At 46.8% G+C, this 277,658-nt stretch overlaps 5 protein-coding genes and 1 long non-coding RNA gene across 13 annotated transcripts in view; 1 reads left to right on the forward strand and 5 right to left on the reverse strand.

Annotated features, from left to right (window-relative positions):
• Positions 1–2,333: 2,333 nt before the first annotated feature.
• On the reverse strand, positions 2,334–73,993 carry DHX35 (DEAH-box helicase 35). 3 transcript variants are annotated; one of them, XM_075901329.1, is made up of 22 exons: positions 73,855–73,993; positions 72,210–72,343; positions 71,702–71,794; positions 69,377–69,454; positions 60,333–60,437; positions 54,942–55,003; positions 52,892–52,961; positions 52,125–52,184; positions 50,172–50,284; positions 48,195–48,291; positions 43,077–43,235; positions 39,642–39,852; positions 28,918–29,042; positions 27,028–27,082; positions 20,581–20,676; positions 14,840–14,934; positions 14,112–14,189; positions 12,555–12,684; positions 11,162–11,243; positions 9,796–9,867; positions 7,323–7,461; positions 2,343–4,060 (listed from the first exon to the last, which is right to left on the reverse strand). In XM_075901329.1, exons 1-22 carry the CDS (start codon positions 73,892–73,894, stop codon positions 4,016–4,018), a joined length of 2,139 nt encoding a protein of 712 aa, XP_075757444.1. In that variant the 5' UTR covers positions 73,895–73,993; the 3' UTR covers positions 2,343–4,015. The 3 variants fall into 3 exon arrangements, with proteins under 3 accessions (XP_075757445.1, XP_075757444.1, XP_006126256.2); XM_006126194.3 differs by having other exon boundaries at positions 2,347–4,060; positions 7,350–7,461; XM_075901330.1 differs by lacking the exons at positions 27,028–27,082; positions 28,918–29,042 and having other exon boundaries at positions 2,334–4,060.
• A 4,967-nt stretch (positions 73,994–78,960) lies between these two features.
• LOC142818863 (uncharacterized) lies at positions 78,961–93,752 on the forward strand. Its single transcript, XR_012896560.1, has 3 exons — positions 78,961–79,461; positions 79,682–81,669; positions 93,617–93,752. It is a non-coding gene; the product is annotated as an uncharacterized LOC142818863 (long non-coding RNA).
• On the reverse strand, positions 90,983–103,531 carry LOC102445553 (protein FAM83D-A-like). The gene is made up of 4 exons (XM_075901337.1): positions 99,706–103,531; positions 95,045–95,212; positions 94,124–94,248; positions 90,983–93,848 (listed from the first exon to the last, which is right to left on the reverse strand). The coding sequence occupies exons 1-4, from the start codon at positions 100,153–100,155 to the stop codon at positions 93,458–93,460; spliced, it is 1,134 nt and encodes a 377-aa protein (XP_075757452.1). The 5' UTR covers positions 100,156–103,531; the 3' UTR covers positions 90,983–93,457.
• A 134-nt stretch (positions 103,532–103,665) lies between these two features.
• On the reverse strand, positions 103,666–133,381 carry LOC102445795 (protein FAM83D-like). The gene is made up of 4 exons (XM_075901336.1): positions 132,523–133,381; positions 108,303–108,470; positions 106,983–107,107; positions 103,666–105,066 (listed from the first exon to the last, which is right to left on the reverse strand). Exons 1-4 carry the CDS (start codon positions 132,970–132,972, stop codon positions 104,127–104,129), a joined length of 1,683 nt encoding a protein of 560 aa, XP_075757451.1. The 5' UTR covers positions 132,973–133,381; the 3' UTR covers positions 103,666–104,126.
• Positions 133,382–134,015: 634 nt separating this feature from the next.
• PPP1R16B (protein phosphatase 1 regulatory subunit 16B) lies at positions 134,016–243,209 on the reverse strand. 5 transcript variants are annotated; one of them, XM_075901332.1, is made up of 11 exons: positions 242,281–243,209; positions 207,812–208,219; positions 155,344–155,414; positions 152,858–153,003; positions 148,931–149,034; positions 147,413–147,537; positions 145,868–145,993; positions 144,810–144,885; positions 142,679–142,808; positions 141,511–141,679; positions 134,016–140,800 (listed from the first exon to the last, which is right to left on the reverse strand). In XM_075901332.1, exons 2-11 carry the CDS (start codon positions 208,056–208,058, stop codon positions 140,279–140,281), a joined length of 1,716 nt encoding a protein of 571 aa, XP_075757447.1. In that variant the 5' UTR covers positions 208,059–208,219; positions 242,281–243,209; the 3' UTR covers positions 134,016–140,278. The 5 variants fall into 5 exon arrangements, with proteins under 5 accessions (XP_075757447.1, XP_075757446.1, XP_075757449.1 ...); XM_075901331.1 differs by lacking the exon at positions 242,281–243,209 and adding an exon at positions 234,515–234,713; XM_075901334.1 differs by lacking the exons at positions 207,812–208,219; positions 242,281–243,209 and adding exons at positions 188,958–189,133; positions 189,818–191,017.
• An 18,320-nt stretch (positions 243,210–261,529) lies between these two features.
• The window catches only part of ACTR5 (actin related protein 5), a 23,009-nt gene continuing 6,880 nt past the window's right edge, over positions 261,530–277,658 (reverse strand). For both annotated transcript variants that reach the window (XM_075901339.1, XM_075901338.1), the window contains exons 3-9: positions 274,596–274,765; positions 272,498–272,715; positions 272,055–272,237; positions 267,964–268,086; positions 266,316–266,455; positions 264,044–264,176; positions 261,530–262,183 (exon numbers count right to left, since the gene is read on the reverse strand). In XM_075901339.1, the coding sequence (XP_075757454.1) occupies positions 261,926–262,183; positions 264,044–264,176; positions 266,316–266,455; positions 267,964–268,086; positions 272,055–272,237; positions 272,498–272,715; positions 274,596–274,765 (1,225 nt within the window). In that variant the 3' untranslated portion in view covers positions 261,530–261,925. The remainder of the gene's footprint in view (positions 262,184–264,043; positions 264,177–266,315; positions 266,456–267,963; positions 268,087–272,054; positions 272,238–272,497; positions 272,716–274,595; positions 274,766–277,658) is intronic.

Below are 277,658 nucleotides of genomic sequence, written 5' to 3' on the forward strand. Positions count from 1 at the left end.
AACTTGTTTGTAGAAAAGTTCAAGCCAACCCACAGACAATCTGCTTTGAATTTTGGATGCTGAACAAAGTTTTCATCTCCAGTAGGGCCCATATTTCTTCCCATACCTCTCCCTTGAACTCCCCCTCTTTTTTATTTATTTTATTTATTGCTTCTCATTTGTTTATTTCCCTCTTTAAATTCTCAGATCTCTCACAGCTCAAACATGACTGGGATGAAAGTCAAGCCCTGACATGTAATGCCAGACCCTGCTGGCCTTGATCTGACAACAAAGCTGGTACAGGCCCTGGCAGTGTTCCGAACAGCCCATGAACACCCCAAACCAGTGGGTGATGTAACCTAATCCCAGAGCTGAGTTTGGTACGATAGGCCAGAGGTGATGGCTTAAAGCAGTGGTTCCCAAACTTTTTGGCATCAGGCCCCTCTTTTTGAAAAACCCTCATTCTCCCCCCCCCCCCTCCCACCCCAAATAGCAGCAAAACTTGTTGAGCAAAAAAAAAAAAGGAACTGAACAGGGCAGCAAAACTTGATGGGGGGGAGGCTGGGTCACCTCAGGCCCCCCCCCTGGAATTTCTTCATGCCTCCCCAGGGGGGCATGCCCCCCAATTTGAGAACCCATGGTTTAAAGGATGTTTGTGCCTGTTGTGTAGATGCTCTCTTGCGCAAGAAAGCTCCGATGGCCATTTTAGCCATAGGGCTTTCTTGTGCAAGAAATCCCTGCGGAGCGTCCACACTGCCCTCTTGCGCAAGAGCTCCTGCGCAAGAGGGCTTACACCTGATAAAGAACATAGCTCTTGCGCAAGAAGCCCTCTCTTACCATGCTGTACTGTAAATTTCTTTGCACATGAGCAAGCAGGCAGTGTGGACGCTCTGCAGATTCTTGCTCAAGAACGGCTGTACTTGCGCAAGAAGCTGCGAGTGTAGACATAGCCTAAGAGAGCAGAATTCACCTGTTTTGCCACTGGCAATGAACTAAAACACTTTTGTTTAAGAATACATGCAAACTAATTTGCAATGAGCAGTGTTACAGCCCCATAGGGATGGTGAATGTCATGGCCAGGAACAAGGGCACAAAATGAAGTTAAGCACAGCACTTTATCCTGAAGTTAAAGGAATATTCCAGGTATGGGCAGTAGGGCATAGCTACTAAACTAATGGAAATGGCCTTGCCTTAAACCCATCTGCCTGAGCTTTTCATTTTCCTCGTAGCCCATGCCTTTTCCTAGGACTGGCTGAAGAATGGGCCACAGCTGTGACTGCTTCCCCATCAATTTGTCACAGCCTCCATTAATCTTCAGGAAGTGATTTGCATTTCAATTGCTATTGCTTTGACTGAATTTCTACTCCAATTAGCTTCATATTATTTCTACCATCGGCAATCCTTTTTATAGTAGGCCATCAATACAGTGAAGGCCTTCTGCAGAAATAATAACAGCACCCTCTATTGCTTTAGGGTGATTTAACATCTAACTTCAATGGGTAGTGAGTGAGCTATAACTTGTTTTATTTTTACAGGAAACATCTCTTCAAATATAGCTTTGGTGATGCAAGAGCATAATGCTCTAACATCCTCTCATTGGTTTCAAATCTTTGCATTTTTCAGTAAATTCCTTTATGAACACATGGCAGCATCCTTAAATCATTCCAATCTCTACCACCCTTCAGCACTAGTGATGTTTCTGCTAAGACTCCCAGTGTTGCGCACAGCCTGTGTCAAGACAGCGCTGTTAGTCTCTGTATCTAGTGTATTTAAAACACAGTGCTATGAATCGAGCAAGAAAAGCCTTAAGCCTGAATTTCCCAAAGAAACTAGTGATTTTAGTATTGTGGGTGAAAGCCCTTTAAAGGGGCCTTGCTTTTCAGACAGGGAGGGGTGTTGTAGTCTGTTCTTTTCTGTTAAGCTGTTTCGATTTTGGTACTAAAATATTAAGGGAGCCAGTAGCATGAGTCACTCTTGGCCCAAATCTTCAGAATCAGAGTGCTACCTCTAGCACAAGTCATCTCCTACTGGGAAGACTGGGATTTCTTACAATGATCTATTCTATTTGCACAACTGAAGATGCAACAGGTTGCATGTGGTAACTTCACTTTCAGATCTCTGTGCTCCTAACTTACTATGACTCACAAAGGCCTTGAGGTACAGGGAGTCAAATTATAAATCAAATTATTTTGCAACAGGAAGAAACATTGGCCACGTAACCGTGTCAGCCTCTGGAGCACAGAGTTCAAGCGCACCTGGTATTTCTAGAAATGCCACTTTAAGTGGATGCTCCCTGCATAGCCATCTCAAAACACAGACCACGGCAGTGTGGCAATAAGGACTTGCTAGCTTAGTTGGATGGGTGGGAAGGGATACATTCTCAAGCCTTCTTGATTCAATGCTTTTATTTTTCTAGGGAATGTTTCCAGAGGACAAAGCAACATCGAAAGTTTACAAGTCTTTGTATTCAGCTCTTGCCCCTTTAAGAGAAAAAAACTACATTGGATCTTTTAGTGCTGTTGGTGGTCTTCCCGCTGTACAGAACGCAGAGACGGCCCCTGCCCCAACGAGCTTACACTCTAAGAGAAAGATACAGAGAAGATGGATTGCACTTAGGAAATCGAGGAGGGTGGGGATGACAGTTTGTCATAGTACTGGTACCACATATTGAGGCTAACATATCTTATTTTTTGTGCTGGCGATGAGGACCGAGACACTGCACAGACCACATATTTCACACAACAGAACAAGCTTTCTCTGCAGCTTTGTGGGAGGCAGCAATGCAAATTTTCAAAAATGATGTGCAAGGCAGCCCATGGCAAGAAGACATTTATTCTACGTAGAAAGTTTCACTTATTTACACACTTCTTAGAAATGGAAATAAAATTATAGTTAACATGTTCCAAAGAGGCACATCAACCAAACAAATGTCCTTACAAAAATAAAACTTTCAAACCACATTTCTAAAATAAATATCATCAAAAGGGTAAGAAAAATAAATGTACATGTACCCAAGTGACTGTGTTTAAACACAAAGGGGTAACGTTCTTTATGAAAAAGACAGCCATGGGGTCCCAGTTAAACCACCAGCTGCTGAAAATACCTCTCTCCCACTGACAGAAGAGGAGAAGAATCCTCAACTGCAAAGAGCAGATTGTTTTAATAAAAATATAAAAAGGACTATGTTAGTACAGAGCATTTTAGTCTTTGCTGAATCTTGCTAAAAGCAGCATTCCTATGAGATTTCCCTTCTGAAATCTCATGAAGTGTTGAGAGAGGCTGGCATGTTTATTCTTACTCAGAAAATAAAGCTAAGTCCCCTCTGTGAATCTGCATAAATCCTGTTCCACAACAGAATGTGTGCAAACACCTCGTATGATTAATAAAAAACCCAACTGCTGGATAGTGCTTCTCAAGGATGGAAAGCCTTTGTCCAAATACAGCACTATCTGTGGAACAAGCTTTACAGGATGGCGAAAGCTTGACTCACAGAGAGGAGTCGTTAGTTATTTCAGGGCAACATCATACCAATTAGGCACAGTTAAACACAGTATCAAGGTTTCCATGGCAGCCCCTTACAATTTAAGGGCCAATTCACTGCCGTCCACCTACCCAACTTCAGCAGGCAGTGTCAGGATGGCCAGCAATATTCACAGTGTTCCAAGGAATCAGGAGGCAGGGCATCCCGAGCCCTGGGTCTCTCTCAAAGGGTGCTGTACCATACTAAGTATTTTGTTTCTGTTCTGTTTCTGCCTTTTCTATTCTGATCATTTAGTCTACCTGTTTAAAAAGAGCAACATATTCAGGTTACAGAGAGTGGTCAATTAGGCCAAGGAATAATATGTTCACAGTGCAAGCTTAACGTGGGTTTACAATGTACTGGTCATGCATAAACCCCTACAGCATCCTGGCAGGCATTTAAACACTTAATTGATGTGGGGTCAGGTTGCTAATGAACTGACTGCCGAATGGACTGTAGCCAGCTTTGAATCAGCAGTAGGCTTTGTATCTGGAAAGGCTCAACAGGCACATCAAATCAGTGGTCATCTACTTTAACTCTCTTTGCTTTCAAGGAAAGGTGCTGTAAGGGAAAGAAAAAGAGTGTTTAGTATTTATGGCACCATTTCATAAAAATCCAAGTACAGAATATTGAATTTTTAATCCCTCATTAAATCAGTCTCCATGCCTGTATTCCAGAATACCTTATAGACTCCACAAAAACAACAGGATTTACTGTTTATTTGTTGATATTTTTGTTTGTTTTTGTAAAATGCATTGAATCTTACTGTTCCTCTGGAAATAAATGGACAAACTCCAAAGTCAAATTTTCCCTAAGGTATTTAACAAAACCTAGTACACATGTTAGTGTATGAACAATTTTCAAGAGAAAGCAACCTTTCAGTGTCTACTATTGCAGGTTTTTGTATGAACAAAATAGTGTCTATTTAGATACATGATTTAGCTACATTTCCCATCCAATTCTTTTATTTGCATGTGCAATTGTGGAATTTGCTCAGTAAATTGGGTAATTTGAACTTGATCTTTTCAAAAATCGTGTCTAAAGTTTTCACTACAGTGATACTGCATTTGAGCATCATAATACCAGATCTCATTCCAATACATTCTCATTCCATAGGAGGTTTCCATTCTGGGATCCCTCCACATCAGGGAAGGTTTGTTTCACAAGAGAAGCTGCATATTCCTATTCCATTCAGATTACTCCTGCATAGTTGGCAGTGGCTGGCCTGAATACAGCCTCACAATAATACTGCTCTGTGTGTGTCCATTTTCTGACCACCCTGAGAAAAACCAGAATTTGGTTCTTTACATTGAGATGCCCACATCATTGTTTTGCTAGAAGGTTGCATATCAGAAGAGCTTTATGAAGAATCTCACAATCTTATGATGCATGTGGAATGAGGCTTTTTGGCATTGCTTTGTACCTCTCAAATTCCTCTTAGAACAGAATAATCAGTCTTCCTCCCTGCTTGATCTCACACGTGGAATCCATGTAGCCAGAGTGGGTAGGAATGGCGTCCCTAGCCTCTGTTTGTCAGGGGCTGGAAATGGATGACAGGAGAGGCATCACTTGATAATTACCTGTTCTGCTCACTCCCTCTGGGGCATCTGGCATTGGCCACTGTCGGCAGACAGGACACTGGGCTAGATGGACCTTTGGACTGACCCAGTCTGGCCATTCTTATGTTATGTTTATGTTCTTATTTGGTCACCTCAGCCCTACCGTTCAGAGTTTACAGACTGCTATTGCAGAGCCTAGCTTCAGTGTCACAAGCACAGGGATAATATTCCACTCCTTATCAGCCCAGCCCTGTTCTTATAAGGCAGAGCAAAGGTGTGTAGATGAATGAGGGCAAATTCGGCTGAAGCTTGGCCCAAACGAGATAGAGGTGATGAAGGCTGGCAGGAACGGGAGGCAGCTACTGAGGATATGTGTTTGCCCTTTGGGGATATGACTCATGACTTTTAGAGGTCATACTCAATCTGTCATTGCTTCTGTGTTCCCAGATATCAAGAACTTGTAGGCCTTTTATTCATGCAATGTCAATCAAGAGACTGAAGAATTTCCTCTAAGAGAGACCTTGCCTCAATGATTGATACATACAGCATTCCAAAGCTACATTACAGCTGCAAGGTCTGCTTTACGGATGTGAATGGGTAATGGTTAACCGGTGCCCAAGAACCCGGCCAACAGTCCCCGCGTGGGGCTGGCCTTGCAGGCTGGGGGCTGTTCCAGCCAGGCTGGAGTGGTTCACTGCCTGGGATCCCACTTAATCGGTTAACCAGTTAAATGTAATGTTTAACCAGTTGAGTGATTACATGGGATTTTACATCCCTATTCTGCTTAGGGCCATCCTTGAAGAAGATTCAGAAGTTTTAGCTGGAACACAGTATGTTCCAACTTGCCACCTGAGATGCTACAAGGCTATTGTGTCAATGCCTCATGTCCTGCATTAGTTAACTGTTCACTTTTGGATGCTATTCAAGTATGTGCTATTGGTCTAGGACACTGTTACCTAAGAAGTCACCTCTTCCCCGGTGTCCCATTGAAACAATTATCTGCTGGATGCTCCTGCTATTCAGAACTGGTGGCAAGGCTCTCTCTGCTGGGTGTTTCTGCCTGAGGCACTTGCTCTAAAAGGGTGTATCTAGACTACAGGGGTTTTTCCGATCGCGGTAAACCTCATTTTACGAGGAATAATGCCTTTTTTTATAGTACTCTTTCAAAAATAAGTACTCTTTCAAAAAAAGGCGCTACTGAATACAAACTGTGCTTTTTCAAAAGAGAGCATCTAGACTCTTTCGAAAAAGCGGCTCATTTTCTTGAAAAATCTGCTCGTAGTCTAGACGCTCTCTTTCAAAAAAGCCTCTTTTGAAAGATTCTTTTGAAAAAGCCTCTTTCGAAAAAGGCTTGCAGTCTAGACGTAGCAAAAGGGATTTTATGGCCAGAATTTGGCTACTTTCAGGCTCAAGGCAAAGCATCTGGTTTTTTAAATAGACGTTAAGCTAGAAGGATAACATCAACTGGAAAAAATAAGAAACATCCATATGAAAATGGGGTGTGTGCTATCATTATGGGTACCTGCCAACCTGGCTCATTTTTCCTATTTCACTTTGTGTGTTTGAGCTACTTTGTGTACAGGGAAGCAAAACAAACTCACAAGCCAGTATTTCTTATCCATAGTCCTGTAGCTCTAATCAACTTCTGATTTCACTGCTTGAAGCCTAAATTTTTCTATTTATTTACTTATTACAGTGTCTTGGGGCCTCAGGTTATATGATTATACATCCACCTACCCCAGGTGTCCTAATGAATCAATCTCCTTAATATAAAGCTGCTAAATACAAAACTTGAGTTACATTTATCCATAAAAGGATACTGCTTGTTATGACTCCAAATTTTAACCTCTAATTTATTTTCCTAACAGAGCAGTTTATCATTGCTATGCTTGAAATCATGAAGTGTTGGTATTGCCCAGACATTTGTTTCAATGCACATGAAGACTTGGGCCATCTCAAGTTTACACTTACTAACAGCAAGTCAACAGAACTGCTGTGAGAAGTGCTACTGAACACACACCTTTGAGTACAGAACAGCTCTGTGCTGAATTTACAAATGGACTTCAAATGGAGAAATACAACTCCGAGTCAGTATCTAAACAGGCTATACTCCAGTATGGAAATAGAGCTCTTAGCCTCCTGCTTTATATTAAATCCCCTGTCAGGACTCACACTCCAATCCATTTCTAACCCCAGCAAACAAAATAAAAATAATGAAGAAAAAAAAGCTTTAAGTACAAGAGCTGCCAATACAGCAGTGGTACCATTTGATGTCTATGTCGAGTCCGTACCGTTCCTTCTTGGTAAAAGTGAGGTGCCAGTTCTAACAGCCAAGTGGATTCAATAGCAGTCACATCTCTCATGTAGTATTTGGAGGTCTGTATGACCTCATTGTAGACTACCCTGAAAACAAAGAGAGAGAAAAAATGAGGTCATATTATATAGCAGAAGGTGAGATCATATTATGAGGTCATATTATATAGCAGAAGTGGGATCCCTGATTGCAGGGAACAGTCAGGACAAAGCTTATGGGTGGAAGAGTGTTTTGAATAAGGCCAGAACATATACTGCTTAGTTTCAGAAAGTGAGCACACCAGAATCATCTGCAGCACCCTAGGCAGCCATTGCCAAGAAAGCTGGAAAGTTGTCTCTAAGACTTGTTATAAACATCCCTCCCCAGGGACAAAAGCACCTCTAATCCTCTGCTCTGCTCTCTCAGTAATCCAATTCATAACCTCACCACATGGAGCTATCTTCCATATACAACAAAATAGACAAAGCTAGCACCACACTGCTTGGGAAGGAGAGACTCTCCTTTGAGAGCAGAGGATTAGTGAACAGAAGCATGAGGAAAGTTCTCACTTTTCTCTTCTTCCCCAAGACAACCACTGATTCATTTGAAAATCTGAGGAAAACCAAAATTAAAACCAGAGTGAGAACACATTATACTCACAGTTGATAGGCAAAGCAGAACAAGATATTATATTCCTCCCATACTAACAACAGAGACAGACTAAAGCAACCCAATGAACACTGTCCACAGCCCAGTATATTGATTCACACATGAACATAGCCTAAAACTACAAATAAATAAGTGGAGATGGAAGGAAGATGGATAAGGTAAACGTATTGTCATTTTAGTATAAAAAACTAATCTGTAAGTCCCACATCATAGTTTCAGGACTATAATTATAGCTAAATCACAGATTGTTTCCCTTCCAGTCAGAAAGAAAAATGCTCAGTTTTGCTAGCCAATTTTATGATATACTAACACCTGCATGACTACTCATCAGATATAAGGAATAGACTGATTTAAAAGAATGGGTGGAATATTCATTTAAGAGAGTCATGTCTTTGTAAGTCAAGATGTGATATATACAATTCCCTGTTTGGAACTGATTTGTACAAAAATAAATCCAGCCTCTTAACATATTTGGAAGCTCACCCAAAGATCTTACATAGTATGCATGATTCCAAATGCCCTTTGCAAATGTTACATAACACTTCATATTTCATACAGAAAAAATAAATAAAATACAGCTAAGGAATCAGCTGATTCCCGGCTTACACCCAGTCCCAGGCACTGCACCTTTGCTTTTTAAATGTATTAACAGCCTGCCAGCTCCTAATACATTTAAAAATCAGAAGTGCAGCAGAGGGAACCTGGCGCAAGCCTGCTGGCTCTTAATACATTTAAAAGGCAGAGCTGCGGCAGGGTTAGCACCTGCAGTTTCCCACCCTTATCAACTAATGAAGTAGCCGATGGAAATTCCACTGATTACTCAATTAACTGATTACTCACAATTTAACATTCCTATCGACCATTTAGTTATTTCAAACCTTTAGCATAGCTTCAGTAAAGTACTGTAATTAAAATATTTTAAAATGGCAACATGAATACGTGAATATGCAAATGTGATCCTTATAAAGTTGTAATTATAGTATTAAACTGTACATAGAGAGGTTTAAATATATAGCTGAGTTGATGATCTTTGCTCATCTTGGTGATCATTTCATGTTCTATCTTTAAGTACTTACATACAGTACCTTGAATGCCTCCTAACACTTCCAGTGAAGCAGGAAAATGCTAATATCCCTGTTTCAGAAATGAAGGAGGCACAGAAAACTAAGCAACTTGCCTAAGGCAACACAGAAATTTGGTGAAGCAGGGATTTGAACCCATGTCTCCTGAATCCCAGACCATTAGCACTGGACTATCCATCCGCATTATTTTCCCTCCAAATCCTCCCTTTCCAGTGCTTGCTCGCTCTCGCTCTCTCTCTCTCTCTCACACACACACACCTACATGATTTTTTCAAGCTGTCCCCTACACTATGCTTGAGTTTGGATGCAAAATCCCAGTTAATCGGCTAAACATTAGGTTTAACTAATGTTTAACTGGTTAACCAACTAAGCGGGATCTCACTGGTCCAGCCCCCTAGCCTGCAGGACTCCCACTCCCATGCTGGGCTGGGGCTGCTCTCAGCTCCTGCTGAGGTGGGGGCTGCCAGCCAGAGCAGGCAACTGGTTAAGCATTTTCTCCCAACCTAGCAGTTTTATATGAGTGTTGCCTAAAGACTGTTGACAGGCAAGTCTCCTTTAAACTTACATTCTGGGAACCAGGATCTTCCAGGTGTGTTGCTATATTGGTGCAGTTATTAATGGGGATTTCCTAACAGTGTGCGATGTGGAGTGCCTCCTAGTCTAGACAGACAAGTGAAAGCAGCACCAGCTTACCAGCGAGGAGGCTTCTCTGCATACAGCACTGAGGTGGGATGGATGTGCAGTTCCTGGTCATCACGGATAGTCCTTGAAGAGAGAGTATTATTTCAGATTTAGTGATTGCAAATTTATTCTTAACATTTATTTACTGGAGACTTTTCAGCCCAGTCAAAATGCTAATAAATTTAAGTACTGAAAGAGCTGAAGCAAGTTAAAAATATGCAAGTTAATGCACTGGCCCCTCAGTTGTAGAGATCAGGCCCAAATTCTGGATGATATCACCCGGGAAAAAGTTTGGAGCAATCATTGTGTGGGTTTGTCTACATGGGGAGTTATTCCATTTATAGACACTCCTATTCTGAAACAAGAATATCAACAAATGGAGATCACTTTAAATTCATACCCTGTATCATTCCAATTTACTTTTCATGTGTAGACAAGCCCTAACACTGAACGGATTTCTGCCCATATCATAAGAACAGGGCTTTCCAGGCTTGGATTAAGTTGCACTGGAGGTGCTATGGAATTGAAGCATTTATAATTCTTGCTCACATTAGCACATTAGTTAGTATCTACTGACAATTCCCTTCTATCAGCCTTACTGTCAGCATTTAACCAACAAGAGAGGTGATAAACAGTGTTTGGAAACTGTTAAATGTAGCTCTGGAAGACCTCATTAATGTAATGAATTGAGGAAACTTTTCTTGCTCTGTGTCTATCTAGAGAAGCATCTGTTTGTTAACTATCCAGCTCTGTCAATTCATAAAAGCATACTAAATAAAAGGACAATTCTAAGGAATTATATACATCAACACTGGGGGTGAAGATAAATTTATCCTTGAGGAGGGGAGGAGGGCTTTGCGATAGGACAGTGCTGCTACGTCACATCAGATCAGACGCAAAAATATTCCACTTAGCAAGGAGTGAAAATTGAGGAGGATTTGTAATGTAAAATATTGGTGAATGTAAAATATATATAATTAAAGCAATAACTCTGATTTGCTGTTTCATTCCTATTTGAGTAGGTATGGGGGGGCTTTAGGGCAGGCAGCTGGAGGTGTCTGGAGCACCGGAGTCAGGGAAGGAGATGTGGGGAGAGGGGTGCACCAGAGTCAAGGCAGGGGGCTGGGGATGCTGCCCAGTGCACAGCTTCCCTATAGCGCATCCCCAGTTCCCTGCCCTTTAACGTGCCTGCAGTGCCTCTCCTAGCTCCGTGCACCCAGTTAGCACCAGCCTGCAGCAGCAGAGCACAGCTGGGAGAGTGCACTGCAAGCCACGCCCCAGGCCCGCTTAAAGAGAATGCCCCAGGCAGGCTCTTGCCACAACACAGACAGCTCTTGCCAGAGCAGCACTTCCTTACTTTAACCTCGAATCAACATACCTGTAAGCTCCAGTGGAGTGACATTTTGCTGCATTAGCAAAAAATCCAGAAACAATACACCTCAGGACAGGATCTGGGTCACCTAAAGAAGGAAAATGACATGTTATTCTTCAAATGTATGTGATACAGGGCTGATACAATGACAAAAAAAATCACCTAAATACTCTTCTGTCATTAAGTGCAACATTGAGGGTTTCAGAGACCAAAGGCTCAGAATTCACTGTTCCCCTCACTTTGGTTTCATAGTAATTCTAAATTACTATGTAAAAAAACAAAGGTGACACATTACATACCCTGGAGAGAGCACCAACCATAAGCTACATCTCAAGATACTATGAGGAGTAGGTGATACCAGCCTGATTTTTAGATGTACTAAGCATTTGAAACTGCAGCTGAAATCAAAAGGAGCTATAGGTACTCAGCACAACTGAAAGTAGCACCAAATGTCGATACCAGGCCTGGCCAAAATATGGCCCATGGGCTGGTTTTGACCTGTGGACACTGTGAGGAGCATCACACCACCCACACACCACTCAAAAAAGCGGCTGCGGGGTGGTTTTTCTTTAAAAACTGTGAGTCTGAAGGGGTTCCAGAGCACATGGCTGCAACCTGTGTGGGGGTGGGACAGGCAGCGAGGCTGATTCAGGAACCACTGCTGGCTAGTAAGTCTTCTGACAGAGCTTCTCTCTGGCACCCCAGCCCCTACCTTCCTCAACCCTCTGCCTCTGCTCCCACCCTCCCTCCACATACCCAAATCCTCTTCCCCTCTCCTATGCCCATATCTCCTACCCCAGCTCACAGTCCCCTCCTGCCCTACCTCACAACCCAATTCCCTGCCCTAAGTCACGATCCAACCCCCTGTACTCCAGTCCAGTGCCCCAGGCCACACTCCCTCCCTTACTCCAAGCTCTCTTTGAGACCAAACTCCATCCCAGTCCCTGCACTTCCTCCATAAATATGAGGGATGAGTGCAGCCCTCAACCACTTTCCAAATTCTTGGTGTGGGTCTCCATCAAAAATTATTGCCCACCCCTGATCTGTACTGAACCTTGATTGTAATGAGGGAGATTTTCAAAGGTATGAATCGGGGGTGGATGGAAATCACCCATTAGGTTATATTGCTGGAGTTATTATTAACAATCACTAAACTAGACTGCTGCAGTCAATTAAACCATCAAGGTTTGAACAAATTTTTATTATAAAAATTGTAGCAGCTGCTACTCTTGAAAAACATATTTTGAAATCAGTTTTATTTAATATACATTATCTTTAGGCTGACAAGACACATTATTCCTTTAAAATAGTAAGAAAATAAACTGATAGTCAGGCGATTCAATATTCAGGTGAACTCTGAAAGATAAGACACAAAAAGTTCTTATTCTGTGGCTCCTACCTTCACTGGATTTCTTTGGCACTTTAAATTTGACAAGCAGCTTTTTCAGTTGCTCCCTCACGGTTGTTGCTCTGACAAGCCCTTTGTAGTTCAAAAAGTGTTCCTGACACCACTGAGAACTCTTGCTGTGCTGTATAACAACAACAATACAAGAACAATTACAAACACCACAGTAAATCTTTCTGCTGCAGTGCAGTCTAGTTCTGTTCCCCAACTATTGTGCTTTGTTTGATTTTGTCTCTCTCCATATATAAAAAATGTCTCCTGCGAGACAGAGTGACATCATGTGTCACTCTGCATCCCACAACCCCTCCCTCCGCCCTCAGCCACATAGCCTCCTCCCTTCCCCCGTGCTCCGCTGCCTCCGCGCTCCACTCTCCCCCATACTAGAGGGAGAGGAGGAACGGGAGCCACAGGTCACGTGGCTCCCGGGGCTCGGAGATTCCTCCCCAGTGCTCCAGGAGCTGCGCAGCCTCCCCCTCCCTTGTGCTGAGAGCGGGGGGTAAAGCCAAGGAGCAAGCTGGGCCTGGCCATGGTGAGGCCCGGCCTGGCTCAACCCTCCCAGCAAGCTGAGCCCACTGCAGCAAGGCCAAGGCCCGGCCTGGCTCAAGCCCCGAGTGGCCAGGGGAAGCAAGCTGTGCCTGGCACGTGAAGGGACAGAGTCAGGCCTGTCTCCCCGCAGCAGCCAGGGGAAACTGGGATTTGGGGGGGCAGAATGCAAAGACTCGGGGCTAGGAGGGGCAAGGGATCAGGGGGACCAAGAGACAGGGTGGCCTCGCAGCCGGACTCCTCTCAGTAGCTGGAGGGGGGCCAAGAGCCGGGGCCTGGTGGGGTAGCCTTGGGGCTGAGCCCTCCCCAGGGGCCGAGCCCTCCCCAGGGGCCCGGAGGAAGAGCGGAGGCAGCCTCTGACCCTCCCTGGCAGTGGAGGCAGGAGGGAGAAAAGATCCTGAGCCAGGTGGCCTCAGCCCCGGACCCTCCCTGGCTGAGAGGGGGTTGGCAAGCCTAGCCCCCTAGTTCTAGTTACTGTAGGAAGTTAACAGCAAGTATGAATCTGAATTGCCACTGCCTACACTGTCAATTTCAAATAGACATAATAGCTTCCAATGCATAAGCACACTTCCAGCACTTACTTCCCACTAATACATCTGAGTCATTTCTGGGGATGTGGTGGGGAAAAATATTGTCAGCTATTTCATACTATCACATAAAAGTTCTTTGTCTTAGTAGAAATTAAATCTGAGTCAATTTTTTGTTGTTGCTACATTTCAAAGGCGGAAGTGCTGCATGGCATTCCATCTTTCAAATGTACAAGAGCCCCAGCAGCATTGCAAAGATCTAAATGCTGCATGGAGCCCAGGGCCAGCGGGGGACTCCCTGAGTCCCCTGGTGGCTCCTGACTCTATGTGGCAATTTCGCTTTGAAATGTACAAGAGCCCCAGTGGGGACGCTTGTACATTTCAAAGATGGAACGTTGCCACTTCTGGCATTAAAACCACTGGAATCTATCCTCTCTTCTTCCTCACCCTCAGGAATCCACATGCACTCTACCCTGCTTACTTTAATAAAAGCTTCATAAACATTAAGCATAGTGAGATGATCACCCTCTTCCACAGCAAATTTTCTATGTTTCCTGATCTGTAAAAAAAGAGAAAAGATGCATTTTTATATGGAAATTACTTTCTGTTTTCAATGGCCTTTCCTACTGCTCTCAGTTCTTACCATCTTGAGTCTTTATTGACCTTAAACTCTTAATTCACAGCTTCCCCAGTTGATATAAAAGTGTCACTCTTCAACATGCTATATTTTCAATTAAATTACATTAATGAAATAAAAGCTCATTTGCACAAAAGAAATGGGATTTACTTACTGTATGTAAGTTAGACTTGGTTAATTCAGAGGTAGAAATACTTCTATTTCATATTCAATAATTTTATCAGCCTGAAAATAAATGTACCTCTTTCCTCTCAAAAGGAAGGTCATAAAGAACGATCTTCCTTTCCAAACTCCTCAAAATTGACTAATACCAACTTATGACCCTAACATTTCCAAACACTCTCTAGGACTCTCTGAAGTACAAGGCCTCCATCATTAGCAGAGGACTGTCTGCAGATTTTGCTGTCCTGCAAACTTCCCCTTTTCTGCATTACCAAGAAGAATGGGCAAGGGCAGAAACCCTCAGTTCCACTCTACACAGCAGACTTTGCAAGTCCCAAATAGATATTAGTAAGTTTTGGCAGATAGTCAAGATGTGAAATAAGTGAAGAAAATTATGAGATGGAACTTACAGCCTGAGCCTTCTGGTTTGGAGGGAACACAAAGATGTTCTGAATCTGCATCATGGCAGCAATGCTCAAGATCTCTTGAGAGCAGCCATGGTTTCCTGTAAAATATGTGGTGAAAGGTTCTTGCTTCTAAGCTTATGAAACATAAATAATACCACAAAAAAGAAGAAACTTACTCTTAGACTTTCTAGATGAAAGTATTTTACAGCAGCAATGGAAAATGATCTTGTTTCATTGTGAGGAAAGAGAGATTTAAGAATTTCGCAGAATAAATCATTCAGTCCCTGCAGCAACAACAGGTACAGACAGCTCTACATGCTGTCATACATAGACCTTAGAATCAAGGACTAGCAAATGCCTAGTGTCACATTTCTGTATGCACTTATAGTAAAGTATAAAGAAATAAAGAATATGTATCTTTTCTACAGACTTAAGGGAAACCGTTGTAACAAAGTCTGTTTTTATATACTGGGCAGACATTAAAATAATTTTCTTTAAAAATTGTGCTCCTTCTTTTCGTTTAAAAGACAACTTGTCAAGTTATGGAGCTTGTGAAAGACTCAAACAGCAGCTCTGCTTGCTGTACAGTGTGGTAGATGCAGTCCAACACAGAGCCTTGCTAACATAGCCCATTCCCTGTATTTTAGTCTTAGGTCCATCTTGAGCAGGGGCCACTACCTATGAAGAAACTTAGGTTGGTTCTGTGATGAATATGTATTTTTATTTCACTGAGGGTATGTCTACACTACAGCACTAATTCGAACTAACTTAATTCGAACTAAGTTAATTCGAACTAAGTAATTCGAACTAGTGCATCTAGACCTAAAAACTAGTTCGAATTAGCATTTTGCTAATTCGAACTAGCATGTCCACATTGAGCGGACCCTGAACCAAAGTTAAGGCTGGCCGGAAGCAGTGCCGGCAGGGCATCAGGTTAGGACTTAGAGCACGGAGCTGCTGTCTCAGGCTAGCCGAGGGCTGTGCGTAAAGGGACCCGACCCCCACCCTGGACAGACAGTTCTCAGGGTTCCCCGCTTGCTTGTCTACGCCGATGAGGGACAGCAAAGCAGTCCTATCTTGGAGTGCCCTGAATGCCCACACTCGGCACAGCACAGCACTCGGCCATCAGCCCGGCTGCACTTGCCGCAGGCTGCCATCCGGGGGGGTCAATTGGGGGGCTGCAGGAGAGCTTCCACCCCGAGGAGCCCGCAGAGCCACCCCAGTCCTCCCCATCGGGGGCTCATACCCCATTTCTCCCTCACCTCCTCCCACTAACCCCTGCCTAGCCCCCCTTCCTGATGTACAAAATAAAGGACATGTGTGTTCAAAAACAGAAACTCTCTTTATTTAACAAAACTGGGGGGGGGGGGATTAACCTCTGAGGAGACTGGGAAAAGGAGATGGGAGAGGGGAAGAGAGAGGGTGGGAGAGGGGAGAGGGAAACCTGGGAGGCGGGAGCTGGAAGGGGGAAGCCAGGGGAAGGAGGAGGAGGGGAAGTATAAAACTATGGTACACCATATCTTCAGTACTGTGTACAGATGTGATCTCCTCACCCCAGAAAAGATATTTTGGCCATGGAAAGGGTTCCGAAAAGGGCAACTAAAATGACAGAGTTTAAAGAGAAGTTAGATAAATTCATGGAGGTTAGGTCCATGGAGTGCTATTAGCCAGGGGGTAGGAATGGTGTCCCTGGTCTCTGTTTGTGGAAGGCTGGAGATGGATGGCATGAGACAAATGGCTTGGTCATTGTCTTCGGTCCATCCCCTCCAGGGTAGCTGGTGTTGGCCGCTGTCGGCAGACAGGCTACTGGACTAGATGGACCTTTGGTCTGACCCAGTAGGGCCGTTCTTATGTTCTAAGCTCAGGGTCAAGGGTCTCACTGGACCACCTTGATTTTCATGCAAACCTGCTCCTGGGTTTGCATGTGGCCTTTGGTGGCCAGGCTGGCAGCTTTCCTGCCCTAGACGGCCGCTTTCCTGTGCCTAGTGTGGAGGTTGTGGATGTTGGAGGCCTCCCTCCAAACCTGGAAGAGGTCCACGATCTCCGCACTAGACCAGACGGGTGCCCGTCTCTTGCGGCCCTGGGAAGGCTCCTGGGAGCCACCAGCCTGGTCCCGGGAAGAGGGGGAGGGCTGGGTGGCAGTGGGTGGCTGGCTCATGCCATGCCAGGTGCAGGGTCTGCTGGCTGGGTGCTGGCAGGCTTGCACCTGGCACTGGCACCGTAGCCAGACCGTGCCCCTTTAAGGGCTCCGGGGCCGGGAGGGGGGCAGACAAGTTTCTCTGGTTGTGCCCAGAGTGGCCACCAGGGCAAGCTGGGAAGGGCTAGCCTCCCACTAGTTCGAATTAAGTGGCTACACAGCCCTTAATTTGAACTACTTAATTCGAACTAGGCCTCGTAGAATGAGGTTTACCTAATTAAGTTCGAACTAGTGGTTTGCCTGTGTAGCGCCTATGAAAGTTAATTCGAACTAACGGCTGTTAGTTCTAATTAACTTTGTAGTATAGACATACCCTCACAGCCTTAGCAGCACTTTAATCAGGAATAAGAAGTTAAAGCATTAATTCTCTAACTTGCAAAAACTCATATACATTGTTAAAATTACAGGCAGTCCCCGGGTTACGTACAAGAGAGGGACTGTAGGTTTGTTCTTAAGTTGAATTTGTATGCAAGTCGGAACTGGTACATATTGTAGGGGAAACTCTAGCCAAACATTTCTCCAGAGCTCAGTTTTATTCTCCCACACCTCACTTCCCTCAGTCCTTTATTCTCAAGCTGAGGTGTCTGCTGAGAAAAGCCGCCCCGCGTCTCCCGGGTCTGCTGCGGGGGGGGGGGGGGGGAGCGCTAGCTTCGCGTCTCCTTGGTCTGCTGGGGGGAAGCAGCTAGTGCGGGGTTGCTTCACCCCATTTGTAAGTAGGGATCCGATGTAAGTCGGATCCATGTAACCCGGGGACTGCCTGTACTCTTATGACTAGTCCCATTAACTTCAAAAGGATTACTCTTACTCCATAAAATTAAGAATATGCATAAGTCTTTGCATGTCCTATTGTGCCTCCGAACCTATCATTTATTTTTTATTGTGGAAGCTGAGCAACTCTGTAAAGGATACTGCCCTGATCCAAAAGTACAGCCTAGTCCTAAGCATTTTTTCTAATGGCATGGGGATCAATTATTTTCAAGCCATGCAAGGCACATTGATGCAATACGGCAGGTCAAGAAAATAAATATGCCAAGTTATAGATAGACTAATTCTGAAGTTAAGATTACAGGAAAGCACATGGGATGCACTGATGGTATCAAATGGTTTCTTGACTTCTTGTATCTTCTTTTAGATACAAAATGTTTGCTCTACTGAAGCACTGAGTATTATTGTCCTTGGCTAGAGAGATAAGTTCCTTTTAAGCTGCATGGCAACACAGATGCCCAGTTGCTAACTGAGCCCCACCCAGAGGTTTAGGGCTGCCCCACAGAGAGCTTCCTGTCTGGGGAAGGGAACTCCCTCATCAGCACAAGCTCCCTCCTTTTGAGTGCCCTGGGAGAGAGGGAGGGAGGGAGGAAGTACGTGGCTGGGACCCGAGGGGGCCACAGGGAAGGGGAGTTTGGAACATGCAGTAAGTACAGGAGAGGAGAGGTTTGATTACAGCCATCTGATTACTGCAGCTGGGTTGCCTGCAGCTTCCTGGGAGGAAACCTAGCACTCTCTTCTGGCTTCCTGGTCTGGGAGAAAGGCAGAAGACTGCATGGGATAGGTGGGAGAAGTGGGGGGGGAGGGCAGTGCTGACATTTGTGCAGTGAGGTGGGGACAAAGGGGAGTTTGTTTGTGGTGTCTTAACTTGCTCCCATCTGCACTGCAGGCAGGAAGAGCCAGACTGTCTTAGCACAGCAGCCCTAGTTGGCGTGCAGACATAGGACTCTCTCCTTGGCCAGGGCAGGCTATATGGGGTGGTGCCAAAAATTCAGGTGGGTTAAAAGTTTTTAGGCTGCTTTTGAATACTGGAACAAAAGGCCTATTTCAGTAGTCTCCAACCTTTTTGAGCATGAGATGACTTTTTTAACTGAAATGCAACCCAAGATCTACCTCAAATATAAATATCCTTGCCCTGCCTCCTTCCCACCCCTTCTCCAAGGCCTCGCCCCTGATCATTCCATCCTTCTTCTCTTGCCCATCCTCACTCACTTTCATCACGCTGGGGCAGAGAGTTGGGCTGCAGACTCTGGTCTTGGATTAAGGGATCTGGAGTGTGAGAGGGGCTCTGAGCTGCTCTTGAGGCAGGCAGTTGGGATGTAGAAGGGGGTTCTAGGTGCAGGCTCTGGGATGGCATTTGGATGCAGGGGTACTCAGGGCTAGGGCAGGGTCATAAGGTGCAGGAGGGGGTTCATGACTGGGGCAGGAGTTTGGGATGTGGGCTCCAGCTGGGCACGGCTGGTGGTGCAGTGGAGCTAAGGCAGGCTCACCCTTGCCCTGGCCCTGGCCCAGGCCCACTCCCTAAAGCAGCCAGCAAACTCCATCTCAAGTCCTGTTGTGCCCCCTCTCTACTCTGTGGAGAAAGGATACTGAGTGGGAGAGGAGGCACCTTGCTATCAGCACCCTCCTCTCCCTTCCCTGTTCTTCACAGTAAGCAGGAGGCTCCCCAGGGGGAGGGGCAGCTCCAAGGCAAAGGGCAAGAGATGAGCAGCAGTGGGGGGAGGGACAGATGAAGTGCCAGCACTTGATAGTCTCCCAACCAAACCAGTCAGGATCACCTGTCAGAGGCGCCAAGATCTACTGGGTGGTGATCACTGGCCTAGCTCGTGACATTTGCATTATTACATTTCAAAGAAAGTTTACATAGGTGTTAATGGCTTAAGGTAAGAAAGGAAAGGATTCTTTTAATAGATTTTTTTAATGTTGTAGACACCTGCAAACTCTGATCTTAATGATTTTTTAAAAAATGCTGTTTCACTAGCTGATATATGGTAAATTGCTACAACTGGAGAACTTTACCATGGATCCTGTTTAATTTGCTTGGCCTTTCAATTGGAGTTGTATTCTGGACAATTACTCTGGGAGGCTTCTACTCTTTGAGTTAGTGACACACAACATGAAAGTTTCAAACCAGAACTTCTATCTGTTTTACAAATCTTTGTTTCATTTGCATAGCATGGATCTTAAACATTCCCCAGAGAAAGTGGATAAGCCTGAGTGAATGCTTTCACTCTCCTTTCCAGTGTCAGTAAATACTGTATTAATATTTTCAAGGAGAGCATGACAATTTCCAGCTGACTCAGATTTCTTTAGCATCTTAAAGCTATACATACTTTTTAGACTTTTACTTAATGGCCATGTCTTTGGTTTATTTATATAGCTATCTGCAGTATGCCTCATTTTGGTGTGTTTACTAGCTTGAGCTGTTAGAAAGGACGATAATACATGTACTCCAAGGGTCCTATTAGTTTTCTTTATTTGATTTCATATTAAATAAGCATCTTAAGCATTGCTCCTTGTTAATTATCCCTTGTTTTAATATATTGTCTTCCATACCTATGGACTGTTTAAAATAATATATTTATATCTAGGTTTTTTGTTTGTACTGGGACACACTACAAATCCACATACAACCTCAATATTGGTGGCGCACTTAAGAAATTCCAACCCACCCAAAAGAAAACTGAACCCACCCAAGTATGGAAAATGTTAGAGGGAACACTGGTAGAGAGTATCTCGTACTCAGCACATGATTACTGATGGCACCCTGCCTTTTACCTACCTGATTCTAACAGCATCTTCGCAAACATAGGGTTCAAAGGGAACTCTGCTATTCTCATACCAAGAGGTTCTGTTAGACGACAATGTTTATCCAGACCTGTAGGAATAATGGTAAGTATTTAGTAAACAGACCAAAATAGTATAGAAAATTATTTTAATCTTTGGTGCCATCAGCTAATATGTAACAGAAACTCACAAAAAAGCTTGTTGAGCTAGCAAGTATACAGCTGGGAAATCAGGCGCTCCTGCAAATACCCATTAACTTTCCCCTGAGTCCTCAGTACTTTTCAGCAAACATTATGATATTTACATAAACACTGGCCTCTTGCCAGACACACAAGCCACTCGATCCATAACCAAGTTCTACTGGGACCTCCACTAATTCAGGAAAGATGTAACCACCAAGGTCAATACAGCAATACAATAGTCACAGAGATATACTCTTCAATGCATTTTGTATTTACCATTTGGAAAGCATTTAACCTTGCAGAGTAAGTTTTGTAGGATATCTTCCACGTACCCTTTTGGTATTTGCTTCCAAGTTATTAGGAGACAGAAAAGCATTGATAAGAAAGGAAAAGAGTGGGCAGGGTAGAAAATACAGAAGGAGTCTCAGAGGTGATGGGGTGCCATTTTTCTCAGTCATATCTACTTGCCTCACTGACAATAATAATTTAATAGCATCAGGACTATGGCACCTGCATCAGCCACAGGAAAAATAGCTGCAATCTGTTCTGCCTCATGCACCAGTAGCTAAATCAGCTACTGGAGCTACATTTTAGCTCCAGAATTGTGGTTCTTGGGGATGATAAACAGAACAGAGGGATGATGGTTTGATTTTCAAATTATTGTTACGGAGCACATGGTGCCATTATTTTACAAAGAGAATAGACTTACTACTTATAGTCTAAGACTGGCACCTGCAATAATGTTCAGCCACAATCCACAGAATGAACCTCTAACAGCACTATAGAGATCAATGCAGAAAGATTTCCTAGAAGAAAATGCCATCGGGAAGGATTTGAATGAAAAGAGTTCCAAGAGAAAAGGAAATAATGGAAAAAGGCACAAAAAGAGTGAGCCATAGACTATGGCTACGCTGGGAAGACTTGATTGCAAAAGTGCTGCTGATATGCAAAAGTCCTCAAATGTGAAAACTGGTCAAACTGTTTTTTCTGCCTCCCACTGTTGACATTTTATGGCCACGTTACTAGCACCCCATGAACAGATAGACCAAAGCCACGCGGGTAAGCATCCCACGGTGCAGTGTTGCGTGAAGGCAAAGCTTATCAATGTGCTTCTTGGGATTCCACTGTAACTCTGTGAGCTCTCCATGCTACGGAATGTCAAAAGCAGCACAGCAGTCTCTGCAGCAATGCTCCAAAGTGCAGAATAGAAGAAAAGAACTCTGATGATTTGTTCTTAGTTTGTTCCCCAAATGGAACAGCTCCCTCAGCTGTCAGATACTTCTTGGAGCTTTGTAAGCGTGGAGGTGGGGGGAGAGAGATCACAAAATACTGAGTCCAGCCATCAGGGCAGGCATTGTGGGATACTGGCGGAAGCCATTTCTCTTGACAAAACCAACAGCAGTACACACTGGCTCTTGGGTGACAATAAAGGGAGGAGAAAAGACAAAAGTCTCTCGCAAAGATAGAAGATTGTCACCAAAACTTTGTGTTTTTCTCAACAAAAGTCACATTGCAGTTTAAATGCTCTGTTTTGCTGCCAAAGGGGAGTTTTAGGCAACAAAATGTGCCAATGTAGACAGGCCCATAAAGGAAAGAGCTGGGAAAAGAGAACAAGACAAACAACATCAGAAAAGGCTGAGTAGGAAGTAGAAGTGCAAGGAGAAAAACAAGTAACACAAGAGGCAGAGCTGTGCAAGACCCTCAAGGTGAAGAGGAGAAGTGCAGTCAGGAGGCAGAAGAAAAAAAGGAAGATTCTTAAATGGGAGATTGATAATGGTAGAGTAAGGGGAATAGGAGTTCCACTCTATCTGCAATGCATAAATAAGCAGGTTTAAGCATAAAAGACCGTTTTTTGTAACTGTTGTTCTTCAAGATGTGGTGATGGAAATGCCATCAACTACTCGATTAGCTGATTACCTGCAATTTAACATTCCTATTCCAGCAACCATCACAAGGTGTCAGAAGGAACAGAGAGGGTGGGGATTGGCTATGCCTTAAATACACTGCAAAAGCGGTACCATGCCGGGGGCTCCACAGCTGACCTGACAGATACCAAGGAAAACCCTTTCCAGAGATCACGGATGCACGTGCACATACACACGTGTATTGGAATGTACAAGAGCAATCACTCGAAGAACTTGTCAAACATGGCTGAAACCACCACATTTCATAACATATTTCTTCTAACCTGTCTTCAACAAGACAGACCAATAACATGGCTGTGCAACTGTCAAATAACTGTGCTTAAACATAGCTGTTTATGCACTGTAGACAGAGTGGCAAGATTTTCAAAATTGCCTAAGGGAGTTGGGTACCTTGCCCCCTTAAGCAGTTTTGAAAATTACTCTGGACCTTTAGATGCAGCATTTGGAACAGGCTCGAAATGGGAAGATGTGCAGCAAAAGATGAGAAAGTTAATAGTTTATCTGAGCTTTAGAGGGATAGCCAAGTTAGTCTGTAACTGGAAAAACTTGAAAAACAACGAACAGTCTAGCAGCACCTTAAAGACTAAAAGAACATGTAGATGCTATCATGAGCTTTTGTGGGTACAACCCACTTCTTCAGCTTCAGCATAGCATGGATAAGGATTCCTAGTGGCACAGAGGAAGAAAAATTAACAGAATGTAGAGGCACCAGGTTATGGCAAGAGCCTGACTGTGTGTATCTTGTGGGAAAATGAGAGCGACTTTGTGAATCTGACTAATGGAACGAACACAGTGGAAGAGGTGGGAGCAACAGACCAGAACAGCAAGAGTACACATGAAGGGAAAGGCAGTGCTGTGAAGAGCCCTAGGTGTCTCAAACATAATCACAATGAAGTGCTCTTTATGCTAAATAAGCCTCCTCACATTCTTGAAGGGAAAGAAAATGATAAAGTGAAACAGAGGCCAGTGTGAGTTCTTCTCCTAAAACCTTTAATGTAAACACATTTTAAACCACAAGTTATCAGTCATTTAAACCTTGTTTTAACATTTGGACTACATTAGCACTAAACCCACCTTTTTAGGTCAAAGTGGGAAGTCACTCAGGACAAATATTTCTCATAAAACTGAATCCAATGGGCATTTTGTACTTTCTAAATATATTTTTCTCTCAAGGTGGGGGGGGAAATAAAAAGTTCCTCCCATGCCCAATAGCTCCAAACATTCTGGGGCACGCAAACTAGTGGAATGTTGTGGTGATGTAAATGCAAAAGTTACATTAACATTAACCATCACTTTGCCATTTGGTACACATGATGCTTAGGCACTACTGTGATAAATGAATGATTGTGTGCTAAATATTAAATAGCCTAAATGGAAAAAACAAATAATGGTCCCAAGATGAACCTTCGTGCTGATGCATAGCCCCATTAAAGTCAATAGGGCTTTGCATGGGAATAAGGGTCTACATTCCTGAACTCCTTTGCACTATTGTGCCTTAATTTATATCTCTTGGAGACTTTTGCTGTTTCAATAAGACATGGCATTTGCATCCTCCAAACTGCCACAGCAGCAGTTCCTGTGCCTATTGGAGTACATAGGAAAAATATGCATTATATCACAATGAGCTTTTTGGTTCTGCTAAAATCTTCTCAGATGTTAACTGAGCATGATCATTTAGAATTTTAATTTTGCTACATATGTTACATGATATAAGGAAATACTGAGCATGTGAAAAGTGGGTTAACAACTGATGTCCTGACATCACTTCAACTGGAATGGTTGCTTCCATGAAAATATTATCATTACAAATATACAGAGCATATTTATCCTCCATTTTAGATACTTATTTAGCATGAAGAAAATAAAGGTGGAGAGAGATGGAGTAAGAGTAGAGCATCAGATGTCATTAAGTTCAGCCATCTCCCTCCCCAAATAATTTTCAAAATTATGAACACACTATGGCTCACACTATTTCCTAAACATGACTCACTCGATACCTGAAAAATTAGGTACTTATTTCGTGAGCTCTTTGGAGCAAGGAATATCATTTGTTTGGTATTTTGTGTAGCTTCGTGGGGTCATGATCCACAAATGGACTACTCATTACTCCCACAGCACAAATAATCTCTCTATATATTTTACAGTGCATCTGTCTGTCTGTCTACCTGTGTGTCTGCGAGTCCGTTTGTTCAAGAACTCCTCTTGAACGGTAAGAGCTAGGGCCACCAAATTTAGTTTGAAGCTTCCTCTTACCCTAACTTATAGCAAGGACATAGTTTGGTTTTGCCAGGAAAACGGGAAATGCCAGGAATGGGACTGTTTTCCATAACATGGAAAGAGAATAGGCAGAGAGGAGAAACAATACTCATAGTAACCACTGGGGACAGCTGCACTACAAAGACACTAGTCAATGGAGTGAGGAAGTGCTCTGTATGTCGCTAGTTAACGGAGTAAGTGACCCCCAACCCCAAACAGTGCTGGAGGGGGACCCCCACCCCCTGATGCCCAAACCCCTAACCCCTAGGAGTTGGCAGTCCCACAGCAACTGAGCCCAGTAGTTAACCAACAGGATTTTGATTGGTTACACATAAATATTTTTTTACATTATTTACATGCCTAGTAGTTACTAAAAATGTCTCCATAATAAAAACTTTAAACCTCTTTGATATCTGAGAGTATCAGTTTCAATATGAACACACACCCAAACCGCTCCAAACCAAAACAGCAGCATTAGCAAATTTCTTGGCTTCTAGAAAACGTGGGTAACCAGTAGAAAAAATCTCTGCACCTTTTTGTGATTCTGTCCAAGAATACAGGTTTTTGGCACAACATCAAAGAGCTAATCAGAGTTCTTACCAACCTCTCTCTCTTAATCTCAGCCCTCCCTAAGGTGATTTTTCTGTTTGTATACCCTAGTATCATACTCATTGGTTATGAGCCAATGGGAGATCAATGATTTGCAGCTCAAAATGATGCCATCAGCCAACTAGCTCACAAATTAAAACTCCCTCCTCCTCCTATTTTCACTGAATGGAATGAGCACATGAAAAACCATGGTCACAAAAGAACTTACAGCTCTATGTTACAGCATGGCATCCCTCACTGCAAGGGGAAAAAAAACCAAATGCAAGCTTCTTGAAATCCATAATGCCTGCACAAAGTATTGCAAATGTACTGCTCTCATGGTTTTCATTTTGGCTATTTCTGAGATAAGCATAGGCATGCTTGGGGGGGTTGTGTTTTTTTAATTTCCTAGCTTTCTTGTCAAAAGTTCTTAAAGCTAGTAGGTGGCATCATTTTATTAGAATAATGACAGATTTCTTTTACTGCTATAGCACTGTATCAATTAAGGATGTCCATGTCAAGCATTTTATCCAAGTGGACAAATGTGGACAATAATGTGTATCCAAGCAGACAAAAGTGTCTAACTTTAGGTTTTGGTCAACTTGATATCCTCAATCTAGTTGCTAATCAGCACTTCATAATATTGTAAAATAAGGAACAAGAAACTGCCAAAGCAAGCCAGTCCAGTAGTCTATCTAACCCAGTGAAATACCAGATGCTTCACAGGCAAGTGCAAGAGACTATGCAGTAGACAATTATGGAATAACCCTTTCTTCCTAAATCACAACAATTAAAGGCTGGCACGTGCTGCATGCTTGAGAGTGTAATGCCTTTCCAAAACACCTTGGCTGCGTCTAGACTGGCAAGTTTTTCTGCAAAAGTGCTTGAATTTGCGCTTGAACGCTGGCCGCTTGAATTTGCGCAACACTGACGATCTAATGTAAGATTGTCAGTGTTCTTGCGCAAATACTATGCTGCTCCCGCTCGGGAAAAAGCCCTCTCGCGCAAATGCTTTTGCGCAAGAGGGCCAGCGTAGACAGCTAAAAACTGTTTTGCACAAAAAAGCCCCGAGGGAGAAAATGGCGATTGGGGCTTTCTTGCACAAAACCGCGTCTAGATTGGTATGGACGCTTTTCCACAAAAAGTGCTTTTGCGCAAAAGCGTCCGTGCCAATCTAGACGCTCTTTTCCGCAAATGCTTTTAACGGAAAAACTTTTCCATTAAAAGCATTTGAAGAAAATCATGCCAGTCTAGACGGAGCTCTTGGGGTTTTCTTGTTTGGAAAAGGAACATAAGGTACTTACAAATCAAAACTGAGGTACACTGACAAAGCTGCAGGAAACAGTATCCAGTACAAATAGTATTCAAGAGGAAAGGTCTGGTTAATACTGAAGTTAATAGCTACACAAGCACTAACAAATGGCTTACTGATTTGGATTTGTTCTCTGGTAACACACTATAAATACAACAATGAAAGTGTAGCATGCTCACCTCCTAAAGCATACAGCAACTCTAATGCTTGCACCATAGACTGCGCAGGGGGTGGCTGTGAAGAAAAAATTGAAACAATTTTTTAAGTGTTGCTGATATGGGAACACGTGAAGATTCCTAGTAAGAATTCTTGAGTTCCCCTCTTCAAGGCACCAATTCTAATCCTCTATAGGATTAGTCTTCCCAGAGGCAGTGTTTGCCACCAGTCTTCTACTACAGAATGGCAGAAGATGGCTCAAAACATCACCTCATGTTCTCAATTGACCCACATCTCAATACTCCTCCAGCAGATTCCAACATCCTTGATATGATGTTCTCAAGATCCTGAGACTACATGGAATAAGTCCATGTTGGAAACACAAACTTGGATTGTCCAACATAATGATGCTATTACAGCATCAGAACAATTGCTTCCTGAATGCTATTTAAATTCAATTGTATTGGGTTTATCAGTGTAATTGGAAACATTACAAAGAGATTCACTAAACAAAGTAACAGAATCATAAAACTGGAAGGAACGTCAAGAGGTCATCAAGTTCAATTCCCTGCACTCATGGCAGGACCAAGCACCATTCCTGACAGATGTTTGTCTAACCTGCTCTTAAAAATCTCCAATAATGGAGAGTCCACAATCTCCCTAGGCAATTTATTCCAGTGCTTAAGCATCCTGACAGTTAGGAACAAAAGACAGGACTATGCAGCACTTTGAAGACTAAGATGGTTTATTAGGTGATGGAGCTTTCGTGGGCCAGACCCACTTCCTCATATCAAATCATGGAAGAAAATTGGCACGACTATATATACCAAAGGGATACAATCAAAAAAAGTGAACACATATACATTTTATATTGTATCCCTTTGGTATATATGGTCATGCCAATTTTCTTCCACAATTTGATCTGACGAAGTAGGTCTGGCCCACGAAAGCTCATCACCTAATAAACCATCTTGTTAGTCTTTAAAGTGCTGCATAGCCCTGTCTTTTGTTTCAGCAAGACCAGACTAACACAGCTACATCTCTATGACAGTTAGGAAGTTTTTGTTAATATCCAACCCTTACTGCAATTTAAGTCTAATGATTGCTACTTGCTATTAGTTAATAAAAATGACAGTGCAGGAGCTTGCTGCTACAGATTTCTCTCACACTTTACTAAAAGATCTCCACAATTCTACATTTTAAAAATTGAGGGTTTTCACTTTCTAAATTGTTCAAAATTTTTCTTACTAACATCTCACAGGACTCTCTCAGGGTACATCTACATTTGCTCCTTAGTTTGGACTAGGGATGGAAATGTAGGCGACTGAAATTGCTAATGAAGTGGGGATTTAAATATCCCGCACTTCATCAGCAAGATCTTGCCCAGTGCACTAGTCCGAATCACAGCTGATTCGAACCAGGAAGTGCGTGCCGGGATGCAGTAGTTCGAACCAAAACCCTTGGTTCGAACTAACATTACTCCTCAAAAAAAACGTACCACAGTTTTAAAAGAGTGGCATTTCAGTAGTGCTGGCAGAATCATGGAAATCTAATACTCATCTGCAACGTGGTAATAGGTCATTCCTTGTTTCTTCCAAAGTAACAGATTATAGGTTAGCAGAAAATGATCCATTGGCCTGAAATTGTCTATACAGCACTTGCTGCTGGTCCACAGAGAGCAGGTAGGTCCCATAATATTGGAAACAAGGAGCCAACCAATCATGTAAGTCCTCACTGCAGCTTCCACAGGAATGTTATATGATTACAGAAGGGATATTGATTAGGAGATGGTGCATAAGACATACATAAAAGGACATGGTCAACAAGATCATATTTCTGTTATATGGTCCACACCGTGAAGAAGTTTGACAATCTTTGTAACACAGAATTTCTAACAGAAATACAGCACTTACAGACAGGAAGGGGAACCTGAGCACGTTGTCTATCCCCAAAGCTTTCAGCTGCAAGATAACGGGGGCTAGGTTACTCCGCTGCATCTCAGGAACAGTAGATTGTGGCAATTTATCAAAGTCTTCCTCTGTGGGGGAAGAAGTCAAAGCTCCTTGTGACCATATTTCAGTCAAACACCAATTGTATTGAGCCCAAATCCTCCCACGGTCTCCAGTTTCAGTTTAACATTGCTAGTGGGAGTGTACGTACTACTGAGGTGCTAACTGCACCAAAAATCACTGGCAGTCAAATGAAAGAAATGTATCTCTCTAGCCATGCCATTTATGCAATTTGAATTAGGAATGTTAAAAATACATGTATGTAATTAAGTAACTGTGTAATGGCTGAAAATGTCAGCAGTTACACATGAGGTGGCAGGCAGCTCCCCAGGAGCCAGTGAGCATGGGAACCTGGTTTTTAAGTCAGCTCCCTGTGCATACAGGGAGCCCAGGCTCATCAGTTAACTATTTACACAGTTAAATTTTCGCATCCCTAATTTGAATCCTAGTAGGAAAAATTGTTAAATCTAAAAATAAACCTATTTAAATAGAGACTGTCATTGTTGATAGACTCCACACTTGACATACTTTTAAAATTAAAAAACAAGAACAGGTCTGGTAGCACTTTATAGACTAATAAAACATGTAGATGGTATCATCAGCTTTCACGAAAGAAGTGGGCTGTGCCCACGAAAGCTCCTGATACCATCTATATGCTTTGTTAGTCTATAAAGTGCTACCAGATCCGTTTTTGTTTTGTAAGTTTATCCTGTACAGACTAACTCGGCTACTCCCTGAAGCTTTTAAAATTAACTTTGTAATGACGTTACACACATTTTTCAAAACAAATGTTTAGCCTTTTTTCTTTACAGCTCAGTGTTTCTAAGCAGTCAGACAACAGTAAACAAGTACGCACACATTCTGAACGATTTTACTACACAGAAAAAAGCTTGAAAAGGCTTTTTACAAAGAGGAAAATATTTGTTCACCATTGGAAGACTACCTCAGGGCTCTGTAATTAATAGATGGGCAATAAGCTTTTTAAAAGCATATACAGCATTACTATTTGGGCTTTGCTATTTTACAATGCCCTTTTTAAAATATTTCCTTTTATGGCTCAAATCAGGAAAAATATTTTGTACAAACTCAACAAAAGCTATACGTTACATTAGTCAGCTAGCTTGCTACAAAGAGGTTACTTACCTTGTTGGTCTTCAAGATGTGTTGCTCATGTCCATTCTGATTAGGTGTGCGTGCGCTGCATGCACGGTCTCCGAAGCATTTTTCCCTTAGCAGTATCTATAGGGCCAGCAGAGAGCCCCCTGGAGTGGCACCAGTATACCGGTGCTTATATACCCCTGCTAGATCCTCCATCCCCTCAGTTCCTTCTTGCTGGTTCCTTCTGACAAGGGGAAGTGGGTGGGATGTAGAATGGACATGAGCAACACATCTCGAAGAACAACAGTTACGAGGTAAGTAACCTCTTCTTCTTCGAGCGAATGCTCATGTCCATTCTGATTAGGTGATTCCCTAGCCATTCCCTAGGAGGCGGGGTAGGAAGATGACTCATGACTGAATTCTTTCAGACTCCAGCATTGCAGCCCCCACTGCTGCATCATCCCTGGCCATCTGCATGATAGTGTAATGCTGTGCAAACGTATGCACGGACGACCACATGGCTGCCCTGCATATCTCTAAGATCGGCACATGCTCCAGGAACACCGCCGACGCTGCCTGGGCTCTTGTGGAATGGGCCGTCAGCCTAGGCACCTGCCTGCTGGCACCCTCATTGCACTCCTGGATGCACGAAATAATCCAAGGGGATAAACGCTGCACTGATATCGGTGACCCTTTCATCCTTTCCGCCACTGAAATAAATAACTGAGGTGATTTACGAAATTCTTGTGTCCTCTCTATATAAAATGCCAGTGCCCTCCTGACATCCAGGCAGCGCAAGGCCTGTTCCCTGGGTGTGGAGTGTGGCTTAGGGCAAAACACTGGCAGGTAAATGTCCTGAGACATGTGGAAGTGCGAGACCACCTTGGGTAGGACCCTGGGTGGGGACGCAATCTCACCTTATCCTTAAAGAAGACTGTATAAGGGAGCTCAGATGTTATTGCCCTAAGTTCCGACACCCTCCTTGCCGACGTTATGGCAACCAGGAAAGCCACCTTATATGACAGGTGTTTCAGGGAGCACAAGGCTAGAGGTTTGAAAGGGGTCTTCATAAGACCAGTCAATACCAGATTGAGGTCCCATGTAGGGACTGGCGGTCACTCGCACAGGAACCGCCTGTCTACTCCTTTCAGAAATCTCTTAACCGTTGCATTGGAGAATATAGACCTGTGTCACCCCGCTATTGCCGCCAGGTGGACTGAGCGAGGACATGGCCAGGCCTTGCTCACGTAGGTATTCCAGAAAAACAGGAACAGCTGCTTCCCCTGGGGTACGCACTCTGTCCCCCAGCCACGATATGAACCTCCTCCGCTTGGCCTCATACAGTGCCCTAGTGGATGACTTCCTACTTTCTAACAGCACCTCCCTCACTCCCCTCGAGCAAGCCTGCTCTAGCGTTGACAGCCACTCAGGCGCCACACCGCCAGGTGCAACGATGATAGGTTCAGGTGGATGGCCATCCTGTTCTCGTACTTCTGGGTGATCAGGTCCAACACTAGGGACTGCATGAGCGGCCCCTCTATAGCCAGCTCTAGGAGAGTTGCAAATCAGTGTTGATGCAGCCACACCGGCACTAAGAGAATTATCTGTGCTTCGAATTTCACCACCCTGATTAGTACCTCGTGAATCAAGGGAAATGGGGGAAATGCATACAGTAGACCCTTGGGCCACGTTATCTGCAGTGCATCCCCTTTCCACCTCATTCCGTGACCCATGTACGAACAATACACCCGGCATTTCGTATTGTCCTCCATGGCGAACAGGTCTAGTAGGGAATGCCCCCACTTGTGGAAGATTTCCTGTAACAAATCCTGCCTTACAGTCCACTTGTGCGCCTGAATCGAGCAACTGAGTCTGTCTGCTAACCCATTTCTGGAGCCTGGTGGGTATGACGCCTCCAGGTGAATATTGTGAGATACACACATCTCTCACAGCTCCAGGGCCTCCTGACACAGGGGAGAGGAACGTGCTCCCCCCCGCTGGGTGATATAGTACATGGCAGTTGTGTTGTCTGTCAGCACTGCCACTATGCTGTTCCCTAGCTGAGGGAGGAATGCCCTGCATGCCCATCTGACTGCCCTGAGCTCCTTGATATTGATATGGAGTTGTGCCTCCCCTGGTAACCACGTACCTTGTGTCCTGAGGTTGCCCAGGTGCACCCCCCATCCTGTGTCTAAAGCGTCCATGACCAGCCGCACTGAGGGCGATTGTCTGGCAAATGGGACTCCCACACACACTGTGGCCTCGTCCTTCCACCAATCTAGGGAGTATAGTATTATCTCTGGGATAGTGACAACCGCATCCAGGGGCGACCTTACAGGGTTGTGCACTGACTTGAGCCACCCCTGTAGTGGCCTCATGCGTAACCTGGCATAGCAGACTACATATCTGCACACCGTCATATGGTATAAAAGCCTCATGCAGGTTCTCACCGTGGTGGCAGGAAATCTCTGCAGTTCTATTATCAGCGAGTATATTCTGAGAAACCTTTCCCTTGGCAACGAGGCTTTTTCCCTGATCGAGTTCAAATGGGCCCCCACAAAGTCTATCACCTGCGTGGGGTTCGGGGACGATATGATGTCATTTACTATGAGTACGAGGCTGTTGAACAGAGACCGTGTCCTTTCAATATGGTCTCGCACTTGGTTCTATGATGTGCCCCTTATCAACCAATCGTCCAGGTAGAGGTATACCTGAATCCTGTGGCGCTGCATGAATGCAGCCACTACTGCCATACACTTGGTGAACACCCGGGGGCCGTACATAACCCGAACGGAAGTACCGTAAACTGGAAGTGGTCCTGGCCCACCACAAATCTGAGGAATGGGGTCACCGAAATATGGAAGTAGGCGTCCTTTAGATCGAGAGCGGTGTACCAGTCTCTCTTGTGGAGGGATGGGATGATGTAAGCCAAGGTGACCATTCTGAACTTTGTCTTTTTTATATATGTGTTCAGATTTCTTAGGTCCAGGATAGGTCGTAATCCTCCCTTTGCCTTGGGGATGAGAAAATAACGGGAATAGAATCCCCTCCCCCTGAACTCCTGCGGAACAGGTTCTATGGCCCCAAGAGACAGAAGATTGGAGACATCCTGTCTGAGCAGGGTCTCATGAGAGGGGTCCCTGAAAAGGGACAGAGAGGAGGGTGGGAATGAGGGGCACTGGTGAAGGGTATCGTATTTCCCTGTGCCACCAGGTCAAGCACCCATCTGTCTGATGTACTGTGTGTCCAAGCCTGATGGTAGAGGGAAAGGCGGTACCCAAAAGGGGGGTCGGAGGGAGCAACTAGTGCTCTGCTCTCGAGCGTACCCTCAAAACGATGGTTTAGTCTGCTGCCCATGTGAGGGGCCAGACCCTCTCTCGGACTCCGTTCTAGGCCCCCTGCGTCTATTTCTAAATTGATCAGGGCGGCCATGGTTACGCCCCCTGCACCGCCCTCTGTCCTGACCAAACTCCCTCTTGGAATGGCCTTTGGTATGGCCTGGGATTGAGAAGCCACCTCAGAGGTGCCGGGGTATGTAAGCCAAGGGATTTTAGGGTTGCTCTTGAATCCCTGAGGCTATGGAGTTTCAAGTCCGTCTGTTCAGAAAACAGGGTCGGCCCTTCGAACGGAAGGTCCTGTATGGTCATTTGCACCTCTGACGGTATGCCTGATACCTGGAGCCATGCGCTGCGCCTCATTACTACCGCTGTGGCCATAGTATGAGCCGCGGAGTCTGCCGCATCTAAGGCTGCCTGTAGGGTGGTACGTGCCACAGCTTTACCTTCCTGCATCAGAGCTCCAAACTCTTGACAGGACTCCAGAGAAAGGCGCTCTGCAAATTTCTGGACTGCCGTCCAGGTGTTAAAAGGATAGCGCCCCAGCAGTGCCTGCTGATTCGCTATTCGAAGCTGTAGGCCTCCCAGGGCGTATGTCTTTCTGCCCAGGAGGTCCAGCTTCTTAGGGTCCTTAGCTTTTGGCATTGAGCCCGGAGGTCCCTGACGCTCTTTCTGCGCTGCCACCTGCACTACTATGGATCCCGGGGTTGGTTGGGTGAACAAATGCTCGTGTCCCTCTTGGGGCACATAGTATCGTCTTTCCACTCCCTTTTGAGTTGGCGGGATAGATGCTGGTGTCTGCCAGAGCGATTTAGAGAGTTTGTCCACCATTCTGTTCAATGGCAGTGCCACTCTACCAGGCCCCGAGGGCGACAAAATGTCCACCACAAGGTCCAGTTCCTCCTGGACTTCTACCTGTACTGCGAGGTTGGCAGCCAGTCTCCTCAGGAGATCTTGATGGGCTCTGGTGTCCATTGATGGGAGCTGAGGGGGCCGGATCTGTCAATGCCTTGTCAGGGGATGAAGAGGATGACACCCTGAGAGGTACTTGATCTTCCCCACCCTCGGGTGCCCCTGCACCTCATGTGCGGCCGCCAATAGAGGAGTTGTTCCTTGAACCTGGTCAATGTGACTGGGTCCAGCGTTGGGGCTCGCAAGGGCATGGCGGAGAGGACACTGCTCTTCCCGGATAACCCCGGTACCAATGCTGGTGGGGGCGGGCCCTGGTGATATGCCCATGGCATCCAAAATGGCCACTGGGGCTGGTATTGCCACTATGTCTGCCACTGCTGTTGACCAGTGGGCTCACTATGCCCAGATCTGATGGTGGACCTTGAACGGTGCCGAGACCACGATCTATATGATGATCTGACTGATCTGGCAGATTCAGCCTTAGACTCAGACGAATCGTCTGATGCCGACCACGGAGGGGCTGTCAGACTTTGCTCCCTCCGGTGGGCAGCCATGGCAGAGGGTTTGCCCCACGTCCTGGGGACGGTGCCAAGGAAGGCATTTGCTGGGATTGCTGAGGGTCCAGCTGTAACTGGTAAGCTGGGAGATATCCCTGTGGCACCGTAGATGATTGTGGTACTGGTGGTGGCTGCACCAATGAGGCCCCTTGGAACTGGCCCGGCATCACAATAGGCTGTGGGAGGGGCAGAAGTGCTGGTGTCCCACACACTGCTAACTGCACCGGTGCCGACGGCTGCGGTATATAGCCCGGTGCTGCAGCTGTTCCCATTAATGGTTTCAGCGGTGCCGGCTCGCTAAGCATGTAAAACAGCACCCCCGGTGCTGCTGGCTCAGTTTGCTGCTGCTGCGCTAACTGTGCTGGCGCCCTGTGCCCTGGCGCCAGGAAAACCGCCAAGAGAGCAAACGCCAGTGCCGTGAAAGGCATCCGGCTTAGTGCTGCTGCCGGTGCCGTGTGAAGCGGCGCCAGTGCCACTTGCAGCTGTGTTGGCGCCGTTTGCAGTGGGGCCGGGGCCGGTACCAGGGCCGGTACCATCACCGGTGCCAGGGTTGAGATAGGTGCAGGGGTCAGTGCCCGTGCTGAAGCAGGCGGCGGTGCCACTAGTGGTGTGCGCACAGGTGCCGGGGCTTGAAAATGCTGCACAGAGTCCTGTATCTATTGTCCTGCCGGAGTCATGATTGTGCCTGTGCCTTGAGAGAGTGTGCTCCGTGTTTACAGTGCCCGACCCTCCTCAGCTATGGATGTCAACTCGATGAGCTCTCTGGCTGCATCGAATATCTCTGGGGTGGAGGGACGTTATATATCCTCCATCCCCGGTTCTTGCCTCGGGCTCGTGACCTTACCCCTTCTGTTCTTCTTCCTAGGCGCTTTTGAGGTCAAGTCCCCCTCCTTGGGTCGCACTTTATGACTGCGCCTCTCTGGCAACCGGCCCCTGAAGGCTTTGGAGCCCCTCTGCACCGGTGACTGTGATCTACTCCTCGGTACCTGAGGGGTGACTGCTTGGTGTCTGGCTGGTACCGTAGATGTCTCCGGTGCACTATGGGCAGACTGCGGCCCTTCCGCGCTCTCAGGTTGCAGTGCTGCCTCCACGAGTTAGAGTTTTAAGCGAGAGTCCCTTTCTCTTTTTGTCCTAGGCTTAAAACTCCTACAGATAGAGCAACTTTCAGCTCTGTGGGCTTCACCCAGGCACTTTAGGCAGGACAAGTGTGGGTTGCCGCAGGGCATAGACTTCAAGCAGGAACTGCACGGCTTGAAGCCTTGGGGCCCCTGGCATCCCCTCCCCTAATGGGGCAAGTCTCGTTGGGGTCTTTACTCAACTATGTACACTACTATAACTATTTACAATCAAATCTAACTATACTACACTAAAAAGGAGAGATAAACTGCTATAGGACAGGCTGATAGCCTAAACCACACCCTCCAGCTACCGTCACTGGCGGTAAGAAGGAACTGAGGGGGTGGAAGGGCCAGCAGGGGTATATAAGCACCGGTATACCAGCGTCACTCCAGGGGGCTCCCTGCTGGCCCTATGGATACTGCTAAGAGAAAAAAGCTCCAGAGACAGTGCATGCGGTGCGGGCACACCTAATCAGAATAGACATGAGCAAGCACTCGAAGAAGAATCTAAGGTTGTGCCTTCATCATAAAAAGTGTTCTCTATGGGACTGCATAAAACCTATAGCACACACCTGGTGCTGCCCTCAACTAACTACATCAAGGTAAGAACTACCTGTGCTTTTTCTCCATTAGGATTTTATATCAAATTCACTATCCTGATGTAAAAACCAAACCTTTTTTGCAGTGAAGTCTTTGCTAAAGCGATCAGAATTAAACAAGTTCTCCTATCCCTCCAAGACCCGGTCTACACTAGGGAGTTATTTTGAAATAACTCCCTTTATTTCAAAATAACAAGCAGAGCATCCACACTACCAAGTCCATTATTTCAAAATATGGGGCTGGTTATTTTGAAATAATCACTTCTGCTTTCCACAAGGAATAACACTTATTTCAAAATAATTATTTTAAATAGCAGCTGTGTGCGTGCTCCACTGCTGCTATTTCAAAATAACTACTCCTCAGAGTCATTCAAAATAATTCTCCTCAGTGCTTTCTGGGGCTCTAAGTCAGAGTAGCGTGTCCACAATAAGGGAGCCTGCCTCGGACTAATTTTGAGGGTTCCCTGTAGTGTGGATGCACTATTTCGAAATAGTTATTTCAGGAGTTATTATTTTGAGAGTTGTTATTATTAGGTTATTATACCTATCCAATTCTATGAGATAGGTATATCTCCATATTAAAAGAAAAAATCCTAGTGTAGACATGCCCCAAGTGATTCATATGCAACCAGAGCTTTCCACATTTGTGCCAACATTACTCCCTGTCAAAATCACTACAATAGCCATGAAGTTTGAACTATTATGTAACATATGAAATAATTCTGGTAATAATCTGAAAGATCTGGAGTATACTTGTGAGTGCAGAGTCTAGACATTGAGAATTCTGTGACAAATTTTGGAACACTACACTATATATTGACATACAAATAAAAGTTTTTATTTCAGAATTCCTACTCAAGATTGCCACAAGTGGCTTTGAAAGTAGAATAGTGCTTACTGCAGCAGGTATACACCCACATGGAACAACTCATCAGAGTTCAACAATAAGCTACAATACCGCAGTCTATCACCAATATGAGTACAACCAACCACACTGTACTCTCACCCCACAAAAGTGTCAGTCAGTCAATGTGGAACAAATACATAAGAGATAGAAAGTCTTTGCTCGGTATAAGAAAAAAAGACATAGCCCTTGCATATGGCTAGAAAAACCATAAATGGAGAACAAGTCCTTTTGAAATGTTGCTTTCTCCATTCAGCATACTAGCATAATGTTGATAAAGCATGCTAAGAACTCTGGCTTATTGACCTTATATCCACGGTATTATTTTGATTAACTTCCCAATTGGTGCATTAGATGCTATTTCACATATATTTGTGAGATATGGGATCACAGATGAGAAAGAGCCCCCAATATTGCTGTCCCCTGGAATTGGAAATAGGTATCTAATTTTCAAAGGAATGAGGGCTACCCTAGGGAAAAGCATTCCACAGTTAACAAGACATATAACAATGGAGTATTGAAATCAAACCTAACATAACAAGAGACCTATACAGCGAAGTGTACAAGCAACCTACTAGAAAGACACAGTTTAATATGTTACAGGTTGGACCTCCATGCTCTGGTACCTTTGAGACCTGACTGATTCTGGATGAGGGATTTTGCTGGACCAGGGTTGGTCATTTTTGGCCCCTCAGTCCTGGCACAACCTGCCAGCCTCCCAGCCAGCTCTTCATCTCCTACTGGCCTGCTGCCCTCCCAGCCTTGCTGGGCAGCCATGAGCCAGGCCCCACCAGCAGCTCGCTGTGGACAGCCTGTTACCCTGCCAGCCCTATGGGGCTCCCTACTGCTGGCCCTCCTCCAGAACTCTCTGGTCCTGCAACAGCTGGATCACAGATGTTGCTGGACCAGAGCGTCCCAGTTGGGAGTTTCAAAGTGTATTACCTACGCTTTACTGAGGATAATTAATCTGAACCACACACAAAACATGTGCCTTCACGTGTCTCACTCTCCCACAGTGCTGGAACACTCTCTTGCTAGAACCAAAGCAACAGTAACTACAGTAGCACTCTGACTGCATGCAATAGGCTCACGATAAGTGCACAGAACAGACCGGGTTCACATTTAAAATTGTAATTTTTTCTGATACCCTAGACATTTTATTTAAAGACATTCTAGGCCTATCTAAATCTTAAAGCTTCTATAAAACTAGAGGAAATCTGAAACATGCAAGCAGTTGTATTGTTTTAATGAAAACCTTCCCTCACAAAAGGAAATAACCAAGACCTAAGATCTTTAAACTAAGGCTGTTAAGAGGCAGCTAACTGACTAATCATGTAGACGATACAATTAGTCAATATGGGAAGGCGGTCTGGCCCGGCTCGTGCCAGTACAAGAGTCACCCCCACTGAGTCTCTGAAGTAGTAAGAACCAGGTGCACAGGCAGCCCAGCTCTTACTACGTTTAAATTGAAGAACTGCAGCAGGGGAAAGTCCTGGACTGGCATGGTCCTGGACCAGCGCGAGTTAGCCACTAACCAGCCCCAGCCAGGACTCCACTCCTGAACCACGCCAGCCCCAACTGAGGCTGTGCTCCTCACAGAGCCAGTCCTGGCCAAGGCTGCACTCCTGGCCACTGGCTTTGCTATCTCCAGCCCTGGCTGGGGCCGCACTCCTTGCCGTCAGCCCTGGCCAGGGCTGTGCTCTCCCCTGACCTGATCCCGCTGGGGCTGGGCTTTCCACCACCAGCCCAGCCCAACCCAGGCTATGATTCTGAACCTGGTAAGCCAGGGCTCTTTGGTCCAGCAACATCCATGGTCTGATGTTGCTGGACCAGAGTCCCAGATTTTAGAGGTTCAACCTGTACTTTATGCCAAATCAGAAGTTGTTGAGAAATACTCAATCACTTGCAGACAGGGGCCTGTGGCCCTTGGTCAGAAGTTAGAACCAGTGAAGACTATTTAGAGAACTGGGATAACTAATCCATACGAGCAGTGAAGGGAGGTGACTACTTCCTGCTGAAGCAAAGATTCCAGTTCTCTCCTTCATGATCTAATGTTTGTCAAGTAATCTGGCAAGGCTAAATGCAAGTCCCACAACACCACCTACCTGTGTAAAGTCTATAACATTTTCCAGAGCGGTTCCGGCCTGCACGACCTGCCCTCTGATTTGCTGATGCCTTTGATACAGGAACAACCACAAGGCATTCAATTGCTGTTTTTGGATTATAGGCCCGAAGCTTCACAAAGCCACAGTCGATCACAAATGCAATCCCATTAATTGTGATGGATGTCTCAGCAATGTTGGTAGCCACAATCACCTAAATATATCAGAGAACAGAAAGCTAATTTTGAGACCTTCCACCATTACTAGTGATAAACCAAACAGTCAGTGCAATAGGACTCTGATATGAGTAATTTGGAAATAACTCAAGCTAAAGAAACCACAAAGAATGCATCTGACACCTAAAGAGGCAATACACAGCTGAAGAAGTTCACATCACATTAAAGGGATATTTACAATTTGAAATCTGTCAATTTTGTGAGTATAGAAGCATTTTCCTATTTAAACTAAGGAAACTGTCAATATATGAAAAATGACTATACACAAAGTGCTATCAAATAACTGAAAACGGAGAAAAATGTTTCCTTCTAATTTCTCTCTGTTATAATCACGGGTGACACTTGTAACAATAATAAAAATTGAGATGGCTGATTTAAGCTGACAGTATCCCTTTAAAGTTACACTCTTGTTGTATTAGATGTATACAGCAACAAGAAAATGCTATAGCAGAATTCAGAGAAGTTTAATTTGTATTTCATCTGAAACAGCGAAAGTTAAACCCTCATAGCTGTTGACTAGTATCAGATCCATGGCCCTCCAGCAAGAGAATGATATAGCACTAGCTAGAGCCACAGAGACGTAAAAGCTATAAAAGCTCATCCTGTGCAGGTCTGCCAATATATTTCCATTTCAGACATAGGCTCCACTAAACAGAAAACCCAATTGTTCCCAAATGCAAGGTAGCTCTGTAATGTGGGAAAGAATCCAATACAGGCAGTCCCCGGGTTACGTACAAGATAGGGACTGTAGGTTTGTTCTTAAGTTGAATCTGTATGTAAGTCGGAACTGGCGTCCAGATTCAGCCGCTGCTGAAACTGATCAGTTTCAACAGCAGCTGAATCTGGACGCCAGTTCTGACTTACATACAGATTCAACTTAAGAAACCCCAGGAATCCCCAAGTCAGCTGCTGCTGAAACTGATCAGCGGCTGATTCCAGGAAGCCCGGGGCAGGGGCTTCCTGTAGTCAGCCACTGGTCAGTTTCAGCAGCGGCTGACTTGGGGACGCCTGGGGCAGAGCAGCTGGGGTGCTGCTGGGTTGGTTGGGCTGGCAGCTGGCAGCTGGGGTGCGTCTGGGCTGGCAGCTGGCAGCGCACTCCGTGGCTTGGCTCTGCTTGGCTCTGCTTTGCCCCCCCCCCCCCCGTCCCCCTGGTCTGTAGACCAGGGGGACGGGGGGGGGGGGGCAAAGCAGAGCCAAGCCGCGGAGCGCGCTGCCAGTTGCCAGCCCAGACGCGTCTGGGCTGTCAGCCGGCCGGGCGCTCCGCGGCTTGGCTCTGCTTTGCCCCCCCCCCCCGCGTCCCCCTGGTCTGCAGACCAGGGGGACGGGGGGCAAAGCAGAGCAAAACAGAGCCAAGCCTCGGTGCGTGTGGGCAGCGGACAGCGGACAGCCCTGTCCGCTGCCCACGTGTTCCGCCGCTTAGCTTCCTCTCCCTGGTCTGCTGGAGACCAGGGAGAGGAACAGCCCCGTTCGTAACTGCGGACGTAAGTCGGAGCCACGTAACTCGGGGACTGCCTGTACAAGCTAACAGGAGCCAAACAAGTGCAACCAAGTTTTAATTAATTTCTTCAGATCCAATTTCTAGAGCATTAGCCCACTGTTCCACCAAGCCTCCTTTTATTACTAACATGGTGCCTTAGCTGCATAGATTGAAGGAAGTAATCCAACTGGAAAAGCAGGCAAGACCAGAGTACAGGTTGGACCTCCCTGGTCCAGCACCCTTGGGACCCGAGTGTTCCTGAACCACGGAGTTTACCAGACTAGGAGAGGTCAGTACTCCCCTGCTGCCCCACTCCCAAGCTCCTCTCCTGGCGCTGAGGGTCCCAAAGCTGGGGTTCCTCATCCTGCCACTGGCCCAGCAGGGGATCCCTACCCTGCTGCCACAGGGGTTTCCCCAGGTGGGGTCAGGGCTGTCTGGCTGCTGCCAGCCCCACTCCCACCAAAGGTTCCCTGGCCACTGCCTGGCCCAGCTGGGGGTCCCCAACCCCCACAGGACTCCTGACTGGCTCCCACTTCCAGCCTACGCGGCTCTTTGGTCCCGCATGGATGTTGCCGGACCAGAGAGTTCCAGATTTCGGCGGTTCAGCCTGTACTTCAAAGAGGATGATGAGAAGTTTGAAGTGAATGAAGAAACACATTTGGAGACAGTGCAGACACTAAAAAATAGAGAAATTGATCAGGTACATGGAAGGGAAAGATTATTACAGCTATCACATTTGGGGAAGACTACAAATCTAGAAGAAATAGAGGGAAGCGAGAGGACTTTATGGTAGATGGACATGCAATGATTCCCTCTGTACTAGGGATGGCCAAACCACAGCTCATGAGCCACAAGCAGCTCTTAAAATGTGGCTTGAAGAGTCCCCCACATTCTCTGCCTAGCAGACCAGGGAGAGGAGGCAAAAGGGGAGAGAGGTCAGGTCTTCTGCCCTGCAGCAAGACATGGAGCTAATAGCTTCTGCCAGACATGACTTGCCTGCTGAGAGCAGGGGGTGGGGGAGAGATGCACAATGTAAAGGTTCTCCCTCAACAGCTTCAGTCACATGCACCTCCCCTTTAACTCAGCAACCCTTCCCTGCATCTCCCCAGAGTTAGCTCCATGTGGACAGGCAATGGCAAACAGCTGGGAGCTGCAGGGAGGGACTTTTTTAGCTCCATGGGGAGAGACAGCAGCTGCAGTTCCTGGCTGTGCCACTGTCTCTCCCCAAAGCCACAGCTCCCAGCTTGCTACCTCCAGCACCTGCAGTACAGGTAGGAGGCCTAGTGGCACCGTGTCACTAAGCAGGGCCAACAATCATTGCAACAATTGGGGAAGGAGAAGACATGAGTGTGGCTTCTGCCCTGAGCACCAGCAAGTGCCTTCTGTGGGGCTGAAGTTCCAAGATCCTCCTCCCTATCTGGCACAAATCCTTAGTCCTACTACCCTGACAATGAGCTGAAGCTCTAAGCCCCAGCAGGTGCACCCTGGCTCTCAAACTTCTGAAGATTGTTGAATGCGGTCAGAGTCAGCAAATGTGACCATCCCTGTTCTATATTGATAGTTTTCACTTGCCTTTTGAAAACTGATAGGCAATGTAAGCTAGGTAGAAAGGATGCCTCTATCAACCCAGAGAGTGCTTCATTTTAGAAAAGGGTGGGCAATATCTACAGTCAAGAGCGCTGGAATCTTCCTGGACAACAGGCACTACAGCAATGGCAGCCTTACCTTTCTGACACTATGTGAAACCCTCTCAAACACTTTCATCTGCTCAGAGGAAGGCAGCCCAGCATACATTGGAAGGACACGAAGATGTTTCTTCATCCCAGAGCGAGAAAGGACTCGAGCCTGTTCTATTAGCATAGAAACTACGGTCTCTACCTCTTCCTAGAATCAAATCAGAAGACAGACCAACAGAGATTTAGCCTTAAGATTGCACAACTCACTCCCAGCTGCATAAGAAATAGGTACACATAGAAATGTTGTCTCTAGTATCTTGTTACTAGATTGTGAAGAACTTCATATTGCCCCCAGCCCTTTTGGTCTCTTTTGTGCTTTGATTAGGAGTAAAATAGTTAACAATACTGTCATCTGAACTGTTCTTAGCTCCAGATTTCGCACTCAATTGAGATTAATGGTATTTGACTCCATTGCCACAGGACTCCTCGTGACTCCATTTAAAACTTTAGTTTCTGGTTGCCTGAAAACTGAGACAAACACCACTATGAGATGACTGTTATAAAAAGCTTAATATAGCAAAATAGGGTCTAGAGAATATTTCTTTTTAAAAAGCTTGGTATCTGGAGCACAAGATGATGGTCAATACTAATAGCACCAGTTTGCCAACTCCCATGACCAAGCCAAATTCGGCCACTAAAAAAAGCACGTAAACCATCTAAAACAAAATAAAATGAGATATGAATATGTTACCAAGGATCATAGAATCATAGAACCATAGAACTGGAAGAGACCTCAGAAGGTCATCAAGTCCAGCCCCCTGCTCTAAGCAGGACCAATCCCAACTAAATTAAGCCAGCCAGGGCTTTGTCAAGCCGAGACTTAAACAACTCTAGGGATGGAGACACCACTACTTCCGTAGGTAACCCATTCCAGTGCTTCACCACCCTTCTAGTGAAATAGTTTTTCCTAATATCCAACCTGGACCTCTCCCACCACAACTTGAGACCATTGCTCCTTGTTCTGCCATCTGTCACTACTGAAACCAGTCTCTCTCCATCCTCTTTGGACCCTCCCTTCAGGAAGTTGAAGGCTGCTATCAAATCCCCCCTCACTCTTCGCTTCTGCAGACTAAACAGACCCAAGTCCCTCAGCCTCTCCTCATAAGTCATATGCTCCAGCCCCCTAATCATTTTGGTTGCCCTCCGCTGGACTCTCTCCAATGAGTCCACATCCTTTTTGTAGTGAGGGGCCTAGAACTGGACACAATACTCCAGATGTGGTCTCACCAAAGCCGAATACAGGGGAATAATGACATCTCTGGATCTGCTGCCAATGCTCCTCTTAATGCAACCTAATATGCCATTAGCCTTCTTGGCTACAAGGACACACTGTTGACTCATATCCAGCTTCTCATCCACTGTAACCCCCAGGTCCTTTTCTGCAGAACTACTACTTACCTGGTTGGTCCCCAGCTTGTAACTATGCTTGGGATTCTTCCGTCCCAAGTGCAGGACTCTGCACTTGACCTTGTTGAACCTCATCGGATTTCTTGTGGCCCAATCCTCCAATTTGTCTAAATCACTCTGGACCCTATCTCTGTGCTAAAGCATATCTAACTCTACCCCTAGCTTAGTGTTATCCACAAACTTGCTGAGGGTGCAATCCATCCCCTCATCCAGGTCATTAATAAAGATATTGAACAAAACCGGTCCTAGAACCGAACCTTGGGGCACTCCACCAGAAACCGACTGCCATCCTGACATTGAGCCATTCATCACTACCTGCTGGGCCCGGCCTTCTAGCCAGCTTTCTATCCATCTTACTGTCCATTTATCCAATCCACATTCCCTTAACTTGCTGGCAAGAATATTGTGGGAGACCGTATCAAAAGCCTTGCTAAAGTCAAGGTGTATCACATCCATTGACTTTCCCATATACACAGAGCCAGTTACCTCATCATAGAAGCTAATCAGATTGGTCAGACACAACTTGCCCTTTGTGAATCCATGCTGACTATTCCTAATCACTTTCCTCTCTTCCAAGTGCCACAAAATGGATTCCTTAAGGATCCCTTCCATGATTTTTCCAGGAACCGAGGTAAGACTGACAGGCCTATAGTTCCCTGGATCATCCTTCTTCCCTTTTTTGAAGATGGGCACTACATTTGCCTTTTTTCAATCATTGGGATTTCTCCCGATCTCCAAGACTTTTCAAAGATAATGACCAAAGGCTCCTCAATGACATTTGCCAACTCCCTCAGTACTCTTGGATGCATTAAGTCCTGACCCATGGATTTGCGTACATTTAGCTTTTCTAAATAGTTCCTAACCTGTTCTTTACCCACCACGGGCTGTCCATCTTCATCCCATCTTGCGTCACTTAGCACAGAAGTCCAGGAGCCTACCTTGTCCATGAATACAGAGGCAAAGAAAGCATTGAGTACTTCAGCTTTCCCCACATCATCTGTCATTAGGTTACTTCCTTCATCCAGTAGGGGCCGCACACCCTCTCTGATCACCTTCTTCTTCTTAACATGCCTGTAGAAACCTTTCTTGTTATCCTTCACATCCTTAGCCAGTCGCAATTCCATTTGTGCTTTCGCCTTCCTGATAACCCCCCAGCATTCTCAAGCTCTACATTTAAACCCCTCCCTGGTCATTTGTCCAAGTTTCCACTTTTTATAAGCTTCCTTTTTGTGCTTAAGTTCACCAAGGATTTCCCCTGTAAGCCAGTCCGGTCTCCTACCATGTTTGCCTCTCTTACTACGCGTCAGGATGGTTTTTTTCTGTGCCTTCAATAAGGCTTCTTTAAAATACTGCCAGCTGTCCTGGACTCCTTTCTCCTTCATGTTAGCATCCCAGGGGATTCTGCCCATCAGATCTCTGAGGGAGTCAAAATCTGCTTTTTTGAAGTCCAAGGTGTGTATTTTACTACTCTCTTTTCTTCCTTTCATCAGGATCCTGAAATCTACCATCTCATGATCACTGCTTCCCAGGTTGTCACCCACCTCCACTTCCCCTATTAGTTCCTCCCTTTTTGTGAGCAGAAGTTCAAGCTGTGCACGGCCCCTGGTCAGATCCTTCAGCACTTGTGTCAAGAAGTTATTCCCAACATTCTCCAAAAACTTCCTGGATTGCCTGTGTACTGCCGTATTGGTTTCCCAACAGATGTCAGGGTGATTAAAGTCCCCCACGAGAACCAGGGCCTGCGATCTGGAAGCTTCTCTCAGTTGTCCGAAGAAAGCCTCATCTACCTCAGCCACCTGATTCGGTGGCCTGTAGCAGACACCAACCACAACATCATTGCTGTCGTTTGCTCTTTTAAACTTAACCCATTGACTCTCAACAGGTTTTTCTCCCTCTTTATACTGGAGTTCAGAGCAATCATAGTGCTCTCTGATGTGTAGTGCAACTCCTCCTTTTCTCCCCTGCCTGTTCTTCCTGAACAGTCTATACCCTTCCATGACAGTGCTCCAGTCATGCGAGTCATCCCACCAAGTCCCTGTTATCCCAATTAAATCATATTTCTTGGACTGGTCCAGGGCCTCCAGTTCTTCCTGTTTGTTGCCCAGGCTTCTCGCATTAGTGTACAAACACCTCAGGTAACCAGCTGATCGCCCTATCTTCTCCATTCGAAACAGGATACTTGGCTTGCTCCTTTTGTTCACAAAGTCAAGAAAAGAAATTGCACTAAGCAAGGAATTTGGCATGCAAGACAGCAACAGCCTTCCTTCACTTGTAACCTCTCCCACTCCTAACACAAGAGAGCTAAACCACTTTTATTATTGTGCATCACAGCACCACCTAGAACAGTGTTCCTCAACCAGTGGTATGAGTACCCTTGGGATACTCAACAGAAGTCTGCGGGGTACGTCAACACAACTGAAATTTGGAGATAACTGAAATTTTTGTTAAGTTTTACAGCGCTTTATTATTTTTGCACTTTTTACACCCAAAAATTTCATCACTCACCCAGCTACTATTAAGTTGTTTACTCAAATGTGTTGCAATGGTAGAAAAAAAATTGTGTGTGTCTGAAAACTGTAGGTACTGGGGGTACTTTTTTTTTTAAGGGGTACTTTATAAAAAAAGGTTGAGAAACACTGACCTAGAAGATCCACATGAGAGCAAATGTAAATAATGATTTACTAAGGACTACACAAGCACATGGACAGGACTTGACCACACTTGAAAGTTCATTTAGATTATAGTAGGATATTAATTTTAAGTGCGATGGCTACTCCTGAAAATCCCATTTGCAGACATCTAATACCTTACTGCTATCCCTGAATAACTCCATGTGTAGATAAGACACCAGTAAGAGAAAGTCCCTTCCCCAAAAATCTCATATCTGAAGGAAATCCACACTAACAAGGCAGCAATATTTACTGCATAGTTGTTGGCTTTGCAGTCATGCTTGTCCACAGAACCCATATAGGGTAATAAAAGCTTGTCAGAAGGAGATTAACATCTATGCAACCACATGAATTAAAAATCAAGCTGGAAAACATTTCTGCATCTGAAATACCAGCTAGCTTGAAATATTACTGATCAAGTAATTTTAAAGATATTTAACTTACCTGACACCATTTTATAAACTTAAAGTTAATAGCTCTTACAGTTGCAATTTCTACTAATTAAATGAGGTTTTACTAGCACCACTAAATCTTGGTGACTTAGACAAGTACATCTAAGTTTTGCATTATTTCCCTGGATAGTGAGAATGAAATCACCAACTAACATCAGAGAATGTAACTCAATATAGCACCACAAGTTTGAGGAATCTATTTTATTCTGAAAGTACTCAGTTGGCCTAATTCTGCTCCATTAATTTCCAAATCCTACTGCCTTTAATAGAAGCTGAGTTACATCAAAGATAAGTGTTTTGAAAATTCTGAAGTACAACAGGAATTTCTGGAGGGGGGGGGGAGAGGGCGTGTCAGCTGTGGGAGGGGATAGTGGAGCTGGAGCACAGGAGAAAGAGACTGGGACAATGCGTTGCTCCTGCCTTTCCATGGACAGCACATGGGGAAAGCATGCTGGTGCAATGTGCTGCCCCAGCCTCATGCTTACTTGGAGGACCATGGGAGTGGGTGCGTTCGCACCCCCCATGGGTACAAGCCTGACAAAAATAGAGACTTAACAGGGGGGTGCCTTTTGCAGGTACCTGGCCAGTTAGAAATGCCAATATATCTCCATCACTCTCTGTCTGGTGAATTTTCATCACAGTTTCCACTGTTGATTTGACATAATCTGGAACAGGACTGTGGGAAAAAAACAAACAAGTCTAAATACATGCATCAACACAGTATTCTCTCTTCAGTAAGGAAAGAATAAACTGTTCACATTGCATAGTTATTACAAATTAGTCATATGCTCAGCCCATGTAATTCATCATGTGCCTTCATTAAATTAATCAGTCAACTCTTGGGCCTTCCTGAATCCCATATCCACCAAATCAGAAGCATTCCATTTGTTCTCTTCATCAGCTTTTACAAACATATATGATGCTTGTTACATAAAAAGAAACATTTTAAATCTTTTGTTTCCTAGCAAATGAGAAATGAGACGACTATACATTTTTAGAACACTCAAGTGAAATTCTAGTACAAAGATTCTGAGCTAAATTTTCCACCAAGTATGAAACTGTTTACTGCAAATGCACATACAAAGGGTCCTAATTACCCAAATGTTGGATGCAATTTTTTTTTAAATATGGCCATAAGCTTTTCCATTTCCCAATATTCTACAGGCTTAATTTTATAGGATCTTTGTAAAATTGGACATGCTTTCATTTGTATGAAGGAAGAGTGACATTTTCCCATACAAAATGTGATAACATATCAAGGTCTGTTTGTACAAATGTTAGTTAGCAGGGGCTCAAAGAGAGATGTGCATAAATTAGCAGACTTCTTAGAACATGTGATTTTAATAGCCTGCTGCCTGAGTGACCCCAGGGAATGCCAGGGTTTCCTCAAAACATTTTTCTCCCCCAGAAGTGTGCAGCTCACCTTTAAAATGTAGCATTAAGAAAAGACTTACTGGTAAGAGGCTAGCCATGTTGCTTTCAAAGCAAACCAAGGGAAAACCAAACATCCAGATCTACCAATCTGTCTGTAACTTATACCATCATGGTAGCCAGACCACATTGTGCTCAAGATGGGGGATGGCCAGTGAATGGGAGATCTTTAGATAAAACCCAAATGCAGCACAAGTAGTGAGAAGGGCTTAAAAGGTGCAGTGCTTCATCCTCAGCATGGTGCACACAGATGTTACCAAGATTTGAGTGGCTACTCTTTTTCTTCTTAGATGTTCTTCTCCTAGCACTTCCTTACTCTTAGGAGTCGACTATACTGCTCCTTTTTGCTCAACCCCCCCCCCCCCCCCCCGAGCAAGAGCCGTTCTGCCACTTTTTTTCAGGCAGAATGGCTCTTGCGTGTAGACATCTCCTTTTTGCGCAAAAGCCCCTTGCACAAAAATGGTGGCTCATTAAGTATGCAAATGAGGCACAGCGATATTCACTGCTTTGCCTCATTTGCATATTTTCTTCAGCAAGAGAGCATCGTAGAGACGTAGCCTTACTGTTTTATTTTAAGCATCTCCCAGCAGCATCTGGAAGAAACAGCCTCAGAATGAGGGGTGCCTCATGCACCAGAATGTGACAATATGCCTATCACATTCACATTTCTTTGCTCAGTAAGAGTGCAAACTGAGTATTGAATTGTGGGTTTAACAAGCAGACTGATGCCATGGGACCTGTCCATCTCATTCTGAGAAGAGGGAGCATGAAGCTGCAGACAGGGTTGCCAATATATTTTCTGTGGAAGTAAGGGAAGTAAGCAATGAAATACCACTGGGCTTGTGCCCTCAAGGGAAGGAAAAGCATGAAGATGCCACTGAATCCCTGTAGGACTTGTCTGAAGCCTGCTAAAGCTCCTGAAGCCCTTCTCCACTGAAATCTGCTCCTGATGCTCACAAAACAGGAGAAAAACACATGCAACTGCAAAACAATTTCAGTTTTACAAACTTAATGCGTCAGCACCAAAACCACGTAGGAATATTTTGAAAGCACAACTGAAGTTCCCACAATAGCTGAATTCCATCCTGTTATGCCACTACTTACAAGGGTTAAACAGAAACAAACCTCTGTATATAAAAGATGTCTACCGGAAACGTTCTCCCCTCTACTGTAAGGATCATGCTGGTATCTTTACTGGGGTCATTAGTCTCATTTTGATTGAAGAAATCTCTAAATTTCTTGATAAATCAAATAGGAAATAAAAAAATTGATTGAACTCAGTATTTGAAAGAATTGACGCAGCTCCCAGAGAATACTGAAGAATGTCAATTTAATGTCACTTGCATCTTTCATCTTTACAAATCCAACAATTTGTTATTTTCATATAAAGCTGACATCCTTATTTTTAAAAAATTAAGGCAAGGTTTTTGGTGCCCTATTCCTATTAATTCACTGTGGGAGATAGGTATTTCCAAGACCCTTTGAAAATCCCTGCCTACAGCTCTTTTGTGCAGTTATTATATGAACACTTTTGTACAACTACAGTTGGACTAGCAATTTAAAAAGTCACAATAATCAAGTAATCATGTATAAATATATGGTTAATATGTCTATATATTTTAACTGTCAAATATTTAATGTTCAGCTATTTTTTATAGCATACAACTCCTCAAAGATTTAATGGAGTATTTTAATGATATCTCTTAGGGATGTAAAACCCCATTTAAAATGTAAACTGGTTAAATTATATAGCATCACAGAACACTAGAACTGGAAGGGACCTCGAGAGGTCATCAAGTCCAGTCCCCTACCCTCAAAGCAGGACCCAGTACCATCTAGACCACCCCTGATAGATGTCTGTCTAACCTGCTCTTAAAGATCTTCAGAGATGGAGATTCCACAACCTCCCTAGGCAACCCATTCTAGTGTTTAACCATCCTGACAGTTAGGAAATTTTTCCTAATGTCCAACCTAAACCTCCCTTGCTGCAGTTTAAGCCCATTGCTTCGTGCCCTATCCTCAAAGGCCAAGGAGAACAATTTTTCTCCCTCCTCCTTGTGACATGCTTTTTGATACCTGAAAACTGCTATCATGTCCCCCCTGTATTCTCCTTTCCAACCTATATGTTTAACCAGTTAACTGGCCAGCTATGCAGTGGGCTCAGCCAGGTTGTAGCAGCCCCATCCAGCCGGGCTGGGTGCCAGTTAACTGGTTACCCCAATAAGCATGCTAATAGGGCAGTGCTTACTGCATAACCGGTTAATTCTTTACATCCCTAATATCTCTTACAAAATACATTACAATATACATGTAAAATATTACCAAGAAAGGCACATTACCAGCATCTAAAATTAAGTTAGTATCAAATGAACAATGTATATTTTTGTGATGCATTAGTCTCACTTTCAGTTTATTTGCTAATTACCTACAATCTGTAATTCTCAACAGGCTATTGCAGTGTTTCCCAACTGGTGCTCCGGGGAACCCTGGAGATCCACAAAGCAAAAGCAAGGGTTCCGCGAAGAGCCAGCACTCCCTCACCCCTTGTTAAAGAGACAGGGCCATGGTGAGGGCTTTTTTTTTTTTTTTTTGCTCAACGAAATGCAGCAGGGTCTTTTTTTTTTTTAAGGCAACTCTAGGGGTTCCGTGGCCAAATAAAATGGGGAAACACTGGGCTATTGAATTACTAGTAGGAATTAGTATTTTTAATAATCAATTATTGTAACAATTTGTCATCACCAACATAGGACTTAAGTCTTTTAGTTTGACTGGAAATGAGCTACATTAAGTAGAAGGATAGAAGGAACATCTTTAAATAAAAGCAGCCATTTAGAAAAGAAATAGCCACAAATATATGACAGAAACTAATAGCCTTGCAAAAATAAGCTTATGCAACAAACACCGCTGCAAAGAAATAGAAACACAACAATGTCTCTACATATAGGTTCTTTTTGCCCATCACCACCATCCATACAATTCTCCAGGTAAGCAAAACACATAGACAACACATCTTTTCTGCTAGAAGTAAAACTTCCACTTGAGCTCACTTAATTTTTAAACCAAACTCATAAGCTGTACCTCTGCATCCAGCGTGGCTGATGCTACGATCACTCGAAGATCCCCTCTTTTCTTCTGAACCTAAGACAAACAATAAAGTATTAATGGATAAAATCCACTCACCTGGGTATGATTAACCAAAAGTGAAATGTCCTACTATGGTGTCCAACCAGTTCTGAGGCAGTAGCCACTACAGTGGCAGTGGCTACTGCTTTAGAAAACTAGCCATACTCCACTGGCCAAAAAGCCACATGTGGCTAGTGGCTAGCATATTGGACACCTATAACACCCTGACCGCCATTCACCTTAGTTACAAATACTTAACAAGCCCCAGACAACTGAATAAGTTTAAAGCTCATCCAGCCAGGAATGAGCAAGCCTCTTCTTTATCAAACACTGGGGTAGGCTAAATACTCCCTGTTCCAGAATGATCTTGATAAACTTATTCGTCATGCCAGAGAAATCAGGCAAAAATATCTCCAAGGAAGCCAATCATTTCATACAAGATCACTCTGAGGAAAGCACTATCAGAAGCCATAGAAATAGATTGTACTCTGCATCCATGTAGGACAAAAGAAAAGAGGAGTTATGTATTATGGAGGCAACAGGGTATAACCTGAGTTCCAGCTGGGGAAGGCGGAAAGCCAGGTATAACAAAAGGGTTATAAACCTTCTAAACCTTTGCTCATGAAGCTTTTCCCAACAGGGTTACCAAGCAGTGTATTAGTATTAAAGGATTAATGGCGAAAATCAAAACAAAACACTAAAAAGTGAAGCCAGTGAATAACCTTTTTTAACAAACCGATGGCAATGTCTGTATATAGGGTTCTTTCATGGGCTTCATCCAGCATGAGGACACTGTCAATCAAAGCAGAAAGACAAGGTTTCAACAATCATATCTGACTAGGGTTGCCAGGTGTCCGGTATTCACCCGGACAGTCCAGTATTTTCGCCTCCTGTCGGGTAAAACAAATTCAGAAAATACCGGACACCTAAGATGTTCTGATTTTTTCCCCCAGCCAGGAGGTGAAAATGCCAGGCACCTGGCAACCCTACAAACACTCAGCGCCCAGCCTGCCCCCCTGCCCCGCCCCCCTCCCCCCAACACTCCCAGGCTCCTGACCCCATGGTTACCTGGTTCCGCAAGGCTACTGGCACAAAATGGCTGCCGGGAAAAAGACCAAGGGGAAGCAGTGACTTCCCTGGGTCTTAGTGCTTAACCGCTCCCCTGTTCCTATCTCTGCATTCACTCTTAAATGGGACATGCTGTTTTATTTTAAAATTTTTTTTTTTTTGGCTCAACAACTTTGGTCTCCCCCCCCCCCTTTTTTTTTCCTTCAATAGAATTTTTTCCTGGTATGTTGTTGGGTTTTTTGGGGTTTTTTATTTGGTTGGGTTTTTTTGGAAGGTGGGCGGGTGTTTGGTATTTTTGTTTCAACCATATGACAACCCTATATCTGACTGACTGTGGAATCAAGACACGCTGCTCCAAATCTCCTCATTTTCAGGGAAGTGCCTGGAATTTAGGCACATCTCTCATTAAAGTAAATGTATGTTTGTAATTAAAATCCTCTCAAAAACAGAGGGAAATGCAAAAATGTACCAATGATTATGCTCTAATTTACTAACCATAACACTAGGTATTACAAGTAGAGATAGAAAAGCATCTTTTGCCCAATTTTAAATCATCTCGACGTCATGGGTTTGAATATTCAGATATTATAGTTCACACACTAATAAAGTGAGATTGTGGAAAGAGCAGAGAGAGAAAAAACAATCCTGGGTGTGCAAGTCAGAGAAAAGAATAAAGACTGAAGAAGTGGAATGAAGCAGGGAGGGGAAAGGAACAGGAGGGGAGAAATCGTGCACATGCTGTGTATTAAGCATCATCAATACCAGCTAGGTTTTGGAAGAGGTGCAAGAGGGAATTTCTTTTATATTTGATACACAAAACAGTCTTTCTTAGAGTTAAGAATTTTGTTTGGTTTTGAGTGATAATCCTGAAGGGAAACATAGATTTAAATCAGACTAAATGGTTTGCAACCTAATTTAGCAAACCCAAACGAGAGAGAGAAGTTAACAGAACTGCAAACTCTGAGATTCATGTATCCCTACTAACAAAGCTACTGCAGTCAAAGATGCTTCTCAACAACATTTTTTTTTATAAGGAACATGGTCTGCAGCTTTTCTTCTTTTGATTTTGGTTTTTGTTTACACCAGCTTCTCAGCCATTCAGTTTAAGCAGTGAAAGTGCAGTTCTGCTCGAAAAGTCGCTATATTAAAAACTGCACCACTTCATTCAACCAGCCCAAACAAGGTTTTATTCTTGTTGACACTGCAGAGCTAGCACAGCTCTAAAAGCTATTCTGGTCTGTGGATAATAAAGCATTAACTAAATTTTGGTTGCAAATTACTGTTACTGATGTACAGGCTGCAACGAACCCAGCTTTTACTTTCAGATGTCTGCAGGGATGGCAGCAAGGAAAAAAAAAATTGAGCTGAAACTGAAAAAAACCCTATGCTGAAATCTACCACTTTCTATCCATGCACAGGGATTTCAAGCAGTCTCTCATTTTAAGGTAGATGTTTCCCATTTCTACTATAAACCTCATTTTCCATTCTGCTTAAATATCTCTGGACTGAAACAAAATGCTCAGGCTATTATTCTGCATGTAATTTATTTTCTATAATTCCCTAATAATGCTGATATTCAATTTCAAGACAAATTTGGATGTTTATTAACTGCCTTTTAGTCTGCAAAAAATCAGACATTTGCCACAGATCTGACAGTTGTCAGCATGCATTAGTGAGGATCTGCTCCATATAACACATCTTTACCTGTAACGTGTTAATAATGGGTCAGCCATCATCTCCCTCACCAGCATACCATCGGTCAGAAACTAAAATTAAACATCAAGAAAAATTAATCATCTATAACCTTCCTCTAGGAACAAGTTCAGCTGGATAGGATATTTATATTACCTGTTTGTCAGAAAACAACAAGTATTCTGGATTACAAAAGGCATTTTTATTGTATTTATATTGCCTTTGACTCATTTTCTAAGTACCTTTCACTCTCCACAGTGTCAACTGCAGACACATGCTTCTGAATGCTAGTACTGAAAAACAAGAGCTACAAGTAGAGCATGCTAAATCAACCCAAGTACAAGCAGATTACATTTCTTAAATAATTTTGTATTTCATTTTTTCAATAAATGATGTAAGTTCTTGTGCAAAAACAGGTACTGACAGCACCAGAGACAGCAGTGCCTTGTTCTGGCCTGCCATCATGCCTCAACCTGCTTAAAGAAGGCCCCACGTAGAACAAAAAGATTTTTTATTCTCTGTGCCCATTCAGTCCTTGACACTTCTAGGGAAACTGCTTAACAAACGTCAGGTACCTCACCACAGGGTACAGATTATGTTTTGTGATATGGACATTTCTCTCTTATTAGCTAATTAAATGACTCTTTCCCCCCCCCTCCCCCCCCCCAAAAAAAGCCTCTGAGCAACCAGCAGTTGATAATGATGTCTAGCTACTCAGGACTTAGACACAAAACCTTTTTAGTTTACTCATGAGTTGAACATGTCCTTGACCTAGATATGAACTCATAGAATCATAGAACCATGGAGCTAGAAGAGATCTTAGAAGGCCATTAAGACCAGCCCCCGGCCCAAGGCAGGACCAATCCCAAATAAATAACCCCAGCAAGGGCTTTGTCAAGCCGAGACTTTAACACCTCTAGGGATGGAGACTCCACTACTTCCCTAGGTTACCCATTCCAGTGCTTCTCCACCCTCCTAGTGAAATAGTTTTTCCTAATATCTAACCTGGACTTCTCCCACCTCAACTTGAGACTATTGTTCCTTGTTCTGCCATCCATCACTACTGTGAACTGCCTTTCTCCAGCCTCTTTGTAACCTCCCTTCAGGAAGTTGAAGGCTGCTATCAAATCACCCCTCACTCTTTGCTTCTGCAGACTAAATAGACCCAACTCCCTCAGCCTCTCCTCGTAGATCATATGCTCCAACCCCCTAATCATTTTAGCTGCCCTCCGCTGGACCCTCTCCAATGTATCCACATCCTTTTTATAGTGGGAGCCCCAGAACTGGACACAGTATTCCAGATGTGGCCTCACCAGAGCCGAGTAAAGAGAAATAATCACATCTTGGGATCGACTGGCAATGCTCCTCTTAATGCAACCTAATATGCCATTAGCCTTCTTGGCTACAAGGGCACACTGTTGACTTATGTCCAGCCTCTCATCCACTATAATCCCCAGGTCCTTTTCTACAGAACTGCTACTTAGCCAGTTGGTCCCCAGCCTGTAACAATGCTTGGGACTGTTCCATCCCAAGTGCACCACTCTACACTTGTCCTTCTTGAACCTCATCAGATTTCTTGTGACCCAATCCTCCAATTTGTCTAAGTCACTCTGGACTCTATACCTACCCTCGAGCATATCTACCTCTACCCCTAGCTTAATGTCATCCGCAAACTTGCTGAGGATGCAATCCATCCACTCATCCAAGTCATTAATAAAGATGTTGAACAAAACCAGTCCCAGAATGGAAACTTGGGGCACTCCACTAGAAACCTACCGCCATCCTGACATCAAGCCGTTGATCACTACCCGCTGGGCCTGGCCTTCTAGCCAGTTTTCTATCCATCTTACAGTCCATTTATCCAATCCATATTCCCTTAACTTGCTGGCAAGAATATTGTGGGAGACCGTATCAAAAGCCTTGCTAAAGTCAAGGTATATCACATCCATTGACTTTCCCATATCCACAGAGCCAGTTACCTCATCATAGAAGCTAATCAGATTGGTCAGGCACGACTTGCCCTTGGTGAATCCATGCTGACTATTCCTGATCACCTACCCCTCTTCCAAGTGCTTTAAAATGGATTCCTTGAGGATTCCCTCCATGATTTTTCCAGGGACTAAGATAAGACTGACCAGCCTATAGTTCCTGAGATAGTCCTTCTTCCCTTTCTTAAAGATGGGCACCACATTTGTTTTTTTCCAATCACACAGGATCTCTCTTGATCTCCATGACTTTTCAAAGATAATGGCCAAAGGCTCCTCAATGACATCTGCCAACTCTCTCAGTACCCTCAGATGTATTATGTCCGGACCCATGGATTTATGTACTTTTAGCTTTTCTAAATAGTTCTTAACCTGTTTCCCCACTAAGGGCTGTTCACCTTCATCCCATATCGTGTCCCTTAATGCATTAGTATGGGAGCTGACCTTGTCCGTGAAGACAGAGGCAAAGAAAGCATTAAGTACTTCAGCTTTCCCCACATCATCTTTCACTAGGTTACTACCCTCATTCAGTAGGGGCCTTTCACCCCTTCTGATCACCTTTTTCTTGCTAACATGCTTGTAGAAACCTTTCTTATTATACTTCACATTCCTTGTGAGTTGCAATTCCAATTGCACTTTTGCCTTCCTGATAACTTCCCTGCATTCTTGAGCTATACATTTATACCTCTCCCAAGTCATCTGTCCAAGTTTCCACTTTTTGTAAGCTCCCTTTTTATGCTTTAAATTCACCAAGGATTTTCCGATAAGCCAATCTGGTCTCCTATCATATTTGCTTTTCTTGCTACGCATTAGAATAATTTCTTTCTGTGCCTTCAATAAGGCTTCTTTAAAATACTGCCAGCTCTCCTGGGCTCCTTTCCCCTTCATGTTAGCATCCCAGGAGATTCTGCCCATCAGGTCTCTGAGGGACTTGAAGTCTGCTTCTCTTAAGTCCAAAGTGTGTATTTTACTACTCTCTCTTCTTCCTTTGGTCAGGATACTGAAATCTACCATCTCGTGATCACTGCTTCCCAGGTTGTCACACACCTCCACTTCCCCTATTAGCTCCTTCCTGTCTGTGAGCAGCAGGTCAAGCTGTGCACGGCCCCTGGTCGGATTCTGCAGCACTTGTATCAAGAAGTTATCCCCAACATTCTCCAAAAACTTCCTAGATTGTCTGTTAACTACCATATTGGTTTCCCAATAGATGTCAGGGTGATTCAAGTCCCCCATGGGAACCAGGGCCTGCGATCTGGAAACTTCTCTCAGTTGTCCAAAGAAAGCCTTGTCTACCTCATCCACGTGATTCAGTGGCCTTTGGCAGACACCAACCACAACATTACTGCTGTTGCTTACACCTCTAATCTTGACCCGCAGACGCTCAACAGGCTTTTCTCCCACTATATACTGGAGTTCTGAGAAATCATAGTGCTCTCTTACATACAATTCAACTCCTCCTCCTTTTCTCCCCTGTCTGTTCTTCCTGAACAGTTTATACCCTTCCATGTCAGTGCTCCAGTCATGCGAGTCATCCCACCAAGCCTCTGTTATCCCAATCAAATCGTAGTTCTTGGACTGGGTCAGGGCCTCCAATTCTTCCTATTTGTTACCCAGGCTTCTCGCATTGGTGTACAAACACCTTAGATAACTAGTTGATCACCCTACCATCTGCATTCCAATCAGGGGTCCACCTTTGTTGCTCGTTCCTCTTTGCATTTCTTCCCGGTATCCGACTTCCCCACTCCTCTCAGGATTTTGGTCACCATCCCCCAACGAACCTAGTTTAAAGCCCTGCTCACTAGGTTTGCAAGCCTGCCCGCGAAGATGCTCCTTCCTCTCTTTGTTAGGTGGACCCCATCTCTATCTAACAATTCTTGTTCCTGGAACAGAGTCCCATGGTTGAAGAAACCAAAGCCTTCTCTGCGACACCACCTGCGCAACCACACATTTACATCCTCAATTCGACGATCCCTACCCAGTCCTTTCCCTTCAACAAAAGAGGATGGACGAGAACACCACTTGCGTTCCAAATTCTTTGATCCTTCTTCCCAACTCTACGTAATCCGCATTAACCCGCTCAAGGTCATTCTTGGCCGTATCACTAGTTCCCCCATGGAGAAGCAGGAAGGGGTAGTAATCCAAAGGTTTGATCAGTTTTGTAAGCCTCTCAGTCACATCCTGAATTCGAGCTCCCGGTAAGCAGCACACCTCTCAAGATGACTTTGAGATGAAAGGTTCCATATTTTTCCCATTACCAATCCCATAAGCAACCAACCACTAAAAAATATTTAAGAACTGCTTTTTATACACACATCTTCTCACTATGTTTTATGCTTTTTTCTATTACTTTGAATTAGTCAACGTTTTGACAATACATTTATGAAAAGTAAAATATTAGATAAATCCTGTTCACTGCTATTATTCCATAGAAAATAAAGCAAACACTCTTCTCACATAGCACAAATAGTTTCTGTGTTCCCCACTGTGATAACTAGAAAGCTACAGCCCACATGAAGTCACTTTCAGGTAGTTTGTTCATTCTCTCAATTAAGATGGCTAGGATAGCCAGGCTTCAATTCATTGCAGCCCTTCCTTTCTACTTCACTGGTGTCTCAGATTACACTAGCACTGGAGCAATATCTGGTCATAACCACCTTGAAAACCTCATTTGGATTTAGAGTGATAGCAGTTGGTATTGGCATAATAGAACATAATGTTCCATTCTTTGTACAGATAGTCCCCGACTTACAAACGAGTTACATACCAAACAGCTGGTCGTAACTCAATCTGTTTGTAAGTCAGACTCCATTCATTTAAATGTGACCGCGCTGTTCATAAGCATGGATCGCGTGTTCGTAACTCAGAAACCGGCTGTAATGTGCTTAATGGGAGGTTGGTCGTAAGTACGAACGGTCATAAGTCAAGCGTTCGTAACTCGGGGACCACCTAGACTGAGATTTAAATATATGCAAACACACAGAGTAGAATCAAAAACATTAAATAAGCTGACAAAGTCCTTAACAATAAGCAAAAAATACAAAATAAAAACTGAAACATTTGCATTATCACAAATTTGCATTTTTTTATTCCTTCCTGTATGCTGAACTGCTATCCCAGAAAACAGGATTATAATAAAGTGCCACGCCATATTCTGTATTAAAATTTAAAAATACTGAAGACAGTATGACTAATGTGATTCAGGCAGGGACCTAGGAGCCTGTTCCTCATTCTTCCATTGAGCCATTGGTATTACTCTGTGTAATTCACCATTCTGTGCCTCAGTTTCACCATAAGCAGAATGGGTATAGTACCATCTGTCCCACTCATTGGGTTTTATTAAGCTAAATTAATGTTCACAAATGTGCTTTGAGTGTTTGGCTAACCATTGCAGGGTACTAGCCTTCTGCTTAAGTTTTACCTTAATTCTTGTAGCCTGTGGATCTGTGCAGTCATCAAATCGAATAGTATATCCAACTTCGTGACCCAGTACTGCACCCCTTTCTTCAGCCACTCGGCCTGCAACCTAAGAGAAGAGAGGTCTTTCAATGCAACAGAGGCAGTACAAAGCAGATGACTTATAACAGAGTTCCTTTTGATATCTTTGTTTGGGAGAGGGAGGCAGGAAATGTGGAATGTGAAAATACTGTTTGCACTGATTCCACTGGACTCAAGTTCTACTCTGTATAGCAATATGTCTTGAATAAACATTCCATAGTTACGTTAAGAAACATTAGGATTAATTTTTTTAAAAAGACATTTTAATTTTTCCAAAGGAAATTATTAGAACACCAGATAAAAAACAGAATATACAGTCAATTTACTTGTAAATAACAGTGAAACCAACGACAATCAGATCACTTTCATTCTGCATTTGCTTGAGAAAGCTATGCAGATACCTTCTGTGATGGGAAACAGAAAACATAGGAGAGAGCAGGGATGTTAAATATCAGTTAATTTAATAGTCAAGTAACCTCATGAATTTTTATTGGTTAGTCGACTATTCTATAGTCCCCAGGGTCGGGGCCAGCAGCCACTGTATCAGAGACATCAGTGTAGGGTGCCAGGCAAGAGCTGGCCCAAGAGGGGAGTCAGTTTAAAAACCAGCTCCCCTTCTGGACCAGCAGCCTGTCACCCAGTGCTGCTGTGTCTGATAAAAAGGCAGTAACATGGGATGGCAAGCAGCCCCAGTCTAAAGGGGAGGGGGGGGTCTAAGCTCCTGGACCTGGCGAGAGACAAAGTGAGCCAGGCAGCCTGCCCACCTGGCTCCTAGTACACTGTAAATGCAGAGCCACAGCAGTTGTAGGTTCTGGACCTGGCGGGAGACAAAGTGAGCCAGACAGCCTGCCCACCTGGCTCCTAGTACACTGTAAATGCAGAGCCACAGCAGTTGTAGGTTCTGGACCTGGCGAGAGACAAAGTGAGCCAGACAGCCTGCCCACCTGGCTCCTAGTACACTGTAAATGCAGAGCCACAGCAGTTGTAGGTTCTGGACCTGGCGGGAGCCAGAACTGAGCCGGACTGCTGGCCAGCTTGCAAAAAATTTACTGGCCAGGGTAAGGGGAGGGAAATGGAGGTAGTCTATAGCGTTAACCTATAAGTTTTTGCTTATCGGTTAATCGACTACACTATTACATCCCCAGGAGATTGCCCCTCAAAGCAGACAGAAAACTGAGGGACGGACAGAATAAGAAACACATATAGCCATTTGCCAAAGCTTGGAGGCACATGCTCCCTGAACTATTTTGCAGCAAATAGGGCACAGAAGAGATTCTTTTAGATTATCTTAGTTTGAGTAATTTCGCACTTCTAATGAGCAGAACAGGAAAGGGGGACTTTTGAATCAACGGTTTGATTACCAGGCCTATCACTGCTAACCAAAACAATCTTCCTCCAGTAATCCTGAGATTGCAGCTTTCATTATCTAATTCAAAATAAAGGCATTGAAGACTGAAGGGAAACAACCTCTACTACCAAAAACACACACCTGAATATTTGAAACTGAATTTTTAAAAATTATTTCAACAGATTGTGCATGAATACAAGTCAGGTGGCCATGAAACGAACAAATTATCACTTCAAAATTATATGCACATAGACAGCATCTTTACTGTCTTTTTCTGCAAGGACAAATCTTATGTTTACAAACATACTGAGTCAATTTACAGCAACCTTGTCTGGTGCTAACAATTATAACTTCTGAAATCTCAGCTTTTGCTGAATTTCCTACCAGGATAAACGGAAAGATACCTGTAATTTATTGTCTGTGGCAACATTCATGGCTGCTCAACCAGTTTTGTTCTCCACATGATCAACACTAGTAAATATGGACATAAGGTCTGTCAATATTGTTTCACGTTTTCAGCCAATGATTTACACTTATAATTATTATTATTAATAAACAGTCTTCACATATTTAACATGCATTTCCAATTTAAACCATATTTATAATGTCAGTTTCAGAAAATGTCATCATAGTCACCAGCAATTGAGAGAGAAAGACCAAACATGTGCACACAAGTGTGTGTTTATATATGCAGGGAAGGTGGGGAGGCTCTGATGTAAAATTACTATTTTAATCAATGGTTGACCTAAGTTGGACCAAAAACCAAGGGAAGGGCTGGAGTTCTCAGTTCTGATACCTAATCTTATACTTAAGACATTAGTGTGAAGTTCAAACTTAAAATGTCCCATCTATCTTATAATGTGCAGATATTTAGGAACAAACATGAGTTTGTTTAAAACCTGCATTTTTAACATTTAAGACTCAGTCCTAAGTCCCAGTGTACTAAGAAAAAAATGTTGCCATAGTCTTTATCAAGTTGTTTGGAGAAACCATGACTGTTGTGTTTAATAAAGATGATGGAAGACAGCTCTCATGGCACAAGAAAACTAGCCTACTATAACAAGCAAAAATAAAGTTAATAGAAATACTACAATCATAAGTAGACTTAAGATCCAAGTTAAGTCTTTGTGCAGTCTTCAAACTTTCCTTTCATCAAGAGAAAAAAAAAATTGACAGAATGCCAGAGATGAATATACACCAAAATAGATGAGAATATTACTCCCATCTTCTGATTTCTCTTTCAGGCACAGAAACGTTAACAAAAACTCATAGCAGATACATTTAGGGGAGACAATTTGTAGCTACTAAAACCCTCAAAGGCTGAAATATTTTAAGTTATTTCGATGTTTATGAAAGACATTATAGTAATCATTCCAGAAAATGAGGCATACATCTGTAAACAGTTTAGATGCATGCCTAATTTGTGCCATATAATTGCTGAAAATGCACTCTTAAATCTATAAATCATGTGTCCGACTTGTCTAAAAAGGGTTACTATCACTAAAATATCAGCTCCCATCCAGAACACACCACACGATCCATCGTCTATAGCCAAGCCCTTCGATACAACCGCATCTGCTCTAATCCCACTGACAGAGACCAGAAGCTTCAGGATCTCTACCAAGCATTTATAAACCTCAACTACCCACCCAGAGAAATAAAAAAGCAAATTGAAAGAGCCAGAAGAATACCTAGAAACCATCTACTTCAAGACAGACCCAAGAAAACCAACAATAGAACACCACTTATCACCTACAACCCCCAACTTAAACCTGTCCAACACATTATCAATAAACTACAGCCTATACTGGAACAGGATACCATACTCAAAGAGGCTCTGGGAGACAGACCCATAGTCTCCTATGGACAACCACCTAACCTCAAGATGATTCTTACCAACCACCACAGGACATACCACACTAATACCAACCCTGGTACCTTCCCTTGCAACAAACCCCGTTGCCAGCTTTGTCCACATATTCATTCTGCTGATACCATTATTGGACCTAACCAAGTGAGTTATAAGATCAAGAACACATATTCCTGCGCATCCAGAAATATAATCTATGCTATCATGTGCCGAAAGTGTCCGTCTGCTATGTACATTGGACAAACATCTCAGACACTTCGCCAAAGTGTCCACAAAACAGATATCAGACAAGATCACAAAGAAAAAACAGTTTCTTGCCATTTTAACCAGAAAGGACACTCTCTCAATGTCTTAACCACCTGCATTCTGCTACAAAGACCTTTTACATCTGCACTTGAAAGGGAATCCTCTGAACTGTCATTCATGTTAAAATTCGACACTTTCCAAAAAGGACTCAACAAACACTTGAACTATCTCACCCATTACCAAGATAGTTTCCCCAATTATCACCTCTAATACCATTAACTCACAAACATCCCACTCTCCCTACCTCTAATATCATCAATTCACAGACACTTAACTTCCTTCCTTCCCCCCCCCCCGCATCCCCCTCCTGTTCTGCAATGTGATTTGTCCTTTTCATATTTGTTCATTTTTTTAATTGTATCCTTTGGTATATATGGTTGTGACTACTTTCTTCCACTATTTGATCTGAGGAAGTGGGTCTGGCCCACGAAAGCTCATCATCTAATAAACCATCTTGTTAGTCTTTAAAGTGCTACATTGTCCTGCATTTTGCTTCAGCTACCCCAGACTAACACGGCTACATTTCTATCACTAAAAAAATCATACATTGTAAGTCAAATTCTTTGCCTACTTTGTTAATACTATACCTAAAAAAATACTTTTAAAAATACAAGGTTTATATTTATATGCTTTTTGCACTTCTCTCAGCTTCAACAATAAAAAACCATTTCTGCCCAATTTACTTTTTGTTTACACTCAGTTTCACCTTCAGGTCCTTAGTGCTGCAATATTTGTATTTCAAAGCGAATGTTTAATTAAAAACAGCTTGCATTAAAACTTTACATAAACTGTGAATACATTTGTATTGGTCTTATATTTTATTAAAACTCTTTATATAAAAATCTTTAAATTAGAACTGAAGCATGTGTGCACTACACAACGTACACACACCTAGAAAAAAAACAATCCCTATCCAAGAAAACTCGTTGTGTAAGCTCCCTGTCTAAAAGTTAACAGTGTGCATGCAGACTGCTGTGTTCCCACAGGTCCATCCACCCACAGCAGCAGGATTGGAGCACAACAATATAAGTGACATAAAATCATAAAATGGAAGGAGAGATCAAAGCAAATATATGTAGTAAATTTAGTACTGTAATTAGATAAATCACCAGTTATTCCCATCTGTCCCTCAATCTAAGCAGCACTAACTGATTTCTTATAAAATTACAATGTTGCTTTAAAAAAATATTAGAGTATAGAATCTTCTATGCATTGGACAGATAGAAAACAGGCAGAAATAATTCAAGGTAACCCTCTACTGTTTTGTCATTGTATGACACTATTGGGAGAACCACTAGTGAGGAGAAAAGGTCTTTCTGAGACTGTGCACCAACTAGGTTCGATGACAGTTTTATGATAATGACACCCAGGAATTCACGGCTACCCCTTCAATACCAGGAACTCATGGGTTATTAAATGACTTGCAGATGGTCATGACTATGGGACACTGACAACCGAAGCCAGTTTTGAACCAACAGCCTGAGGATGAAAGCTCACATCTTGATTAATCAGATCCTATTTTATATTAATGATTTTCTGAACTCAGAAATCTACAGCCCAACACTTAATGTTAATGAAAACTAAGCAATGTGCACTTTAATTGCATTAACTTGCCCAAAACTACATTGTTTTTAATAGTCATTTGAATTACTCTTTAAATCATTTTGACAGGCTTTAAAAATAATTTCCACATGTATACATTTTTCTCTTCCCTACACATAAAAATGCATCTCTCAATGGCCCATTTTTTCTATTATTTTTTCTTCCATTAATTCCTTCATGAACCCCTTACTTCAGATGAGAGCTCTTCAGCTCCCATCCTCCCTTAAACACAGCATTCAAGCAAATAACCAGCGCTGACAATGCAATGCTAAATCAAAGAGAAGTCCCAAAGTTTCTAAATTATTTCCCCTTTATAGCTCTACAGCTTCCTTTTTCCCATCTGGTAAAAATCAATCCTCAGAGAGGAGTGCAGATGAACAATCTGCTTTAAAAAAAATCAATTTAAATTAGTCAAAGTAATAAATAACACCAGCCATGCCTCCCGGCCTCCACCAATGACCGGGAGAAATTTCAAGGGCATGCCCACACTGAGAACCCACTATGGCAATATGCTAGACTATATTCAAGCAAGCTCAGTCTTTGAGCCCAAAAAGAAAGAGGGAAAAAAAGAGGTATGAAAGAAAACAAAGATTATGTAAAGTAATATAAATCTTTACAATATACAGGTATGCTATGTCTACACTACAAGGCTTTTGCGTAAAAACCGGCAGAGCGTCCACACCTCAAGCACGTTTTTGCGCAAGAAAATCAACAAAACAGAGGGCTTTTGCTGGTAGAGTTATTCCTCTCCCCATGAGGAATAACTGCTTTTTGCACTATAACTCTTGCACAAAAAGGCAGGTGTGGACGCTTCAAAGGGGTTTTTGTGCAAGAAACCCCTATCGGAAAAAGCACAGGTGCTCTGATGTCCATGCAGTGTGGACTCTCTCTTGCACAAAAGCACATTGCTTTTGCAATGCAGTTTGAGGTCTGGATGTGCTTTTGCACAAGAAGTTTTTGCACAAGAACTCTTCTGCAAAGGGCTTCTTGCGCAAAACACTGCAGTGTAGACTAACCTGTACAGAATTACACAGTCAGTTAGGCATATTATATGGGGATTGAGAGAGAAGAGACAGAGGTTGGTGTAGTTGGGATTGGTCCTGCTTTGGGCAGGGGACTGGACTCAACCTCCTGTGGTCTCTTCCAGCCCTATGATTCTAGGTGAGCATTTCTCTGAAGTACTCAACTTAGGTCGCTGATGGAGGCAGAAAGTTGGACTAGATAGATAAATTATCTGATCCACTTTGAAAAAGCAACAGGAATCCTTGGAGCATTTATTTTCTAAAATAGCACATTACCATAGGTACAGGTTGACAGTCAGCACATACAATGTAATGTAAAGAAATCAGGACAAGGTAGCAAAGAGGTCTGTGCCTAAAATGGTCAGAAACTGCAAAACACAGATGAAGAAAACAGTTCTGGCAGGCTAGAATGCTGCAGTGGACAATAGGGATGTTAAAATGTATTTATTTTTGTAAACATGTAATGATTGAAATTTTCAGCTCTTACACATTTACAAGCGGGGGGAGGCGGGAGACAGTACCTGCAGGGAGCTGTCTTTTAAGTTGGCTCCCTACGAACACAGGGTCCAGCCTGCCCTCATCCCTGCTGCTGTCTCTCTGAGCAGCAGCGTGGAGTGGCAGGGAGAAGGAGAAGGTGGCTCTGTGGGAGCCGGCATGCACAGGGAGCCGGCTCAAAAGCTGGCTCCCTGTGCATAACAGCTCCTGCTTGCCTCCAATCCGCGCTGCTGCCTCTGTGGGACACAGCAGCTTGGGGGGGGCTGGTGGCTCCATGGGATCCAAACCCTACACATACTGGCTTCCACCTCTCTCCCTCATGCAGCTGCTGCTCAAGGAGAGGAGAAGCACCTCCTTATGCATACAAGCTGCTGCCTGCCCCCCCATGCTACGGTCTCTAATACAGAGGCAACTGCACGGAGGGGAAGAGAGGCTTCATGTAGCCAGGTACATTGGTACACGTTCACTTCCCTAATGGACAGAAACTGAACATGTGGCAGCAGCTAAAAGAAGAACAAAGGAAGAAAAGAGCACAACGTATTTGAAATAACCATGGAAGCATTATTAAGGGCAAGAAGAGTCCATACTGAGTAATTGGGTTCTTGATACAGCAGGGCTACTCAACACATGGCCCACGGGCCACATGAGGCCCACAGCCCTTTTCATTTGCAGCCCACGGTGTGGTTTATGTTTACGCAGGGCTCAACACCCGGCCTGCAGGGGGGGATCCTTTGAACATGGCCTCCACTAGGAACACATTCCATAACGGCGAGGCATCTCCCAGGTGGGGTGAGCATTGAAAGATGCAAGCCAATGGGCTGGCTGGAACCAGGGCCGGCCTGAGCCCTTTTGGCACCCTGGGCCTGGGCGTGCGGCGCCACCCCCGGGCGCAGGGCGCATGCACAGGCCCACCCGTAGGGCACACGCCGGACACAGCCACTGGCACAAAGCCCGGGACCCGCCCCTGGGAAGCTTGGCCCATGTGCGGGCCAGTCACACCCGCTGGCTTGCAGCCCGGGGCCCACCCCCAGGGCGCACGGCGAATGCGCTGCCCAGTCCGGCCTGGCCAGTGCTGCTGGCGCATGCACCAGCCATGCAGGGCCCAGCAGCCGTAGGAGCAAGGGCACTGCTATCTGGCACCACGGGGCTGGCGCTGCGGGAGCCGGGCACGCGGCTCCTGATGGCAGCTGTAAGGGATGCCACGCGCTGCTTACAGCTGCCATCAGGCGCCCCCCATGGGTTGGCACCCTGGGCAGCTGCCTGGCTCGCCCATGCCTCCGTCCGGCCCTGGCTGGAACAGCTGGGTACAGGGTTTAGGCATTTCTAGCCCCAAGGAAGGAGGTGCCAGGTGCGCTGGGGCATTGTGGGAAGTGCTGGCTGCTTAGCCTTGTGGGTAGAGCCTGGTAGATGCTGATTGGCTCACACTGGCCACGTTTGGGTCTGGCGCTGCGGGTTAAGACTTAATCTTTGTATTCATGCATATAGGTGTGAAAGAAGCTATTTGCATATAAATGTGCATATACATGCAACACACTTAAGTTGAGGCCGTCAGCATGTGCTGAGAGTATCATTATGGCCCCCAGGGCTTCCAAAGTTGAGTAGCCCTGTCCTACAGGAAGGATATTGAATGAAATGATACAGAAAAGAGCAACAAAAACAAAATGTTGTATGTCTTAGATGTTGTGAAAATTAGGTTTATAACCATTAGCAGAGAGGACCTCAAGAAGGTAACATGACTGAGGAACGTACAATTCTATGTAGTAGAGATAGGAGATGGTAACCAGTTCATACAAGAATGAAAGAATCCAAAACAGACAAGGCACTAAAGATCAAAAAGGCTAACAACATTAGGAACCATTAGGAAAGGGACAGATAAGAGAAAATACCACAATAGACTATATACATCCACAGTACATCTACATCTTGAATACTGTTTCCAGTTCTGGTTGCCCCATCTCAAAAAGGATATAATGGAATGGGAAAAAGTAGAGAAGGGCAACAAAAGTTGTCCAATAAAAGATATTATCTCACCCAACTTATCTCTCTACTAGTTTACTGATGCAGAAACTAGAAACTAATTTCAATTATATAACCAGATACAAACTGACTCTATACATCCATTAAAGGAAAATAGCTAATAAATTAACATTAACCAACAGGTGGACTTTTAAAAATTTTCTGTGGTAGAACTAGGTCTGACAATACAATTTTTATTGAATTTAGGACTTTTGAACATTCTGGTTAAGGAGAATCAGAAGAAGAATCATTTAAACATTAAGCTGCGGACAATGGTAATTTTTACAGCAAAAAAGAAAGGAACTCACTGATACAGCAGCAACCCTGCGAGGCTGTGTCACTCCCACTACTCTCCCTTCGGCTGTCCAGCCAGCTTCCGCTAGATACTGCAAACAAACATTGAAGACAGGGAATTAATCAATCATACATGACACCCTGATGTGCTTTTAAGTTGTCCAGGTGGGAAAAAAGAGAGAAGGGGTGAAATGCCCACCCCCACACTACCTCACCCAGGGAGGAGGAGGAAGGCTGTACCGGCAGGGAGCCACTCCTCTTTTTTCTGCAATGATAGGGTCCTGCAGGTCTAGGTCCTATGGACTGGTACTGAAATCAGTGCTGGTTTCCAAGTCAGGTGTTGTGCAATGAGATAAAGAAACCCTTCTCTCCAAGCCTACCAAATATGAGCATCTAGAATGTGCCCCTGGTATCAGGGGAAATCGCCAAAGATTCCAAAATGGCCTTTGCATCAATTTAGGCCAGGGGCCACTGGGCCAAGCAGCTGGAGATGCCCATTCACCCAGATATAGCACTGCATAGGTCTGACCAGGTCTGATAAAGGGCGATCCATTGGCTGAGCCTTCCTCCGGGGACCAAAGCAGTGTGGTACTCATCAATGCCAAGGTGGGGAGGCCTGCATCGAGGATACCAGGGACAGCTTCCACCTACATGGTATCAAAAGGCCAAGTAGAAAGCAGCAGCTTGAGGTGACATACTCTCTTCTACCCACCTGCACCAGCCCTTGCATTGCCAGCGACGGAGGTACCAACAATGCCAGCAAGTACCTGGCTGGCATGAATGCCTCCATGGTATCCAGTACTACAATCACACTGGAGCTTTGCTGTCCCTCAGGTTACAGTCGATGGTCGGCCATTTTTTAGGTCAGGGAACTCTCCCTCTATGCCAGCTGTTTCTTAGCTTTCTTTCTCAACACTGGGAAATGGTACCAAGAGTCCCTCCCAGCAGGAGGACCACTCTGCCTCAATGTTGAATCTGGCTGACGTGGATCCAAAAAGTGTCTCAGTGCCTCTTCAATCAATAGGACTTTCTTCTTCATACAAGGCTTGAACTCCTGGCAGATATGACAAAGATCCTGGACATGAACCTCACCAAACTGCTTTAAGCAACTGACACATGGCTCACCCAAAGGCATAGGCTTACCTCAGGAAGCATAGAGCTTAAAGTCTGGTGACTGAGGCATGCATTGACACCAGGGGCAGAAGAAATTCACTAACAAGAAAAAAGCTCCAACTAAATTATGCACAAAAGCTATTTACAGTCCAAACAAAAAATAAATAGTGAAGAACGAAATAGGGAAAATGAATGAAAAATGAAGACCACTAAGTACAGCTTACCATAGCAAGAAGAGCTGGTAAACTGGTCCCTTTATGCCTGTGCCATGAACATGCAGCACCAGAGAATACTAGAACTGACCAGATACATACTGCAGAAAGGGGTGGAATTTCCAGACACTGGGCTCAAGCATGCAAACATGTAACGTGGAATGGACATGTGCAAGTAGTCAGAGTACCTGCCTCCAGAGCCTGAGATGGAGGACTCGAGCCCCACTACCCAATGTGGGGTCACCCACCACGAGCTTGGTGATGGGTGGACCTGGCACCCTTGGGACATAGGATGGATAAAGGGGGCCCAAAATGTAGGGAGGTTGGGGGGCTCCTCCAGTGGCACAGCAGATAAGGCACCCACCCCCAGAGCCAGAGGTCAAGGGTCCAAGCCCCACCCATACAACCTGGGGTCACCAAACACATGCATGGTGATGGACAGATCTGGCACCCTTGGGACACAGGACAGAAAAGGGGAGCCCAGAATGCAGGGAGGCTGGGGGGCCACTCCAGCGGCACAGTGGATAAGGTACCCACCTCCAGAGCCAGAGGTGGAGGGCTCCAGAATATGAAAAGGTACAATACAAATACACAATATGTTTTTCCCATCATGCTGCAATTTTCCAGCAAAGCAGCAAAGGAAATAAAGAGGGTCACTGTTTGAACAGAAAATTAGAAAGATCCTGACTGATTTTTTTTCTTTTTAAAAAAATACTATACAAATGGTGGTGAATTTAAAAGAATTCTGAACAAGTAATAATTTAAGAAAAGTTGGCCTCCTAGCTGAGCAAGGAGATTTTTGCAATCGGAGTTGTGGACCCAAGTCTGATTCCTAAGTATGGTCCTTTTTTATGTAGGTCAATGTATGATATATTGCATTGCAACATATGAGGGCTGGGTCCAAGGTATCACCCTTGTAGCATAAGGTCTGCATACCACTCCCAAAAGTGGGCTGTCATCCTACATAAGATCTCAAGGAAGAATACAAATTTGCTAAGTTACATGCACACTCACTTGAGGTATCTGAGTAGTTTTCCCACATCCTGTTTCTCCAACAATCACTAGTGTCTGATAGTTCTCCACCAGATACAAAATGTGATTTCTAAGCTGGAAGGAAGGAACATATTCAAGTTATGAGAATAAATCTGTACAACTGAATTTTCAATATATTTCTGTGAAGAGCAATGCACATATACATACATATACACTCAGTAAAAGGTGTGAATTGTATTCAGAGCTTGATGTCAGAAAGCTAAGCAATTTATTAAAATCTATCAATTCAATGCACAACATATAATATTTGAACATAAATCCACATAAATGTTGTGATAAAAGAGAGAACTGATTCACTTTTGCCAACATCTATTACACACACAATAAATTTCATCACATAAAAGAATGGTGACTTCAATTACATCACTTTCATGTTGTAAAGTGATGTTTGAGAAAGAGGATTTAAAACAAATCTATAAAAGAAACACAGCATGTCTGAGCTTCAGCATATCAAAAAGTTCTTTCAGACCTTAAACACTGGTAACTTTTGTCTCTGTTGTTCAATAGAAAGAGATGCATAGGGATTATAGATGACAGCAACACCAGTACTTTCAGCAGCACTCTGCCTCTCTTCTGAGATACTGACACCGGGACCTTCTGTGCCTACATAACACACGACAATTTTAATTGGAGGATGAAATAAATTTTCCTGGCATATGACAGTCTTACTCAGACAAATAAGTTCTTTAGGAAAATGAACTCTGCCTTCGAACACATACTTTTCAAAATGTGTCTGCCTCTACCTTTACTAGCAATCAGTCTAAATTCTGGCTCTTCCATGAGCTTTGAACAAGTGCATCACTGGAGCTGCTGGGAGATGATAGATTCATAGATTCACAGACTTTAAGGTCAGAAGGGACCATTATGATCATCTAGTCTGACCCCCTGCACAGTGCAGGCCACAGAATCTCACCCACCCCTCTTAGAATAACCCTCTCACCTATATCTCCGATATTGAAGCCTTCAAATACTTTGAAGGTCCCAAGATGCAGAGAATCCTCCAGCTGTGATCTGCGCCCCATGCTACAGAGGAAGGCAAAAAACCTCCAGGGTCTCTGCCAATCTACCCTGGAGGAAAATTCCTTCCCGACCCCAAATATGGCGATCAGCTAAACCCTGAGCATGTGGGCAAGACTCACCAGCCAGACACCCAGAAATTCTCTATAGTAACTCCTATCATCCCTACATTGACATATTTCCCACTGAAAATGAATAGTCAATTAGTTACCAAGATCATATTCTCTCATCAACCCATCCCCTTATCATAGAATCATACAACTGGAAGAGATCTCAGAAGGTCATCAAGTCCAGCCCTCTGCTCTAGGCAGGACCAATCCCATCTAAATCAACCCGGCCAGGGCTTTGTCAAGCCGAGACTTAAACACCTCTAGGGATGGAGACTCCACTACTTCCCTAGGTAACCCATTCCAGTGCTTCACCACCCTCCTAGTGAAATAGTTTTTCCTAATATCCAACCTGGACCTCTCCCACCACAACTTGAGACCATTGCTCCTTGTTCTGCCATCTGTCACTACTGAGACCAGCCTCTCTCCATCCTCTTTGGAACCTCCCTTCAGATCCTCACAAAAAACATGGAGCATACGCACAAAATAGTATAATTATGTCAGGAAGAGTTGTGCGTGTTTCCACTAGATTTGCTCTCTGCTTTGCGTATGTTATAGAAGATCTGCAGCTCTGCCACTGTTAAGGTTGGAGGTCCCTGGCTTGCCAGATAACTGAGTCTATTCTAAGGTATAGGGATTAATGAATTTAGTGTGGGTGCAAGATGCCTGCTTGAAATCACAACCCTATATACCCACAGAGACATTTCAACCCGGACAGCAGGCGCACAAGCTGCGCCTCCCCCTGTGCCCTGCCGACCTGCAGCCCGGGGCCCGCCTTCGGCCGCACGAGCGGAGCTCAGACTCCGGAGCCGGGCAGCCCCAGCTCAGATGATGGGGGCGCCGGCACCGCAACCCTGCCAGGTCAAGGGGGCCCGAATGGCAGCCCCGCCCCCACTCCCGAGGGGATTCTCACAGACCCAGGCGCCTCGCACGGACACTCCCTATCCCCCGCCTGGGCTCCTCCGCCACCCGCGCCCGTTCGCCCCTCACCCGGTTTCCAAAACTTCACCGGCCCCACGGGCGCCGCCATCTTGCGGTGAAAGGTCAACAAGGAAGCCGCGCCCCCTCCCGTTGCGCGGCGGGGGAGGGGAGCGGTTGGTGCGTCATGTGATGAGCGATGTGATTGGCCGGCCGTTGCCATGGCGTCTATCCCGCGGGCATCTCTGCCTCGGGTCCTCGCGGGCCCCGTTGTTCTGCAGGCTGCTCCCGCCTCCCTCAGGGGGCGCCCAGAGACGAGGGCGACGGGCGCCAGGGGAGGAGCCTAGCCAGAGGGCCCTTCCCCTCAGGGTGCTGGTAAGGCAGCAGCCCACAGCCCGGCGAGCAGGGGAGGCTGCAGCCCTCTCCCCAGGGGTGAATGCCGGGACCCCGCACGAAGCCAGAAGCCAGTTCTTCAAGCAAGAAGGGCTGGAAGCTGCAGTTGGGCCAAGTCCGGGCCATGCTGCTTGAGACCGTGTGACCTCAGACCTGGTTTTGGAGCCCAATGGGCTGGACCCACAAGGGGCGCAATCCTGTGAATTCGTTGTCTCATTTACCGGCGTGGCTAGACGGGGGCTAGTCTCGCAGCAAAGCTTCAGGGGCTGTTTGTTTGTTTCACCTTAAGGATGGACACATTTAATGGACATGAGCTTTTGTGGGCTGGAACCCTCTTGAGAATCAAAGACTCATAGAGCTGGAAGAGACCTCAGGAGGTCATCAAGGCCAGCCCCCTGCCCAAGGCAGGACCAATCCCAACTAAATCAACCAGCCAGGGCTATGTCAAGCCGAGACTTAAAAACCTCTAAGGATGGAGACTCCACCCCCTCCCTAGGTAACCCATTCCAGTACTTCACCACCCTCCTAGGCCGTGTCCAGACTCAGGGTTTTTTTCGGGAAAAGTAGCCTTTTCCCGAAAAACTTCCCCTGCGTCCAGACTCAAGCCGCGTTCTTTCGAAATTATTTCGAAAGAACGCGGCTTTTCTTTCGATGGCGGTAAACCTCGTTTCATGAGGAAGAACACCTTCTTTCGAAAGTTCCTCTTTCGAAAGAAGGCGTTCTTCAATGTAAAGAGGCCGTCTTCGAAAGAGAGCATCCAGACTCGCTGGGTGCTCTCTTTCGAAAAAGCGGATTTCTCTTTCGAAAGATCCGCCTGCAGACTAGACACGATCTTTTGAAAGAGGCTCTTTCGAAAGATGCTTTCGAAAGAGCCTCTTTCGAAAGAAGCCTGCAGTCTAGACATAGCCCTAGTGAAATAGTTTTTTCCTAATGTCCAACCTAGACCTCTCCCACTATAACCTGAGACCATTGTTCCTTGTTCTGCCATCTATCACTACTGAGAACAGCCTCTCTCCATCCTCTTTGGAATCTCCCTTCAAGAAGCTGAAGGCTGCTATCAAATCCCCCCTCACTTTTCTCTTCTACAGACTAAACAAATCCAATTCCCTCAATCTCTCCTCATAGGTCATGCGCTCTAGCCCCCTAATCATTTTGGTTGCCCTCTGCTGGACCCTCTCCAATGCGTCCACATCCTTTCTATAGTAGGGGGCCCAGAACTGGACACAATACTCCAGGGCTGCATCTACGCCAGCAAGATTTTGCGCAAAAGCAATTGCTTTTGCACAAAATCTTACCTCCTATCTACACTGGCTGTGAGTATTTGCATAAGAACACTGATGTTCTACTGTATGAAATCAGTGCTTCTTGCGCAAATACTCTTGACGCTCCCACTCAGGGATAAGTCCTCTTGCGCAAGTGTTCTTGTGCAAGAGTCCAGTGTAGACAGGTAACATCAATTTCTTGCGCAAGAAAGCCCGATGGCTAAAATGGCCATCGGAGCTTTCTTGCGCAAGAGAGCGTCTACACTGGCACGAATGCTTTTGCGCAAAAGCAAATCTTTTGGCCAAAGGCACATGCCAGTATAGACGCTCTCTTGCGCAAGAAAGCTCCAATGGCCATTTTCTACTTGTTCCAAAGCCTCCTCTAATGACACTTTTTCCGTTAAAAGTATTTGCACAAAATCATGCCAGTGTAGACGTAGCCCACGGGTGGCCTCCCCAGAGCCAAATAAAGGGGAATAATTACTTATCTGGATCTGCTGGCAATGCTCCTCCTAATACACCCTAATATGCCATTAGCCCTCTTGGCTACAATGGCTCAGTGTTGACTCATATCCAGCTTCTCATCCACAGTAATCCCCAAGTCCTTTTCTGCTTAACTGCTACTTAGCCATTCAGTCCCCGGTCTGTAACAATGGTTGGGATTCTTCCATCCCAAGTGCAGGACTCTCACTTGTCCTTGCTGAACCTAATCAGATTTCTTTTGGCCCAATCCTCTAATCTGTCCAGGTCACTCTGGACCCTATCCCTGCCCTCCAGCATATCTACCTCTCCTCCTAGCTTAGTGTCATCTGCAAACTTGCTGAGGGTACAATCCATCCCCTCGTCCAGGTCTTCACGGCTGAGGATGTTAGGGAGATTCCCAAATCTGCATTGTCCTTTGCGGGTGATGAATCTGAGGAGCTGTCCTGGATTGAAGTGTCATTAGAGGAAGCTTTGGAACAAGTAGAAAAACTTAACGTTAACAAATCACCAGGACCAGATGGCATTTATCCAAGGGTTCTAAAAGAACTCAAATGGGAAATTGCTGAATTATTATCTGTGGTTTGTAACCTATCCTTTAAATCGGCTTCTGTAACCTAATGACTGGAAGGTAGCCAACATGACACCAATATTTAAAAAGGGCTCTAGAGGCGACCCTGGCAATTACGTCTAACTTCAGTACCGGGCAAATTAGTTGAAACAATAGTAAAGAATAAAATTGTCAGGCATGTAGAAGAACATAATTTGTTGGACAAAAGTCAACATGGTTTCTGTAAAGGACAATCATGTCTTACTAATGTATTAGAGTTCTTTGAAGGGGTTAAACAATATGTAGACAAGGGGGATCCAGTAGATACTGTATACTTAGATTTTCAGAAAGCCTTTGACAAGGTCCCTCACCAAAGGCTCTGGTGTAAATTACATTGTCATGGGATAAGAGGGAAGGTCCTTTAATGGATTGAGAAGTGGTTAAAAGACAGAATACAAAGGGTAGGAATAAATAGTAAATTTTCAGAATGGAGAGGGGTAACTAGTGGTGTCCCCCCAAGGGTCAGTCCTGGGACCAGTCCTGTTCAACTTATTCTTAATGATCTGGGGAAAGGGGTAAGCAGTGAGGTGGTAAAGTTTGCGGATGATACTAAACTGTTTAAGATAGTTAAGACAGAAGCAGACTGTGAAGAACTTCAAAAAGAGCTCCCCAAACTGAGTGATTGGGCAACAAAATGGCAAATGAAATTTAATGTGGATAAATGTAAAGTAACACACGTTGGAAAAAATAACCCCAACTTTATGTAAAGTATGATGGGGGATAATTTGGCTACAACAAATCAGGAAAGAGATCTTGGAGTTATCGTGGATAGTTCTCTGAAAACTTCCACACAGTGTGCAGCAGCGGTCAAAAAGGCAAATAGGATGTTAGGAATTATTAAGAAAGGGATAAAAAATAAGACACAGAATATCTTACTGCCCCTGTATAAAACTATGATACGCCCACATCTTGAATACTATGTACAGATGTGGTCTCCTCACCTCAAAAAAGATATTTTGGCCTTGGAAAGAGTTCAGAAAAGGGCAACTAAAATGATTAGGGGTTTGGAATGGGTCCCATATGAAGAGAGACTAAAGCAACTGGGATTTTTCAGTTTAGAAAAGAGGAGACTGAGGAGGGATATGGATAGAGGTATATAAAATCATGACTGGTGTGGAGAGGGTGAATAAGAAAAGTTATTTATTAGTTCCCATAATAGAAGAACTAGAGGACACCGAATGAAATTAATAGGTAGCAGGTTTAAAACTAATAAAAGAAAGTTCTTCTTCACACAGCGTGTAGTCAACCTGTGGAACTCCTTGCCAGAGGAGGCTGTGAAGGCTAGGACTATAACAGAGTTTAAAAGAGAAGCTAGATAATTTCATGGAGGTTAGGTCCATAAAAGGCTATTAAACCAGGGGATAGAAGTGGTGTCCCTGGCCTCTGTTTGTCAGAGGCTAGAGATGGATGGCACGAGACAAATCGCTTGATCATTGTCTTCGGTCAACCTCCTCTGGGGCTCCTGGCGCTATCCACTGTCGGCAGACAGGCAACTGGGCTAGATGGACCTTTGGTCTGACCCAGTACAGTCATTCTTATGTTCTTATGTTACCATCCCGATGCGCAGCAAGAAAAGCAAATATGGTAGGCGACCAGATTGCCTTACCGGGGACATCCATGGTGAGCTTAAACACAAAACGGAAACTTACAAGAAGTGGAAACTTGGACAATTGACTAGGGAGGAGTATAAATATATTCTTCGAGAATGCAGGGGAGTTATCAGGAAGGCGAAAGTGCAATTGGAATTGCAGCTGGCAAGGTTTGTGAAGGGTAACAAGAAAAGTTTCTATAGGCATGTTAGCAATAAGAAGGTGATCAGAGAGGGTGTGGTGTCGTTACTTTATGACGGAGGTAACCTAGGGTATGTCTACACTACAAAGTTAATTCAAACTAACAGCCATTAGTTCGAATTAACTTTCATAGAGTCTATACATGCAAACCGCTAATTCGAACTTAATTCGAACTAGCGGAGCACTTAATTCGAACTAGGTAAACCTCATTCTACGAGGACTAACGCCTAGTTCGAATTAAGTAGTTCAAATTAAGGGCTGTGTAGCCACTTAATTCGAACTAGTGGGAGGCTAGCCCTTCCCAGCTTGCCCTGGTGGCCACTCGTGGCACAACCAGGGAAACTCTTCTGCCCCCGTCCCGGCCCCGGAGTCCTTAAAGGGCCATGGTCTGGCTATGGTGCTTGTGCCAGTTGCAAGCCTGCCAGCACCCAGCCAGAAGACCCTGCACCTGGCATGGGATGAGCCAGCCACCCGCTGCCACCCAGCCCTCCGCCTCTTCCCAGGACCAGGCTGGATTACCCAATAAGCAGACTGAGCACATGCTTACGGCACCAGCAAAGCGGGGGCACCAAAAAAATGAAATTTTATGGTATAGTATTGTTTTTATTTTGAATTACATATGGGAGGGCACTATAATCTTTTCAGTGCTTAGGGCCTCTAAAAGTCTTAATCCGACCCTGCTGGGGCCACAAGAGGCAGGCGCTCACCTGGTCTAGTGCGGAGATCGTGGACCTCATCGAGGTTTGGGGGGAGTCCTCCAATGTCCACGATCTCCGCACTAGCCACAGGAACGTGGCTGTCTACAGCCACATGGCTGACAGCCTGGCCACCAGAGGCCACATGCGGACCTGGGAGCAGGTCCACTGCAAGATCAAGGACCTGCAACAGGCCTACTCCAGGGCCTCCCAGCCAGTGGCCGACCTAGAGGCATGACCTCACTTCGAGGAGCTAGACCGCATCTTGGGGGCTCAGGCAGTGCATGCCTCCCGGGTGGTGATCGACCCCGGGGCAGAGGGACCCATCCTGGACACAGAGGAGAAGGACGCCGAGAGCCAGGAGCCTGCAGGGAGCCTGCCCAGGACCTCGGGAGGCACCCCACAGAGCACATCGCCTGTGTCGTCCGAGGCCAGGGAGGGCTCCACATGTGAGTGCCATCATGCTCCCCTTATGTGTATGTTGGGTGTGGGGAGAGAGGGAGCCCAGGGACTGTGCGTCTGGGCCTTGCCCACCACGGAGAAGCAGCTGGGTGTCATGCAGGGGCCCTGGCCCGTTCCCCACATGCCAACCTCACCTTGCAGAGGGAGGCTGGGTTTCACCCACAGTGTCCCCAGGGAGAACTGACCACTGCTCTTGTTTCACCACAGTCGCAGCACCTAGGACTGCAGGGCGCAGCACCCTGCCTGCAACAGTCACCCGCACCCGGGCCAGCAGGCACACCAGGAACCTGGAGGACTACCACCGGTGGCTACTGGAGCACCAGATCTGCATCCAGGAGCACTGGGTCTGGGAGGAACTGCAGCTGCAGCAGCGGAGCTTGGAGGTGCTGGAGGAGCAGAGCCGTGCCCTCAGAGGTCACCTCCAGACCTTGGTGGACAGGTTCCTGCCTCCTCCTGCTCCAGCCCCTGCGGCCGCCCCAGCTCTCGCTGCTCCTCCCACCTCTGCTCCCCCTCCTGCTTCCTTCACACCCCCGTCCCTCCTCCCCACCCTCCACGCCCACTCCCCCCCGATGCCCCCACACCCGCAGTGCTGTGAGATGGGAGAGCCAGCAGGACCCCCAACCCTGAGCTTTCCCTTCCCTTCCTCCCCTTCCAGCTCCCTCTTCCCAGGTTTCCCCCTCTCTCACCCTCTCTCCTCCCTCTGCAGAGAGACACACCAAACTGCTAATCACTGGGGCACCCAGGTGGCTGGGAGTGTTCGTTCCCTGGCACTGCCCCGCGCCCCCCTCCCGGAAGCAATCCCTGCGGGTGGTGTGTAGTACATCCGGGACAGACCGAACCCTCCAGTGTGGGGCATTTTCGCCTCCTCCCTCCCTGTTTTCCCTGGGGCGGCCCATCCCCTCCTTGCAGCACCCCTACCCCCTGGCCCAGTGGCCGGTGAGTGCTGTACCTGCATGAGCACTGCTCCGACGGTGGATCTCCCCACACCGAACTGCTTCCCAACGGATGGGTAGCTGTCCGGCATGGAGAGCTTCCACAGGGCAATGGCCACCTGCTTCTGGAGGGGGATGGCAGGCCTCATGCGAGTGTCCGATCACCGCAGAGCCGGGGCGAGCCACATGCAGAGCTCCAGGAAGGTGTTCTTCTTCATCCTGAAGTTCTGGGTCCACTGTTGGTCTCCCCAGTGCTCCAGGATGATGCAGTCCCACCAGTCACTGCTGGTGTCCAGACGCCAGATGTGGCGGGGCACACTGGCGTCCAGGCGCTGCTGCCACTCCTCCACAACCTCCGGGGAGGCCAGGGGAAGAGGCAGGTGGCTGACATGCACTAGGTGGTGCAAGGCAACCTCCACCCATTGCAGGCAGGCTTGAAGCAGCAAGTCCAAAAACTGGAGCAGCATGCCCAGGGTGGGCTCTGGCTCCATGGTGCCAACTGTGGCGGCATCCCCAATGGGAAGCACCGACACAGGCAGGTGGAGAGAAAAATGCTTTGCTGTCCCTCGGTGAGGTAGGCAAGCAAGTGGAAAAGCTGAGAACTGGCTGTCCAAAGGGGTCCCTTTAAGCACGCGCCTCAGATAGCCTCAAACAGCAGCCACACAATGCAACTACTGACCTGATGCCCTGCCAGAACCGGTTTCAGCCGCCCTTTAATGCACCCCTGCGTCCAATCAGTGTGTACGTGCTAGTTCAAATTAGTTTTTAAGTCTAGATCAGTGTTTCCCAATTGGTACTCCGCGGAACCCTGGGGTTCCGCGTAGCAAAACGAGGGGTTCCGCGAGGAGCCGGCGCTCCCCCGCCCCCTCTGAAAAAGAGAGAGAAAGAGAGCCGGCTAGCCAGCAGGGGCATGGGCAGCGAGTTGTGTGGGCTTGTGGTGCTCACGCTCCTGCAATATTTGGAGCTGGAGTGGGTCCCGACCCCCCCGCCGCACCCTCCCCACCCCGGCCCCAGAGCGTCTCGTCCCCGTCCCCAGACCCGTCCCTGCCGTGCACAACCTTCCCTGAGCTCCCCCTCGCTGGCTGCTGCTGCCCTGCACAGCATGCTCAAACCAGTGGGTGGAGAAATGCCCGGACATGACATGACCTCACAGCCTGGGATTTTAAACTTGCTGGGCGCTGTGATGCGCTGCATGGCTGAGTTGCGGGTTTGGAGTCCAGGGACAGAGCACAGACCCCGGCCCCACAAAGTGGAAGGCAGAAGGTACGGGAGAGGGAAAGGGAGACGGAAGGGAAGGGAAGGGGCAGGGCTTGTGCAGAGGGAAAGGGGAAGGGCTGGGAGAGGAAGGTGCTTGTGCAGAGGCAGAGGGGAAGGCACCAAAAGGACAGAGGTGGAGGAGAGACAAATGCAGGGGGCCAAGCGCAGACAATGAGGAAAAGGGCAGGAGGGGAGGTGTCAGTGGGAGGGGGACAGGGTGATGCTGGGAGGGGAGAGGGGAAGGGCATTGGGGGCTAGAGGGCTGAGGGGAGGTGCTGGGAAAAGGCTTGAAAGAAGGGGTGGGCATGAGGAAGGCTGGGATGGAGCAAGTCGTGTGAGAGGGCACAGGGGCATGAGGGGAACGGGGGCAGAGGGTGGTGCGGGGTGGGCATCAGGGAAAAATGGAGCAAAGGGGGCAGGGGAAGTGAGGGAAGGGGGAGGCACCGAGAGGGGGCAGGGGTAAGAGAAGGTGCAGGTGCCAGGGGATTCTGGGGGTGAAGCAGAAGGGCAGACACCTGCAGTGGAGGGACCACCATCAGAGGAGAGAGGGTATGTCTACACTACAAAGTTAGTTCGAACTAACGGACGTTAGTTCGAACTAACTTTCCTAGGCGCTACACTAGCGCTCCGTTAGTTCGAACTTAATTCGAACTAATGGAGCGCTTAGTTCGAACTAGGTAAACCTCATTTTACGAGGACTAACGCCTAGTTCGAACTAGCTAGTTCGAACTAAGGGCTGTGTAGCCCTTTAGTTTGAACTAGTGGGAGGCTAAGGCTTCCCAGGTTTCCCTGGTGGCCACTCTGGCCAACACCAGGGAAACTCTATTGCCCCCCTCCCGGCCCCGGAGCCCTTAAAGGGCCACGGGCTGGCTACTCACTTTGTGCCAGTTGCAAGGCTGCAAGCACCCGTGCCTGCACAGCCTGCGCCTGCCACACCATGAGCCAGCCATCCGAGGGCTCCCAGCCCTCCACTGCTCCCCAGGACCAGCCTGGCGGCTCCCGGGAGCCTGCCCGGGGGCGCAAAAGGCGGGCGCCCGCCTGGTCAAGTGCAGAGATCGTGGACCTCATCGAGGTTTGGGGGGAAGCCTCCAATGTCCACGATCTCCGCACTACCCACTGGAACGCGGCCGTCTACGGACGCATGGCTGCCAGTCTGGCCGCCAGGGGCCACCAGCGCAGCCAGGAGCAGGTGCGCTGCAAAATTAAGGACTTGTGGCAGTCCTACTCCCGGGCTTGCCTGCCAGGGGCCGACCCGGAGGCCTGCCCCCACTTCCATGCCCTGGACCGCATCCTGGGGCCTCATGCCGTCCCTGCCCCCCGGGACGTGATTGACCCCGGGGCAGAGGGACCGCTCCTGGAGACGGAGGAGGAGGAAGAGGGCTCTGAGAGCCAGGAGCCTGCCGCCAGCCTGCCCAGGACCCGGGACCCCCGAGGCACCCCACAGAGCCGCTCGCCTGCATCGTCAGAGGCCGGGGAGGCGTCCACCTGTGAGTACCCTCGTGTTCCCCTTATGTGTACGGAGGGCTGGGGCGAGAGGGAGCCCCGGGACCGTGCGCCTGGGCCTTGCCCACCACGGAGCAGCAGCTGGGGATCCTGCAGGGGCCCTGGCCTTGCAGAGGGGAGCTGGGTTTCACACACCTGGGCCCCTGGGGAAATTGACCGCTGGTCTTGTTGCACCACAGCTGCAGCACCTGGGCCTGCAGGGCGCACTACACCGCCTGCAGCAGCCGCCCGCGCCCGGGCAAGCAGGACAGCCAGGAACCAGGAGGACTACCAGAGGCGGCACCTCCGGTTCCTGGACCGACAGCTCCGTCTCCAGGACCACTGGGTCCAGGAGGACCTCAGGCTGCGCCGGAGGAGTCTGGAGGCCCTGGAGGAGCAGGGCCGTGCCCTGCGAGGCCACCTCCAGAGCCTGCTGGACCGCTTTCCATTTCCTCCTCCCCCTGCTCCCCCTCTTGCTCCCCCTCTTGCTCCCCCTGCTCCCCCTGCTTCTGCTCCTGCTTCCGCTCCTGCTTCCTCCACACCCCCATCCCCTCTGCCCCCCCCCCTCCACAACCATTCCCCACCGACGCCCCCGGACCCGCAGTGTGGCGAGATGGGAGAGGCAGCCGGACTCCCACCCCTGAGCTTTCCTTTCCCTTCCTCCCTTCCCTCCCCTCCCCTTCCAGCTCCCTCGTCCCAGGTTTCCCCCTCCCTTCTCCCACCTTCATTCCTCCCTCCCCCCACCCCAGTTCTGTGAAATAAACAGACGTTTTTGTTTGAAAAACAGGTGTCTTTATTTGACAGTAGGTAGGGAGGGGAAAGGGGAAGGGGGGGGTAGGGTGGAAGAAGGCCCCAGTGGGGCATGCAGGGAGAGGTCAGTCCTCCTCCTCCTCCACTGGAAGCTCTCCCGCAGGGCTTCCCGGACGGCGGCAGTGCGGGGCTGACCGTAGTGTCCAGCCATGCAGTCAGCCTCAACCATCCAGGCTGGCAGGAAAGCCTCCCCCTTCCGCTCACACAAATTGTAGAGCACACAACATGCCGCCACCACGGGAGGGATGTTGTGCTCGGCCAGATCCAGACGGGTGAGGAGGCATCAAAAGTGGGCTTTCAGTCGCCCGAAGGCCCCCTCCACCACGATGCGGGCCCTGGTCAGCCTGTTATTGAAGGCCTGGCGGGAGGGATTGAGGTGCCCTGTGTAGGGCTTCATGAGCCACTGCTGCAGTGGGTAGGCGGCATCCCCCACCAGGCAGACGGGCATGTCCACGTCCCCGACCCTGATGTGGCGGTCGGGGAAGAAGGTCCCGTCCTGCAGCCACTGGCACACGGAGGAGTTGCGGTACACCCGTGCGTCGTGTGCTTTGCCGGACCAGCCCACATTTATGTCCGTGAACTGTCCCCGGTGGTCACACACGGCCTGCAGGATGACGGAGAAGTACCCCTTTCTGTTGACGTACCGGGACGCCTGGTGTTCCGGGGCACGGATGGGGATGTGCGTCCCGTCGATGGCCCCCCCGCAGTTGGGAAAGCCGAGGGCGCCGAATCCCCGGATGACGGCGTCCGGGTTGGCGAGGCGGACCACCCTGCGGAGCAGCACCCGGTTGATGGCCTTGACCACCTGCGGAGAGAGACACAGCAAAGCGCCAATCAGTGGGGCGCCCGGGTGGCTGGGAGCGTGCGTGTCCTGGCAGTGCCCCGCGCCCCACTCCCGGAAGCAACCCCCCTGGCGGCGTGTAGTACGGCCGGGACAGCCCGACCCCTCCGGTGCGGGGCGCTTTCGCCTCCTCCCACCCCCCTCTTTGTCCCTGGGGCGGCCCATCCCCTCCTCGCAGCCCCCGTCCCCCCCGGCTCGGTGGCCGACGAGCGCCGTACCTGCATGAGCACTGCTCCGACGGTGGATCTCCCCACGCCGAACTGGTTCCCGACGGATCGGTAGCTGTCCGGCGTGGAGAGCTTCCAGAGGGCGATGGCCACCCGCTTCTGGAGGGGGATGGCGGGTCTCATGTGAGTGTCCCTTCTTTGCAGGGCAGGGGCGAGCCACTCGCAGAGCTCCAGGAAGGTGTCTCTCCTCATCCTGAAGTTCTGGGTCCACTGTCGGTCGTCCCAGCGCTCCAGGACGATGCGGTCCCACCAGTCGCTGCTGGTGTCCAGACGCCAGATGCGGCGGGGCACGCCGGTGCCGGGGCACCGCCGCGGCTCCTCCACGGCCCCCAGGGCGGCCAGGCGGAGAGGCAGGGGGCTGACGTTCCCCAGGTGGTGCCAGGCAGCCTCGAGCCATTGCTGGCAGGCTTGCAGCAGCAAGTCCAGAACGTGCACCAGAAGGTGCAGGGCAAGCCGTGGCTCCATGTTGCCACCTGTGGCGGTCCCCCCCGAAGGGAAGCACCGACACAGACGGGCACAGAGACCGACGCTTTGCTGTCCCTCGGCGAGGTTGGCAAGCAAGCAGGAAAAGCTGAGAACCGGCTGTCCAGGGGGGTCCCTTTAAGCACGAGCCTCAGATAGCCTCAGACAGCAGCCACATAAAGCAACTGCTGACCTGATGCCCTGCCAGAACCGGTTTCAGCTGCCCTTAAATGCCCCCCTGCATCCAATCAGTGTGGACGCGCTAGTTTGAACTAGCAAAACGCTAGTTCGAACTAGTTTTTAGTTCTAGATGAGTTAGTTCGCTGTAGTGTAGACGTACCCAGAGGCAGGGCAGGTTTGTAGAGGGAGGTGTTAGAAGAGGGATGAGAAGGGATAGCTCACATGATCAGAGTGGGGCTACTGGAGAAGTGGGCACAGGGAGGAGAGAAGGGCTGGTGGAGGAGGGCAGGTTGCAGGAGGGCTGAGGACAGTGAGAAGAGCAGGAGTCAGGACAGCAGAGGAGGGGGGAGGTAGCAGGCACCAGGGGAGCTGACATGGCAGCAGAGGGAAAAGGCAGAGGTTTAAAAATATTTATTAATAACTTGGGTGGCACATCCAAACAAGCCACATGAACTCAATACTGGTGCACAACACAAAATTCATTTTGTTCATGTGAGGAAACTCTTAGGCTATGTCTACACTGTGTTCTTGGGCAAGAACACATCCACTCTTCCATGTGCGAGCTGTGCTTTTGCACAAGAGCATCTATGGCAGTGTGGACACTCTCTTGCCCAAGAAAGTGCCGATGGCCATTTTAGCCATAGGGCTTTCTTGCTCAAGAAATTCATGTTGCCTATCTACACTGGCCTCTTGCGCAAGAATAGTTGCTCAAAAGGGCTTATTCCTGAGTGGGAGCATCGTAGTTCTTGCGGAAGAAGCCCTGATTTCGTACATGAGAATGTTAGTGTACTTGCGCAAGAACACACGGCCAGTGTAGACAGGCAGCAAACTTTTGCGCAAGAGCGGCCGCTTTGGCGCAAGATTGTGCCAGTGTAGACACAGCCAAGGGGAGGGAGGAAGGCAGGGGCAGGGAATCTGCACTGGCTCAGCAGGTCTACATGGTTTGGGGGAAGGTGCAGGGAAATTGAGCTCAGCTGAGTTGCAGAGTGGGGAGGTCTGGGGGGCTGGGCGGTGGGGTGGGGTGGGGTGTGTGTGTGTGGAGCTCAGAGCTCAGTTTGACTGCAGGAGGAAGGAGGTGCTGGGAACCGGGGCTAGACTCAAGGGGAGGGAGGGACAGGGAATTGGCTCTTGGCTCAGCAGTTTTGTGGGGCTTGGAAGAGGTGTAGGGAAACTGGACTCAGCTGTGCTGTGGGGGAGGCATGCAGGGAACCAGTGCAGGGCTCAGCTGGGCTGAGGTGGATGGGGGAGGGCATACAGAACAGACAGGCAGCTCAGCTGGGCTGTGAGGGGCTGCAGGGAACTGGTGCTGCACTCCCTGGTGCTGTGAGGGATGGTTTTGGGGGAAGTGCAGGGAACCAGCAGGGGTGGGCAGCTTAGTTCGGTTGCAGGGGATAGAGGTGCAAAGAAGCCTAGTGGGCAAGGGGGGGGGGGACCAGGAGCCCTGAAATGACCTCCCCTGGTCCAAAAATTCCTCATCTGGGACCAGTCAGGTCTAGAGGGTGCCAGATCAGGGAGGTCCAACTCCTACCCAAGTCCCCTCCTCGCACCCTCCCTCATAGACAGACACCCTACATCCAGCCTGCTTCTGTACCCTACCTACCACCCAGACCTTGTCCCCTTCTGCCCCCCAGCTCCCTCCCAGATCCTGCACCCCATCCCTATACCACTCCTTGGCAGCCCTGCCATCCACCCTAGCACCGCCCTGGCCCCAGCACCTTGCCTCACACCCCAGAACTCAGTACCACCCTGGCCCTGGCCCTGGCCCCAGCACCCTGCCATCCACGCTAGCATCAAGCAGCACCCTGTTCCTTGTACCAGCACCCTGCCAGTCACCTTAGTGCCCTGCAGGACCATGTCCCTGACCCCAGCACCCTGCCACCTGCCTGTCCCAACACCTTGCCCCAGCACCCTGCCACCTGAGCCAGAATCCTTCCAGCCAGCAGCACCAGCCAGCAGCACCCTCTCCCCAGCCCCAGCACCCATTAGCACTCTGTCCCCTACCCCCACCAGCACATTTGGGATCACATTAGTAAAGCTTGGGGTTTTTTGGAGGAGTTTTTTTGTTTTGTTTTTTTTGCATCTCACTTGTGTGGCCCCAACTGACTTTTCTGTGGGTCAGTGACCTTTGACTCAAAACAGGTTCCTCACCCCTCTCATATATAAAGGCAATTCTAAAACCTTTTGAGTTTGACAATATTGTATTTAAAAATGAAGCCAGGCCAACAAGCCCCCAATTGGGACCAAACCCCCATTTCACTGCAGCATCATAACACTCCTGCACCACCTGACCCCAAATCTGAGCCTATCATACACTGGAACTCCCTGTCCTGAGCCTCTTACATCCCCAAACTCCTGCATCCCCACATCCTCAGTCTTCTGCCACAACATTCCTCCACCATCCACACATCACAAATCTGTGTCCTGAGCCCATCATACTCACAGCCTTCTTGCCCTGAGTCCCTCTCATATCCAGCCCAAACTCCTGCACCCTCACATCCACAAGCCCTGGCTTGCTTAGCACCCCAACCTTCCACCTGAACCCAACACTCCCCAGCCTAGAGCCCCCTCCCCGAGTCAACAGCCCCATCTCTTGCATCCAAATTCCCTCCCAGAGCTTGTACTTCTCACCCCTTCCCACACCCAAATCCCTCATTCCCACTCCACACCTCACTCTCACTAGGTTGAGACAGATATAAGTGCTGGGTATAGCAAGTGATGGAGAGGAGGGGAACAGAGCGGATGAGGCCTCACAGAAGGGAGATGGGGGGGCGGTCTTGGGGAAGGAATGTGATTTTCATGAATTGGTGGGTCCCTTTTTCCTCCCCCCCCTTTTTTTCTTTTCTTTTTTGCTTGACAAACCTAGGGCTTCCTTGAAATTCTGAAAAGCTGAAAGGGGTTCCTCGGCCAAATAAAACTGGGAAACACTGGTCTAAATGCACAAATTCGAATTAGCTTATTTCGAATTAACTAATTCGAATTAAATTAGTTCAAATTAGTGCTGTATGTAGACATACCCCTAGTGACAGATGATGTGGGAAAAGCTGAAGTATTCAATGCTTTCTTTGCCTTTGTCTTCACGGACAAGGTCAGCTCCAAGACAAATGCAAAAGGCAATGCAGTATTGGAAGGAGGTGGACAGCCGTTGGTGGGGAAAAAACAAGTTAGGAACTATTTAGAAAAGCTAAACGTACACAAATCCATGGGGCCGGATTTAATGCATCCGAGGGTACTGAGGGAGCTGGCAAATGTCATTGTGGAGCCCTTGGCCATTATCTTTGAAAACTCATGGAGCTCGGGAGATATCCTGAATGATTGGAAAAAGGCAAATGTAGGGCCCATCTTTAAAAAAGGGAAGACAGACAAACCAGGGAACTACAGACCAGTCAGGCTTACCTCAGTCCCTGGAAAAATCATGAGAGTCCCTCATTAGCATATTTTCTGCTGAAAAAACTTGCTATAAAGACGAAGCCATAGGGTACATTTACACAGCAGCGTTACAATGTGCATGTCTACACACAAGGGTTACGTCTAGACTGGCCCCTTCTTCGGAAGAGGCATGCTAATTTCTAAGTTTGGAATAGGGAAATCCGCGGGGGATTTAAATATCCCCCGCGGGATTTAAATAAACATGGCCGCCGCTTTTTTTCCGGCTTGGGGAAAAGCCGGAAAAGAGCGTCCAGACTGGCGCGATCCTCCGGAATAAAGCCCTTTTCCGGAGGATCTCTTATTCCTACTTATTCAGAGTAGGAATAAGAGATCCTCCGGAAAAGGGCTTTATTCCGGAGGATCGCGCCAGTCTGGACGCTCTTTTCCGGCTTTTTCCCAAGCCGGAAAAAAAGCGGCGGCCATGTTTATTTAAATCCCGCGGGGGATATTTAAATCCCCCGCAGATTTCCCTATTCCAAAGTTAGAAATTAGCATGCCTCTTCCGAAGAAGGGGCCAGTCTAGACGTAGCCAAGCAGTTATTTCCAGCCGGAGGACTCCTTACTCTGACTCCTGTAACCCTCATTTTATGAGTATTAAAGGAAATTGGAGGAAAAGTGCTCTATTTCGAAATAAGTCCTGTGTAGACATGCCTGAATTCAAAATAAGCTATTTCATCTTAAGCTACACAATTAGCATAGCTCAAGTTGCATAGCTTATTTTGAGATTAACCCTGCAGTGTAGATGCTCATAGTTCCCCCAGCCTCTACACATGAGGTCCTGTGCGTCTGCATTCTCTCTATGCTCCCCATTCCTCTTCCCTCACCCCAGCAAAGACTTAATGTGCTCCCTATTTTCCCCTCCTACAGCATTGTTCCACATTCCCCATGCAGGATTGCTGTGTGCCCTCCATGTCATTATCCTCCATTCGCCCCTCTAGGCCAAGGACTGTTTGTGTGCACCCCTATTCCCCCCACTTCCAAATCATTTTTCTTTCTCTCTGAGTAATAAGTCATTCAGGGTGTCAACAGGTTTAAACTGTAGTGGGAATAGCAGCAGAGCTGAGATTAGCATATTGTTATGGCAGCAGGCTGCTATCAGCTGGTTCTTTGATCTATAGACACAGACAGTGGTTGGAGCTGCTTAATCTGCTAACCAGATGTGGGAGGATCTGTGCATCAGTCCCATTTTGTCTCCATTTGTCCATGCTGTAGAGTTTTGTTTTGTTTTTTTTCCATTCATAGCACTACTGTCCTACTCACTGATACCTGCAGTGGTCCCTCACATTTTGGAGTTGTTCAAATGCAGCATTCAAAAATTATTGCATTGCAGACAAGCATAGAAAATGCCACAACATTAAGGGCAAGATTTCACTTCACCTGGCTAACTGGGAAAATAAGTTGAATGTATGTTGGTTACAACTACCACATATGAGCTAAGCCCCACCTCAATTGATTTTTCTTGTCAATAGTCCACATTGCTCTTTATATTTGATCTCATTTGTTATGTTTCACAAATGAATTCAGTAGAGCACAGCAAAGAGATAAGGAAGCAACTGCAAACTGGCTGCTGTTGTGACCATTTGTTACGGATAGCATTGGAAGTGACTGGCAAGCATTCTGGACTGGATGTAATGTTAAGCAGCACCAGCAGAGGAGAAGCCCAAGCACAACAGGATGGATATGGCTGTTCACAACCCAAAGTTTGATTTGTAAAAAGTTTTCTTAAATTCAAAGAATGAAATGAACAAACAAAAGTATGATGCGACTCAATCCTAGTAAAGCCTTAAGAAAACCGTTTGTCATGAGGCAGCACAGGCTGTATTGGAGGTGGTGGCTAGACCTAAGGAGAACCTACAATTTCAATAAAGAATCCCCATTGTATTCATTATAACTAAATTTTTTCCTTACTATGAGTGCCACAAGGATATATGCATCAGTCATTGCATTTTATACCAGGCAGATGATGGTTTGTAAAAGAATAACTAGACTATCATGTTCACTTACTCTGATGCTTTTATTAAATCTTTGAGAAAGAGGGTGAAAACTTCCAGAACCACAAATCCCCAGACACATTTCAGTTGCTTTTTTAGCAATCTTCTTTCTCTAGCACTCTTTACTGTGCACATAAGTATCAACAGAGAAAGCAGTATGACTGTTGTATAAAAGATTAATTACAACATTACCTAGTTAATATGGTCCTGGCAACTTTTATTTATTATAATCCCATGGTTGTTTGGCAAACTCTTTTGGAAAAAGATTGTGTCTTTGATTGCAATAAGAGATGTCATCTTAAATTCCTGATTGTTTATCTGGATATATTTTGAAGTTACGAAAAATACAAAAGATCTCCCACCATTATTAAAAACAGATAACATTGATATAAATATTGCTTTTTTCCCCAATCATAGCACCAATAGCCCACAGGAAACATTGTTACAGTAAACGTAGATTCCTTTGCATAAAAGAGGTCAGAAAGCTCATCCGAGAAAAGCCAAGCATTAATCTTGAACATACAAATATACAAGACACAAATTCTGAAGTAATGAGTTATCCTGACAGGAACATTCTGCATAGATCACAAAATTGGCATTAAAAGGATTAGTGCATTTAAGAAAAATGTAGCAAAGGACAAACACACTTAAGATACTAGTACACAAGGATAAACAACTTCATATTCACTCACTACAGGCTGAACCTCCCAAAATTGGGACTCCCTCATACAGCAACATCCGTGATCCAGCAGAACCAAGGATGTTCCTGGACCAGGCAGTCCTGGCTGGGAGCCCCAGTGGAAAGGAGCTGGGGCTGGGACTGGCACCGGAGCCCTGGTAGTGCAGCATGGGCCGCGGAAGCCCCAGTAGCAGGAATGGGGACATGGCAGCCGCAGAAGCCGCAGTAGCAGGGCAAGGGCCAGAGATGTGGCAGACACAGCAGGCCCAATAGCAGGGCTGGGGCTGGGGCACTCTGGGCTGCAGGGACTAAAACAGCCTGGCAGGGGGTGGCTGGAGCCAACATCAGGAAGGGAAGGTGTTCGGGGGAGATGGTAGGAAAGGACCTCCGCTGGTCCAGCAAATTCCCTCATTCGGGACCAGTCAGGTCCAGAGAATGCTGGACCAGAGAGGTCCAACCAGGATTACTGAATGTTCTCAGATCGGGCACTTCTATGTTTTACTGCTTCAAGTACTTTGCTGTACATTGGGAAACAAATTGCCTAGAAAGAACCACAATACTGCTCTTTATAAGCTTGAAAACTTCTCTTTCACCAACAGAAGTTTGTCCTATAAAAGATTACCCCACCCCCCTTGACTGTCTAATAACCTAGGACCAACATGGCCAAAACATTGCAAACAACAATGTTTAAAAGCAGATGATGCACTAACTTGGTCCTCCTAGCTGTGGCCATTCATCTGACAAGTGTATCATGTCTGAGGCCCAGTATTTTTTTTTTCCCAATCTAGTTGAGACATGTTATGGCTTTGACCATCAGTGTCATTTTTCAGTCATATTCCCCTTCCTGGAGGAGTTGCCAAAAACAAGACTGAGTATGGACCTGATTACAGGGCCTGCCTGTTTTTTTTTTTTTCAGGAGACCTTTAAGAAGTGTTCTTCTCAATAGCTAGAGTCTATAGAGTAACCAGAGCCATTGAGTTAAGAGGACATTGACCTAGTAGAGTATGTCAAAGTGCAGGAGAATGATTGAATACTAGGGCCATCTCTACACTAGGAGATTATTTTGAATTTACTGAGTTCGACTTCTGAGCATTCAATTTTACAAATTCAAAGTTCTGTGTCCTCACTACAGGGAAGAATTGAATGTAGGCTGAGGCAAGCTCCATCAGTGTGGATGCGCTACCTCAGACTCCCATGAAGCACTCTGGGGAGCCAAGGCAGGTCTTCTGGAGGATAATTAGTTTGAATTAGTGATACTAAAGCATTCACACTAACGTTTGGACTTACAAGTTCAGGAATAGTGTTATTTCTCATGAAAAGCAGGACTACAGAGTTCAAAATCCATGGCTCTTTATTCCGGAATAACAGGATTGATAGTGTGGATGCATCGCTTACAAAAATCAACCTTGGAGGGCTAATATTAGACTAAGTTCGTAGTGTAGATCAGACCTAGAAGTTAACAAGGTTATCCATGTGCTGGAGATCCTTTATTGTCTCTGTCTCCTAGGTGATAATATCACAGACTTATGTTTGTTGGTTTGTCTTGCAGTGGTCTTCAACAGAACCGTCTCTCAATTGTTTTCTCTTAATTTGAGGTTTGTTTCCAAGCAGCTGCCATGACAAAACTGATTTGCAAAGTAATATTGTATATGGGCACAGTGGGCTCTTCTTATCTTTAAATCTGAGTGGACACCGCTCACCTCTCTATGCTCCAATGTGGCCTTATGACTGCAGAGACATTCCTCTCAGTCAACATTGGGGATACCTGCATTATTATATTTGACTCACACTTTCCCTCCCTGGTGGCACACAACCAACTTTGTTTCCTTCTCATGTTTCCTACAAATGCTCTAAGGTAGAAAAACTCCATTCTGAAGAATCCTTCCTTCATCGAGTCTCTGGAAGCCTTTGTCCTCTTGACCAGTTGATCAACTAGTCCACTCTTCTTGCAACTGGATGACAGCTTGGGGTTGATGGGCTTTGACTGTGCAAAAAGGATCCGGAATTCCATGTCAAAGTGTGTGACTACTGGGCCCGACAGAATCAAGATGTTACTGCTACTTAGTTTCCCATCAGTCCATGTGAAACTTAAGAATAAGAAAAATTCTCATTGATGTTAATTTGTTAAAATAAACAATACACCCATACAAAGGGTGAAACAGTGCCAATATATGTTTTCTTTCAATACAAGAAACTAGATTGTTTTTGTACCACAGATACTTTGCAACATAATTTTTAGGTCAAACATCACATACGATCAACAGCTCACATTAAAAAAAAACAGTTTTATACTATTACTCTTTGCTGAACAATCCAAACAAGTCTTAGGAGACAAGGACATGAAAAGAAATAGGGTACTTGCCTGTAAGAACCTGTTGTAACTCTTATGCCATCAACCAAGAGAAACTTTTCTTGGACCTTCCCCACAATTTTGACTCCTGACCTTGTGCAATAAGTGTTTCCCGATATAGTTCGAACTCTCATCAACTGTTTTTAAAAGAAAAAAAATCATGTAAGTCCTCACATATCAAAATAAAATGATCCTGCCTAAGAAGGAAACATACAACATGAATGATAAAATAAGAGCCCGAAGACCACTGTTGAGCAGGATTCTGCTGACTGGTGGAAGATTCTTTCTACTTAGGAGCCAAATGACCATTCTAAGGGTTCTTGCTGGTTCAGGGAACAAAACGTTAAGTCAAAATTGGAACCAGAATTTAGTCTCCCTCTTTGTAAAGCAGTGAGGCTCAATATTGTTGGACTAACAAGTCCACTCAATGTTTTTGTCCTTAAGGTAAGAAAAAAACGTACTAAACTGAAATGAGACATTTTCTATGTCCTTACACAAGGGTGACTAAAATATGGTGGATCATGTGTTTACTCAGTATGAACAGATTTCTTAGAAGAAAAAGAGAAAAGAACTTTAATCATCTGGGACAGAAACATTATTAAGGCACTCAATTAAGAAGATTCTCAATAGCAAGCAAAGTAAATTTACTTCTATGGGATGGCAAGAAAATTAAGGTTCAACCTACAGATATTTAGGTAGAAAAAAAAAAGAAGTGTCTGCAGTGCTTTCAGCAATCTCATGAATCCCTTCAATACAATACATGGGTGTTAGTGCATCTCTAAAGACGTGCAGTTAATACCTTGTTTTCCAAGATCGGTTAAAATATAAAAAGAGCAAGAGCTACATAAATAATATTTATTCCAACCATAACATCTGAGTTTTCAAAAGAGCCAATAATCAATTGTTTATTGCCCGAAGTATTGCAGTGCCTACCTTCTCCTGCTCAAGATCAACTTCTAGATTTCTGCACATTTTCAAAAAGTGGGGAAATGAAGCACGATCTAAAAGGATGTATACACTAACTTTACGCTTCCCACAAGCTTCCAGGAGATCTTTGAAGATATCATTGTCTGTGAAAGTATCCATAACCACAGCGATAACCTGAAATAATGTACAGAAGAAAATATTAATTCAATAAAACCTTGGGGACCTACATCATATTTCTCTCAGCATTCCAGCAGAGATTTAGAAAGGCCAGATGGGTCTATGAATCGATTTAGCTTCAAAATTAAGTAGTCCCCTTGTTGATTTCCTTTTATATCATATTCTCTGTACATGTTTCCAGTTTCCTTGCTATTTTTGTAAGTATTATTTTACTGTGGTATAGTCAACCAGTTATATCATTCTTAGCAACATTCCACAAGTGTCTGACAACTAATGGATAATGTGAGTATGCAGTGTTCTATCCATGTCAATCCCAAGCTATTAGAGAGACAAAGTGGATAGAGAAATATCTTTTATTGGACTGATTTCTATTGGCGAGTGACAAACTTGTCTCTCACCAACAGCAGTTTGTTCAATAACAGGATAATTTAAGTAAGATATAAAAAAGTAGAGGGGAAAAAAATCTCTAGCTGAATCAGAGCCACATGTGCAGGCTCTGTAGTGGAAAGATTTGTGTATTTCTCTGCATCAAGTTGAGAAAGGACACCATGATACTGGGGGATGGAAGGGTAAGGGAATGAGTTCAGGTTAAGCTAACAGCACTTCAAGGGGAAAATACATGGGTACTGCAGGCATACTATAACTCCATATTAGATATAGCACACCTAAGGAACATGGGAACCCATCATAAGCAATCATAGGATGATGGAAGCCTGCTTTTTAGAGTATTCATCCTGGTTTAGAATTAAATAAGTGACAATCTACTATATATTTGAGAGAGTTTGTGCATCTTTCTCTCCATAGGGTACATCTACACTGCAGCACTATTTTGGGATACTTCTGGTATCCCGAAATAGGTATTCCAGCTCTTTTAAAAAAGCATTTTGAAATGTTCCCGGCCGGGCACCATTTTTTGAAATTTACAAGCCCGGACTAACTGCCCGCGTCTACACACGGCAGGGAAATGGGTGTTCAAAATAAAGCCCTATTTCGAACTACCTGTCAAACCTCATTGCATAGGAGCACTAGCGGGCAGTTAGACCGGGCTTGTAAATTTCAAAAAATGGCGCCCGGCCTGGAACATGCAAATCAAGCGTGGGATATTTAAATCCCGGGCTTGATTTGCAATTCCTAATGGCTACATTTGCAGCCCTAGTTCGAATTAGGCTGCAGGTGTAGACATACCCTATGGCTCCTGAGCCAAATACGTCACTTTTGCAGCTCCAGATCAGTCCCCCTCTCTTCCCCTGCAGCAGGGAGCTACCACTGGTGCTCCAGCCTTGCCCCTTCCATGCCCAGACCCTCACACTCGCAGCCCTCTCACTCATTGCCCTGTCAAGACCCCGCACCCCCAACCTTCTCACTCACTACCCTGCTGAGACCCCACACTCCCAGCCCACTCACTCACCACCCTGCTGAGACCCCAGACCCCCAGTCCTGCTCCTACACTGCCCTGCTGAGACCCCACACCCTGCCCTCTCACTCACCTCCTCCACTGACACCCTGCACCCTCAACTCCATCACTCATACCCTCCAAAATAAAACCCCACACCTCCACCCCCCCTCACACACACCTTCTGCTGAGATCCCACACTCCCAGCCTGCTCCTTCACCCTCCCCTCTGGCCAGATACCTACCCTCACTCTGCTCCTACACCTCCCTCCTAGCTAAATACTGCCTCCAGCCTGCTCCTGCACTCTCCCTTGCTCCTGCACCCTCCCCACCCCCAGCAAGACTCCCTACTCCCAGCCTGCTCCTGCACCCTAACTCCCACCCAGATCCTGCACTCCCATCCCACTCACTGGCAGCCCTGTCCCACACATTTAACCCCTCATTTTTGGCCCCACCTCAGAGCCTAGTGAGGCCCACAAAACCCACTAACCCCAGAAGAGTTAATCTGGCCTGAAGCCTTGAACCTCAGTACCTCCCTGCCCCTCCCCACACCATAGGCTAGACACCAGGGGAGTGAGGTGTTTCAGTTGGGGGCCGCTGTGAAGAGGGACTACATCTCTTCAGTTCATAGAGTGCAAGCAACGTAGTGCAATAGCTGAAGGCAGGTATGCAGTTTGGAAGAGATATTGTTGGTTGCCAGTCCTGTCTGCCCATGCATACGTTACTCAGAAAAGGGAATCTTAATATACATTCAAACTCAAGTACTGAATCATTACTTATCAGGGAACACTGACTCCACTTGTCATTTGCTCAACAGCTGCTTGCTCACTGCTTAATTATATTTCTATCCTGTGCTCCCTCTTTTGCACTGCATGACATCACCCTCAAGGTTGAGCCACACAGGTCTGAAGGTTCATTCATTTCCCCTGCCACATGACCCATCAGGGCAGGCCGAGACCACAGAGTGCTCTTCAATGCCAGATGAACGGGCCAGTAAAAAATGTTTCCAAGTCAGTTTCTTAAGGTAGCTGTTTCCCTACCAGCCTCCTATCACTGAATAGTTGACCTTTGATACAATTCAGCCACTTATAAACTGATTATGGGAATGGGGAATAAATATCCAGTCCAAAACAGAACTTTGCTAGATGGTTAATTCTTAGCCTGAAGTTTCTTACACTGATGTACCTAAGCTGGAGATGCAACATATTTGAATAACAGGCAGCCACAAAACACCATGCCCCCTCCTCTCTGGCTTGTAGTTATTCACACACACACACACATGGACCTGCAGCCTGTCCCCTGCCCCAGATCACTATCCCCTCATGCCCTAGGTCACATCCCAAACCCCTGTATCCCAGTCCCCTGCTCTAGGTCACAACCTAAACCCCTGCACCCTAGATCACAACCCTTTCTTGTCCTAGGTCACAAGCCAATCCCCTGCACCCCAGTCCAGCACCCCAGGTCATAATCATCTCCTTCCTCCCAGACCCCACACTCCTTCCTACACCCCAATCTCTTACTCCAAGCTCCCTTCTGCACCCTACCTCCAGCCCAGACCCTGTACTTCCTCCATTAATATCATGGAAGAGTGAGGCCTTGACAACTTTCCAAATTCTTGGAGTGGCCCCCTATGAAAAATTATTGTCCACCCGTGTTATAGGCATGTTTGGTATGATCACACCTAGCCTAACTGCCAGCTCCCAAGTCAGCTCACCCAGACTGAGTGTCTACAACCCCTTTATAAGCACATCCCAGACCAGCACTTGTTCCGCATGTAGCAGTATGCTGCCCAAGGAGGACTAGTTTCTCAGGTATGAGAGAGTCTATCAAGGAGGAGACAGGATCTCTGCCCAGAGGCACTTGTCCCTTTTCCTTCAGTCTTCTGCAGAGTTGTTGCAGTGGCCTGTCCACACAGCAAGGCTCAGGACAACCAGGAATGTTATTACAAAAGGGTTGTGGGTTTTGCAACACTAACAAAAATAGCGGTTTAAAAAAAATCAATAAAGAATCATGCAAAATGGCAGGTTTCTGAATTTCATTCAAGCTGTCGGGACCCCAGGAGTCAGGGGCACCACTTGGGGAGGCTAGGAGGCTACTGCTCCCCCTCCCAAGTTTGAACCTCTGGATTTCATGCTTGGGGGCTGCTTACAGCTCATGCCCCAACTCCAGAAGCAGTTCTCAAAAGCAACAATTCAGGCTGCTTGCAGGTTTGCCTTTGGGGCAGGGAAACAAAAAACTATGTAGCACTTTAAAGACTAACAAGATGGTTTATTAGGTGATGAGCTTTCCTGGGCCAGACCCACTTCCTCAGATCAAATAGTGGAAGAAAATTGAGTTAGTTACAAAAAGAGGGAGGGGCAGGGTGATTAAGAATAACAAAAGGCAAATTATCCAGGTAACTGCAGGATGGTTAGATCATTATGAAAACATTGCTGGGTACTCCACTTAAAAGACAGGGGGGAATGTGTTGTGCTGCAGGGATCTGCACTGACATCACTACTGTTAAACTTCTCATAAATGTTCTTGGAAAAGGGGGCAAACAGCAACTACTCCAAAGCTGGCTGTAAAGAGTTACAAAGGGATCTCACAAAGCTGGGTGATTGGGCAACACAAAGGCAGATGCACTTCAGTGTGGAGAAGTGCGAAGTAACGTACATGGGAAATATAATCCTAACTAGAGATACAAAAATGATGGGGTCTAAAATAGCAAAAATACTTGTCAGAATACACCAGTGTTAGAGCTGAGTGGGTCTAATATTTATTTCCTTTTCTTTCCTTTACACAGGAGTTAGATCCAGTGCTCCTGCCAGCCCCCCAAAAGCAAAGTTTCCCAGGCCCTGGTAGCCTTGGCACAGAGATGACAGGGGAGGGAGGGCGGAAGGAATTAGTTTCCCTCCTCCCGCATTTGCTGCTTGGCTGGCATGGGACGTGCTCAGTGACACCGCTGCAGCCCTGTCCTCAGTCCCGCCCCACCGCGGCCGGCACAGGTCGCCCCCCCCCCATCTGAAGTGGCGCCCCTGCCGGGGGAAGTCTCAGCGCAGCCCCCGGGCCGGGCTGCCCAGGACCCGAGGCGGCGCAGGGGCCGGGCGGGCGCTCACCTCGCGGGCCGAGCGGATCTGCCTGCGCACCGCCTCCTTGCAGCTGTAGACGGTCTCCCCGAAGCCGGGCTGGAAAAGCGCCTCCGCGCGGGTGAGGCCGCGGTACGAGCCGCTGGGGAAGAGCGGCCAGCCCAGCTCCAGCGAGGGCGGCTCCACGTCCGAGCGCTCGGGGAAGTAGGTGAGCGAGGAGCCGTCCAGCGAGGGCTCGCCCGCCCCGTCCTCGGCCCCGGCCGGCGGCGCGGCCGCCTGGAGGATGGCCTGGATCTCGGGCTCCGAGAGGAAGCCGGGCACCTTCTCCCGGCGCAGGCAAGCCCGGAACGCGGCGCGGCCGCCGGCCACCAGCTCCTCCAGCGCCAGCCGCTGCGCCTCGCTGTAGAGCTCGGGCGAGCTCGGCTCCCCGCGGGGCCAGCGGCCGGGCGCGTCCTCCAGGCACTGGGACTGGTTCGCCATGGGAGCCGCGGCCGTAGGGGCCTCACGCCTGAACCGGAGCCTTTTATCGGGAGTGTGAACCCAACCACCGCCACCACCCCGGTTCTCCGCCACCTCCCAAGCTGCGCCCGGCCCTGCCTCCTCGTGCACCTGCCCAGGCCGAAGGGAGCCGGGGTCGCTGAGTTCAAGCGGCTGCTTGGCTCCCTCGTGCCCCAGCTCATCCCGCTGGAGATGCCCTGGCTCAGGCCCGGCCGCTGCTGGAGCGGGCCAGGGAGGAGCAGGGTGATGGGCGGCTGCTTTCTTCCCACGCTGGGTCCAACCCCAGTATCAGACCTTCTGTGCTCAGGATCCCCAGGCAGCCCCCTCCCACCATCATCCCACGGCGCGGAACGTAAGTTGCAAGTTGGAGATACAGAGGAGGGCAAGCCCCGTGCCCCGTAGCTACATCAAGTTGGCTCTTGCCTGTTTACCAAGCTGCAGGGAAGGAGGGTCGTATTATTTACTCTGATTTCTCCTCCCATGAAGGAGCCCTTCCAAAAGGTAGCGAAACAGACAGAGCTTCCCCTGCCCGGGTTAGGCAGCAGCCAAGGGAAAAAGCAAGACATCACTGCCCCCTTAAGTCAAGGGCTGAAAGCTAAAGCTCCAGGCCCACAGCTCTAGGTTCAGTCCTGTAGCCCAGTGTTTCTCACCCAGTGGTACAAGTAGCATTAGGGAAGTCGGAGAGAAGTCAGGGGTACGCCAATGCATTTGAAATTTGGAGAAAACTAAATTTTTTTTTAAGTTTTACAGAATTTTATTTTTGTACTTTTTACACCCAAAAATTTAATTACCCACCTTGCTACAGTTAAGTTATTTAAAACAAATTGTTGCAATGGTGGAAAAAAATGGTCTGAAAACTATAGGTACTTGGGGTACATTTTTTTTTGAAAAGGTACTTTTTACACCCAAATTAAAAAAAAAAAGTTGAGAAACGCTACGGTAGCCTTTTCTTTAGCGTGAACAACTACACTCAGGGCCCCTTGCACAGGGCTGTTCTTCCCCCAAATGGAGGGGAGAGTCCAAAGAATAAGATTGTTACAGACTAGAATAGGTATGCTACATCTTGAGAACTGACTTTTTCCATGGACAATTTAGAGCGGTTAATAGCAAAACCATGTCCAGCCTCCGTTGTACTTGGAAAATATAATCCAGCTGTTCTCTAAATAAAGTGTGCTTTAAGAGTCCCAATAGAAAGTATGAACCAAAGATAAGGAAAAGTCATAATTAAAAAACACACAATGCAAAATTCACTTGGGACACAAAATGTGGAAAGTTTTTGGATAGACTTTGAAGTGCTACCACACGTGAAGCATGAAATAAATCCCTCAGTTTGCTGCCAGAACATACATTGACTGACCGACCGACTCTGCAACCCATTCAGTTGCTGAAGCAACTTCAGACACAAGCCACCTTTTGTACTTGTTTAGAACAGTGCTAGTGCAGATAGGAATTTGAAACCAGATCCTCCTTTCCTCATAGTGGTGAATTGTCAGCTTTCCAAGGTAGGGAGATAGTGGCTACTTTCAAATGCACATTTGAGCACAGGTGTAGGGCTTATAAAAGAGGATCCAAAAAGAAAGCTGCTTTGTCCCTCCCATTGGACAGACACACTGACAGGAATTATTTTGTAGTATATTTGAGTCCTGAAATTACAGTTTTACAAAAGCGACCATCAGATTGGCCACTGACGGTTGTCAATGTAGCTATCGGGCACTACAGCTTGCCAAGAATAACTGTCCCACAAGCAGACATTTGTGCAATGCCATTCGTGTGGAGTCACTGGTCGGCAGGGCTGGCAGCTACATGTTAGGACAGATCACAGAGCACCTACTTCAGTCATTTGTTTTGCCCCCTGCTAGCCCCTCCATGCGACAAGAGCGAAACAAGTTGCTTGACTTTTACATCCATGTGGAATAAGGCCTTGCACCAGCACTAACTCATCCTTTTGCCCTTACAACTTATACTAGTTTTGATGTTGCCTGTTTAAAAGAACCATATAGATCAGTGAGGGACAACCTAAGCTTGTGAGTGGGCTGCATGAGTGGCCCTCCGTCGCAGTGGGCCACAAGATTGTCATAAGCAAGATGTAACCCAGGTCGGATATTTTTGTTAGCCCTGCTTTCATACCTAGAACTGGTGGGATGAGCCCACTGAACACAGAAGCACTTCAAACTGGATGCAGAGGGAGCACACAGCTCTCACAATGTTTTGTGCAATCAGCACACACCTCACTTCATGCCCTTGCTTTAAAAGTGTCCTTTTTGTAATACTGGTAGGATAAAAATTATGCAGCTGAAAACCAGCAGAATCTGGCAACCCTGTGCATGGGTAACTGTAAACAAAATGTCTTACGGACCACGCGTAGAACCCCAAATGGGCATGTGGCCCTCAGGCTGGAGGTTGCCCCTGCTGATATAGACCGTTACAACCACTCTTAATATATTTGCAGTAAATCTTGTACAAAGTGTTGCCCTTGCTTCTGTTATCTCCACTCCATCTCATCTGATGAAGTGGGTTTTACCCATGAAAGCTTATTCCCTAATAAATCTGTTAGGCTGTGTCTACACAGCAGCGTTATTTTGGAATAACTTATTCCAAAATAACAAAGACTGTGTCTACACTGCAAGCCATTATTTTGAAATAATAGCGAGCTGGAGGACTCCTTACTCTGATTTCTGTAAACTCTAATTTTACGAGGAGTAAAGGAAGTCGAAGGAAGAATTTTCTTCGACTTCCTGCTGTGTAGACAGTGCCAAAAGCCAAATTAAGCTATTTTGACTTAGATCAAGTTGCGTAGCTTAATTTGACTTTTCCCCTGCTGTGTAGACGTTCCCTTAGTCTCAAAGGTGCCAGAGGACTTCTTGGTTTTACAGACATCGACTTCTCATTAGCCAGGGTGGTGAAAGAGTTCTCTTTTAGGCTGGTTTGGGGTGAAGGATCCCCAGTTTTGGGCTGATTTCTAAGCAACGAATAGATACGCTCAGCAGCGTCCCACCAGAGCACACCTTGTTACACCACTTACTTGAATAAAATGACAGAGAGCACACAACAAGACACATACTCCTCCTTAACTGAAGTAACTTTTTCAGCAACATATCCCACAAATCTTTTTTTTGAGATAATACATAACTGTTGGTTTGGCTGACATAGGGTCTAGGCTTAGCACACACAAGAGCTCTCCCAAATAATGGGGAGTGTAGAATCATCATTCATCAGGATTGTTTAGTTGGTTATTAAAGAAGCTTGGTTTTATATAAAAAAATATACAAAAGACTGATGAAGCTGGAACACTGGCTAGTTCAGTACCACTCCAGTGAGTTTCATTAGTTTGGAGTTAAACAGAAAAGAAAACCACTCAATCTTTTATGTAGGGACCTTACGACTATCATGCAACAGCGATAAACCCATACTATCTTAATTCATCACTGAAGTCCAACTAGAAACAAAGCATTAGCCTTGTGTATTGCACATTTGAGTAACTATTTTCCCACATTGCTTTTTAAAAGTTGTTTTATTTTCAAAAGAAAAGTTAAAATGAAACTCAACATTAACATGAATTGCACTGATTAGTGGAAGTCAGAATAAGATCTCAGAACCCAGTGTAAACAGAATCCTTTTGACTTAATAACAACTGTTCTGATTATAAATAAGTTACAATCATAATGCTGACAGTGCTATGAAACACTAAATTGTAGATTTTGTCAGTGATGGTCTAACAAGGAACAGAGGGGTGAACCTCCATAGACACTACATATAAAATTTTACTGCCACTACATATAAAAAAAGCAAGTGGTGACTAAATATTTCAGTTCCCTGTTTAACAAGTTGCATAGAATGAGACAACAATGCTGGCTAGTTACCACCCTCCTCATACATACATCAACAAGCAGCTATTAAAAAGAGCTATGCAGTGATCCTGCAAGTCTTGTGTTTATAGCCAACTCAGCAGTCACTTATTTGAACAGCGAAACATCTCTGAGGCTGAGTAGGCTGGTGCTCATTCCATGACTATGTTTTATGTGGCAGCTTGTATAGTTTTCAGGCACACGTCCCCTTCGGGAGAGGACAGCAACCATATGGTTAAGTTTGGACCGGATAACAGAGTAGTGGAACTGCCTCTCTTTGTGTAGTGTTTGGAAGTACTCTGCCCTCTGGTGGCCAGAGTATTTACTGGACCTCAGAGAGGACAGCGAGCTGGTAGAGCTTGCCAGAGAACATTGGGAAGATGATGAAGAAAGTGACCGTAGACTGGAAGAAGTTGATGTGGAGTTTCCAGAGGAAGGCGATCCTTCTTTTGATTGTTGTCTCTGAAGGAGAGCCTCTTCTACGCTCCCCTTCTCGTCTGTCTGTGTCATGGCTGTCTTCTGTGGCACTGCTGTTTGAGTGCCAGTTGTTCTAGCACCAACAGAGGTTTGGGTTCCACACGCTACCATTACAACACTGGTTTGCGTGACAGCATTAGACAGAGTCACTGTGGGCTTCTCCCAATGTTCAGTTTGAGTCGACGTGCTGTTCACCTCCTTTGGTTCCATTATGGCCTCCTGACTTCCAAACCACCCCTCTTTACCAGCACAGGAAGGCCCCAGGTTATCGGGTTTGCTTCCTTCAGCATCAGTAGCCAAATCTGTGGTTTTCAATGGTTTCTTGGGGGTGCTAGACAGTCTGGCCACCTCTGCTCTCAACAGGTTTCCTTCAGCATAGTCTTTAGGTGATATTGTTCCATTGACCAGGTGATCAAATAGCCCACTGCTCCTGCAGCTGGATGTCACCTTAGAGCTGATTGGCTTTGACTGGGCATAAAGGATCCTGAACTGCAGGTCAAAATGTTCAACCACTTGGCCTGACAGCAGCAACAAGTTACTGCTGTTTAATTTCCCATCAGTCCATGTGAAGCTAGTGAAAAAAAGCCAAGATTCATAGTTAATCTCACTTTAATGAGTACATTAAAATGAATAATACAGCTATACACACCAGGTGACTAGTTCACATTTGGAGGGCTGTGTGTCTAATTTTCTACTAAGGCAACCCATATTCAATAAAGACTTTCTACAATCAATGAGACTGTACCTTAGTGATCTGCTCTTGCAGTTAAGTACACAGAAGCCTGTTGGGCTAATGCACAGTTGAATTTGTGCAAGGGTTTTCAGGAACCCACCACTGAGGACGTAAAATGCCATTTAAAAATTATGCTTAACACATTAGCCACTTAAACAGGGCTGGGCGGGAGGCTGGCCGGCCATGCTGGTGCAGCCTCCCGCTGTGGGCAGGGGCTGCTCCAGCAACCTGAGCCACTGGTTAACCATTAGCAATCTCTACCATGCACCTAGATTTTACCTCTGATACAGCAACAAAAACTAATGAGAAATATGCTTGTCCTTCTACAACTGGGTTGCAGGTGTTAGAATACAAGCTGTGATGGATTGGAGGAGTGCTGGCCTTTTCTGAGTATCCTGGCATTTAGTGACTAAAGGGTTAAACTCAGGTAGCTAGGTGGTGTCGGTAGGGAGCCAGGAGAGCCAATGGGAGAAGATATTGAGATTTGAACAGGAAGATATACCTGCCTGCTGTTTTCCTTTGTGTGAGTTTTAAACCACGAGGTGGGGGGAAACAAGATGAATGGAACCAGGCAGGACTACCATGCCTACAAAGAATCCTGCCATGGAAATGGACTGGACCTTGAAGCATGAATCATGAGTAGATAGGGAAATATTTATTTAGATATGATTAGGTTATTTTCTTTGTTTTGTTGTTTGGTTAAATTTCTCTGTGCTAAGTCCATTTGCCCCCCAAACACCATACTTTAAACTGTATCACATGGAAACAATTCTCTGTGCTTTAATCTGTTTTTTCCTCAGTTGCTTTAAAACACCTAGCAACCCAGAATGCTTTATCAAGTGCATCTTTTTGATTTCTTAATAAAAATCACCTTTTTTAAGGCTATGATTTAATGTTTGTGTCCTGGCAGGTAATAGATCTGTGTATGAATGCCTATGACTGAGGGGTCAACTATCGGAGATTGCAGTTTCTTTTGTCTTTTTATTCAAGCTCTTGTGTTATAAGAGCTTGGGGTGCCCCTCTGGAAGAAGTTCCAAGTGTTTCTTCCTGAGTTCAAGAAAAAAGGGGCTTTTCACTTGGAGGTGACAGCTTATCTCCCAAGGCCAGGGAATCTGTGACGTTGGGGAGCTGTTAAGCAGAAGCCTATTGATAGAGGCAAGGTACTTTAAGGTCTCTTGTGGGCCCCCACCTTCGGCACTCAGTGCCAGAGTGGGGAACAGCCTTGACACAAGCTACAGAAAGTCCCCCAAAATGGTGGAAGTTACAGGAAATAGTAATACAATCGAGACCAGAGCCTGCCAGAAACAGGAACAGAAGCAAGGAGACAATGTTTTCCTCTCCATGACCCTCCAAACAATCCACTGAAATGCAGGCACTCTGCCAAACTAACCTACCACCACCAAACATTGGGAGAGGGGACAAGCTCACTAATGATGTAGCAGGAGCACGATACCAGAACACTTGTCCCAAATGAACAAATTACATTGTTAGCAGCAGCCCAGCGCGATGAGGACATTCCAATTAAGCAACAAAGATCTGGAGGGAATTTGTATAGACAGTTTGCCAACCAACTAATGCCAAATCAGTTCCCCTACATTACTCAAGTCTGATTCAAAAAGTTGATACAGCATTAAACAGCAGAACTATCAATATAGTTTTTGGTCCCATCCTGTACCTTTCAAGTTAATTTCACTTCATGCAGAAATCATCACCCCACAAAGACCTAACAAAATGCAACGGACCCCAGTACTTGCCTATAGGAACCTGTTGTCACTTTAATGGCATCAATTAACATGAACTTCTCATGGACTTTCCCAACAATTCTGGCTCCTGATCTTGTGTAGTAAGTGTTCCCTGTTATAGTTCGAACACCCAGCAGCTGTTCAAAAGAAAAAATATTGAATGAGTTTCATAACAGTCAACAATTTTCTTCTACATATAAACTGTGCAGTGTAGGAAAGAGGAATAAAACAGAGTTCCTTAATACAGTTACTGGCCAATATGACCAGCAAGTATTAATATTGACCAGAGATGTTGGATTCAATCTGCAGAGATGACCCACTTCCATTTTAATGATGAGTCATTAAGTCAGGACACAGATTAGTACCACAAAAAAACTCCCACCAATATCAACTGGTTATTTGTGCAAAGATCAAAGGTAGAAATGGCCTTCTCTACAGTAACTGAAATTTAAATAATTAGTGATTTAATACCAGATTTCCCAATAAGTGTTGCTGAGTGCGAAAAATTGCTTTTCCTTTGTGGTTACCATGATCTCTTCCCTATCTTTGCTCTCTCTCCCTTCCCTCCCTCCCCCCCCACTTTTGTGTCTGCATTTCCTTCCCTGAAGGAGCTTCCAAAGCCTGCCTCCTCTCTTTCTGTCCACTGCATGTCATCAGTGGGTTTTTGCCCCAACCTCTCAGCATGAGAGGCAGGGAAGTTCACACTTCAGGATCTCTGAAATCTTAAGGCAACACTGCATAGCTTTATGCTTGGAAGAGTCCTCAACCACAAGAGATAGAAATTTTTCATTATTAATAATTAAAACTGATTCTGAAGAACTAGAATATTTCACATGACCCATGCGACTGTATCCGGTGGCTCTGACATTTGACACTTCACTTAAAAGAAATGCATATTACAGGGGGAAGGGAAAACAGATGCTATAAAAGCCATACAGGTTTCATGTGTCTCACTGTTTCCTTGCATGGCTTGTTCTATTTAGCAGACTCTCTCTGGAGCAGAAGACATTGTACAGGTAGTGATCTAGAATGCACTCAGCAGAGTGCATGTATGTACGACACTCTACAGAGTAGGGCTGCTCACTCCATCTGCAATACAATATGGGTGAGTTGGGATAAGGGCTCTTGCTGGTTTGGGGAGCCTATCATGTTGAGTTAATGCAGAGCCCATGTTCAAATCCTGCAGTGTTAACCCCCAGCCTTTGGGATGCTCAGGGGCTTCTAAGGAAACAGAGTATTTAAAATGTTAAAGTCCAGGCAGCATGTGAAACACTGGCGTGTCTTTCAAAAGTAATGTTATACTTCACCATAGAAACCTCCATTAACACTTACACCTTCCTGCTCAGGACAGACTCTTAGACTTTTGCACATTTCCATGAAGTGGGGTAGAAAATCTTGGTCCAGAAGGATGTAGACTGGAATCTTCCGCTTTGTATAGGCCTCCTGAAGATCGCTGAAGATATCCGGATCTGTGAAGGAATCCATAACCACAGCGATCACCTGCAGAAACAGAAGCAGTCATTAAACCCCAAGCCTCATTGCGCAATTAAGCAGGACTTTGCCTAGATCTGCAGTTCCCCAGTCGGTTCTCATTCAGAGGCTATTGTGCAGCCAGTCATGTTTCCCTTTCATTTTTTTTTCCTTTTTGGCAAAATGACATCTCGCCTTCCCATAATTTAGTCATAAACTCTTTGTCCCCGAGTATATAGGATGAGCCCAGATGAATTATTCCCACACCTGCGGATGTTCTCACATGCTATGGTTTGCTTATCTGCACAACCTTGCATAATAGTATCTTATTTCAGCACCTGGGGAACTGGCATGGCACAGTGAGCAATCTTGCAGAATTGGCACCATTCCCTTGCTCCCAGATACTCTGGGCTGAGCACCTCTTGCTGCAAGGGTTTTCTCTTAAGCCAGAAGTTGCTGATCAGTGCACTGTAGCTCAAGAGCATTAGGGTACATCTACACAGCAGGGCAAAAGTCAAATTAAGCGACAACTTCAGCTACGTCAATTGCATAGCTAAAGTCGAAATAGCTTAATTCGGCTTTTTGCGCTGTCTACACAGCAGGACATTGAAGGAAGAACACTCTTCCTTCAACTTCCCTTACTCCTCGTGAAATGAGGGTTACCATGAGAAGGCGTAAGACGACCTCCAGCTCGACATTATTTCCAAATAAAGGCTTGTAGTGTAGACACGTTCTTGTTATTTTGGAATAACGCTGCTGTGTAGCCGTACCCTTAGAGGCCAAAGGTTCTCAGACACTCCAAATGTCATCACAGAGATAGCTATCTGGCCCTTCCTCATTCAGAAATCTGACCGGGAGATGATGGAGATGAATAAAATAAATTAGTTTGATGGCTTGTTTTGCCATATTTTCTAAAGCACCAGTACATCCAAGGAGCGTGTCTATAGAAGTAATGCAAGTTTTATGGGAGCTACATTTATTAGGTATAACATTATCTCCCATACCCCGTCCATCCCCACTGCCCAGCAAGGCGTGTATGGGTACACTACACAACCACTACTTGTGTGGCATTGCTCACAAGCACAAAGGTACCTCCCATAAAAACAGAGGATGACTTGGTTGTTTCTCATCGTACACTGTCCCAACGCACTAGTAATTAGAGTCTGCAGAAATACTCAGCCGGCTCCCCCCAGCACCGGCTCCTGTTCCCTCCCTCCTTGCTGTCAAAGTGAATAGTCGACATGACTACCCAATAAGCTTAGGCTACTCACTTACATCCCTACTGGTAAGGTCAATAACAATCTCTCTCTCTGTTTAATTACATTTTATTTAATATATTTACACACTTTTGAGATTGTGCATAACCTCGAACTGAAAGTTTACCCACCCACTCACGACCTGATACCAAGTCTCCCCATTCTTTTTGGCGTAAGTTGAGGCTACGCAGCTGCACAGCCTTACAACTAGGAAGGTGGCAATGATACTCTTTGGACTGACCATCAGAAGAGCATTAAGAGGCACTAGATTGGCCCAGCATTGCTGGGGTCCTTCACTCAATTAACTTTGGGGTTTTCTTCCTTTAAGTCACTGCTATGGAGTGGGGCTGGGGACGAGGGTTCAGGCTGCCCTGGGGTGACGACTACCCCAGTCCTCTTTCACTGCAGCAGATTGAGGCCAAGTGAGAAGCTGTTCTCCGGGACTGCTGCAAGTCCAGCTGGTGCAGCCGAGGGGGGAGGGGTGCATGTTCCCGAGCTGAGGTGGGTCCAGATTCATCTGCCCCGATGCCCCCCTGCAGAGCGAGGAATGGAGCCAACTGCACTCTTCCCTGGCTCCTTGACAAAGAGGAGCAGCCAGCAACGCCCCATACAAATCGAGTGGGGTAGCGAGGACAGAAGCTTCAGCTCCGGCCTGGTGAGTCTCTTTTCTGTCTCAAGCCACCAGATCCAGCCGCAGGAGCCTCAGCCAGGCTCCCTGCCTGCCCCACCCCCACCTGCTGCTTCATGCACGGCCCCTGCCCCAAGCACAATCTTGCAGCTTCCATTGGCTAGCTTCCAGCCAATTGGAACTGCCTGTTTGCAGGACAGGCAGCACATGAAGTATCCCTCCCACTCTAAGTTCACAGCGTTCAGAGGCGCACGTGGCCCCTATAGCCAATGCAGAGGCACGGAGGGCAGGGACCCTAGCTAGGAACCTGCTGGGCTGCTGGCCAGGAGCTGCCCAGGGAAATTCCTCCTGGCCAGAGCCTGCCTCTGACACCCTAGCCCCTCCCTCTCCCAAACCTCTGCCCCCACCCTGTACCCCAACATCTCAATCCCCATAGCCCCTCCTGCACTGCTGCCCCAGGTCACAATCTCTTCCCGAACCCTACACTCCCTCGTACATCACTCCTCCAGGTCAAAACCTCCTCCTGAACCTTGCACCCCCTCCTGCCTGCTCCTCCATATCCTGCCCCAGGTCACAACCCCCTCCCTTCACCTAAACTCCCTCCCTGATCCAACATCCCCTCCTACATACTAGTGCCCTACTCCAACCCCCTTCTGCACCCAACCCCCATCATAGATCCTGCACTTCCTCCATTAACATCATGGAAGAGTGCGGCCCTTGATCATTGACCAAATTCTTGGAGTGACCCCCCCATCAAAAAGGATTGCCCACCCCAGGCTAGTTTTAGGTGAGCAGTGTGACTGATTTCTGCAAGCACGATACAAGAGAGTATAAGTTACTCATTCTCTTGTCATTTCCCTTCATTGCACCAGCTGTGCACATGTTGAGACAATATGGTTTAATAGCTCCACCTTCTTTGTTATTTCCGGTACCCGAATCACTTGTTTACTTCTCTAAACTGGGGTTTTAATCCCTCCCTGTATAGAGCAGAGCGAGCACGGGTAAAATACAGCCCACGGGCTGGATCAGGCCTACCACAATACTCTGGGCGACCAACGTCCCATGGCCCAGCGGGCCCACAGGCAGGCATCCCCCCCACACTGCTCAAAGCATCCGGCTCCTGGGACGACTGCATCTTTGCACCACATGCACCATAGCAGGAAGGGGGGAACTCCACACACTTCCCCAGCTAAACAACTGCCTGGGCTGTGCTTGCAGCACCAGGCAGTGTGCTGAGTCCCCTTCAAGGGGTGCACAGCTTGGAGACACACACGCTGGCCCCAACAGCCAGGTGCTTTGAGTGGCAACTGTGGACACAGAAGGCAGAGGCAGCCAGAGGGTCCTGCTTGGCTGCTTGCCAGGAGCTGTATATTATAGCAAGTGTCTCCAGGTCAAAGCCTCCATCCACAACTCCCTGTCTCAGGTCACAACCCAATCCCTCTGCACCTCTGGTCACACACAATGCCCTCCCACATTCCTGCCCTAGGTCAGAATCCTCTCCTGCACCCATACACCTCCCCCAAGCCTTTCTGCACCCAATCTCCATCTCAGACCCTACACCCTCTCTGTTACTATCCTAGAGGAGTGCAGCCCTTGACCACTTACCCAGTTCTTGGCTTGGCGCCCTATCAAAACTTGTTGCCCACCCCTGGAAGAGAGAACGCTGTCAGCAACCCTTCCTGAACCACAACCACTGGAATTGATTAGGCACCTGAAGGCACCGACCTGGCCTCATTCAGCAACTTTCCCATGTGATTAAAGAGCCAAGATAAAGAAACAGTCCCTCCCAACATGGCGAAATTTCTACCTGGACTCGGGGCATTACACAACAGAGGCAATCCCTGAGGAAGAGGCCAGCCTAAGGTAGATAGTTTTAATTATATGCAAGTTACAGCAGGCAATTCTGCATCTCTCCATGTAGATGAGGAGGGTTTATCCCCTAGCAGATAGGATTATCCAGTAACCATGTCCTTGCCAAATCGGAGATTTCCACAATTCGGTATCAGCGCTGTTGTAGTAACACACTAAAATTAAGCCCATTGCTGAGTATTCTGATGTTTTCTGGTCCCCCCCGGTCTTTACCTTCCTCAGTGAGCTCCATGTACATTTCCACTGGACTAGTCAGAAAGTTACTTCTTGTTGTAGGTCCCACATCTACCTCTGAGCCACACAACCCCACTCCTTCTACTGCACATTGCTGGCATGTAGGCACAGGCTATGGAAAGAAGTGCTGTTCCCTACTGTACTGGGCAGATCAGCACTCCCAAGCCAAACACAAGTAGAGCAATGTTCCCTTTCAGGATGTAAAATCCTATGGAATTAGTTAACTAGTTAAATATTAAGTTTAACCAGTTTATGATTAAGGGGGGGGGGGCAGGCCCACCACAATCATGGGTTGCTCTGGCCAGGCTGGAGCACCTCCCCATCCACTGCAGGCAGGGAGGGAGCTGCTCCAGCCCCCCCCCCTCGTTAACCGTAACCAGTAAACTTCAGTCATTAAGGGTGAAATTTACCAGTTAACAATTAGCATCCCTAGTTTCCATTCAGGTATTTTAGATTTTCAGTCATCTCTGGGAAAGGCACTTCCTGATAGTCAGTAACCAGCTTAGTTTTGGGCTTTTTACATCACATCAGACTTTTAAGATCTTCCAGCTAATCTTTAACCACCAGAAAACAAGTGAATCAGGGGCCTGCTGTTATTATTGAATAAGCATCAGACCACTGGCCAATCTAATCAAATGCCCTGCCTTTGGCTGTAGTCTTCAATCTTTGTACAATGCACATAGTACCAAGCTAGGCATGCTGGGGTAGGAAAGGAAGCAAATAACTTTCTTTGTAACTCTCAATCAGTACAAGATATAGTGACTGCTTTTACTGAGTCTAATTACGTGTCATTGGTCTTAATTTCAGCTAGGCTACTTTTATTAACTTCAGCTATAGTAACTGATTAATCTTTTGGGGCTGTGAATTCCTTAGGTGGGTTACACACCATATCAACTCATTCTCTTTTATTAATTCATCTTTCTTTTCCCTAAAGCGACCCCTTTCTCCTCATACTGTACAGCAGAAGAAATTGGTCTTATCTGTTGCTGTCATAACTTAACATTGAAAGACATGGAATTCTGGACCTTACGATTAGATAGCTTTAAACATTCAGCCTCATAGAACTTGGGCTTTCCTGTCCTTGTGTGTTTTGGGGGAATCTTGTCAGCTCTCCTTGTCAGGTTCATAGAGACTAAGAGCTGCCCTGACAAGTTTTTTTTTTTAAATCCCAACTTGAATCAGTAGAGTTGTTTGTTAGCAGCCAAGAGTAGCATATCCAGAACATGATCCTCCCAGATAAAAGCCTGATCTCGCTCACTCCAGAAATTCATTGTCCATATATTCATTATATCTCCTGACACAATATGCATATGGTAACCAGAAACCAATTCTCATTTGAAAAGGTAAGTTATTGGTAAATAGGAAAGAAAGCTCCCACACTTGCCTGGAAAATACTTTTCAATTATAGAAAGGATTGGGTTGGAGGAGAGACAGTCTCTGTCTCCTAAGGTATTAGCCACTATCAGAGACAAGATAATAAACATCTGACCACCTATGGCAACATTTGTCAAGTCAAAACTGGCAGTGCAAAGCAGAAGATGAGCCAGCCATTCTTTTTCAATTGTTTGACACCTGCTTGGTTCTTAGTAGCACTGTAGGACATCTTAAGTTATGTCTATACTATAGTATCACAGCTATGGGGCTGCAGCCACACTGCTATAGTGCCATAGAACCATAGAGCCGGAAGAGACCACAGAAGGTCATCAAGTCCAGCCCCCTGCTCTAGGCAGGACCAATCCCAACTAAATCAACCCAGCCAGGGCTTTGTCAAGCCAAGACTTAAAAACCTCTAGGGATGGAGACTCCATTACTTCCCTAGGTAACCCATTCCAGTGCTTCACCACCCTCCTAGTGAAATAGTTTTTCCTGGACCTCTCCCACCACAACTTGAGACCATTGTTCCTTGTTCTACCATCTGTCACTACTGAGAACAGCCTCTCTCCGTCCTCTTTGGAACATCCCTTCAGGAAGTTGAAGGCTGCTATCAAATAGTAGGTGCTTCCTAGATTGATGGATGGGTATTTTTGCCACCCACCTGATTAGCAGAGTGCCCACAGCCTCCCAAAGCCAGCAGCATGTGTGGTGCATATCTGCACATGCTTTGAGGCACATAAAATTCATTCCACCCACAGATGGAAAATATTAGAGGGAACATCACCCCTGAGTGATGTAGCTAGATTGGTCGAATTTTAAGCGTAGCTTATAGGAACTCTTGGGCCCCATTTCAATAGAGATAAAACAGCTAGTCTGAATATTACAATACTGTGACAAAACAGGATCTAGCTCTGTGGTAGATAGGGATGTTGCCTGTTTCTAAACATCCCAGCATTCAGTAACTACAGGGTTAAACCCATAGGAAGTGTTGGCAGGGGGCCAGGAGAACCAATGGGAAGAAAGATTTGAATTGAATGGGAATCTGTCTGCTGCAGTTCTTTTGGGGAAGGTCAACCAGGAGCTGGGGAGAAAAGATGAATTGAACCAGGCAGGAATACCATGCCTAGAAATGGACAGGACCTTGAAGCTACAGCTATGTAAGTGATAGGAAATGTTTAATTAGACACAATCAGGTTATTTTATTTTGTAGTTTGGTTAAATTCCGCTGCGCTTAGTCTACATGCCCCCTATATCTGAAGCGGAATACAAGGAAGCAATTCCCTGTTCATCTCCGTTGCTCTAGAACACCTATCAACCAGCTATGCTTTACCAAGTACATCTTTTTCTTTTGTTGTTGAAAATCACCTTTTAAAAAACTATGGGTACGTCTAGACTACCGCGTTTTGTCGACGGAAGTTTTGTCGACAGATACTGTTGACAAAACTTCCGTCAACAAAGAGCGTCCAGACACATTGAGTTCTGTCGACAAAGCAAGCTGCTTTGTCGACAGAACTCTGTAGTCTGGACGCAACGTTACAGGCAATAACACCTTCTGTCGACAGAGTTCTGTCGACAGAAAGTGTTATGCCTCGTAAAATGAGGTATACCAGCGTCGACAAAACTGCTGAGTTCTGTTGACGTTATGTCGACAGAACTCAGCGGTAGTGTAGACGCTGGTATAGTTTTGTCGACAAAAGTCCACTTTTGTCGACAAAACTAGGTAGTCTAGACACACCCTATGATCCAACTCTTGTGTCCTGGAAGGTAACAGGAGGTCTGTTATACATGACTGAGGAGTCAGTTAGCAGAGATTACAGTGTGGTTTTTTTCAGGCCCTTGTGTGGTAAAAAAGGATGGGGTACCTCCCTGGGAAGAAGTTTCCAAGTGAATCTTCCTAGGTTTGAAAAGGGTCGCCACACAGGAATCTGTGACCTGGGGAGTTTTTAAGCAGAAGCCAATACTAGGGATGTAAGCGAGTAGTCAAGTCGACTACTCACTCCTCCCCATCCTTGCTGTCTCTGTGTCAGAGGCAGCAGGGGAGAGGACGCAGGAGTTGGTGAGGGGCAGCTTAAAAGCTGGTTCCCCCCAGCACAATTTCTGTGGTGCTGCCTGCCCCCTCCAACTCTGCTGCCTCTCATAGAGGCAGCAGTGCAGGGTGGGGGGCAGGGGCTGCTGCCATGAAACAGCCCATCTATGGTGGCCCAGGCTGGCCAGGAGCAGACACTGCTCTGGCAGCAGCCCCTGTCCACAAGGGGTCCCAACTCCCCGCTGGGACCCCCTGTGGACAGGGACTGATGACCTACTCCCATCTCTGCTGCTGCTCTGCCGTTTAAATGTAGTAGGAGCCAGGCTGCCTGTGCACCTGGCTCTTACTGAATCTAAACTGCAGAGCTGCAGTGGGGGTAGCTTCTGGACCCAGCGTGAGCCCGACTGAGCGCCTTCCCTTATCGACTAATCGTGTAGTCAATAAAGATTGTATCAAGTGCATGATTAGTGAATTACCCACCTCAACACACTCAGCCTGTACACGCAAGGAATTATTGAAGCCTCTTGTGGGCCCCACCCTGCGCATTCAAAGTGTCAGAGTGGGGAACAGCCTTGGCAAGCCCATTGTCTCTAGCAGCGGTTTTGGATAGAAGTGAATGTTTTGTGTGGTGTTGATTAACTAGATTGGGGACGGGGATGGGGGGGGGGGCTTTAAATGTCTAACTTGAAGCAATAAAAACAACACTTCTCCCCAGCTCCTCCTCTAGAACTGTGCTGGCCTCAGTTGCTGACAAGGCTGCTAGCTCTAGACTCTGCACCAGGACTCATGTTGCTTAGGTGCCCCACTAGTAGACATATGATGTGAAGAGGACAAACGTTCCCCTTACTCCAAATACTAGCTAGTAAGGAAAAGGAAAAGAGACCAAGCTTGTTTTTTGCTTCCCACCTCAGAGCTTGGTGGCTGGTGTGGAAGAAGGAGCACATGCACAAACACGCACATATGGCAGGACAGATCAAGAAGTACTTCTATGCTAGGTCCTATGGTAGGTCTACACTGCCCCTGTTTGGCACAAAAAATATGCAAATGAGGCAAAGCACGAAATATTGCTGTGCCTCATTTGCATAATTAATGAGGCTGTGTTTCTGTGCAAGAGGCTTTTACGCAAAAAGGAGCTGTGTACACGCAAAACTCCTTGTGCAAGAGCCGTTCCTCCTATTTTTTTCAGGAAGAATGGCTCTTGCACAAGAGGGGGTCTTTGTGCAAAAACAGAGCCTCATTTATGCAAATGAGAAGCAGCAATATCCCACGCTTCGCTTCATTTGCATATTTTTTGCGCAAAACGGGGGCAGTGTAGATATAGCCCCAGGCTTTTCTTTTGCCGGCTTCCAGTTTGAGCATCTTCAGTCCCACTTGCCAAGAAGGTAAATGCCTACTCGTTTGCACCCCTCAAACAGTGGCACAGGAGCTACCATTAGCCCAGGAGGCTTCTATTAGCAGCAGTGAACTGGCTAGCAGAGGGGCAGGCAATTTTAGATGGGGACCATACCAAGAATTTTGTAACTGGTCAAGGGCTGCACTCTTCCATGATACCAATGGAAGAAGAGTGGGGTCTGGGTGGAGGTTGGATGCAGAAGGGAGCTCAGGGGAAGGAATTGAGAGTGCAGGAAAGGGGGTGCAGTCTTAGAGGGAGTTTGGGTGAAGGAGGGGATTTTGACCTGGGGCAAGGGCTTAGGGTGCAGGAGTGGATCCCCACCTGTAGGAGTGTAGGATGGGGTGCAAGATCTGGAAAGGAGCTGTGACCTGGGGCAGGGATGAGGAGGGAGTGCAGAGGTTTCAGTTGTGACCTGAGGTAGAGGTTGGGGTGCAGAGCACAAGTGCAGGATCAGAGGGTTTGTATTGCATGGTGCAAGAGGGGGACACAGGGTTGGGGGAGGATGAAGCTAGGCTGACAGAGGTAGGCTGTGGTTAGGAGGTACTTCCCTTGGCAGCTCCCAGCTAAGGGCTCCTCAGGCAGGCTCCCTGCCTTTCACACTCCTGCACGCCACTCTTCTCTGAGCAGGGGAAGGTTGGGGTACTTCGTGCTTTGCCTGCCCTACGCCACAAAGAAGGCTCGGGCAAAACTGGCCAATGGCAGCTACATGATTTGCTGGGGACAAGGGCAGCATGATTTTACAAAAGGTAGATCGTGCCAAACCAACCTGATCTCCTTTTTTGAGATAGTAACAGATTTTTTATATAAAGGAAATGCAGTGGATCTAATCTACCTCGACTTTAGTAAGGCATGTGATACAGTACCACGTGGGGAATTATTGGTTAAATTGGAAAAGATAGGGATTAATATGGAAGTTGAGAGGTGGATAAGCAACTGGTTAAAGGGGAGACTTCAGCGGGTCATACTGAAAGGTAAACTGTGAGGTTGGAGGAAGGTTACTAGCGGAGTTCCTCAGGGATCAGTTTTGGGGCCAATTTTATTTGACCTTTTTATTGCTGACGTTGGCACCAAAAGTGGAAGTGTCCTGATAAAATTTGTGGATGACACAAAGTTGGGAGGTATTACCAATTCAGAAAGGATTGGGATATCATACAGGAAGATCTGGATGACCTTGTAAATTGGAGTGATAGCAATAGGATGAAATGTAATAGTGAGAAGTGTAAGGTTATGCATTTAGGGATTAATAATAAGAATTTTAGTTATAAGCTGGGGACACATCAGTTGGAAGTAATGGAGGAGGAGAAGGACCTTGGAGTCCTGGTTGATTATGGGATGACTATGAGCCGCCATTGTGACATGGCCGTGAAAAAGGCTAATACAGTTTTGGGATGCATTAGGCGAGGTATTTCCAGTAGAGATAAGGAAGTGTTAGTGCCATTATACAAGGCATTGTTGGACCCCATTTGGAATACTGTGTGCAGTTCTGGTCTCCCATGTTTAAGAAGGATGAATTCAAACTGGAACAGGTACAAAGAAGGGCCACTAGGATGATCTGAGGAATGGAAAACCTGTCTTATGAAAGGAGACTTAAGGAGCTTGGCTTGTTTACCTTAACCAAAAGAAGGCTGAGAGGGGACATGATTGCACTCTTTAAATATATTTAAGAGATAAATACCAGGGAGGGAAAGGAATTATTTAAGCTTAATACCAATGTGGAGACAAGAACAAATGGATACAAGTTGGCTAGTAGGAAGTTTAGACTTGAAATTAGACGAAGGTTTCTAACCATTAGAGGAGTGAGGTTCTGGAACGGCCTTCCAAGGGAAGTAGTGGGGGCAAAAGATCTATCTGGCTTCAAGATTAAGCTAGATGGGTTTATGAAGGGGATGGTTTGATGAGATAAGATGATCTTGGTAACTAATTGACCATTCATTATCAGTGGTAAATAGGTCAATGGAGGGATGATAGGAGTTACTAGAGAACTTTCTGGGTGTCTGGCTGGTGAGTCTTGCCCACATGCTCAGGGTTTAGCTGATCGCCATATTTGGGGTCAGGAAGGAATTTTCCTCCAGGGTAGATTGGCAGAGGCCCTGGAGGTTTTTCGCCTTCCTCTGTAGCATGGGGCACAGATCACAGCTGGAGGATTCTCTGCATCTTGGGGTCTTCAAACTATTTGAAGGCTTCAATATCTGAGATATAGGTGAGAGGATTATTCTAGGAGGGGGTGGGTGAGATTCTGTGGCCTGCATTGTGCAGGGGGTCAGATTAGATGATCATAATGGTCCCTTCTGACCTTAAAGTCTATGAGTCATATGACGCCTCGTCTTACTCTCCTCCCCCCTCTATCCCCGGTAGGGCTGGGCTGCAGGCCAGATACAGTGGCTTGGTGGGCTGGATTTTTCTGCCCATGTATTAGGCAGCAGCATAATACAAAGTATGTTGGAACTTTTGGTTTGGCCAAGACAAGCTTCAGCATATGAGCAGTGAAACGTTTGGGTGCGAAGATTTTGAACATCTTGGCAAGCAGCATAGACGGAGGATGGAATTTTACTTTTATGTAGAAGTTACATTGCTAGGAGGGAAATAATATGGGCAGGGCCCAGATCCAAACAGATCTCCCCCAAAAAGTGTCGAGGGTGGTTAAAGACCAGACAAGTTTGTTCATGAGGTTTTTGACAGGAGATGGGAAGACAGAGACCAATACATTCATAATGTATTGTGCAACAGGTTTAGATGTTTTACAAGTTACTTTACCCTTTCAGCAATAGTTTCTGTAATGCACACAAGAAGGGATAACTCATTATAAACTTAACATTGTTAATTGTAATGTTAAAATTTGACTCATTTTGAAGGGATTAAACCTCACTGTATACGCATTGAAATGACACACGGCTCCTAATATTTTGGCTAGGATAGATGCAAAGTCTTCAGCTTGTATGCAAGGCTATGTGAAGTTTCTGGTTTATATAAAAAGTCGATAGGACTACTTGCAAAGTGAAAAACAGACACCACATGCCAAGTAAGGCATATGCACAGGGGCCATTCAGCCTTCACTTACCCACGCTGCTGGGGGCAGCATTACAAGAATGAATGCTGCAGCAAGAAGGACTGGGCATACATTAGACATGTGTCTCCTGTGAAGTTTCCTTCTTCCCATGGCAGAAAAGCGATTGCATTGTGCATAGTGAAGGCAGTTATGACACGTTAAAGACGTTCTCCTGCTCTAATCCGCATCAACTGGAGGAGTCAACATCAACAAGTCCACATCCATGCAGCTTGTCAGACCACCCAGGGTTGTAGCCCCATCCCTGGGGCAGTTTGGTCCTAGCTACAAAACTGGTTATAACCAGCTCAGGGTATATCCAGGTTACAGACTTCTGAGGTTTTGTTTCAATTCTTATATATCAGTGTCTTAACGCAGTTCTCCCAACAAAATTACTGGTGTCAGTCCAGACTAGGGGTGAGAAATAATCTTTGATGGGGGGAGGGGCACTTCCAAGAATTTGGTATGTGTCAAACGCCATCCTTGTTCTGATATTAATGCAGTGAATGTGGTCGGAGATGGAGGTTAGGTGTAGAACAGAGCTCAGGGTAAGGGACTGGGGGGCAGGAGCTTGGATTAGGGATGTGAACATGTAGCCGAGTACATGGTTAATTAATGAGCCTGAGCATTTATACGCAGCACCCTCCACCCCACCCCGCTGCCTCTCTGTCAAAGGCAGCGGGGGAGGGGGAAGAGCCAGCTTAAAAGCCTTCATTTTCTTTTTTGTTCATAATCTGGAAAAAACCAAGCTTTGCTGCTTTTTCAGGTCAAGCGATTTCTCAGTTTGGAATGAACTAGTCCAAAGGAAGAAAATATTCTCTCTCTAACAGCAGAAGAAACTACTGATTTTCATAAGAACGGTCATACTGGGTCAGACCAAAGGTCCATCTAGCCCAGTAGCCTGTCTGCCAACAGTGGCCAGCTCCAGGTGCCTAAGAGGAGGTGGACCAAAGACAGTGACCAAGCGATTAGTCTCGTGCCATCCATCTCCAGCCTCTGACAAACAGAGGCCAAGGATTAATAGCCCCTGGCTAATAGCCTTTTATGGACCTAACCTCCATGAAATTATCTAGGTTCTCTTTAAACTCTGTTATAGTCCTAGCCTTCACAGCCTCCTCTGGCAAGGAGTTCCACAGGTTGACTATGTGCTGTGTGAAGAAGAACTTTCTTTTATTAGTTTTAAACCTGCTACCCATTAATTTCATTTGGTGTCCTCTAGTTGTTCTATTATGGAAACTAATAAATAACTTTTCTTATTTACCCTTTCCACACCAGTCATGATTTTATATACCTCTAACATATCCTCCCTTAGTCTCCTCTTTTCTAAACTGAAAAGTCCCAGTCGCTTTAGCCGCTCTTCATATGGGACCCGTTCCAAACCCCTAATCATTTTAGTTGCCCTTTTCTGAACTCTTTCCAAGGCCAAAATATCTTTTTTGAGGTGAGGAGACCACATCTGTACACAGTATTCAAGATGTGGGCATACCATAGTTTTATACAGGGGCAGTAAGATGTTCTGGGTCTTATTTTCTATCCCTTTCTTAATAATTCCTAACATCCTATTTGCCTTTTTGACCGCTGCTGCACACTGTGTGGAAGTTTTCAGAGAACTATCCACGATAACTCCAAGATCTCTGTCCTGATTTGTTGTAGCCAAATTAGCCTCCATCATACTGTACGTATAGTTGGGGTTATTTTTTCCAATGTGCATTACTTTACACTTATCCACATTACATTTCATTTGCCATTTTGTTGCCCAATCACTCAGTTTGGTGAGATCTTTTTGAATTTCTTCACAGTCTGCTTCTGTCTTGACTATCTTAAACAGTTTAGTATCATCCGCAAACTTTACCACCTCACTGCTTACCCCTTTCTCCAGATCATTTATGAATAAGTTGAACAGTCACTTCAATTATCACTTCTACAGTCTCTGAATCCACATGCTTAAGTGACTTCCACCAGTTCACTCAGGTGACTTCCTTTAAATCATCATCAGCGAACATATTTCCTGAATGGTTTACCCTTAGATCTGAAATTTATTGTAGTTGGCATTAGGGAGGGAGGACTGCTCGATGCCCATGTCAGCCAACTCCTCTTCTTCAGCAGTTAAGGTTTCACCCTGGTGCCAAGTATTGAGAATATTTCCATGAAAATGAGCTGGAGATAGTGCTTGTCCCATTCGTATTAATGCTTGTAATTTAACTGTCATTGCATATTTCTCCTTTTAAGTTCTCACTGTTCCTTCCAAATGTCACGAACATCAGCAATAAAACTAGGGCTATAGAAACAGACGTCAGGGTACTCAGCAATTCTCTTAAGCCCAACGTTGAGAATCTCAGCAGTGACTGTCATCCATTTTTTCCACCATTTTTTTCACAAACTGTCATTAGATTAGGCCAGCTCTTGATAGAGTACTCAAAACAGCCTACGACTGAGTTCCATCACACGTCTTGTGGGAGGGTTAGTTTGCTTCCTTCCACTTTTTTCAGATCAGCTGCTGCAAAGTGGTTGTTACGAAAGTATTTTGCAATTTCAACATTAGCCCTCATTTCTAGGACACTGAAGTCTTTGGCAGAGGTACATCAAATGAGCACTGCAACCATGTTATTAGCCTGGGACTCTTCATTCTCCTAAATTTCTTCTCATCTTGGACATTTACAGCATCGCCTGTGACCAAGACATTTGAATTTTTTTCAGTGACAGTTTTTACTGCTAATTCTTGTCAGTATTCTGCTGTAGCCATTCCCCTCTTCTGGTGTCGCACAAGCACATTCAACAGGGCTACGTCTACACTGGCCCCTTTTCCGGAAGGGGCATGTAAATTTCACCAGTCGTCGTAGGGAAATGCACGGGGGATTTAAATATCCCCCGCGGCATTTAAATAAAAATGTCCGCCGCTTTTTTCCGGCTTTTAAAAAAGCCGGAAAAGAGCGTCTACACTGGCCCCGATCCTCCGGAAAAAGTGCCCTTTTCAGAGAACTATCCACGGGGGATCGGGGCCAGTGTAGACGCTCTTTTCCGGCTTTTTTAAAAGCCGGAAAAAAGCGGCGGACATTTTTATTTAAATGCCGCGGGGGATATTTAAATCCCCCGCGCATTTCCCTACGACGACTGGTGAAATTTACATGCCCCTTCCGGAAAAGGGGCCAGTGTAGACGTAGCCCAGGATCGTTGTGGACATTGCTCTTCCCATCAAGATGCAGGTTAACAATTTTACCCATGTAGACTTTTTGCACGTGGATCAATTTCTCTTTCATACATTTTATCCAGCAATTTGCCCGCAACATCTGCTATGTTGGGTGGACTGTATCCTACTCTTAATAACTGAGCCATGTTAATGAAGTGTGGGTTCTCAGTCGTACAGGAAGAAGGGCTTGTTGCATAAACAAATCAGGCAATTTTTTTCATCAATTACCTCTTTTTGCAATCTGCTAGTACTTATCACAAACTTATCTATGGTTATTTCTGGATGACGGAAATTCCCCCCCCCCTTTTTCCTACAGGTGTGGGCTATGTGACATACAGAATGTGACCGAAACCCTATCATTGGCAGATAATTCTGAAACTATAGAAAATGATGGTGATCTTGAAGATGGAGAGTCTTCAGAATCCTGTATTTTGAGGATGGTGTCTCCTAAACAAAATAAGTCAATGCAGTTATTTAATTATTACCATACTGCTCACTTAGTATAACTAATTGCATTTATTGACACTCATCCAGCACTGCTTTGAAAGTGAAACTGTAAAAGATCTGCCTATTTCAGCTATTTATTTTGTATTACACCTGCATCAACAATGACAACTATATTTTTTGTTTAAACGTGAGAATTCAAGAATAGTCCAGAAGGAAGACAAGTCGTCCTTAACAACGAAGTATGAAAGAAAAAACATTTACCAACTTGAAGATGCTGCATGTTTAGACACATTCCTGTCATCATCTTCAGTGAAGATTGCTCCTGAGGGAACACTTCTCATGGTGTTGTTTCATTCAGGCAACCAGGACTTGCATTTTTTTGTTGCACACTTTGCCTTTTACATGCATGTCTATCTTACCCACAGGCAGAGAAACTGTATTAAAATATTCCCAAACTGGGGCTCTTTCACAGCCTGCTGCATAGGTTTTCTCTTCTAGTGAAAGAATGGTATGGTAGATTTCAAACTGTTGTACTTAAAAGTACTGCACGGGATCTTTTCGGGGGGAAAAGGCAAAACACCACATTTATTGGTAATACATACAGCAATCAACACTTATGTTCATATAACGCATTACACTCACACACAAGCACACTCTACCTTGTGGTTGTTACCAATAGTTACTCCCCCTAACTCAGGCCTGGGCAAAATACAGGCCATGGGACACATCCAGCCTGCTGCGTCACCAGCTCCGGCCCGCAGATACTGTGGGGAGCCCCAGGCAGGCTCCCCGCTTGCCTCGCCCCAGGCAGGCTCCCCGCTTGCCTCGCCCCAGGCAGGCTCCCCGCTTGCCTCGCCCCAGGCAGGCTCCCCGCTTGCCTCGCCCCAGGCAGGCTCCCCGCTTGCCTCGCCCCACCCACACGCAGCTCAGAAATGCAGCCATGGGGTGTTTTTTCTTTAAAAACTGAGAGTCCAGGGGGGAAAGGGCAAAGCTTCAGGAGGTGGGCCCACCCCCAGCACAATCCCATTCGCTGGTTTCTGGCCAGAAATTGGCTAATGGGAGCTTCCTGTTTCAATTACAGGCAGCCATGAAGCACAAGGGGCTCCAGAGCACATGGCTGCAGCCTGTGCAGGGGCAGGGCAGGCAGGGAAGCTGATTCAGGAACAGCTGCTGGGTGGTAAGTCTCCTTGCAGAGTCTACCTCCAGCACCCCAGTCCCTCCCTTCCCCAACCCTCTGGTACCCAAGTACCTGTGCAGATCTGGCACCCCAATCCCGTGCCCCAGATCACAGTCCCCTCTTGCCCTAGCTCACAACCCAAATCCCTGCACCCCCTCCACACCAGTCCAGTGCCCCAGGTCACAACTGCCTCCTTCACCCAAGCTCCCTTGCTTACCCCAAGCTCCCTTCTGCACCAAAATCTCCATCCCAGAGCCTGCTTCTCCATTAATATCATGGAAGAATGCAGCCCTTGGCCACTTTCCAAATTCTTGGAGTGGCCCCCCCATAAAAAATTATTGCCCACCCCTGCCCTAACTGCACTGGCCAAGGGGTGGAACCAGGCTTTTGGTGATCTGGATCAATGCTCCCATATTGACAAGATGAAACCTGGGATCCCTCCTGCAAGATTTTATAGTAGCTCCCCTCTCATGCAAATCTATCTTATGCATATGCAAAATCTGAGAGTCATCATATGCATATGCAGTAAGTCATCTGTGGCGCCCTCTTCTGGGTGTTGTCTCAATGCTGCCACATTCATCTTCAAAAAGGGAGCTTCCAAAAGTGCTGCTGACTCCCAAGGCCCTCCATATGTCCAGTCTTCTATTAATGAGCCCATTTCACAGGTCTCATTGTTCCTGGATCTGGCTTCCCTCCCCTCTCTAACCATTGTAACCGCCCAGAGGTGCTTGCCTTTCCCACCTTATCCAGTCACACCTCATTCATTCAACAGGGCAATCAATTAAGTAAAAAGGGAGAGATCTATTCTCTACACCAAGGAAAAACTATGCAGCACTTTAAAGACTAACAAGTTGGTTTAATAGGTGATGAGCTTTTGTGGGCCAGACCCACTTCCTCAGATCATATTCTTGGAGAGAATTGGCATGACCAGGGCTCGACAAGCTGCAGCGACAGCTACTTGCCAGTCCTGCACTGCGCATGTGCCAGACCGGCACTGTGCATGTGCGCAGTGTCGGTGAATGGGGCACACGGAGCGACCAGCTGAAATCTACTCGCCATGGCCAAGTAGAAACAGCGGTTTGTCGAGCCCTGGGCATGACCATATAGACCAAAGGGATACAATGAAAAAAGTGAACGTTATTAAACTGACAAATCAGATTTAGGCTCCCTTCTCCCCAGGTGGCCAGAAACTTCAGCCAGTGGGTGAGGACTGTTTACTCAGCTCCGACTGGCCAGCGGCCCCTCCACGCCTTTGTTTTGCCAAGGGACAGAAAGGCAAATGCTGAGAAAGGGCAGGTGGGACGTGTACTGCAGCCACTAAACTGTGGGACAGTGGGCGGAACAGCGGTCTGGGACCCAGGAGTGGGACTGACCCGGCCACACCCCGGGCTCCTACTGGGGCTCTTGTACATTTCAAAGTTGGAATGCAGCCCTGCCCCCTCCCATGGAGCTAGAGTGAACTGGCTTTTAAGCTGGCTCCCCCCGGGGCTGGCCTGACCATGAGGCGAACTGAAGTGACTGCCTGCGGTGCCAGACTGTGCTGGGGTATGGACACAACTAGGACCCAGAGTGTAGGAAATTGTGTCTGCTGCTGGTGCATGTGCATTCTCTGCTCTAGACGCACGGATGGTGGAGCGCTGTGCTGGAGGAATAAGGGCAGAACTGAGACCTTTCAAAGTTTTGGCCCAAGCGAAGGGGCATTGAGCTCCCCGCCTCAGGTGCCAAAATGTTGTGGGCTGGCCCTATGCTCCCCCCAGTACCCTCTCCACTTTCCCACTCCCTTGATACCTCTTTCCAATAGAGGCAGCAAAGCGGAGAGGGGTGGGGAGAGGAGGAGAGTGACTAGTCGACTAGTGTCGACTATCTGATAAGCTTTTGGACAGCCGTTGGTGGGGAAAGAACAAGTGAGGAACTATTTAGAAAAGCGAAACATACACAAATCCATGGGTCCGGCTTTAATGCATCCAAGGGTACTGAGGGAGTTGGCAAATGTCATTGTGGAGCCTTTGGCCAATATCTTTGAGATCCCGGATGATTGGGAAAAGGAAAATGTAGTGCCCACGTTTAAAAAAGGGAAGAACGATCCAAGGAACTACAGACCAGTCAGCCTTACCTCAGTCTCTGGAAAAATCATGGAGGGGACCCTCAAGGAATCCATATTGAAGCACTTGGAAGAGGAGAAAGTGAACAGGAATGGCCAACACGGATTCACGAAGGGCAAGTCGTGCCTCACCAATCTGATTAGCTTCTATAATGAGGTAACTGGCTCTGTGGATATGGGAAAGTCCATGGATGTGATATACCTCGACTTTTGATACGGTCTCCCACAATATTCTTGCCAGCAAGTTAAGGGAGTATGGATTGGATATATGGACTGTAAGATGGATAGAAAACTGGCTAGACTGTCAGGACCAATGGATAGTGATCAACGGCTCGATGTCGGGTTGGTGGTCGGTTTCTAGCAGCGTGCCCTGTACTTGGACCAGTTTTGTTCAGCATCTTCATTAATGACCCGGAGGGGATGGATTGCACCCTCAGCAAATTCGCAGATGACACTAAGCTGGGGGAGAGGTAGATATGCTGGAGGACAGGGATAGGGTCCAGAGTGACCTCGACAGATTAGAGGATTGGGACAAAAGAAATCTGATGAGTTTCAACAAGGACAAGTCCTGCACTTGGGGCGGAAGGGTTCCAAGCATTGTTACAGGCTGGGGACCGAATGGTTAAGTAGCAGTTCTGCAGAAAAGGACCTGGGGATTAAAAGTGGAGGAGAAGCTGGATAAGAGTCAATAGTGTGCCCTTGTAGCCAAGGCGGCAAATGGGATATTAGGGTGCATTAGGAGGAGCATTGCCAGCAGGTCCAGAAAAGTGATTATTCCCCTTTATTTGGCTCCGGTGAGGCCATATCTGGAGTATTGTGTCCAGTTCTGGGGCCCCCAGTTTAGAAAGGATGTGGACGCATTGGAGAGGGTCCAGCGGAGGGCGACCAAAATGATTACGGGGCTGGAGCACATGACCTATGAGGAGAGGCTGAGGGATTTGGGTTTGTTTAGTCTGCAGAAGAGAAGAGTGAGGGGGGATTTGATAGCAGCCTTCAACTTCCTGAAGGGAGATTCCAAAGAGGATGGAGAGAGGCTGTTCTCAGTGGTGACAAATGGCAGAACAAGGAGCAATGGTCTCAAGTTACAGTGGGAGAGGTCTAGGTTAGATATTAGGAAAAGCTATTTCAGGAGGAGGGTGGGGAAGCACTGGAATGGGTTACCTAGGGAGGTGGTGGAATCTCCATCCCTAGAGGTTTTTAAGTCTTGGCTTGACAAAGCCCTGGCTGGGTTGATTTAGTTGGGATTGGTCCTGCCTTGGGCAGGGGGCTGGACTGGATGACCTCCTGAGATCTCTTCCAGCTCTATGATTCTATAGTTGACTAGTCACTTACATCCCTAATGCAAAAAAGACTTAATACAAAGTTTCTATGTTCTATATGAAGAAGTACAACGTTTTTATATAAAAAGACCTAATATAAAGCTATATAAAAGGACTTGATACATCGTTAAACTTCAATGAGAAAATGATTAATACAGAGATGTATCTAACAAAATCAGTGAACGCTACATTCAAACACCACAAAACTTCTGGTATATGCTACTCAGTTTTCACTATTGTTTGTGTTGCCTTTCCCTTCCTTCTCTTGTTTATCTCCAGACTTCTTGTCCTGATACATTCTGCCCCCAACTATCTACTATTCATTGAACTTTCCGAAAGCTTGCACGTAGAGGGAGGTAAGGGATTGATTCTGTGTACACAAATTTGCAAAGGAACAATAGGGTGAAGGTCTGTTATTTCTCACCTTTATATTGTTTATTTAATAAAAATTATTGTTTATGTTAAGAAGCATGTTATCTTTGGAGACACCAAGCCAACAGTATGAGAACTGCAAAACTGAGCATTTTGGATGGTATCATCTAGACCAGTGGTCCCCAATGTGGTGCCCGCAGACGCCATGGCACCTGCCGGGCCATTTATGTGCGCCCGCAGAGCAATCTGGGCTGGCCCTGCCCCCGGGCATGCAGCAGGTGCCAGCCCCGGGCACATGGGTGGCCCCTGCCCCGGGGTCACAGTGCATGCCGGTGCCGACCCCAGGGCGCAGTGCCTGGGCAGCCCCTGCCTGGGGTTGCCGCACATGCCGGTGCTGGCCCCAGGCGCGCGGCGCATCCTTGGCACTGCCCCCAGGCACATGGCCTGTCAGCGGCCCCACCCCTGTATGCACAGCGCATGAGCGGCCCCGCCCCCAGGCACTCCAAAACCTTGGGGAATACTGATCTAGACCAGAGGCCGCATGTCTGGATCCGGCCCCCACCAACCCTGGGGAGCCTGCGCTGATGCTCCAGCCTACCCGCCAGAGGCTATAGCACACAATCTACTAGCCTGGATCCCGCTGGTTTGCATGGGGAACGTGGGCAGTGCCTTTCTCCTTCTCCGTCAGGGCCTGCATCAGAGAGGGGTTTATTTTTTGTTGTTTTTGCTCCTCACTTGTGTGCAGCCCGACTGATTTTTTGTGGATCAGCGGCACCAGACCCTAATAAGGTTTCCCACCCCCCATCTAGACTGAGAATTGAGTAGACAGAAAAAGTATCCTACATTTATACAGAAACCTCTGCCATCCCATAAGACGGGGTCCCTAATCCATTAACTATTCAAAGTCATTATAAAACTTATCTTAAACATTACAGCTGTGTCTAGACTGGCAAGTTTTTCTGCAAAAGCAGTTGCTTTTGCGGAAAAACTTGCCGGCTGTCTACACTGGCTGCTTGAATTTCCGCAAGAACACTGACTTCCTACTGTCTGAAACCAGTGCTTCTTGCAGAAATACTATTCTGCTCCTGTTCAGGCAAAAGTCCCTTTTGTGCAAAGCTTTTGTGCAAAAGGGCCAGTGTAGACAGCTCAGATTTGTTTTGCGCAAAAAAGCCCCGATTGCGAAAATGGCGATTGGGGCTTTTTTGCGCAAAAAGTGCATCTAGATTGGCCACGGACGCTTTTCCGCAAAAAGTGCTTTTGCAGAAAAGAGTCCTGCCAATCTAGACGCTCTTTTCCGCAAATGCTTTTAACTGAAAACTTTTCCATTAAAAGCATTTGCGGAAAATCATGCCAGTCTAGACGTAGCCTACACGAATATTCTCATACTATAGAATTCGACTTTATAATCCCTATTCCACTATGAGAGATCTTTGAGCTAGATCTTTGAGCTACATAATGTATCTTAATTAAAACAATCTTTAGATAAAATGCTTTTTGAGGAGAAAACCATATCAAAAATCCAATTTAAATAAAAAAAGCCAATTTTTTTTACATCTTCGATTTTTATCATCCTTGTGCCGAGGTGGAGGCAGCACAGGGAGATCTCCCCGCCTCCAAGGGATGTGCAAGCTGGCCCCAGCAGCTGTCCACTTCCAGTGGTGTGTGAGGCCATGGCAGGCAGGAAGCCTGATCCAGACCCAATGGTAGTGTGTCATCCCTGCCCTGTAAAGGGCAGTTCAGGTTACACCTTGTTGCTGTAGTCTCCAGGCTGAACTGTTGTCAAACAGCCTCCAGAATGCAAGTAATGAGGTGTAATAGTTAGAAACTGGTCACAAGAAAAATAAAGATACACTAACAAAATATATTACATTCAAAGCAAGTATCTCAGAATATGCTTTCAGCACCCTGCCACAGAGTTTAATAGCGGATTCTTTTGTATCTTCAGGTGACAGTGAATGCAATGGGCAAGATGGAAGTGCACAGACTTGGGGCCTTTGTTTCCCCTTTTTGAAGTTTCACTCCCCTCCTTGAAAAACATTTCCAGCTGAGACTCAGAGATCCTATGTGGTAGGAGACTAGTAATACAGGAGTTTAACTTAACCAATAAGCTGATGCTTATTGGTCCCTGTTAATGGTTAACTCTGCTAGGGTCCTAAGACACAGGTTGGCAGCCAGGACCTTGTGTGTTCTGGGACCATGCCAGCAGCAGAGCCTGCAGTGTAGAGCTGGCGGCTGGGACTCTGGGAGGCCAGGAGCGAGCCCTTGGGGCCTTGCAGCCCTCCTACCCCTACATCCCCAGGTAAAGCATTAACCACATAACTGATGGAATTTTGATTAGGTACTATTTTTACATCTCTATAGAGTATGTCCTGCTGTTTTCCACCTATGTAAGCTTCCTTTGTTTTCCTCTTCACTGCATGATGGTTGTGTTTACTGCTTAAAGGTAAACTGAGGCTGTGTCTACACTTGGAAGTTTAAAGCACAGCCATGGACAGCAGCACTTCCATGCAGCAAGGTACATGAGCTGGGAGAGCTCTCCCAGGACTCTAGGTAAGCCACCTCCAAGAGGAAGTAGTTTAACAGTGCTAGAAGCCCAGTACATGGGCACTTGAACTTCCTGAGCTGGAGGGAGGGGCAGATTCCACACCCTAGACTGAGAAAGTTACAGCACAGGAAAGTAGCAGCACAGACAAGTCCTAAGGTAACACACATTCCTCCTCTTGTTTGAGGGACCTGATTTCTGCCTGACTGGGCAGGGCACAGTTAACACCATCAAGGGGATCTTAACTTCACATAGAACGTGTGGCCACATGGTAGTAGCATGAACAGGGACCAACAGCAAATTAGGAATGTTAGATATCAGGTAACCACATGAAATCTTTACAGTTACAGACTATATGATAGTCCCCAGGAGTGGGGGCAGCAGCCACTGGGAGTCTGTCCATGAGGAGGGCCAGTTTAAAATCCAGCTTCCCCTGTCTACTGGCCGCCTTGCCACCTCATGCTGCTGTTTCTGATACAGAGGCAGCCACGGAATGGCTGCAGCCAGTCTGCCGCGTCCACACCTCCCAAAGGGCAGAGGCTGCTCTGCGGCAGCCTCCCCTGCTCCCCGCCTCCCATAGAGGTAGCAGGGGATGGGGGAGCATGTGGCCTAGAAGATTAACCGATAAACCCAGCTTTATCCATCAATCCATAGCCGACCACACGTTTACATCCCTACGGCAAATTAAGGGTTTTCAAATGAGACGCACTTTGCACAGATGACTGCCGAGTACAGGGATGTATTCAGTCCCAGCCAGACTCTCTCATGTATCTGGGGAGCTAATGAGGCTGAGCTGCTGGTAGTGAAAAGCATTTGCCAGGCACTGGAGCAGGGGCAGCACTAGGGGAGCTGAGCCGGGGCTAGGAGGTTGCTCACACTGCAGGGCACAGCAGCAGGGGCGGGTTAAACTCTACCCTGCGCCCACCTCCCGTGGTGTTGGTGCTGGAAAGGGTTGCACAGCGAGGGACCCACTGACCCAAACGCGGACCCCTTGGAGCGCTGGAAGCTACAAGCCAGAGGGTAGCGCCCCCCTCCAGGGGAGCAGGGGGCCGCGCAGCCCCCGGGCCGGGCTGCCCAGGACCCGAGGCGGCGCAGGGGCCGGGCGGGCGCTCACCTCGCGGGCCGAGCGGATCTGCCTGCGCACCGCCTCCTTGCAGCTGTAGACGGTCTCCCCGAAGCCGGGCTGGAAAAGCGCCTCCGCGCGGGTGAGGCCGCGGTACGAGCCGCTGGGGAAGAGCGGCCAGCCCAGCTCCAGCGAGGGCGGCTCCACGTCCGAGCGCTCGGGGAAGTAGGTGAGCGAGGAGCCGTCCAGCGAGGGCTCGCCCGCCCCGTCCTCGGCCCCGGCCGGCGGCGCGGCCGCCTGGAGGATGGCCTGGATCTCGGGCTCCGAGAGGAAGCCGGGCACCTTCTCCCGGCGCAGGCAAGCCCGGAACGCGGCGCGGCCGCCGGCCACCAGCTCCTCCAGCGCCAGCCGCTGCGCCTCGCTGTAGAGCTCGGGCGAGCTCGGCTCCCCGCGGGGCCAGCGGCCGGGCGCGTCCTCCAGGCACTGGGACTGGTTCGCCATGGGAGCCGCGGCCCGGGAGGGAGCGGGACCGACAGGGGCAAAACCGCGCGGCTGCCGCGCCGGAGCCTTTTATAGGCGGTTTGAACCCAGCCGGGCAGCCGCGGATTGGGGGGCGCGGCCCCTCCCTCCCGCCCTGGTTGGCCGGCCGCGTTTGAATGTGCCGGGCCGGGCCACCCCTCTGCGCCGGATTCTACTGGCCCGCGTGCTCCCGGGCCCGACCCCGCCGCGAGCTCAGCCCAGTGCGGGCTCCCTGGCCCGGTTTCCCTCCGCCCCTGGCCCTGTCCGCCGCTCCGCTTCTGCACCAGAGTGCAACTTCTTCAGTCAATTGCCCAGGGCCTGCGCCAGCCCGGAGCTGCCAGGCGCAGAGACGCTGGGCAGGCCCGTACGCAGGAGCTGCAAAAGCACTCCCCCTAGTCCTCCAAGGAAGCATGCTCTGGCGGCCAGGGCAAGGCGGGGCTTGATTTCCCCACTTCCATGGAAGATCAGGAAGGTGCATTTATCAAAAAAGCACACATCCCCACAAATTCCTACGACGGGACCTGCTAGGACTCAGACCGCTGGCATAAATTAAGCACTGAGCTTCAATTAAATGACAAAAGCATCAAATATAACTGCTAGAAGAAAAGGGTGATTGTTCCTGGGTATTTGAGGAGGTACGAAAAGTCCTTGCTCCTATGGCAAGCTGTTTTAAACAGCTTTAGGGGGTTGCCGAGTAAGTCTGTACATGTACAGGATTACCATTAGTGAGGAGTCCACCCTGAGCTCAAAGTGCCATACAACTTTGAAACTGACCGTTAAGGACACTGGACCTCTTCCCATTATCCTAAAAAGCTCACTTGATCACAGGTTGATCTATGCTTACTACATTTCATCCACCAGCCTAGCTCTTTTAGCCAGCTTATTTTGGCAAAGTTCATGGTTGCATCATAAGAGGGCACACATTTAGGCGCACAGTCCAAATAATGGTGGTATACTGTTATACTAACAATAATGCTGTAGATTTCAAACACATTAAAACAGTAAATGAAGACCCCCATCTGCAGTTCCTGGTATTATCAAAAGAAATTTAATATATTTTTAAATAAAAAAGTTCAGTCATTCTATTAAAGACACTTAGAAGTCAGATGCTAATACTGTCATACGTATCTTGTTGGCATGAGATTTATATACACTCAGATTTAATCTGTTGCTTCAACATGTTAAGAAACCATCTTTTCATTCTTATAGTAGCAATATGAAGTTAATTCCATACAATATCAAATATCTTTTTAAAAAGTTTTAAATATATTACTCTGATTGCCAAAATGCCATTTTATACACAAAAGCTGCAAATACAATATACAGTTCTCTTATATTATTTTTCACATAAAATACATTTTGTCAAGTTTTATTTATATATCATTTACTACAGCTCAATGGAGTCATGAATTATTGCAGAGGACTGGGCAGCCTTTTGACATGTCCTAGATATGCAGCAGCTGAACCTAGCTGTACAAGGCCTACAGAACCCAACGAACTTAGTTTACTGCTTCTTTCTCCTGGAAAAACTGAAAAAATTGCCATTTAGGTTCTGGGAAGTCAGATACGGTCCAACTAGAGGTGCATCTGCACTGGCTGTTTGAAAACGTCTTCACTGGTGCAGGTGGGAGTGGTAGTTTACACAGGTTAGGCAAGGAACTGAACACCACATAGTGAAAATGCCTGACTTCTTTTTGCTAGGTCGTCCACCATTGCTATCACCAATAGAACCAGAACCGTGGAGAATAGTAAGCTCCAAGTTTGCAGTAGCAGATGCACCTGCAAAGAATCCAATCATGTTCTTCCTGTGTAGGCAACTATATTAGCAGCTTTACCTGTGTGAAGACAGCAGGCTCAAGCCTGGAAACTTCAGTAACTCCAAATCCCATTCTACAGCATTAGAAAAATTACAGTGTCTTGTAGTAATGGAGTACATCTTGTGGTACTATAATTGTGTTTGGGCACTTACTGTACAACACTGTAATACTTTGAGGAACAAATGTGATGTGCCAATTTCTGTTCACACACAAAGGACTTGGATTTCATTTTGCACTCATATGATCTGAGCAAACTAAAGCTAACCCGGTGTTTTTGCCTTACAGAAATTTTCATTTACAAATCAGCCAGTTATTAGCAAGATAATACTTCAGGAAGAACATTTTAGAGCTCATACTGCTTGCCCCAGAGCTGAAGAAAAATAAAGCTTTTAAAGTTGGCAGCAGACTCAGTGTTGGAATCAAGTCACTGCTAGCAGACAGGAACCAGAGATGAAACTCAGATGTATGCCAGACCTAAATATAACCTTCCATATTCCCCTCTCTGTACCAGTGAACCAAAACCAACCTCTCCTGGTGCTGTACATCTAAGGTTTGATCATGGTCCCAAATTAACAAAACTAGAACGTTTATTCCAGGTATCACAGAACTGCTGAAAATTTGTTTTATTTCAATTCAAATATAAGTGTGTGGGGGGGGGGGGGGGGAGGGGACCTCTATTTCTTCTCACTGGAAAAGCAGAGATGCAGGAACAAAAGAAACAAAATCTGCAACTCAAATTGAACAATTTTCATAGGAAGTCGATGAAGCCCAAGAAGAAGAAAAAAAGAGATTTTCTTCTGAAAAGCCATTTTGTCAAAACAATTGAGAGTAGTTGCATTCTCGTAGCCAGGTGCACTTAAGCTATTTTTAGCCAGCATGGTAGTATCTACATGTACCCAGAGACAAGGGAGAACCCCATAATGTAGCCTGACACCAATTAAGCCACTGAGATCTGCTAAAGAATAGTTCTAGTGCTTCCCTACATGGGCTAGTCTGATTTCAGTAGATGACTGATAGTTTTTCCAACGCAGAGTGCTGGGGGAATAGATGCCCAACATCAAGCTGAAGTGTGCTAAGAATAAGGCGTATGCAATTGAGATAATAAGTGCTTACTTCTACTGCAAACTTGTCAGTGAAAAGTCTGTTTGCATTAAAAAAAATTCGTCAACCCCACTGGGTATTGCCCTGTCTCATTATTGCTATTTACCAGAACTCTCCCTGTGATCATCCCTTCCTTCCCTAACATGGGATTCTCTGCTCTGTGTAACACATCAGGGCCCAAGCTAGAAAACTAGACCCAAACCTTTGGAGGAAATTCAGATCAAGGCCAAGCTCTAGGAGCTTGGTTGGGACAACAAATTCCAACAGGAAAGGTTGGAAGTGAGATCCAAACTGCATAGTTCAAGCCCATCTCTAACTGTTAATGGTCTATTGCTAGGAGTGTTGCTTGGCTGCATCAAGAACAGGCAAAGACTGCTCCCAGGCACTATTATGCATCTGAAGGTGGTCCTTCACCATGGCAACTGGAGCTCTCTCCAGCTCACTATTAGCTTACTAGCAGCACTAGAGCCTAATGCATGATGAAGGCTTGCATGCAGTTACGCTGTGCCCACACAGTGCTCTGGCGGTGGTCACTGGTTTCAACCTCCTCAGAAGTTTGGGGAAGGGCAGATTTGAAATTTATACTCTGGGCTTATGTCTAAGAAAGATGGAGTCTGATCTGATTCCCTGCTGTCACTCAGATTTTAACAGAGGCAGGCTGCCTTTGCCTACAAGGGAATATGTATGAAGGAGAAGACTGTACACCAAAGAGGCTGAGCCAAACAGTTGTGTAGGCTTATAGGGGAACAGAGCTCGAATGGTGTGGCCACGAACAGAGTGCTAAAAGATTTTTTTCTGTTAACCTAAATGCTAGACATGCAAATCCTCACACTGTTTCTATTCTCAACAGCTTTTTAATGGCACTAAAAACTCGAGCAAAATAGTTGAGTATCTACTATTGTACACCACAGAATAAAGGAAGCATCCTGCTGGATTGGCAATATGTCTTCAGAAGTGCCAGTGCATCAGTTCTACCCATGAAAACCTGCATTTGCATCTACCAAATAAATACCTGCAGATGGATTAAATCCCCATTTTGTGCTCAGTTATCCATTCAGTACTTACTAGTCCCACTTCGCACACAAGTTTAAGTTGTCTATGCCCTGCCCATGTATGCTGGTGTCCCATGGCCATTGAGGTCTTCGAGCCAGCAACTCCCTTACACCCTTCTATGAAAACTTATCCCAAGCTTCAAATTGATTCACATCCTTAAGTAGCCATGGAAAGGAACTTAGATTGACTGTCCCATTCACAAATTGCTCCATGCAATAAAGGTTATTACTGTCATGGTGCAGCCCCTGGAACATCCATTAATTTTGGGCTCTTCTCCCATCTGAGTGGAGATAAAAGACACTACATGAGACCCCCATCAGACAGCTAATGAGAAAGTTATCACCAAGATAATATCTGCAGCCCCAGAGCTAGAAGAGCCACATTAAGCAGCTCTAAGGCCAATGTTACGATTCCAATGTCACAGTAGCCCAATTAAGGGAATATTTGTGCAATTTAGAGCACCTCGTACTTCTTCTCCTCCCCTGACAGAAAAGTCACTGTTGCTTAGGAGACATCACAGCATTAGCTGGAATGATGAAATCCTGGAATTTCACATTAAACCGAGGTGACAGTGCTATTTATCTAAATTACTGGATTAATACTGCTTTCGTGTAACAACCACTGTCACGGAGATGTAAAGCCTGGCACTCCTTTCACCGGTATAATCTGACTTCAGTGGAGTTGTTTCTGATTTACAGCTGGTAAGAGTGAGAAGAAACCAGACATGGCCTGATATCATCTCTCACTGGGAAGGCAGCTAACAACTGTTCAGAGTTTGGCACAGGCCATAACTGATGTGTAGCAGTGCCAGCTAATTCTGCTCCAGCAATTCTCATTCGAGCGGGGTCAAGGGGAGTAATGGCCTACTCCCAAGACCTGGTTGAATGGGAAAAGAACATACAAGAGCTGGGGGAAAGGGAACACCATTCAAGTTCAATCAATGCAGCAACAGACATTCAAGGCAGCCAGGGCACCAAGAAATAGAACAGAAATTGCAGGGAGGCCCCTTGGAAATGAATTGGAGTGTCAGGCAAGATCCCTGGAGTAATGGAGAGGAGTGGCTGGGTATGTTATTAAATACATTAGGAAAAAGTGCCTTCACTGTAACATGCTTTTAGAAATCTGACCTGACTTTCTATTCCCTATCCCAAAATTCTCTTCATTTAGGGAGAAAATCGAACAGGAGGATAGGTGGACTCTCAGAGCCCAGAAGACTAAACCGTCAGCCTGAGAAGAAGTGCCAAGACCTGCAGATACAGCCTGGCACCTTTCTTGGGGTAACATGCTCATCACTGCTTGGAAGGCAAACGCTGAATTGTACAATGTCCTGTCTTCTCCAGCAGAGGGCGAGATGGCCCCAAATCTCTGTGCCACAGGATATAGCACTGCTGACATAGGCTCCATTAAAAAAAGTGCTACCTCAAATTCTACTCTAAGGTAAACAAAGCCAGGAGTGTGAGAGACCCCAAGAGAGCCCCATATGCTGCTTGTACCTCATGGAGCATCTCTGCCTTTGGCTCTTGCTTCCTTTCTCCCCATATAAGCATAGTGCAACTTTGGTACCCACCCACCACTGTCAAAAAGCTCCCCCACCCGCCTCCATCCAGTATCACACCACATGTCTCACTAACACACTGCTAGGCTCCCCTGTAGAGATGAACAGTGCTTCTGGTTGTGAGATGGCTGCACTAACATCCTGCTTCATCTTTATCCCAGAACAGAATACTTTAGCAGCCAGAAAGAAGAAGATGGATGGAAGTTGCATGGTCTAGGGCAGATCCTTAGCTGCAGTGTAGATACAGTGATTCTATCCAGTAATGGTTCAAGGTGGCATCAGATACCCAAACAATCCTGCCTTTTTTAAAATTTGGGGCCTAAGCTTCACCTACGAGACAAGCATTCAAAGATGGAGGCTGTGTGCAATGGCCCTTTGTGCAGACAAATATGTTGTAGATGCAACTGAAAACATTTTTTGAATATTTTGCCTGTTTATCCTGGAATCATGTTCATTTCTCTAGAGCTGACACGCCCCTGACAAGTACTGTTTTCCTGCTCCCACTATTCAGGTGAGGGCTCTGCTCCCTTAGGAACAATTGCAGGAATTGGCCAGCCAATCACACACCCCGTGTTATAACAAGCCACAGATTCCTCAAATGCAACCTGGCACACATTTAACACATGCTACCCCAAAACACTGTTGTTGGCTTCCTGTCCATCAGAGCTTCACTAGACTACTCCCAAAGTCACTACTACATGCTGCTGGGGGATGGCTTTTGCTTACTGAAATAAGCTATTTTCTCTCTCATACAAGGTAACTATTCACATACAAAAATGATGAAACCTAGTGAGACAGGAGATTTTTCTATGCCATTTTTAGCGAAGCAGGTATTTCTTTGCCCTTCTTGCCTAATTTAAGGAGAGCTCTGAGGTTCTGGAAATCCAAAAGCCCTCAGCTAGTGCAAGAGACACAGAAAGCAACAGAACCATTCTAGTTTTTAAGCCAAGTGAAGCATCGAGAGTAAAGCAGCAGCAGCACCAATAGGGAAGGTGACATTGTTAAAAGTGAATGGATTTCACTAACCTAAGGGTCTCAGTAATACAAGTAATTTGTTTCTAGCCCATTGCTGAACCTTTCACTCAGCATTTTATTGCAGGCGTTTCTTCTACTGGATTTCCATCTCTCAAACCTGATGGTACCGCACAGCCCTGGATTGCAATTCAAGCGGGCCACACACTGGCCTGCAGCATTTGACAGGGGCTGCCATAACGCAGGCATCACACAACTTCCCCAAGTACAAGCACTGGTGAAATGCTCAGCTTCACCTTCATGCAAAGCAAATGAAACACACCAAAGACTCCAAGTCGGCTCTTGCAATCCCTGGGCTGTTTGCACAAATGCAGGGAGCTAACCACACACACTCAGGGGGTACACCTGTCACATCCACGAGGGAGAGGCAGGCCCAGCGGGTCACATTCCACAAGCTTGGGGGCTCCCACCAGAAAGGGAGGACTCCATGTCAGATGGTTTTGCCTTTCAAAGACCCTTCATGCTTTAGAGCGGGGAGCCCCCAATGTACCTTTCACAACGTGTAGTTCATTTCTTCCCTATGGGCCACACGCTTCCAGCCTTACTCCTTTGACTGCAGCGGGTTACTGTCAGGCTAAGGTACTATTCAAAGATGAACGACTGGCACCATTAAGTCCTCTGTAACTCAACGGAGGTGTCTCCATGTGGGGATGGAAACAGCCCGTCCTCAGTAATAAAGCCAATCTGGCCATCCACTTTTGATCTCCTCTGCAGTGAGCTATCGATGACGTTAGGAAATCCTGCAGCACCCGTGCACTTTCTCTTCCATTTCCTCCATGGGAGCTTTGAATTTCAGGAGAGGGGGATCACCACTGGACGCTGTGTAATAAACTGAATTCCCATTGGAGCTGTAAGGAGAAGTCCTGGAATCAATCAGGTGCTCCGTGCCCTCACCCCCATTCTCAATTGCCCCACCCGTATTGGTGCCAAAGTGGGTGCTGATGAAGGGGTGGTTGAGCAGTTTAGCTGCAGCCCGCTGCCGCTTCAGTTCAGAAAGAGTTTGATGGCTGCGCTCCTTGTAGCCACCCCAGATTTGCTGAGAGTCAGGGCTGCTGGGGCTGCTGTAGGGAAGTGCCTGGCTTGCACTATAGTCTGGAGCTGTGTGCATTTTCCAGACGTCCCCGTTGGAAACTGAGTAGTGGTAAGTGCTGGCCGTTGCCCTGAGTCCATTCTGGAGGGAGGGTTCAGAGTCACTCTGGATGCTTTTGGTTGCTAGCTCAGAAAGGAGCATAGAATTCTCCAGCACTGAATTCTGTAATGAGAAAACATTAACGAGAAGCAGCTCCCATTGTAGGATTCGTCCCTTTTATGGCTTCCTTTTAACCCATTCCCGCAGCCAAACAGTAGCAGTAAAGGGGTGAAATTAACTATCTCTTGGCCCTATTTTTTCATTAACGTGTGAACTTTAAAGTCTGTCTGGAACAGTTAAATGTTAACACAGAAAGACAGTTCCACATTTGTCGTCTTTTTTTTTTAAAAACAAGGCAATTAAACGCAAAAATCTTGTGTTACTACAATAGGATAGTAGCTTAATTATATACGGACAACCAGAGAGCATGAGATCAAGTTATTCTAGAAAAATTAGCCCACCTCCCTTACATCTACGTATCTTTGATTACTTGTGTACTGAATGTACACGATAACACAGTGTTATAGGAGCTTTTGCAATTGCTTGACTTCTGCGGCCAGATTCTGGCCTCATTTATTTTGTTGTAAATCCTACATCATCCCTTTCCCTTCCAGGACAGTAGTCCTGGTATACATCAGCAAAGCTGGGACTAGAATCTGGCCCTGTGTTGAAATGTATGACCTTAATATTGCCATTACCATAACCTAGAGTCACACTCAGCACCCATCACCAGAGTGTCCAAGTGCCCATAACCAACATGCCCCTTCACAACTCTGGCTTGAGACTCTTTATGAATTTTGACAGGAAACTAGAATGCCAGTTTGGTTTCTTACTGGATCTGTGTTCTCTTGGTCGGATCGAGCCTCTCTGATTTCTCCAGCATAGCCTGAGTTTCTCTGTTCTTCTGCTGCTCCCAATTGCTGCCAGACAAAGGCCTCCTTCTCATACTCCTTCCTGTAAAGGTTGGTTCGATCTGAAAGACTCGCCCGCCTTACCACCTTTCTGAAGGAGAGAAGCAGGGAGCAGAGACTTTAGCAAGATGGGCAATGAGGGAGCTCCTCTTCCCATGATAACTCTTTCACATTCTCTTTGCACTTTATAACATCTTCCTTCAGTGTCTAGGACAGTGGAGAAATTAACTTAACGTTTCTTACAGGTACTGTCCTATTGCAACCCAGGTCCCTGCCAGCTCTTTCAATAGCTCCCTGCTGGCTTTTGCTGCAGCTCAGCCAGCTATTGCGGGAACTGCACACCAGTGTGCACCTGCTTAGTTTCCCTTCTGGTCTAGGAGAATGTTACGAACATGAGTTAAGCCGCTGAGCAGCCATGGGCAGTAAAAAGGTCCCTACTCCCACATTACAGGGAAGAAAGGGAAAGGGAAGCTTTGGGCTCACAAGACAAGATCTCACATACAGCTCTGCTAGTGGACAGCTTTCCACCCAGCCTCCCTTGGGGTGCTTTGTTTTGTTCTAGGAAAGGACCTGTGGACTGGTCCAGTGGGATTCTATGGGCCAGAGCTTAAAAACTACTATTCTACATTCACAGAGAAAATAAACATTCTAAGTAGAGCGTGTGTTCAGTCACAACTTGCAGAAGTGAAGCATGGGTTTGTCTTTGTTGCCCACAGCTATTCGTCCACTTTCCCCATCTCCAGTCATTAAAGCTGCCATGCATGAGAAGATCTTTTGAAAGCATTACAAGATGGCACAAATACCAATAATTTATGAGGTGGGAATCTCCCGTTATCTGCTGTTTTCCAGCAGCACCTGCTGCACTGCGCCATGGAGAGTACTTTTCCAGAAGCAGCTCGATATCCCAAAACAAGGTCACTGGACAGCCAGCCCAGTTTCAGCCTCTTAGAGTCCACTGACCTTCACAACAGCTATCTTTGGATAGGATTACACTGAATATTGGGTATTCTGCTTTCAGGTTTGGTACAGCAAAGGTGCTCTTCACTTTAGCATGTGGCATGATCTGTGGGAATATCAGCTTCGCACTCACCCTCGGCTTCCCGTGCTGGAGGTCCTCCGGCTGAGGGAGGACTTGTGCCTCATCTGAGATTTCATGATCACATCGTGCTTATGTTTCAGCTCCAGCAGTAACACTTTGAACTCCTCTTCTTCACACAAATCTAAGGAGCACACAAACCAAACCAAGCCATGAGCTAATGTGACACACTCAGTTGAACAGAACAAGGTTTAGAATCGGGCCACAGAAAACCAGGATAATAAAACCCATGTTCTTCGGGCTGCACAAAGTACAGGCCTGTATGCAAGACAGGGTGAGCGCAAAGGGTGCAAAAGCATCCTCATGGTCCCTCAATTAAGCACGCTCTGGCTGGCCAGGGGAAGGTTGAGGCTGATCTCCCCGCTTACTTGGGCAACCATGGGAGGCGCATTCACACCCTTGCAGTCCACATTTACCAAAAAAAAGCACCCCCTACAGAAATTCCTGCATAAGGGCCTGGCATGAGTGTTGTGAGTATAAGGATACGTCCTTTTTTCTACCTGTAGCCATACTGGAAGCCTACATCCTTTGTCTGCAGTCAGATTGAAAGAGCAGCAGCCCATTATGGCTATGTCTAGACTGCAGGCTTCTTTCGAAAGAGGCTCGTTCGAAAGAGCCTCTTTCGAAAGATCGCGTCTAGACTGCAGGCGGATCTTTCAAAAGAGAAATCCGCTTTTTCGAAAGAGAGCACCCAGCGAGTCTGGATGCTCTCTTTCGAAGACGGCCTCTTTACATTGAAGAACGCCTTCTTTCGAAAGAGGAACTTTCGAAAGAAGGCGTTCTTCCTCGTAAATTGAGGTTTACCGCCATCGAAAGAAATGCCGCGTTCTTTCGAAATAATTTCGAAAGAACGCGGCTTGAGTCTGGACGCAGGGGAAGTTCTTTCGAAAAAAGGCTACTTTTTTCGAAAGAACCCCTGAGTCTGGACACGGCCTATGTGAAAAGCAGGAATTCACATCTTCATTCTATCTAAATTGCATTAAAATAGCATAATATCAGGCTGTAAAGGAGATCGGTCCTAATGGGAACCAATATCACCAAAGAAACAGATCTTAAGATGGTTAAAGTAAACTCAGTTTGAACGCATTCTCTCGGACAAGAAACTACTTATCAAGAGCTGGGGTTGTGAAATCCTCATTTCTTCATTGTTCTATCCTTATGGATCCCATTTCCCTGTTGTATGACTTCTGCCTGGTTTTTTGTTCCTGTCTGATTATAACTGACAGAAGGTGTAAATCAATTAAGGAAGTGGGATATAATTGGTTAGGGAATTATGTAACAATATGCTAGGATTGGTTAGTAAAATGTTAGTAAAATAACTGGTTAAAGCATAGCTAAGCACAACTCAGGTTTCACTATATAAACTGGGACCCAAAAGGAAGTGCTTTGGGAACCAACTCCAGGACACAGCTCCAAGATCAGAGCTGCCAGCCCTCAACCCTGTGCCACTGACTTGGTGCAGAAACAGGAATCCCCTAGATGGACCTGATCCTGACCGGCCATCACGAAAAGTTCATCAGTTTTATTGGGAGTGATGAGCACTGTGTGCTTAGCGTGGCCATTCCGGTTTATGGTGATTGTTACTGAACAGAGGTAAAGTGGGACATTACTACCAAAGGTCAAATGTCACTGGTCAAAGACCTCACAAACCCGGAGAGTGAAAAGGTTACATCTGAGCCCTAGGAGCAGAGAAGAGGAGGTGCCAATATTGAGGTTACACCTGAGCCCTGGAAACAGGTACGGGGGGGTGCCCCTAGAGTATGTGAATGACAGAAAATTGTGTGCGGGTAACAATGCAAGGGAACAAAAAGCAGCAAAACGTTCAATTCTGCAGCAGGCAGGCCTGAATATGGGGAGGCCATGTGGGCAAGATCTTCAGGAGCAGAAATAATGTTTTCAAAAGCACTGTAGTGATTGAGGCACTTATATGCTGAAGTTCCATTGAGTTTCAATGGAATTTATACTTTTAAGTCAATTGAAAAAAATCAGCTTTTAGTGCTTTTAAAAATATCACCCCTCCAGCAGGCTCCGAGGCACCACGGTTCCTTTCTTAGCTCTTTAGAGAAAATCCAGGGATTTAGCCAAGATCCAAAATACCCTGACAAGGGAGAGAATCAGAACTCACCTATTGGCATCTCATCAAAGGCCGTCCTGGCACTCAGGCTGGCCCCATGGGACACCAGCAACTCTGCCATCTGCATCTGCAGCAAGGGAAAGAAAGTCATATTCACAGCCCTGGTTTGGGTGATCAGTAGCTGCAAGGGTCAAAAGCAAGCTATGGAGCAGAAGGGTGCATGATTCATTGACACAAGAATCCCCGACTGCACTAGTGGCGGTATGAGTGATGTCCAGGCAAGATACTAGGCACAGCTCCTACCAATTCAACCAATGGGCAATTTCCCATCAGCTCGTCCAGGGACAGCTGCTCACTTAGAATCACCAGGATCTTAGTGGGGCTCTCAGCTTAAATACCACCTACATCCAGTAAGTCCAACCCATGGCCGAGGGGTACCACAATTGAAGTAAATCCACTCTATATCTAATGCCAGGATGGCACTGTGTCCATCTGCAATGAACTCCAGCACATATACACCAAGGAATGGTACTAGCAGACAGTGTCCAGAAACGTAGGAGATGGAGGAAAAAAATACCAGGAGCAAATCAATTTCTTCTCTGTACATGCATAGGCTGAGATCACATTGCAACCCTCCAACACTGGGAAAGTGAGATTCCCGGCTCCTGCACTCATTTCTACTGTTGGGACTCTAAAGCTATAACATGGATGTCTAAAAAGGCTGGTTTAGGTCTTTAAGGCTTTCTGAGCTCTGTATAATTGGTGAGTAGGCCCCCAGCTTTACAGGTGGAGGGACACAAGAAACAGCCTCAATGACATTTTTCACAGCATTCAAAAACCATCCTAAAGAGTAGTTTTCCAAGCCAGGCCATATGCAAAATTCTGGACGATGCACTGGTGGGGGTTACTAAGGCTTTATTGGCATTTGTTCGAACTAGTCGTGTCACATAATACACTTCCTCTCCTTGTCCCACTAGAACACCTGGGTTGGTATAAAGGGAGTATGCATTCTCTGGCCAGGACACTTGTAGTCCACCTTGAAATGTTGCCCCAGGCTCCCACTGATGCGAACCAGCCACACAAAGTAGACTTGCAACAAAAAAGTTTACCTGTCCCCAGAAAGCAGCAGCATGAAGAGGTTCCCAGCCATCCCAGTCCTGGATGTCAAGCCGTGCTCCATGGTCTAGAAGCATCTCAGCTGCATGCAGGTAGCCATTAGCCCCAGCTATGTGCAGCTAAGAGACCAGGAACAGAGAGTATGAATTGCTGCCTAAGGCTCATGAACTTCCTTCTTCACCAAGTAACCCAGGTGATGCCACTGCAGTGTCTGAGTTTAGACCAAGAGAAAACAGCAGCACTGGATTCAGCTCCCATTGAAGTGAATGACAAGATGCCGAGATGCTAGGGAATGGATCTCTAGGGCTACATTTTCAGCCTGGCCATAGCCCGGCTTGCATTTCTGCAGCCACAGGTTTGCACATGCTGTTACTTGCACTCACAATGACATCGAAATCCTGAGTGCTTGCAAATCAGGGACTCTGCATTTCAGATTTTGGTCTCTCACATCTGGTGCTGAGAGCACAAACTGCATCTGAGTGTTCTCCAGATGCAACCTCAATCACAGGATCTTTTCTACTCTGTGAGAACGGTTAGGTCTCTTTGGGAGATTTTCTTAGTACTGTCCGTCTGCTGCTGTATTCTTGATCCAAACATACCCTCTTCCTGCTCCATGCTCTCTTATGCAGTTTACTGTATGGAGGTCAGCAGCAACCCTCCACCTAAGAGGAGGTCATTCTATTTCAAGCGGTGTATGGGAAAAGAGAACTTCTCCTCCTTTGTGCACAGTCCACAATGGGGAAGGAATGTGGATTACATCGCAGAAATGAAATTATACCAGCTGTCTTCTGGAGAGACTTCTTGGTGTGCAGGTGCAGGGGTGGAGGGAAGGGAAGTCCTGAACCCCAGCAAAAGCTGCAGGGGGAGAGGGGTCATTTGCATAGGGCCCATAAAGTGCAAGGACGGCCCTGCCATCTCAGATATCTCTGAACTCACATGTAACATTACCACGGTCACGGCCACATGGGCTACAACACACTGCAGTTAAGAAAGAGTATTGCTAGAGCAGTCCAGCTTTTGGGGAAAGTGTAAGTGACAAAACTCCTTTGGGGCAACCAAAAAGATATGGGGTCAGATCCCGCAGGTAGGTCTGATCCCACTGAAGTCAATGAGGCTTTTTATTCTCATTTCAATTAGTCAGATCAGATGCTAACAGGATTAGGACTGACAGGATGACTAAATCTGCCCAAAGACTTCCCAAATTCATGTTCCCATTGGAGTGGACAGGACTTCCACCTAGCAGAGACAGAATACTGAACTAGACAGGCCTCTGATCTGATACAGCAATTCCTATGTTGTTGGCCCTTGATTCAAGGGGGAACAAGATCAGGTCCTGAATTGTGACATCTTTACTCGTGGACACAGTGTGTTGCTCAAAGGGGATAGCCTAAAATTGAAACCACTCGCCTTCTATCTGCTCACACTGGACAGGACTTGTCCTTGCAGATGAACAAAGGACACACACCATTGACAGCCTCCTGGAATTCACATAGGCTGTCAGAAGAGACTCGGGTGGATACTGTGGCAATTCTGCTCACCAATGTAGCACCTTGAACATCTGTCCCGTTCAGATCTCGTCCTGCTGCAATCATAGCTCGGATATCAGAGATCATGGCCTGCTCCGGGGCAGCCCGCATCTCATTGATTTTTTCCTGTGTGATGCCTGTAGTTAAGAGGGAGAAAGGGAAATATTCTTTTCCAATCCTAACCCAATAAATAGCAGCCATAGTTGTGTCAGAATTCCTTGTCCGACTGTAACAGTACACTGAACATCGGACACAACACATGGCACGCTACATCCAGGCGGAACTCCCAAAACACAGCAACAGCTGCGGGAAGCAACGTCCTGGTCCAGGCCACTTCACACAGCTCCCTTTGGCCAGAAGAGTGATCTGCGACCAACAGAAGTTGCAAACGCCTGTACCTGAAGAGGCGCACGTAAACAAAGCAGCAGCAGCCTGCCAGGGGATCATCCTGGTGAAGTGCTGCCATCTTATTGCCTATCCTGGTCTAACCTGTTCTTTAAAACCTCCATCGATGGAGATTCCACAATCTCCATAGGTACTTTAGTCCAATCCTCAATAGGGATGTTAAATTTCGGGTAACTGACTAATCGAATAGTCGATGCAATTTGCATTGACTATTCTATTAGTCAGTAGGGCATCTTCACCTTAGAAGCGAAAGCTTTGCAGGCAGCACAGGGCTAGTAGAGCAGTCCCCTGCTGACCCTATGCTCCCCACAGTGTTTCAAAGCAGCAGCACCACATGGAGCCCAGGGTCAGCTGGGGACTCTCCTGCTGACCCCGGGCTCCACGCAGTGTTGCCGCTTGGACGATGCTGCATGCAGCCTGGGCTCCCAACTGGCCCCAGGCTGCACGAGGCATTTCAAAGCAGCAGCACCGTGTGGACCCTGGGAGTTGGACCCAGGCTCCACACGGCGTTGACACTTTGAAGAACCCCCTCCACTTCCCCCACCCCTTGTTGCCTCTTTCTGATAGAGGCAGCAAAGGGCAGGGGGTGGGGGGAGGAAAGAGTAACTAGTCCACTAATCCATCAACTATCTGATAAGCATTTGCTTAGAAGATAGTCGACTAGTCAGTCACATCTCCACTTCTGATCCAAAGCTCTGTCCTGGGAAAGGTAAAGCAGCTAGCCTGCCTGGACACAAGAGAAACTCAGAGCCAGGTTCAGATTTCAATCTCCCCCAAATCTTGTTTGATCTGGGTTCATCTCCCTCTTTGAAAATCGCAGGTTCTCCTTTGTTAGGAGTCCTTTCACAGCGTGGGCTCTGCTATAACGAGCCCCCGTAGGGAGGCTGTATGCATCAGAGGACTGGTGACTCAATAGAGTCCTTTACTGTGGGTTACTGTTAAGGACTTATGGATTAGGCCCATGATAGTCTGGCTTCCCAAAGCTGCCAAGAAGAAATGCTGTGGAGTGACTTCTGCTTTCCTCCAGAGTATGAAGAGCCGAGGAACACAAAACCATGATTCAATACTTTTTTTTTTTTTTAAACACTCTTCTACTGTACCTTGAGTCTTCCCATCCTTTCTTACCCTGGTAAGCCATGCAGGTCTCAATGACATCAAGGGTCGGCTCATCTTCACAGAGATCATATGGCATGTTTCCATCTGCATTTACTGCCAGCAGGTCTGCCCCACTGCAAAGAGAAAGACCATTGTGAAGAAAAGGCACAAATATACAAAGAGAAAGGGAACCTCCGATGCTGCTCTAGAACAGAGAATGTCCAACAGTAAATGGCAGCTGGATGAGTCCTCTGAAGACCAAGCTGGGATTCTAATGATAATGTCTCGTATGTGGACTTCAAATTCCTTCAGGATTGGACAGACACAAAGATACACATGGCAGTATCCATGGAACTTATGAAGTTTGACATAGGGAGGTAAATGCCCCAAATCTGGTATATTCCCAGCACACTGAGCCTCCACCATGGGAGTTGGGGGTAATGGATCTGGGCTGTGTATGGGCCCAGCAGCCTCTCCTTCTATGCTCACATGCCTCCCTCCTGCACTTCAAGGAAGAACAAGCCAATGACCCACTGGTGCCAGAAGCAACATTGCATGATGAGCCACTGAGACATTCTGGAACACAGTACCAAGCCATTAGCAAATCCCTAATCAGCGGACACTTGGCTGGCAGGTCCTCACTAAAAAGTTCTGAGTGTCCAGAAGGTTAATGGCAATGTAGGCAGGGAATAAACTAATACATTCCTCTCTGGGCAGATTCTTCCCTATGGGCACGTCTACACTTGCTCCCTAGTTCGAACCAGGGATGCAAATGTATCTGACCGAAATTGCTAATGAAGTGGGGATTTAAATATCCCGCGCTTCATTAGCATAATCTCGCCTGCGCGCTATTCCGCTCGCCAGCTGATTCGAACCAGGAAGTGCGCTCCGGGACACGTTCGTTCGAATCAAACCCCTTGGTTTCAACTAACGTTACCCCTCAAAAATGAACCTAAGGAAATGGACCACTACTCTGATCCAACAGGATAATTCCTATCAGTATTCAAACTATGCAAATTGGTCGTGTATTTTATATTATACACATAGCTACAACTTGATCTGCTTTGGTGGTTACAGCTTTGGAAGAAAAATGAGTGGCAACTTAGAGACTAACGAAAATATGTATATAGGAGGGGGTGGGCAATAATTTTGGGCCGGGGGCCACTTAAAAAATGTTTTAATTGGCCCCGCGCTGCCCCAGAAGGGGAGGGGCCTAAAATGGAAGGGGCAGAGCCAGGACGCTTCCGGGTTTCCCTACCCACAGACCATGATTGGTCTGGGGTGGGGGAGCCCTTTGCCCCCCCCCCCTTTTCCCACTAAGCACCAATGCCCCTGGCAGAGCAGGTAGAGGCTTCACACACTCTCCCACCGCAGGCCAATGAGGGGAAGCACACGAAGTTTCCTCCACCCTGCCAGGCGCACGTAGGACTTTGAAGTGCTGAGCACTCCTGGCAGGGCAGGAGGAGACTTCACACTCTCCCCCACCCCCAAGTCCTGATTGGCCTGGGGGCAGGAAGAGCATGCAAAGTTTCCTCCCCCCTCCCTGCGAGGACTGTGCGGCACTTCAAAGTGCTGCACGCTCCTTGCAGGGTGGGAGCAGGGCGCAGGAAGCTTCATGCACTCCCCCACCCCAAGCTCTGACTGGCCTGGGGGCGGGGGAATGTGCAAAGCCTCCCCCCGCCCTGTGAGGAGTGCACAGCATTTCAAAGTGCTACGTGCTCTTGGCCGGATCAACCCGCTTGGAGGGCCGGATCCGCCCGCAGAGGCCCTTTTGCTCACCCTTGATATAGAATCATGAACTTGTGTGGGTTAAACTCACTTCATCAGATGAGAATCACGAAAGCTCACGATCTTGTATATATTTGTTAAGTCTCTAAGATGCCACAGGACTACTCGCTGTTTTTCAAGTTACAGACCCCTCTGAAACTTTGGAAGAAAGGCAGACAGCATCCACCAGCATTTATATGCTTGTTCATTTTTCTTTCATATCAGCAGAGCATATTACAATGTAACAGACACTTGCAATGTATTGAAGACAATTTAAGCAACTAACAAAGCATGTTGCCTGACATCCTTAAGTAGCTGCCAGCTTTGGAGGTCTCTGTGGGTTCTCTGTTCAGGCACCAAAGCCCTGGGATGCAATGTGTAAGCAAGCCCTTTGAATGGGAGACCTGTTGCAGAAGGCTCTGAGCACAATAACTCCACGCTGTGCCGGGTACTACAGAAAACCTGTCAGCCCTCAGCTTTAGAAAGCAATTGGCAGCTCAGCTTTTAAACATGGACCGTAGGACAATGTTACTATAGTGTTGGTTTGCAAGTGTCTAGGTGAACAGAGAGTCTGCACTCACCTGACTGGGATGGGCCAGAACAGATGCTCCCAGCTGGCTTGTTATCTCTCCTGCTATATGCTTTCCTATAACCAAAGAAGTGATGTTCCAGGGCCCAGCCAGGATGCAATATACATTCCCAGGTTCCATTTATTTCTGTACTCCATTTTTATCCTCCTTCCCCAACATTTTCAGGTTCCTGCCAATTAAATCCCTGGGTTTGTCCAAACCTTGAGGCTACACACAGCTGCTCCAAACATCAGTGGGTGGGTGTCAGTCATTCTAACCTTTCCAGCCTAATTATAGGCTAAAGAAATAGCAGGAAGCTCCCAGCAATGGATGGGTTTGTTCAGAGACAGAAAGCATTGCTTCATTATCTTCCTTCTAGGCAGGATCCATTGCCTAAGAAACAGAGGCCATAACTGGAACTCAAGTCTCCCACCTAGCAGTGCAATAGTCTATGGCACACAGAAAGAGAGGCAGACACTGCTTGGGAAGAGTAGCATGTTAAGCCTACAGGGCTTCTTCTCAGCCTGCTTGACCTCCAGCCAAGGTGACGAATGGCCCCCAGTACAGAAGGTGCAAGCTATTCATGCTACAGGCAGCACCTGTGGACAAAACTGTCTGGTAACTGAACCCCCCTCAGATAAGTACAGTTTAGTGTGATTACCCCTAAGTTGTACCACAACACTAGGCCTCCTGATCACCTGAGTGCAGAGAGCATGAAAGGCTTAAACCCTAGAGCCTTCACCCAAGTGCTTGGGAGGGGGAAGAGAGTAAAGGGAGGCCCAAATATTGGTGCCCTGTGTGGTGCAGCTTGGGTCTCTATAGCACTTGTGCTATGTGAACCCCTCGTATTTCCTGTGTCAATGGCCTTGGATGAGGGACTGGCACAACTGTGGGGACACTGTGCAGAGATGAGTTTCACCCTTTGTCTTTCCTGGCTAGTCCTCTTACTGCACCTTTGCTCCTTGCCCACCTAGAGTGAGAAGCCTGGGACCATAGAGAAGAGGTGAACTACACATAACCAGCCAGCACACTGCACATTGAAATCCAAATCCAGAGAGGCACCTGCCTCCTTCAAAGCAAAGATCTTAGTTGTCCCCTATTTTACTGTCTTCTCCTGTTCTATCCCCACTCTTCCAACCCAGGCACCATTTCTAACACCAAGCCCTCGGCGTGCAACCTTGACCTGGGCAACAAGCACTTCTGGCCTGATCCTACAAGGTACTTAGGCCTCATCTACACGGCGCAGTGGATTGACACTGCACCAACTGATCCACCAGCTGTCGATTTATCACGCCTGCTTAGACGCGATACATCAATCTCCGAGTGTGCTCCGTTGGATGCTGGTATTCCACCAAGACAAGTAGCCGGCATGGATGGGAGAGCAGCCCCCACCAATCTTATCGCACGCAAGACACCATGGTGAGTATGTCGACTTAAGCTACGCTATTTGCATAGCTGAAGTAGATCGACGGTGCCAGTAAGTGGACAAGGCCTAAGCGTTCTCCAATCTTAGCAACAACCATGGAAGCTGAGAGCACTTAGTATCTCACAGGAAGCAACCAGGACCGTGCAGATTCAGCCCCACCGAGAGACACACAAGAAGGAAGCAGGGGCCACCTACTGCTGAATGAGGATCTTCACCAGGTTGATGTGACCACAGGTGGCTGCTGCATGCAACGGAGTCCACAGCTCATTGTCCTTTGCATTGACATTCGCCCCGTGGCTGAGGAGAAGCTTGACGATCTCTTCAAAGTTGTCTATGCAGCACTGGTGAGGGACAGAAACAAAGGGGTTAATTTTTACTCTGAGCTTATAAGTGATCACAAGACCACAAGCTGCATCCTCTGTAAAAACACCAATTCTTAAAGGCACAGTAACCACACCTGGTGCAGTATTTCATCCAGGATTCAATGACTGCCATGGGTCTTGCCTTAACCCCAAAATGTACCCTACCAATAACTGTTCCTTTTTCGGGCTTGGCAGGGTTTTCCTGGCATGATTTTGGTTGCTGGCACTGAAAAGTAATGAAACCACCAGTGTCAAAATGTTCCCCTTTGTCTACAGAACAATGGCCCTGCGGAGAAAAAGCTTCTCGTGCAGCAAACATTCCTCCATCCCCAAGAGAGGAAGTCATCTGTACACCAACCCTTGCTCCAGCCATAAAAATCAATGGGAGCATTCAGAGCAGACCAGAGAGGCTGAGCTCAGCTGGCTTCAGCAGAAACTCAACTGCCCTACTGCTATCCACTGCCCCCCCAACCTCCAAGGGGTGGCAGGAAGCAGCCGGCTGGCACTTCAATCACTGCAACTCCTGAGAGCCCAGGAGCAGTCTGACTTCTCTTGTGACTGGGACTTATTAGTGGGGGAGGGAACTACAATTGGTTTGGCTTAACAAATTGTAGTTTAGTTCAGTGTAGTCCCTTGTGTGGATACTGGGAAAATTACTCTAAGTGCTTGAGACCCAGGGGCCTCATCGTGCCAGCTGGCAGAGGGCACGGGGATCCCCTGGGCCTGGGGGCTGCTGCCCCTCTAATGAAAGCCTGTGTCGTGCTGATCAGCACAATCATTGCGAGCTATGTGGCAGCATGCATATGTCTACTAAAAACGGTGTTTCCTGGGGTGAGAACTTGGCAAGTCACAAAAAGGTGATCCCCGCTTTTCTCTCTGGCTGGGGATGTGCCAACTGAGTATTGTGTGGTTCATAATAAACACCCACCGACAATCTGAACAGAATGCTAATCGCTAGGTTGCAGGGGTTACAGGAAAAAACATAAGCAGCAGGGGTTAATCCTGTTTAGGATTAAAGACAATGAAGTTTTGGAAGTATATCTGGGACACAGATGAACTCCCCGATATCCTTCACTGGGAAGGCAAGCTGCCGGTGGGTTTGACCTCAGGCAAAAAGGGTCACAATCATTTGACTGAAAAACAAGGTGGGAAGGCCTTTGGGGTAAGCAGTACCTTATTAGACAAGAGGACATCTGTTATTGGCATCAGGCTCTAGAGTACGTGATGATTTTGTTTTATACGTAACCCCATGTGCCCAATATTTGTTTGCTATGGCACAAATCACTACTCTGTGAAACAAACTTTATTTCCTCTATACAAAATGTCTAAGTGCTGTGTATTAAGTGACATTGTGATCTAAGGAGAACTCAAACTGAGCTGTACTGTTCCTTGTAGAGACAGTGGACCTGGTAATTCTTTGATAGTCTGGAGCAAGGATGTAAAATCCTGGTTAATCAATTCCTCACTGCTCCAGCCCCCTTGCCCATGTGGCTCCCATCCTAGCCCCACATGGGTTAGACCTGTCACCGGCTCCCAGCCCCAGCCACCAGCCGCGTGGGGCTCAAGTAGCCTTCTGCTTGCCACAGGTTGTGGGTTCGGAGGCTGCTCCCCAGGGAACCGGTTAACAGGTACCTGATAAGCATCACTCGGTAAGGGTAACGGTTACCCGTTCACATCCCTAGTCTGGAGGAGAAGTGTCTGGCCGAGCCTGGGGATGTGCAAAGAGCATCTGTTGCTTACCTGCAGAGGGACGGCAGAGCCCATGTGGGCTGAGAGGCGGGAGCTTGTGCTGCCAGGGGACCAATGACGTCAGGGAGCTGACCCTGACAGATACAGACAAGGGCAAGGTGCCTCACAATGCTGGGTACCTCTGGGAGCATCATGCTGCCTTGAATCAGCCTAGGAGTCTCCCCACAAGAGGGCTGCAACGAGTGACCTAACCAGCGACTGCACTGACTGAACCACGCCCATTTCAAAACCAGGGAGCAGCTCAGCCTGCTGGGACAGTCGAGGCACCTTGCCTTGAAGAGCCGAGAGCCTGGCCTCATGGGGAGCTGGACGGGTGCTGTGTTTTGGTCCTGGGCTCCCCTCTCACAGAAGGAAGTTGAGTGGCGGAAGAGGACTCCGAGCTCAGCTTAGCTTCAAAGGACAGGCTACTGCCACCTGAAGATTTGAGGTGTTTTACGGAAAAGCTAGTTAAATCCCTGTGGAGAAGGAACCCTGCCTTGCCTGTGAGGTGTGCTCCCAGATGGCCCTGCACACACACAGGTGCACCGTGAACAAGCAGCCTAGAATGGCGAGGGTAGGTCACAGCCTCACCTGATGCAGTGCAGTGAGTCCATCTTCATTACACAGGTCCGGGCTGATATTGTTCTTCAGTAAGTAACACACTGCAACGAGAACAATGGGAAGAAAGGAACTTTATTTTACCAGTCCTGCGCACGGCCTTCGTCCTCAGATCTAACCACTGCCCAGCCACAAAGACACAGGATTGTGACTGTGCCAGAGCCACGGCCACCGACCACTCCAAGCTGTCACTGTGCTGTGCTCTGGCCACCTGGAGCATTGTGGCAACAGCAGAATCCTGGCCCCTCGCACGTGAAATAAAGGAGTGTTAATATTGTACATAACATCATGCTGCCCGATTCTAGCCAGTAGAGGCCACTCAGACACAGCTTTTCACTAACTTAAAATAGAAGCATTATCCTTTAGAGTAGAGCCTCAAGTTTCATGAACACCAATCATACCAACAGCCAGACAAAAATAAAATAAGCACAGAACAAAAGTGATGTCAGTGTTGTCCCTTCACATTTTGATGACTTCTTTGCACGGAAAAATCTCTCTACTGCAGTTTGAGGACAAGACAGCAATGCAAGCACCAAACTACAACTTCTGCAACATACCCACTGTAATTTTGCAACATTCAATGTTATGAATTCCTAGATCCAAACTGGTCATAAAATAGATGTTCTATTGTACTAGGAATTGTGAAGTGCACAGATCTGCTTCCGAACAGTTTGGAACTCACCTTCCATTTCACTGCACCATACCTGAGAGCAGATTTCACTGTGTGCACTGACTGTACACTAGAACTGGTACTTTTCCAAAAGATCATTTTAATTCCCAGCTTGAGGCTAAAAGAACCTAACTTCTAGCAAGAATAAGCACCCATCCTCTGAAAGTAAGGCCTCTGTTGGGAGTCACTGATTTGGGGATACAAGAGCTAAGGCATTCAGAATCAATCCTTGCTTTCTAAAGTCCTGGTTGGTCTGCAAGACACAGATGTAGCTTTCAGGACATCATATGGGTCATTGTTTGATTGAAGGACACCATGGGACTTGAAGATGACTTATGAGTGTGTTAAAATTCTGCTTCTTTCTGCAGATATTGTTAGTTTTTAAGCAAGATTCCTTGTTAAAGGAAAGCTGCTACAAAATTTTTAATATTTTAAAAGAATAAAAATCTTGGAACTGATCCTGGACCTCACACGTGGCAACAGCAGTAGCTACAAGTACCAAAGGGTCTCATCAAATATCAGTTAGTGACCAGCATGGGGAAAGTTTCCAATCATTTACACTGTGGTTATGATGTCCTACACTTGTTTGCTGCTCTTCGGTTTTTGATCCCTCAGTGTTTCTATAGCCTTATGTTCTTCCTAGCTCACATGTCACTGAGCTAGCAGGTTCATAATCACTTCCTCCCTAGGGGCAGAGAAACACCAGCTACTTGTATCCCATCATGTTCATTGGCATGGGACATAATCATTAAGAGAAACCAGAGCTGTAAGACACAGAACACTCCTGAGGCTAAGAGCGCAATAATCTTTACAGCCTTCAGGCAGAAGAGACGGCAACTGGCTATTCCCTGAGCATCAGCACAAGCAGGAAGGTGCCAAGTTTTATACCCATCACTTTCCTTCCTGCTACCCCTTTATCAAAAAGGCAGGGGCAAGACTGCAATGTACACACAGAAGCAAGAGGACTTCTGTGCTCTGCTCAGAAACCAGCAACGCTTAGCACTTGGTTCAGAGCACCAGCCGGAAACTGCTCAGAGAGGCAGGGCATGCGGGGAGATCCTTACCCTCAGTTTAGGAAATATGCCTAAGAGGTTCAGGCCCCTACTAATGCCTTCAGGTTAGCGGAGATGATCACAACATGGCCAGTCTGTAGATCAGACAGGACTGCAGGGATATTCACTGACCTGCCTTGGCCTCCACCATGTCCCAGTTACGTGACTCAATTTTCTCTGCACTACGAATCTGAACCAAGACAGTCAGAAGCCCCAGCTGGTTGCTTTTGTGGTCTAGTATTTCTGCAAGGTCCTTCATCTCTCCAAGTCAGTTCCCCGAACTGTAAAATGGGGTAACGGTCCCCACTGCTCGTCAGCTCAGCTCTTTCTGTACTGCGCTGTTTTGAGATGAGGCATTTCAGTGCTCTGCCCCAGACCCAGAGGAAGACGGCATCAGGAGACTAGAGCACCAGAGTTCATTCTCATTCTCGGGTTCCAGGCACTAGGCTGCCCTCTCTTCCAGTACCAATTTCATGATGTAACTGATCCAGCGTGACAGCCTGGTGTTGAGATACGGCCTAGAGCTTTGCTGATTCCTCCTTCTATTTAAAGTCAATGTGATATTTTCTTGCTGGTCCAGTTTGCTACGGACACGTACCGCTCTCAAGTCACACAAGCAGGTCTCACTGGGATGAAGGGAGATAAAGTCAGGTGGTCAGACCAATCTCTTGGGTACTGTTCTAGTCCCGATTTTGCCACTCACTGATACTGGCTAAATCGCTTAACCCTTTTGAGCCTCAGTTTCCCCCATCAGCGAGACGAGTGACATTCATTCTGGAATCACAGAGCTGTTGGAGAATTAACTAACATTTGCAATTTTCTTTGGAGGTCCTGATCCTGTTGACAGCTTGATGGTGGGAGCTGCACAGAGAAAGCTGAGTTCAGCACGTTTTCTTGGTCCTACAGAATCCAGAAACCACATTATATATTCTTGGGCTCCATCAACTTGCACCTTATCTATTAACTATTTTGAAGCAGAAACAGAGCACACCTGTCATATATTTATTCCTGGGAACTAAACACACATCAGGTTCAAGGGCCCAACTAGGTAGCTCACACTTTATGCTCAGCACAGACACTCCACACTACTCGCACACTTCCCAGTTCTGAAAGCATCTGTACCCCTGCCAGTACATCTGATTTAATGGCTGTGAAGCGTCTATTACTGGCTAACCCCATCTTCCTGCACTGCTAATAGGATCTGACTGATAGACATGTCACTCACTGGTGGCTCTGGTTTTTTGTTATTTACTTTGGATGTGATACTATTAGGAGGCTTAATTCAATCTGGCTCATTTCAGAGCCATTGTGTACTAGTGTCATGTGACTCTATAATCATGTTTTCCCTGCTTACAGTGATTTGGGCAAGTAAATGCTGGCGGATTAACCTTACAAGTGCTGTCCATCCATGTGGGTGGAGCAGGGGCACTGATCCCAGCTCGGTCAGCTGTAGAGGAACACCAGGGCATATACAGATGAGTCCACATACTCTGCTTGGGTGGGCAAAGTTTGTAGGGCACTGAAAGAGGTAAGGACTGTTAGCAATGAACTGACATGAAGCTGAGATGCAGCTTCCTGACTTGGCCTTTACTACAAGACATTATCTTCTCCCTTCTGCAGACTCACCAAGGTATTACTCATGCTCACTGCACTGGCTTGTGCATCACTTTCCCTCCAGGCCTGGCCCTGACTCTGCTCCTTAGTCCTGACAGGAAATGGCTTGCTATAAACTTACTCATAGCCAGATTCACCAAGATGAGGGCAGCACTGACAGCCAAGGCCTCCTGTCTTGCACTCACAGCTCTGCCACAGGCATTGTGTGCTCTCAGTATGGCTCAGTCTGTAAAATGGGCAGAGCAGTACCGACCTTCCTCACAGAGGAGGTAATAGGGTACTTACGGCTGCAGAATGCTTTCCAGAGCCACATTCCCAGAGTCTGAGTATGTCGTGGCTGCCTAGAGCTCCATATGGCATGTAAGGCCATGGGGCTGCTGTCAAAATAGCACGGGGACCATTCCACTTACTCAGCAACAGGGCCGCTCCTAACCTGCATCCTTCAACTGGAAACACCTGGGGTTTTCCTTGGAAACGCCCTTCCCTGCTATTTCAGCCCAGGGTGGTCTGGGACTAAGGATATTACATTTCGATTCATCAGCTAATCGAGCAGTCGATGGAATTTCCATCGACTACTCGATTAGCCGATGGGGGTAGCACTCGCTATCCCTGCTGTGCCTCTGCCTTTTAAATTTAGAAAGAGCTGCCCGTGGCTCTTAATACATTTAAAAGGCAGAGACACAATGGGACCTGGGGCAAGTGGGGACACAGGCAGTCCCTGCTCATGTCAGGTCCCAAGTGCTGTGCCTCTGGCCTTTGAAACGTAGCAAGAGCCCCATGCGTGCTGCAGGGAGCCCTGGCAGATACACAGGCAGCAAAGGGGGGGAAGCGACCTGGCAAGTAGTGACTCAATATCTGATAAGCCTAGGCTTATCGGGGAGTCGACTAGTCACTTACATCCCTATCTGGGACATGGACTGCGGATGTCTGGTGGGTGGCGGAAGCCAGGGGTTGAGTTCAACGCCCAGCCCCACCACTACCTAGATTTTCAGAAACAATCAGCGCCCAGAAGTTGCCACTGAACAAGTTGAGCTTTTAAAAGCAGGTCTCGGGAGGGTCTGATTTTCCAAGGGGCTGGGCACCTGTCAGACTAGGAGACTTCAACTGAAGTTAGGATTGCTTACAGTCCCTATGGAAAAAAAGGGAATCAGTCTGTAATCTGCCACCGATTTGCTAGCTGACATTGGCAAAGTCACTTCCCCTCACTTTGCCTCCGTTTCCCTCCTGCACAATAGGAAGCACGAAGCACAAAGCACTGTGGTTCTCAGCCCCTAAACTGACTTTCAGTCCAGAGTCAGGATTTTCCCCATAAGACATCGCCCTGACTCAGAGGATCCCAAGGCAGTAAGGATCCTCAGGGCTCCAACATGGATGTGGAGAATCCCTTGGGGAGAAGACAGCCCCAAAAGAAGGGAGTAATGGTGAGCCCTGGCTTCCACTTCTGGAGTCCAGGTGCAAAAACTTGCTTAGATCATGACTGACAATCAATTTGGTGATCTCTGAATCCTTCTCAGGGATTGTCTGACTGGATTTCCAACCCCCAGTCCATATTTAGGAGCTTTACCGTGGGCTCCGTTGAGGCATTTGTATGTCCTCTACATCTTAATAGCTGGACACTTCACAAATAATGAATTTAGGGTCTCATCTTTGTGTGCTAGGGAAAACTCCATCCTACAGATGGGAAACTGAGGCACCATGAGAGAAAGTGATTCACACAGTGTCCCACGGCAAGTGTATGGCAGAGTTTGGAACAGAACCCTGACTCCCAGGCCTCTGCTTCAGCACAGATTCATCCCTCCTCTCTGAGCCAAGAAGGGCATGTCCCCCGCCCCCCAAGGCCTGCACAATATGCAGACACTGATCCCCAGAAGCTTGGTCCAAAGGGGTCATGTTGGGGAGTGATGCACGGTCTGTCCACAGCCCATTCATGGAACGTGGAGTTCCCTGCCAGGAATGTCAAAGAGGGGACCAGCTTTGACAGACACCTGTCAGTTAGGAACTGGGCTAAGACCACCCACCTCATTTCACACGGGCCATGAACAGCAGGCAGGGCTTTCATTTATTCACTGCTGGCTGCCTGCTCATTCACAGCTTGTTCCGCCCATTGAATTCTGATCTTTTCTCTTTGGCACAAATCCATCCATTATTTCCACCATGTGCTGGGCCCGCATCCTGCCTCTACCCGTTACAGCAGTAGCAAAGGAAGCAGGTGATTACCCGCTGCGCTGCCTGCCTATGGAATAAACTGCAGTGCAGGCAACACCACCAGTGGAGTGCCCCAAGGATCAGTTCTAGGGCCGGTTTTATTCAACATCTTCATTAATGACCAGGATGAGGGGATGGATTGCATCCTCAGCAAGTTTGCGGATGACACTAAGCTGGGGGAGAGGTACACTAGAGGGCAGGGAGAGGGTCCAGAGTGACCTAGACAGATTAGAGGATTGGGACAAAAGAAATCTGATGAGGTTCAACAAGGACAAGAGCAGAGTCTTTCACTTGGGACCGAAGAATCCAAAAAGCACTGTTTCAGGCTGGGGACCAACTGCCTAAGTAGCAGTTCTGCAGAAAAGGACCTGGGGATTACAATGGATGAGAAGATGGATAGGAGTCAACAGTGTCTCCTTGTAGCCAAGAAGGCTAATGCCATATTAGGGTACGTCTAGACTACATGCCTCTGTCGCCAGAGGCATGTAGATTAGGCTACCAGACATAGTAAAATGAAGCGGCGATTTAAATTTACATGGCTGCCGCGCTGAGCCGACAAACAGCTGATCAGATATGCTGCAGCCACCACGAGGGTCTTGGAAAAGACTCTGGGGGCAGAGGAGAGTCTGAACAGGAGGACTCTATATTGAAAGTGGTCTCAGGCTACTGTGAGTCGTAGAAAACGCCTGTGTACAGGGTGTATTGTGATATGAAAATACGCATCTTGAAGGTTGAGGGCTGCGAGCCAGTTTCCCCTGTTCAGTGATGGAATTATTGTGGTGAGTGTGACCATTTTGAAGCATTGCCTGTGAAGATATTTGTTTAATTGGTGAAGTTCCAAGATAGGTCTCCAACCTCCTTTTCTCTTCTTGGTGAGAAAGTAGTTTATATTTTTCAGGGACCCGCTCTATGGCTCTTATTTTGAGATGGTGTAAATAAAACCTCCTGGTGGAGAAGAGTCTCATGAGAGGGGTCCCTGAAGAGGGAGGGGTGAGGGTGCAGAGGTTGGAATTGATGTGAAGGGGATAGAATAACACGGCTGACAATTGCTAAGATCCATCGGTCTATAGTGATTGCTGCCCACTGATTGTAGAAGGGGCGCAAGCGGTGGTGAAATATATTGTGCTCACCTGGTATTATAATTGGGGGGGAAGTTGGGCAGATCCTCGACCAAATTTTCAAACCTGCTGTCTCGAGACCCAGGTCGCAGAAGAGCGGTTGTTTGGGGCTCTCTTTTGTTTGTTTCCAGGTCTGAAGCAGTTTTGCTCAAAGGGTCGGTATGGGTGTTGTCTAGTGAAAGTTGCATCCTTGTGTCTTTGATAGGGTGTGTAACATTTTCTTCAGTAAGGGGGAGATACATCCCCAATGTGCGAAGGGTAGTGCACGAATCTTTGCTGGAATGTAGTGCTTCATCAGTACCTGCAGCGAACAATTTTGCTTTGTCGAGTGGCAGGTCCTCTACTTTGGCCTGGAGGTCCTCTGGGACTCCCGCTGCTTGTAGCCAAGATGAACATCTCATCACCATAAATGTTGTAATGGACCTAGCTGCCGTGTCCAAGGCATCCAAGCCCATTTGCAATGCCATACGGGATACAGCATAACCCTCCTTAATGATTGCCTTGATTCTGCATGAGTTCTGTTAATTTCGTATAATTGTCAAAATCATGATTAGCAAGCAGTACTGTATAGGTAGCTATGCACAACTGGAGGGTTGATGAAAAGTACACTTTTCTCCCAAACACGTCAAGGCATTTGTGGTCCTTGTCCTGTGTATGTGTTTTGTGCTGTGGGTTCTTGGACCTTTGATTGGCAGGGTCAACCACTAAGGAGTTAGGTTGAGGGTGCAGGTAGAGAAAGTCCATGCCTTTAGATGGCACAAAATCCTTCCTATCAGCCCTTTCATTAGTTGGAGGGGTAGCGGCAGGTGTTTGCCAGACTGCCTCAAGGATCACTTCATTTAGAGGTAGTGTGATTTTGGACTTCACAGAGGGCTGTAGATTCTTTAGGAGTTTGTGTTGTTTCTCCTGGACCTCTGATAAAACTGCCTCCTGACTGGTAGCCAAACTTTCAAATAGGACCTGGAATTGCTTGATATCATCAGTGGGTGTTGGGTCATTTGGAATAACCGCTTCATCAGGAGTCGAGGATGAATTATCAATTGGTGCTGTATCAGATCAGTGGACAGTTGGGTCATCCTCGATATGTCCTTCCTTTAGATCTGAGCCCTCAGATGGGGAATGTGATGCATCTGAGTGCATGGAGGGCAATGACCTTTCTGTGGGTGTAGGTGGTGCACCTGAGGTGTGTCGTGGTGCCCAGTAATGATAGGGGGACCACTGGCTGTGATAAGTGACATAGTAATGCCAATCAGTGTGCCACAGAGAATACTGATAATGTGGTGGTCTGTATGCCTCATAACGTGCATGTGCCCTACCTGGGGAGGAGTGTTATAAGGAGAACATGCTCCCTGTGTCCCCATGGTAGGCACTGAATATTGATAAGGATGGTGACCGTGGCAAGCCCCTTGTTCGTAGTGGGGATCGTGAACGGATTGGTGGTGACGGCTCAGGAGAGGTCAGGCTCCTAGACCCCGTCATGTCCTGGTGGCGCTTGTGTTTTGTGACCCGAGGAACGGTGATGGGATGCAGGCTTGTGATCCATTCCCGCACCGGTCGGCGCTTGTGGTGGTGGCATAGGTGTAGCTGTGACCCCAGGGGTTCGAGAGTTAGTGTGAAGTATTAGGGGGCGGCTGGAGCTAGCCATATCATTTTTCTGTGTCACAGGCGAATGTTGTGCCATAGGATGGCAATGTGCTGGGGGAGCCAGGTGCCCTTAATGCCAGTGGTGCCTCTTGTCACCACAGGGTCCTTGCTAGGTGCCCTTTTTGTGGTAGCTGATTTTAAGGGCTGTTTCGAGCATTTCTTTCAGCCCTTTCCTGAGGAGGCTCGAGACTTTGCGAGTGCCTGGCTCATCTCCTTTGCTAATTCTTGAGGGGAGAGCATGGCCTGGTGAGGGTCTAAGTTCCTGAGCGTGTACTCTGAGGAGAAGGGCTTGAATGTTTGCCCTAAGGAGAAGTTGCGCTTGAGCCCTTATTGCCCCCTTGATAATTATGGGGGTCCAGGGATCTAACCACGGACTGCGTGCGCACTGTGAGCTCCCTTTCTTTGTGAGCTCTGTTTGTGAGGCTACAGCAATGGACACATTTCTGAGATGCACGTGTGTCCCCCAAACGGTGTATACATTCATTGCGGGCATCAGAGGCTGGCATAAATTCTCGGCATTTGCCACATCTTTTCTCCTTAGGAGAGTCTGGCATGTCTCCCAGAAGCTATCGATAGCTGCACAAGCAGTGGAGACTGCTTGTGGGTCGCTGCTTTCTGTTTCCTTTTCTTTTGTTTTGCTTGCGTGGCGGTAAAAGCTGGCAGTGGCGGCAGATTTCTGTTTTGTTTTCTGTGTAAAGAGAAGGTAGTCCTGAGTGTCTCAGGACTCTGATAAAGTGGTTCTGCTTTGCCCTGCAGAGCGCGCTGAGGAGAAGAGAACTGAACTGTCTGTGGTCGAGGGATGAGGAGAAGCGGACTGCACGCACTACTTCAAAGGCGGGAGCGCCACTCTCTGCTCGCACATGCGCAGCCCAATCACTGCTCTCAAAGTCTCCGACCTGTGGTGCTAGGATGAGCCTGACACCAACTGTGAAGCACCCTCAGGGGCATCGCTCGAAGAAGAATTGCTTTTACCACCTACTTAAAAGTGAGCTTTGAACACTCAGAATTGGTAGGGGCCAGTTTTCAAGAGAGTTCAGCATACAGAAAGCAGCTCCCATTTTCACACTTAATCATGTCCTTATGGTAGCTCAGTACCCAATGTGCTGAGCTCTGTTATGAAATCTGGCCATAATTAGCTGTAATTGGTAGAGCCAGTGATATGCTGTGTGCACCAAGCAAAAAGATGGTGAGAAATAGGGACGCCCTCTCAAATGGGATACAGCAGTCACAATAGGAGCCAGGTGAGCAAGTTGTTGTGAATAATTCATTATGAATTATATTCACAGAATAATAATTAAAATGCATTCTCCATTATTCTACCTACTCTAGCAATAATTGCATTTCTCATGCTCAAGAAGATTTGACATTAATGCAGTTTCTGTATATATTTAGTTATTCAGATCTACATTATATTAAATAAAGAGCTCCCATGACAACTATAAAAATACATCTCTTAAAAATGAACAGATTCCAACAGCTACACACTAAAGTGGCATCTACAGAAACAAAAGCACTTACTGAACTTCAGTCCTCCATTTGAGTCCCCCCCAACCTCCTCCTGCCACATCTCAGCATAACCTAGGTCATGCCCAAACCGTGGGAGTTGGGGGGTGTTAACGGCTCGTCCCAAACCCTCCCTGGGTTCGGGTGGGGTGTCGTCCTGTGTCACTGATCCCCGAAGGGTCTACTCGATTTATCGGTCTATACTCGTGCGTTTAGACTCGCTTGCTCGCTCGGAGCGGGGAGGGGGCTCTGGCCCTCCCTCTCTCCAAGCCCCGACCCAGGGCCCTAAGGTAGGGATGTCTATCCCTTACCAATGGAGGGGGCTGCGGCTCCTAAACCCTCCATTCACGGGTTCCACGGCCCTGCCCTGGGCCACTTCTCCCTGGTCAGAGTCCCTTCCCCCAGTGTGGGGATAAGCTCACCGCCGGCCGTCTCCTCAGGGGGGTGGAAGGACACACCTGCTCCCTGCCGTCCTCCCCCTTAGCCTCCTGTCTCCGGCCCTTTTGAAAGGGCCGTGGCTTAGCATCCCCAGTAGGCTCCGCCCCCACACGTCGCCCCGCCCTTCCGGGATCCCCAGCTGACGTCATAAGGGACGTCATCCAGGTGTGCCTGTCCGGGCCGCGGATCCTTGGCCGCGGTTGGCCCGGCCCCGGGTTCCTCGGCGGCCTCTCCGCAGCCGCCCAGCGCCCCCTCGGGTCACTCTGCCCTCCACCCGGCGTTCATTTCAGTGCGGGGCAGCGCGGCTGTGTCGTATGCCCCGACACAGGGGGGAAGAGATGATACAGCAGCCTACACTCACTGAATGGTGAGGGCTTTAAATAAGACATCTCCATGTAAGAAGCTCACTCACTTGAAGAGGCAGTCAAGACTGCAATGGAGCTCCTCAGGCCTTAGATCTCCATTTAGGCAGCCTGCACAAGAAAATTTGTACTAGCAAACATTCTGGTGAAGATGCAGCTTATACCTGCAAAAAAGTGCTTTTGCCTGTGCAACTTGCACCAGTCCCTGGAGCTAAAATGCCAGCAAACATAGAGACACCAGGTGGTTGATCTCAAAAGCTGGTCTCTCTCACCAAGAGATATTGGTCCTTATCTCCAGGAACCAACATGGCTACAAAACCACTGCATACGCATTAAGGATGTTAAAGAATGGTCATCTGGCTAATCGCGTAGTTGATACAATTTGTATCAACTACACGATTAGTCAGTAAGGAGGCCGCTTTGCAGAGCTGCAGCAGGAGTAGATCCCAGCATCCGCTCGAGCCAGGACTGAGCAGTCCCAGCTCGCTCCAGCTCTGGGCCATTGCAGCTCTCCATTTTAAATGTAGTACGAGCTGCTGGGCTCTTACTACAGTTAAAATGCAGAGGCGCAATGGTCCTGGAGCAGCACAAGTCAGGACTGCTTGGTCCTGGCTTGCGCTGGGTCCACCAGCACCCCTGTTCGAGGAGACCCGGGCTGGACAGGGTACAGGGGCTGCTGCCCGAGTGGCCTCCCCTATTGCCACTCCCCACCCACTGCCTCTAACAGAGGCAGCTGGAGGGGGAGGGGGGCAGGTGGCACCACAGCAGAGATGATGCTGGGGGGAGGGGATCTGCCTGCTAAGCCAGCTCCCCCCAGCACCAGCTCCTGTTGCATAGAGAGGCAGCAAGGAGGGAAGCAAGTAGTCAGACATTCCACTTGACTACCCAGTAAGCTTATGCTTATTGGATAATTGAGTAGTCGACTACTCCCGTACATCCCCAATACATATACCAGCAAAAGCACTTATGGCAATGTCAGTGCATCTACACTAGGGCTTTTGGCACTATAAAAAGTATTTAAAATAATAATAAATCACACCCATAACTGATGTTACCATACTGGCCACCCAAGCACCCCCGCTGCTCCCTTTGGCCGTGATTCCAGACAATGAGAGCAGCAGGGAAAGCCTCCAAGCAAGTTGTTACCTGTGCTGCCATTCCCTCAGCTAAAGGGAGGTGACGTGGATCCAGCCCATAGTTCACTTCCTCCTCCCCCACCCCCCACAGCAAGAAGCTGGTGCTAGCACTTCATCCTCACAGCGCAGGCTCCAGGCTGGGGGGGAGGTGGGAGAGTGGTTAAGCCCCAAGCCCGTGACCCACCTGCAAGATGTTCACAAACCACTAGTGGTCCATGAAGCACGCTTTGAGAACCACCACCTTAAAGGGACAATATCAGTTTAAAAATCATGCTCCTGTTTGCCTGTTTTCACAAGTTACAATAATGGAGCAGATTTATGTGAAAATAATTTTGTTTTTTTGTGCTTTTGATGATAATTTGTGTATAGTCCAGTTTCACTGTCCTTCCCTCTAGTTGGCTAGTCAGTTCCCTAGTCATGTGGGTCTTTAGTAAAGCAAAAAGGGAAATGGACACAGAAAAACGTGATCACAATGCTACAAATCATCAATGGGAACTTGGGAGATGTAGCAGCCAACACTTTTAATTCACGTTTTCTGTTAACTGACTAGGTTTTATTTTGAGTCTCCTTTTAACACTGCCCACTGGGGGGCAGAGGGAGAGATCTTGCAAACTGCTCCTCCTCTGAGGAGTTGTAATTCCCCGCTCAGGCAGTGCACTAGCACAGCACTGTTGGCACTGTGGTGTGTGTAGATATCACTGCACTAACGTGTGCTTGGTTGTTTTGATAAGACAACGCAGGGTTGAGGGGAAAGTACCTGCTTGCCACGCCACCACAAGCCGGCCCGTTGACCCGTTAGTGACCCAAACGACAGCAGCAGGCACTGCAACCGGCAGCCAAATGAGACTCCAACAGACATGAACCGTTCAGCTTATGGAGGATGGTTCGAGGCTCTTATTCTTTTGTGGGGCTCTCTACTCCTGACCGTCTCTTAATTCCTACTTTACAGAGTTTCCAGCTGCTCTGAGCTACATAGTCACTCCCTTACCAACAAGTGGTTGCAGCACTGTCCCTCATTTGGCTCGAGAAGCAGCTGTGCATTGGGGAGCTTTAAGAAATCAGATGATCAGATGGCATATTCGGCACTGATCCTGCAAGGTTCTTAGCACTCTGGACTCACAATGAAGTTGACAATACTCAGCACCTCTTAATCTGACCTTTAAAGCTGGGTGCTATTCCAAGATGTGCTTTGCAACAAGAGCCTCTGAAACTGTTAAGTGACACTGCAACAGCAGGGTTACTAGACCTGGTAGAAAACTGTGAGACTAACTATACGTGCAATATGAGAATGCAGCTATGCCACAGAACACCCGCCATGCACACAAAATTGCATGACACGTGGGCTAATGCAATTCTAGGCTGTATAAACAGGGGACTCTCAAGTACGAGGAGAGAGGTTATTTTACCTTTGTATTTGGCACTGGTGCTCAGGGCAGGATTATCTCTTATGGGGCTATTAGATTCTTGTAGGGCCAAAAATGGGGGGGGGAGGTTAGCATGCAGGAGGGTGCTGTGTGTTGAGGCAAGAGGATGGGCGCAGGTGGGGACTGCAGGTTGAGGCAGGAGGATGGGTCCGGGAGGGCTGAGGACTCCGAGTGGGGGTGAAGGTTCTCAGGTGGAGGGGTTTGGAGTGCAGGAGTGGGCTCAGAGCAGGAGGCTGGGGTGGCGGAATGAGTCTGGGCAAGAGTTAGGATGTGGGCGGGAGCTCAGGATGAAGAGCTGAGATGCAGGCAGGGGAGCCCCAAGGCAGAGGTGGAGACCATGTTAAAGGCTTAGGGAAGACGGGCAGGGTACATCTGGTTTAGAGACAGGACCGAATACTATGTCCATGAGAACCCTAAGAGTCAGCAATGAAAAGGAGCCTCCAAAAGCACAGATGCTTAGCCAAAGCCCCATTCTGAACCCTGAGAAGACATGATTCCCTGGTCTAGGACAGCGAGGTAGAATGGAATCATGCTCTTCTGTCTTCCCTACCACAGCCTAGATCTGGCAGTGCAAGGGAATTTTAGATGGAGGCTAGAACCTCATTTTCCCCAAAGCTTTCCATTTTATCTGAACCTGCTCACCTGCCCACAAAGGTAACTCATGGAATCTGCAACTCAATATTCTTGCATCTGTCTTGTACATCTCTGTCAAGGGCTTGACAAAAAGATGCATTTAGTCTGTTCACCAGGCCAACTGCCTTTCACATGACTGGAATTTGCAAAGAGAAACCCTGGGATCAGCAGTGTTTATACTAGTCTCCCTGTGTGTGCAACAGGATCCCCCCATGCAGCCTGGCCCCAGTAAATGACATAGTGGTAAAGGCAGCTGCAACAGAGCTACCAGATAACTGTACAAAGTTAGACTGTTAAAGGAAAAGCACCAATCTGAGTGAGACCTACTGTCAATCAGGATTTCTGGTCTGTACATGAGAACACGCAATGCAGTAACTGGTGAGCACCAACAAGAAGAAGAGTTCTTTAAAGAGGAATTCTGGGTTTCACAGACTTACTGCGCACAATCCTAAATACAAGCACACTCAATACTGTCATCAGTGGCAACTTCACCTCAGAATCTGGACCATTACGGATGGAATTTGAAGAAGCAGAAGGGTATGGTAGACAGCCCTGGTGGCACCTACTCCAACGGAAAGAGGGGAAGTCACTTCTCTTTAGCTAAGGACAATATTGTCAATGTATTTTCCAATCCTACAGGAGTTCAAATGACACATGCACAGTAACATACATTAACAATGGAGTCTGGGAGAAATCAGACTTCTGACTGCCCCAAGAGCTAACGAACTTTGCAGAGGTCAGACTCTGATAAGTGACTTGTACTAGAGAAGACAGAGCTGATGTACTGTGTATAGCAGGATTCTTTATTAAGAATGCTTGACTCAAACTGCCAGTGTGGTTCTCTCTAACTGTAATACTGAAACCAGACAGCCTGTGCACTTGGGGTAAGACTCCTGCTGAGACATCTATACCTCTACTTATGCCTCTGCTCACCATGCTCTGCACATTAAAACCAAACAACCATGGAAAAGTTCTCAGAAACTGAGGGCTCATGCTTAGCTTTCTTGCTTGAGAAACTATTTCCTTCTCTGCACAGAACAGATTGCCACAATTTTTATGACTGTGTCCAGTTTCCGTCAAGGTTGGCAAAGAGTCATCTTTGTCAGATGCTCTATATCAAGTGGCAGGACAAGATCAGCAAGGAGGATATCTGCAGTTGCACTCACTAACTGACCCCTATCAGCACTAACTCAGTTTCAGTGGCTTTCTTGGAATGGACATTTTATTAGGATGGGAAACCAACACAGAAAGAAGCATGTTTACCATGGAATGCTGCCACAATGCAGCGACCAGATAGTTGCCAAAAGGTTCATTGACATGATAAGATCGCCAGTGATGGACACAGACAGAACATCCAGCCAGACCGTCTTAAGGACCTAGCTCGAAATCAATCCACATGGCCCTCCATCTGCAAGGCAGCTGCCTCCATTCGGGAGCTGGCCTTAAATGGTGATGAAACTTGGGTGTCACAATCAAGCTTCCTGGTATGACAGTACCACTGTGTCAAGCTGCAGTTTGACAATTTCGGGACTTTTCCACAAAAATTTGAACATGCAACATTCCTGTGATTAAGTTCGCGGAGGACCACTTCAGCCCACCGTGGCCAGCCTAGAGCGCTGCTGCCTCCTCCCCATGGCCAGCTAGAGTAGCCCATCTGCAGTGGGCCCCATGGGACTGGAGTGGGACCCTGCCCTCGGCAGGAAGGGAGCTGCTCCAGCCCCTATTGGTTAACCATTCACATCCTTACTTCCTACATATAAATACAATGAAATCAGACTGAACAAACACATGGATAAGGAGCCCGAAAATTCAGGGTTCCCGTGCATGGCTGCATATCATGTAACATTCAGACAACTGTATCCTCATGTGATCTTATGCTCTCATATGTGGGAAACATACCAAGACACAGCAGTGGAAAGTGTACAGAGTCAGACAAAGGCTTTGTTTCCACTTTATCCCTTGGAAGTACTTCAGCCATAGGGTGAATGATATTTTCAATGGCCTACACTCCAACTCATGCGTCAGATATCCCCCATGCCTCTTCTAGCAACAGCACATCAGTGGGAAGTATTGTTTTTCTTTCTTTGCCAGTGAACGAACATTCTCATGTATCAAAGCACTTTGCCCTTTCAAAGTAATGAGCTGAGAAATAAAGCAAATTTCCAAATTATTTATTGCAGAGTCATTACGTGCTGCTGAAGCTCTGTGAGTGGCCTTCGGGTCAATTCTCTTCTCTACACTGGTGTAAGTCTGGAAGAACTCCACTGATGTCGACAGTGTCACACTGATTTGCCTGAAGGCAGAATACATGCAGTAATACAAGAACATTATGTTAATTAATCAGTTCATTCTGTTCCATATGTTTAATTACTAGAAAATTAGATTGTAAGCTCTTCGGAGGAGGGACTTTTTTGTTGTGTTTGTACGGCACCAAGCACAAGGGGGTCATGTCCCATGCCTTGGGGATGTGCATGATGCTAAAAAACAGGTACTAAAGACAATTTCAACCATCGGCATTGTAATTGCAGATTGTCCTGTGTTTGTTCTGCCCCTAATATTTGAATGTCACATAAACAGGGGCCATTTAAAATTGATGGTTTTAATAAATAACTGCCAGCACCGATTCTTCATGACGGACGAGAAGAATCAGACATTAAGACGACACAAGATGGAGATTATGATATAGCAACAATCACACTGGCGCTTTGCAACACCTTGCAGCAAGCCCACAGTGCTATCTTTTGGATTTGAGATTTATAGTAATAACAAAACACTTGAACAGCAAAGCTCATCTTTGTAAGTTCATTCAAGTTAATTAATGCTTAAATGGCTGCTTATACTGCTCTGTTGACAGGTGAGTTAATTACCTGCTACAGAGGTGGATTATGCCGAGCTTCTGGGGAGCCATGAGTCAGTTTTAATTAGGAGACGAGGGCTCAAAGATTTGTGTTCTGCACTGAAATGATTTTTGTGCCATTTAGTGGCCCTGTACATGCTCTGCTGGTCCCCTGTTCCCCGTGCGCTGCCAGATGCAAACGAGGGGCAATATCTCAGCTTCATGTGTTACTGAGCCAGGCTATTAGTAGCTGGATGCAGTCAGTGCAAGCACTACTAATGTTTAGCACTTTGGGCTTTCAGTCAGGCCCTGTGACGCCACCAAGGGGAATGTTTCCACTGGTTTTAAATAGGCAGTGGATCAGGCCCAGAGTGCTCTGTTCAGCACTTTTGCACCAGAAAGCCTTCTAGAAAAGTTAGTGTGGGTTGTACTGGGCAAGTGCTGCTTTGAATAAGGTGTGAGAGGCTGCAGCGGACCTCAGCACTGAACAGAGGCCTCCTTTCTATGCTAAAAGTGATTCAAACACATGGAATCATCTTCACAGGTGCTAAGAGACAGAGGCAGGGAGAGGGAGCTCTCGCATAACTTTCCCCACAGGAGCAGTTCCTTTAAGGTTCCCAGGGCCACTCACGGGAGTAAAGTTCTGCCCATCTTTCTCTTGGTAGGATCAGGGTCCATGTGACCTGTCCCAGGCCACGGGAGTCAATGTTGGGCAGGAACGTACAGAATCAGAGCTGGAAGAGACCTCAGGAGGTCATCAAGTCCAGCTCCCTCCTAACTTTGGAGGGCCTGGCTCTTAGCCTTGTGCTCAAGCCACTCCAACACTTCTTGCGGAGGCTTTGAGCTCAACGTAGTCTATTTGTGTCGCATAATCTCTCCCCCAGTCACACTTCTTAAGCAAAGGCTAACTTTTAGGCAGCCAGTTGTCATACCAAGTCTGGGGAGAAAACCACTTCAGACTCTGGCTGTTTCCATTGCAAAAGAGGCTTCCTGTGTTTCACACATATGAGCCTGCTTCCAGGCACTTACTAGCCCATCAATAAGCACTCACTCAGCCTGGGATGAGGGAACCATGTTTCCTTCCCAGTATGTCTCATGTTATTCAATATGAGCCATTACAATGGGAAAGGGAGCCAGCAAGCATCCAGCAAGACTCTCCCTCTAGGTTTGGGTGCCTGGGGCAGAATAAACCAGAATGGTTTTGTATGAGAGGTGTAGGCCCAACAGGCACAAGGCTCTGCAGACTGAAAACTCCCTCCCATTGAGTAGGCATCTACAATAATTAGTAGCCTTGGACTTGCCTTCAGTAGCATGGACCTCCCCCAGCATATTATGAGATAAAATAGGACCACATTAGTGCAGAGTCTATCCCAGGCCCTCTGTGCCCCAGTACAATCACCTCCATTTGGAATATTAATGGAATATTCCAGGGACCTCTCTGCCCTGCTGCCCCCACCCAGCTAGTATGTTAGGGTATGCTGACTCTGCAGTTAAAGGCCCATGGCTGGCCCATGTCACCTGACTTGTCTATAGTGCTATAAAACTTCAGTGACCTCACAAAGAAGGAAGGTGCCAAAACTTGGGCTGGAGCCCAAACACCTCCAGTATGTTTTTACAGCCCTGCTACTAGAGTACCATGAGCCTGAGTCAGTTATGGGTGTTCACCTGCAGTGCAGACACATTCTGAGGTCATATAGACAGATGTCAGCCTCCTAATGCATTTGCATCCCATCCTCATTGATATAACTCCTACATACCACAGCGCAGGGCTTTGAGAGGGGGACAATTTTGGGGCTAATAGGAGAAAGTTCTCAGGGCTGGAATGCAAACAGTTTCCTGATAAGACAAAATTAACCCCTGCACAGCTGAAATGTGTTGCAGTCCATCCATCAGCAGGACTCTTCCCCAGTATCACGAAAAGAAACATTTCCTCGATGGGCCCAGCTGATCCAAGGACGAGCACTCCATGTATATCATAGAATCATAGAATACTAGGACTGGAAGGGACCTCGAGAGGTCATCGAGTCCAGTCCCCTGCCCCCATGGCAGGACCAAATACTGTCTAGACCATCCCTGGTAAACATTTATCTAACCTACTCTTAAATATCTCATGCCCAATACAAAACAGCAGTGAGGAGGTTAAAAAGCAGGTTGCATGCCCCTGAATTTCCCAGTAAATAAAGCCCATAAAGGGACAGAGATAACTACACAGTATGGCCAGGAAATGTTCCATTAGCTCTAGCGGTACTGCAGAGTTAGAAGAGTAAACAATAGCAACCATTATGCATACGACAGACAGCCGTTAGAAACAAAGGCAGGGAAGCTGATGCAAAGGGAGCCAGCATTCCCCATTCCTTACTCCTCCCAGAGGGCGGGATCCCAAGCCTGTGGGAATGTCAATGTACTTGATCACAGCCATTTAATTCAGCAGTATTCACTTTCTCGGCACCATTCGTTATTTTATCATGTGCCTCCCCGCACAGTCCTATCTCTTTACTCTCTCCTCATATGGAAGCTATTCCAGTTCCTTAATCATTTTCGCTGCACCTTTTCCCATTCTAATATATCTTTTTGACATAGGGCAACCACACACAGATTTCAAAGTGTGGGAGTATCATGCATTTATATACTAAAAATATTATAAACACCATCCCAAAGCCTGCATCTATAACCCTTTCCTATATCCCAAATGCCTGCCCCAACAGCAGCTCAAAGCCCCTCTCACACTCCAGATCCCTAAATCCAAGACCAGGGCCTGCACCCCAAGCCTCTGCCCCAGCCAGATGAAAGTGAGTGAGGATGGGTGAGAGGAGGAGGATGGAGTGAGTAGGGGCAGCGCTTTGGAGAAGGGGTGGGAAGGAGGCGGGGCAAGAGTATTTGTATTTGAGGTAGACCCTGGATTGCACTTAAATTCAAAAAGTGATCTCGTGCTTAAAAAGGTTGGAGACCACTGGTCTAGCCAGTACTGGGTCCTGCCATGAGGGCAGGGGACTGGACTCAATGATTTCTCAAGGTCCCTTCGAGTTCTATGATTCTGTTTATCTGTCCCTTTCCTATTGGCTCCTATCTTTCTGTTAGCTTTTTTGACTGCTGTTGCACACTGATGTTTTCCAAAAACCATTCACAATGACTCCAAGATTGTTGAGCGATAACAGCAAATTTAGACCCCATCATATTATACGTATAATTAGAACTTTTTCCTAATGTCCACTACTTGGCACTTACCAACATTGAATTTCAGCTGCCATTTTCTTGCCTATTCACCCAGTTTAGTAAGATCCCCTTGCAATTCTTCACAGTAATCTTTGGATTTAAATAGCTTGAGTAATTCTGTATCACCTACAAACGTTACCACCTCACTGTTCATTCCCTTTTATAAGTGATTTATTACTAGAGCCGTGCACAGATACAAAATTCCTATCTGCATCTGCAGAAACGAGCCACAGATATCTTCATCCACGGACGCAGATACCCACAGTTATAAAGTGAATATCCATGGATTTCCAGAGCTCTATTTCTGAATATGTTGAGCAGCAGTGTTCTGAGTACAGATCTTTGGAAGACCCACCTAATTCTCTCTCTCCGCTGCAAAGCCTGACCATTTATTCCCATCCCTTTTTTCCAGGTGTTTTGACCAGTTGCAGATCCACGAGAGGACTTTCTCTCTGATCTCATGACTGATTACTGTGCTTAACAGCCTTTCGTGAGGAAGCTTATCAAATTCTGTCTGAAAGTCCAAGTATACTATATTTAGTGGCTTATGCTTGTCCAAATGTATGGTGGCATCCTCAATGAATTATAATAGCTGGAGGGTGGATTTGGCAATAAATCAGAACTAGACCCACGTGGACGAACTAGGATTTATCCTTTTCACGCAGATTCTCTTCTGTAGCAACAGCCAAGTAGCTTTGTCATCATGCGCATGAAATTCTGATTCAGAGATTGCAGAAGAGCAGATTCTGGGAATGACTTTTTAAAAAAATCAGCCTTAAAGATTTCCAGCTTTCAGTCAATGGCATGAGATTTTACACTATCCCCAAAATATTATAGTGAGCATCTGAAAAAGAGTCACCGAGAGTACATCTGCGGGATTCCGCAGGGGTCTGTTTTGGGACTGGCTCTGTTCAATATCTTCATCAACAATTTAGATATTGGCATAGAAAGTACTCTTATTAAGTTTGCAGATGATACCAAGCTGGGAGGGGTTGCAACTGCTCTGGAGGATAGGGTCATAATTCAAAATGATCTGGACAAAGTGGAGAAATGGTCTGAGGTAAACAGGATGAAGTTTAATAAGGACAAATGCAAAGTACAGTAGACTTCCGATAATCCGGAACCTATGGGACCTAGGTGGTGCCAGATTATCAGATATGCCGGAGTATCAGGAGGTACTATAAGATGGTTATGTATATACTGTATATAGTATATACTGTGTATAAAGTGTTCTTAACCTTTTTTACTGTACATACTGTATACAGTATACTGTAATGTTTCAGTTTTTTTAACTTTTTTTAACCCTTTTCGTTCAGTTCAGCTGCTGCCGCTGTTTCCTTGTGACTCATTTTTTGCCAAAGATCACTCACTAGGCTCTTGCCATTTTGATGCCAGACTATCAGGAGCGCCGGACTATTGGATGCCGGACTATTGGAGTTTTACTGTACTCCACATAGGAAAGAACAATCAGTTTCACACATACAGAATGGGAAGTGACCGTCTAGAAAGGAATATGGCAGAAAGGGATCTAGGGGTTATAGTGGACCACAAGCTAAATAGGAGTCAGCAGCGTGATGCTTTTGCAAAAAAAGCAAACATGATTCTGGGATGCATTAACAGGTGTGTTGTGAGCAAGACACGAGAAGTCATTCTTCTGTTCTACTCTGCGCTGGTTAGGCCTCAGTTGGAGTACTGTGGCCTGTTCTGGGCACCACATTTCAAGAAAGATGTGGAGAAATTGGAGAGGGTCCAGAGAAGAGCAACAAGAATGATTAAAGGTCTAGAGAACATGACCTGTGAAGGAAGGCTGAATAAACTGGGTTTGTTTAGTCTAGAAAAGAGAAGATTGAGGGGGGACATGATAGCAGTTTTCAGGTATCTAAAAGGGTGTCATAAGGAGGAGGGAGAAAACTTGTTCATCTTGGCCTCTACTGATAGGACAAGAAGCAATGGGCTTAAACTGCAGCAAGGGAGGTTTAGGTTGGACATTAGGAAAAAGTTCCTAACTGTCAGGGTGGTTAAACACTGGAATAAATTGCCCAGGGAGGTTGTGGAATCCCCATCTCTGGAGATATTTAAGAGTAGGTTAGATAAATGTCTATCAGGGATGGTCTAGACAGTATTTGGTCCTGCCATGAGGGCAGGGGACTGGACTTGATGACCTCTTGAGGTCCCTTCCAGTCTTAGTATTCAATGATTCTATGATCTTTGAGTTATACAGGTCCCCAAAAATGCTTTGGCTGCTATTTCCTTGCCAGTTCTTCTCCTCTTATCTGCCTGCATCCCACATCCTTTCAACACTTCAGAACAAGCAGATACTTAATAAAGAGTATTCCTAGCGATTCACGTGCCAAGGAATGGGGGTTAAATTAAGCAGATACATTTATGAGTCACGTTGTTAGATCTGGCCTAATTTTGTTAAATTCTCATACAGGATAATCCACCCTCACAAATGACAGTCCCTTTTCACAAAGGAAAACAGTATCTGATTAAAAAGTTGCTGACCTGTGATTTGCTTATCACAGGCTGAAGGAGAAAAAAGAAAGTAATTTGGAGTCAGGCAGTGAGTGCACCCCTAAATTTTCAAGAAGCCCTCTTTGGGTTATCTTGGTTTCCTTCTGGCCACTCAGAGAGCATTATGGGACAAGAAAATTGCAGTGCAATAAAATATATTTTAATCATTCCATACAATTAGAGTGAAGAACAAATCACCAAGGAATGAATACTCTTGAAGTGTGTTCCAACTGCTGAAAAATAATTCATGATCCAAGAGGAAGCTGGCTTCTTGCAATTGGTCTGTGAGCTGCAGGAAATGCTGATCAACAGTCAAATCCCTAAGAGGTATATCTTCCAGAAATACTGCTGCCTTGCCTTGCAGAACACAAAACCTCATGTTTTAGAATTGCACTTGTCTAACAGCATACTTACTGCACATGAGCAAAAATTGCAGTTATACCTAAAAGTCCAGTAACTGCATGATGGCCGCATTAGTACAGTAATTTGCATGTGCAGTAAAGCAGGCAGATTTGTGGTAACTTCATGTATTTTGATGCCCACGGTTATGACAAACAGGTCATTTTAAGGCACAAGTTGATATATATTTGAATGCCGAGCTGCTTTTCCACCCCACCTGCATCACAAACTATGTCAGGCTGAAAGTCTCAGGGGGGTAGCCGTGTTCGTCAGTATCTTTGAAAACAACAAGTTTAAGTCAAGTCAGGCTAGTGCTTCTGACTAGATAGTAAAACTCTGACCAAACAAACTGTGTGAAGAAAGTATTGATTCATTTCCAGTTATAGAACTAGATGAACTTGATCTATTAGACTCAAAGGGTACATCTACACTACAAAAAACTCCCATGTGGCTGAGAGTGTCAGTGCACAGGTCAACTGATTTGGTCTGGTGCAATGGGGCTAGAAATAGTGGGGAGGGCCTCAAGGCCTCAGGTCCTGCCCTTCAGGGAAGAGCTACCCAGTTATTTTTAGCTCCACAGTGCTAGCCCCACAAACCTGAGTCAGCTGACTTGTGCTCTGAGATTTGCTGCTGCAGGGATTTTTTTGCAGGGTGTACTGTAAACTATAGAATAGCTAATCAGTGATGTTTTCTTCTAAACAGCTGCTATCTGGTCGGGGCTGTCTTCTAGACTTCAAATTAGTGAGTTTTAAAAAAGCAATCTGCTCAACCCTTAAACAAAAACCCATTAATAAGTGACTCCATCCTGTACTTGGCTGCAGAATTCTATTATCACAGAATGATAACCATCAATGAGTTGTAGGACCCAAGTAAGGAAAGTTCATTCTGGGCTTTTACTTTAAGGGGAGGAAGATCATAGAAATCACAGCTATGTAAAGCTGAAGGGACCTCGTGAAGTCACTGGGGCAAGACAAAGTAAACCTAGACCTTCCCTCACCAGTGTCTGTCCAACCTGTTCTTAAGACACCTCCAATGACAAGGATCCCTCAGCCCCCCCGAAAGCCTTTTCCAGACTTAGCTACCATTACAGTAAAGCTTTTCCCATCTAACCTAAATCTTCCTTGCTGCCATTTAAGCCTTTTATTTCTTGACCTACATTCAATGGTGTTGAAGAACCCTCCTCTTCATAACAACCCTTAATATCTGAAGACTGTTATCAGGTGTCATGTTATTGGATTCTAAAGATCACTCTTGCACCCTTGGGGGGGTTGTCCCAAAAGTCTGTACAAAGGGGGGTCATGTGAGGCATCACATGAAAGCGTATGTTCTACTGATTCTGTAGATGCTATTCATGTACTTGTATAATATCTGTATGTGGAGTTATAAATATGTACTCTGTGTTGATGCTGGAAAATTCTCTGTCTGAGGCAGAGCGAAGTGCCAGGAATGTTCGTTCAATGGCTATGCTAATTAGCGACGCTCCAGGGACAATAGATCTCTAGGTGCCAAAGACACACCTGAGGAATGAATCTGGATACCTGAAGACCAGCCAGAATAATGATTGCTGTCTTGGGACACAAGGATAGGTCCCTGGGCCATGTGACCCACTCCAGCTTGGAAGAGATCAGAGATGGATATAGAATGCCATGTGGCAGACTCCATTTTGGTCTCGAGTTCAGCTCTTGATCCTAGATGCAGTCTTGCAGGGAACAACGAGCCAGAAAGAACCCTGGACCCATCCTGACACAGGATGTACACCAGAGACTTTTAAGATAGCAGTTGTAACATCTCTGCTAAGAGCCTGCATTGAGAACTTGGTGATTCGATGCATGTAACGTATTCTCCTTAATCTACTCTCATGCTTTTCTTTCTTTTATTAATAAACCGTTAGATTTTAGATGCTAACGGATTGGCTCAGCATGGTCTTGTGGGTAAGATCCAGAGTGTAAGTTGACTGGGACCTGTGGCTGATTTCTTGGGACCGGAAGAACCTGTTCAGGGTAGGTGAGATTGGGTTCTATAACCCCTCACCTTTTTGTTAGGCATGGGGCTGACTGGGGCACAGGAAGAGCTGAGGTGTCAGAGGGGTTTTGCTCATGGGCTTCTGGCTGGTCAGACTGGCAGCTGAAGCATTCAGTGTGATTGGTTTGTGACCTGTTTGGAAGGTCTCCCGTCTGGGTCTGTAAGGAGCCCCGAGTTTTGAGCAACTCGCCCTGAGCGGACGCCCTCAGCTGTGCCCAGACCTGGCCAGGTCCGTCACATCAGGTCCTGCAATCAGTCATCTTTTCTCAAATCTAAACATGACCTGTTGTTTTAACCCTTCCTCACAGGCCAGGTTTTCTGAATCTTTGATTGTTTTTAGCTGAACTCCTCAATGGGCAACACTTAACTAGAAACAAATTAGGGAGGCCAGGAGGGCAAGAAATACTGGCCTTCTGCCACTAAGCAATGCAAAGGGGCTGCAAACCCAGGGTTATGGTTGATTTGCTATATCAGAGCTGCAGAAAGCATCCAGAACATACTTTGAATCTGAGCCAGATTTACCAGTCTAAAAGGACTTCTAGAAGAAGCATTTTAATTAGAGAATCCTACCTCCCAGTTAAACGGCGCTGCAGAAAACAGGCCATTACAAAAAATCCTGAAAAAGCTTCATTAAATGAAATATTAAGTCACGCTAGTTCAGCTTTATCATGTTTCCTTTTAACCTTCACTGGGCAGTTTCTATATTGAACAGAGATGGATCCAAGCTGCACCGGAGACAGGAAACCAGCACCACACTTGGAATTTGGCTCTGGATTTGAGTTGCTGCCGGCCCCATGTACTGCTCTTAGGAGTTCGATAAGACAGTGCCCAGGCACCACCACCTTCACAGTAGTGGAGCAGCTCAAAGTGATGATACCATCCAACAGGTAAAACTGGATGCAGGTTAAACTATGGTTAAAGCCCTACTTAAATGGTGATGTTGCAGAAATTGTGGATCCTACAATGTTAGTTTTCCACTGGAAATTTGATTTTAATGAGCTTACTTTGCACAGTTCAGTTTTGCACACATTTAGTGGTTTGAAACGCGCACTTTTCCCCCATTAATGTAGTAGAACCCCATTTATCTGAGCTGACAGATGCTAGGGTTCCGGCTTTCAGCCCCTTGTATAATGGCACTCAGGCTGTCAAGCCCCATGCATGGTTCTTCTACAAGTCCTTTTAGGCTATACTGCATTAATTACTATAATGCAGTTGTAGCAAAATAGCTGACTATAAAAAAAATATTAAGTATGAGTGTTTATATCGTTACAGCAAATTTTTCTCAAACAAATGGTGCTGTCTTTTCTATATTATCCTTTACTACTTTTCTGCAATTTCACAACTATTTGATAAACCATCTCACAATTCAAGTAGGGAATCTAGCTCTGGTGGTTCAGCTCTTTCTCTATCCCCATCCACCCTGGGTCCTGGGGTGCTAGAACACTTCTGGCTTTGGGAGATTGCTTGGTCACCTGCAAACAGCTAAACAGCCTCCTACCCACCCACCAGAAACAGCCTCTTGGAAGATTCAACTGTTCCCTCCTGGGATTTAAGTGAAATAGAGTGACTGAAATTTTCATAGTCACAGGCCTATCTGGTAGCTCCATAGCTGGGAAGGAAAGCCTGTTGCCAGCTGCAGAATGAGCCTGGAAGAGTCAGCTACTACTCCTTACATAGCACTTTCCTTCTTCAAAGCACTGTATCGTCATTCAACCCTCCTGACATGACTCTGAAGGGATCCCCAGGAGTCCTGTGTTTGGACTCTAGTGAAACCCAAGAGCTCTTGGGTTTGAGAATGACACGGGAACCCTCAAAGGCATGAAGATTTTGCTAATCAGCAGCCTGCCTCCTGACAACTTGGTGTAACAGAAATAAAGCAGGACAAAGTTACTAACAGGTGGTGACCTCCCCGAAAATGTGGAGCAGGAACCCGGAGGTAAATGCTGTGAAATTTCCTCCTTCAATCCTGGATTGTAGAGCACCTGCTCTGCTCTAATCCTCTGAGCCAGAGAAACCCAACACAGGTGGCAGATGCACATTCTCCCACTTGTGCTATAAGGCAGGATTCAAACCTGCCTCTCAAAGTACAACCTGACAACGTCCCATGGGCCCTGAGCTTTCACAAGCAGGACTTACAAAGGGTCCCACTGCCCCTAGTAACGTACAGAGACAACACAGCCAGACAGCTGAGAGAAAATGGACCCTTTCCTAGTAAATCCGCTCACTAGTGAGATTAGCTGGCTGTTATGCACAGCAGTCAATGCCACTTACCAAGGGCTAATTTTAGTTAAACGTGGCTGCTTAGCATAATGAAGAACTTTTATGGGCTCCTGGACTCCCACTCCATTGGTCAATCTTTAACTGCTACCTTAAAACCCTAGCCATGGGCTGATTATTAACACGATGGCCAGCTGGTGACAGCAGACATAGCAGCAAGGGAGAAATAGGTTAGAAGCTGGCGGACTAGCCAGTCCTGCTGCTTTCAGAAATCCTCAAAAACCTGTCCTTCCTAAACACCATGGTCATAATTCTCTCCCAGCACTGGATGAGGAGTTTAACTGCAGCTGGAGCTGTCTGGAGCCTACCACCCCCACTGGGCTAAAGCCCAAAGCCCCAGTGCCTCCTGCAGGGCTGAAAACCTGAGTCCCAATGCCCACTGCTGGGCTAAAGTCCTGACATCTCCTATGGGTGGTCCCAGGAAATACCCAATGAGAATTTAAGTCCTGATTGTATGAGTGTGGTGCTTTCACTGTGAGGGAGGCTAGCATTACTCACTGGGTAGCGGGTGTTTAATGAGTCAACCTCTCACATGGACCTCTGCTAATTACCTCATTTTCCACAGTGTGGCATTCCTCCTCCACGGGCTACCTCTTGTAGGAGCTCACTGAGAGTATGTCTATACTGCTGGCTAAAGTCGAGTTATGATACGCAACTTCAGCTACATTAATTGCACAGCTGATGTCAAAGTACCTTAACTTGGCTTCTGGCTCTGTCTACACAGCAGGAAGTTGAAGGAAGAACACTCTCTCTTCGACTTCCCTTATGCCTCATAAAATGAGGGTTACAGAAGTTGGAGAAAGAAGCCTGTTATTTCGAAATTATTTCAAAATAACGGGCTTGCTATGTAGACACACACTCGGTCATTTCGAAACAACGTGAGTTATTTCAAAATAAGAGTGCAGTGTAAACATCGCCTGGCTGAGTGCAGAGCCAATACAGTGAAGTATGATGGGAAATCTCGGGTGGATTCAGTTTGTCATATCCCTGCCCTCCAAAGTGCCCAGATATCACTGGTAAACACAGTAACCGACACTGGAACTGCCATGCCGATCAGACCAGTGGTTCATCTAGTTCTGTATCTTGTCGGAGTGGACAGTACCAGCTGCTTCAAAGGCAAGTACAAGAAACCTTGTACAGACAGCTAGGATAAGACAGACTAACAGACATTGCAGGCTAGGGTCTCTTTCTCTTCAGAGAGGGACTTCACCTATTCAGTACCTGTCCTTTTGATGTTAGGTTCCCAGCGTTAGCTGGTGAGCCTTTCCCAATTAATAGCTCAGCCAGTGTTTTCTTCATGATCCTTTAAATGTTTTCCCTAAGCCTACTGTGCCTATTTCACCTCTAGTTATTGTTTTGTTTCCCACTTGCTTTCCCCGATAGCCCCTTTTGACTAAAGTCTGTGTAGTCAGAAAAAAACAGTCCTTCAAGCCATTGGATGGGGACAGCATGCAAAGGATGCAACAATTAATAGAGCAGCCCCACATCTTTCACAGGGGAGACAATGTGTGTCAGATGTATGCTGCAGAGTCTCCTCTGTTTCAGAGTGGCCTGTGCTGGGAAGTGGATTTACTTCTACTCAGGTGAGCAAAGAGTGGCAAATGTAAGGGAATTTAAACATTCTGGGCCTCTAGCAAGTGTCAAATATTCATGACAAAATGGCAAATGCTTCCGCTGAAGGGGAAATACATTTCAACAAATATGGACCCTTTTTACATGTATATTTTCCTATAACCTATCAAACTGCAGCTATATACAATAGCGCCACCTTTCTCCAAATGGACCTGCCAACATGATGTTTATTTGGATAGGGGAGTGTTTCTAGTCTGTTTTTTTTTTTGTTTTTGTTTTTTAATATTACAGAGTCCATTAAAGGTGAACACAACAATAGTTATGCAGGATGTCATGGTTGTCATTATGCAGCATACCTTTACTACTCAGGTAGGCAGCGACAGAACTTGGATACAATGGCACATAAGCAAAAAAAGGAGACTCCATCCAGCTGTGATATGCAAATAGTTTCGATCCCATTCATTAAAGGGCAAATGTTATAAAAAAAACTGGCCAAGCTTTTGTACATCACAATGTACCTGTGAGGGAGAACTTTGTTCCACCTAGTTCCCTACTCAGCAGAGAACAACGTGTAAAGATCAATATCCCCATTCTAGACTCTGCTTACTCAAACATGAGCAACAAAGACATCTGGCTGGTCTCACAGCCCTGCAGCTGTTTCAGTTATGAAATGGGATTTTCCTTTAACTGGCTGATCAACCAGCAACTAAAATGGTTCTCCAGCTCTCATGTGCCAGCATACTTGCATATTATTGAAGCAGCCTCCAGAGGCCCCAGCCATGGCATTTCAGGACTGCTGGTCATGGTGCTGCAGACTTGGGAATTCTTCCCAGAATACCAGTAGGGCTCCTGATTATGATTAGTGTCACAGCTTGCCATAGCTTAACTATTAACTCCCTCTTGCTTGGAGACTTAACAAGCCTCTCCTACCTCCTTCCTGTCCTGTGACTGGAAAGCCCAAAGTGACTTCCTGTTTAAGGGAAGGAGAAGGGTGTGGGCACCATCCCATTGAAATCAATTTCCAAAACAAGATGACTGAAGCCAAATACTCCTCCCTCTCAGACCCATGCTAATTATTAAGTCATTCTCACATGGGCTGGGAACTTTGAACACTAGCTGGGGTGCATTAAGAACCCAGTCTGGGGTTGATTACTACTAGAGGCATCAAGTGTTCCAACTGGCAGACTTTGCACTAACATCTACTCACAAGGAATAGGAGGTTCACTGACTCTGAGTAATTCATTCCTAAGGAGCCAAATGCCCAGAGATGCCAGGCCCAAAAGTTTCCATGGAAGTCATGGGGAGTTGTAGGTACTCAGCACACCTTGGAATTTGGATCAGTAAGAATAAACCTGCATTTTGCTTCAGGAAAGCTGAGAAAACCCAGAGAGTGTGGGAGACCGCATCCAGCAGAGCATCCAGTCACCAGCACCCGTGCCTCTGTACAAAGCTACAGGAAGTGAACTGACAATTTCCCCAGCTCCAGTTGTAACTCAGGCTGTCAATCCTACTCAGTCTTCAGAAACTGTTCAGCAAGGGATGCCCCTTAACTGGAAAACAGGTCTCAAATGCAAGTAGAACAAATATTTCATCCTGTCACTCATCACTGTAACTAGAAGAATCTTCACAGTCCACTATCAAAGTATTAAAGGGCTTAATGAATAAATCAAATCTCTTTGGACCAAACAAGTCACTTGTGAGCAGGATTGTCACTGAAACAGACAGGGATTTTCCCCCCCATGCTCTTTAGTGCTTAGATTTGACACTGATGGCTACTGTATGTAAAAACAAATGGTTTAGATCAATGGCTCTCTGAGCTCTACTGCTAAGGAGTGCCACATAAGAGCGAGGTATCGTTATTACCAGGACACTTTTTTTCCTCCTGACACTAGTCAGCAGCGAAGTTGGAATTTCAGTGTTGCCGCCCACATCAAAGGAAGTGAACATAAGACTCCAGACCAGCATTGATACCTTGCTAGCATCTACTTAAAAGCTTTCAAAACAGCTGCATGAGGGATTTAGGAGACTGCCCCAGTCTATAGATTCCACTGGGATTGCTTTCCTTTGGTAGAACACTACCCCATTCTAATGAGGGCTATTTTAGGCAACCCAACTACATTTTTTTATTATTATTATTATTATTATTAAATTAAAAGAGTGCATTTAGCTGCCTGAGGAGTTTTCCTGAGGTCTGACAGACTGTGCTAATTAAGAGAAACTTACAGAGCTTAAAAAAAAAATCAGGTCTGAAAAGTCACAGAAGGACTCCAAGCTCTTAAATAGGTTAAAACTTATTCTTTAAGTGTTTGAATGAAATCTCTTCCCCTGGCACCCTCTCACACACAAAAGAAACTTGTCCTTGATTCTTTTCCTTCTTAAATCAGATTCCTATTTCTATTACGCACCTCACATTTTGAGAACATGTGCTATCTTCACCCCACATGGGTGTTTAAACTGTAAAGTCCCAAGGACATGGATCTGGTCTTCATGTCTGTCTTTAAAGCACTCAGTACAGACAACATTCTATAAACAGACATTTAGCACACTCCACTTTAAGTGTAATTCAAGTCTGCAACAGTAAAAAAGCCTTAAATAATACTGTAACATAGAGGCCCACTAGTGGTTCACTGTATGTCAGCAGTTTTCAGGCCTGACAAACTCACTACACCTATAATAGAATTAATCTAAAACGTGTGTCTGGTTAGGTACTGAATGAAAGCCGTTAACACAGAGATCATTAATATCATTGTGAAATGTGCATATTAACACTATGTGAGGAATTATGGACACTTGCTGATATTATGCTTTAGACTCTAAAACCAAACAAAGGAGAAATAGATTTTCATCCAGACAGAAGGTAGGAACAAGGAGAAAACTATCTTAATACAAATGGAGTATTTGTGAAGCCAAATACAATGGGAGTGGTATTTGCATGTAAGTCAATAAGAAAAGTCATGTTGACTGGGGATGTGAATTCAGCATGGAAACACACCAGAAACTAGAACTATACATTTCTGTTATTCGTTTCAGCTAAAACAATGAGACATCCTGCAGCACCTTAAAGCAAAAAGCTACAAAGAGTTTTTGTTTGAGGAAGGAAAACAATGTTTTGTGAAACATAAGGGGAAGCAAAAAGACATTTTGCTTTTAAATGCAGAGACTCCAAGTGGGACATGCGGAAGAATCATGAAAATCTTGGACCCTACTTTGACTGAAAATCAGTAAGGTTAAGATTCTGTCACAGGTATTTTTAGTAAAAACAAGGCACAGGTCATGGGCAATAAACAAAAATTAATGGATGCCCCTAACCTGTCCCTGACTTTCACTAAAAATACCCTGGGGAAGGGGAGACTAAGAGTTGGAGCACTGCCAGGACCTCCAGCAGCTGCTTCCACCTTGCTGCTACTCCTGTGGCAGGGGTTGAATGCCTCTGGTCTGGCCCCAGGCGGCTGACCCAAATCCAACCACTGCTTCAGCCCTGGGTCACTGCTCTGATAGCTAGAGGGCTCACAGCTTCTCTAGGCCTGCCACTGTGGAAGAAGCCAAAGAGGTCCCAGAAGGTCACCAAATCAGCTACATCTATGACAATCATACCCTTAAAAAAATCAAATCAAAACCAGCAAATCTCTCTCAAGGAGGCAAGGGAACTACATCAGGACCAACACTTCTGAGCACCCCAAATAAGTGTCACAATTACCCCTACCTTGGGCAGACTGCCTCAGATCAGGGATGCTGGAGTAAAAGCACTGCTTTGTCCAACCACGCTCAGGTGAACTCAGTGCAGCAATGGACTCACGGCAAACCTGTTCCTCTTCCTTCTGGGGCGGGTCACATGGTGGACTGGAAAATGTCATTTAATTGAAATATCGCTTTTCCACCGTGGAATTTGTTAGGAATGGAATTGGAAAGAAAATGGTTATTTTGACATATCAAATACCATCTGGACATTTCCAATAGAAAATTTAGGAGTTTTGTTTTGCAAATAATTGTGCTAGGTTCATTTTTTGTTCCACTTACAAAGAGAGAGTCATTCTGAGATGCTGCATTTTCCCCACCACAGCAAATTTGATTTTCAAAAAGCTTTAATTGTGTAACTAATTAGGACAAAGCAACAGCACTGTGAAACTAGGACGTCCCAGCTGAGAACCAGGGCTAAAGTAAAACATGCAGAAGCAAGGTGATTGGATGGGGTTGCTTTTAACTTTATATTCCAATAGCCAGACAGTATTAGACCTGCTGTCCTCACTTCTCTCTTTAGACACTGGAGCTGAGGCAAGAGTCCTCCTTATTAAAAGGGCCTATCCTACTGTCCACCCCTCACCTAGGCATACTTAGCAGCATTAGCTCGATCTCTAGGAACATCCAGTTTCCTGTGCTTAACCACAACTTGGTGCAGCCAAGTCAGCATCCTGCCTCCAGGGACAGACAGACCTTCTGACTCAGCCCAGACAAGGTGAAAGGGAGGCGTTCCCTACCTAAGGGAGCAGAGGGATCGGTAGTCCACTTAGAAAAACTAAAGGGACAGGTTTACTACAAGCTCTGGAAGACTGTGAAATGTACTACACAGTGTATACTGGGTGAAAAGGGAAAATATTACCGCTTGACTCCATTTCACTTTCAAAAAGAGGGCAGTCTGGGATTCTCTGGAGGCCAGCTTCAAGGATAAGCAGTCACAATCCCCCTTGACTTCAATGGAGGATGCATCTGCTTATTATGGACTGCAGCTGAACTATTGTTTTCCTAATTATGGGCAACAGTGCTGGGACAGTCAGCAATGTCCTGGTTTTCTACTGGTCATGGAGTTAAACTGGCAGCAGCTTGTTTGCTGGAGTGTTTACTAGCCCAGAGGTGATGGGGAATAGGATAAGTCAAGCCCCAGGCTACTTCAGAATCTGATTATTTTGCCATCTCATTCTCCAGTGGTGATAAAAGGCTTCCAAACTCAGATTACTTACTGCTTGAGAAACACAGCGCCAGGCTCCAGCCAAGAAAGCAAACACCAGAGAAACGCATGCGAAGCAGCATTACAATAGGTCATCAGGAACTATCTTGACAGCTGCCATAGCAACTGGTATTAAATAAGGAATTAGAACATTCTTCACGGAAGTGTCAGAACTGCAGCCAGTGGGATCTGAAGCAAAATAGTTGAGTGAAGAGAATGAATGTAAGTGAAAGGCAGGGGGGACAGGGCCAGCATCATTTTACGCAAACACATACATGCAGTGTCTCCGCCATACTCCGGAGATCTGTACAGATACACTAACACGGGGGTGGGCAATAATTTTTAATGGGGGGCCACTCCAAGATTTTGGTAAGTGGAGGGTGTGCGGAGTCTGGGACAGCAGGTGGGGTGTAGAGGGGAGCTTGGGATAGAAGACTGGGGTGCAGGAAGGAGTGTGGGGTCTGAGAAGGAGTTTGGGTGAAGGAGAAGGTTATGATCTGGGGCAAGGGTTTGGGATGAAGGTTCCAAGAGGGATTATGGGTGCAGGAGAGGATTCTGGCCTGGGGAAAGGGAGTAGAAGAGAGGGTGCAGGGTATGGGAGGGAGTTGTGACCTGGGGGAAAGGGTGCAGAGAGTTTGGGCAGTGATGTGGAGGAAGGGCTTGGGGTGCAGGGGCAGGGAGGGGTATGGGTGAAGGAAAGGATTCCAGCCTGGGGAAAGGGTGCAGGAGGGTTGCAGGCTCTGGGAGGGAGTTGTAAGCTGGAGGAGGTAGGAAGAGAGGATACAGAGGGCTTGGGTGGTGGCCTGGGGCAGGTAGTTGGGGGGAGAAAGAGGGTGGGATGCCAGAGGCAGGCTCTGGCTGGGAGGCGCTTACCTAAGTGGCTCCCAGCCAGCAGCTTGTGCTGGGCAGCTCCTCCATGGGGGAGGGAGGAAGGAGTTAGGAGGCTTTATTTGCTGCCCTGCCATCAGCAAAATTTCTCAGCTCCTATTGGCCAGAAACTGGCCAATGAAAGCTGGAGCATTTTGAAAGGGGGCAGGGACAGCGCACAAAGCATTCTCCTCCCTGCCCAGATACCACAGTAATTAGCAGCCTGCTGTTTAAAGCAGCTGCAGCTGCTGTGTAATAAGGGTGCTGGGGAGGTGCCTGCAGGCCAGATCCAGCATTTTGGTGGGCTGGATCCAAACCGCTAGCCACTTCTTGCCCAACCCTGCACTAACACGTCTGATCACAGCCTGCAGAGCAGGCACTGCTGCAGTAAATATATACAGCTGACTAAGCCCTGGCTTGGCTATGATCACATAAAGCAGTACAGCACTTCAATGTAGACTGGCGATGGGCAACCAAGACTAGTGAGTGGGCCACATGAGTGGCCCTCCTTTGTCTCAGTGGGCCATATGACCACCAGTGGCGGGCAACCTGCAGCCTACAGGGGTTCCACCTGCAGCCCCCGCATACCCCCTCTCTGCCCCCTTGCCCCATGCCTCTTGTGCACTGGGTCATTGGAGCCCCCCATTTACCTACTTCTCTCTCTCCCTCCCAGCACTTTTGGCCATGTCTGGGAGGGAAGGGGAGGAGGGGAGATGGAGTGCAAATCAGAAGATTCATGGAACTCCAAAAGTGCTGGGAGGGAGGGGGAAGGGGAAGAAGTACAGGGCTCCAGTGCCCCAGTACATGAGACACACACGGGGGAGGGGGAAGATGGGAGCACAGGCTGCAAGTAGCGTGGCCATCAAGGTACCTCAAGAATAAAGGACAGTTGCATTTAGGGTGTGGGGAGCCCATGTCTGAAGGATGCGGGGGGTTCAGGAATCATGGCTGAGGGTGGAGGGGTCCTGGGCTGAGGAGGTGTAGGAGTGAGTGCAGGGGACCAGGGGGCCATTTCGATGGGGGGGAGGTAGGGTTGCCAGATGGTTTCAACAAAAATACCGGACACACTTGACATTACATCACAATCTACATTACATCTTATATAGAAAATACCGGACATTTATATTTTCTCAATTATATTTTTTCAATTTGTTTCTCAAACAGAAAGCTCAAATACTGGGCTGTCCAGTTCAAAACTGGATGTCTGGCAACCCTAGGGGGAGGTGCTGCAGCCACACATATAGGGTCACTGCTGCTCTTCTTCCTCTGTCTCTCAGGGTATGTCTACACTACCCCCCTAGTTCGAAGTAGGGGGGGTAATGTAGTCATACGGAGTTGCAAATGAAGCCCGGGATTTGAATTTCCCGGGCTTCATTTGCATAAAGCCGGCCGGTGCCATTTTTAAATGCCGGCTAGGTCGGACCCCATGCCGCGCGGCTACACACGGCACAGACTAGCTAGTTCGGATTAGGCTTCCTATCCGAACTAGCTGTACGCCTTCCTATCCGGATTAGCTGTACGCCTAATCCGAACTAGCTAGTGCGTGCCGCGTGTAGCCGCGCGGCACGGGGTCCGACCTAGACGGCATTTAAAAACGGCGCCGGCCGGCTTTATGCAAATGAAGCCCAGGAAATTCAAATCCCGAGCTTCATTTGCAACGCCGTATGACTACATTACCCCCCCTAGTTCGAACTAGGGGGGTAGTGTAGACATACCCTCAGGGAGTAAGGGGAAGTTCACAGCCTGCTGCATTCCTGCTCTGCCCTCCCTTAGGCAGCCACACACTGAGCACTTTCCCCTTGTTCCCTGATAATCAGGGGAAAAGGAAGAAGAAAGGCCACTGGAGGTGCAGGGGGCTAGGGCAGCCCTGGATGGTGGGGGGAGGGTCACGCACACTCCCAGCCAGCCCCTTTTAACTGCCTGGCTACCTACTACTTAGCAAGCCCAGAACCCCAGCCTGGCAGGGAGCAGCTGCAGCCAAGTGCTGGCCCTCTCGTTTCTATTTGTCGGAGCACCACATGAGGCACACAGGGTTACTTTCACCTCTGGTCTCCAGAGAAAAATGGAGGCTGTAAAGTCATTCAGAGGACAGAGTAACAAAAAAACAGAACTGTCTTCTATAAAAGAGGACAAATGGCCACCCTAGCCGCAAGCAGAGCCCCAAGGCCCCACTGCCCTAGGCTCTTTGTTCCTGCTTCTCACTTGAAGCCCACATCTATGGGGGGGTTCTCCTCACTCAGTGGCTAAGTCAGTGAGGGTCTTTTGGGTTTGTTTTTTTGCTTCTCACTTGCGTGTGACCCCCAACTAGCAGCTGTGACGGGGGCACTGACCAGTTAAATGGAGAGATTTAGCACTTCGTTTTGAGCACAAACCTTCCCCACCCACCCACTTGAGCTAAGGTAACATTAATAATCTGCCTTGAGCTGACAAAAGCCATGGCATTTCCAGGTGAGGCTGCCGCTGTGTCCTCAGCTGGGCCTGCTGGGATGTGGCAATGCAGCGTTCGCGAGCAGATGGTGACCTCACATATCCTATCTGCCTTACCTCACAAGCACTGAGGAGAACTACAGCCTCATCTCTGAATTGACTCAATTTTTCCCCCTCTTGGCAGGAAACCCTTCACATTATGTGGTGCTACTGCAGCAAGAGTAACCCCCAAGTCCTAGGCAACCTAAGAACTCCTTTAAGGCAGCCCAGAGGAATGACACACAAATCTCAATGAAACGTAACATTTCAAACCACGTATAACATGCTTCCTCTCAGCCAATACGTCCTTGGGACAAGGAAACCAATCTCTATGCTCCCAATGAAGTAATGGGATTCTTAAAACAATACTAAGTATTGTTTGCAGTGTTGCTGCAGCCACATTGAACCTAGAATACGAGAGAGATGGGGGGAGGGAGATAATCTCTTATATTGGACCAGCTTCTGACCTGAAAAGGGCTCTGCATAGCTGGTTGCTTGTTTCTTTCATCAACAGAAATTGATCCAATAAAAGATAATACCCAACCCACCTTGTCTCTCTACTAAAATACTGTGACATGCCACAGCAGCCTCAAACACTGGCATCCGTTCCATCCCCAAGTCAATACACTGATTGAGACAATATCACACTCTGACAGTTCATCAGCGGGATTATTCATGGTAAAGGAATCTTTTTAAACCAAGCCTGAATAAACTAGAAGTAGGCATCATGCACGATCAGCAGTAACCACAGGTGATGGGGATTAATGGCTGTTCACGGCCAGACAACTCAGCCGTTTTAAGAGCCGGTTCTTGTTTAAAAAGTACAACTAAAGACTGAACTTGCCAAGGTGTGTCAGGTTTTAAAACTGAAACCAGGGAGACAAAGCTGCTGCTGCCAGCCTCCAAACCACATATTTCCAACATTTTAAAAGTAGCTTAACCAATTTAAGCTACTTTCGTTAAGAAACAAAATCCAGGAATCCACAAGAGCCACTGGCCAAGCCCAGATTCATTTAAAATGCTCTGGATACAATTGAGCATTCTTTGCTAACAGGGACAAAGAGTTTGGGACAAATAGTACATTTAGGGTCTATTGTACAGGCATTTTTAAAACCCCATATGAAATATTTTCAGTGATTGAAAAGATCCATAAAAAGTGTTATTTTCAATTTTGCTCTCCAACAATATATCGAAAACCAAAGCACTTTATGGCAGATCCTCTCTTAACACCTGACAATGCATCCACAGCAGCCATGGTTTTACCACAGACACCTGTGAAAGTGGGATCAGGTCTGTTTGTACAAAAACAAAACAAAAAAGTAGGGTTAAATATCAGCAGAATTCTAGCTTCAGTGTGTAAGGCAAAAGAACACACATGCTAGGACAGAACATGCACGCAGCATAAACTCAGAAGTTTGATAAAACGGAAAAAAATTGTTAATCTATCTCAAATGTCAGAAACAAAGGGCAAGGATTTTTGTTTTTCAATGCTTGGGCCCCATTTTTTAAGCCGGGGTGCCTAAAGTTAGGAACCTAAGTACAACTGAAAGGGGCTATGAGCTTTTTCTTTTTAATGTAATTGTGGTTAATAGGAGCTGCTCAGCACTTGTTAAAAAAAAACATCCCCCCACCCTCTTTTGTTATTGGTGCTATGATCCCCTGTGTGACTTCAGGAACTGAAGGTTTGAGAATTTTGGCCTGAATTTTTATTTTGACAGAGCATCTAGCCATGGTAATGGGCATGCTAGTCAGAGACAGAACCCCACTTTCTGATCTAGTTGTCATTTCAAGTTCCTTGAAACAGAAAGAATATGTGCCTTATATGGCTCTCCTCAGTGGATACTATAAAACTCTCTAAATAGAACTTGTGGGAATTTTTCAATTACAGGCAGTCCCCGGGTTACATGGATCCGACTTACATCAGATCCCTACTTACAAATGGGGTGAGGCAACCCCACACTAGCTGCTTCCCCCCAGCAGACCAGGGAGACACGAAGCTAGCGCCCTCGCTCCTCCCCCCCCCCCAGCAGACCAGGGAGACGCGGAGCGGCTTTTCTCAGCAGACACCTCAGCTTGAGAATAAAGGACTGAGGGAAGTGAGGTGTGGGAGAATAAAACTGAGCTCTGGAGAAATGTTTGGCTAGAGTTTCCCCTACAATATGTACCAGTTCCGACTTACATACAAATTCAACTTAAGAACAAACCTACAGTCCCTATCTTGTACGTAACCCGGGGACTGCCTGTATATATATTTTTAGAAGGAAAATGCTCATGTCAGAACCAAATGGAAAAACGTTGGTTTAAAAAGTTTCCCAGTTTTGATGTTTATTTCAATTCAAAACTTTTTAGCTTAAACATTTAAGATAATTTATAGTTTAAAAAGAAGATAAAGGTCACACATGTAAATGAAATGTTTTTATTGACCTTATCTGAAATTTTCCATTTGCAAAAAATTTCAAAGTTGATTTTTTATCCCTATTCAGGTCAGGAAATGTTTTTGAAATCTCAAAAGAACACTGTTTCCTGCCTAGCTCTGACTTCAGGCAGCCAAGAGGAGTCAACTACTTGTTAGAACGTCCGACAGAATCCAAGGTTGTGATTTCATTGACAACTGCTTAATTGCCATACGTCAGCCACCCTGGTTGCAGTCAGATCCACAGACTGTAGGAGCATGTAATGGAAACACACCCCTCCACTAATTTACCATTCGAATATTTCACCATTGCCAACTAGTCTGACACTGATGTTTTGCTTGGGGGTGAGGAAATAGACTTTGGTGCTCAAGAAGCCAAAAAAGTGTGTATTGTTGAACAGAGACTGTACACATTTAGGGCTTGATTAATTTACTAAATATATATCCTGATTTTGCTGGAGACAAAAAAAATTTTAGGCCCTTCAAGGTAGCACAGAAGACAACAGAAAAATCCCCTTCAAATAGGCAAATGCACTTGCTGATAAACTGCTTTCAAGTTTGACTGTATGCAAGATAAGATGAGTGAAAGGCTTCAAAAAAGTAATCATGTGGGTGGAAAATTAAGGCACCTCATAAAAGGGTTTTTAGCAACAAGGGAACAGATCACATCAACTTGAAAAGGTTAGCCAAAGCAATTTATAGACGTTAATTAGGACCTCTTTAAAATGCTTTTTAATTGACAAGGTCAGTTTTATACTAAAACAGTGCAAAGAAAGGAAAACAACATGAAATGCCCTGGGAGAGTGCACATTCTGCGCATAAGATTCTGCTGCAGTTTTATGGAGGTTTTCAAAGGTCATAATAAATGCCAATGTTATTGATAACCTACGTAAATACTTATGAATACAAAACCCAGTCCTGAAGCCCTACCTCAGCAAAGCTTCCCATAGTTATGGACATCTCCTCAGGCTCTGGCTTAGATCCATACGTAAGAAACTCCACCGACTTCTGATTTACAATCTCAGTAACTGGGAATGGTTTCAGTAAATGCTGCCTCCACTATTGACACCCCACATGCTCATGTCATGAGGTTTTTTTAAATAAATGTGAAGGTTTTGTTTGTCTTCTGTTTGCAGCTCATTAGGGTTGGGGGGTTTCAAGCTTCTTCACAAAGACAAGAGCCAGAAAGTTATGCGAGAATCCCAAATTTTACTTACAAAATAACCATGAGAGCTGGGGCTATAAGATATTACAATTTCAAGTTGTGAGAGTTAGCAATATTGGTAACCACCCACACTTTCCAGCAGGCACTCTACTCTGATTAGTTTACCTTCCCAGCTAGCATTTAGCAGAAGAGAACTTTCCAAAGTTACTACAAGAAAACTTTGCTGTGCATTCAAGTGGGACCTGTAAGGGCAGCCCGGTCGCAGCTGTGCAGATACTCAAGTGAAAAAAATGCAGCATGTTCCAGGCATTGAGCGCACATACCTTTTTCTAGGCACAGCCACTCTGCACTCTTTCAGGAGAGAAAAGGCCTCAGTTTTCAGCTGGTTTCCTATTTGACTGTCAACCATTTTGGTATTATTTTCACTGTCCAGTGTTCTAGAAAATATTGATTGGGTCACGGCCCTGGAGACAAATAGGTAGAGCATCGGGACCAGCTGTGCTTCCACCAACCACACTGTCCTGCCAGAAAATGTAACCATGGGTTTGGCAGAACTACCTCCAAAAGTGAGCCAGGCACTCACTGTGTCATGTAGTTCACCTCCAAATACAACTTGTGTATGTGTTAAAGCAAACCCTAGAACCGTAGTGTCCAACACACTGGCCACATATGGCACTTTGGCCAGCTGAGTATTGATAGTTGGCTTGAACAATGTGGCTATTTGGCCGGTTGAGTGTGGCTAATTCACTAAAGCAGTGGCCATTACTGTAGCTACTGTTTCAGAACTGGTTGCACACCACAGCCCTAGAAGTTGTCTCCACCATCTGCTTTAATCAGTATATATTAATGATCTCTCCCTTGAAGAGAATGTAGTTGTGTTCACTTTCCACCATGCACTGAGCTGGCTAACCACCTTCTCACAGAGTGGAACCAACTTGTAGGATCTGTTCATGGTTTTTTTTCCCCCCTCCTCTGTGTTTGTGAGTGAGGCTTTAGAGGGGGAGTTCTCCAGGTAGAGGAGAAGCAGATATAGGACTCTTGAGGGAAGTGTGTGTTGTGTTTGGGGCTTTCTTGCTTTGTGCTGAGCTTGTGTGTGTGAGTGAGGGTTAGTGTGTGTGGGTTTTTTTGTTATTGTTTTTGTTTGTTTTTTCCCCTGTGTTTGTGAGTGAGGCTTTTTTTCCCCCCTCCCACTTCCCCTTTGCCCTCCCCCTCCCCTTCATGGAGTGTGTGCTGTGATTGGCAGGTGGAAACTGTTGGCTTCTAATTAAAGTTTGAATTCTAGAAGCCTTTGCTGATCGGCTGAGCCTTGGTAGGGGGAGGGTCTTTCAGGCACTCCAGGTCTTTATAAGGCAGTGGGCAAGCAACCAAGGAGAGCTTGCGAACAAGTGAGTGCTAACAGGGAGTTTAGAGAGGGAGTTGGGAAGGGCGTGAGGTTCTCTTCCCTTTCTTTTTAAATCCCTTCTCCAGGACAACAGCGATGGATGGTGATAGGTCTGCTGCTGTTACCTGCATGGAGTGTGCCATGTTTGTCTTCCTCCCAGAAGAAAGAACGGATTTCATCTGCACTAAGTGCAAGCCATTTTGGAAGAAAAAATTAGAGGACTGGAGGCCCAAGTGTCGACCCTACGCTCGATCAGAGAGGATGAAGACTTCCTCGATAGAAGGCAGAGTTTAATCCTTCAAGCACAGCAGGCAGAAGAGCCAGAGAGGGAAGTACGTGACCAGGAAGAGAACTGGCAGCATGTAACTTCTAGAAGGGGGAAAAGGCCAGCATGGGAATCTCCCAGTGCTATAGAGGTAAGTAATTGCTTTCAGGCTCTCTCCACACGCTCTGCAGTGCTGAATGCTTTGGAAGGGACCTCACAAGGAAGAAACCGGAAGGGAACACCATCTACTGGAAGGCATGGGATGGTTTCCATCCCATCAAACCTTCGGATCGCTACCCCTTCCTGCTTCTCCACATGGGAACTAATGATACGGCCAAGAATGACCTTGAGCGGGTTACTGCGGATTATGTAGTGCTGGGAAGAAGGATCCAAGAACTCAGAGCGCAAGTGGTGTTCTCGTCCATCCTCCCTGTTGAAGGGAAAGGACTGGGCAGGGATCGTCGAATTGAGGACGTAAATGCGTGGTTGCGCAGGTGGTGTCGCAGAGAGGGCTTTGGTTTCTTCGACCATGGGACTCTGTTCCAGTCACAAGGATTGTTAGGAAGAGATGGGATCCACCTAACAAAGAGAGGAAGGAGCATCTTCGCGGGCAGACTTGCAAACCTAGTGAGCAGGGCTTTAAACTAGGTTCGTCGGGGGACGGTGACCAAAACCCTGAGGGGAGTGGGAAAGTCGGATACCGGGAAGAAATGCAAAGAGGAACGAGAAAGAAAGGAGGACCCCTGATTCGAATGGAGAAGATAGGGCGATCAACTGGTTATCTGAGGTGTTAGTACACTAATGCGAGAAGCCTGGGCAACAAACAGGAAGAACTGGAGGCCCTGGACCAGTCCAAGAAATATGATTTAATTGGGATAACAGACTTGGTGGGATGACTCGCATGACTGGAGCGCTGTCATGGAAGGGTATAGACTGTTCAGGAAGAACAGGCAGGGGAGAAAAGGAGGAGGAGTTGCACTATAAGTAAGCGAGCACTATGATTGCTCTGAACTCCAGTATAAAGAGGGAGAAAAACCTGTTGAGAGTCTATGGGTTAAATTTAAAGGAGCAAACAACAGCAGTGATGTTGTGGTTGGTGTCTGCTACAGGCCACCAAATCAGGTAGATGAGGTAGATGAGGCTTTCTTTGGACAACTGAGAGAAGCTTCCAGATCACAGGCCCTGGTTCTCGTGGGGGACTTTAATCACCCTGACATCTGTTGGGAAACCAATACGGCAGTACACAGGCAATCCAGGAAGTTTTTGGAGAATGTTGGGGATAACTTCTTGGCACAAGTGCTGAAGGATCCGACCCGGGGCTGTGCGCAGCTTGACCTTCTGCTCACAAACAGGGAGAAACTAATAGGGGAAGTAGAGGTGGGTGACAACATGGGAAGCAGTTATCATGAGATGGTAGATTTCAGGATCCTGACCAAAGGAAGAAAAGAGAGTAGTAAAATACACACATTGGACTTCAAAAAAGCAGATTTTGACTCCCTGAGAGACCTGATGGGCAGAATCCCCTTCATGTTAGCATCCCAGGGGAAAGAAGTCCAGGACAGCTGGCAGTATTTTAAAGAAGCTTTATTGAAGGCACAGAAAGAAACCATCTCGACATGTAGCAAGAGAGGCAAACATGGTAGGAGACCGGATTGGTTTACAGGGGAAATCCTTGGTGAACTTAAGCACAAAAATGAAGCTAACAAAAAATGTAAACTTAGATAAATGACCAGGGAAGGGTTTAAATGTAGAGCTCGAGAATGCCGGGGGGTTATCAGGAAGGCGAAAGCACAAATGGAATTGCTACTGGCTAAGGATGTGAAGGATAACAAGAAAGGTTTCTACAGGCATGTTAACAAGAAGAAGGTGATCAGAGAGGGTGTTCAGCCCCTACTGGATAAAGGAGGTAAACTAGTGACAGATTATGTGAGGAAAGCTGAAGTACTCAATGCTTTCTTTGCCTCTGTATTCACGGACAAGGTAGGCTCCCAGACTAATGCACTAAGTGACGCAAGATGGGATGAAGATGGACAGCCCTTGGTGGGTAAAGAACAGGTTAGGAACTATTTAGAAAAGCTAAACGTACACAAATCCATGGGTCTGGACTTAATGCATCCGAAGGCACTGAGGGAGTTGGCAAATATCATTGAGGAGCCTTTGGCCATTATCTTTGAAAAGTCGTGGAGACTGAGAGAAATCCCGGATGATTGGAAAAAGGCAAATGGAGTGCCCATCTTCAAAAAAGGGAAGAAGGATGATCCAGGGAACTATAGGCCGGTCAGTCTTACCTCGGTTCCTGGAAAAATCATGGAAGGGATCCTTAAAGAATCTATTTTGAGGTACTTGGAAGAGAGGAAAGTGATTAGGAATAGTCAGCATGGATTCACAAAGGGAAAGGCGTGCCTGACCAATCTGATTAGCTTATATGATGAGGTAACTGGCTGTGTGGATGTGGGAAAGTCAGTGGATGTTATATACCTTAACTTTAGCAAGGCTTTTGATACGGTCTCACAATATTCTTGCCAGCAAGTTAAGGGAATGTGGATTGGATAAACGGACAGTAAGATGGATAGAAAGATGGCTAGAAGACCGGGCCCAGTGGGTAGTGATCAACGGCTCGATGTCAGGATGGCGGTCGGTTTCAAGCGGAGTGCCCCAAGGTTCGGTTCTAGGACCGGTTTTGTTCAATATCTTTATTAATGACCTGGATGAGGGGATGGATTGCACCCTCAGCAAGTTTGTGGATGACACTAAGCTAGGGTGAGAGGTAGATATGCTTGAGGGCAGAGATAGGGTCCAGAGTGACTTAGACAAATTGGAGAATTGGGCCACTAGAAATCTCATGAGGTTCAACAAGGACAAGTGCAGAGTCCTGCACTTGGGACGGAAGAATCCCAAGCATAGTTACAAGCTGGGGACCAACCAGGTAAGTAGTAGTTCTGCAGAAAAGGACCTGGGGGTTACAGTGGATGAGAAGCTGGATATGAGTCAACAGTGTGACCTTGTAGCCAAGAAGGCTAATGGTATATTAGGTTGCATTAAGAGGAACATTGCCAGCAGATCCAGAGATGTCATTATTCCCCTTTATACGGCTCTGGTGAGGCCACATCTGGAGTATTGTGTCCAGTTCTGGGCCCCCCACTACATAAAGGATGTGGACGCATTGGAGAGGGTCCAGCGGAGGGCAACCAAAATGATTAGGGGTCTGGAGCATATGACTTATGAGGAGAGGCTGAGGGAGTTGGGTCTGTTTAGTCTGCAGAAGCGAAGAGAGAGGGGAGATTTGATAGCAGCCTTCAACTTCATGAAGGGAGCTTCCAAAGAGGATGGAGAGAGGCTGTTCTCAGTAGTGACAGATGGTAGAACAAGGAGCAATGGTCTCAAGTTGTGATGGGAGAGGTTCCGGTTGGATACTAGGAAAAACTATTTAACTAGGAGGGTAGTGAAGCACTAGAATGGGTTACCTAGGGAAGTAGTGGAGTCTCCATTCCTAGGGATTTTTAAGTCTCGGCTTGACAAAGTCCTGGTTGGGTTGATTTAGTTGGGATTAGTCCTGCTTTGGGCAGGGGGCTGGACTTGATGACCTTCTGAGGTCTCTTCCAGCTCTATGGTTCTATGATCTGTCATCCTGCAAGAATCATTCCAGTCCCAAAGCTCATCACAGCAGCTTTGAGAGTGAAACCAACAAAAGCTTCATGCCTGCTCTCTGGAGTGCATTTCTGAAGTCCCAGATGCTAGCCAGAAGGTTATTAGACTTCAGCATAGCTGGACATCCGCTATGATGTCAACAGGAAGGAAACCTTCAGACAAAAATGGGAAGGGGAAGGTGGTTCTCAGTTAACCAAACAGGGAAAGTAAATGAGTAGCAAGGAGAGCAGTGCACCGGGGCTATATATAGTGCCACAGATACCAATGACGTCAGCTGTAATTGTCTATCCAGTGTTCCACCAAGCAGTGCTGTGCTCTCATATGCAGATTCTTACGCAAGGACGAATCCTTTGAAAAACTCTGAAAGCCCACTACCTTATCCTGTAACCCTGCGCTGAAATGCCATCTATGCTATGACACTCTGAACCAGGCTGCTAGTGGGCTGCCCATTAGGCTGGTCACATGTCTGCTGTCTTGCCTTCAACATAAACTGTAAGCCCTTCCTGGGAAGACACTGGTTTTAGTTCATGTTTGCAAGAGCCTAGCACAATAGGGCCCTGGCCTCTAGACATGACTGCAATGCAAATACTGGTGGTTATATGTAAGAGGAAATGCTAAGGCTCAGCTGCTTTTCCTGTTCTAACCCACATTTCATTTCAGCAGCTCATAACTTTAACAAATACCTTCTTTTGGGCTGACATTTGTATTATGACAACTGAGTAAAATAGCTGCTGCTGATTTCAGTTATGGCAGTGTAAAAGTAAAAGAAGCCAGAGAAGTTAAAGACCTGTTTGTTAAATCAGCCGGTTTGAGATGCAGGATTGTTCCCCCAAAGGATGCTTCATGATTTTTTCATCCAATCTAGTCCCAAAATACAAGGGTTCTACCACTTCCCATGGGAGGTTATTCCACATCTGAATAGGTCTCCCATCACACTGCTATCCTGATATTCATCCTAAGGTTCCCCTCCCTATTTTAGCTGTAGTAATACCCATTTTTTACTGCTTTACAAATATCAAGTGTTTAAATTGTGAGAAGAGGAATTTGGATTATTGTTCCCCCACCTAGTTACCTCTGAGCCAAACTATACACCTAGCTTTTTAATTCTTTCCCCAAACTGACTTCTCAGCCTCATGATCATTTTTATTGGTCTTCCCTTGGATAGCAGGGGCTGCTGTAAAACTAAGAGCAGCTGGCTGCGTCCCCTGAAAGTCCATCACCAACTGAAAACTGATAATGTAAAATTCTGCTCCCTAAAACGAGTGTGGGGCATTTGCCAAGGATCTGGGCTTGTTCTAAACCAGTTAAGAATTCCTCTGCCAGAGAATTCTCCACTTGGCAGCTGCAGTTAGATTCCACCCACCCTTTGTACAGAGTATCTAGGAAGGACAAAAGGGACCAGAACAGGGATAAAATCGGGTCTGTAAACTACATTTAGTCTTGAAAAATGAACACAGCACAACCCATTTGAGCTGAAGTAGACCAGTGGCATCTGAAATATTCGGCTAAATGGGGAAACAAACATTGCATTAGGGATAGGATTATAATTATTTAGCATCTCAAACCCTCCTCCCCCTATAACTTTCCGTTAGCTAAGATATTCACTACAACCAGGTTTCTTAAATTTTTCCAGCTCACCCTGAAAGTGCCTTTTTCTGATGTGGTAATTAGTGTGCTCATAAGAGATGAGTAAGAGGGACATCCCACCACACAGGCCAACCCAAAGGGAGAAGGAATCAGAGTGGTGACAGGGATGCTGGAAAAAAGTGACATTGAACCACACACGAAGCCCTGTATATAATGAAAACCACTTGAAACCAGGGAGTGCGGCAGCACCACTAGTTCCAGCATTTAGGGGTGGTGACCCTGCACTTAAAGAGACCAGACTCAGATTTTCCCATGAAGTAGAAGAGCTTCAAGCCACAAGCTGCATACCTACCTTCTGCTCCCCATGCACCCTAGCAATATGGTGCAGTGTAAAACTGCTTTCTGGAGAACCAGCGAGTCAGCCTATTAGCAGGTATCCAGAGATGGTCATCTTTCCTGTAGACCAGTAGTGGGCATATACCAGCCCGTAGGCCAGATCTGGTCTACGAGGGTCTTGCCAAATCTGGTCTCCCAGCAGGCCCCCACCATTATATGTACCTGCTCCTCCACAGAGATGGGCAATCACCTCCATTGGCCGCAGATCGCTGTTCCCGGCCAATGGGAGCTCCAGGAAGTGGTGTCCCAGTCCACGTCACTTCCTGCTGCTTCCATTGGACGGGAACAGCGATCCATGGCCAATGGGAGCCGTGACTGCCGCTACCTCTAAAGATGCAGTTAAATACAGCAGTGGAGACCAGGTTAACTTTGGGGAACCACCACAGTTTTATTCCCCACCCCTGGTGGCAGGAGACTAGCCCCAGCCCTGCCCTTTCCTAAGGTTACCAGGTGTCCGGTTTTGAACTGGACAGTCAGAATTCGAGCTTTCTGTCCAGAAAAAAAATTAAGAAAATACTGGACATATAAAATGTCTGCTACTTTCTAATTAGCTAAGTTTTATTATTATTAGGAGTATCAGTACCTAGTTGCAAACTGCCCGGCTAGTCGACAGACACACTCATGGAGCGTGAGCCTATCAGCCAGGCAGTACACAACTACACAAGCCGGAGGGGGTGGGAGCAGGGGCGCGGACACAGGACCAGTGCGGGATGGAATCCCCAGGGCTGGACTCGGCCGTGCTTCGCCGAGACCATGTGTGGGATGGGCAGAGCCCCAGGATCTCTGCACGCCCGGGTTAGTCCTGCTCCTCCCGACCCCCTCCTGGCCAGCTCCGCTTCTCGTCGGCCGGTCCCCCGCACTCGATCTCCCTCGACCCCCCCCCCCCACCAGCCCTGCTTCCTGCCAGCTGGTCCCTCCCCCGCCCCTGACACCAATCCTCCCGACCAGTCCCACTCCCCTCCCAACCGATGTGTCTCCTGCGCCCCCCAACTGAGTTCAAGTGTGTCTAGTATTTTTTTTGAAGCCACCTTGTAATCCTACCCTTTCCAGGAGCACAAAGCAAGCCCTTTCCCCTTGCCCTTGCTGCCCATGCACAACTGGAGACTTTTCCCAGGTATATGGCCACCACTCTGGAGATCAAAACTGGGCCCTCTGTATGCAGAGCCCTTTCCTGGCTAGAAGTGGCACTGGTGCTGCCAACAAAACTAAGACCAGATGCCAAGGTGACAAAACACACTTTGCAGAGCAATTTCTCTCAAGATCACAGGCGTTGGCAGAGCTGGCCAGGAATTTTTCCAAGTGTTTGCTGGACAATGTCTATCAATACCTGAGCCATTTGGAGAGAATGTATCAGCTTTAACTTTTGTCAAGAAAAGTTTCACAGTCCCAGGGCCGAATTTCAGATCGGAACGTATCTGCAAGAGACCCCCCCCCCCGCCAGACGATCTAATAGCCCAATGGTTATGTTACTCGTGTCTCAATCAGACCAAAGTCTGGAGCCTGTGCCTTTTCACTTCCTAACTAAGGATGTCAAATCCCGTTTAATTAACAGATTAAATGGGGGTGGGCAGGAGGGCTGTTCCGGCCCCCCAAATCCTGGCTGTGGGCAAGGGCTGCTCTATCTTAGCTGCTTCTGGCCCAGCATGGGGTTGCCAGATCCCAGCCCATGCAGGGGCCTAGCAGGGCTGCTTCCCAAGTACTGGGTAACGGGTTAACCGTTAACCTCCCTGTTCCATACCACCCGATATTTAGCTATTCTGGGATGGGGGACAGGGTTTCATGAACAATTTAAATTCTCAGTTGCAGTGATACATCATGGGCTTTAAAAAAATATATATCTATAAATACCACCCAACTCTACTCTAGTCTCATTACAGTAGAGGCTTCAGTAAAATTACAAAGCAGAAAATTACGCAGCCAGAGATGTTTGATCTTCCTCTGTTTGATCTAGTCACTGATTGCAGAACCACCCCTGGAATTCATTTAAGAGGAAAGTGAAAGTAAAAACCAACTTGAATCTCCAGGCAAATGATTCCATTTTGGAAGTTTGGTCTAATGAGCGCCAAAAAGGTCTGATTGTTAACAGACAGGGAGTGACTCAAGGAATAAACCGTCTGTGTTATTCAATGCTAAACGGAACTTCCATGTCCTTTTAGACACAGTGTATTTTGCTTTTTTCTGTAGGGCAGATTAGCCAATCTACTCAAGAATTAACAATCAATCACTCTCAATTCTTTGAAGCCTGGGGGGAGGGGAAAAAGCCTCAATACTACAACCTCTAATAGTGATTCTTTAGTTCATACGATGGTTGGAGACAGGGACCAGGGCATGTTCTGTATTGGACACCATACATGTAGTTTAGATGGCATCCAAGATGTAGTTTGCAGTCACAGTACGTACGTGTACACACACACACACACACACACACACACACACACACACACACACACACACACACACACACACACACACACACACACACACACACACACACACACACACACACACACACACACACACACCCTGTAAGCTGAAGATTTCTACGCCTGGGTTTGCTGTTGCTCACAGCCACTCTTTTCACTTGAATACAGAGACATTTCAGATAAGCTGTCTCTGAGACAGGCCTAAGGAGCAAGTTCCTCCACGAATCTGCACTGGGACCTGTGTTGTACAACATTGCCATTAACGATCTAGGAAAGAGGGTGACCAGTGAAGCAGCAAAGTTTATAAGATGATAGAAAAGTATTCACAACAGTTAAGCAAATCAGATTGTGAGGGGCTGCGGAGGGAGCTCACAAAACTGGGTGAGTGGACAACAAAATGGCAGATGCAATTCACCATTATTAAGTGCAAAGTAATGTTCACTGAAAAAAAAATAATCTCAACTATACATATACAGTGATGGGTTCTACCTTACCTTCTAGTACTCAAGAAAGAGACCTTGGACTCACTGTGGATAGTTCTACAAATACTTCTTCTCAATGCACAGCACTGATCAAAAAGACCGATAGGATGTTAGGAACTATTAGGAAAGGGATAGAAAAAAAAGATTGAAAACAACAAATGCCACTATAAATCCATGGTGCACCCACCCCTTGAATACAGTGCCCACTTCTGGTCACCCCGTCTCAAAAAGGAAACAGTGGAACAAGAAACCCCAGAGAAGGGCAATAAAGATGATCAAGAGAATGGAACAGCTTCCATACATGGAGAAACTAAGGCTAAGTCTACACTACAAACTTTTTCCGGAAGAGAAATGCAAATGCACTCATTTGCATATATCGCACTCTCATTTGCATATTTTCTTCCAATCCTTTTTGCGGAAGAGGTTTTTGCGCAAAAAAGCACCACGTTTTTGTGCAAAAACCCCTTTTTGCGCGAAAACCTCTTCTGCAAAAAGGATCGGAAGAAAATATGCAAATGAGAACACAAGATATGCAAATGAGCACTCCATTTGCATTTCCTCTTCCGGAAAAAGTTCCTAGTATAGCCATAGCCTAAAAGATTAGGGCTGGTTATCTTCGGAAAGAGACAACTAAGCAGGCAATATGATACAGGTCTATAAAACCATGAATGATGTAGAGAAAGTGAAAGTGTTGTCTACAAATACTGTACAAAAACCAGGGGGGGGGTCACCCAATGAAATTAACAGGCAGAGGGTTTAACTCAAACAAAAAGGAGACTTTTTCACAAAACACCTAACTAACCTGTGGAATTTATAGATGTGAGATGCTGTGATGGCCACAAAGTATAACTGAGTTCAAAAAAGAACTGGATAAATTCACAGGGGATAGGTCCATCAATGGCTATTAGATAAAGTCAGGCATACTACCCCACACTTAAGGTGACTCAAAACCTCAGACAGCCAGAAGCTTGGAGTAGAAGACAACCCCACAATTGCCCTGTTCTGTAACTCCCACTGAAGGTCTGGTATGGGCAACCACCAGAGACAAGACAACCATGGTCTGATCCAGTCTAGCAGCTCCCTTAACCTCTATAATCCAAATCCATCAGATGCAGGTGGATACCAAGGTCTTTAACAATACTATTGGCTTTAACCTCTTCTAGCCTCAGTGCATTTTGTGAGAGAAGAACACTATCCTATTTAATGAAGGTACTTCATGTCACTCACAGCTTGGCCATCAGTTTAAAAGAGACAGCCACCTACCCGCCATCACCAAAGGATGCCAGCCAGGCAGCAACCAACTTACCACTTATGTCACATAACACCGCTTTGTAGTCCCAGTTAAGCTCTAATAGACCGGCTTTTCCAGTACAAAACCACCACAGCCCCACAATTAACATTCTTCAATAAGGGGTTTTTTGAAAAAACTTCCCCTGCGTCTAGACTGCTGCCGCGTTCTTGCGAAAGTAAATTGAAAGAACGCGGCAGTTTTTTCGACTGCGGAAAACCTCGTTTTAGGAGGAATAACGCCTTTTTTCAAAAATGCTCTTTCGAAAAAAGGCGCCATGTAATGCAAACTGTGCTTTCTCGAAAGAGAGCATCCAGACTGCCTGGGTACTCTCTTTCGAAAAAGCGGCTTGCTTTTTCGAAAGTACTGGTTGTAATCTAGACGCTTTTTTCGAAAGAGGCTTGCAGTCTAGATGTAGCCTATGTAGAGATACAGCAGGTTCACAGGTAGCCAAACTATGAGGGCTTTGCCCACAGCTAGTCCTACCTTCCTCCACATCGTTCCTCAGCGATGCCTCCAACAAAGCAACACTGGCCTCAAAAGACACCTTCTTGCGGCTGACAGCGCTCCTCCTCTTCTCGTGCTTCCGCTTCTTGTGCTGCATCTCCTTCTCATACTGCGCCCACTTCTTCAGCTGCTGAGCCCGCCGCTTCTGGGCTGTTCGTAGCCGCTCTAGTGTGGGCACCTTATCCAGCAGCTCCAGTTCTGTCAGGAGATCCATGTGGGCATCCATTGCCTCTGCTGGGAGAGAGGGCGTGCAGGCCCAGGGCGTCCCTGCTGGAGCGATATCCCACAGCAGGTGAGGTGCGCATCAGCAGCCCAGCACTATACCGGCAGGCTGGGACTGAGCTGGGACCAGTGCATACTCATCTCCAAGGAGGGCATGGTGGAACCCTAAGAAGAGAAGGAAAGAACAAGGCTAAGTCTCCACAGTTCCCATTCGGAAAAGTCACCATCCCCAGCCCAATGGAAAAACCTCTCCAGAGAACAGCTAACATCTGAAACGAATTTTCATGGGGCTGCCATTGTAAGCACGGCCTGCGTGGTTTGGAGACCCGTGCCCTAGTGACACCAAGTCCATCCAGGCAGTGATACTCAGACTAAGGCTCAGGAGCCATAAATGGCTCTCTAATGGGTCTCGTGGTGCTCTTCGCAGCATATCATATTAAAACACTCCACGCTTTCATTATTAGCATAGTAAAAACTTCCTGATGCATTAATAACCTGGCATGGTTACCAACCAACTGTAGAAAATTTGGTCAGTCATTTTGCTGTGAGAATACTATGGACAGAGTTTTATTTACTGGAAAGCGAGAGAAAGTAAATGAAACTCTGAATTCTCACTACTCTGGCTCCTGAACCACTGAGGTCTGAGTAGCACTGATCTAGAGATTAATGAGTCTGCCACAGCCCTAGCAAAGAGGCAGGCAGCTTTTTGCTCATGCAGTAGAGGCTGAGGCATGACGTTTCAGAGATCCCAGGTTGGTCACACCAGCTGACACATCAAGGCTTTTAACTACAAAACTCAGTAACAAGTTGCACAGTTGTCATCCAATTCATCCAGATGGAAGGGACTTAGTGAAACCCATCTGGTGATGCTGTGGTTTTAGTCGGGGTGAATTACACCAGAAAGCTGAAAGAGAGCCCCCTGAGGCCACCACTCGTTCACGGGCTCCTCTATCATACCACGGAAAGATCCACATAAGAATGTGATGTTGGTCAGGTCCCCAGCTGCACTCCACTTCAGCAACAGGGGAGTTAGTTTCCCAGGGGCCCACTAGTTTATGACAGCTCTAGATTGGTTCCAGCCTGAGGAGGCCATTGCCAGCTGTGTAAGTTACAGCTAGCTGTGTATAGTAGCCCCTGCAGCAATCTGAGCTTCCCTAGGCTAGCTATTAGACAGCCACATAGAAAGAGTCTCTGTGCTGCAGGACTTACACCAGTGGTCCCCAACACGGTGCCTGCGGGCGCCATGGCGCCCGCCGGGGCATTTGTACGGGCCCGCCGACAACATGGGCTGGGCCCGCCCCCGGCGCGCGGCGCACGGGAGGTGCCGGCCCCATGCGAGCGACACGCACCGGCGCCGGATGCGCGGCGCTCAGGCAGCCCCAGCCCCAAGGCACATGCGGGCGCACGGGCATGCGACGCTAGAGCAGCGCCAGTGCCAGCCCCCGCCGCGAGGCTCGGGCGGCAGCCCCAGGCCCACGGCACAAGGCGCTCGGATGGCCCCAGCCCCAAGGCACATGCGGGCGCACGGGCATGCGACACTAGAGCCGCGCCGGTGCCAGCCCCAGCCGCGAGGCTCGGGCGGCGGCCCCAGGCCCACGGCACAAGGCGCTCGGATGGCCCCAGCCCCGGGGCACATGCCGGCACCGGGTGCAAGGGCATCCCAGTCCCCTGGCGGGTCCCCTGGCGTGCCCCCGGACGTGCGTCCCCGCCCCCGGGCGCCTGGCACGTGAGTGGCCCCGCCCCCAGGCATCCGGGAGCCTCTAAAGGTTGGGGTCCACTGACTTACACTATCGAGTAAGAGCAGAAAATGCACAAGAGGCCCAGACAAGGGGACTGGAACATTCTGTATATTGGGGGTGCTGAGAGCCACTGAACCAAACTATAAGCCCCGTGTATATAGGGTTGACAGATGGTTGAAACAAAAATACCAAACCCCTCTCCTCCCCTCAAAAAAAAACAAACAAAAAAAAAAAAAAAAAAAAAAAAAAAACCACACACCTGCAAAAAATTCTGTTGAAGGGGGGAAAAAAAGAGGGGGGAGACCAAGGACTTATTACGCCCCCCCAAAAAAAATTAAAATAAAACAGCATTAAAACAGCATGTCCCCTTTAAGAGTGAGTGCAGGGATAGGAACAGGGAGGAAGCACTAAGACCCAGCATTGTTTCCCTTAGGTCAGTGGTCCCCAACCATTAGAGGCTGCCGGGCGCCAGGGGGCGTGGCCGTTCGCCCACCAGGTGCCAGAGGGCGGGGACACTTGCACGCCCGGGGCCAGCGGCCCCCTCCCCCAAGGGCCACATGCCTGGGGCCGGTGCCCCCCCCATGCGCCATGCACCCAGAGCCCGGGCAGCCAATCCGCAGCGCTCCCGGGGCTCACCGTGCACCACGTGGCCGGGGCCAGGCCAGCCCCGAGCACTTGGCCGGCGCACACAAATGCCCCCGCGGGCACAGTGTTGGGGACCACTGCCTTAGGTCTTTTGACCAACAGCCATTTTGTGCCGGCAGCCTTGGGGAACCAGGTAAGCATGGGGGCTGAGGTCAGGAGGACTCGGGGGGGAAAGGGGTCTGGGCACTGAGTGTTGGGGTTGCCTGGTGCAGGGAAAAATTCAGAAAATACCAGACATCTCAGGTGTCCGATATTCTTTGAATTTTTTTTTTACCGGATAGGAGGCAAAAATACCGAACTGCCTGGGTGAATACCGGACACCTGGCAACCCTATGTGTATAATGGAAACCAATTCAGGCCTGGGGATGCTGCAGCTTATCTGCACCACAGTTCCTTCTAAGGTCCATGTGGTAGCTGCCCACCTCTTCAGGAGAGCTGTGCAATGGCTGCTTAGCTGCTCCGAGGTGGGGCCGTGGAGCGGGTGGCTGCCCCACCCCAGGAGCAGCAAGGCAGCCTCCATGCAGTCCTGGCCCTAGCTTCAGCTCTTACTCCGGGCTGGAGCTCTCCTAGCGAGGACAGCCGTACTGCAGTCCCAGCTCCCAGGGTAGCCACACCGCAGCCTGGGCTCCAGCTTCGGCAGCCACCATGTGGGTGAGCAGGTAGGCAACTTGGACACCAGTGTTCTTTGCAGTGAGTATTGAAGTGCAGTACGGGCCTGGGTGCCAGCTGGTTGAAACAAAAATACCGCGCGCGCACGCACACGAAAAAATTCTGTTGAAGGAAAAAAAAGGGGGGGGACCGAAGTTGTTGATGGGGGAAAAAAAAAGGCTCCAGGACCATTTTGTGCCGGCAGCCCTCCAGAACCAGGTAAGCATGGGGTCTGGGGGTATTGGGAGCTGAAGGAGAGGGGGAAGGCAAGGTGCTTCTCGGTTTAAATCTCTGTGGTAATCACAGGGATAGGATCACTGCTAGGGTCACCAGGTAGTCATTAAAAAAAATAATAATAATACCGGACACGGTTCATGGAGGGGGGGGGGCTGGGAAACAGAGCTAATGGAGGGGCAACAGGGTTGGCCAGGGGAGATGGGGGGGCCGTGCAGGAATCGGCCAGCAAGACGCAGCGGGACGCAGAGCTGGCGGCGGCGGCCGGGGGGAGGAGGGAGAAGAGAGGGACTAGCCAGGGAAAATCCAGAGCAGGAACCAGAGCAGGACGCAGAGCTGGCGGAGGGGGCAGGGGAGCAAATCAGCCGGCAGGGAGCAGGACTGACCCAGCCTGTGCAGATCCTAGGGCGCTCCCGTCCCATGCGACTCAGTCCGGCTGCGGCTCCAGCGCAAGAGCACGGACCGGGCTGCTCTCCCTCCTCACACACAATCAGAGCTCCCAGCGCCGATCGCACCCCACCCCCACAAGGCTTCTGTCTGGCGGCCAGCCGGAAAACCAGGAAATACCGGATGTTGCACATATACGGTATTTTCTGGATTTTATTACCGGATTGTCAGATAGAAAACCGGACACCTGGCAACCCTAGTAGCAGCAGTAAGAGCTTCCACCCCAATGGGCCCCAGCAGATGCCTGTCTACACTGGCCGCAAGTTCTTGCGCAAGTACACTGATGTTCTAATGTATGAAATCAGGGCTTCTTGCGCAAGAACTATGATGCTCCCGCTCAGGAATAAGCCCTTTTGTGCAACTGTTCTTGCGCAAGAGGCCAGTGTAGACAAGCAACATGAATTTCTTGTGCAAGAAAGCCCTATGGTTAAAATGGCCATCGGAGCTGTCTTGCGCAAGACAGCATCTACACTGGCATGGATGCTCTTGCGCAAAAGCACATGCCAATGTAGACGCTCTCTTCTGGAAGAGTTTTTGCACAAGATCATACCAGTGTAGACATAGCCAGAGTGGAGAGAGCTACAGAATACGGGGAGGCGACAGGGATCTGGCATGCTTTCCCTTTGTGATGTGCTGGGTTGTTTGGGGGCAGTCTGGGAGCCCTGTTTTAAATGTGTGCTATAGAGCACCTGGGTGTGATGTCGGGGAGGGAGGTTAGTTTATGGTACAGATTGCTCTATGGTGGTGATAGTTTTCATCCACACTAGTAAGGAGGGGAGAAGGTGAGACAGGGTAGCCTGTGAGCAGGGCAGGGGCCCCCTGCATCCCTGTTCCCCCCTCTCACATCCCTCTTCTCCTTTCACTGCCCTCAGACTCTCAGAGTCCCCAGCCTTCTTCAGCCCCCTGTCGACACATGTCTCTAGGATGCCGCCTGCCTCTGCCCCTATCAGAGGCAGTGGGGGGGGAGAGGGCAATAGGGGAGGCTGCTGCAGAGCAACCCCTGTCCGCAGGGGTCCTAGTAGGGAGCTGGGCCCCCCACGGAAAGGGGCTGCTGCCACCAAGCAGCCCCTGTTCGCGGCAGCCAGTGTTGACCACAAGCACGGGCTGCTTTGGCAGCAGCCCCTGTCCACAGCCAGCCTTGTCTGCTGCGAACAGGGGCTGCTGGACTTAGCACACGCTGGAACAGAGCAGTTGGCTCGCGCTGGTCTGGGACGCTGCACCTCTGCATTTTAAAGGTAGCAAGAGTCCAGAGGTTCTTACTATATTTAAAATGCACAGCCACAGCGCAGGTGGCTTCTGGAGCTGGCACAAGCCAGTTCCTCGAGTTGCCCCTGCTGCAGCTCTGCAGAGTGGTCCTATCGACTAATCGTATAGTCAACTATACAAATAGTTGACTATACAATTAGTTAGGAAACTATACTAACACAGCCTCATAATCAAGAGGCCAAAGAAGGAAGCACCTGGGAGAGAGGAACAGCCATGCTCAGGGTACAGCACATTCCTCTAAAGGAAATGAATTTGAGATACAGTTAACAAGGCACAAATTGCCTCAGAGATGAGCTTGTTCCCGTTAAATACACCAATACACAGCGTATAGAGTTGTAAAGTTCAACATAGATCCAAAGCCTGTCAAAATTAAGGTATATTTTCAGGCAGCTATGCTAAAGCCCCATATGAAGAGAGCTGGTCAAGTTTCCTACCAACATTGTTCCCCCCATACCTCTTTCAAGCAAGTCAAACCCTGTCAGCTGCCGGGGATTCATTATGCAAAATTTGCAAATGCCTGAAAATTTGGAAGGTTGTAATCAAATGTTGAGGGAAGCGGGAAGGAACATTCTGTGCTCACCTGCCACTCCAAAACAGAGTAAGATCAGCATTGCTGCTGATCTGAAGTGGTACTAAAAGCCTCAAGGCCTTTTGGGACAGACAATATTTGCAAAACACCGAAGCAGACTGAAACAGATCTAGTAAGTCCTCAAGACAGCTTAAATCATTGTCAAAGCAAGCCATGTGCCTCTGCTAGACCTCCGCCCTCTTTGGATAACACAAGCCAGTTCAGTCAAGCATGATTTATTCATGAGCCACAAAGATGTTTCTGAAGAGTAAATTCTTCCCCTTTGGAATGCACCAGATTGTACCAAATACCTCCAGAGGCCTTTGATAAAAGATTCAGCTCCACATATGTTAACGAGAAATTCTTCTTCTTCAGCTGGAACCCTGAGTTCAAATATAAATCTATCTTACAGGGAAGCCAAAGCATACCCCTTGGTTTTTGGCTGCTCTGGTGGAAACAGTCACATGCAGAAACCAGCATAAGGCCTACATGCCGAGGTAGAGGCACGTGTGACTGAGTTTATCAGAGTGGAACACGAGGTCTAAGGCACCTGAGCGTGGTGCATAACCGTGCCCGCCTGAGAGCATTCTTCTGAGGAGAGGTCTAGTCTAGTACTTTTTTAGCTAACACTGAGGATTTTAAGCTTGATGTGTTTTAAAGAATGGATGGTTTCAGAGGTAACAACAAGGGTCATTCTTGCCTTCCCCCCTTGTCCAACAGACGTCACTTTTCAAGTTAATTTAGTAAAAGTTGTGTCCATCCCCATAAAAACTGCCCAAGCCTGATTCTGCAGGACTATTCAAACAAGTTGTCCCTCAAGGAAACACAAGGGAAGTTAAAGGATCTGCCTGCCTGAGGCACAGCTAGTTGCCAACTTTCCTGGAAACCTTAAGCTACTCCTGTGAGGAAGGATTGTGCCCTAGAAGTGCCAGAGAAAAAGGCCCCTTTAGAAGGCATGGGAGGGAGCCAGTGGGTGGGAAGTTGCTTTGCCGTTGCCTGGCTTCACCTGATCTCTGCTCAATGTTTAGCATCCTGTAGCTCTTAGCTTGGTACAAGAACAAACAAACAACAGAACAGAGATAGGTAAAAGAGAAGACAATGAGAGATGACAAAGAGGCTGTGCTTTGCAACCCATGCCTCAGACACGCACTGCCTGCCTTAAAGTGGTTTCCATCACATTCAGGGTTTACAGCCTGGTGCAGTGGCTCTCAGCATTCCCACTATACAAATTAGGGATGCAAAGGGTTAACTGGTTACCTGGTAAGCATCACCCTAAATGGGTAATGGTTACCAGTTCCAGGTAACAGATGGGGGCTGGAGCAGATCCCCACCTGCTGTGGGGCAAGGGGTTACTGCTCCCACCATGGACAGGGGCTGCTTTTGTCCAGAGTACCCCTGTCCACGGCAGGCTCAGGTACTCCGCAGGCAGGGATTGCTCCAGCATTTGCAGCAGCCTGTATCCATGGGGAGCCCAGGTTGGATCCTGCTTTAGTTAGTAGGTTAACTGGTTAAATGTTAGGTCAACCCAACGTTTAACTGGTTTACTGATTAACCATGATTTTATATTCTTAATACAAATAGTTCCAGTGCCCATGGCAGCATGGGAGTTATTGAGAGGCAGCTGCCAGTACTAGAAATACTAGATCATCCTCAAGCACCAGAAAACTGCTATACGTTTACAAGGCATCAAAAGGTGGCAGAACTGGACCTACTTCCGTGCTACTCCTGTAGCCCACAAAGCCCCACGTGGAACCTTGGCTCTGCAGCTCAGGCTGCTTGTTTTCAAATGCCCTAGTTTCTTTCACTGTACAAAAAAAAAAAAATTGTTGCACATGTTAATTATTCTTCTCACAAACTGGTCAGTCTAATTATAGCACAGCACGGCCTAAAGGTTCGTTTTACCTGTAAAGCAGCATAGGACCCAGCTGTGTGGGTGTCTGTGGCTTACAAAGCTTCACATATTAGTTTCTCTCTTTTTTTTTTTTTTTTAGTGAAGTGCTGCTCCCTGCCTCTCACCCAGCTCTGTTTCCATGAGCTCAGCTGCCCTGGTTCTTAAGAGGTGCAGAGCACATCCTGCAAGCTGCAAGCAAACCACAGCAGCACGACAGAGAGAACAGTGATCCTACTATACGTGCCAGTCAGAAGGAGGGACATTCCCTATTTTATACCACTCACGTGATCACTCTTTTCACAATGGTCCATCCCTTCCCAAATAATCCAGCTGCTCCAATGGGGATCCCAAAGGTAGGTCCTACTATGTCTGCCTCCACATGTCCTTACTGAGAGCATGTAGAGGCTGGCACCTGTGATCATGTCCATTCCCACAATGCAACCAAAGCCCACATTTGCTACATACTCTGGCCCCTCTTGCAATTATGTGATGATGAGTTCCACGGACCCATATGCCTGGCAGGATCAGGGCAGCTTCCTTTAAAGTGGCAACTCCCTGAGCTACAAACAAGCAGCCCCACTTTAATTTGTGTGTTAGCTGAACACAAAGAAGGTGAAGGAGTGATCTTGATGATCATTTGTAAATATCTACACGGGGGAACAAATATCTAGTAATAGGATTTTCAATCTAAGAGTCAAAGTTAAAATGTTATAAAGTTGATGGTAGATAAATTTAGATCTGGCCTACTCTAAAAAATTAGGTCAACTTAGCTATGTCACTCAGCAAAACCTGACACGCCTGAGCACCATAACGTTGACCTCACCCCCAATTTACTCCCTAACTCCCACGTTAATAAAGCAATAAGTGATCCAAACACATAAAGGGACAGTTAGTTTAAAGAAATTTTAAAAACAAACAAGACTTTTCTATTTTTTTACTTGGCAGATTTAACAAGTTTATAGTTCCTCGGCATGTAAATATCAGAAAGAGCACAATCACTACAACAGTTAGGCTACGTCTACACTGGCATGGTTTTGTGCAAATACTTTTAACGCAAGAGTTTTTGTGTTGAAGTATTTGCGCAAAAGAGCGTCTACACTGGCATGTGCTTTTGCGCAAGAAATGTGCTTTTGCGCAAAAGTATCTGTGCCAGTGTAGACTCTCTCTTGCGCAAGAAAGCGCTGATGGCCATTTTAGCCATCGGGCTTTCTTACACAAGAAATTAACACTGCCTGTCTACACTGGCCTCGTGCGCAAGAACAATTGCGCACGAGGGCTTATCCCTGAGCGGGAGCGTCAGAGTATTTGCGCAAGAAGCACTGTTCTTGCGCAAGTACTCGTGGCCAGTGTAGACAGGTGGCAAGATTTTGCGCAAAAGCAGTTGTACAGGTGTAATCACCAGCTCTATTGATTTAAGGTGGTGTTATGGTAATATAGAATGAGCATTATTAAAGCACCCAGCGGCCCTGTCTTGTGATTTTATTTAAATTACATGAGATCACTGCAAACACAGATTTAACAAACTAGGTATGTCTATCAAGTGTTAACATTAGAGGGAAAATATTTCTGACAAAGCATCCTTTAAATAGGGAGCCCCCAACGATGTAAGTATAAAATTTGTCCTGCTGTTTGTATTGGGCTTTGAAGCAACAATGAAACTAAGGACCCAGTCACACAAACTGGCACAAGTAATTTTATTCACAAGATGTCTCATTTGAAGTCAGTGGGATGACTTGTGGACAGCAGGGTCTGTAGGACTGAGCCTCCCCCCCCCCCCCCCAAGCCCCGAAGTGCTATCAGTGCATAAAGAACAGAGAATGCATCACCTTCCCTTACCAACTAACCCAGTTAATCTTCTCCCACAAGGAACCAGAAGCCAAATGAAAGTAGTAAACAAGGCAGGTTGATTTCTTTCATTAGCATTCATTCCTAGCCCACTGCAAAGTCAAGGTTTCTTCAGATCCAGGGACGCTGCAACCATTTGAATCGTGGGTTGCTGAGAGCCACTGAACCAGACTAACCCCTGTATGTAATGGAAACCACTTCAGGCAGGTTAGATCTGCCCCTCAGCATTCCTAATCAGTGTTCTCTACCCACCGCTACATGAAGGCCTTATCACACAATTCCTAGCCACCACCCAGGGCAGGTCTTCTGCTGTCCTTCTCCCATGGATGCCTCCATCAAGCATGTTGGCCTTGACTCCGGAGCTGGACTTCTAGGTTCCTTTAATCAGGCTTTGTTGCCACTGAACGTTGGTGGTTCAAGTCCTGCACTGGGGTTTGGGCTGACAGACAGTGCCCCCACTCAGGGGAAATTTGGGAACCATGTCAGCTGGTAATATGTTGTCCAGTAGCAGGAGTTCCCCAGCAGCAGGGTGAGCAGCAGCTCCCACCTGAAGCTGGGCAAGCCAAAGGGGGTAAGGCAGTTTGCAGGAAACCAAAGGAAACAGAGCAGGAGAGGGAGGGGAGGAGAGGCATGAGGGACAGGGCAAGATGTGGACTGAACTCAAATGGACTCCAAACAAAAGCCAGGGAGGGAGGGAGCCCAAGATGGAAATGGGCCAGATGTACAGGTGTAGCAGCACCGGCTGTATGCCAGGCAGGATGGTAAGGTGCTTTGGAGCAGGTCTTCTCCAGAAGCAAAGAGTCTGGAAGTACAGTACCTGGGAAGTGCTGTATTTACATAGGGGCAGAGGGACTGAAGCCTCTTCTACTCCTCTCTGGTGGGAGCTAAAGCCGACATGACACTGTTCAAGCGAGTCTGTAGCATGCCAGTGTCCTACTTAATACTCTCTCCAGTCAAACAAGCTCGGCATAATTTCCTAGCCACGCACGAGTTCTTGCTGAGCACTTACGGTCCCAGGTTCGCCAGTGGCACTGCTATCTGAATCAGTCTGCTATACCCTTAAGACAGGTGCTGTGACACCAATGTCTTTTCTGTCTGGATGATGGAAACCGTGGCCAAAGTCCTGTACTACATCACCAGCTTGTTACAACCATCACGGGCCCTTACTCACAGCAAATGCAGTTAAGTTTCCTTTCTTAGTCTTAAAATATCACTTCATTAACCACTCTCTCTCCAACCTCCAGGCACCTGTAGCCAGAGAAGGGCAAGGTGCCAGTTCTGACTACCTCACCAGCCAGCGCTGACTAGTTTCCCCTGCAGGCTGCCTGTGAAGCTCACCCAGTGCTGAGGCCTTTCCAACACAACGAAGGCTGGACCAGCTGCCAGTATTGACTGCCTGGGGCACACTCGGGTGTGCTCAGGAACTAGGACACACTGAGTTGCCACATCAAAGCCCCTGCTCTCTAGGGATTCTGGTCACCACCTCCCACCCCTGATCCGGATCAGCCAAGACAAGTTCACCCTCTCAGCAATGGGGTGTGGGAGCAAACAGTGGCCCATCAATGGAAGGTTTCTAAGGTAACAAAGTAAAAATTAGTGTTTTCTAGCCCACGGTGGGGGGCTGCTTTTGTTCATTTGAAACTGAACATCTGCATCTGTCTACAGTCACAAGCAGCCACAAACAGACTGCACACACACCCCCACCCCCGTACTGAATCTTGGCCCCACAGAATCACTACGTGAGGCAGCACTCATGGCACCCACTTCATGACAAGATGACAAGAACCAGCAGGGCTGTGGGAGGCAGTTTGCCTACCGAAGCGAAATATGTGCGGCACGAAGCTCAGGGGAGTGCATGAAACAAAGATGTGGTAGAAGTACATCAATTACCCTGTCAAGGCACTGCAGAGATGACTAACCGTCCCAGCCTCCTGCGAGGTGGATAAATGCAATTGCTTCCATCGTAAAGGATGAGGAAATGGAGGTTTCATGGAGCAAAGCGACTTGCCAGAGACTAGACAGTCAGTCAGTGATACAGCCAGGTCTAGAACTCTGGGGTTTTCAGCCCTAGTCCTGCACGGGAGCCATGCCACAGTGCTGAATACGTCCCCCTGACTACCGAAAGCAATCAACTCACCCCGAGAACTAATTTCACCAACTGTTTCTGTCGCATTGTGCCTTGTTGGTGGGTACATGGGTACTCCCAGGTTAGCCATAGGTGGGAGTGAAAATAAATTGTATCAGTGATGAAAATCAACAGTTGTGTAATCACTATTTTAGGTATGTCTACACTGCCATTAAAAACCTAAGGCTGGCCCATGGCAACGGATTTGGTCTCTTGGGACTGTTTAAATGTGGGGTAGACATTTGAACTTGGGCTAGGACGCTGCAACATGGGAGGTTCCCAGAGACCAAACCTTTACACTGCAGTTAAAAACCTGCCCAAGTCCTCATTGATCTGTGCCATCTGACATGTCCTTAGATGCATTCAGCACCTTTCATGCTCAGGGATCCTAAAGCCCTTCTGAAATTGTACTCAAAGGATCAATGAAATGCAGCCATTTCTGGTGTGATGGGCAGCAGTCAAGTGGTATTAACGTACCGTATAAAAATAGAGGGAAGAGGAAATTTTGACCAAGGACCCTGTGTAAACCATGATTCTTACAGAATGTAAGTATTTGAATACATACTTAATGTCCATGTACAGCAGGGGGACTTTAAGCCAAGAAGGATCTTCTGTTAAGGCATTAGATTGGGGCTCAAGAGCTCTGGGTTTGATTCCCAGCTCTGACACAGGTTTCCTGTATGATCTCAGGCAAGTCACTTAGTCTGTTTTTCAGTTTCCATCCATAAGATGGGGATATTATCACACCACATTACTAAGAAAATAAATTCATAATTTGTTGAGATGCTGTGGTATTGATGAAGCTACATAAATGGGATCAAAGATTACAAATTATTTCCTTAGTTCAATAGAAGCCTAAAGATTTTAACTAAGACTTTCTCAGCAACTCCAAGCCAGTAAGTTTGGAAAGAAGTGTTTTGGGTTGGCTGTTCTCTAGGGTTCCATATCATCTTTCTCTCCATTGAACTTATTCCTAATACCAGGGCTGAAATGCCAACCAAGAAAAAAAGGTGTTAAACAGTGAGTCAGAAATTATTTTAAAACTGACACTGTTAATAGAAAAGTCGAAGGGCCTTGTTTTTTTTCCAGCTGTTCCACTCTAAACAAGAGCCAGAGGAAGCCTCTTAACATTTTCACCTCATGTTTCCTGTAACATTTAGCACAGTATGCCATAAAACACCACTTTTCCTCCCAATATTTCACCTTGGACTCACTTTCTCTACTTTCTTAAAGGGATTCTCTACCAGTGTTCCTGTAACATTTTCTACCCTTGGGCACGATGAATTTTCTTTTGGACGGCTGAAATTTCTTATGTTCAATACTAATATTGAGGTAGTGTGTGCATGTGCACCACCAATACAAACAAAAACAGATAGATAGATGCCCCAGAACAAATTAACACATGGCTTCGAAGAGCTTGCAAATAGGGTTTTGTCCTACAAAACAATTAGAATCACACCTAATACTTGCGACTGCTGCCTCATAAAAACCAGACCTCTACCACATAGCAAAGATTTGGCCTTACTGCAATATAATATACCGTGAATTAATTAATTAGTAACACAGGATGATAAAAGTCATTAAGATCAGAATTTTCGATATTTGCAACACTCCAAAAAAATTCTGTTAAAATGTTTTTATTTCTTACTATAAGCCATTAATGCCTATGTGAACTACGTTTGAAATATAATCATGCAAATGTCCTGGTACACACCCACCGCGTGCAGCCTGCTTTCCCTCTTCCCCCTGCAACCTAGCCAGCCAGAGAGGTCTGCAGCAAGTGAGTCAGGGACACTACAGACTTGCCCCACCTCAGCTTCACTGTGCAGATGCCACGACTCACCTACCCACCCATTCCTTTTCCCCCACCTGCTCCTGTGTAATCTGCTCCCCCTAGCCCAGGCTTGGATAAAATCCTGCTTCTCAAACTTGCAGTATAAAGCAATGCTGCAGGTGGAGGTCCTTAGATTGAGCAGAACTGGTGCATTTCCACTGCACAGGAAAAGAATGAATCTGGAGAGCCAGTGTGAGGAATGGTGCCTTGTGACGTGCACCAAGTCAAGGAGGCTGGCTACCCACCCATCCTCACAACACTGGACATTACAGTTCTTCTGGGAATAGTCTGGGCCCGCTCCTGCCTGTGTGTCTTCCACACACAGTGGCGAGACTTTCCATGGTGAAACTGGACAAAAACAGATTTGAATTTGCCTCAGTATTGGATAGGAGCCAAATTACTTAAACAGGACTGTGTCTTAAAGCCAGGCCAACGGCTTGCCTCAGCCCAACAAAAGGTGTCCCTAGCACCAGGGGAAGCTTGGAGTGAAGCAGAGGCAGGCAAAGAGACTAGCAAGGCCCACTGATTTGCTTGTCCACTGAGGAAAGCTGCAGGAACTGCAATATCTACCACAGCCTCTGGATCCTTGCCCAAGCTTATGCAGAGCTTCAGTACAGGCCATAGGGTAGAACACAGTTTTGTTCCATGGGAGCAAGGTGCTGGAACAGTTTGTAACAGTAAATCCTGCCCTTAATGGAAACCACTTCAAACCAGGGGGCACTGGAGCACCCCACCACTCCTATTCTTAGCACCTATACAGAGGAGTAAGCCACCTCCTTTGAGGGGAAGGATAGCTCAGTGGTTTGAGCATTGGCCTGCTAAACTCAAGGTTGTGAGTTCAATCCTTGCAGAGGCCATTTGGGACAAGAATTTGTCAGGGATGGTACTTGGTCCTGCTGTGAAGGCAGGGGATTGGACTCAATGACCTTTCAAGGTGTCCCTTCCAGCTCTATTTATTTTTTTTGGTTGGTTTATTAATACACTATTTTTAAAAATCTGAAGTTAAATGCAGATTAGGCTTTTCTGGTGGGTGGTAAGAGTTCTGAGTAAAATAAGTTTAGATTTCACATTTTAATACAGACAGTCCCCGGGTTACATGGATCCGACTTACATCAGATCCCTACTTACAAACAGGGTGAGGCAACCCCACACTAGCAGCTTCCCCCCAGCAGACCAGGGAGACGCGAAGCTAGCGCCCCCACCCCGCAGACCAGGGAGACGCGAAGCTAGCGTCCCCCCCCCCAGCAGACCAGGGAGACGCGGAGCGGCTTTTCTCAGCAGACACCTCAGCTTGAGAATAAAGGACTGAGGGAAGTGAGGTGTGGGAGAATAAAACTGAGCTCTGGAGAAATGTTTGGCTAGAGTTTCCCCTACAATATGTACCATTTCCGACTTACATACAAATTCAACTTAAGAACAAACCTACAGTCCCTATCTTGTACGTAACCCAGGGATTGCCTGTATACAAAAAAAAAAAAAAAAAAATCACATCTCTAAGGAGATAAGTCATTAAACCATTCCTCACCTGACCACTTTTCAGCTGCATGTTCAGTGAAGGCTCAGTCATGATATTTCATCCAGGGATTTACTATTAAGCAACATGATTGTGCACCCAAAGGGGTCTCTGGCAGCTGCAGAAACTGCTCATTGGGCACTATGGAGGTGGATGCTCAGCAGCCTTTTACTTGGAAATTTGAAGCCAGCCAGCATTGGAAAGCTGAGCCCTTGGTTTCAGCCTTACCAGGGGCACAAAGCCATCAGGAAAGAGCTCAAGAGGGTTGCCAGACACAAAACATCTGAAACGAAGGGCTACTTTTGAAAACTCTAATTTTTAGGGTGGGGATCAGAAACTGGATTTGGGATGAAACTGAGAAGAGACTACACTCTAGCAATCCAACTCATCCCCTCTCTGTCCAGCTGGGAAGAGAAAGCTCTTCTATTTCCTGGCCTGTGGAGTAGCCAAGACTAGATAAATTGGACCGATTTCCTTTCCTGTTTTTGGGCCATATCTTTTCATGCTAATTCTATTTGAGACTTCCATTGAGAGCACTTGCGCCAAGGTGGTAGGCACCTCAAAATCTGCAATAGCTACGCTAAGATGCATTATATAGAATGACAGATCACGTGACCCCAGGGACGGAGAGCATGTTCAGGGCCAGGGTAAGGACAACTTTGGCCTTTCAGGGGAACACGGACACGTTCGTTCCCTTGAAGGTTCATTTCACCCCTTCATTTCCCTGTTGCAGTCCTGAAGCAAAGTATAGATTGAACCTCTTCAGTCCTGCACACTTGAGACCTGACCGGCGCCGAACCCCAGGAGGCCAATACTGTCTAGCAGCATTACTAACACTTCCACTGCTTACTGGGTTCTTAGAAGATAAGGTAAATTAGAAGGCTGGGGTAAATTAGAGCTAAATAGCAGCACAGAACACGGAGAGCTAGGATTGATGGCTTCAGATAAACTATATAGGACCACTGGAAACTTGACCACACCCATGATAAATGAATATCTGTCTAACTAAAATCATGCCAGTCTGCAGATGTTGTGGGACCAGAGAGTGCTGGACTATAGAGGTGCAACCTGTAGCAGCTACCAAAATCTATCTCCAATATCAGATCAACAGAGGGACCCCATCCCAGAATTCAGTGTTTACTTAGGAGAAATGGAAATTCCACATCTGTACTTGTGTGCAAATATTAACTGAATTTTAACAGTTGCCTCACAGCAGGGCAGAGCATCCAATGAACTAGACTGAACTGCAGCAATGAAACATCACAGGGAGGGGTACAGAGCAGCCCAGACTATGTAGAACAAAACTAATTGAGGGCATAAGACTCCAATTTGGTTTTCCATTTACTTTTTTTTTTTTTAACAGCACATTAAATCTGAATGCAGATTGCCAGGCCAGACACCTGCCTGGGAAACTGTCTGACCCATTTGTGACAGCAACTTTATAATTGCCTTGCATTTGTTTTTTTAGTTCAAGCAGCTTTCCCCAGCACTGCAATGGGTATGGCTGGGCTTGGTCCCAAAGCCTGGATCCTTTCCTGATATTTTAGACCATATACCTGAACATATTGTGATCTGAAGAAGTAGATTTTTCCAGAACAGCCTATAGAGCAAGGAGACATGAAGCAAGTTACACCAACCTTCCAAAGCAGGGAGATTGTAGGGAACAATCCCCTTCCCTTAGTACAGTAATACACTCTTCCACCAGAGTCTTATGGAAGCAGCCAAAGACCCAAGCCTTTCAAGTTATTTTTACAATGAAGTACAAGAGTATGTCCTACATGGACATAGAAATAAGCTAGGGAAATTAACAGGTTTCCCTTTCTAGCTTCTGCAGCACCTCAGAAGCTGCTCAAAGCTGGAATTTGCTTCCTGCCCCCCCACCACATTTCCCCATATGGGCGCTCATGGATGGAGGGGGGGCATTTCAACATGCCCCAGTCATTATGGAAAGCCTGGCCAGAAGCAGTCAAGCACCTTGAATTTCACGGATACAGAATTAATTCCTACTTGAGACGTCTACGTGAAGTAAGATCTGAAGGTCTCTGCCCATTTGCTCTCCAGCTGCTAAGATAAATTATGGGGCAAGCCCCCTAAAGTGTGTGGAGAGTATGTGAAGGAGCACACAGCAGGGGGTTAGGAAGGAATACCCCTCCCCCAAGATCCCAACATAGCTCCCAGCCCCGCTGCAGTCCCACTCTGCACTCTGCCCTCTGCTCTGCCTCCAGTCTAACTCCACCGCTAAACCAACTATGCTGTAACGGGGGGCTGGGGACATGGACAGATTCCGTTACTGCTGGGTGGGGGCATGCAGGAAAATGTGGGCACCTCTTGCACTAAGATACCACCAGCAGGGGGAACAGCTGAGCTCGAGGCCCAGAAGTGCAGTCGCCCATGATCACTCCTTTCTTTGACCTAAAACCTAAGCCCTGCACGGGACAGTAGAAGCAATTCTCAGAGGATCTCAATAGCTATTTCACTACCGATACAAGGCCAAGAGTAACTCCGGGGTAACTCCATGGGTGGGATGCATTTGGGAAACAAAGAATTTAGCACCATTCAACACTTCACTGATATTGCTATGATTGGGAGTGGGGTGTGATAGCAGTACAGGCATTTTGGCTGAGCCACGAGCAGTTTCGGGCATTGGCTTGGAGATGTCACTGTGCAGCAGGTAGCAGCTGAAACCATGGCCTGAATCAGCAGGTGCTCTGAGCAAGCCCTGCTCCCAGCTGCACTCTTCCCAAGCTTGGCTGCGGTGCCTGTGCTGCCGTGACCTCTTGCTCTCCTCCTCTCTCACTTGTTAAAAGCACGATCCCAAGGCACAGCCACCTGCAGGCTGGGAACAGAACTCCTCCTCTCCCCCGTCTGGGGGGAGTGAGTCACTGAGCAGGCCCACAGGGGAGGGCTCTGGATAATGTGGGGGAGAGAGAGGAAAGTGGGAGCTAATGCCTGCCTACATGCATGCATTTAAAGTTGCATTTTCAACTTGTGATTGTCACACGAGGGGGTAAGCAGGGAGCAATCAAGAGCCATGATTCATTCAGGCCAAAGGAACCATGAGTCAGACCCCAAAGAATCATGAGAAGTTACAACAAAACAAAAGTGCTTACTTATATTACCATACAGATTTTTCTCCCTACTTCAGGAGACACTTGCTTCTTCACAGCAAGACTGACTTACCAAGTGTGTAGCAGGACACTTACTTACAAATAATTCACACCAACAGACAGCTTATCCATTAGCACCACCTCAGTCTGTTACATCCCACACTACGCTCTGCCTCGGATCCACCCTGAATCTCTGCAGAGAGGAGATGCTGTGCAGCATAAGCGTAGCCTAGCAAGAGATTGTGATTAGGGATGTAAAATCCCATTAAATTAGTTAAGTGGTTAAATGTAAGTTTAACCAGTTAACTGGTCAAATGGGGGCCGGCTGGAGCAGCTCCCACACTGCGATCAGGGGCGGCTCCTGCCCAGCTGCTTCCGACCCCACTCTGGGCTCCCCAGCCCCCCGCAAGGCTGCCGATTCCCGGGTTACTGTAAGTATCACCCATTAAAGGTGATGCTTTTGGGTAATACGTTACCCATTCACATACCCAATTCTGAGTCCGTCTTTATTAGGCCATTTGGGGAACACAAACAAGACCTATTGGTGAGTGTTGTCTGTCTGTGTTTTCAACATGCTGTAAAAGCAGGGAGTTAGGGCTGATCTTGAATACAATATTTAATGGCCAAAATTCAGTTTAAGAACTGGAATGAAATAAGTGCAGTCCTATGAAGCTAGGATCTCTGCCATTTTAGCAGTAACAAATTCAAAGGACTAAGCTGATTTCAACAGGTCAGACTGCATTATGCCTCTAGACAGGGCAGTCAGTCAAGAGGCAACGTGGAAAGGGCATCAGGGCTACATCTACAGTACACCACCGTTCGAAATAAGATACGCAATTTGAGCTATGCAAATTATGTAGCTTATTTCAATCTCATTTTGAAAGAGATTATTTCATAATTTGGCGCTGTCTACACAGCAACAAATTCCATAACAACCCACTCTTCCAAATCGTCCCTTACTCCTCATGGAATGAGGTTTACAGGGAAGTCAGATTAGTGAGCCCGAAATAGTGTTGTAGTGTAGACGTAGCCCAGAAGACTAGATATCTGTTCCTGGATCTGCCACTGTCCTGCTGTATGGATGTGCGAGAGTCACCTCCCCATTTTACCTGTGCCATGGGGCTTGTCTACAGGCAGAAGTTATTGTGGAATAAGAGAGGGTGTGAATTTAAATTGCTGTAACTGGTCTAGAATTACTCCCCATGTAAATAAATACTTATTTAAATAAAAATATCTTTTTCCTGTTTAATCCACCTCCAAAGTCCTCTCTCTCCTCCTTACCCGCCCCTCCCTCTCATGTGTTAAAAGCAGTGATTCTCAAACAGGGGTCAGAGGCCCACAAGCAGGTTTCTGATAAACCAGAAAGCTGGATCAGTATTCGACTCACTGGGGTCCAGGGGAGAAGTCCAATTCCAACCCCGTCATCCTGGGCTGAAGCCAGAGCCTGAGCAATTTAACTGTGCAGGGCCCTCTGTAACGTGGGGCACCCAGGCAACTACCGTGCTATTGCTTGCTACCTCTTAATACCAGCTCAGCCACTGACCTGGGGAGGAAAGAGGGGAGAAGGAGACAGCTGTCCCGGGCCCAGAGCTGCTGAAGTGCGGCACACTGGGCCACTGAGTGCTTTCTAGGCAGTGCCGAGGGCTGCCTTGCCCCACACTCTACCCCTTCTGTCCGAAGCCCCGCCCCTTCCACAGTGCAGAGCAGCCCCTCCCCACCGCTTTGCCCAGGGGCCTGACCAGGCTGTCAGACCCACTGAACCAGCCCTGGATTTTAACCCTCTGCATATGCAGAAAGAGAGTTATTGTGGCACAGGCAAGCCATGGAATTTTTATAGCGGGGGGGAAGGAGGGGTGATTTAGAAAGAAAAAGGTGGAGCAACTCCATGTTCAAGGAACAAAGACCGGACTATGCAGCACTTTGAAGACTAACAAGATGGTTTATTAGGTGATGACCTTTTGTGGGCCGGACCCACTTCCTCAGATCAAATTGTGGAATAAAATTGGCACGACCATATATTCCAAAGGGATACAATCCAAAAAAAAGTGAACACATAAAACTGACAAATCAGATTTTAGAACAGAGGGAAGGTGTGCGGGGGAGGTTAGTGTCTATGAGATAATGATATTAGGGGTGATTAATATAGCTTCCCCAATTATCACCCCTAATATCATCTCATAGACACTAACCTCCCCCCCCACACCGCCCCTCTGTTCCAAAATCTGATTTGTCAGTTTTATGTGTTCACTTTTTTTGGATTGTATCCCTTTGGAATATATGGTCATGCCAATTTTCTTCCACAATTTGATCTGAGGAAGTGGGTCCGGCCCACGAAAGCTCATCACCTAATAAACCATCTTGTTACTCTTCAAAGTGCTGCATAGTCCTGTCTTTTGTTTCAGCAAGACCAGACTAACACGGCTACATCTCTAATGTTAAAGGAAGAGAAGGATCGTAAGAAACCTACTTTCAGGACTATGAACACATAGTTAAGGAAGAGCCCATGAAGCAAAAGTCTCCCTCTGAACATTATTTTCCTGTTTGAAGCTTATCTGGTAACTTGCTATTTATCAAACTCTTATTTGGCTTCCTTAATCCAGATCCTAACAAGTTGTTCTAAGTGTGAATGGGGAGGGGAAGCTATTCAGTTAACTTCCGTAATTCCAATAGAAGGGGGGGAAAACAGGAAGTTCAGAGCAGTAGCACCTTTCCTCCCTCCCAGTGCATGTAACAATTCCCAGGAGCATAACTTCAGTTTAGCTGCTTTGAAAAACATAATTTAATCCTTCTCAGAGACTAAATGTTCCAAGCAAACAGTTGAGAGTAATATAAAAGACTGAGTATATTTTACCGAGACTAGAGCGGAAGAGACATCAGGTGGACTGAGGAGGCCTATGATGCATCCTGGACATGCATTGGCACAACTTGGATAGTCATGTCAATTCTGCCTCAGTTTCTCCTTTTGTAAAATGCATTAGAAATTGTAGTTAAACCATTATTTTACTGATAATGAGAACAGGACTTCTGGGTCCTATTGATCCAAGTGTCAGAGTGCTTTAAACAATTCAGCCTTCTGTGTGAGGTTGAAGTATCTCTAAATTTATACTGGGAAACAGAGGCATGTTTCCCGTATGGTACACACACAGTCCTGTCTGCAGGTCCCCAGCACAAGACAGAGTTCATGCTTTATATTAAAGCCATGTAGGTGCAAAACCAGAATCTACAGCAAGAGGGCATTTTGATTAATTGATCAAAGCTGGAGAGATTGATTTTCAAATCAAACATAATGGGTCTCACCTGGATAGTCAACAGAAGATTCATTTTTAAGACTTCTTAGCCATACACTTAAGAAGTAGTTCAGAAGTGTCACTTTAAGGAAAAGCATTAAGGGGAAAAAAATCTATGTTACACAGCAAAAAGTGACAATCTACAAATGAATGTGCCAGAAATGGGAAGAATACTTCATTGAGCAGCACAGCTGGTGTGGCTAGATAACCGTGCACATCCAGCAATGGATCTGTCTGTATGAATGAGGGAGCGAGCCCATGGAAAGGAGATGGAAAGACAAGCAGACTAATAAAAGACAGACCGACCTCTAGTAAGATTGCAATAAGCCTCTTTAAACTTCCCTAAAGGGAGAAGCAGCTGGCAAGCCATTCCTAGGATAGAGTATTACTTGATTCAAGAGCCTTGCAAAAAGTGAACAGCTAACCCCTTTCACACACTCCAATTCACTCCTTGAGCTCTTTAAGAGGGGTGAGGGCTAGATACTAAATAAGCATTTACTTGCAGTCAACAATCATTGGCCTTTCTGGCATAGAAGGAAACCAGCTGAGCTGTTTTCAGCCGGGAAAACAAACACTGAATTCAGACTGATCATTAGCATCTTCAGGACAATCAACCGACTGCCACACACTCACTGACCACATCTAGCTACTTTAGCCCACAAGAAAAACAAGTGCATTTTAAATGCATAGCAAATTCTTCTATGACATTAGCAACCCTAGGCCTCAACTGTGCAAGGGCAATATGCAGGCAGATTCTCAAGTTTGCACTGAGCATCTGAAGGCTCTGGCTCTGTGTGGGAAGTGGTATCTTGATTGCATGATTGGGACCTTCGTGTTCACAAATGCATCTATGGCAAATGTTGATTTGGGGCTGGAAATGGCTTTTCCTCACCCACAAGAGTTCTTGTAAGTGACATTCAAAATAAGGTTTTAATTGTGCCTAAGTGGAGGTGGGGGAAGAGGAGGAGGAGGCCTGTCAGTTGTGTTTATAAAATTACCCCCACTATGCATGTATTTTTAAAAAGCGGGCAAAAGAGACAGGAAGAATCAAGAGCAGCAGTTTGCAAAAGAAATTTCCAAGAGATCAACAGGCTGATAGGATTAGTGGGTATGATTAATGGAGAGAATTTACTACATCCAGCCCAAAGACAAGATGACAAAGTGAAGCTCTGATAAATACCCAGAAGTAATTAAGCAACAGTGACAAAGGTGAAATATTACCGAAGGTAGTTAAGGGTTTTTAAATGAGTAACAGACTTCAGTGAGTGTTGAATATTAGGTAACTTTTTTCTTCCTGAACAGCTGGGTCAATTAGCCAGCAATCTAATTTGCCAAGTGAGATCATTGAATTGTCATTTATCCAGTCTCATTTTGAACCACCTATAGCTGAATAAGCAATTCTAAGGTCTGGTCTTCATTACAAAATATGGTCTGTTTAACTACATTGAGCATGCATGCGAAAAATCCACACCCATGAGCAGGATAGTTAAACTGACATAAATCCCCATGTAAAATTCTTCTGTTGACCTAGCTACTGCCTCTTGGGTACCTGTATTATCTATATGGACGGGAGAATTCCTCCTGTCAGCGTACATAGTATCTGCACTGAAGAACTATAGGGAGTCCCTTCTATCCACAAATGCTGATTCTGGAAAGCAATGGTGGGCCTGATTCTAGTCTCACTTAAATCTCTTTTATATAGGTTTAATTCCAGAGTTGCCCAACTGAATTTAGATTTAGACAGAGAAGCAAGAGAAGAATAAGGTCTAGTAGAGTTACACTCACTTAAGTGTTAAAAATCTCAGAGGCGTAGCTGTGTTAACTCTAACCCACTTCATCAGATTTTTACCCATGAAAGCTCATTAATCTATATACGGTAGGTGCCACAAGATTACTCATTGTTTTAAACTAACTTAATTGATTTCATAGGTAAATTCTGCAGTTTGTAGGAAGAAAGTGGGTTCCTTTTGTTGAGGTGGAGCACAGAAAACAACATGAGCTAATAATTTAGCGTCCCTAGATATCTTTTGGAACAAAGCCTACATTTTCACTAGTGCACACCAGGGTAAAATGAAACTTTCCCAAATCAGCTAGAAAGCCATGGACTTTTTGTAATCTGTTAGCCTGAACATCTCAGACTAGGTAATCATCAACAGCATTCTAATAAACATTGGTTGATGTGTTGTTGTTTTTTTACTGGATGAAATATGCAACAGGCATTTTATAAAAGATCGAAGTAAAAGTAAAACATGGCTGAGTTTTCCCCCCCAACAGAATTTCTACAGAAATGACACAGTGCAACTCAGACACCAAGAAGATGCTGGTACCAAGATAAACCGTGCAGGGACAAGTTCTCACCAAAGAAAGCTTCAACAACAAAACCTTGTTCAAGGCAAGCTGCCTGGACATACATTCGTAAGGGAAGAAAGGAACAGTAGCATCTTTATATCTAAATGATATCACATGCATCATACACTTTGAATGTGGAACACATTTAACCTTATATCTACTCTGAAATCTACAGTCATTTTCCCTTCCCTCCAGTCAGAAGGAAAGCAGCTCGGCTTTTAGAGATCCTGTGGGCTGATACAAAGTCTATGAAAAAAAGGAATCAATTCAATTAGCTTTAGTAGCTTTGGATCCAGGCCTTCAATATAGAGATTAAATGCGTAAGGGAAAAGTGTTATCAGTGGTGTTATTTATATAGCATTTACCACAGTACCATATGTGCTTTACAATGAAACCAATCTAGAGGTGGACTAGCACCCATGCTTTAAGTCAATTCCAAGACCATAAATAAATAAAATCAGTTCTGAATATTAGTATGGATACTTTGCCCTTCCTTATGCAACTTAGTAGTAATAATCTAAGGTAAAGCTCAAAACAGTTCTACTGAGGAAGGTAAAACAATAGGTGGGCACAGAAGTTCCAACACTGACTCCATCTGAAAATGCTTCATACAAGTTACAAATACCTAAGATGACTAAAGCAGAAACACTGGAGATTGCCCCCTCCACCATTTGTTTGCTTTGTGAATTCCTAAGTCAATTTCACTATTTCCATTAGAGTTAGATGTCCCCTGGCTCGTGTGGGTTTTTCTGCAGCAGAGAAAATAAACATTTTTAAAGATAAGAAAGTGATTAGGAAAACAAAGACTGGCAGGCAGGTTACAGGCTGGCAGTGTCCCTTCAACAATACTGAACTACATATAGGAGCCTCAGGGCAGGGATAGATTTGAGGTTGGCTGACAGTGTCTCTGAGACATGCTTTCACTGGATCACACAGGAAGATGGCCAGGCTGGCCACTGACTTCCCTTAAGTCCCTGGACTTGAACAATCAATCCATTTCTAAAAACAGACATATGTTTTGCTGAAGTATATTATCATTTCTAATTTAGGCAAAAGGAAGAGAACTTCCAAATGAAGCAAACCGAGCCCACGCCCAATGAGAAACTGAGGCCTTGAATTTTCTAGCTTCTTGTGATCACCTAATTTCCATAATGGGTAAAGTGTTTTCAACCCTGACTGGCAATGGAATGAACTGCCCTAGAAAGGTAATTATGTCCTGTCACTAGATGTGTTCAAGATAAGGTTAAACTATAGTGGGATTAACAGTGTTTTATCCTACTTGACTAGAGGGCTGATTAGATTATTTAAGTGGTTCTTACCTAGTTTGCCTAGGATTGCACAATACTGGAGGTTATTTCCAGACTTGACACTGCAGAGTAATTTTGTCATCACTTCTAGGTAACAGATAACCATCCCCTGATTTCAGATTTGGAAACCTAGGTTTGCATTACCTACACCTGGGCTACTCAACTTTGGAAGCCCCCTGGGGCCACGATGATACTCACAGCACATGCCAAGGGCCACAACTCAAGTGTGGTTGCATATACATGCAAAAATATATTTGCAAATATATGCAAATAGCTTCTTTTACACTGAGGGGCATGAATACAAAAATTAAGGCAAGACTACACAACACACAGGCCCCCTTTAAGTCAGTTTGGCTGATATTAATAAAATGCAATATCTACCCGATTTCTACCCATATGTCAGCACTTTTAATGAGCAATGACAGTCCAGGAATTTAACTACTAAAACACATATCAACAGAAGACCATTATATAGACAACTTTTTTGTTTTAGCTCCCGCTGGCGGGCCGCAAACAAACAGGCTGCGTGTTGAGCAGCCCTGACTTACACCATGTCAGCTACGAAAGCTAGTTTGGTGGTCTCAGGTCACAAGTCAGTTATTCTATCCACCCTGGGAAGTCACTGTGTGGCTGGGGCATCACTGACAATACCAGAACTGGAATAGCAGGCAGTGTTGTAGCTCAAATAGGGATGCACTGGCACAGAGGTATAGAAGTCTGAGCCTGAAATAACTGGGGTACTGCAGGTCAGGACTGAGGGGCACTGTGTGAGGACCCCACACTGCGAGGTAAGGGGGGGAAGCTGCACATCAGAAATAAGGGGCGAGGCACACAGGCAGAACTATGGACAAGAACTGGAACAACAGGGGGTATCACGGTGCACCAGGAGAGAGGCAGAGCAGGATCAGGAGTGAAATGCCCCAGGGAGCAGGAGTGTTGGGTCAAGACTGAGGCGGACGGGATACAGGCCATCAGTCCCAGAACAGCAGGTGGGTAGGTCAGCAGCTAGTCATGTTCACGCTGCTTGGTTCCCATAGCACCACCTCCTTCCCCACAAGCAGGGCTGGGAAGGGTTTGAGAGCATAGGAGCCCACACCCAGGTGACTGGTGCCCATGAGGGGCCACCCAGGGAGCACGGAGGGGGCACGAGGGGGGCACGAGGACACCCCACTTAATTAAAATTCTGGGGGGCCACACAGGGGCAGCACATCTCCGAGTGCTACCAGGAGTCGCCTCGGAGCCTCGCTAGTGCGAACGCCCCAGAGCAGTGCCTGGCTCGCAGCAGGTCCCCAGAGCTGCTGCTTTGCCTTTTTACACCCCCCCCCCCCCCCTCCGCCATGCAAACCCAGCGCTGTCCCACCCCAGCCTCCCCCAGGACACAACACAGCCCGGCCCGGCAGGACCTCGAGCCCCAGGGTCCGGCGGCTGCCCCTGAGCTGCAGAGCCCAGCCGAGCTGGGAAGTTCCTGCTCAATGAAAGCCGGAGAAGCGGCCGGAGCTGGCCGGGGGAGGGGTCCCCAGCTGCTTCCCCGGCCCCTCCCCACCGCGGCCTCGCTGTCTGCCCCCCATCCCCAGCCTTGGGCTGGATGCACCTGCCCCCGGGGGGGTCAATGCGCGGCGCCCCCCCCCCCGGGCTGCAGCTGCTCCGTCACTCACCCGCCGCAGGAGCCAGCCCCGAGCGGGCTGCGGCAGCCGCCAGGCCGGGGGAGGCGAGCGCCGCCCGGGGTCCCCAGGCGCAGGGCCGCCGCTGCCGAGCGCTGCCTGCCCTCCGCGGGCGGCAGGAGCAGCGGGAAGGAGCCGGCGCGGATGCAAGTGCGGCAGCCCGGGTCCTGCGCTCGGTCCCGCCGGCTCCTCCCCGGGGGTGGGGCCAGAGCAGGCGGGGGGCGGCTGAGGACCGGAGGCTGGCGGGGCGCTGCGCTCTGCTGCCCGCGGGCTGGGGAGGGGGAGCCGGAGCCGGGCAGCGCGGGGCGCTCGGGTATTTTCAGCCGGGCTAGCGGGGCAGAGTCCGGGAGGCAGCGGGAGCCAGGCCCAGCAAAGCCGGGGGAGGAGGGGGCGCTGTGCAGCGGCCTCCCCGCCGCGGCTCCGCACCATTGAGATTTGAAATTCCAAGCATGCCCCCACCCCCACATCTGCAGCTACCGGGCCGCCCCCCGCATCCCTGCTCTCTGGCCTGCTCACAGGCCCGGGGTGCTATGGCGGGGACGGGAGCAAATCAACACCTCACTCTAGAGCAAGACAGGAGAAGAGTCTTTTGGGCACAGCAGGGGGGATCCTGTTAAGGGATCCTACTCAGAGACATGGAGCTAAACCCTTCCTAGAGCTGAAAAGCAGTTAGGGGCATATGGCACCATAACTCCCCCCTGCACTTGTGAGAGGAAGGTGAATGCGGAAAGTGAAAATGAAATAGTACAAAGTAAGTTTGTTTATAAAGATAGTAACAAGATTAGTTAACCCTCCCCCCTCCCCACACACACACCTAACTGCTACAGAAACATTGATTTACACCACTGATGATTTACACCTCTGAGTGTCTACAAGCCCTTCCCTAAAAGCTGCACACAACCTCTGGACTTGGCTGATGTCAGCAAAATAGCACTGTTGAGAGACCAAAAGATGGGGAACTGAAAAAAATGGGGGCTGGTAGAAAATTCCAGGTACTTATGAGAATCTTCCTAAAACAGCCCACTGTGGAGTTAGCTAAGATTTGTATTTTATTTCAGAGTGAACATACCTGGTACACTGATGGCTTTACTGAAATTAAGTTGCTGTTGGTGCAGAAGACAGATTTTAAAAATATCTACAATTTTTAGTAGATACAATAAGAGAACTTGATAGCAAGTACCTATTTTCCATGAAATGCATTATTCAGGGAAGAGAGATTCATGCTTTATAAGGAAAGTGTTAAAAACAGAGCCCAAATAAGCAATATTTTGTGCTTTTATCAGGCGTTCATTTAAGGCTCTCAATGTGCATATATTAATGAATCAAGCCAACACCTCAATGATGTAATTTTCATGTCCATTTTGTGGACAGACAAACTGAGGCATGAAGTCATTTGCCAATGGCCACAGTAAATTAATAGGAGAGTTAGGAATAGAAACCTCGAGTCCTAGCTCCAAATCTCCTTTAACCATTAGACCTTCTCCCTGGAAAGACTGCACATGCACAAATTCCCAAGTGCACTCTAAAATACTTTATTTATTGTCCCACCCATTATAGATACAGTCAGAGGCAGCCCGAGGCGGAATGCGCAATCAGCGCCCCCGCCTCCACAGCCCTCAATGGTGTGACGTCATCATTGGGCGCCCCATTTAACACGGCGCCCTAGGCGACGGCCAAGTCGGCCTATATGCACAGGCCGCCCCTGGATACAGTATAAAGCCAGTTATCTGCATCCTCTTTTATCCAAAAATCCCAGTTATTCAAATCCACCTGGCATCCATCATGTAGCTGGAAGCTAATCACTTCTGTTGATCCAAACACATGGTTATCCAAAACTTTCACGTGTCCCCACAGGCTGTTCAGCTGTACAGGAATGTACTAAGCTACAATGATGAAGGCTTGATGTGAAGTGCTTGGTCTAGTAAAGTAACGTATGCAGTCCACTAACTATTTGCTGCAGCAGCAATCTACCTCCTGTATACACAAAGCCTGCAAGCTTTAAGGCAGTGGTTTCCAACCTTTTTAACCACCAGATCACCTTTTCAATTTAAGAGCAATGTAAGATCTACCTCAAATCCAAATATCCTTGCCCCACTTCTTTCATACCCTTTCTTTGAGGTCCCGCCCCTGCTCTACCCCTTCTCCGAGACCTCACCCTACTACCCAGGCAAATGCCCTATCCTCTCCCAGTCTCCAGGCTGGGGGATTGGGGTGCAGGCTCTGCTCTTGGGCCAAGGAGTTTCGGAGTGTGATAGGCGCTCCGGCTGCACTACTTGCAGAGACCTGGAAAACAAGGCTGATGAGAGGAAGACAGAATTGTTCATCTCCAATACAGATCTAGAAAATCAAGAGAGATTGTCCAAAGAAGGCACATCGACACCATAAAGAAGAAAGGGTGAAAAAATTACCATTAGAAGTGTCGGGTAACTGAGCTCAAGTGAAAATTATCTAGGAAAGCTCTACCAGGAGCTGATGTTTGCCTTTAAATCACTGAGGCTAGGGAGACAGCATGATCCAGCACTAGATTTGGAGTCAATGGCTGAGCTGGGACTAGATCCCAGGTTCTCCTGATTTCAAGTCTTTGGTAACCTGAGGCTTGGTTTAACCCCGTGTGAAATAACATTTGTAGGAGCCATCCAGTTCTCTCACATATGACTCAATCCCCCTAAGGGAGGATGGTCCTGGGGTTAGAGTTTTAGCCTGGGATTTGGGATCCCCGGATTAAATTCCCTGCTCTACTACAGACTTTGTGTGTGACCTTAGGCAAACTACTGAGTCCCTCTGTGTGTCAGTTTTGCATCTGTAAAACAGGAATGGCAGCACTTCTCAACCTCACAAAGGCTCTGAAGGGATAAATACATCAAAGATTCCAAGATGCTCAGATAATAGAGTAATGGGGCAATCTCCTTTTGCAGCTTGATCATCCCATATTAGCTGAAGTGCATTTTACCAGTCAAGGCAGGATGGGAATTTGATACCAGTGAGATATGGCAGAGTCAGACTGAGTTGGAATCGGGCAAGCAAAGATTGCACTTCAGGTGGCAGGTCAGAGGTGTGCATGTGATGCAGGGCACGAGAAAATACAAAAGGCAAAGCTATTCCATAGTTCACTTCACATGGGCATGAAGAGGCTTGGTGGCAGCCAAGGAGCAAGAGCTTTGTGGAAGCAAACCAGGATTTTGACAGCAGCTATGGTAACAGGACCTTTGGAGATTTATCCTCAAATATCACTGGCAGTAAGAGAACTGGTAAGTACATCACTTGGGTGTAACTTTCATGCCTTATCCCCAGAGAGACCAAGGGCCAAACTGAGCATTGGTGTAAGCAGGCATACCTCTGGAGTAACTCTTACCCTTTCCCTGAGTACTGAACTTTAGGCAGAGGCTTTTCTGAGCCCAGGTACAAACTTAGAAGCAGCAGACAAAGAATAAGATAAACTAGCTATTAACATCCTGTGATTCCGTTCCTATAAAATGTAGGCTCTGCATTGTGAGAAAGGTTTTTATCTCATGCTCTTGAAATTTCCACTACATGCATCTGACGAAGTGGGTCTTTGCCCGTGAAAGCTTATGCTCCAATACATGTTAGTCTATAAGGTGCCACAGGACTCCTTGTCGCTATCACATGCTCTTGTATTCTATGAGTGAATTGGCCAGAGGCAGAGAAGATGCTAGCAGTCAGTTTAGTCTATTTAGGCAAAAAAGGAAAAAAGCTACAGCAAATTAAGATTTGAAGATTAGAAAAGATACCTGGTGACTGGGAAGAGACTAGTCCAAGAAGAGGCTAAGCAGGAAGTGGGAGGCGCACACAGAGGACGCTATAAAATGAAAGGACAGGGAGGATTTAGAGAGTGAAACAGAAAATAGTGAGGAAGAACAGATGTCATTTGGGGGTGAGGTTACTTGGGCCTTACTGGTGACTGAGGGCAAACATCTTGGAACTCGTGATAGCACAGAGGAAATCAGTGAAGTGATTCAAGGAGGGTTGTGCTAAGGTCAAAGCAGTAGGAGAAAATAATTGTAGTTAGGGTGTTTTGAGCAGCATGGGAAAGGAGACAACTATACTAATCAAGCCGAGAGGCACCGGAGCCAGGATTTTAGAAAGGGGTACAAAGGGAAGGATTGTGATATTATGCAATAAACTATGGATTCAAGGGGGTGGAAAGGAGTTGAAGAAAGTGGGGAGGAAGAAAGTGGAAATAAAGAATTTAAGGCTGAGAGTAAGGAAGACAGTGGAGCAGTCAAAGCTGCAAGACAAAGAGAACTGGGAGGAAGAAATTCGGGGAGCTGGCAGGAAGAGATGCAGGATTGGTCAGATCTGGAACCTGTCCACCACAGCATGTGGGGATGTCTGGATCAGGACATTTGTGAATCTAGACATCAGATCTAGATTTGAATTTCAAACTACTCCATTTACCTGGATCAACCCACAACTCTGAACTGATCTCTGCAAAGATGGCAGGATTTAGCCCCTGGATTTTGTAAGGCCAGAAAAACAGTGCTGCACGTTGATTAAGGGAAGATTCTGTATTGGTGCAGGTACTGACTAGAATCTTTCTGGCTAGTAGCTGACCACCTACCCCACTCAGTGGGAGAAACCATGCTTTCCTTATCATTAGTCCATCCTCCACTTACCAGTCTCTTAGTTTCACCCATCTGTGACATCTTATCTTAAACTAAGATTCTAAACTCTCTAGGGCAGGGATTCTTGTGGCTAGCAGTGGAGACCTGGCCTGGATAGACCTTCTGGGTACAATAATAGGATCTAAGGCAGCTCCTGAACATTGGTACATGGGACTGTTTTACTAGTTACTACAGTAAAAAAAAATTAAAACCACACCTCTAGGGTGTGATTTTCTACCACCTTGGTTAGTTATTTGCAGCTGTGCCAAGTGAAAGGCTCACACCTGTGAGTGGAGAGTCCAATTGGCAGGCTCATCCCAGCCTCTTTGCACAGGTGTAAGCAATTACAGAACATAGTGGTAGCTGGGGATACCTGAGCTCCTTAACAAATTTCCCTGGGAATTGGGTTCCGTCCTCCAGATTTCACTGTTAGGTGAAGTTATACTTGCAGGCTGTGTCTACATTGGCAAGATTTTGCACAAAAGCGTGTGCTTTTGCGCAAAATCTTGCTGCCTGTCTACACTGGTCGTGAGTATTTGTGCAAGAACACTGACTTTGTAATGTACAAAATCAGTGGTTCTTGCGCAAATACTCTGACACTCCCGCTGTAGACAGCAACGTTACTTTCTTGCTCAAGAAAGCCCTCTGACTAAAATGGCCATCGGAGCTTTCTTGTGCAAGAGAGCGTCTACACTGGCACAGATGCTTTTGCGCAAAAGCAAATCTTTTGCGCAAAGGCACATGCCAATATAGACACTCTCTTGTGCAAATACTTTTAACTGAAAAACTTTTCCGTTAAAAGTATTTGCGCAAAATCATGCCAGTGTAGACGCAGCCGCACTGTCCTGGAACCTTGCCTGCCAGCAACAGCAGAACCTCAGCTAATGGGCTCTGTAATCTTAAGATTAATTCTTTTTTCTTTACTAATGCTTGAAATGTCCCTGTTGCAGCATCTGTCATGCTGCTGCAAAACAGACATCATTGCCTTGAACAGAATGCATGTGTGGTAGACACTGTTTAAAGTCCTGCCTACACATATTCCTTACAGAGTAGAAAAGAAATTCAACACCTGGCTGATGCATTATTTATTTATATCTATTGTTTAGTTTTGGGCTCAAAGACCATTGTGTGGCACTTAATCTGCGTACTTTCTTCCTCTAATCTGAACTAATGCATTTTACCTACCTCCCAGGCAGATAATGACAGAGATAGATTCAAGATGTAAAGTTTGTCTCTGGGATGAGATTTCAGAAACCAGAGTTTGGGGTGACTATAGTTTAGCCTAGTAGCATGTTGTTTGTGAGGTGCTGTGAAGCAACAATGCATTCTTATAAAAGCCATGTGTATATTATGATTTTATATATGAGAGCCAGAATATGGAAGACAAAGGGTATCAGCTTAGTTTTTCTGCAAAGTGTGTAGGAAGTTGAACACATTAGACTCTCCTAATTATAGCATCTCTTGTAAAACGATAGGAGCCCAGTTCTACGCCACAGATATGCCATGAAGCATTCTGGGTCAGACCAATGGTCTACCTTGCCCAGCATCCTGTCTTCCAACAGTGGCTAAGGCCAGGTGTGTCAGAGGGAATGAATAGACCAGGTGATCAGTCCCCTGTTATCCACTCTCAGCTTCTCCCTCGTAGTTACACACAGATAAAGGAGTTTTCATTTCTGAACATCATGGTTAATAGCCTTTGATGGCTCATTCCCTGGCAACTTCTCTAATTCTTTTTCAAACCCTATTATACTTTTGGTCTTCACAAGATACCCTGGCAACAAGTTCCACAGGTTGACTGAGCATTATATAAAGAGGTTTTCCATTCATTTAACTGTGCTGCCTATTAATTTCATAGAGTGTCACCTGCTTCTTGTGTTACGTGACTATAAATAAATTCAGCTTTATTCGCTTTCTCCACACCAGTCATGATTTTATTAACCTCTATCATATCCCCCTGCCCCTTAATCATCTCTTTTCCAAGCTGAAAAGTCCCAGTTGTATTAATCTCCCTTCATGTGAATGCTCTTCTATACCTTAACCATTTTTATTGCCCTTCTCTGAATCTTTCCCAATTCTAATTATTTTTTTAAGTTGGGGTGACCAGAACTGCATGCTTACCATGCCCTGATGTTACTTCAGCCAAGTTTACTTGCATTGCTTTGACTGAAATAAGTGATCATCAGCCACAGATGGAATACTTTATACTTCCATTATGTCTCTCCCACAGGGCCACAGAAGCAGAACCATGCATTTTACTTCTCAGATAGGCAGGAGACTGGGTAAAACTAGAACTTAAGGATCTGTGAAAAGAATCCAAAGACATGAGGAAGCATAAACAGTTCCCCAAAAGTCTGAGAGGAGATGATGTGTCCTGTGATGAATACAATGAAGTAACTGAAAGAGACTTTGTCTTTAGAAGCAAATAGCACTTAGGCTATGGGGGGGGGGGGGGAAGAATAACGTGCTGTTGGCAGATAAGGTCAGAGCACAGTGGTAGAACAGGAAATAACATGACAGGTGTAACCCCCTTTTCCCTCCCCGGGTTACTCGGGAGCAGGTCACACTCTCCTGTGTGCCTGGGCACCTGATGGTTTTAACATAAAAGGAGATCCTGAGCACCCCAGTGGTGATGTTGTTTAGTTGGGGAAAACCCTATCCACCCCTTTTCTGCAGTCCCTTGCTCATAAAGAACATACAAGGGTGGTGCCTCCAGCTGGCTGGCCTTGTACACACTTACTGGTGTGCCTTGAGAGCATCCAGGAATAAACTCATTCCAGCAATAATCTGGATCTAATTCCAGAACAACTGCAAATCATATACATCTAAAAGATTACATTAAAATAAACACTCTTTACTTAACTTAAATAAACAGGGTTTAATAGATTAACAATGAATAGCATTAACAAAGGGCACCACAATAATTGGAACTTATATAGCTAGCATTTGCACTGCCAATATTGATCCCACCCCAGTGTGCGCACACTCCTGGACTCAGAGTCCCAGACTCTTGCTTGCATGAGCGCACTTGAAGAACTGCAGCTGTAATGGAGATTCTCTGCAGGCAGTATGTATGAGGGTCCAAGCTAGGCAGCAGCTCTGTCCCAGGCAGCACTTTTCAAAAAATGCCCAATTACTTACAGTCTCATGCTGTGCCTATCAGAAGCAGCCTGCTTGATCCCAGTTCCAAAGGCCAGTCCCAGTCTATAGCTGCACTCTAACAGCCCCTGGACTGGATGAAACTCCTCCACAGCAGCCTGGCTTCCCTTCTGTTCCAAAATCCAAGGGCAGAGTCCCAGACTGCTAAGCCTCCCTTCTCATGCACTGGAGAGACCCTGATCTCCCACACAAGAGTCACTTCCTTCCTGTTTTTCCCAAAGACTCATGGGAATTGTAGTCTGTGAGGCTGGATTGCAGCACTCAGGGTCTTCCCAGAAAATAAGCGGAGGCACCTTTAGTAAGGGGACTACACAGGTATCTGTAACTACAAGGTATTCATCTTACTGAAGACTGGTCTCCATTGCCTATAATACTTGTTTACTAGCAAATGGTTAAATAGCTCCTGTGCTTTTGAACTGAAATTTGTTAATGTCCCTGTAGTTAAATCAGCCAACTCCTTTCCACCTTTTCATTACTATGAAATTTATACCCTTTGCCTTTTTCAAAACATCAACTATGGCTTTTGCAGGAAGCTTGGAAGGCCACAAAATTCAGACTTGCAGAGTATGTTATAGGTTAATACTTTCTCTGTACTTGCTTTTTAGTGTTGGGCATGCTTTTTGTCCTGATTTCACTTCTGGAATGGGCAAGGCAGCTTTGAGGTCTTGGGCCTGCTGGAAACACATTTCAGGGTTGTTTCTGCCATTTCCAACTCAGAAGCAAATGTCTCACTGTAGATAGTGATCTGGAATGTGTGTCATTTCCCAAGATCAAAAGTTGCTTGTATAAATTCATAATAGTCTCCTTTGCTATTTTTGCCCCTTCGGGCTGTATCTCTACTAAACTGAAAGTCCCTTTAATGCAGTAACCAGTTGCATCAGCTATTTAGTTAACAAAATTATATTTTGGTTGACCATCCTGAAAAATAAAAAAAAATAATTTGGGGTCAGACAAATTTCTGGTTGTTTGACCAGAAATGTTTAGACTTTGTGCTTTTACTTTTGAAATGTTTCAGTTTAATTTTAAAACCAAAATAATTTTTAATCAAAAGGTCAAACATTTGGTATAAAAAATGTCAAACATTTCAGTTCTTTCACATTTTTTGACACACAATTCAATGACTTTAACATGAACTTGTGAAATGTTTTGGTCAGCCCCATTCTGCAATTTTTGCTGAAAAAAATTTTAGGACCGCTCTCCATTAAAGCTGGGCAGATACCTGTGCAGTGTGTAGAACACACACTGGTCAAATGTCCATGCTTTGTCTGCACCATTGCATTTGCTGCCATGGCTGCAGGAGTTGCTGTAACAATATACTAATTTTCTCATGGATTTGGTGTTGAACTGCCCACCCTGAGATTTAAGCTGCCTGTTCAGTATGCAAGCATAAAAGGAAAGAGCCAACCTAATGCCACACTTAGGCTACATCTAGACTGCAGGCTTCTTTTGGAAGAAGCTTTTCCAGAAGAGATCTTCTGAAAAATCTTTTGAAAGAGAGCGTCCACACTGATTGGACACTATCTCGCATATAAGGCCACCCGGAACCACTTCAAGCAGGGCTTTAGGTCACCAATTGCTTCGGAGTGCTGTTGCTGAATCCTTGCTGACACACACACTTAAAGGGACCCTCCTGGACATCCATTTCTCTGCTTCCGCTGCGTGCTTGGTACCTCTTCGAGGGACTGCAGTGCTCCTGCAGTGCCAGCTTTGGTTGGCCAGCTTTTTTGGATACCACAGCTTTTTCCTTTGTGCCATGGAGCCAGAGCTGCCCCTGGGCATGCGATGGCCCCACACGGCCATGCTGCAGTTTGCGCAGGCTGCCTTCCTGGCCCTGCGTGAGCTCCACTCCAAGCTCATACTGGAGACCCTCTCCCTGTATGCAGGAGCAAGACCTGTGCAACTGCACCCCACAGTGGAGAGGCATTTTTGGAGGCTGGACACCAGTTCTGATTTGTGGGACCAGCTGGACATGGAGCGGTGGGACGACCAGCAGTGGCTCCAAAACTTCCGCATGCAGAAGGCCACCTTTTTGAAGCTATGTGCCTGGCTCGTCCCTGCCCTCTGACAATGCAACACCCACCTGTAGCCCGCCATCCCCCTGAAGAAGCGGCTCACAATTGCCATCTGGAAGCTTGCCACCCCAGAGAGCTACTAGTTGGTGGGCAACCAGTTCGGCGTGGGGAAGTCCACCGTCGGAGCCCTCCTCATCAGGTAAGGCACTCCGGGGCTGCAGTCCCTGCATGGGGGGAGGAATCCTGGAAAAGGGGGATCCTCAGGAAACAGGAGGCTTGGGGGGCAGGGTGTAGGGCTGGGGGGGGGGGGAGAAGCCCCGTGCCTGGGGGATTGTGCCATCCCGCCCTCTCTCAGCCCTGCTGCTGAGGGGGGCTCCTGGGGTGTTTGGGGGGGCAGGCACCTCCCAAGTGCTCCGGCACTCCCTGTCATTCTCTGTTTTGTGTGTTGTCTCCTTCTGCAGGTGGTGAGGGCCATCAACTGCATCCTGCTGCACAGGGTCATCCTCCTGGAAGACCTGGACCCGATTGTGACTGGATTTGCTGCCCTGGGGTTCCTGAACTGTGGTGGAACCATAGATGGGACCCAAAACCCGGTCCACATTTCTGAACCATCGAGCGCCCCAGTATATCAACCCCAAGGGCTGTTTTTCAATGGTGCTGCAGGCCCTGGTCGACCACGGTGGACAGTTCACGGACACTTTTGTCGGGTAGTCAGGAAGGGCACACGATGCCTGCATCTTTCAAAACTCAAGCCTCTACAGCAAGCTGGAGGTGGGCACATTCTTCCCCTGCTGTGACTTTGTGGTTGGGAATGTGCAGATGCTACTGTGCATCGTGGAGAATGCAGCCTACCTCCTCATGTCATCATTAATGAAACCCTATACCGACCACCTGGACCCCAGCAGTGACCAGTTTAACTCCCACCTTAGCCCAGCAGGGATGCAGGTGGAGTGCACCTTTGGCCGCATCAAGGTGTGTTCAGTTACCTCCTGACCTGCCTCGATGTGGGGGAGCACAGCATCCCGGAGGTTGTCTCAACACGTCCTCAACAACATTGTGGAGAGGAAGGGGGAGGCCTTCCTACCTGGGTGGGGGGCAGAGGCCGGCCACGAGGGGAGACTCTTTGAGCAGCTGCGGACAGTTGCCATCCGCCAGGCCCATCAAGCCGGGCTGCACATCCAGGAGGCCCTGAGGGAGAGTTTCTCTCAAGGACCCCAGTAACTCTCCCCAGGACCTCCCCACTAGCGGCTTCTGGCTTGCTCTAATATCCCTTTCCCACCACAACCCCTCTCCGCCCTTTCACAGACCTCAGAATAAAGACACCTGTTGGGATTTTAACAGAATGAACTTAGTATTTATCCTTTACTAAAAAAAGTTGGGGGGGGGGCTCATAACCTGGAGGGGGCCTCAGAGCTGGGAGTGGCGTGGGGGACAGCTAGATGTCTGGGTGTGGAGACCTCATTGAACTTGGGTTTGCGTGGGTCCTTGGACCGGAGGGGGGTGGGCCTGAGCATGGTCAGGGATGGTAGGAGGAGGGTGCATGGGCATCGCTTGGAGAGGGCAGGAGGATGGCAGGCAGGAGCAGCAACAGCAGCCGGGTGTGCCAACATCTCTCTCTCAAGCTGATCTCACATGTGGGTCCGCCAGTCTGCACCCTCCTAGACCTTCTGCACCAAGGTCCGCTGCATATTGCACAGGACGTCCACATGCTTCCTCATGAGCTCCTCCTGGACCCTGGAGCGCTTTCGGTTCCCCCGGGGTCGGACGGCTGGCTCGGGTGGTGTGGCTCGTCCCTCGAGCCAGGCTGTGGAGACTACACAAGAGGGAGAGGCGGTCAGTCATCCCTGCAGACACTGTCCCTGAGGCCGTGCCCTTCTCTGTGAGCAGCGACCAACAGTCCTCGGGTCAGAGGAGGGGGATGTCCTGGGAGCAAGGCCATGTGTGGCTTGCACAGCAGGCCCTGCCTCTCACAAGCCCAAGGTGCTCAGAGAACCATGCTGGCCACTCCCCCTTCCACCGCATCATGGACAAGCAGGCCAGGGAAGTGTCTGGCCACAGGGAGATCCCATGGGCGGCAGAGGAGCCAGGAGCAGCCTGGTCCTCCCTGGAGCCTGCACACACACCTGCAGCTCACAGTGCTGCCCGCTGGAGCGGGTGGTGCCTCGCACGTGCAGGCATGCCTGTGTGCGGCACTCCTCGGTGTGTCGGGGGACATGCCTGCGCCCCTGTGGCTAGCCTGCTTCCAGAGGTGTCTGGTGGTGGGAGGGTATCCCCGCCCCCCGGGGCCAGATGTGTGTGTGGCCTCCCCTGAGCCTAGGAGCAGGAGCCTGGGTGGGCTCAGGGGCTGCCTGCTGAGTCCACATGGTGCACAATAATGCTGCACGTGGGCCCACATGCACGGACTGCAGCATGAGGTCCAGCCCCAGCAGGCCAAGTGACGCTCGCACCCCACCCCCTCGCACCCGCCTCCCCCACCCTGTGTGTGAGACAAAGTGAGAGCACTCACCTGATGATCCCTACCTGGCATCAGACAATGCTTGGGACACGTCCTGGCACATAGCAACTGCTCCAGGGACAGCGTCATTGTGGCCATGTCCTCCTCCGTGACCTCCGGCCAGGCGACGACGGGCATCTCGAGGTCGGAGTCCTTGACGACGGGTGGGAAAAGGGCTCCCCCCCGCCCAGGATCTGGTGGAGCTCGGTGAAGTAGGGGCAGGCATGGGGTCCTGCCCAGGAGCATAAGCTGTGCTCTCTGGCCCTCCCATATCCCTGGTGGAGGTCCTTCCCTTTAGTCCACACCTGTTCTAAGGGCCTCAGCTACTCAGCCTTAAATGTCCGCATTGTGACATTTGGAGCAGAGATCCCGTAAGGCAGTGTTTCTTAAACTGTGTTCGGAGGTGTGCCGCAGAGAACAACAGAATTCAAAATGGCCACTCTTTTTTTTTCCTGAATAACTTTCTCCTGACCTTTTTTTGCTCAACAAAAAATCCCAAAAATATTGTTTGGGGTTCCTCAGTCTTAAAAAGTTTAAGAAACACTGCTGGAAGGTCTCCTTCCCCCCCCCAGCTCAAAGAGGGACAGGATCTCCGCCCCAGACCATGAGGGTGTCCACCGCTTGGTATCCCTCGGTGGGTCGTGGGAGCCCTAGTGTTGCTCCCTGCGAGGACCAGGGGGCTGTCGAGGGGCTTGTGGCTGTGCCATGGGTCAGCAGGCCTACGGCAGGGAAAGCCATGCAGTCAGGGTGCTGCTCCAGGGCTGGCTTCCAGTCACAAGGCTTGTCCAGGGTGCCTACAGCTTTAAGAGGGGTCAGTTTCTAAATACATGGGCATCTGCACCCTGCCCAACCACCTGACAGAATGTCCATGAACTGTACACTCTGGTTGACCAGCACCATTGAAAACCAGCCCTTGCAGTTGATATACTGGGCCGCTCGCTGCTCAGGTGCGCGGATTGGGATGTGGGTCCCATCTACGGCTCTACCGCAGTTCGGGAACCGTAGGGCACGATCGGGTCCAGGTCTCCCAGAAAATTCAAGAGTTTTCAGTGGGGACATTTCTTCTTTCCAAGGAAATTCCCATGGTTCCTACTTCCTATTTTCAAATTATTTTTAAAAGGAACTGTTCACAAAAAAAAGTTTCTCAGAATACTTGCATATAAAACAACCACTAATTGCCATTAAAAAAAAAAGATTTCATTTATATGCAAGTATTTAGGGTAGTAGTGAGGCCTGCAAGTAACAAGAAGATACTTGTCCAGAAAATTCAGCTCCTAGTTGATATATGGGAAATTTAGAAGCTCCAGTAGGCAGACACTCAAAAGCAGCTGGCACGGGACTTCAGTCAAAGCACCACAAAATTCCCAGCTTTGATAGACCCCTGGTCTTGTGGAGTTTAAACTACACAAAAATTCTGGTCATGGGTGAACTAGAGAGCTTAGCACAAGTTGAAACGTTTGTAGCTAATAGACCTGATTCACTACTGTGACACTCCAGATTTATGCTGGAGCAATTATGCAAATTAGTCACATGTGGCTGAATAGCAAAGCTGGACACCACTTCTCCCAAATGCTCTTTGCAAAGGCAGCAGTCTTCACTGAATGCAAACAAAGAAAATAAAAGTGGAATCTCTAGGACTCTACAGTTTGAGAAACAACACCCATGAAAAGTTAACTGCTTAGAAAATGAAACACTCGTTCCCTTCCCTCCAATCAACCTCATCTTTCAGAAATAGCCTGTCTAACTAGCATCATTCTTAGTCAAACAGCACACCAAGAAATCCCCCACTGACCAATGGACAAACCAGAGTTTTCAAGAAATGAAGGCTTGTTGCAAGCAGACAGGTGCAGAGGGAAGCTAGTAACAACCTCAGCTGTAAAAGCGACGAGGAGTCCTGTGGCACCTTATAGACTAACTGAAGTGTAGGAGCATAAGCTTTCGTGGGCAAAGACCCACTTCGTCAGATGCATGTACGAAGTGGGTCTTTGCCCACGAAAGCTTATGCTCCTACACTTCAGTTAGTCTATAAGGTGCCACAGGACTCCTCGTCGCTTTTGCAGATTCAGACTAACACGGCTACCCCTCTGATACTTAACCTCAGCTGTGTGGACTCATTATTAGGTCTCTATTACATTGTGGAGGGTTTAAAGATCCTCCACTTACAAAGTGCAATTGCTATTGTGTAATGCTATTACTGTTGTACTTTGCAAACCAGACCAGAGGTGATTAGTAGTTCATGCTGTACCTGCCTAATAGCAGTTTATTATGCAAATTTCCAAAGTAAAATAACAGGAAGAAAATTTTGCCTTAAGGCATCCAGTGCCAAAACTGACCTAATCCCTTGGCATCTCAAATACCCAATGCAACCATGAATTTCCATGTCTATCAATAGCACCAAATAGCAGTTTAATCTCAAACCGTACAATAGAACATGGATCCATTTACCTTCAGGGCACCTTTTAAAACCTGCACAGCAAGAAAAGGTTTTGTAATCATGTTTCTATAGTCATAATAACGGGAGCCAGCAGGTGAAAATGTTCTAATGCTCTATAGCAATTTGCCTCTTTGGCAAGCTCAAAAAAAGCATGGTCAGGAACATTCTGTAGTCCCCTTTTTATTTGTAACACTGAAGAATTGAAAATATTTCCCCTGCTCTTTTCCCTGGTATTGCTTTTAACCTTTCCCACTTGGTAAACATTAATTTTCTTTTGTCCCATTGGCACTGAATTGAACATAGCTGTTTATTTCCTCATTATTACTTCCTGGTACACTTAATTGACTATTATTGCTGATAATGTCAGCAGATTTCTGGGAATGACTATTGATGTGAAGTGCTGCTAGAGCCAGCAAAAGGAGCACATAAAGACAAAAACAGTGGCTCCATTCTTTTTATCTTTGAAGTTGCTTGATGATCTAGCAACTCCTCCTTCCTCACCAGATATTTAACCAAATAAGAGACATACCTACACCATGAAATTGGAAGGGACCTTGAGAGGTTGAGTCTCATCCCCTACCCTCATGGCAGTACCAAGTACCATCCCTGACAGATTTTCCCTAAATCCCTAAATGGTCCCCACACAGATTGAACTCACAACCTTGGGTTTAGCAGCCCAATGCTCAAACTATTGAGTTATCTCTTATCCAGCCTCCACTTAAGTTGCAGCCCTCTGCATGCACTGTGAGTACCATTGTGACCCCCTGGTCTAGCTCATCTCTGATAAATGTCTATCCAACCTGCTCTTAAATATCTCCAGTGATGGAGATTCCACAATCTCCCTAGGCAACTTATTCCATCTGAGGCATCATTGGAAAAGTTGTAATCTACTGAATACAACTTTCCCATTTGTATGCCAGTATCATTTTTGTAGGTCAACTTAAGAATACTGAACCGTGTATCTGTAAGTGCGTATCTGCTGTTTTGAGTCCCTCCCACTGACTACACTTCAGGGCTGTAATGGCGCATTAGTAGAGAGACAATGGAGTTTAACTTTCCTGCAGACCTGAAGGTCAGCCTGTGAAGGATGGAGACAGGGGCTTGCAGATATATGGGACCATGTCACCTGAGACTGGAATTCATCTTAAGCCCCGTACTTTTCTATGAAAAGCCAGAGCGGGGGTCAGACTGAAACAGAGGACTCCCACCTTAGGCAAAGCCTATTGAAGGATGGGGAATGAAGTGGTCTTGGCTGTCACTTCTCTCTGGCCACCCCACCCCAGACGACTGCTGGACACAGCTGAGATTGAACTGGGGTGTAACTGGTCATAACTCACCGCCGCAGCGCCTCTTACTGTCCACTTTGGGAATTGTCCCAGTGTAGCCTCAGAGCACCCTCTCCCAGCAGTGTCCCTCTCCCTATTACCTTTTTATCTGTCCTCCATCACATCAGGACCTGCATCCCTCCCAGACCACAGAGCCCTTCCCTCAGGGCACTGCCCCATGGCATTGCCCCACACTCTGGGGTACTCCCCTCCTGGAGAACCCCTACTCCCCTACACCCACCAGATCAGATCCCTTGGGTGAAAAATTTCTCCAGTTCTTGCCTTATGATTCCTAGTTCAAATGTTTCATCCACAAGAGTAAAACATGGATAATATCATGATAATAGTGCACGTTTCCTTCAGAGCAGCTCATCACTCTATTCGGACACCCCTGTGCAAGCACGCCCAGCATGGACGGCAGGAAAGCAGATGGCAGAGTATCGCATAGGATAAGGAAAAGGGGACGTTTAGGCAAAGGATAGAGAAGCACGCTAGCAATCTATGAACTAGACCAGTCATCTCCAACCTTTTAAAGTATGAGATCATTTTCTGAATGTAAGTGCAATCCAGGATCTACCTCAAACCCAAATACCTTTGCCCCACCTCCTTTGTGCCTCGTCTCCAAGGCCCCGTCCCTGCTCATTCCGTCCTTCCTCCCTCTCCCATCCTTCCTCTGTTTCATCAGCCAGGGGCAGAGGGTTGGGGCACAGGCTTTGGGCTAAGGGATTTGGAATGTGAGAAGGGCTCTCAGCTGAGCCTGGGGCAGGGGTTGGGGTGTCGTGGGTGGTTCAGGGTAAGGCTCAGTAAGGGAGTCTGGGTCTAGGGGGGTTCAGGGCTAGGGCAGGGACTTGGGGTGCAGGAGGGGGTTCATGACTGGGATTCAGGCTCCAGCTGGACACTTCTTACCACAGGAGGCTCCTGTGGGGTGATGCAGTGGGGCTAAGGTAGGCTCATCCTTACCTTGGCCCTGTACCACTCGGAAAAGCAGCCACCCAACTCCCTCCATCCCAAACCCGGTTGTGTCCCCCTCCCCTATTCTGTAGCGATAGAATACAGGGTGGGAAAGGGGAACAGCTCCAAGGCAAAGAGCAGAGTTGCACAGCAGTGGGGGGAGGGGCAGCGGAAGTGCCAGCCCTTGACAGCTTCTTGGCCAAACCCGTCAAGATCACCTGTCGGAGGCTCCAAGATCTACCAGTAGATTGGTGAGCACTGAACTAGACCATGGGATATTAGGGTGGGGGTTTCAACAGTGCTCAACAGAAGCGTAACTCTGCTCACAGTAAAGAACATGGCACTTGGAAGGAAGAAGAGGCAGATTAACATTACTGGGCTTGTCATAGATTCCACGGCTAGGAAGAGGGTGGGAGAGAGAGAGGTTCAGAGAGTCACAGACTGAAGACCAGAAGGGAGCATTATGATAATCTATCTGACCTCCTGAATGGCACAGACCAGAGAACAACGTCCCCCCTGCTCCCCACTGCCAAAATTTGTAAAGTGTATGTTTTAGAAAATAATCCAATATTGATTTTAAAATTGCCATAGATGGGGAATAGACCACAATCTCTGGTAGATTGTTCCAAGGGTTAATTGTTCTTACTGTTAAAAATGTACATTTCCAATCTGAATTTGTCCAGCTTCAGCTTCTAGCCATTGGATCGAGTTAGACCTCTGTCTGCTAGATTGAACAGCCCATTATTAAATATTAGTTCCTCATGAAGAAGCTTATAAACTGCCATCAAGTCACTCCACCTTCTCTTTGCTAAGCTAAACGGATTGAGCTCTTGGAGTCTGTCATGGTAGGGCAGGCTTTCTAATCCTTTAATTGTTTTGTGGCTCTTCTCTGAATCCTCTCCAATTTATCAACCTCTTTCTTGAACTGTGGGCACCAGAAATGTGCACACTGTTCCAGAAGTGGTCGCACCAGTGCCAAATCCTATGCAATGTAAAATAATCTCTTTGCTGGAGGTTCCCCTGCTTACGCATCCCAGGAACATATTCACTCTTTGGGCAGCAGAGTCACACTGGGAGCTCACATTCAGCAGGAATGTTGAATGAAGAGCTAAAAGATCTCCCTTGCACGACAAACCTTGCCCGGCTGGGGATGGCAGGACTGTCTCGTATCCTAAATGGGGCTTTTGAAAAGAAATCCACTTATTGTTCCTCTAAGATTCCACAAGAGTGAAATCCCCCATTCCTTTATCTCATTAAAAATGAAAGAATGCCAGGTATTTGGCAAGAAGCTGGGGTGAGGGGAGTGTGTGTCTGGTGGGGGGGAAGCCTTAGCCAAGTGATAGCACAGAATTTGCAAAAGAGAAGGGAGGGACGCGTGTTTCCCAGTGCTGAGACTGTTGGCATTGCTGTGCTGATACAAACCACTAGTGCAAGAGAGAGCAAATGAAGTTGTAGAAGCAATCTGCCCTGGTGAGAAAGCAAAGCTGCAGTGTTTCCCCTACAACTGGACAAGTTTAAACTGCTCTTACGGAAAATGCTTTTAATTAATAACCCAAACGTCTGTGTTAACAGATTGCATCTACCCTGTAACAACTTTCCTAAAGCACGATAAATCAGGAGTGGAAGCACACTGATATGACTGCATCAGAGAAAAAAGGTCTTTGCTATGGGACATGGCTTATGGGGGTGTTAAGAGGAGCTCATTGTAGCCTTATAAAATAGATGAATAGGATGGTTCAGGGCTTCAATTCCTGCCTTTTGAAAATAGCCTGTGACACTGAGGAGACCTCAGTGCAGATAAAGGGGATCTGCAAAGCAGGAAAAATAACTGAATTTATGCCCTTTCTTGCTGCTACATAAACAGCCTGAGAATTCCTTTGAGTAGGGAAAAAGCTCTTAGGAATTCAGGTCTTGTTTACTCTGAATAACTCTGTGAATGACTGGAGAACTTGGCCTTACAAATACCAAGGAAGTAAAACCTCTGCAGGCAGAGCTATGCTGCGTTTTTGTACCTTGTAACTAACCCTTTCAGACACTGGTAGATGTCCAGCTCTAAGCGATACATGTATTCCAGTATAAAGCAATTGGCCCTAGGGCTTTGCTGCGGTGTAACTAGATTTGTTTACAAGGGGAAAGGTAAAGTCCTGAGAACAGTGTGCAGAGAAGTGCTTACTGAGAGGACAAACTTAAACGCCCTGTCCCACAACTCTGCTTTTCTAGTTGTCCTGAGCTTACTGCCTCCCCTCAGCCTTCCAAGCCATTGAGAGAAAAATATCCCTGGTTCTCTAGTTAGCCATTTGGAAAAGGCAAGAGTGACAGGATAACTGTGGAAAGGGGGGTAGCCTGGAGAGAAGGGGACCAGAAGCCAAAGTGAAAAACTTCCTTAGCATCCGAAAGAGCCCTGGGGACCTGCCAAGCCAGGGGTCTCTCTCTACTCCCGTGCTCTCTAGGATCCACGTTTCCAAGTGCAGTTGTAGGTCTTTATCTCAAGCCACAAAGCCCGTGCGTGGTAAGAGCTGCATGCATGCTGCCTCTCCCCTTGTACATTATCTAGCTGAGATCAATTGAGGCAGACTAGCTAACTGCATCTGAGCACAGGGAGCCTGGCTGTGCTTGGGAGAGAGCTCTCCTCCCTTGAATACATCCTGAGAGGCCTAGGCTGGAACCAAGCCAGATTTTTCCGTCTCGGTGCAATGCCTGTCCATTCAGCCTGCAGAAGGTGATTTGAATTTCATTGCTGCACTGGGTGGGTTCTCTTGGAGTTGAGTGTTCTTTCCAATTGTTTCCATTTACCTATGGACATAGATGCCACCAGAGGGTCACGTCAATGAGTTGAAGAATAAATGGAGCAGACACTGCCCTACAATCCTAAAGAAAATGGTAGGCAAAAGGGAGATCCTGGAGGTATATTGTGTCTGAGTCTCGAGAGGGAAAAGCAACTTTTAATAAACTTGCCCAGGCTGCAATTGGCTATGAATGACGTAAGCAAGACTTATCACTTGATACTTTGGTCTCAAAGCAGTTTACAAAAATGGGTAGATATTAACATAACCATGCACTGCTTAGGCACCCCAGCCATGAACCCAGATTACAAAATAGCTGTTCCCTGCCTCAAAAAACTTAGTCTACACTGCACCTCTCTTGCGCAAAAGCCTATGCAAATGAAGCGCAGATTAGCATATTGCTGCACGTCATTTGCATAATTCATTAGGGGCCATTTTTGCACAAGAGGCTTTTGCGCAAAAAGGAGCTGTGTAGACGGTTTCATTTTGTGCAAAAAACCCCTCTTGCGCAAGAGCCGTTCTTCCTCTTCATGTTCCATCCATTGCCCCATTGCCAGCTTTTCATGCACTTTTCCTTCTGCTTCATTTCTAATTCTCCACCTTTGGACTGGTTGTCAGGGGATCATTGTAACCTTTCTCTGGGAATGGGAATCCTGCATTCCAACCTTGAGGGCAGGGATAATTCAGGGGTGTCCTCCCATTTCTCTGTACTACTCACTTAAAAAGCACCTGCAATGTTTCATAGGTTGTTTATTGGAGCAAAAGGTTCTAATCTTGGGTTGCACTGGTGTTGCTTTGATACAGAGTGCAGAAGAAGCCACAAACTGTTTGCAGCTCAAACTAGAACCTGGGACACTTAGGCTATGTCTAGACTACATTTTCAGATTGGAGAGGAGTAACTAGTGGTGTCCCCAAAGGGTCAGTCCTGGGACCAATCCTTTTCAACTTATTCATAAATGATCTGGAGAAAGGGGTAAGCAGTGAGGTAGTAAAGTTTGCAGATGATACAAAACTGTTTAGGATAGTCAAGACAGAAGCAGACTGTGAGGGACTCCAAGAAGATCTCACCAAACTGAGTGATTGGGCAACAAAATGGCAAATGAAATTTAATGTGGATAAGTGTAAAGTAATGCACATCGGGAAAAATAACCCCAACTATACGTACAGTATGATGGAGGCTAATTTGGCTACGACAAATCAGGAAAGAGATCTTGGAGTTATCGTGGACAGTTCTCTGAAAACTTCCACGCAGTGTGCAGCGGCGGTCAAAAAGGCAAATAGGATGCTAGGAATTATTAAGAAAGGGATAGAAAATAAGACACAGAATATCTTACTGCCCCCGTATAAAACTATGGTACGCCCACATCTTGAGTACTGTGTACAGATGTGGTCTCCTCACCTCAAAAAAGATATTTTGGCCTTGGAAAAGGGTTCAGAAAAGGGCAACTTAAAATGATTAGGTGTTTGGAACCCATATGAAGATAGGTTAAAGCGACTGGGACTTTTCAGTTTAGAAAAGAGGAGACTGAGGAGGGATATGATAGAGGAATATAAAATCATGAGTGGTGTGGAGAGGGCCGATAAAGAAAAGTTATTTATTAGTTCTCTAAATAGAAGAACTAGAGGACACCAAATGAAGTTAATGGGTAGCAGGTTTAAAACTAATAAAAGAAAGTTCTTCTTCACACAGCGTGTAGTCAACGTGTGGAACTCCTTGCCAGAGGAGGCTGTGAAGGCTAGGACTATAATAGAGTTTAAAGAGAAGCTAGATAATTTCATGGAGGTTAGGTCCATAAAAGGCTATTAGCCAGGAGATAAAATGGTGTCCTTGGCCTCTGTTTGTCAAAGGCTGGAGAGAGATGGCAGGAGACAAATCGCTTGATCATTGTCTTCGATCCACCCTCTCTGGGGCACCTGGCGCTGGCCACTGGCGGCAGACAGGATACTGGGCTAGAAGGACCTTTGGTCTGATCCAATACGGCCGTTCTTATGTTATGTTCTTATGTTCTATTTTTGAAAGAGGATATGCAAATTCTGTGGGAATTTGCATATCTTCTTCCGACCTCACTTTCAAAAGCAGATCTTTCAAAAGTCAAAGTAGTCTGGATGTGGGCGTTTTTGAAAAAAAACAAAAAAACAACCAAACCAAAAAAAAAAAAAATCTTTTTTGAAAAAAACCCGTTCTTCCTTAAAAAAGAGGTTTACGCATTTTTTCCAAAAAGCGTTTTTTTCCTGAAAAAACCACGTCCAGACTACATTCAGTTTCAAAAGATCTGCTTTCGACAGCGAGATCGGAAGAAGATCTACAAATTCCCATGGAATCTGCATATCCTCTTTTGAAAACAGAATGTAATTTAGACATACCCTTAGACATGTGGTGCGTGTTCAGTCTCTGAGGCTTTCCACAGTTGTGGTGTTTCTGCTCAAATCAAATCAAAGTGATCTTGTAAAAGGCTGAAAACTGCACCCCTTTCATATTTCATGTCAGACTACAGGCTGGTCTACACGGCCACTGAATGGTGCTGTAACTTTCTTGCTCAGAGAAGTGAAAAGACATAGCCTCCCCCCCACAGCAAGTTAAAGTGTTGTAAAGTTCCAGTGTAAACAGGCTCTGAGTGCTGTTAGCTACTCCCCTCATTGAAGTGGTTTACCTAGAGCACTGGGGCTGTGACCACATTGCGCCATTAAAGCGCTACTGTGGCTGCGCTTGAATTTAGCAGTAAAAAAAGCCTGAATTGACCTACCTTGGCACAAAACTGTAATTTGTTTCTGTGTTCTTTCACCTGTAGTAGGTGATGCAGTAATAGGCACATGCAAGAAATCCCCTGTGGAAGGCTGCCTTGAGCATCACTTTGTATTCACCTAGGAGAGGCAGGTGGGCTTTTGCAGTTAAGACACAAGGCTAGATAAAAGTCACTCTTACGTGGGGGCTAGAACACTTTGGCTGTGTCTAGACTGGCAAGTTTTTCCGCAAAAGCAAGGGCTTTTGCGGAAAAACTTGCCAGCTGTCTACTCAGGCCGCTTGAATTTCCGCAAGAACACTGATGATCTCATGTAAGAAATCAGTGCTTCTTGCGGAAATACTATACTGCTCCCATTTGGGCAAAAGTCCTTTTGCGCAAAAGGGCCATTGTAGACAGCTCAGATTTGTTTTGCGCAAAAAGCCCCGATCACGAAAATGGTGATTGAGGCTTTTTTACGCAAAAGCGCGTGTAGATTGGCATGGACGCTTTTCTGCAAAAAGTGCTTTTGCGGAAAAGCGTCCGTGCCAGTCTAGACGCTCTTTTCCGCAAACGCTTTTAACGGAAAACTTCCGTTTAAAGCATTTGCAGAAAATCATGCCAGTCTAGACGTAGCCATTGTGTAGTGGAGGTGCTGTCAGCCATGGAACCACATTGTAAACCCCCCTCTATGGCGAAAACCACTTCAAACCAGGGTGTGTAGCAGTACCCCCAGCACCTACACACACTTACTACCTATTGCCCAACCCAAAACCAAGCTAATACACTTCACCTCTGGCCTGTTCCCTCCCCAGTTTGCATCTTCTAGTCCTGCCTGGCAGAATGCCAGTTACAGGCTTAAATATTCCAAGACCCCTGGGGGATTTATATACCCAGTCCCCATGACAATTAATGAAGGCCATCACAATCCTTCAGATACTTTAAAAATCTTCCCAGTACAACACCCATAAGCTGCAAGATACTTCCTTCCCTCTGAGTTCTTATTGGACAAGGGCTGATGCAAAGTGACAAATCAATAGTTGCTATTTGAGGGCACTCTACAATTTTACTCTGAACAACAGATCTGGCATCTCTAATTCCATCACACTGCTGGTGTGGCTCCAAATTAAGCAACAAAGGCTGGAACATGCAGCATAGCTCATCGTTTATTACTTCAGTCACACGGTCTAACTGCATTCCCACTATTACAGTATTTCTGCCAAGAGCAATGCTGGCTGAACACCTCGGGGCCTGTCCAAAAATGAATGCACATCTTAAGGGATGCTCAGCCTTTCACCGCTACTGTATCAGTGTGACCTCAGCACAAGGAAGAGATTATAGGGCAACAGTGGCACTGCTAGAGTGAAGGCTAACACTAGTTTAACAGCGGATATGTCTAAATTCTCGGAAATCCATGTTCCTGCTGTGCCTTGTGTCAGCCATCCAAATGTGAGGTTATTTGGGAAAAGAGTTCCTAAGATACAACCCCCTCTATTCAAAGAAAACAGCAAGACATTAAAATGTTACAGGTTTTTTTTTTTTTTTTTTTTAAATTATTATTAATCTTGGAACTCCAACTCTAGCTCTGATCTTCCCCAAACTTTTATCAGCTGCTTGGGATTAGCACCCACTGTCCCGAGGGCAATATTGAAAACCTGGTGTAGGATGTAAAATGAGGCTCAAGCCAACAAGCCAGAAAAAGTAATTTGTGCTTGTGCAGCAGGCCTGGGACTCTGTTGCAAGACTCTTTACAGGGATTCTGACAGTAAGTGGGGGGCTCAAGACACTGCCTTGTTGTCATTGATCCTGATGAGCAGCACACATCCACTGGGTCTCAGTCCTTCCCAGGGCAGTTTTCTAGGAATCAGGATGGTGCACAGTGATTTCCCTCTACCTTCTGCAGAGGCTCTGTCTGGAAATTCTGCCCTAAGAGCTAAGCTTCTGCTTTAAGAGCGGATAGCTCCAAGTGCTCTAACATGCAGAGTCACTCACTTGCCACTTCAGAAACATGGTCAAACAATAAAGAGAAGGCAGGCTCTGATGAACAGGAATATTGGAGTACTGTAAGGTGTACATGCTGCAGCCTCCTCACCACCAGCTCTATCAGCAGGAGGAAGGGGCTGACATATGAAGCATCATGAAAAGAGTTTCTGAACCCCAGGGAAGGCGCCCGGCATAGAAAGCTAGATTCTAAGGACTGATTTAAAGTCACGATTGGCTAATGAGACAGGAGTAAACCCTAAGTCAAGACATCAACTTGTACAGCTTGAAACATACATTTAAACTTCCTAAATAATTCATCCAGTGTTTGCCAACCAAGGGGCATCAGTTCTCTAAGGGTACGTCCACACAGCATCCATAGCTCAAAATAAGCTATGCAATATTATTATTTTGAAGAAGCAGAATATGCTATTTTGGGATACCAGAAGTATTCCTTAATAGAGCCGCAGTGTTGACATACCCTAAGTGCTGTGCTTCTGCTGCAAAGGATGGGGGCCTGAAGGAAGCATCAGACACTAGAAAAGTTTTAGTCACATGCCCTCTTTAAAATGGTTACAATCAATCTGTCCTCCCACAGATGACTGTGGAGGAGGAGAGGATAAGATATGCACAAGCTAGAATTAATTTTAAGTGATCCACTAACTCAAAAGACAATTTTGGCCAACCTTTTCCCTATTGCCATGGAAATCCTGGTGTAACTTCAACAGTGGTGGCCCTCCCATGCTCCTATAATATCGCTGTGCCACATTAGGGCTGTGATAGAATCCACGCTGGAAGCTGAGGTTGTTTGGTTGAGGGATTCCTCGGATATAGACCTCTTCCCTAGGAACAGCTGCCTTCAGACCTAAATGCAAAGCAGGCCTGCCAGCAGGGGAGGAAGCGCAAAGGGGGCAACTGCCCACAAGTCTAGTGATGCCAAAGAATCTGGAGTGCCCAGCTGCAGTGGCAGCTGCTGGAGCACCCCGTGGCATGCTCTGGGCAGCACTGAGGGCTGATGGGGGGGTGTGGTGCTCTCCAGGTGCCACAGAGGGCTGGCTAGCCACAGCCCCACTCCTTCTGCAGAGTGGGGGGTGAAGCAGGCCCCCCCACCTCGCTCAGGGGACCGGTGAGGCTGTTGGCCCCACTGCACACAAGAGTGTTTGGTCACAGAAAGGCTAGAACTTGTAGTGCAAAAAGGAGGCACCATTTGATGAAGGAGTGCCCAGTGCCCAAGAAGTTATATAGTTTGAGCTTTTAACTTTCAGATTCCTCTCAAACTCACAGGTACAGTATCATGTTAAACTGACAGTCCACAATAGGGATGTAAAATCCTGGAGTGCCTGCCCCCCAATGGCTGTAGTGAGCACACCTGGGCCCACTGCCGACAGAGGTTGCTCCACCCAAGCAACGGCACCCCTGTCCGTCGTGGACACTGCGGCAGGCAGAGAACTGCTCCCAACCCCCAATGGTTAACCAGAGTCAGTAAGGGTGATGCTTCCCGGTTAACCATTCACATCCTTAGCCCACAACAGAAGCAGACACTGGAAGAGGAGGGGGAAGGCGAACTAGTCAGGTTTCATCTCTCAGGGTAATGGTCTCAAAATTACAGGCAGGTGAAAGGGCCATTCTGACCTTCCACCTCTCCCCTCCCGAACACTAAGTAGTTAAGCATCAGATTGTATGGTCTTTAGGCTAGAGCAGTGTTTCCCAAACTGTGGTCCACAACCCAGTACCAGTCCTTAGAAAAAAACCCAACACACCAGTCCTTAGAAAAATGATCACGCACAATCCTATTAATTTGTGAGACAGGGTAGCAGCACCCTGCACTGCTGAGCGGGGTAATGCACCCCTCTTGGGAGAGAACCCGCTGCCACGGCGTCTCTGCCAGGCATACTCCCGGCCGGCAGGACTAGATCTGGCAGGTGCTAGGACCCAGGGAGAAAGCCAGGCATCGTGCACATCGATGCAGAACACCCGGCGCCAGATGCAGCTGAGGAGCTGGTGCCAGCAGATAAAGCGGCCGGGATTGGGGCCCGGAGGGAGGGGGTGTGGAGGCTCGGAACAACCAGCTGGACAAGTAGAGCCAGCGACAATTTGCATATTCATCATTTGCTTAATTAATATACGAATGTGACCAGTCCTCCAAAAGCTTGTGAATGGGTTTACTGGCCCCCAGAATCAAAAAGATTGGGAACCACTGGGCTAGGGGATAGCATCATGCTTCAACTGCAACTAGCACAAGCGGCCCCACTTCTATAGAGAACAGTGATTAAAACAAATAATGAAATAAAAGCCACTTATGGCTGCCCATTCAAAACTTTACTCATGTCGTCTTATTTGGGGAGGGGGAGGGGAGCGGGAGAAGGAAACCAGAAGGGAGGAGCAAACCAAGGAGGACTAGAGCAGTGTGCGAGCCCAGGTTCCGTCCTGTTCTAGCAATGAAGTGATTTCTAACAAAGAGGCAAGGGAGACCCCTGCTGGGCATTATAACTCCTGCTTACAGAATAAGGCTTGTCATAAAACAGCACCATACAAAAGTAAAAATTCTTTTATTTGGAGAATTTTATAAAACATTCTGCAATACAACTCTCAAATTCCAAGAGATTGAGCATGTTTTTCCATGTGAAAAATATTTAACTTCAGTATTCAAACTCCTGCCATGTTCTTCATGGAACAGATGTGTAGTTCCATATTCTGTGCTGGCAACTTCCGATGCAGAGCTACTAAAAACTTCAACCTTACTGTGCTACGACAGAGCCAGCTCCCCCTCCTAATAGCTCCAGAGACTAGCACTTCGGGTAGCTGGCTTAATGCCTGGGTGAGGCTCCAGCCTGCAATCTATGTTGAGTTTACTGTGCAGGGTAGCAACTATTGCCTTGCTTGGCGTGCAGCCTCTCTAACCCTGGGTGTGTGGTCAAAGTCTCCCTGCTATGCCTGGTCACAGGGATTGCCTACACTAGCTGCCAGTACTTTGGTGGGTGCCAGAGCTTCAGTTGTCCGTGGAGCCTGTTTTGGAAGGCGAATAGGGACATAGACATTTGAAGCACAGTGCTCCTTGAGGTATTCACCCCCTTTTTCTTCATAATCATTTCTGGTTATCCAGCCTTCTTCACGGTTCACATATTCCAGTGCCCAATCCCTAGCTCCATACCAAGCATCCAGAATGGGACTGGAAGCAAAGTGAACCTACATAGCAGAAGGGACAAAGAGGAGGTCTGTCAGCGCAGGTAAATCCTGAAACAGGAGACTCCAGGACAGAGCCGCCCTTTAATTCATTCACACAATCGAGTCTACACTCTGCAATTTTCCATATGTTACATTTAAACATTTGAGCCATTCCCATTCAATGCCCTGGAAGTCATGGGGTCAAAATACTGTTCTTTGGTCCTTGGAAGACAAATTCTCAGAGGGCTTGGTGAATCTCTGTATTACGTACATCGCAAACCCCACTACAGGAATCAGAGTAAACGGAAGCCCAAGGTTAGAAGAGTGGTGGTAGTGCAGCACCGATTCAGTGCATTGGCAGACCTGTCTGGCAGCACAGGGCTAGAACAGCAGAGGAGAACTGCACACTTAGGCTACGTCTACACTGCAGGCTTCTTGTGCAAGAGGTCTTCCACAAAAGAGTGTCCACACTGCCACGTGCTTTTGCACAAGAGATGTGCTTCTGCACAAGAGCGTCCATGGCAGTGTGGCCGCTCTCTTGTGCAAGAAATCTCTGATAGCCCTTTTAGTCATAGGGCTTCCTTGCACAAAAAACCTCTTGTTGCCTGTCTACACTGCCTTCTTGTGGAAGAGCTCTTGTGCAAGAGGGCTTATTCCTCGTGAAGCCCTGTTTTCCGATGCTTTACTGTAAATTTACTTGTGCAAGAACACACGTGCAGTGTAGACGCTCTGCAAGTTTTTGCACAAGAACAGCTGTGCCTGTGCAAAAAGCCTGCAGTGTAGACGTAGCCTAAGAGTAAGAAGTGCTGTACTGGAGGAGCTTGCTCTGTATCACCTTCCGCTGACATGGCCTTTTTGGTCGATTCCTAGCACCACCACAGAGTCAACAGATAGCAATGTTAAAATGAAGAATTTATGGCAGGGGCTTCTGCAGGGTGGACCACATCTTACTGGGAAGATAATCATGTTGACACTAGGGATGTGAAAGGTTAACTGAAACAGGTAACGCTTGCCGGTTCTAGTTAACTGGTGGAGCCGCTTCAGTCCCCTCGCCTGATCCAACCCTTCATGGGGCCTACCACAGATAGGGGCTGCTCTCATCCTGAGAAGCCCCTGTCCACTCAGAGTGTAGGCACCCCATAGGCAGGGGCTGCTCCTGGAAGGACTGGGAGCCGGCAGCCAGCCCCAGCATGGGACCCTAGATTTTGCTTAGTCAGTTAACTAGTTAGACATTAGGTTGACCTACCGTTCAACTGGTTAACCAGGATTTCACATCCCTAGCTGACACTGCCCTTCCCATATACGATCATATAACATCTGAAAAGCCGGGACAGTGATTGCTTTTATATAGACAAGTATAGGGGAAAAATTAGAAAAGAAGAAGGCACAAAATGAGCTCAATCCAGCTAGAGATATAAAGGGTAACAAGAAAACATTCTACAAATATATTAGAAGCAAGAGAAAGACCAAGGACAAGGTAGAACCATTGCTCAATGAAGAGGAAGAAACAATAACAGAAAACGTGGAAATGGCAGAGGTGGAAACGACTTAGTTTCAGTTTTCACCAAGAAGGTTGGTGGTGACTAGATGCCCAACATGGTGAATGCTTGTGGTAAATGGGATGGGTTCAGAAGTTAAAATAGGAAAAGTTAAAAATTACTTAGAAAAGTTAGATGTCTTCAAGTCACCAGGGCCTGATGAAATGCATCTTAGAATGCTCAAGGAGCTGACAGAGGAGTTAATTGAGCCATTAGCTATAACCTTTGAGAACCAAGAGAGACAGGAGACTTGGATTTCACCATACACTTCTCCTACACACCTTGCTTATTTTTTTAACAGACTACACCGTGAGCTTGTGCATGTCCATAGAAAATACTGCACCTGAAAAGAAGACTGGAATGGCCTCATTTCAAGTAGCTCCTTCTCGATTCTGGCTTTCAGTCCAGGGTACATAGTATTTCCACCAGTGAGAAAGACATTCTGGACAAGCACAGCCTGTTGCTCCTTGGGATACCTGCAAGGAGAAAACCAATACTTATAACCTCAGGAGCTAGTGAATAGCTACAGAGAATACTGCTGCCTCAGCATCAAGTGAGATTTCATTGCACATAAGCAGACAGTCCTTGTTTCATGAATGCAGGAAAAAAATTAAGGCACCAGCAGAGTGCTCTCTGTAAGCTGTGATCTTCGGCAGCTGCCCAGGAGAGGTTCAAATAGCTCCCAGCTGACTGGCAGAGAGTATACAGCAGATAGCATTTGTTTCAGTTGGTAGTGCACATCCATACATGCTTCAGTGCACATAACAAAATTCATTCTGCACATTGGAGGAAAAAATTAGAGAGAACACTGAACAAACACCAGATGTGGCAGACATCCAGAAGTTCGCTGATGCTGAAGACTACGGATGTTAACTGCAATTATCTGACTAATCGTGTAGTTCAGTGATTCTCAACCGTGGTCCATATGGCTCCCCAGGGGCCACACCCTACCTCTAGGGGGCCACATGGAAAAAAACAGAACATTAGGTAAATTATGTACCTTTTTGTTCCAATTAACAGTGGCTATGAGGGGGGCCACAGAGGTAAACAAGGCTCAGAAGGGGGGCATGAGCAAAAAAAGGTTGATAAACACTGGTGTAGTTGATGAAAATTGTATCAACTACATGATTAGTTGATAAGGACTGCTCTGCAGAGTTGCAGCAGGGACAGGTAGCTCCAGGAGTGCGCTCGAGCCGGGACTGAAAAGTCCCAGCTTGTGCTGGTTCTGGGAGCCACCTGTGCTGTAGCTCTACATTTTAAATGTAGTAAGACTGAGGTTCAACAAGGACAAGTGTACAGTCCTGCACTTGGAATGGAAGAATCCCAAGCATAGTTACAGGCTGGGGACCGACTGGCTAAGTAGCAGTTCTGCAGAAAAGGACCTGGGGATTACAGTGGATGAGAAGCTGGATATAAGTCAACAGTGTGCCCTTGTAGCCAAGAAGGCTAATGGCATATTAGGGTGCATTAGGTAGAGCATTGCCAGCAGATCCAGAGAAGTGATTATTGCCTTTTATTCACCTCTGGTGAGGCCACACCTGAAGTATTGTATCCAGTTCTGGGCCCCCCCCCCCCCACTATAGAAAGGATGTGGGCACATTGGAGAGGGTCCAGCGGAGGGCGACCAAAATGATTAGGGGGCTGGTGCATGACCTATGAGGAGAGGCTGAGAGATTTGGGTTTGGTTAGTTTGCAGAAGATAAGAGTGAGGGGGGATTTGATAGCAGCCTTCAACATCCTGAAGGGAGGTTCCCAAGAGAATGAAGAGAGGCTGTTCTCAGTAGTGATGGATGGCAGAACAAGGAGCAATGGTCTCAAGTTACAGTGGGGAAGGTCTAGGTTGTATATCAGGAAAAATTATTTCCCTAGGAGGGTGGTGAAGCACTGGAATGGGTTACCTAGGGAGGTGGTGGAATCTCCATCCCTAGAGGTTTTTAAGTCTCAGCTTGACAAAGCCCTGGCCGAGTTGATTTAGTTGGGATTGGTCCTGCCTTGGGCAGGGGTCTGGACTTGCTAACATCCCGAGTGGGAGACCAAGTCATTGAGACAGTTGCTGTGCTGGTTGCCACAGTACAATTAGAATCCCACATTACCAGATTTCAATATGTTGATAGAGATTTTCTCAGATTAGATTATTTTTCCAGTGCTACATTGGCTGGGTGACTCAATACTGATAAAAATAAATTAATGAGAGCTCTGGGTAGGGTTGGTCATCTAGTTAATGGCCCTCTAACCTGATTTGCAAGCCCCCAGGCTATCCTATCCTGACCCACTCCAAGTTATAGTGTCACAGGTCAGATACCAACAATAACCATTGACAGGAATCTGTTTCTACTTAGGCTAGCACAGGACTGTTACTCGGGTATGACGTATGATTCAATCCAGATTTGCACTGAAATACAAAGACTATCTAGTTAATCCACAGTGTTCCAAGGCCAGCAAAAGAGAAAAGGTTTTGAATAACTGTGCAGTCAAGCAAGCAGCTGTTTTGAGCCACATTGGGAGAAGTGAAATCCAAAATGAAGGTGAGGATTCTCATAGGAGTTTAAGGAAGTTAGATGCCCAAAGTTAACTCCATTTCCACAAAGCAAAGTCCACTAGTTTTGCTAACTCACCTGTCCAGGACATACTGCATAGTTTCTGCTATCCCAGCCTGCTCTTCTCCGATCAGAGAAGGTTGAAAGACAATTTCTGGAACCCTGATTCTCTCCGTACCAAGAAAAAGCTGGTGGTACTCTGCCAGGTTAAACACGGGCTTTAAAAATACATTTAATATGTAACGTTACCTATCTTTAAAATCACGTTTGTTTTTCCCACTGTTTCCCCCCTCCCTCAATGTAAGCCTCCCTAACTGATATGGCGGAAGACCTGATTACAATACTAGTCCCCTGACAGTTCGTACAGTTTGACTTGACAGCATTGATAGGACTAACTCATGTTTTACCTGGGCTCCTACACTGCAATAAGGCTTGGGCCTTGCAGTCTGTAGAATGTATTCAATATGGTCGAATCCTGGTTCAGTCATCCACACTGCAAGGCCACAGGCTCTGGTTGAGAGAGGCTTACCTAGGCAGCTCCCTGACAGCAACTCAGCATGACCCTCAGGCAGGCTTCCTGCCTGGCACAGCCTCAGGCCAAAGTGGCTAGCTACTACGTGCCCCTCTGCGCCATGCACCATTGGGGAGGGGAGAAACTTTGCATGCTGCCCCCACTCGGCACAATCATCGCAGCTCCCACTGGCCAGTTTCCTGGGATGGGGTGTGCGCAGAGGGTTTGGGTGATGACCTGGGACGGGGAGTTGGTGTGCAGGAGAGGTTGGGTTGATGCACCGAGGGGTGGAGGCAGTGTGCAAAGTCTCTCCTTTCACCTCCGCAACGGGTACTCAGTGCTTAGACAGACAGCCCCAGGTCTAGCTGTTTTGAGCGCCTGGGGTTGCTAGTGAAATCCAGCATTTCATGAGCTGGATCTAAAGTCTTGGCAGGAGGCCATATCTTGCCCACCCAAGCTCTAATGCGGTGGTGTCCAACATGCTAACCATTTGTAGCTATTTGGCTTCTTGAAGTGTGGCTACAGCTTCAGAACTGGTTGGACACCACAGCTATAAAGCATCTCCCATTGAATGCTACTGAGAGCAGATAGCAGACCAGCTGAACAATTGGTCTTGACTATAGGTTGACCCTCCCAAATCCGGGACTCTCTGGTCTGGCAACATCTGAGGCCCAGGTGGTGGCTGGGGAGCTCCCGCCCTGGTTGGGGAACCCCCGGTGTTAGTGGGGCCATGTGGCCAGGGAATCCCTGGCTACAAGTAGGTTGCCTGTGGCCAGGCAGCCCCAGCCAGGAAAACCTGGTGTCAGCGGACTGGGATGACCAGGCAGCCTCCGCTGGGGAATCCCTGGCTGAAGGGGGCTTGCAGAGGTGGGTGGCCGGAATTCCCAGTGGTAGCAGGGTGGGGTGGCTTTGGCTGGGGAACCCCAGTGGCAGCAGGGTCAGCGGTGCTGGGTGGTCCCAGCTGGGAATCCCGGAGAACACCCTATGGCAGCGAGACCAGTAGCTGCCAAGCAGTCCCCACTGGGACCCCTGGAAAAACCTGGGGCTGTGGGCGGGGAGCCCCAGAGAAGCCTGGGAGCGGGGCAGCCCGCAATGACCTCTCCTGGACCATCAAGCTCCCTGGTCTGGGACAGCTCAGGTCCTGAAGGTCCTGGACCAGGGAGGTGCAAGCTGTAGTAGAACAAGCCCTACGAAGCAAGGAACGACAAGTCAAACCTCTACTGTGGTAACCGGCTTCTCAGCTTCAGGTTGTTCTTCAGCAAACAAAGGCTCGAACTCATGAATGCTTTCCACATCCTCCAGAGACTGCTCACTGCCCAAAGGGTCCAGATCCAAGGTCTAAGGAAAGGAAACCAAGAGGATCAGTTATATCCCTGACCATGTGCCAGATATCTAAGAGGCTACGATTCTGATGAAACAATGGCCTGTTAGCACGATCCTGCCCTGTTGCCTAAGACCTCATCTGTGCAATACGCTTGCACAATAATTCAACACTCAGGCACTGAAGAGAAACCCAAACCAGGGAACAACTTAAGAAAGGGGCTGAAAAATAACACACACAGGCTGTGTCTACACTGGGCCACTTATTCCGGAAAATCAGCCGCTTTTCTGGAATAAGTTGTGAGCTGTCTACACTGGCCCTTGAATTTCCAGAAAACCAACGACACTCTACTGTACAAAATCAGCCGCTATTCCGGAAAAACTATTCTGCTCCTGCTCGGGCATAAGTCCTTATTCCGGAACACTGTTCCGGAAAAGGGCCAGTGTAGACAGCCCAGTAGTCTTTTCCGGAAAAAAGCCCCGATCGCGAAAATGGCGATCGGGGCTCTTTTCCGGAAAAGCGCGTCTACATTGGCCACAGACGCTTTTCTGGAAAAAGGGCTTTTCCGGAAAAGCAGCCTGCCAATGTAGACGCTCCTTTTCCGGAAAAACTGAAAACGGAATAGTATTCCGTTTTAAGCAGTTCCGGAAATTCATGCCAGTGTAGACATAGCCACATGGAATTATTCCAAAAAGCCTTCTAACTCCTGATCAAGATGTCAGTCCACACGTTAAGCCTCCTATTTAACAGGCTGATCACCAGTCTCCCCGAATTAGCCTTGTTAGAAGTGTCAGTGCTATCTAAATCCTACAATAATACAGATTTTTAAGATGGTTAAAATCTGGTGCATTTCCAGTAGTTTTAACTGCTCTATAATTACCACAATCCTCACCTTGTTTGTGTGGGTCTGGAAAATAAACACTTGCTGCCATGAATCTTGGAACTGCCTAGTTTCAGACAAACAACTGTGTGTGTGTAGTGGCAAAAAGGCCACAAGGACATTCTATCAGACACAGGGATGGTCATGCCTCCGAAGCTCTTTGCTGAGCAAGGATTCCTTTAGCCGTGATCCTAAAGTACCGGGCAAGACTTCTAGAGTAATTTTTAAAATTACCTTATTTACTTATACAACAAACAGTCATATGGGTTTGGCATTTGTTGCAGAGGACTTGGCTTTGCCCGTTGTACACCAAACAGGCTATTTTAAAACACTGAGCAAACAGAGAAAAAAGTTAAGTTTTAAATGGTCTGCATGTTAACAAATTCCTCCATTCCCTTCTCAAGTGGGGAGAGAGGAATCTTAAACAGAAAAAACTCACAATTTTAAATGACATCCCATGGTTTTGGGAAGAGCTAATGGATGCTGTTAGCTGAAGGTCTATTTAAAAAGAAGCCTAAATGTTTAAGACAAAATAAGACAAATTCCAAAGAAAAAAAATTAAAAAAAGAGAGGAAAAAAAGGGGGTGGGGGGAAATATTGGTTACACTGTCTAGCAAATGACCCACAATTTTAGTTTCGTATTCACTGTTACAATTAATCAATGTGTTCTATATACTCATTATATACTAATAAGAATGTATTTATAGGGTTATAAAATCCAACCTAGACCTCCTCCACTGTAACGTGATCTAGAACAGATAACTCTGTTGAACTTGAGACTGTGGCTACTAGAGCTGAACCCAGGGAAGAATGATTAACATTAAATGAAATAAAAGGCAACAATGGTCAGAGGTAGAGTACGTGGCACACAATGTGATGATCCACCCTTGAATCCTGGCTTTTATTCCCATAGGATTCAGTCCCTCCTCTCTAATCTTTGAGCACCTTTTGGGGGCAACAGTTCCCCTCCCCTACAGGCCTTCTCAGACAGGGTATCACAGGAGTCTATTTTATCACTCTTCCTATTCAACAAGCACCACCCTAAGCAGAATTAATAAAGGAACATGGACTGCGACATGTTCCTTTATCTCCATCATGTCTGGCCTGTACAATGTAGTAAAGAAATAACCAACTCCCTCCAATTTGGATCTCAGAGGAGAGCTAGCCTGTTGAGATTCAATCTGGACAGGCCTGAGTATTTTAATGGGTTAGAGAAAGTCAGCCAGAGGAATCAGTCAAGTTCTGAGTAGCACTCCTGAGAAAGTGCAGCTACCAGATGTGCCATCTTTATATCAGAAGATCCTGGGCTGATCTTGGGTGTGCACGTAGCAATTAGGGATGTGAAAAGGTAAAGGGTGATGCTTACCTGGGGGGGCACAGGGGCCAGCAGCAGAAACTGCACCATCACCCCCCCCATGGGGCTACTAGCTCCTGCTCCTGACACCCTCCTGCACACCGGGGGGGAGGGTGGGAACAAGAGGGCGCTAACAGTGGTTGCTGGGAGCCTTGCAGGTGGCGGAGCAGGGAGCAGAAACCATCCCATCCCATCCATAGGGCTGCTGGCTTCTGTTGCTGCCTCCCTCCTCTCTCCCCCCAAGTCCCGCCCCGGTGGGGTGGAGGCCAGCAGCCCCACATAGGATGGGGAATGGAAGCAGGATCCTGCTTAATCGGTTAACCAAGTTAAACCTAAGGTTTAACCAGTTAATCGGTATTTCACATCCCTAGTAACAATGACAGTCAAAATCACTTTTTCACACCTAACACGATAAGAGTGATACTCTTTTCTATGATGCAGGGACTGTGCCACAAATTTCCCATGTCTTGATCACTTCAACATCTCTGATTGCTGCAACATGCTCTAATTGGGACCTTATCTTGAAACCACTATCAAATTAAAGCCAGTGTAGAATGTGGCAGCCAGTTACTTGGAGTTTCTCACGAGTGCTCTGGAATATGCACAGGCTGCCAATAAGTTTCTGGGTAGAATTCAAGTTATCAGTTTCAACCTGTACAGTCCTAAATGGTTTGATTACTTCAGTCTGCGCCCAGGCCATGAGGCCACAGCAGAAATCAGCAAAGGAGCTTGAGATCGAGCACCTTTGGTGCCAATTAGGAGTTGCAACAAGGTGCTCTCTGTAACAGTCCCTTAACTTTTGGAACCCAGTCCATGCCTTGGTCCAAAATAGCTCAGATTTGTTATCCTTTCAGGCATGGCATAAGACCCAACAATCTAGGTATAGTCGGAGGGGCCTGATTCTTATTAAGACTGTTGATGTACATTTATTTGTGAGTGGGATGAACAGTCCATGATGATGTTAGTGTAGAAATTAATTATGTAAAGATGCCAAGAACATGGGCCAGACAGTTTTACTGTGAACAGTTTCATAAATTTCATACATTTTTCCTAAATTTGTTATGGATAGGTTGGGCAGCGTGTTTTGCCTGGAATACAAAGGATAAGGAGAGAAGTTGATGCTAGATGCTTGTTAGAGCATGTGTTGAAAAGGGAAGGAAAATATACATCTCTTGCCCCAATCCCAATTTAGGTATTTTCTCCTTTCCTTACCCTTATAAGCAGCTCTGGAGAAACTAGAGAGCTATGTTCATCCCAGATAAATGCACAGTCTAAACGTTGGGATGGCTGACCTAATGTTTTGCACTGGAGTATAAATCTAAACAGACACCCAAGAGATGTGAGAGTGAAGGATCGTTTTCCGAGATAGAGCGAGAATTGTCAATGATGCACTGGAGAGATTTAAGTTGGGGGCTGTAGATGATGACGGGTGGTGTTCTCATCACTTACAGCCACCAACTTAAACCCCTCCAGTGCATCAATAACAATCTACACCCAAGAGATGTGTGAGGGCACTGGGTACTACATGTCACAATGGTTCTCAATTTCAGTCCAAGCCAGCTCCAGACCCGACTGTAGCCAGAGGGGAAGAGGAACAACAGTGGGACAGAGCAGTAATAAATCAATAGGGAGTTGCAGTTTGCTAAAGGGAAGAGTTGCTCACTAATAAGGATAGAGAACAGAGACGCTGTCAGGATATATAATTCTGCCTTACATGCAGTAACAGAAGTTACCTGGCTTCAGTACCATACCTCTGGTTTGCTATCCACAACATCTACTTCAATGCTGACTTCTGCCTGTATGATCTTCTGCTTGGTTTGTTCAATAGCCAAACTCAGCTTGTGGATGTACGACTGCAGTTCCTCTGCGGAATCCATGTTCAGTTCGACCAAAGCTTTGTGAAACTGATCCATCTGACCATCTTCTAGCAGCTCCTGCAGAAAGATTCCCACAGCCACAGGACAGTTGAAATGCAGCAAAAGGCACTGGACATTTCCCCTCAGTTGCTGCACACAACACACAAGTCCATCTGTTGTGAAACAGACTTGTCATAAGAGGAGACTTAGCCCTTGGCTAAGTCTTCACTGTGCTGTTTGCAAAACAGTGCCCTTCAGTATGTGAAGAAAAGTCCCTACGGCTCTAAGAGCAGTACCCTCTACTCCCAAACACACAGAAACTCATTTTCCATGACTACCTGCACATAGAGCAATCTCTCCAGCCTCTCTTGGTCAAGCTGCAGTTTCTCCTCCCGCCGGCGCGCATTAAGCTCTTGGAGCCTACGAAGTTGCTGCTGCCGCCTCTCCTGCTTCTCCTCCGATGTCAGGGTGCTACCGAGAAGTTTGCTGGAGAAGGGCAGCTGCATCTTGTGCACGTTGCTCTCATAGTACTCTGGAGACCTCCACTTCTGCAGCTCTGGGGGAATATTTTGAAAGCAAATAATCTATTTGCCAGCCTGACACTATCTGGTGCACACCCCTTTCTGCAAGCTCCCACATTAAAGAACATGGTAAGAAGCAGCATTCTAGTTTGGGAACCTTCCCTACTGCCTAGCCAGCCAGCATTCCTGTTAGCTGCCCCCTCAAAGCAGCACTGACTGAATACGAGAGCATTAGATTTCATACTCATTTCAAGTGTCTTCCTCTGTCTCACGGACCCTGATCTCCAGCATATGAAAAGCATGAAATAGATGGGCAGCAAACAGGGCCCTAATTCATCTTTAAAGCCCTTCTGTCTAGGCTGCAAGTCTCCCTGTATTTCCACAGTCCTTTGCAGTCCCTTTTACTACACAGGATTTTTATCATATAAAAATAAATTTCTTCTATATCCATCCTTTGAATGTATCCTTCTTTGGAAGATGCCTAAAGTGATTTCTAGTTTAGTTACTACATTTTTGGGCTCTTTTGAGGCACAAATATCTTCTCTGAAATGCTAGTAGCTGTAAAGTTTAACACAACAGAAATGTATTATGGATACATGAGAATCAGAAAATGAACCAAATGAAGCAGAAGTGAAACCAGCTAATAAATTTTGGTTCTAAAATAATCCCAGTTACAGTAAACTTCTGATAATCCGGCACCTTTAGGACCCAGGGGGTGCCGAATTCTCAGATATGCCGGACTATCAGAAGGGGGAGCTATGAGGGGTCTGGAGTGGGGTGGGAGGGGATGCCACCCCAGACCCCTCATAGCCCCCCCTTACGATAGTCTGGCTCTGCCCCAGGCATCCCTGATTCAGCCGCTACTGGTCAGTTTCAGCAGCAGCTGAATAGGGGATGCCTGCAATAGAGCAGCTAGGGTGCTGCCGAGTTGGTACCGCAGCGCCGAGGGGCGGCGCTACGGCACCAACCCAGCAGCACTCCAGCTGCTCTTGGGGACGCCTGGGACAGAGCAGCTGGGGTACTGCCCGGTTGGTCCTGTAGCGCTGCCCTTGGGGCCGTGGGACTAACCCAGCAGTACCCCAGCTGCTCTTGGGGACGCCTGGGGCACAGCAGCTGGGGTCCTGCCAGGTTAGTCCCACAACGCCGAGCAGCAGCGCTACAAGACCAACCCCGCAGCACCCCAGCTGCTCTGCCCCAGGTGTTTGGATTCAGCCTGCTGGTCAGTTTCAGCAGCGGCTGAATCTGGATGCCTGGGGCAAAGCAGCTGGGGTGCTGCCGGGTTGGTCCCGTAGCGCCGCCCGTTGGCGCTGCGGGACCAACCCGGCAGCACCCCAGCTGCTCTGCCCCAGGGGTCCCCAAGAGCAGCTGGGGTGCTGCCGGGTTGGTCCCACAGCCCCGAGGGGCAGCGCTAGGAGACCAACCCAGCAGCACCCCAGCTGCTCTGCTCCCGGCTTCCCCGATTCAGCTGCTGGGTCAGTTTCAGCAGCAGCTGAATGGGGGAAGCCTGTCCGGCTGCCCCAGCACTTCCGGGTTCCTGATGGTGCCAGACCATCAGGAGTCCCGGAGCATTGGATGCCGGACTAATGGAGTTTTACTGTATTAGCAACAGAGGGATTTTAAACTAACAATAAGATGTTTTTTAAATAGCACACAATTTTTACCTTGATAAACATTACTTTACATTTTCTCTATTTTACGGACTCTCCTTTATGGACTGCTATGAAACTGTTGTCCCCTACATTATACAACCTGGACTAATGGAGAGGAAGCCATGAAGGCTTAATTACTTTATATATGAAGACTATCAGAATTTCAGTAAAATGGTAATTATGGCTATGTGAGAATGAGGTAGAGGACAGGGTTAAAATACATTAATTAATTAAAATTGTGCAGTTTGATTTACACCCAGCCTTACCTTCTATATAATCCTCTGCAATGTAGCTGTGTTCATGCAGTATTTCCTCCATGCGACTTAGAGTAATGGCAGCAAAATGCCCTGGGTATTTCAGCTGCAGAAGGCGCTGAAGATACACAGCTGCTTGGCATCCCCCGAGATTGATACGTTTGCAGTTTTTAGCATCCAACCTAACACCACAAAAAAAGAGACACCTGAAACTAGAGAAGTCCAGAACTTTACAGAATAAAACATCTATTTTAAATCACAAAGAAAGCAATACTGATTATAAATAAGTAGGTAAAACAAAAACCGATAGAAAACCTTTTGTACCCCAACACCACCAACCCAGGGAATATCAGAAATCTTTGTAAGTTTTATTTTTGGTTAACGGGGGGGGGGGGGGGGGGGAGAAGAGGAGATAGAATGGATGCAGAACTGGGTTTACAGAAGGACAAACACTGAAGATCACAGTAGAACAGGCAATCAGTTGCCAGAATCCGTGGCCTCCAGTGGTTCTCAACCTTTCCAAATTACTATACCCCTTTCAAGGAGTCTGATTTATATTCTCATGTTTCACCTCCCTTAACTACTTACTTAAGGCTTGTCTACACTACAGAGAAGATCGAAGCTGCCAGAGTCAATTTTCTGGGGTTTGAATTCATAGGTCTACTGAAGACATGCTAACTCAAACTGAAAGGGCGCTCCTGTTGATGCCGGTAGTCCTGCTACTCTGAGGAGTAAAGGAAGTCGAAGGGACAGAGTGCTTCAACTCAAGCTATGCATTAATGTAGCTGGAGTTGCATATCCTAATTCAAACATATTCCCTACTGTAGAGCTAGCCTCACTGCCATAAAAATACAAAAGTGTCTCAGCACATCAGTACGGGAAAATTGCTTATTTTCTCATTTGTACCATATAACTATAAAATATATTGACTGCAATATTTAGATTTGACTTACATGTCAGTGTGATACTTGGGCCTGGTTTTCATTTATGAGCCTTGTCTGAAGTTGGAGCCCAGCAAGCTGGGGCTAAAGCAGGTAACTTAGCTTTGCGGGGTACTTGTGATGGGGTACTCCAGGCAACTGCCCTTTTGGGCTGGTCCTGAACCAGGAGTTACAACCCACCCTGCATGCTGAGAAACACCGATCTCAGTATGCACGGGGAGCTGGCTTAAAAAGCTGGCTCCTGCTTACCAGGCAGCAGCGCAGTGGGGCAGGCGGCTCCCCAAGAACTGGTGCTCATGTGGACCCTGCTTAAAAGCGAGCTCCCCACGAACACTGGCTCCCACCTGACTCTTCTCCCCCACCTCGCACTGCTGAGAACCACTGGCCTATATTTTGTGAAAAACACAAGGATCTAGCTATGCTGGGTAATTTCAGCACAATTCTTCCTACTTTGTGGAGTAAACTGACTACTAGAGAAAGCCCCCTTGTCCACACAGCAGAACACAGCTGGCTGCATGCATCACGTGAACCAAGTTTGCCGTTCCCTGAGTCATCAAGTACAGGCAGTCCCAAAGTTACGTGGATCCGACTTATGTCGGATCCGCACTTACGAACGGGGCTCTCTCACCCCGGAGCTCGCAGGCAGCGGGACCGCCCAGAGCGCAGCGGTCCCGCCACCTCGACCTCCGGGGCGAGAAAAGCTGCTCCGGGTGCCCCTGGTCTGCTGGGGACCGTCTCCAGCAGACCAGGGACACCTGGAGCAAAGCTGGGAGGCGGAGGAGTCACGCGCCTCTGAGGCTTTGCCAGAGCAAAGCCTCAGAGGCGCGGCACCCCGCTGCCGCTGTGGCTTTGCTCCCCATGTCCCTGGTCTGCTGGGGGGGGGGGGGGGGGGGCGCACGCAGCTAGTGCCCGCCTCCCCCCCAGCAGACCAGGGAGACGTGGAGCAAAGCCCCGGGCCTGTGGTAGAGCAGGTGGGGCGCTGCCAGTTGGTCCCGCAGCACCGCTCCTTGGCGCTACTGGACCAACCCGGCAGCACCCCAGCTGCTCTGCCCCAGGAGTCCTGATTCAGCCGCTGCTGAAACTGACCAGTGGCTGACTACAGCCCCCACCAGTCAACCAGTTAAACATTCATACCCATAGTACAAAAGGGGGTTTGGGGCTGGGACAGGAGGGTGGGCAAGTGCAGTGTAGGCTCCGTCTGGGGGTGCAGGCGTAAGGGTGGGGACATTGATGAGATATTTGTGGTGCAGGCAGCTGGGACAGCTCTGTATTCTGTTCTTGCCCAGAGGCACGGCCCCCCCCACCAGCTCCCAGCCAACGGGAGTACAGAGCTGGTGCTCAGGGCAGGGATAGCGCGCAAAGCCCTGCAGCTCCCTGCCTAGGATTCAGATGGGCGGTTAGACACTTTGGGGGTGCAGTGCAGTGCCAGGTCACGTAGGAAGCCTGCCTTAGCACCCCTGCTGGTCACTCAACGGCAGGGCAACCCAGTGCCTGATATTTCGCAACCTAGTACTGGTTCATGACCTGAAGTTTGAAAGCCATTGGTCTAAACAATTCTCAAACAGAAGAGGTACATATGTTGTCTGGTATTTTACTAGTAGAAAGATTATCTTGCCCCCCTTATTTTAGGAACATGGATTTATGCACTTTAACAATAAAGAACTGTATTGTGTGTGTTCCCCAGTATTCAAGTACATTAGAATCCAGATCTCCAAATCTTGCTATTGGAAAGTCGACCACATTCATCTTTACTGGTCTTTAATATACATTTGAGAATGCGAATTGTTCAGGTCCAAGCATCTGTTTGGAGCAAGATGCACACTGAAGGAACCTACTACATCTGCTACCTGCTAGGGATGTGAAGATTTAACCAGTAAGTCTCACCCTTAATGGGTAACTGGTGGGGGTGGAGCAGCTCCCTACTTGCTGTAGGCAGACAGAGGCTGCTCTGGCCAGACTGGAGCAGCCCCTGCATATGGCAGGTCCAAGAACCCAGTAGGCAGGGGATACTCCTGCTGGGACACTGGTGCAGCTCATGACTCTGATCGAGGAGGCCACTCCAACCGGGTCGTTCTCCCTTTCACAGGTTAAACAATATATTTAACCAGTTAGTCAATTAAACAGGATTTGCACT

This window comes from Pelodiscus sinensis, chromosome 18 (genome assembly GCF_049634645.1).
Source record: "Pelodiscus sinensis isolate JC-2024 chromosome 18, ASM4963464v1, whole genome shotgun sequence".
NCBI lineage: Eukaryota > Metazoa > Chordata > Testudines > Trionychidae > Pelodiscus > Pelodiscus sinensis.

Bases quoted from the DNA above. Each gene is read 5' to 3' on its own strand.
- LOC102445795 (XM_075901336.1), bottom strand. From the start codon at position 132,972: ATGGCGAACCAGTCCCAGTGCCTGGAGGACGCGCCCGGCCGCTGGCCC. The intron at 107,108-108,302 runs GTAAGTGTTAAT...TCTTTTGAACAG, and splicing joins TCTGTCCTGAGCAGGAAGGT to CTGCTGGGTGTTCGAACTAT. The intron at 105,067-106,982 runs GCAAGTACTGGG...TTTTTTCACTAG, and splicing joins GTGACAACAGGTTCCTATAG to CTTCACATGGACTGATGGGA.
- LOC102445553 (XM_075901337.1), bottom strand. From the start codon at position 100,155: ATGGCGAACCAGTCCCAGTGCCTGGAGGACGCGCCCGGCCGCTGGCCC. The intron at 95,213-99,705 runs GTGAGCGCCCGC...ACATTATTTCAG, and splicing joins AGATCCGCTCGGCCCGCGAG to GTTATCGCTGTGGTTATGGA. The intron at 94,249-95,044 runs GTAGGCACTGCA...TTTTAAAAACAG, and splicing joins TTGATCTTGAGCAGGAGAAG to TTGATGAGAGTTCGAACTAT.
- PPP1R16B (XM_075901332.1), bottom strand. From the start codon at position 208,058: ATGGATGCCCACATGGATCTCCTGACAGAACTGGAGCTGCTGGATAAG. The intron at 147,538-148,930 runs GTAAGAAAGGAT...TCTTAACTACAG, and splicing joins GACCTGCATGGCTTACCAGG to GCATCACACAGGAAAAAATC. The intron at 142,809-144,809 runs GTGAGTTCTGAT...TGTGCTCCTTAG, and splicing joins CTTTGATGAGATGCCAATAG to ATTTGTGTGAAGAAGAGGAG.
- DHX35 (XM_075901329.1), bottom strand. From the start codon at position 73,894: ATGGCGGCGCCCGTGGGGCCGGTGAAGTTTTGGAAACCGG. The intron at 71,795-72,209 runs GTCTGAAAGAAC...CCTTCCTTCCAG, and splicing joins AAAAGTTACCAGTGTTTAAG to CTTAGAAATCACATTTTGTA. The intron at 20,677-27,027 runs GTGAGCATGCTA...TTATTCCTACAG, and splicing joins GTTGCTGTATGCTTTAGGAG to GTCTGGATAAACATTGTCGT.